Source organism: Dendropsophus ebraccatus, chromosome 7 (assembly GCF_027789765.1).
Source record: "Dendropsophus ebraccatus isolate aDenEbr1 chromosome 7, aDenEbr1.pat, whole genome shotgun sequence".
Classification (NCBI taxonomy): Eukaryota; Metazoa; Chordata; class Amphibia; order Anura; family Hylidae; genus Dendropsophus; species Dendropsophus ebraccatus.
In genome coordinates, this window is record NC_091460.1 from 134,473,570 (window position 1) to 134,761,927 (window position 288,358).

The following is a 288,358-nucleotide window of genomic DNA, read 5'->3' on the forward strand; positions in this document are numbered from 1 at the left end:
GAGGAGAGATTAAAAAAAAAATACATTCGTTTAGTTTGGAGAAGAGACGTTTAAGGGGAGATATGATTAACTTATTTAAATATATAAATGGCCCCTACAAGAGATATGGGGAAAAGATGTTCCAGGTAAAACCCCCTCAAAGGACAAGGGGGCGCTGCCTCCGCCTGGAGAGACAAGGGGGCACTGCCTCCGCCTGGAGAGACAAGGGGGCACTGCCTCTGCCTGGAGAGACAAGGGGGCACTGCCTCCGCCTGGAGAGACAAGGGGGCACTGCCTCTGCCTGGAGAGACAAGGGGGCACTGCCTCCACCTGGAGAGACAAGGGGGCGCTGCCTCTGCCTGGAGAAAAAAAGGTTCAATCTCCGGAGGCGACAAGCCTTCTTTACCATGAGAACTGTGAATCTGTGGAACAGTCACCCCAGGATCTGGTCACAGCAACAACAGTAGAGGGCTTCAAAACAGGGCTAGACAAGTTCTTAGAGCAAAATAATATAAATGCATTATCACCCCTCCCCCTTCCCTGTATCCATCTCCTCCTTGGTTAAACTTGATGGACATGTGTCTTTTTTCAACCAGATTAACTATGTAACTATGTAACTATGACTGAATTGAGTATGAAGGAATGAGCAGGGCAGATGTGGGCACATAGAGGGGTTATAGCTATGAGAGATTACCTCCACAGTCCTGTCCCCTGATGTAAGCCCCAGCCTGAAGTGGATCTGCTATGATTTGGAAGGTGAGGGAGACTTCCTGGGTCAGAGTACAGGGCTGTAGACCCCGCTATACAGACCATGCCCCTCCCCCACTCCCCCTCCCACCCAGTACAGGGAGCTCTTAAACCAAAGCAATGCTCTTAAACCAAGTTACAATTTTGAAAAACTGTGAGGTCTTCTTGCAAAACGCTCTTAATCCAAGTTACTCTTAAACCAAGGTACCACTGTATAGTTAAATAAATAAAAATGGTCATCTTCATTCTGAAATGGCAAACAATGTAACACGATGCTCTTAAAGGGGTTATCCAGCAAATATCTTTTTCTTTCAAATTAACTGGTTTCAGAAAGGTGTAAAAGTTAGTAAAAATAAAAAGGTATTAAAAATCTCATGTCTTCCCATACCTATCAGCTGCTGCATGTCAGCTCTGCATGGGGCTTTCTACTCTAGGGATGCGACTTCCAAACTTCCTCCCATAGGTTTTATTGCCACACTTACAGATACCCAGGTACCATGGCTTACATTAGGAATTGTAGGGAGATGCAGATTTAACTCTTGCCCAGTGAGTGGGGAAGACTCTGTTTCAGAGCCTGCCAAGATTTTTCTGCCTTTTGCAGTTTTTTAAGTGTTTTTATTGTTTGTATCCGGCTCTTTGTTTCTATATTTTGTATCGTATTGTCTGATCACCATGCTTTTTTTTTGCAATAAATTTTTTATTGATTTTATTGATATTCATTGTGGTCTGCAGCCTTTATGACACAAAGCTTTACTTCTTTTTTTTTGTCTATTGTACCTTTTATGAAAAAATCCTACAAATACGCAATCTCTTCTGTGGCGGTCCCGTCCTGTGATTGGCTGACCAACCTGTCAGCTGACAGGCCGCTAAGATGCTGCTGCCACTGCGCCCGGAAAGCTGAGGAGCACAGGAGAAAAGACCAGTAGTGGGGAGAGGTAAGGTAACAGGTGTTTTGGCAAGGGCTTCATGGACATCGCTAACGATGTCCATGCAGCCCTTGCTACCCAATTATTGGGCCATCTAATAGGTCCAGTAAACAAGCGCCGATCTAGTAGATCGATGCTCGTTTACTAGACCGATCGTCAGGCCATGTAATAGGACCCTTAGTCAGCATCCTTTCCCTAGTATGAACAGAGGTGTAAATCTCACTGTTGTTCTGACAGCCAGCAGTTCCTGGATCCCACTTTTTTGGCCTACCGAGGTGTCCACAACTACAGCACCAACCACTCCCTACATCAACCAGAAGAAAAATGGCGACGGGACTCCTGACCGCTGTTATTATACACCAGGGTCACATGTCCCAGCTGACCAATCCTATGGGCCTGGCTAGGATTTTCAGGGCAACAGTGATACCTACAAGCTTGCTGATTGGTGACAGCTCAACAGCCTTTCAACAAACTTTATTGAAGAACAAAGAAGAGACACAATAACAGACGCGTGACTGTTCGGGTGTTCGTGTCCTCGAACATGTGGATTCGTAGTTCGAGTTCGCTCATCCCTACTAAAGCGGAAAAAAATGGTAACCTCCAACTTTCATAGAGTTTACTTTTTAATGGCAACATCAGAGTTCAAAGAGTTGTTTACTGAGCAAAGTTGCCATTGATTCACGTCACTATTCAGTATGGGTGAGTTACTTGCACACTCACAATATGACGGGAGGAGAGGTCTCCTTCAGCTGTCATAGATTATAATCTGAAGCAGACATTGCTAATCGTATATAATAAACGTGCACTCAAAACAAAGGAAGGAGATCTCGTGTTTGTTCCATCCAAAAACGAGGGAAAGTAAAACAGAGATACATATCAGTATGGAGGGGCTTTTAGCTATGGGAGAATGACTCTCTCAGGTTTTGTTTACTAGATCTGAATTTGCACTTGAATTCTTATCTTTGAAAGTGAACGGATCTTTATGAAATACTTGAAACCATCCTGATACATCAGCTCTACATCTATGTCAATAGTCTTGTACAGTGTTAGGCTATGTTCACACTCTGTATTAGACCGGCCTTTCCATGACCCGGCCGGGCCACGGAGCCGCTCGCTTCATTGTGTGAACTGCCGTGGGTTTCTACGGCCGCAATTTACTGAATTTAGTTATTTGCGGCGCTGCACGGGATCTTCAATGGGATCCCGGCCGAAGCATATACACATCGTATACGCTCCGGCCGGGATCCCATTGAAGTAGAGGCAGTGTTTACAGATGCATAAAGTTCAGGCAGATTTATCTGACCAATTTTGGAAGCCAAAGTCAGGAATGGACTTAAAAAGACAGGGAATCTCAGTCTTTCCTTTATGACCTGCACCCTGTTTATAGTCTGTTCCTGGCTTTGGCTTAAAAAAATCTGTCAGATAAATCTCTCTGTGTAAACGCACCATAAGGGCCAGATTCAGCCGATTATTGCTCAGTGTAAGGGTGCGTTTACACAGACAGATTTATCTGACAGATTTTTTAAGCCAAACCAGGGAATGGATTAGAAAAGAGGAGAAATCTCAGTGTTTCCTTTATAACCTGTTCTCTGTTTATAGTCTGTTCCTGGTTTTGGCTTCCAAGATCTGTCAGATAAATCTGTCTGTGTAAACTCACCATAATAGAGACAACGATCAGCTGATGACAACGATCATTGGCTGATCGTGTCTTTAGGTCTGGACCTAAAATCGCTGGCTACTGGCTGCCCATGGCTATGTGTCTTTTCCAGCCCTCTGCTTTTACTCCTGGCACTGCAGCTGCGGCTTCAGAGCGGCCTGTCTGAGCTGTCAGTCTGCCAGTGATTGGCTGAGCGGCCTTTTAACTCAGACAGGTCACTCTGAACTGCAGCCACGGCACAGGGAGTGAAAGCAGAAGGCAGAAGAAGCCTAGAATGTGGATAAGTAATGTATAACAGTTAAGGGCAAGGGCTGCATCGACATCGCTAAGGATCAGGGCCGTTTCTAGAGGCGGGCGGGGCGCCGACAGCTAGGGGGAGCTGGTGGCACCCCCCAGACTCCACTTAGCTGCGTGCACCCCCGGCTGGCACCTGTCCCTCTGAACAATCACCTCCCGTAGCTCCGCCCCCGATCCGCCTGGACCTCCGCCCCCGCACCACACGTAGCTCCGCCCCCGGACTGCCTGGCCCTCCGCCTCCGGACCGTCCGTAGCTCCGCCCCCGGACCACGTGGACCTCCACGCACTCCGGACCGCCTGTAGCTCCTCGCAGGCTAGAGAAGAAGAGGAGAGAGAGACCCCTATGCCAGAATAAGGTGAATATAATGTTTGTTTGTTTTTTGTGTGTGTTTGGCAATGCAGGGGGAGCAGAGGGGATTATTACTATTTGGGGGGGGCAGCACAGGGAGGGGAGGGGTATGACAATGGGGACAGCAGAGGGGGGATTATTACAATGGAGACAGCACAGGGGGGATTACAGGGGGTGGTCACCCAGCTTTCCCAGCATCCTGTATGTCAGTGTGTAATGGAGGTCACACAGCTTTGCCAGTATGCTGTATGTCAGTGTAATGGAGGTCACCCAGCTTTCCCAGCATCCTGTATGTCAGTGTGTAATGGAGGTCACCCAGCTTTTCCAGTATCCTGTATGTCAGTGTATAATGGAGGTCACCCAGCTCTCCCAGGATCCTGTATGTCAGTGTAATGGATGTCACACAGCTTTCCCCGCATCCTGTATGTCAGTGTGTAATAAAGGGCACCCAGCTTTCCCAGTATCATGTATGTCAGTGTGATGGAGGTCACACAGCTTTCCCAGAATCCTGTATGTCAGTGTAATGGAGGTTACACAGCTCTCCCAGCATCCTGTATGTCAGTGTAATGGAGGTTACACAGCTCTCCCAGCATCCTGTATGTCAGTGTGATGGAGGTCACACCTTGCAGACTTCACTGCACCAAGCAGCAGAATTACTATAGTTTAGGAGCCTATAGGAGGGAAAAGTGAAGGAAGTTGCTGGATAAGTGCGGAGCCTGAGATGTCTGGCAGATGTGGCAGGTTCTGAGGAGACGAATTGTAGCTGCAAGAAATCATCATGGCGGTCCGGTTGGAGAGGAGAAGGAAAATGGTGCCGCAGATCAAAGAAAACAGCACCTGTGAGTCCCTGTATGATGATTTTGTATTCGGTTGAACATTATCTCTTAGGGGGTGCAACACTGCTGTATGCCATAATACACACACTGCTTCTTCCTAATAACCCGAATCCTGATAAAAGCCCCCCTTCCTTCTCCAGGGCTGAATTGAGTGTGGTCTCGGGGGGGGCGGGCGGGGATTTATCAAGATTCGCCCTGTTGCCAAAATGATCTAGAAACTGCCCTGCTAAGGAAGTCCATGCAGCCCTTGCTAAATGATCATTGAGCCGTGGAATAGGCTCAGTAAATGAGCGCAGATCTAGTCTAGTGCTTGTTTACATGATTGATCAGGCTGACATAGGCCTGTCTTATAGGACCCTAAGATTTGGAGGAGAAGTAGGAGAAGATAAAATGGATGCCTCCAGGAAAACACAACACTTAGATGAGGATCTCATGGTATGTCTACTTTGTTACCTTAATTAATCTTTAACAAATGGTTTACGTTTCCTCAGTTATAAATAGGTCTGAATAATATAGTTTAGTCACTTGTATAAAGCACAACACATATCTGATATTTATAAAAAGGTGACACCAGCACCTTGGACCAAGTGCAAACACATTCATAATCAACACTTTTAAAAGGTGTTTGACTGAGCACATTGGGTTGACATCATTAACAATGTGAAACAAAGTACCCAAAAATAACAATATGGATAGATAAAAAGCATCTCATAATAGAGATGTCAAGACTTCAAAGCCTTGAATCACCATATGTGCAAACAGAGAGTCTCTTTTGTTTTTTAAAGGGGTACTCCGGGCGAGGGATTTTTTTTCTAACATATGCCCCAGGATGGGTTGTTTTAAAATAATAAAGCACACTTACTTTCCTGGCTCCAGCACCGCCATCGCTATCCTGTTGCTCCATCCCGATATTTGCCCACTTCCCGGTCCTGGGGGCTTGGTGTTGCAGGCCTGCCCAGCCAATCAGTGACTAAGGGGGGATACCAGTGGAGCCAGGAAGGTAAGTGGGCTATATTATTTTAAAGCAACACCAACACCAAGAAGATAAAGTCGCTGGCACCTATACGTGGAATTCACTGCATAGTACTCAAGGATTGGGGGACCATCAGGTGGTGCTCCTCTTGAATGTTAGGTAACTGCAATTTCCAAAGTCTTTGAAGTAAGTATTTTAAAACAACCCATCCCCGGGCATATGTAAAAAAATGTCCCTTACCCAGAGTACCCATTGAAGTGGGTCTTTCAGATTACCTTTGCTACTCACGATGATAGCAGAAACAGAAGGCATATGGACTGTTAAAGGGGTTATCCAGCGTGGGGGGGACCGGGGAGGAGGTGGCTGATATAAAAGACGTCCACTCACCTCCCCGGTTCCAGCGGCGGGTTACTCATGGCGGCACTCCGGTCCCCGGTTCCCGCACGCTTCCTGGTGTCTGACGCCGCCCGAGATGCTACGTCTCAGGGCTGCTTAGCCACTCAGTGAAGGAGGCGGGATCCGTTTGAAGTCTGCTCGGATCCCGCCTCCTTCACTGAGTGGCTGAGCGGCCCTGAGACGTAGCGTCTCAGGCAGCGTCAGACACCAGGAAGCGGCCGCTGGAACCGGGGAGGTGAGTGGACGTCTTTTATTTCAGCAACCTCCTCCCCGGTCCCCCCCAAAAAGTGCCCCCAAGCTGGAGCACCCCTTTAAGCAGGGACGCTGACCTGTCAAGTATTGACACTGGGTACACAGATTGTTATGCAGAGAACATAGACTGTCGAGTAAGGACACTGAGGAACAAAGGTTATCATCAGAAGGACTGGAACATGGGTCACATGCATCAGGACTGTAAAACAAGAACCAGAGAAGGGCAGGAGCATAGACACAGTGCTGGAAGACATGGACCTAGGACTTGAAGGTGTAGACACTGGACTATAAAACATGACATACCAGATGAGAGGCAGAACGTAAGCACAGAATGGTAATGTGGTATCCCACCACGGGTGTTACTAGTCTAAACACCCCTCGCAAAAGCCTGTAACTCAAAGTGAAGTGGTAATGAAGTCATGTATGAGTTTTGCCACTGGATGTCAGTATTATGTGTATTACTGTGTGTAGTGAATTAAGGGTTAATGTTTAGGATCTGCACCACCAATTAGAACTGCTCTAATTGGTGGTGCACTCTCTTCTCTACCACTCACAGGAGCTGTTGCGTGCCCTGTAGGAAGTTGTCACATGGGGAGAGGAAGTGTAGCCACACACTTAGTCAATCTTAGTTAAGTTTCGGTAGAGAAATGACGCAAGACAAGGCAGTCCCTGCTGTAGTCCAGCTGGGCCCTGGCTCTGCTAGGTCCCCTACCAAGTCCAGAGTAGTCTAGTCTGGAGTGTGATAGTGGACAGATGCTCATGGGAGACACAGAGACTTTCTTCTTTAAAGCAACACTTCAACACCTATAGCAGTGCTAAACACCTAAAGAGAGGACAAGTCCGGGATCACCCCAACCAATGCTGAGAACATCTCTAAAAGTGCAGGACAGTATCCTATAGCAGAGGAACTGATCCGGATAGAGCAAAGTTGCTACAAGCCTATGTACTCTATCTTGCAACACAGGTGACACCGGGACACCCTCGGACACTTCGCTCAACTCGGATAACTAGGACTGGGGCTTGCGTCCCCCTAGTAGTACGGGTCACCTGAAAATGGAGGGAAACAGATTGTATAGCGACAATGGTCGAAACACAGGCACAAGTATTCTTCTTGTTTTAATTATTCTCTTCAAGTCTTCTTCTTCTAAAGTTCCAGCAGAGCACAGTACTAAATTGATTTCGGGCTCTCAAGACAAACTCCTTTTCACTACTCTGAACTTTCACAACCTACTCTTCTCCAGCATGCAACACGCAAGTCAGCACTGATACTCTACATTCACTATCTCTACAGTTCTTGGTGCAGAGCTAGTCCAGTCAAGTCTAAAGCATTGTCTACCTGTATGCCAACGCAGGTTTGCCTTCATACCTGTGTCCTAAATTAGCACTGGCATCACGACAACCTACTACCTGGCTGAGCTATATTCCACCGAACAATCACCACAGTGTTAGCATCAAGTGACCGGTCAAGCACACACCACAGTAAAACAGCAAGTATCAGGCAAGGGCAGAAAGGTGAACGCAGTAGTTGAAGGAGTGCGTGAGGCACTGTAGAACAGCATGTAGCAGATGTAGCAGAAAAGCCTGGCAGAGTCCAGGAGCAGACTGGTCCAAAACCATTATACAACAACGTGGAGTCAGAACTTGAAAAAACATTTTTGGAGACCTAAGGCAAAAACCATAGAATCTAGGCAGAACCAGAATATAGAATATACTGTGCTGATACTGAAACCAAGGAGCAACTTGGCATTCATCAGAGATGAGCGTAACTTGAGTATGCTCGAGTCCAAATATTCGGCATTTGAGTACCAGTGGCTGAAGAAATTGGATGCAGCCCTAGGCCATATGTTTTCCAGGAATCTATAAGGCTGCATAGAACTTCTTCAGCCACTGGTATTCACGCTTGAGTTGTGCTCATGTCTAGTTTTTCTAAAAGAACCTGTCAAAAATAGTGATGCTTGTGCTGAGTATATAGGGTTGTTTATTATTTGTTTTAGCGGTTCTTTTATTTTCTGGAGTTTTATGCCGAAATGCATGAAAATAGCTTTTTATTATTTGTTTTATTTGTTATTAAACCTGTCACTAGCGATGAGCGAACATCCCGATGTTCAGTTCGGATCCCGAACGCGAACATAACAAAAATATTATTGTGATCGGTTCATGTTCGCCAAACATTCACGAACAAATCAAGAACGTACAGTAGAAGCGCACGTTTAGGTCTATGCACATGCGTACAGATTATCAGGCGCAAAGAGTAAATTGCGCATTTGCGCAATAAATGTTCGAAAAGGATCATTCTAACCATTCCGATCATCGAACAAATTGTTTGTGATCGGTGAACAGGAACAATTAGCGTCATGTTCATACGAACATACGAACATGCTCGCTCATCACTAGCTGTCACCCTCCTCTTGTGCATCTACCTCAATAACCTGTGTCAGGATAAAAAGCCTCTGAGCCCTGTTCCCCTACACACCACATAGAGTGATTTTTTTTTTTGCATTGATGGTAATTATATAAAGTAAAAAAAAAATGCATTCTTTTTTCAAATGTGTCAATCCTGACAATAGAGTCTTAATATTCTGTAAGATTTGATAATGACTGAGAACCCCCCCACTTGAATTCCTCCCTTTGATCATGAATTTTACAGTCCACTCATTATCTTCTCTCCACGCGCCCATGTGCACTTCACAGGATAGCTGACTTTGAATTCTCTGTTTATTTAACTATTATCGCTCTGTTTACTTCACTATTGTTTATACCTGGAAGAACTAATGAAGTTCATGCTGTTCTATAAAATCAATCACCAACCTACAAGACCCTCTTATCTTGTCACATATTTACAAACTCCCACTAAAAGTGTTTCATCAACAGTTCTGTAGGATAAGGAAGGGCTCATTTACTAGCCGGGATTTGATGTTCTTGTTACTTTTGTATATTTTTGCCGCATGTTAATTGTTCGCGGTAGAGAGAAGCTTGGAAATAATTCCTTTAAGAAATGCTACAGTGGCTTTCAAAAGTATTCACCCCCTTGACTTTTTTTTATATTTTGATACCTCACCAGCTAGGGTTAAAATAAATTTGTATCGCATCATTTTATGTAGAGGACATGCTGACAACTGTGAACATTTTGGGTTACATTTATTAAAAAGGGGTAATCTGGTGAAAATAAATATATATATATATATATATATATATATATATATATATATATATAAAAAATTTTTCAAATCAACTGGTTTCAGAAAGTTATATAGATTTGTAATTTACTTCTATTAAAAAATGTTAAGTCCCATACTTATCAGCTGCTGTATGTCCTGCAGGAAAAGGTGTATTCTTTCCAGTCTGACACAGTGCTCTCTGCTGCCACCTCTGTCCATGTCAGGAACTGTCCAGAGCAGTAGAAAACCTCTCTTGCTGTGGATAGTTCCTGTCTTGGACAGAGGTGGCAGCAGAGAGCACATGTTTGTGTGGGTTTCCTTCCAATGCATGCAGATTGTGAGCCCTAATTGGAACAGGTACTAAAATTGTGGAGCTATGTAAAGTGCTTTAGAATCAGTTTGTGCTATAAGGATAAAAAACCTAAAGTTTCTTCGGATCTATGATTTTGCCACTGACATTTTTGTCCATTCCTCTACTGGCTCCTTCAGGTTAGATGGTTTCCCCTGATGAACAGTAGTCTTCAAGGTCTGGACTTTGACCAGGCTATTGCAGTACATTTACACATTTCCCGTTAAGCCACTCGACATGTGACCATGTGACAAAAAATTGCACCATACTAGTAAAAAATGCATCTTCTCTTCTCCCTTGTCTACTGATTGTTAATTCTCAACTGAATTGAGAGAACAGACAGACTAGAGACCCATTACGAGATCAGGTTAGATGTTCCCTATAATATCTATGGAGAGTTAAGAGGGAGGAGGATAAATGAGCTGCTAAAGAGAAACAGAGGCAGAGACACAAACAGACGTGGCGGTGCTGCACTATAATGTCCTTCATGCTGCTGCTGATGCTGCTGTTTCTGATAGTATACTACAGAAAAAGACAGGGAAGGAGAATCACCTCTTCACCCACTGCTTTCTACCCACTCTGCAGTTGAATTTTTAAGGTGGTCCTAAAAATGTTTTTGTTGTCTGTTTGCTTATGTTTTGTTTCTTTTCTTTTGATTTTTTTTTTTTTAGGAAAGATGTCTAGTTTGGTACCTTTTTCATTTCCCTTAATTGAAAGCCATAACTTTTAAACTCATCAGTCAATGTAGATTTATGAGGAATAATAATTGTACCGTATTATCTGACATATAAGGCGACTGGGCGTAGAGGACGACCCCTAACTTTTAAGAAGATTGTCAGGAGTTCGCCTTATACGCTGGAAAATGTTAACCCCTGCCTGACCGCAGCCCTGTGCCGGAAGTTCCCGATGCCTCTCTTATTCTCCTGAACCTCTGCCGGCAGCCGAGCGTCTCCAAGCTTCTCTGATGAGTTACTCAGCTGCCCGGGAGAGGTTCGGCGACGTCACACTGCCTGGGAACGGAGTGGGAGGTGCGCGGAGGCTGGGAACAGTGCGGGAGGCGTGCGGAGGTCGGCAACAGACCCCAGGTGAGTTAAATGTTTTTTTGTTTTTTTTTATAGTGGTCGACCCATATGATGAGGAAGATTTTTCGATGTTAAAAAGTTGTCTTATTCACCAGAAAATATGGTACTTTCATTGTTTGGGGCTTTGTTTTTACGATGGCCACCAAGTGGTACAAACGTCAAAACTTTATTCTGCAGGTTCTAAATAGTGACCATGGTATCGAAAGAGTTAAAGAGTACCTGTCATTAAAAATAACTTTTTGACATGAAATGGGGCACATCAAAAGTTATTGATCGCTGAGTCTCACTGTGTTTAGGATATATAGCCGCGGAGAGAGCACAGCGGCCGTATGATTCAATCCCGGCCACTCACTAATTCCGTCAGTTTAGCCCTATTACAGTCTATGACGCTAAATTAGCGAGCGGCCGGGAAGTGGATCACGCTACTGTCAAGTTGTCTCTCCCCAGCTATATCTCCTGTTCTGGAACCCACTGCGATTAATAACTTTTAATGTCTGATGACATGTCAAAATTCATTTTGAATGACTGTGAATCTTTAAACACTCAAGATCAGAGTTAACTGCAATCTCAGCCATTGCAGTAAGTAAAACCCACTTGACATCTGCTGCACAGCCCTGTGCTGTAATTTTAGGGAGTGTTATGGGAGCAATATACTCATCATAACTTACTAATACATATGGAAAGGGGTCAAAGGTGAATTTTGCTAAATACCAGAAAACTTCCATTTAATATCTGTCTGAAGGCTGAGACGTGGCTGCAGATGGACCATCCTGCAAAATATTCATAATCTAAAATAGATCAGTCCAAACAGAAATGATGGAGGGAGCACTAAATCAGTGTTACGCAATTTCCTATTCAGTTTCCAGATTAAAAACCTGTCATGTGCATTGAAGTCAACCAAAGATTATCCAAGAATCCACCTATAGTGAATTGCATGTGCTGATTTTAGATTATTTATTATTATTATAACAATGATTAAAGAGGTATTCCTGGAAAAAAACAACTTTTCCCCTTTACACAGGATAGGGAAAAAGTAGAAGATCGTGGGTGGTCCGAACTCTGTACCCACAGCCGGTCATGATATCGGCCCTGGCTTCCGGCTTCTGTGTAATGAATAGAGTGTCATGTGTCGTACCCGCGGCTCTTTTCATTACACAGAAGCCTGGGCGCGATACGGAGATCGGTGGGGTACAGAGGTCGGACCCCCTGCAATAGCCTACTTTTCCCCTATCCTGTACATACATACGGGAAGCAGATCACTGATCTCAGGGAGACCAGCCAAAGGTAACTGTCGGCTGCTGGTTAAAGCACTCAAATCCTAGGCGCATTGCTCACGGGGAACTGCAAATATACAAAAAAGAGCCAGTGGATCCACATTGAAGAGTCTTAAAACACAGGACTAGCCAGATATTTCTCCAGAAAGGACCCAGCCAAGGCGTGGCTCCTGGAGTGAGACCACCAAAACCACCATATTAAGTGGCCCTATAAGTCAATGGAATGACAAGGGAAAAACCAAGGCCAGATTTCCATCCACATACAGCTGTTTCGGGGGTTTTCCCCTTCTGGCTAGGTGGGAGCAATGCCTAGTAGAGCCAGAAGAGAAACATAACTGATCTCAGGGAGACCAGCCAAAGATAACACTGCAGTGATATCCTAGGTGCATTGCTCCTGTGGAGCCACATTTAAGAGTCTCAAAACACAGGACTAGCCAGATATCCCTCCAGGAAGGACCCAGCCAAGGGTTGGCTCCTGTAGGGAAACCACCAAAACCACCATGTTAAGTGGCCCTATAAGTCAACGTAAAAAGGGAAAAAACCAAGGACAGGTATTCATCCACAGACAGCTGTTTTAGGGTGTTGCCCCTATCCTTTAGATAAGGAAAAAGTTTTTTTTTTTCTGAACAACCTCTTTAATGGTAGGTTCATTGAACATTTGCACAATTACTATAATTCATGCTTATTCATTGCTTCAAAAAATTAGATTTGTTATAGGTTTAAATATATTAGAGAATGCATATTATAGTAGAATACTGAAATTTCTCTTTACAACCATCTAAGGTCTGGAAAGTTCTTGCACATTTCAATGCATGAATGCTGCCTATAGGTGCTACATACTTGTATGCAATTTCATTTACAGCTTCGATTCATATCTGTACCCCAATGTAATTACACCCCACTGCCATCTGGTTGCAACATGGAAAGTAAAGAGGTGAAATAAATCTGGTCTTTGTTATATGACTGTTTTACTATGTTCTAAATGTTTAATGTATGAAGAATGTAACATTTCAAAAAGCTGCTCACTAAAACGGATTGTATACTAGCAATATATTACGTTTTATGACCCCTACATAATGAAATATTTTTATAAAATTCGGATTGGCCAATAACATGGCTGTTCTGGTTACATAATTGGCCCACTATGATAACAGAAGTTGGTGGTGATATAAGGTTATATAGGGCTATAACTCCGTCTATGATTACCCTCTCGTTGCTTACCTCAAAGGGGTGCATGGGACACCTGTGCAAATGTTGTACCAGTGCGGTCTTGTTCTGAGATTATATATGAATTTTAGTCACAGAGGAAAATATATTAACAGGCTGTAAAGGATTAGAAAGTATTATAACGTGTATGTTTATATATGTCTTCATGCGCGGTGAAATGTTAAACAATAAATAGATAAATAAGAGACAAACAAACATGTAGGCTAGGTACACATACACTTATACAAAATATCAAAATATGGCTATGTTCCCACAATGTTTTTTCTTGTCATTTATAATTTTAAAAAAAAATTAATTCGCCATTTCGAGTTCACAATGATGTCCGTTAATTTTGCTATTTGGCCGCCCGTCAGTGCAGTGACGGCTGTTGGTACATTATTTTAGTTCAGATGGACTTGATTGGCCTTTGGATGTGTCTTTAACCCCTTAAGGTCAAAGCCAATTTTCGTACGTCATGGGACCTGAAGGGGTTAATTGAAAAGTCCATTAAATTAAATAGTAAAGACAATGAAAGGAAGGTGAAAAAAAAAACTGCGAGTGAACAACTAAAAATTAACATCCACTGTTTGCAAAAGACGTCCGAAAATAATTTTAATAATTGACGTCCGCACAAAAAACATCCATTATTTAATACACTGTGTGCATTGGATGTCCATTATTACATTGACTTCCATTGGATTCCATTAAGGTTAATTAAAATGAGGTAATAACAGACATCTTTTTTTTTTTCTTTTTTTTTTTTAATTAGTGTGAACATAGCCTATGGGTGTGACTTGAGTGAAAATAATGTGTCAACAGATGGGAAAAAAAACAGCCATATGATTACCTAAAATTTTAACCTTTATTTTACGATGTGTGAACATAGCCGTATACCGGAATAAATCTAATCAGTGTTGAAAGTTTCCTATCATTAGTGTTCACCTTTATTTGCAGCAAACTCAGTCTTTACTCGTACAACAGAGGTCTATAGTCTGTGGACGCACAGGTTTCCAGTCCTCTAATTAAAAAGAACGAAAGGGTTTTCAAATCAGCTAGAGCCAATAAGTTATACAGGTTTGTAAATTATCTATATAACTTTTTTAGTCATGTAGTCATTTCCAATCTGACATAGTGCTCCCTGCTGCCACCTATGTCTGTGTTAGGAACTGCTTAGAGGAGGTGCAAACCCTTAGAAAAAAACCTCCCCTCCCCAGCTCTGCACAGTTCCAGACATGGAGAGAGATGGCAGCAAACAGCACGATTGTAGACTGGGGAACATTTATTACCATTCGCATACATATATGCCCAAAGAGGGGGTGATTGAAAATAATAAACTACACTTACCTCTCTGGCTGCCAGGGCTCTGTCCCTGCTGTGCAGCTGCTTCCGGGTTTTGGGGCTGTGGCATTGCAGGCTTGTACATCCAGTCAATAGCTGCAGCAGTGTCCTACCTCAGTTGCTGATCGTCTGAGGGGTCCTGCAACCAGGAGCGTAACTAGGATTCATGGACCTCCATAGAAAAAACTGTATGGGGCCCCATGAATCTGCTGCCCCTCCCCCCCAGCTGTCGGAGAGTGATGTCGGTGGCATGCCAATCCTGAAGCCCATACTCACTTTTTATTTGGATCAGTGTTCAATCGTTCTGACAGGTCTCCGGCACACGAGTGACGTCACTTATGTTCCGGGAAGGCGAAAAAGACACAGGGGTATGGGGTTCAGGGATGGCACACCACTAACAGCACCTCCCCCTGGACAGCTGGGGGGGGGGTTAGGTGCTGCGGTGATCAGGGGAGTTGTCACCTCTCTGGGTGGTGGTGCTGCTGTGATAGGGAGGGGGCTCTAAAGGTGGCAGGGGGATCGGAGAGGGCTCTACCATGATGGCAGACCACACTTTGCTGGGGCCCAGGTGTTTAGTGCTCTATCTAAGAATGATATTCAGATATACAGCTCACACAACACATTGAATATTTCCACCAGGTCAGGGGAAGCTTATCATTGGACAGCTTATACAATATGCTTTAAGAGAACAAGTTTACCAAACATATGAAAAGCAATAACCTAATGCCCAAATGTATCCCCAATTTGGGCCATAATGTATAAAAAATTGATGCTATTACAGTATAATTCTCTATAGTGCAGCCCTAGAACACTAGGGTGGATAATCTAACTTAGTGTAAACAATGACACAGGGTGTAAAAAAAAATTCATTGTAAAGTGCCAACAGCTCAGTGCCTGGTAATATGAACGATGAGCTATGATTGGTTGATATTGAAAGTTTACACCAGTTTCTAGTTTTATGGAAAGTGTACACGAGTTTTACATCCTTTAACCCCTTAAGGTCAAAGCCAATTTTCGTTTTTGCACTTTTGCTTTTTCCACTTTATGTTTAAAAGTCCATAGCACTTGCATTTTTTCACCTAGAGACATATATGAGCGCTTATTTTTTGCAAAACCAATTGTACTTTGCAATGACAGGCAATATTTTTCCATAACATATGCTGCGAAACCGGAAAAAAAATCATTTGCGCTGTCAAATTGAAAAAAAAAAAAGGAATTTGTTTTGATTTTGGGGAGTTTTGCATTTACACTGTTCGCCCTTTGGTAAAACTGACTTGTTATGCACGTTCCTCAAGTCGTTACGATTACAATGATATGTAACATGTATAACTTTTCTTTTATCTGATGGCCTGTAAAAAATTCAAACCATTGTTAACAAATATATGTTCCTTAAAATCGCTCTATTCCCAGGCTTACAGCGCTTTTATCCTTTGGTCTATGGGGCTGTGTGAGGTGTCATTCTTTGCGCCATGATGAGTTCTTTCTATCGGTACCTTAATTGCGCATATACGACTTTTTGATCACTTTTTATTACATTTTTTCTGGATTTGATGCGACCAAAAATGCGCAATTTTGCACATTGGAATTTTTTTGCGCTGACGCTGTTTACCGTGCGAGCTCAGGAATGTGATTAGTTAATAGTTCGGGCGATTACGCGATCGGTGATACCAAACATGTTTGTTTATTTGTTTATTTATATTTATAAAATGGGAAAAGGGGGGTGATTTGGACTTTTAATAGGGGAGGGGATTTTTTATTAATAAAAAAACATTTTTACTTTACTTTTTACATAAACTAGAAGCCCCCCTGGGGGACTTGTATATAGACAGCACTGATCTCTCATAGAGATCAATGCTGTGTATATACACAGCAAAGATCGATGAGATCGGTCATAGATTGCTATGGCCTGCTGCAGACCACAGCAATCTATTGCCGAGCCGGGATCAGCGTCATTCCGACACTGAGGCCCGGCATGGGGAGAAGAATGGATCTCCCCCACGCGATCGCGATGCGGTGGGGAGATCCGTCCCACTAGACACCAGGATGCACGGAGCAAAGCCTCGGGTTTGACAGCTGCACTTAGAGGCTTAATTAGCCGGCGCGGCAACGGGACTCGCACCGGCTAATAGAGGCACTGCCCGGCTGCACGTGTCAGCCAGGATCAGCGCCGTTCAGAGCGGGGTCCTGGCGGGACCCCTCTCTGAACACCCCGCGCGGCACCATGACGTATCAGATACGTCATGGGTCGCTAAGGGGTTAAAGGGCCCTGGCTAAGGTGTTGACAGTGTGCTTAAGCTGACAGTCACCTAGTGAGAATGGTGTCCTTTGGTAATTTTTTGTGCAGTGGATTATGTGTAATCTCACGTCTGCTACTATAATGAAGAGTTTAAGAGCAGTTGTTTGTGCCACACTCTGGCACACCTCACTACTCCTTCCTCCTCCATCTTCTTTATGAATAATAGTAACCTCAAAATGATATAATAATGAGAAGAAGAAAAATAAAGACCTTTATTTTTTTCCATCAGGGTATTTGAACCAGAGAATTAACTGCTGGCAGGTCTGTAGACAAGGGAGTTATCTCTAGACCACAGCTCCAACACATTTGGGATCACAGATCAAACTATATCTTTGTTCTTCTTTTAGACATAAACTGCCTACAGAGGAATGATCTGCAATCAGAGACACTGACTGAGTGAGCAGGAGGCCGAGCAGCATTGATTATTCATGAAGAAGAAGGAAGGAGTGGTGAGGTGGGCCAGAGTGCGGCACAAACAACTCCTCTTTGACACTTCATCACAGTAGGAGACGTGATATTGTGCATAATTCGCTGCACAGAAAATAAACAAAAGGCACCATGCTCACTAGGGGACTGCCAGCTACAGCACACTGTCAGCACCTTAGGTAGGGCTCGGGAGCTGACAGATTCCCTTTAATCAATCTGTGATTTTAAGGCCTTATTACCGATCTGGAGGAGCAAGCAAGCACCGATCTGTCAGATCAGAGCTCGCTTGCTGCTAATTCCCCACTCACTGCCAGTGCTATTACACATGCTGATAGCAAACAGGTAAGAGCTGTGTGAGGGGATCTTTAGATCATCTGGGAAGCCCAAAGGAGGTAACGGTAATCTGCTGCCACTGCTACGATTATGTGGGGTGTTGGCCAGCAGACCATTGTCCTATTTTTTTTTAACATGTTGAAGGACAAGATTGTTGCCCTTTAACAGGAGCTATTACACTAAGTAATTATCGGCCGTAACGGCCCATAAACGGCCATAATCGCTTGGTGTAATAGGGCCTTTAGAGTACATCATACAGACATGTGCCAGATCTGTAACAGCAATTGGTGTTGCTTGGAAATCTGGTGCATCTTTAATTCTATTAGTTGGCTTAATTTTATGGTGAAAAAGTGGCACATTATTTGGTGCATACTAGCCGCTGCATGCCGTGTAGCAAAAAGAAAGTGCCTAAAGAACGTGTAAAATGTGATAGAAGTCATGTAAACCATGTTTTCGTGTAAATTGTACCAGATTGGATTTTTTCATCTATTAACAATCCGTTTACAACATCAATACATGTTCAGATAACAATGGAGTCTCGCTCGATACAGTATATCTATTGCACAGACAAAAAAAAAGAACATAAAAAACTATATTTATAGAGTAAAAATAGCATAATGCTCTCAAAAACTTTAAAAAAGACAATTCGAAAGAATAATACAAAACAGACAAAACGCTGAAGACTAGGCCTAGTGAACACTGACTGTGTACCATCCTAACACGATGTTGGTTTGCTCGACAATAATACATCAGATGGTCAATGAGATGACTACAGTATGAAAAACTGGCACTGCAATACTGTAGCATAACTTCACATTATAATACACATAGTTTAGCTGAAGCCATATCCTATGTAAGATGCTGGGTTCATATAACTAGAAAGGAAACATTTTTCAAGCATTTTCCATCCCTTCTCTCCCCAAAATGCAAACTGAATAATTACTGTAGCTCATGACATCATTTGTAATAGTATTTTGGCCCAAAACAACATAATAGTAACAAATATGTAAAACTCAAGACACCATTGCTTTAAAAAGTATATAAAGTGCCAATATTTCTTCTCTCTCACTAATGATAAATGAGGTTTCCCACTTAAAGCGACTCCGTACCCACAATCTGCCCTCCCCAAACCACTTGTACCTTCAGATAACTGCTTTTAATCCAAGATCTGTCCTGGGGTCCGTTCGGCAGGGGATGCAGTTATAGTGATAAAAACAACTTTTAATCCGGCAGCGCTGTGTCTAACAGCCAGGGCTTACATTTGTATATGCATTAGGCTGGCACAACCTCTCTATCCTTCCTCCCCGCCTTCCTCATCATTAGGAATACTCCAGGCAGATTGCTTCCTATTCCCCACCTGTTGCAGCCCGACACATGGGCTGGATCGTTAATACACCTGTGCCAAAGCTCAAACAGGAGTAAATGTTCCTGGATCATTCCTAATAATGAGGAGGTTGGGGGGGGAAGGACGGAGAGGTTGTTCCAGCCTAATGCATATACAAATGTAAGCCCGGGCAATAGACACAGCGATTAAAAGTTGTTTTTATGACAATAACTGCATCCCCTGCCGAACGGACCCCAGGACAGATCTTGGATTAAAAGCAGCTATCTGAAGGTACAAGTGGTTTGGGGGGGGGGGGTCAGGTTGTGGGTACGGAGTCGCTTTAAACATTTATGACCTAAACACAGAATAAGTGACCTGTATAATCTATGGCACAGGTGTCAAATTTATGTCCAGATGTTCTAAAAATACAAATACTATCATGTCTGGATAACTAACGGCCCTATTACAAGAAGCAATTATCGGCCATATTTGGCCAATTATCATCTGTTATGGCCGCTGTTATATTCGCTTGGTGTGATACTTCCCGCTCAAAGTCAACAATCAGCCGTCATGCGCGATGTCGGCTGATTATTGTCTTTCAACAAGAAATAGAACAAAAAATAGAACAATATCGACGGTCTGCTGGCCGTCGCTCTGTGTGACAGGAGCAGTGGCTGCAGACCGCCGCTATCTCCTGGGCAGCCCCATGCTGCTCTTACCCGCTTGTTGTTGGCGCGTGTAATAGCACCGGCAGCCAGCGGATACCAAAGAGCAAGCGAGCACTGATCTGACAGGTCGGTGCTGACTTGTTCCTCCAGATCGGCCCGTGTAATAGGGCCTTTAAGCTTTGGCTGTCCAGGCATGATGGGACTGTCGTTTTTCAACAACTGGGGGGCCGTGATTTTGACACCCCTGATCTATGGGGTTGGGGCGATTATACAACGTGATCACTGTTCTTGGCTATCTTCATTCTTTTTATTTAGTTTGAATGGGAGGGAGCATGTCTGACCACCGCACTATTTAAACTTCTCCACAAGGGGGCATAGTGTTGATTGGTAGGGGGTCTGAGCTATAGAAACCCAGTGATCAGACATTTATAATCTATCCTGTGGATAACCCCTCCAAGGCCCTGTTCACATTAGCTTTTTGGTCAGGATGTTTTGGACAACAGCAGAAACCTGAGGGCCCCCATTATAACTTAAAAGATCCAGCCATGATGCTAATGTGAACAGAGTCGAACTTTGTATTGGTCCTTGAGCAAGTACAGTAAGTCTTATACATGTAACCACCGTGTTCCATCCAAGTAATCCCATTTCACGGTAGGAGTTCTGGCAGCTGCCGCTAACTGTCGGTTTCTCCATGCACATTCTCCATATGCACCTTGAGGTAGTCATTTCTTGTAAACTTTTTGTGGCAAAGCTGGCACTCTGCCATAGGACGGTTAGGGTTATGAGTCAGTTTGTGTCTGATCAGCATTTTTTTGAGGGAGAATGAAAGGTCACAAACCTGGAAAATAGATATCACATGACACGGTTAATTTGTATATCGAATACATTCATTATAAAATTCAAGTAACTTTACACCTGTTAGATGTATCTTGTGCACGTAACGCTTTCTATTTATCATTGCTTAAAGGAGTAGTCTCACAAAGACAGCCCCTTTCTATATACTGTTAAGACAAATTGATATATTAGGGGTTCTATTATTGCCATTTCCTGATGCCCTTTAAAGGAGAAGGCCGCCAAGTACTTTTTATTTTCAAAGTCAAGGATCGGGGTGGTGGTGGTGGGGTGTAATAAAAAAACTATCTCAACTCAGCTCTCCCTATGCTTCCCTATCGCGGCTCCAGAACCCCCGTTGGGCTCTGGGATCTCAACCAGAGCGTCATCATGACAGCCAGCTTAGCCAGTGAGTGACTGGGGCAGGACAGCACTGCAGTCAATGATTGGCTGAGTAGCAAGTCCATCAGCCGGGAAGGGCATTTTCCCCCAAGTCGTGAGTGACGTCATCACAACTTGGGGGAAAATGCCTTCCGGTGGGGGTCTCCAGGCCAGTCACAGGGCAGAAGGCAGGCACAGGGATAGGTAAGTAAGGACTGGTTTGAAAAAAAAAAGTACTTGGCCGGACTTCTCCCTTAATAAGCTAATGCAGCAGAGAGATTTGTAATTTACTTCTATCTAAAAATATCCAGTATTCCAGCACTCATCAGCTGCTGCATGTACTGCAGGAAGTGGTGTATTCTCTCTAGTCTGATACAGTGCTCTCTGCTGCCACCTCTGTCCATGACAGGAAACAAATACTAGTATAAAAAGACTATAAAACTTACATCACATTGGAAGGGTTTCTCTCCGGTGTGCGTCCGCATGTGCTCATCCAGTCCCCTCTTTTGACTGAAAGCCTTGTTACATTCTGAGCACTGGTACGGCTTTTCCTATATATAAAGACAAGATGTAAAAGAAAGTTATCCTAAGGTCTCATATTGTTGAAGAACCTCAATTCCTGATGTTGTAGTGTATCACTTTTATGCTCTCCTGGGGACTTATAGAAGGAAAAAGAATAGAGATGGAATACAAACACAAGCATTCCACTAACTTTTTTACAACTCCACCAAAACTTTCTCCAGCCATGATTCAATGACAAGAGACGATGATATTAGATCTGCTTGTTTAACACTCTCGCAAACCATAAGTCATCAAACTGGAACGGTGGTAATCGACACCGCTGTCTTGTCAGCCCATTATTCTTGCGTACAACGGGCTCATCATTCATCATCTCATAAGCAATTCAAAATAGACATAGGATGCATTAAAAAAAGATTAGGATAATTTCCTGAAATGTGAGCAATAAATGGAAACCATATAAGCTTCTTAAGGACCTCTCCGTGACCTGAAGGGATAATACATTTAAGCAATACAATCCTATATAATAAACAGTGTAGTCTTATATAAGTTCTCTCCGTGACAGATGTGTAGACTGATACGTTAAGGCAGCGAACGTCTGACGAGATATTGTAGTAGGGGAATAGTGTGACAAACAAGAGGAAGAGGATGAAAGCATCAATCAAGCCCCCTGATCTCTGTTATCCCTAAACCTAACTTGTCTGAATATGAAAATCTTGCACCCGGCAGGGGCAGGTAAGTACAAACTTGCCGGAAAGCATTTTCCCCTGAGTTGAGACAATGTTTTGACTTGAAGGTTGAGGCCTGTCCATCAGCCGGGTGGTGACAGCGCCGAGATCCCGAGCGCAGGGGTCCCAAGGCTGGTCCCACCACTCACCGTGGGCACTGGGAGAGGTAAGTTCATACTTGTTATGAAATTCCCCCCTGCCTTTGCCAGCTGCCAAATTTTCAAAATGGCCGGACTTCTCCTTTAGCTAAAGATTTTTTATCCTTTTTATTTGGTTTTTACAAAACAATACTTCACAAAACATAGTGGAAGAACACTTTGAATGTCCGAAAGGTAGATAAAACATACATATCATAGTGACATAGAAGAACCAACTTGCTTTTGTATGATTCATGACAATTGTATTCACATGCATGTCTGTCGCCAGTCATCAAATAGACAAGCAAAATAACATGAACGGTATGAATAAAAGCTTAAAGGAGAAATCCCGCGGTGAGTCGGGCTGGGAGTGGGGGAAGATAAAAAAGTAGTAATAGTCACCTGTCCCGGTGCCCGCACAGTGCCACATCCTGCTCCTGGACCTCTCTAGCTAGGTCACGACCCAGTTGACAGATTCCCCATTCAGCCAGTCAGTGATTGGGGTGGGTTAAATCTCACCCGTCTGTGACGTTGAATCTGGGTCAAGATGTACCCGGAACCCAGGAGAAGATGACGGGCGGTGGGGTTCTGCAGTGCGGGCACTGGGAGTGGTGACTTTCTTATTTAGCCCCCCACCCCCTGCCCGTAGTGATTTTTTTGCCATGCGTCGGATTTCTCCTTTAAATAAGTTATTTTCCTAATAGGAAACATGCTTATTAGTTTTCTACAGGTAATTCTGCTTTGGGAATGAATTTTAACTTATCGCAAATAAAAATAACATTAAAGTGTCACTGTCGTTTAATTTTTTTTTTGCAGAAATCAATAGTCCAGGCGATTTTAAGAAACTTTGTAATTGGGTTTATTAGCCGAAAAATGCATTTTTATCATAAAAAAAAAAGTAGTTTGAAGTTCTCTCCCCACTGTCTTCATTGTTCTCTTTTTAAGAGGGGAGGGGTGGAGGGAGATGAGGCCCCAAAACAGGACAACAAAGAGTTAATTTTCAGCTACATCACCGGGCTATCTCCTCTGACAGTCAGCACTGACCTCTCTGAACTCTGAATAGCGGCTTTCACACAGGTCCCGCTGTGTAATCCTTTGTTCTCTGTTCTCTGCTGACGACTAATCTCCCTCCTTCCTCCTCCCCCCCTCCCCTTTCCATAGAATAGACAGGGCCCGACTGTAAAACAGTCGAGATTTCCTGATAATGAGCAGTGGATGAGAGAGAGGAGGTAAGGGGGGACCTGGGGAAAGTCTTTTTGAATGCAGATAATGGCATATTTGCCTATTTGGACTATTGATTTCTGCCAAAAAAATGTAAACGACAGTGACACTTTAAAGTCTAGGACACCTGCCATGGGCTTGGGCATTTGTCTAGTGTTTATAGTGTACCTTCAGTATATTGCATTGGATTTATATGTTTTCTATGATAATTCAGTCGACCCAATGCTCTTTTTATGACATTGAACATTGTTGTGCTTGATAAATGGGAGACCTCCTTCACACGGCAATGTCATGGACACTGCATGAAGCAGTTAATAGTTTATAGCATAGGGGGTCCTCGTTCAGCACTTCCATCAATCAGCTACAAAAGCTACAAAGAGTGTTTCTCTTTTGGAAACCATTGCTGTCAATGAGCATCATGTCATATTTCATTAAGCACTTGCTGTCGGGTTAGATGACAGATAATTGCTGGCGGTCCCAGTAGCAATACAACCTGTGGTCAGCTGATTTTCATAGACAGAATGGGTATTCGGAAAATGGGCAAACACAATGGTCCAATGTTCTGGTATACAGTATGACCATGAATAATAATAGTAGAAGGGTGTTTTTATACAACATGTTAAAAAACATTATAGGATATGTCTAGACCCTACATTATAGAAGAAGGGAACAGAGCTGATGATTCTTGTTTTCATTGAAAATAGAGCTGATGTATTTTCCCTTGTTGGCACAGGACAGACCTCATCTCTGAAAAAACATGGAGTGTAGTTTTATGAAGCTTATAAAGACTGACCAGAGGAACACGTTTCCTTACAACTAGTTTATGTTTCCACACCGATCTCTATATCCCTAAAGGCTTTAAAGCTTCCTTCCTCTGCTCTCTGCGCTCAGGAGTCACACAGATGGGATATTGTCTCCTACAATCATTCTCTTCATTGGAGAACATGATAAAATATAGGTAAAATGGATCTTAATTTATGAAGTCAAAATATTAGCAATAATAAGGTCTGGGCTTACGTGTAATCAATTTCTGGCAGAGCTAGTATTTTTTTCTGCGGGAATGTGGAATTTTAGCTGAATAAACAGAATATTGCTTTTTACATACTGGCATGAGCACAGAAACGTTTTCTTCTTACTACTAGTTCACTAAAACTAGAGGAGGATTGTATATACAGCCCAGAGTTAACAATGTGATTCTCACCGATATAAAATGAGTGATGTGTGATTATGATAAAATAATAATATTAATAATAATAATAAAAATAATATGACAATTAGTCACATAAGTAACATGAGGATGTGCCGGTACGTCCTGCGGCGGGTGGGGAGTTCAGAGAGGGGTCACGCAGCACATGACTCACGGCTGCTATCAGCAATCTGGGACTGCAGGCATTAGCTGGTGCGGCGGATTGCTGAACCCGGGTAATTAGCCATTTAGATGCAGCTGTCAAAGCTGATAGCTGCATTTAAATGGCTGTGAGAAGCCATTCTCAGTGTGTAGTGGGGGGGATCACCCCCCTCCCCCCCCCCCCCCGCAATGCGATCACCGAGGGACAATCCCTTCATTTTACCCAGCCGGGCCTCAGCATCGCAGTGATGCTGATTCTGGATTGTCAATCCAGCACAGATCTCATTAATTAGTGCTGTATAAGTATACTATTACATTATGGCATTCATGATCTTGCATGGTAAACGCCATAAGAACAAAAACTTGCAAAAGTGCACTTTTTTGGCCACATCAAATGCGGAAAAAGTGTAATAAAAAGTGATCAAAAAGTCGCTTATGTGCAAGCAAGCTACCAATGGAAAGTACAGATCATGGTGCAAACAATGACACCTCACACAGCCCCATAGACCAAAAAATAAAAGCATTATATGGATAGTCATAGAGACATTTTTAACCTATTTAGTTGGTAGTGGATTGTAAACAGCTGGAAATAATTTGCATGATCATTATTTCAACGGCCGTAGCAAACAATGGCCATTGTTTGACACATTGTTGTTTTCATTGGCTTCAATGCAAATCATTTTATTAGGAAATTTTCGTAAAAAGTACGTTGTGTGAACATAGCCATAGGCTGTATCCATGCTTTTCTGGCAGCCCCAGGGAGGCATCCAACGTCTTTAGATGCAAGGAATCAAACGCCAAGCCAAGAGAAGTTGCCAAACCCAGACAGTATCCTCAAGTCTAATCAACTCATTCCTAATGGTGTGTTTACACGTAACGATTATCGTGCGAATTTGCACGATAACGGTCGAATTCGAACGATAATCGTACGTGTAAACGCAGCGAACGATCAAACGATGAACGAGAAATCGTTCATTTTGATCTTTCAACATGTTATCAAATCGTCGTTCGTAAAAAATTTGCAGATCGTTCCGTGTGAACAGTCGTTCGCTGATTTAACCAATGTGTGAGATAGGCTTAAGCGATCGCAAAACGATTTTCCGTACGATATATCGTACCATCTAAACGCTGATCGTTATGAAAAAAAAAATCGTTACTCCGACATCGTAAAGCGTACGATCGGGCCAATTATCGTTTCGTGTAAACGCACCTTTATAGGTGTATTAACTAATTAATTAATTAATTTATTATTATTTATTTATTAATTAACTGGGATGACAATTGCAGTATAAAAACATTCCAAATAATTGAATTGAGCTGCAGTACTGGGAACAACATAAAACAACAACATATAACCTTGTACATGGTTGATGCTACTCAAATACCATAATGCTACAAAACATTTATGAACAGCAGAGTCTATACTTTCTGTCTCTGCTTTGCAATCCTTATCCTTGGTTTTGCCAATACATTAATAAACAACCTGCAATACAAAATGATTCATTGATATCCCATTAACTTTCTGAGTGTCGGAACAGATAGTCATTACAGTCAATATTTAGTGTTAGGTTTATTTATTGAAAAAATATCTATCCATCCAAAACAGAAGTCCCCCAGCTCTGCATCTCTGCTTATACACAGAGATTACACTGCATGCGTTGTGCTCCGGCCATATGCTTTCTCCATCCCAAACATTCTTGCATAGATAAGACATCAAGTGAAATAACACAGTAGCACACAGCAGGGATTTAACATTGAAATCCCTGCTGAAAGGTATAGAATGGACACTAGCAAATCCACTTCCTAAAACAACACGGACATACTGTAACTTAAGCTCAATTAGCTATTTACCTTAGTAGACGACATCAAATATTTAGAGAAATATTCTACAGATTTTAATAACCGTTTAGGAGGTAGTTTTGAAAATATGGAAGGACCAATGAAGGGAATACATCAATATGTGTCCTCTGTTTTAGGCTATGTTCCAACTTCAGGAGCATACTGGGGAAAGGCGTCTGTATCGTAATGTAGACGGCCATTAATAACGAACATGATCATTATTGCAGCCGTCTATATTACGAGACATTACAAATCTACAAAACTACCAGATCTACAAAACCTTCTGAAACTAGTTAATTTGAAAGAAAAAGATTTTCGCTGGAGTACCACTTTAACCTCTTCACGACCCATGATGTGACTATACGTCCTGGGTTTTAGGAATCAGAGGGGGCCGCACGGCGACCTCGATCTGAACCGCCACGATCCCGGCTGCATCTAAATAGCTATTGTCCCCCATCTATGGTGATCTAATTGGCGGATGTCCCTCATCTAAAGTGATCTAGTGCGCGCGCGCGATGCGATCTTGGAGGGGTGATCCGTTCAACTTACCCGGGCCTCAGCGTTGGAATGATGCTGATTCTGGCTCGGTATTCTATTGATCTGGTCTGCAGCAGACCAGACCAATAGGGAACCGATCTAATGGATCACTGCTCTATTATATAAACAGCATTGATCTCAATGGGAGATCAATGCTGTGTATATAGAAGTCCCCCAGGGGACGTCATATTACTGTGTAAAAAAAAAAAAGAAAAGTTTTTTTCATTAACCAAAAATCCCTTCCCCAATAAAAATTTAATAAATCACCCCCATTTATCCATTTTATAAATAAAAATTAATAAATATATTTGGTATCGCCGCGTGCGTAATCGCCCAAACTATTAATTTATTTCATTCCTGATCTCGCGTGGTAAATGGCGTAAGCTCAAAAACCTGAGTTTTTGTCACATCAAATCCAGAAAAATTGTAATAAAAAGTAAAAAAAATTGTAAATAATAGTAAATAAAAAGGAAAAAAAAAACAAAAAACCTTTTATTTTCAATTTGACAGCACAAATATTTTTTTTCCGGTTAGAAGCACATTTTATGGAAAAATTAAGTCTGCCATTGCAAAGTACAATTAGTGGCACAAAAAAATAAGGGTTTGTGTTGGCCTGTAGGTAAAAAAAAAAGGAAGTGCTACAGCATTTTAAACATGAGGAGGAAAAAACGAAAGCGCAAAAACGTAAATTTGCCCAGTCCTGATGGGGTTAAACTGTCCTGTGAATATGGATTCAGATGTTAGGAGATGTGCATATAAATCTTCACTACAAATCTTACTAAAGAACAAGCAGAACTAATAGGTGATGTGATTCACTAGTATGACCACCATGTAATAATAATTTTCCCTGCAGTGGCTGCTCAGTGGCAGCTGGACCTTCTTTAACCCCTTTACATCAGCAATATATGAAAGTGAGGGGCTTTAGGTGTGTGCCGGCGTTTAAGGAAGTCACTGACAGGTTAAGCACCTGCCACTGACTGATCGGGACCCCTGCAGCCAAGACACTTACCTCCAGCCTGTCGGATCAGCGTTCTGTAGATTGAGTCTGCTCTCAGGCAGGCTTAAAGGGGTACTCCAGCGGGGGGGGGCACTTTTTTCCTGGGAGGAGGTGGCTGAGAGAAAAGACATCAACTCACCTCCCTGGTTCCAGCAGCGGTTCCCGCATCGCGGCGCATTGGTCTCCGATTCCTGGCCGCTTCCTGGTGTCTGACGTGGCCCCGAGACAATACGTCTGAAACGGATCCCGCCTCCGTCACTGACTTGCTGAGCGGACCTGAGACGGGACCTGCCGCTGGAACCGGGGAGGTGAGTGGACGTCGTTTCCCTCAGCCACCTCCTCCCCGGTAAAAAATGCCCCCCGCTGCCGCTGGAGTACCCCTTTAACACTGATCTATGCTATGCTATTGCATAGCTTAGATCAGTATATGCAATCTAATCATTGCATGTTTAACCGTGAACTAAAAGTGTAAAAAAAGGTGTAATAAAAAAAGTTTTTACAAGTATTAAAAAACCCTTATAATCCCTTATAATCTCCTTGCCTATTATAAAAATAAATGTATGTAAAAAAAATAAATAAACATATTATACATCATAGCTTGCGGAATTGTCTGATCTATTAAAGTATAACATTATTGTTCCCGTACGGTGAATGTTGTAAATTTAAAAAAAAAAAAAAAAAGAATTGCTGATTTAAAAAAAAAAACAAAAAACATATCAATTTATTTATTTTTTTTTTAATAAAAAGTAAATGATACTAATAAAAACTTGAGATTGTGGTTCCAGAAAATTATACCCCAACCAGCCCTGTAGGTGGAAAAATAAAAACGCCATGGCTCGTAGAAGGCGGGGAGGAACATTGCATTCATTTGACGAGGACATCTGGGCATCGATGGCCTTGGTCATGAAGGGGTTAAACTGTACCTTCTGCTGAGACAACCCATTTATATAAGGATGTCCGTAAACAAAGTAGCTGTCCGATTGCACCTCGTATAAAATACTGTACTGTACTTCTGTAGAGGGTCAGCTGTTCTTTATAGTAACTCATGGAGTTGGGGTTCACTTGCTTTGCACCATTTCAACCCTATTTCTCATTTCACAACTCTCTAAAGAATACTATTTCTTGGACTGAGCAAGTTAGTAAGATTTTTTTTTTTTCTTTCATACAAGTGAAAAAGATACCCGTCTCCAAACGTTATTCGCTAATCTCACATAATAAATCTGGACTAATATCGGCACAGGGGGTAAAGTGTACACAGATGGCAGGAAGAAAAATATAAGCACATGCTATCTGCTAACCCATGGGGTGGTGATGTAGCGACATCCATTGAATACTGTTCATCCTTTCTTCCCGGTGTGGATAAAATCAAGCGACTGCACCGATAGGCATGTTAGCAATGAAAACAGAATTAAAGTCCTGCAGAGTCCCATTGTTTCACCTAGTTATGTATAAATGGTATTCTACCTGCTTAGAGACTATGATGAAACATACAAACAAATAAAACAATATATACAATATGATGCAATGGCATCAATATAATCTACCTTATATATGAGAAAAACACATAGACTGTGCATTGCTGTGCCGTATAGTCATAAGCTGCCCGTTGCTGCTTTCTATTAACTCTGCACAGTAGGTAAAACATCCCCTGCTGTTACCTGTGACTAAGCAGAGAAGATCATAGCTGCCAGGAGTTAATGGGGGTCACATATTTTATGGATATGCATGGAAAACATAAAACGCACGCAGACAAAGCCTTTCTGTATATAAAGCTAATTGCTCAGTGTATCTAATATATCTAATTGAAATGAAATATCCCAGGAAAGCGACAGGGCAAATACAAACTAATAGAAAATACAAGAAATTATTGCTATTAAAGGGGTTGTGCAGCGAAAATCTTTTTCTTTCAAATAAACTGATGCCAGAAAGCTATATAGATTTGTAATTTAGTTCTATTGAAAAATCTCAAGTCTTCCCATACTTATTAGCTGCTGTATGTCATGCAGGAAATGTTGTTTTATTTTCAGTCTGACACACTGCTCTCTGCTGACATCTCTGGCCGAGACAGGAACTGTCCAGCGCAGGAGAGGTTTCTATGGGGATTCATATAAAACCGAGACCGAGTTCCTGTCCTGGCCAGAGATGTCAGCAGAGAGCACTGTGTCAGACTGAAAAAATACACCACTTCCTGCAGGACATACAGCAGCTGATAAATATGGGAAGACTTGAGAATTTTTAATAGAAGTAAATTACACATCTACAGTATATAACTTTCTGATATCAGTTGATTTGAAATAAAATCGGCTGTTGCTCGGTGCAAACGTGCAAAAGAATGATCATGTCAATTAATAACAGCCGCTGTTCCATGAACAGAGGACATTATTAATCTTCTATGCAGTCTGTTTATCTGTGTTGTGTAGAGAAATACACAAATATGGGTATCAGGATTTATTTTATAAAATTTTTTTACATTTCAGATCTATACCAATAATTACGAAATATATACGCTAAGGGTACGTTCATACGTCCCGTATCCGAAGCGGATTTCTCGCTGTGTATTCGCAGCGAGATCCACTGCGGATCCCTGCCCAGTGGACTCTATGGGCAGACAAACTCGCAGCAGGATGGACATCCCGTTAACCCCTTGCCGCCGGAGACTATACCTCACCTGGTCCCTGCTCCGGCTTGCATCAGGGCTCCCGGTGTCTTCACGTCCCGCTCTGCCAATCAGTGCACTGCAGCAGGGGAGCGCACTGATTGGCTGAGCGAGACATGCCGAGAACCCCCGAAGCAAGCCGGAGCGGGGACCAGGTGAGGTATAGTCTCTGGCGTCAAGGGGTTAATGGGGCGGGCTGCTGGCAAACTCGCAGCGGGATGTCCATCCTGCTGCGAGTTTGTCTGCCCATAGAGTTTACTGGGCAGGGTTCCGCAGCGGATCTCGCTGCAAATACGCAGCGAGAAATCCGCTGCGCATCCGGTACGTGTGAACGTACCCTTGAAGATACATTTTATGTTTATGTGCCTATTATAGGAGACTAAACTTGGACCTCTACCGTGTAACTCTACCGTAGGTGGTGCTCAGCTTGAGAAAACAGTCCAGTAAAGTCTTTGCACAAAAGGTGAAGATGAAGTGCGGCAGCTCACCAAAATCGGTTAAAAGATGCTTTATTTGGACATAGAAGGCATCAACAGCAGGTACTATCCACAAATAAACAGAGCGACGGCCGAGCCGAGAAGAAGCGCTTTACACGTGAAACGGCCGTCGCTCTGTTTATTTGTGGATAGTACCTGCTGTTGATGCCTTCTATGTCCAAATAAAGCATCTTTTAACCGATTTTGGTGAACTGCCGCACTTCATCTTATCCTTTTATGCAAAGAATATACTTACCAATGAGGATCGGTGTCCCGTGGTGCGGCTTCGTTCCGGTCCTGCGGTGCTGCTTGGATCCCCGCTGGCAGTGATGTCACCGCTCTTCTGACCAATCTTCTTTCTACAGGTCTATTGAAGGCTGGAAGTTAGGGTCTCCAATGTATATCTATGACAGCGCTTTCATAGAGATGCTTTGGGTTCCCGACTTCCGGCCTTCCGAGCTGCAGAGCTGACGCTGAAGGGGTCATATGGAATCCGAAAAACACCGTAGAACCCAAATGAAGCCGCACCGCGGCACAGCAATCATTATTGGTAAGTATATGTGCCAGCCTGCAATGGGGGAAAGAATAAAAAAAATGTTAGAATAAACATTGACTGCAATAAAACTAAATGCTGATACCAGTATACAGGATCTGGTGGGCAGAGATGAGGGGGTCTGACGTTGTCACCCCTATTGCTGCACAAAGAAAAACACCTGGGCTCCGGTGTATTACTAGGGGATGCGTCAATAAATCTGTTTTCTTTATTTGAAAATTCAACATTCGGCGCTGTAAATTTCATGAGCCGGGCTCTGATCTTCAGAAATACAAAAATCCACATCTGCAACTGAGCTGTTTGTAGAATACCATACTTTCATCATTGCTGATAGACACTGACTATAGGTTGATCTGAGATGGCAGCTGCCCATCACCACTTCACTGTACTTTGCAGGACTGAACATGATCTGACACTGGCCGTTCTGTGACTCAGCCGGAACACAGAACGGACGACGTCAAACGTCTGAACTCGGCTTCAAACTGCATCCACTACTAGCTGAGTGTTCACTCGCTGCCTAATCTAGGGACATTGTCACAACATGTTAATTGCTCAGTCACTGGTTTTAATGTTATAGCTGATTGGTGTACATATTTAACATATTACAAAAAGATTTTACTGCCTCAAAAAAATGTAACTTTTTTTTTTTTTCCTTACAATGAGATACCAATAAAATTAGGCATGAAATTGTGTTTCTATTCAGCTATACAACCAGAATGAGTGAAAAACAACTGTTTAGAGAATACCTGGGGCTCTTTATAGGGAAATGTCAGTTCTTATTGTGTGAAGCAGGTGATATAATTTAGTTTTACACAAAACACAATCTTGTTGAACGGAACTTACAGTCAAAATGTATAAACCAATTACCGACCAAAGCAAATCCTGAAAATGCTTTAAAGTCTGACAAAGCCTTATAGACATACCATACACAGGGGTTCATGTACGGGGGCAAAGCAAAGGGCAGAGATCCTCATAAAGACAGCAGGACACAATCTCCTGTACAGACAAATGATTTGTAGCCAGGCTATGATGTAAGGGACTGTCTTACAGGTCTCTTTAGTTTTCTGATATTCCCCAATATTAGTTCTATATAAGGCTGGAAGATAGTTCTATAAGGTGTATAGAATATTATAATGCTACCAAACAAGACTTTACTATATCAGTATTATTAGACCATGCACATTACCATATTGTGATCTATTGGATAACCATGCTACACTGTACTTTGTATAGCCATGCAAGATACAGTATGAGGCTATGTTCACACTACGTAAAAAACACAGCCGTTTGCGCAACTATGGCCATTAGTATGAAATACGGACATGTTTTTTGTACGCAGTGTGAACCCGGCCTGAGAGCACAATGTCGGTTTGTATGAAATCTTGTGTAAAGCAATAAACATTTACCTAAATGGGCAAAAACAAAAGCACCAATAAAAACCCAGCCCTTGAAGAACAGGTGCAAAAAAGGATGCGTTATTCATTCCTGTACTACAATAACTTGTTGCTGTGTCCTGTACCCCAGATGACACCGCGACTACGGCAAAACGTGTTGGGAATTCAAGTGATAATTTTGTATACAATTTTAGGCTATGTTCACCCAACAAGTTAATTTAGTTAACAACGACCGTTCTTTTCAGTGAAAAGAACGTCCGTTAGTAATAAAATTAATATGTTTGCATTGATTTCAATGCAGCAATGGCCATCTTGTATACACTACAGTCATTTTATTTTAATAAATGAATGAATAAAGAGTATTTGTATCCTCCTATTACGTTCAAGACTGGAAATTCAGTAGGGCTTTTATTCCCATTTCAATAAATATTTTATATATTGCACTAGTTAATTTTTCCTCCCTTTCCCAAAATATTTCTTTTAAATGTTAAAAAAAAAAAAAAAACTTTGTTAAAAAGTTAGAATTAGGGATGAGAGAAGTGAATCTGGCAAATCAAGAATCACTTAGAAACGTGCTGTAAAGCGAATTCCCGATGATTTAAGGAAATTTGCAAAAAAAGCCAAACTGGCGGCTGCACATGCTGTCTGGAGCGTCACTGGGCGGGAGAAAGGGATTAACCATAATCCTTAGCGCCCGTCCAATCCGCTGCAGGCCCCTCTGTGATGTCAGCACCTCCCCTCTCCCTCTATATAAGGAGGTTCTGTAATGGAGGCGGCCAGTTGGCTGTGTGGAGGAGAAAGCAGGACGGCAGCAGGCAGTCAGAGCAGAGCAGGGAGAGACTAACAGAGCGATATAGGGACAGGGAGGAATGGCGGAAATTGGATGACTGACTGGCTTTAACAAATTCTCCCTTCTGTAATAGTCCCAGTATTGTAGCTACTATAGTTTTTGTTGTTTTACTGAAATTTGTTAAGGTTTAATTTACGAATCTTAACGATTGTGACCGAAACTTACTTCTTTAGAATGTAATGTTTATTTCCTGGATGTGTTTGTGGCTTGTGCCTTGGTGTTTTAATACACTATGTTCACGCACCGTCCAAATGATGGCTGCTTTTATTGGATGATCATTATGTAACAGCAAATAATGGTCATTATTCGTGTAATAACGGCCATGGTTTTAAAATAATGACCAACATTTATTGCTAAACAGTGGCCGTCCAATAAAAATGGGTGTCATTTTGACAGTGTGTGAACATAGCTTAAACTTTGCTGATTCCAGTCACTATTTATTACATATATTGACCCAGATTCATTACCTATGTAAAACAGAACCTAGTGTAAACTGCCCAAAGCAGCCAATCACAGCTCAGCATTGATTTTACCAGAGCAGAAAACCTTGCTGTGATTGGTTGTTGTGGGCAGTTTTTACCAGTTTCTGTTTTATACAGTTTGATAAATTTGAGCTTTAAAATAATTTAGAATAATGAGGACTGGAGCAGTAACAACATTACTATTTTTCTTTCAAATCAACTGGTGCCAGAAAGTGCCAGAGATTTGTAATTTACTGCTATTTAAAATAAAAAAAATCTACAGATTTCCGGTACTTATCACCGGCTGTATGTGATGTATTCTTTGCAGTCTATGGCTATGTTCACAAAACGTCAAAAATAGAGAAAAAGTGGCCAATTTTGATATTTAAAATAACATTCATTTTTGCTGCAATTTAACTGACTGCACTGAAGTCAATGGGAAGACGGACGTCCAATGCACACAATGCATTGAATAAGTGACATTTTTGCCGCGGACGTCCAAATAATGAACATGATTATTATTTTCGGCCGTCTTTTGCAAACAGCGGACTTATTTTTAGAGTTGTTCACACGCAGTTTTTCTTTTTTCACTGTTCTTTCTCCGTTTTTACTATTAAATTTAATTAGGCCGCACCCAAAGGGCAATTAGTAACCCCAACTAGAATAATGTACAAACACCAGTCATTGCACAAGAGGAGGCCAGACTTCTAAATGACGTCTGTTATTTTAGATTCAAAATGACGGACATCATTTTAAACAGAGATGAAAAAATGTTGTGTGAACATAGCCTGACACAGTGCTCACTGCTGCCACCTCTGTTCATGTCAGGAACTACCCAGAGCAGTAGCAAATCCCCATAGAAAACCTCTCCTGCTCTCCAGACTGGAAAGAGTACCACATACTGCAGGACATACAGCAGCTGATAAGTACTAGAAAACTTGATATTTTTTAATAGCAGTAAATTACAAATCTCTGGCACCAGTTGATTTGAAAGAAAAAAAAAATGGGTGAACAACCCCTTTAATATAGGTTTTATTTTGGATAAATATAAAGCTAGGATGGCTTTATAAGTTCCTACAAATAAAAAAAAAGTAGAAAAGGCTACACATAGAAAAGGCTACAATTACTCTGCAGCTCATTTTGATGCATGCCTTAACATGAGTTGTATAGCGGTAGAGTTTATTGGGCTTCTCTCTTCCGTGGGGTCTATGTTAATAACAGTGTGAAATGCCCGCCCCTCTTTCTAATTTCCTTTGAGTCCATAATGATGCTTCTCTATGGCTTTTTATAGAACAATTTGTTCTAGTGATGCCATAAACAGGCATCAATTCAAATGGTCTCCCTTCATTGTACGGAAGTCAGAGGCTGTCATTCCCGGTCAAACAGGGATCTGTCACTAAGACAATGCAAACCTAAATGGAGCCATGTTCCCAGCCTAGCACAGCTCAGCTGTAACGTGACATGAGTTGTAAAGGGTCAAAATCATATAGGCTCTAGAAATTCAGAGCAGCCAACCAGATAGTCGCCCTGTTGTTTTAATAGTGCCAGTTCTTAAAAAAAGTCCATGATTGAGCTTTATGTTTTAATTTCAGTTCAAGTTGAGTCTAAAATGTGAAACCCAATAAAATATTTTAACAGGTTTTATAAAAAAAAATAATAAAAGCATAGATACATGGAAGAGTGTTAGTAGTCCTTATATTATTTACTCTATCTCAGAATAGATACAGGTTTATCCTAGGTATGTTTAAAGGAGAAGTCCAGCCTTCGGAAGGGTTTGAAGGGGTTAATCTTTTTCTTTCAAATCAACTGATTTCAGAAAGTTATATAGATTTGTAATTTACTTCTACTAAAAAATCTCAAGTCTTCCCATACTTATTAGCTGCTGTATGACCTACAGGAAATGTTGGTTTAATTTCAGTCTGACACAGTGCTCTCTGCTGCCACCTCTGTCCGAGACAGGAACTCTATCTTGGTTTTCTATGAATCCCCATAGAAAACCTCTTTTACTCTGGTCAGTTCCTGTCTCGGCCAGAGATGTCAGCAGAGAGCACTGTGTCAGACTGAAAATAAAACATTTCCTGCAGGACATACAGAAGCTAATAAGTACTGGAAGACTTCAGTTTTTTGAATAAAAGTCAATTACAAATCTATATAACTTTATGAAACCAGTTAATTTGAAAGAAAAAGATTTTCGCTGGACAACCCCTTTAAGGAAAGGCAAGGGCATAAAGGGAAGTAACAAAGAGATTAACTCACCTCTCCCCGTGCCTCTTCAGCCCCGGACGGCCACCCCAGGAACCTCGCTGGGCTCTGGAATCTCTGGCGCTGCCCACGTCCCAACCCGTCTGATGGACTAGATACCCAGCCAGTAAGTGACTGGGACGGAATGCGGCTCCAGTCACTGATTGGTTGAGCGGGCTGTCTATTATCCAGGACAGGTATTTTCCCACGAGTCGTGACGTCATCACAACATGGGGGGAAAAGCAGCGACCCCGAGTCTGGTCCCGCTGCTCATGGCGGGTATGGGAAGAGGTAAGTGACGCCACTAATAAGTAGAGATGATCGAACATCGGGATTTTGCAGGCTTTATCGAACTCAAACCTTTTCGAACCTTTCGCATTTGATTCCCGATGCCTTCCCGTTCCGTGGGGAAGGACGAGACTGCCCGAGTACCGCCTGGAATTCCAGGTTACAGCCTAGGTTATAGGTTCGAAAAGGTTCAAGTTCGATCAAATCTGCAAAATCCCGATGTTCGATCATCTCTACTAATAATAAATATGAATGATACATTGATTGAGAGAGTAGAAAAGTAAATTCTTGGAAGCACTATGTCCTGTAGCACTATGTATTGGTGAAATCTCAGGAGATGTGTGAGGGATTCTGGGACCGTTGCAGACACTATGTGAGGCTATGTTCACACAACATTTTTTTATCTCTGTTTAAAATTATGTCTGTCATTTTGAATCTAAAAAAACGGATGTCATTTAGCAGCCTGGCCTCCCCTTTGTGCAATGATAGGATGCAAACATATGTATATTTATAAAAGTTTGCATAAGTTTATGTATATGGCTTAAAGGGGTAGTGCGGCGGTAGAAAATTATTCACAGAATAACACACATTACAAAGTTATACAACTTTGTAATGTATGTTATGTCTGTGAATGGCCCCCTTCCCCGTGTCCCCCCACCCCCATCCGTGTACCCGGAAGTGTAGTGCTTTATACATACCTGATCCATGCCGACACGCGTCCGCCATCTTGTGCCAAACGTCAAACGTCGATTGGCCGAGCACAGTTATGCTCAGCCAATCGCGGCTGAGCAGCTGATGACGCGGCTGGCACTCGGGAAGATCGAAGGTGTTCGGGCCGGCCAGCCGAAGATGACGTTTGGCACAAGATGGCGGACGCGTGTTGGCACGGATCAGGTATGTATATCGCACCGGGTACACTTCCGGGTACACGGGTGGGGGTGGTGGGACACGGGGAAGGGGGCCATTCACAGACATAACATACATTACAAAGTTGTATAACTTTGTAATGTGTGTTATTCTGTGAATAATTTTTTACCACCGCACTACCCCTTTAAGAAAAAGGGTTATATATCTAGTGAGCCAGCACTGTTACTGTCACATGGATGAAAAGGTTCATAACAAATAGTTAAATATATGGTGTCTCAAGCCTGGGACAATTATATGCTTTCTAGGACATGGTTTAGAGGACTTTGTGCTTCTTTTCCCATGGTGAAGTAAGTTGATCCTTTACAATTGGTATTTTGGTATCTTTTACAATGTTTCATTGGTTTCATATGTTCTTATGGCCGGTGTTTATCCCTGAATATCTGGGTATGGAAGTAGCACCTTCCATTAGTTTGTATATCTACATGTGACGTGGAACCTGGATTATATACTGGTTAATTCCGTGGCTTTGTGGTTGTGTGGGTGATTTACAGTCATCCACCATCACAGGGTGAACTGTATTTGAATATACTTGGATGAGCACTGCTCTATTGTTTTTGGGTCCTATTAAACAGAGCGATTTTTAACGATTAACGATGAACGATCGCAAACGAGATTGTTTATCGTTAACCTGAAATCTTTCACCATATTGCAAAGAATGATAGTCGATAGTTACGATCGTTACTACGATTGTTTACTCCATCTGATCCCAGCAAAAGGAGGGCCAATTTGGAATTACACTGACCGATTAGTGAACAAATGCGGAATTACAGCAAACGTTTACAGATCTAAATCAACGATCAACGACACAAGAACGATTTTTGCAATTAGACAGGACAATTATCGTTAAAATTCAAACGATATAACGATTTTCCGCACGATAATCGTCCCGTGTAATAGGGCTCTTTTACTTGATGGGATGGGGTGTTCACTCCTCTATGGGCAATTATACAATTGGTTTACGAAAACATACAATGGCCTTTAACCCTTAGAGGACCCGTGTTTTCGTTTTTTCCTCCTTGTGCTTAAAAGGCCATAGCACTTGCATTTTTTCACCTAGAAACCCACATGAGCCCTTATTTTTTGCGCCACTAATTGTACTTTGCAATGACAGGCTGAATTTTTTTTCATAAAGTACACTGCGAAACCAGAAAAAAATTTAAAGTGTGGTGAAACTGGAAAAAAAAAAAACACATTTCTTTTATTTTATTTTTTTTTTTCGTTTTTACGTTCCTCAAGTTTTTTTGTTATATATGTTCCTCAAGTCGTTACGATTACAACGATATGTAACATGTATAACTTTCATTGTATCTGATGGCCATGATACATTTTTAACAAATATATGTTTCTTTAAATCGCTCTATTACTATGCTTATAGCACTTTTATCCTTTGGTCTATGGGGCTGTGTCAGGTGTCATTTTTTGCGCCATGAAGTGTTCTTTCTATCGGTGCCATTACGGCGCTGACCCTGGATGGGGTAAGGCTGGATTCACACTGCGTTTTTGCAATCCGTTTTTTTCATCCGTTTTTTGCAAAAAAAGGATGAAAAAAACGGATGCATTTGTGTGCATCCGTTTTGATCCGTTTTTCCATTGACTTCCATTGTAAAAAAAAACGGATCAAAACGGATCAGTTTTTTTTGGCGGACGCAAAAACGTAGCTGACACTACTTTTGTGTCTGTTTTAAAAAACGGATCCGTTTTGATCCATTTTTTTTTACAATGGAAGTCAATGGAAAATGGGATCAAAACGGATGCACACAAATGCATCCGTTTTTTTCATCCGTTTTTTGCAAAAAACGGATGAAAAAAAACGGATTGCAAAAACGCAGTGTGAACCCAGCCTAAGATGTGTGGATCGCTCCTCCGGGACAACGTCCCGGAAGAGCGATCCTCCCCGCTAGACACCAGGGAACGGCTGCATCAAGTAATCGTATGCAGCTGTCAACTTTGACAGCTGCATCCGATTACTTTATTAGCAGGCACGGCGATCGGACCGTGCCCGCTAATAGCCACAGTCCCGGGCTACGAGCGGCACCCGGGCCCGCGGCGGCATAGAGCGCGGCCGCCACGCGGCCCCACTCTGAACCTATGGAGGCGGCCCTGGACGTACGGGTACATCCAGGGTCACCTAGCGGTTAATGCAGGGTTAATTTCCATCAAAGTAATATAATTAAAGGAGAAGTCCAGCAAAATTTTTATTAAAGTATTGTATTGCCCCCCAAAAGTTATACAAATAACCAATATTTACATATTACGGGAAATGCTTGTAAAAGGCTTTTTTCCTTGCACTTACTGCTGCATCAAGGTTTCACTTCCTGGATAATATGGTGATGTCACTTCCTGGATAACATGGTTATGTCACTTCCTGGATAACATGGTTATGTCACTTCCTGGATAAAACGGTGATGTCTCTTCCTGGATAACATGGTGATGTCACTTCCTGGATAACATGGGGATGTCACTTCCTGGATAACATGGTGATGTCACTTCCTGGATAAAACGGTGATGTCACGACCCGACTCCCAGAGCTGTGCGGGCTGTGGCTGCTGGAGAGGATGATGGCAGGGGGACACTGAGGGACACAGGGCACTGGAGGGACACTGAGCATCCCCCTTCCATCCACCTCTCCAGCAGCCACAACCGCACAGCTCTGGGAGTCGGGTTGTGACGTCACTGTTTTATCCAGAAAGTGACATCACCATGTTATCCAGGAAGTGACATCACCATCTTATCCAGAAAGAGAAGCCTTAATGCAGCAGTAAGTGCAGGGAAAAAAGCACTTTACAAGCATTTCCCGTAATAAGTGTATATTGGGGATTTGTATAACTTTTTTTGGGGGGGGGCAATACAATACTTTAATAAAAAATTTCACCAGACTTCTCCTTTAATAATCTCCTTCTAACAACATGCAATGTGCAATTTAGTTGTAAATGTAAAAACATTACTTTGTGTATAATAGACTTTCTCCATTTGTGTCCAAGAAACTACAGACAATGTTTATTGTACTTTACAAAAATCTACCTCGACAACACTTCTAAATTGAAAGACCTTAACGCTAATAACTGCATCCTAAAAAAAACACCATTACTATTGGCAGACCAAATATAATTGGCGGAATTCTTATGAAAGGATGCTTACATTATATCCAAGTGTTGTCCGAATTTACGGAGGTCAACCAGTGAGAATCTCGTGCTGAGCAGAGACCAAAAAGGAGCTAAGAGGTCATGACACTGCATATCACTTTCATGAAACCACACATGAAATATTCCAAGGCCTCTGTTTTTTATGTTACTTTTACAAAGCTTTTATATCGATTGGCAAGTGTGTAATTGCAATAGAGAAATTGCTGGAAACAATCTCCCTGTTTTCTTAGGGTGGTCCTCACTCAACACTTCTTTTTCTTCTTACAGAAGAGCCATCCAGATCTGCACTGGGTTCCCTACTGTGCGCACTCTGGCAGCTGCAAGACCTAAATCAAACAGTGGAATTCCTTTTCTGCAGAACTTGGTTAATGTAAATTTTTGTAGAATAGGATGCCATAAGGATTGAGTTGGCACATTCTAAAGCTAACTTGAAATACAAAAATGTAAATACTTATATGACTTGTATAATACTTAAATATGACAAAAATTTACAAAATTTGTTAAAAAATGTAAATAGTCCTAACAGTGACTCAACTCAATCATATCAGTCTTTGTAATGTTAAAAAAATTAAAGTGAGCACCCTATAAACATTTCCTTTAAAGCTTACAGGGTTTAGGGAAAGGGAAACCAGTGGCTGACCGGCTTGTAAGGTCAGACACCAGAAAATCACCTCCATCTAAACACAGCTTTCTTAAATGTAGAAATGGTACATTTGCCTGCCTTAATTGCCAGAACTGTTCAGCCATTATAAAAGGTGATCATGTGGTACATCCTATGAAAGGTAATAAGGTACCTGGGTCACATTAGGCTCTTGTCCATAATTAAAAGCAGGGTCACAATAGGCTCTCACTCACATTCAAAAAGGTCAGGCTTTCACTCCCATAATTTTTAAGAGGGTCAAAACAGGTTTTGCTCCAAATTTTTGAGCGCGTAGCACCAGGTTGTAACCCACAATTTTTAACAGGGTGACAACAGGCTCTCACCCACAATTTTTAACAGGGTCACAACAGGCTCTCACCCACAATTTTTAACAGGGTGAAAACTGATGCTTACCCACAAGTAAAAGAAAAGTTAACTCAGGCTCTCACCTATAATCTTTATGGCGGTCACCTCCAGTCCCCCCCCCCTAATTTTTGGCAGCCCTTGCACCAAGGCTTGATAAATCTTCGAGTCCATCCTTCACAATTTAAACAGAATGGGTCTGACCAATGACAGTTACCGCTGGGTGTACTTTGTTTTTCCACATGTCTACAGCATCTATAGGTGTCCAAGATGACAGGAACAAAGGTGAGGGATGGGACAGCTTTCAAAGGGTGTAGGAGTTTTTTTTTTGTTTCTCTACAAATAAATGTAAAGGAAAGAGTGTTTCCTAACTTTTTTTTCTCCACTTTAAATTGGACTTTATCTTGGATTAGATGCACAATTTTGTCAGTCTGTAAAAGTGGTGTAACTCAGGGACCTTGGAGTCTTTAATGCATCCCCCTCTGCTGTGCCAGTTTTATTTCCCTAGTATTTCCATCACTTTCTGAGGTTTTCAGGTGCACCAGACACTCTCCCCCCTGAAAAAATGCTCAAGTTTCCCATCGACTTTAATAAGGTTCATTAGTGGAAAATACTTGACTTAAGTAACGAGCATTCAAGCTTTTTCGTACTCGCTTATCTCTCTAGTGTTGATGGATTTTATGTCTAAAATGTTTATATCAAGCATTTAGAAAATTTGGCTGTAGGGTGGGATATGCATCTTTTCTTCAGTTCTGCCATTTTCCCTAGTCCCTATTAAGTCCAGATTTGTGTCATAACAATATGAAGAATTCAAGGGACACCAACGTTTGTAGACCCTATGCAATGACTACTATACTATGGGGGACATTTATTAAAAGGCGAAAATGCCTTTTTTGGCGCAGATGGGCCAGATCGGCGGAAAAATATTAATAGACATTAATTAATAAATGTCCCCGTATGTGTTTTACATGGAGCGTTCCTTTTTGAAACATACTTGATGTATATTTTCAGAAAAAGTGAAATAAATGGCCAGCTATTGCTATTAACTGGAGGTTCGGGATGTTAATTTAAGTAAATGTGAAAGTGCGGAACATACCTTAAAATATTTCCCTGCATTAAGTCTGAGTTTATGCATTAAATACTGTAAAAACATCATTATTTAAAATACAAAATTAGATGGAGAATATTCACGCCAATGTCAATATAAAGTATTTAATGTCCTTCTCTACAAGTGAGAACAGATTCTTAATAATTCTTAAATAACTATGCGTTGATCAAGTGAATATTAAACTCAGAGTTAGTAACTTGGCGAGTATGTGTTTTCATAACTTCGGGCAAACTACAAAGTCATTTATAAGGTAGGTTTGCTCTTAATGGCAAAGAATTAAGTCTGAAATCTGAAAACACTGTACAAAATAGTTATGTATTATGGATGACATCTATAATAAATCTGTAAGCACTGGTGAAGGTATGCCAGTGTCCTTTTTTTGGAACGGCACGCAGTTCCTGCGCACGGCGCCTGTCTAGCTTGGCAAGAATCACCGGGGGTAGACCCGCCAGCCCCCCAGTGTGACGATCTCCCCTCTGTGACTTGGCTCCATTAGAATCAATGGAGCCGCATCACAGAGAGTTGGGGGTTCCGTCACACTGGGGGCAGGCGAGCAGGTGCCTGTGAATAGACCACGTCGTGCACGGGAACTGGTTGCCGGTTCAAAAATAGGTTCACGGCACCGGTATCTTCGCACATGTAAAAAAATTAAAGCGCTGTACCTGATGGTACATTGACTTTAAAATAAGATTCTGATAAATGTGATTTCAATTTGCTAGACCACCAAAGCTTTCTAATAAGCTCATAGGCTATGTTCACACAACATAACTTCTGTATTAATCACGGTCGTTGTTGACGATTTGCAACAACGGCCGTGATAAATACAAAAGTTACGTTGCACTGCAGTCAGAGGGAATCCAGGCACATAGTATACACTCCAGCCGGGATCCCTAGCGGCCATACAAAAAACTGACATGCCAGTTTTGTGCGGTCGCTATTCATTGAATTGCGGCCGCACAACACTGACAGCTCACACAATGGAGAGTGCGGCTCCGGCAGCACTCTCCATTGTCGTCTATGGTGAGTTGGAATGCAGGTTGATTTTAGAGATGTGACCAAACTAGATGAGCTAGGCTTACATATGACATCAATGAAATTTCATGCTTCAGTGCTTACTTCATTGAGGCTCCTAAACAACAGCTAGAAACAACTGGGGATGAATGTAATACGAACCAGTTGAGATTTAAATTTAATTCTTAATTGGTTTCCTACATATAAAATTGTAATATGAGGGTCCTTAGGTTATTTGGGCAATTGGTGCAAACTCCGCATTTACAAGCAATGTTACAATTGAATAAAATCAACTTCTCCTCCAATATACCTTCCACTTAATTTGGGCTAACTTTAATTCATTCCAATTTTTCATTGTCTAATATAAATAAGTGGAAAATAAATATTTATAATTTTGTAAATTAGAACAGCTAATCCAGGTTATGGTGTTGGGAAATGACCAAAGTGTTGGAGAATGTGTTTTTCATCACGTAAACAGATGGGAACATGTTCAAAAAGAAGATAATTAGATTTAGCCTCTATTCCCCAGGATAAAAAATACAAATCCGCTTGTTTAAAACAGGCCAAGGCTTTTTGTTTAAAGGTAACAGAAAAGGAAATAACTTATCTAAAGAGTCTATCAGAAACTCCGTTCCCATTCCAGCCGGGAACCTTGAGACCATCTGAGCGCTAAACCGATTGAGGGTCATTCACACGGGGCAAGAGCATATGACAAAAGCATGTCAGGATATACATAACGGTACTTCATATTAACAAGAATCGATACAGGCTGGGGTTTCAGAGGATGTGCTTTTCTCTGCCCTTTGACATAACATGACATTCTAAGGAAGTCAAAAGAACCTGAGACAATTATATTTGAAGTAACAGAAAAAAGGTGTCTCCTTGTTACAGATCGGAGATGAAACGTTCATTTGAGTGCATTATTTTCATGAACAAGAAGGTTCAGATGCTAAAGTCGTTTATGTTACCGATTTAACATTATCTCGGTTTTATATGTGTGTTAGGCTAGGTTCACACTGCGTTTTCAGCATCCGTTTAACGCATCCGTTTTTTGAAAAAAACGCATAAAAAACGGATTGCAAAAAACGGATTCATTTGTGTGCATCCGTTTTTCCATTGACTTCCATTATAAAAAAAAACGGATCCGTTTTTTTTGACGGACCAAAACGGACAAAAAAACGTTGCTGACCCTATTTTTCTGGACGTTAAAAAAAACGGATCCGTTAAACGGATGCTGAAAACGCAGTGTGAACCTAGCCTTAGGCTATGTTGACACAAAAAAAGTCTTTTTTTTTTGTGTGTTTAAAAAGACGTCCGTTATTGCATCATTTTAAGTGGGTTGACTAAAATGCATTGAAGTCTATGGAATAACAGACGTCTTTTTCGAACATTGTATTGAATGCGTCCGCCTCAAAAGACGTCAGTCATTCAATACGTGTGAAAAAGACGTCCGTTTTTTCATAGACTTCAATGCATTTTATTTAAGTCACTTAAATAACAGACGTCTTTTTAAACACATAAAGTGGACGCCTTTTTATTTTTTTGGACGTTGTGTTAACATAGTTATAGATTCACAAATTAGAGCATTTATTAAAGGATCTTTTACTAGTAAGATATTGAGGCTGATTTACTAAGGTGTTCCCGACAGAAAATTGTCAGGTTTTTGTCCATTTTTTTTTGTCCATTTTTAGTGTACCGACACATTTACTAATGGCGCGTGACACAATTTGTTCAAAAACCCAACAAGTAGGCATGTTGCGGATGCGTCATGGGTGTGTCCTTTAAAACCCGCCACCACCAACAGATTTGACAATTATTTTTGACAATTTTTCCATTCTAAAAACAAGCCACTTCTAGAATGGCTGGATTGTTGGGTTTTGTTTTTGTCCTGTAAAAAAAACTTCCAGATTTATGTAAGACATGCGCCACATTAATGAAAACAGACACAAATGACCTTGTTAGTAAATGAGGCCCGTTGGGTGCTACTACAAACCACCGAACATTCTGAAGAATTCCTATCCAGTTAGCCAAGGAGACGTGTACGGTAAACTGTAAGAATTGTTAGGCGACTAGCCACACGTTACTGTACTGAACTATAGTGCCGCCTTATGTGCTCAATACTTTTAACCCCTTCTCCATCAGCACTTTTTGGCACATTTGTAACTCCTTACCTTCTAAGAGCCATAACACTTAGGCTGGTATCACACTGCGTTTTTGCAATCCATTTTATGTGGGGGGGGGGGGGGGGGGGGGAAAGAAAAACAAATGCATTTATGTGAATCCATTTTGATCTGTTTTTGCAATGACTTCTATTTAAAAAAAAAAAGGATCAAAGAACAAACCCTTTTTTTTGTGTACACAAAACATAGTCAACCCTAGGGGACAAATACATGTAATCAATAGATTTCTTAAGCTATATTCACACATGGCCTTTAATTAGCAATAATTATGCATTTTTTTACACAATGTTTATGCTATTTTATGGCACATTGCAAAATCCTGGAAAAATACTGCTGTTTGTGCTGCAATTCTGTCAAAATTGCGACAAAAAAAATGTTATTTTACAGCACTGCGCAAATTGAGTCAAGCCAGCCTTGAAATTGCGGCAAAACGCATAATTAATGCTAAATAACTGCTATGTGTGAACATTGCCTGATACTGATCTATGGAATGATATTTGCACTTGGGTTCCTGGTCTTCTTTCTTACTAAGAACCTTTCCCCCTAATTACTTAGTTGGTTGCAGTGGCCAGCTCTCTTCTCCAGATCCACACAGTACTGTCTCTGAGCTCTACAGGCAGTTCTTTCCTGCTCATTACTTTTTTTTTGTTTTGTACTTATATGCATTATCTGTGAGACCTTATGTAGACAGGGCTGTGTTTCCACATAATGTCCAATCAACTGAAGGTAGACTCTAGTCAAAGTGTAAAAACATCTCCAAGATCAAGAGAAAAGGGAGACCCCTAGAGCCTCATATGTCATACCAGAGGGTCTGAATATGTATGTCCAAAAAATAAAATCTTAATAATTTTTTCAAAAATTTCCAAAATTCTGTTTTTACTCTCTGATTATGGGGTCTTGTGTGCAGATTGATGGGAACATTTTTAAATTTAACAAAATATGAAAGCACTAAAAGGGTCTGGAAAATTGTGTATGCTTTGTAGGTGGATAATATGCATACACAAGTATAGATGAAGCTCCCTTATTATGTATATTGGTTACTTTTTGCAGATGCACAGTAGCAGAGTAAATAACATGAGCGCCTTTCAGCACTGGGGGCCATGGGTTAAATTCCTGAAAAGGAAACATCTGTGTGACAGTTTTATGTTCAGGTACAGGTTCCATGTAAGCTTCATAAGGTTCCTATATGAGCTTAATTTATATCTATGTATGAGACCCCCTGGCAAATGGGGTACAGCAGGGCTCCAATAGTGGTACAGAGCGTTGGCCATCAATATCTGATCATGACCATGTAGACAACTATACTATGATTCCATGTACTATGGATGGCATTAGATTTTGTACTGGGAGATCATGAAAGTCTTTACCACGGTTTTTCTAGTACAGGTGATTTTAATATACAGTGGTACCTTGGTTTAAGAGTGACTTGGTTTAAGAGCGTTTTGCAAGAAGAGCTCACAGTTTGTCAAAATTGTGACTTGGTTTAAGAGCATTGCTTTGGTTTAAGAGCTCCTGGTATTGGGTAGGAGCGTGAGTGGGGGAGGGGCATGGCCTGCATAGCGGGGTCTGCAGCACAGTACTCTGACCCAGGAAGTCTCTCTCACCTTCCAATTTATAGCAGATCCACTTCAGGCTGGGGCTTACATCAGGGGACAGGACTGTGGGGGTAATCTCTTTATAGCTTTAACCCCTCTCTTCCCGGACAGAGAGTGCTGCTATACTGTGTCCACATCTGCCCTGCTCATTCCTTCATGCTCCCTGCAGTCTCTATCAGTCCTTGTGTTTCCCATCCTCTCCATTCCTGCTATAATGTGCTTGCACTCACACTCAGCTATACACACTGCTGCTATAATGTGCTTGCACTCACACTCAGCTATACACACTGCTGCTATAATGTGCTTGCACTCACACTCAGCTATACACACTGCTGCTATAATGATTATAAAATGATTTTTGGGGTGTGGAACCAATTGTCTACATTTCAATGATTTTTTATGGGAAAATTTGCATTTTTATCATGAAAAAGCAGTTTGAAGCTCCCCCTGTCTTCATGGTTCTCCTATGGAGAGGGGAGGAGGGAGATGAGGCACCAAAACAGGAAAACAAAGAGTTAATTTATAGCTACATCACCGGGCTATCTCCTCTGAAGTCAGCACTGACCTCTCTGACCTCTGAATACCGGCTTTCACACAGCTCCCACTGTGTAATCCTTTGTTCTCTGCTGGCGACTAATCTCCCTCCTACCCCCTTCCCTCTCCATAAAACAGACAGGGCTCGACTGATGTAAAAGAGTTGAGATTTCCTGATAATGAGCAGTGAATGAGAGAGAGGAGGGGAGGGGGGACCTGGGGAAAGGCTTTTTGAATGCAGATAATGGCATATTTGCCTAATAAACCCAATTACAAAGTTTCTTAAAATCGCCTGTACTATTGATTTCTGCCACAACAAAAAAAATAAAAATAAACCCTTTATCCAGACAACCTAAAATTTATGTATTTTAGTTTATTGATATTGCAATAACGCTAATTCCTGGCTAAACAACACTAAGGGTATATTCACACGAACGGGCTCGCAGCGAGATTCTCGCTGCGAGCCCGGCAGGTCCTGGCAGTTCCCATACACTACATACTTGCTGCGGTCTAAACGACCGCAGCGAGTATGTAATTCTGCCGCCCTTAACCCCTTCTGCTCCCGGCCGGCTCCCCCGCTGTGAGCATACATTACCTCTCCTTGCTGCACGGGTCCGGCGTCCTGCTCTCCCGTCCGGCCAATTAGTGTGTTGCCCAGCCGCAGCCACTGATTGGCCGGGCGGGAGAGCAGGACGCCGGACCCATGCAGCAAGGACAGGTAATGTATGCTCACAGCGGGGGAGCCGGCCGGGAGCAGAAGGGGTTAAGGGCGGCAGAATTACATACTCGCTGCGGTCGTTTAGACCGCAGCAAGTATGTAGTGTATGGGAACTGCCAGGACCTGCCGGGCTCGCAGCGAGAATCTCGCTGCGAGCCCGTTCGTGTGAATATACCCTTAGTGTTGTTTAGCCAGGAAGCCAGGAGCAGAAGGGGTTAAGGGCGGCAGAATTACATACTCGCTGCGGTCGTTTAGACCGCAGTAAGTATGTAGTGTATGGGAACTGCCAGGAACTGCCAGCACCTGCCGGGCTCGCAGCGAGAATCTCGCTGCGAGCCCGCCCGTGTGAATATACCCTAATATTGGATACCAGGGGATGGAATAGCATAGTCTACTTAGCTATTTTATAATTTTTTCCCTAAAGGCCCTATTCCACGGGTCGTTTAGTATTCGGCCGATATTGACCGCTACGAACGATATTCGTCCCGTGGAATAGAGTGCAACGATCAGCCGACATCGTTCATGTCGGCTGATCGTTGCAGTCGCTTGTTTTTCAACATGTTGAAAAACAAGCGACTGATATAGCAGCGATCTGCTGGCGTCGCTCCGTTGAATAGGAGCATCGGCAGCAGACGCTGCTATATCCTATGGGCTGCCCGGACGATCAGCGATCCCCCGAGCAGCCCCCCCAGCAGCTCCCCGCCGCCCCTCCCGCACTCACCCGCTCGCTGACGCCGCGTTGAATAGCGGCTGCAGCGAGCGGGGAACGAGGAGCAAACGAGCGCTTATAGTGCTCGTTTGCTCCTTCAAAAGACTCGTGGAATAGGGGCATAATGCAGACTGCCATAGGCCAAAAAGACACTTTGACTAATGCCCCTATTCCACGAGTCGTTTGTAGGAGCAAACGAGCGCTATTAGCGCTCGTTTGCTCCTCGTTCCCCGCTCGCTGCCGCCGCTATTCAACGCGGCGTTAGCGAGCGGGTGAGTGCGGGAGGGGCGGGGAGGGGAGCTGCTGGGGGGGCTGCCCGGGGATCGCTGATCGTCCGGGCAGCCCATAGGATATAGCAGCATCTGCTGCCGACGGTCCTATTCAACGGAGCGACGGCAGCAGATCGCTGCTATATCAGTCGCTTGTTTTTCAACATGTTGAAAAACAAGCGACTGCAACGATCAGCCGACATGAACGATGTCGGCTGATCGTTGCACTCTATTCCACGGGACGAATATCGTTCATAGCGGCCTTATCGGCCGAATACGAACGATATTGCTCCTCTAAACGACCCGTGGAATAGGGCCTTAATATGACTAATACAGCCCTATAGACATGTTTTGAAATCTAATGTTAAAGGGGTAGTTCACCCAAAAATGTTCCTCTCAAATCAACTGGTGCCACAAAGTGCCAGAGATTTGTACTTATCAGTACTTATCAGCAGCTGTATGTCCTACAGGAAGTGGTGTATTTTTCTAGTCTGACACAGTGCTCTCTGTTGCCACCTCTGTCAGTGTCAGGAACTGTCCAGAACAGCAGCAAATCCCCATAAAAAAACTCTCAAATCCTGCAGAACATACAGCATCTGATAAGTACCAGAAGACTGTAGATTCTTTAATAGAAGTAAATTACAAATCTCTCACACTTTCTGGCACCAGTTTATTTGAAAGAAAGCATTACCCCTTTAACCCCTTCCCTCAAATGGACATGTGGGCATGTCCAAATCTGCACACCATCCTGGCAGATGGACATGCCGACACGTCACAGTGGTGACACGGGAGCAGGAGCTGCACCTGTGTGATCCGCGGGGGGGCCCGGCTGTTAGTGATAAAGTGATAAATTTAAAATTAGAAAAAAATGCTAATTTTGTCTTTTTTTCATGAAAAAATTGCATTTTTCAAAAAAAAATTTTTTGCATATCAGACAAAATTTAACACTAACCTTAAGTACAAAATGTGACCAAAAATCTCAGAATCAGAGAGAAAAGTTATAGCATCACGTAGCTATAAGCGCATAAAGTGAGACAGGTTGGATGCTCCTGAAGGCCAAAATCAGTCCAGTCCTGAAGGGGTTAATGAAGCCTACTACTTCTGCTACCAATGTAAACTACAACAAAGTTAGTTTATAGAGTACATCTAGCACCTGCTAACATTTCAGAAACTATATATATATGTCCCTGTTCACCTGAATTAACTAACCTAGAAAATGGCGGTTTCAGAGCTGTAGCTGATGTTAATTTTGTTTTTCTACAAATGAGATAATTTGTTCTGTGGATCTAATTCCACTTGACATGTGATACAATATGATTTCGTGGCAGCGTATGAAAACAAGTTTGCCTATTTGATACACTGTTACGGGATATCTTTATACCTCATTTTAATCAGATCAGCGGAGCAGAAACCCTCCTAGTACTTTGATGATTCAATTGTTTTTCATGGTAAATGAGCTGTCTTATCATGAGCTCCCAGGATAAATCTGCTCCCTATAAATCTATAGGATAAATATTCTGCCTAATATGTGCCACGCTGACATATTGTGCACATCCACACAGACCGTTTAGTTAGTCGATTTATCTCTATCTCCGAGGATTTAAACACTAAGCTCTATAATAGAGATAAATACATATGAAAGGGATATTATAGTCCCATTAATTAATGGTAATTCATTGCATACAATTTCCCAACATATTTTCTATATCAGCTCCTCGGGTTTTTTTAAATCTCTGCTTGCATTAATCAACAATGAAAGCTCATTTTTAATGCAATCAGAGATCTTGAAAACAACGGGAGTGGGTACAGACAGTGGGGGAACTAACTATTCCTTAAGGATGCTGTCACATATGGCTTTTTTCTTGAAAATCTGCGGATGCATTTTGGAGCCAAAGCCTGAAGTGAATCCACTTTCTTTGTTTTTTAATTTACTTTCAGTTTTGGCTCAAAAAACTCAATTTAAAAGAAGATAAATAATAAAATAAAAAAAAAACTGCCATGTGTAACGGCAGCCTAATCCTCGTATTTTTGTTCTTGAGTTTGGCACACATCACATCCATGCCTTATACTAATAATGAGTGACACTGTTGGGTATGTGCACATTACGGACTTCTCGTAGGGAACTCCCCACGGATTCCGCCACTCGAAGATCCCCCCCCCCCGCGCTCCCACTTCAATTTCTGCTGGTTCCATAGATTCCATTCTATGGGCAAGCAGATTCCGCCATCCTCCCGAAGAATAAACTTGGATCTTAATGGATGGGCGCTGGCGTTGGGTGCCAGTGGTGTGGCCCTTTTTTTTTAAATTTCATCCCCTCTGTGACGCAGCTCCATTAGAATCAATGAAGCTGCATCAGAGATGGAAGGGGGTTCCGTCCCACTGGTGGCCAGCAGGTCTGCCCCCCAGTGCTCCACGGTGGGCCGATGCTCCCAAAAAGACCAACGCCGAGTGCGGTAACCAAGAGGCAATTGTACAAAAGGGCCGTGCCACCAGCATCCCCGCGACGGCAATGATCCATTAGGGTTAAAAAAAGCTCAGTGATGCATCTAATGGTACATTCACTTTAAAGGAAAACTAACAGTACCCTTAGTGCACCGATCTGCCCTACTATCCCTCCCCTCTTCATGAATATAGAGGCGATACTCTGCAGTAACATGACTTCTGCACTTATCCCTGCAGAGCGCTGGATGAATATATAAGAGAAGGTGCGGGGTGGATCGGTGCACTACTTGGTAGTCCTGTCCCCAGTGCACCAAACTGCCAGATTTGCTCATTGAATAAAGTAAAGAGTTCCTGAAAATGGCGATGAGGATGAAGGGAAAAAAATTACCCATAGTGTCCCCCATGCTAAGGGAACATCACAGCAGGTCGGAGTCTTCTAACCTGCTGTTAGTTTCCCTTTAAAGAAAACAATAAAGGCTGAAGCGAAGATCTGCAAATCAGGAACTTTAATTTTAAGTTTTGCGTATTCCTGGAGGGGAGCATGGCTTCTGCAATAATTGGTTTTGGGAACAGTCAATAACGTGAGCTGTATCTGTTTACTTACAGACATGGCATCTACTGGATTAATTAGGTCTAAGTAACTAAAACTACCTACCTCTCCCCAGGATCAGCTCTCCAGACCAAATTAGTATGGAAATGACATTGACAGCCATGAGCACTTTCTAGGGTCATTTCTGTTAGTGTTATATATAGAAACACAGTAAACCCCTTCAGTGTATAAGAATTAGGACTTTTACCAAGGTCTTTCATGCATGTGTCTCTAGTCCCCTTGTAGCTCTAGTAGACTGTAAGCTCTTACGATCAGGGCCTTTACTACTACTTTTTGAATGTCCCTATATTGCTCTGTTATGCTGCGTTTACACAGAACGATTATAGTGCGAATTTGCACGATAACGATCAAATTCAAACGATAATTGTACGTGTAAACGCAGCGAACGATCAAGCGACAAGCGGGAAATCGTTCATTTTGATCTTTGAACATGTTCTCAAATCGTCTTTGGTCGTTCGCAAAAAAATTCGCAGATCGTTCCGCGTAAACAGCCGTTCACCGATTTAACCTATGTGCGAGATAGGCTTAAGCGATCGCAAAAATTTTTTCCGTACGATATATTGTTCCGTCTGATCGTTATAAAAAATAATTGTTACTACGAAATCGTTAATCGTACGATCGGGCCAATTATCGCTAAGTGTAAACCCAGCATTTGTCTCTCCCTGCTCGGCTCTAACTGCCCGCTGTGATTCCATGACAGATGACAAAAATTAAGCAGGTAGACTACTGTGAAGAATCAATACACAGCTAATGAGCATGGATTCCGAGGTTTGACAACGTGATTTTTCTCCTTGCTGTTATTGAGCCCTGAATGGTTCACAGCAATTTCTCATTTCAGAAGGTGGAAACAGGGATAGGCTGTTTGCCAGTAGTACACATACAGGGCTTTCTTCCATACTTTTCTAGCCAATCATAGCAAATCACATACTCTTTTTTTTTTTTTGCTTTGCTGTAGCATATGACTGACTAAAGTGCACTAAACAAGCTTACACTGTGCTAGGCTGATGAGTCTAGGCTATGTGAGCAGAAATTAAATAAAAAGCAGTGAACCAATCTGCCCTGCCACTTCTAATGATTATAGAAAGACAGCAACCTTAATTAGGAAGCTATCAGGTTAGATTTGTCTAACCTGTGTATTGCTACGTGTAATAGCGATGCACAGCCGACGGCTGATGATGTTCCCTTGTGTTCTCCTAGCTTCTGTAAAGGATTCAGCGGCAGCTCTGGTCAGCTGGGAAGGGGCAAGAGGACATTGGGGAGTGTGGACAGGTAAATCTGTATGTTTATTATTTTCTATATACCACAAGGGTTTGTGTTAATGATGTCCATGTAGCCCTTGCTGCAAGATAGTCGAGCCGTGTAATAGGAGCTGTAAGTGAGAGCCGATCTAGCAGGTTGGTGCTCGCTTATTCGGCAAATCGGGCTGTGTAATATGACATTTAGTCTGAAAAACTCTGCTGAAGCCAAGTGTACTGATAAGCTTATTTCTAGTCCTAGGTGAAATTTTCTTTTTTTTAGTCTTCACAAACATTCATGTACATTTAGAGTATGTTCACAATGAGTAAATTCGGCAGAATTCCACAGACGAGCTCTCCGCCACGGAATCCCACCTGCCTCAATGTCAAACAGCTTGTCTATTGGAGGGCTGGGACATGTCAGTTCTTTTTAGTCGAGAACTGTGGAAAGTGGAGGCACAAGGGTCCTCCCATGGACACGCTGACACTGAGGAAGGCGGGATTCCATGGCGGAGAGATCAGCCGCAGAATTACGCCAAATTTGCTCAGTGTGAACATACCCTTAGTCTTCGAAGAGTGTACAGTAAACAAACATACTTCCTCAGAAAATAATTTTACATCAATACCACTTTAGCCGATGGCCCATCTGAAAACCAGAGTGATAAAGTGATTTTTTTTTTCTCCGACTCAGATGTGTTTAGGCCTTGCTACCCTCTTTGTGCCTGGTTCATACAGATATATTGCACATACAGGTATATCTGGATACAAGCAACCTTGACGTAAATACATAGTAATTTATTAGGAGTTTCTTTTCTAGTATAAATGTCTTTCCAGACTTACCCTTGTGTGTGTCCGAATGTGCATCTTTAATCCATCATTCTTACTGAAAGCTTTGTCACAGTACGGACACTGGTAGGGGCGCTCACCTGCAAACAAGATAAGCATCATGATTACCATATGCAGCCCATGGATAGAAAACATGGCCCTGACACATCAGGAAAGCACAGCATGACTATGTCAAAGGAGGTACATTCTTCCAGATTGAGGTTCATGTTCATTTACCAAAAGACTGAAAAGAGAGCAGAGATCTGGGCTTTTAAAAACTTCACATAAAGAACAAAAGAAGGCACTGGCTACATGCTGGGCTGGATCAAAGCTCCTCTTCCCGTTGCCTGATGTTTTCTAACAACATATGAATGCATGCAGTGATACGCAAGGCAAATATGACAGTCCAGTAAAGCAGTGAGTTATTGACCAGTTTGTTGTGGCTAGTAAGTTTTTTTTTTCAATTTGCTGCTTTGATACACTTCATTCTTAAGGAGTGCTAAGATCTCTCCACATCTGCTGAACAGTTCTACCATCTGGATTGGAAACATCACATTTAATTACTATAATCAATTTCTCCTCCTGCGCTATACTTAACTAACAATGTACATTGAGACAGAAACATGTTACTATGTAGTTTTATGCAAGGAAGAAGATCATGGAAACCATAAATGTCAGAGCAATTCGACTTAAAATTATTTAGTGTAACATACACCGGAGAATTCCCCCCAGGCAAAAATTATGGAATCGTTATACTTATTGTTTACCCAGTTTTTACATTATAGAGAACAGACAAATTACAGATATTTTCTGATTGCATGTGAGGGAAAGGACCAAGGGTAATGGCAATTATTGCTTTTAATAGTCAATACGCAGGTGGGCATTAACATTTTTGACTATTTTCTAAAATATGTTACTTAATATGTTAAAGATGGCTGGCACCACAATAGTAACCATTTATAGTTTTCACCATTGGACCCGACCTCTTGTTTGATACGTAACACATGTCCATAAATTGCAGATAAGTATAGTGGCTGATAAGTATAGTGGCTCCAAGCAATAGTGAGAAAAGGAAAGCAGCGGCACTCACCAACGTCAATCTTCAGACAGTTTATGCAGGAACAATCAACAAACACAGGACATTCCATAAACAGGGCCCTGTTTGTGGTACATTCTGTGTTGTTTGTTCGTTGTTACTGCATTAACTGTTTGAAGATTGACTTATAAACGTCCACAGATACAGAATCTGCATGGGTGAGTGCTGATTCTTTCCATCTCTCACTACTTTGTATCATGACCTGATGAAAAAAAGCTTGTTAAACTGGAGAAGAATGTTGGGCCTCATTTACAAAGAATCTGTCAATTTTAAGCCGTTATGCTGTCGGTTGTGTCTGTTGTTTTTTTCTATTTTTATTTATTTATTTTTGTTAAATTCATTAATGCCCTTATAAATTTGGAAGGTTTTTCACAGGACAAAACTGAAACCTAAGCATCTCGGCACACTAGGAATGGCTGTTTTTTAGAATAGAAAACCTGTCAAAAAATGACGGTTTGCCTAGTAAATCTGTTGGTTGTGAGTTTTAAAGGTGACACCCATGACACACCCACGGCACGCCCACTTTTTGGACAAGTTTTTGGAAAAATAAAGAAAAAATGTTGGAACACTAAACCAACAGTGAAAATGGACAAAAAGATAACACAAGAAAACACATTAGTAAGTGAGGGCTGTTGTCTCAGATCGGTTTGATACTTCAGAACAGTGCAGCCATTGGGAGCAAACTACTGGGTCTCTAAACACTGGATGTAACCACCACTCTTCCAGTGTATCTGCTACTGTTCTCTCGAATCCCTCAAGAAACTTCGGATGATGGTTAGCTGTATCTATCTTGTCCCATTGAATCAAATGATAACAGCACACACAACCTTTAGGCTGGGTTCACACACTGTATACTTCAGGCAGTATTTGGTCCTCAAGTCAGGTCCTCATAGCAACCAAAACCAGGAGTGGATTGAAAACACAGAAAGGCTCTGTTCACACAATGTTGAAATTGAGTGGATGGCCATCATATAACGGTAAATAACTGCCATTATTTCAATATAACAGCCGTTGTTTTAAAATAACAGCAAAAATTTGCCATTAAATGACGGCCATCCACTCAATTACAACATTATGTGAACATAGCCTTTCTGTGTTTTCAATCCACTCCTGGTTTTGGTTGCTATACAGCCTCACAAATACAGCCTCAAATATACATAGTGTGAACCCAGCCTTAAAGCGACTCTGTACCCACAATCTGCTCCCCCCAAACCGATTGTACCTTCGGATAGCTGCTTTTAATCCAAGATCTGTCCTGGGGTCTGTTTGGCAGATGATGCAGTTATTGTCCCAAAAAAACAACTGTTAAACTTGCAGCCCAGTGTCTGTGCCCTAGGCCTGCACTGCCTCTCCGTCCCTCCTCATCATTAGGAATGCCCCTGGCAGGATTTTTTTCTATTCATCACCTGTGTGAATACTGCTAATGTGTTGGATCGTTAAGGTACCTGTGCAGTGTTCAGACAAGTGATGAATGGGAAAAATACTTCCCAGGGCATTCCTAATGATGAGGAGGATGGGGAGGAGAGGTGGTGAAGGCCTAGGAAACAGACACTCTAGGCCACGCCAATTTGACACAGGGCTGCAATTTTAAAAGTTTTTTTTTAGTACAATAACTGCATCACCTGCTGAATGTACCCCAGGACAAATCTTGTATTAAAAGCAGCTATCCGAAGGTACAAGCGGTTTGGGGGGCAGATTGTGGGTATAGAGTCGCTTTAAATCCTTTTTCTCCTTGTTCTATATTAATATTTTTTTTATAATAATTTAAGTCTATGCAACAAATAATTCTGGCAGAAGTCAACGCCAGAGGGAGAGGAAAAAAACTAAAAATTGGAATTTATTTATTGACGATTCCATAGTTTTTTCCCCTTCATTATTCAAATAATTTACTCTTATTTATTGGAGATATGTTTTAAAGCCAGAATGTTCAGCTTCAAACATAACTACATTCAAGGAGTTAAAGGAAATCTTGGTACCTCCTTATGGCTCTAAGTAGCAGTATTTCCTTTGCTTCTTTACTTTAAAGCCTAAAATAGATGGGTTAAGCAGTTCCAGGCAATACCAACAAAAATGTCAGTAGACCTGAAGAGTGGTTCAAAGTACTATTTATCCAATCTGAGGTGTTTATTTCCCATGGCTCAGATCTGGATAACCTCGAGGCCTTGAATGTCAATTTTTGATACACACAAATTGTTGGATGGAATCTAGTGAGGTCAAGGAATGTTGTGATGAAGGCAGGCAGCTGGGAATTCCCAATCTCGGCTATGGCAATGATTTATAGTATTGTCATGACTGATCATTCATAAAAACATGAGAACAGGTCTTTGATTTTATATTTTCTAATCAATAGGTCTACATATAGGAAGAATATCAAATATATGGTATTAAAAATATAAAAGAAAAATATAAGTACCGTAGTATATATTAGAAAAGGAATCAGGAATTTAAATGGACAATATATATATTTAAGGTTTAAAAATTTCACCAGTCACTGTAGTAAAATAAATATCTCTTGACTTGTCATAGGGACATGGCAAAGGTTTTGATCCGTGGGGGTCTTACCCTTGAGAGCTCGCTGTCACACTCACATTTCCCCACTCGTTTTCCTGATCGGTGGTGGTGTTAACAGTACAACTAATCACAAAATGGCAATTCACCAGTCCTTCTCCTCTTCTAACCAGGTTCATGCACAGATCTGAAGCAGATGGTCTCAGCAATAGCAAAAGTGGATAAGCTACCTCTAATGGCCCTTTTACTTGGGCTAATTATCTTCTGTTATCGTATAGCAACAGAAGGTAACAATGTCGGCACTGCCCCAGCGTTCAGAAACAAATATAAAGACCTCAGAGTGACACTCCCATATGCGATGACACTCAACCACTCTAGTATCTTGACAATAGAGGATATGATGAAGGCGGCACTCACCAGTATCGGTAAAAGATGCTTTATTGGAACAGTAAAGGCATCAGCAACAGGTGCTTTCCACAAAGATTATAGAGCGATGGCTGTTTCACATGTAAAACGCTTCTTCTCGGCTCATCTTTGTGGATGCTGTTGCTGATGCCTTTACTGTTCCAATAAAGCATCTTTTAACGATTCTGGTGAGTGCCACCTTCATCATATTTCAAGATATCTTCTGTTATCGTCTTCACATCACCCAAGATGGTTAGTGTGGCCGGCCCACATGATTAATCAAGCTGTATGAAGGCTCAGTAAATGAGTGCTCATCGCCAAGATCGGCACTTGTTCTTAGGACTTCCGCGTTTATCTAAAATATCCATCCATTAGCATAATCTCTGAGCTGGCAGGGGTAGAGGAGAACATAACAATCAACAATTACTTTCCTCTCTCCATGCCCATGATGTGCTGCTTGAAAAGCTCTGGGACGCCCACCGGGAGGCATTTCCTCCCGGATTTGTGATGACGTCACGAAAATACCTCTTCTGGCTGATGGACAGGCTGGTCAGCCAATCAGTGATTGCAGGGGCATCCCTGTCATTGACTGGATGAGCGGGCTGTTCATCAACCAGGTCATGACGTCAGCTCTACAAAAGATCCCATAGCCCGGCAGGGGTCCCCCAGCGGCGATCCAATGGTGGAGAGGCACAGGGAGAGGTGAGTCTGGATTCTTTGTTATGTTTCTCATGGACAGTTCTCCAAAATGTGTTAGCTGCTATACTACCTTTTTTCTATGCCTGGTTGTGTTTTTTTAATGCTGAATGGAAAAAAAAATAGTTTTAGTTTTATGGACTTTCTGCTGAAGAGCTGGATTCTCTTTTATGTTATACTTAGTGCAAGACCTAAGGGAGGTAGTGCATAACATCTACCCTAAGTGTTCTTTCAGTCATGCATTACCCCCCCAGGCCCAACGATGCACAGTGTTCCAGTTTTTCCTAGAGTGTTCCCAGTGGTTGGAATTACTGGGGGTCCCAGAGGTCAGAACCTTATCAATCATAAAGTGATGACGTGACCTAGTAATACGTCATTTTTTAATATACTAAACCATTTCATTTCACATTACTTCCACTAGTGGACAATAGTGAGGAAAGCGATTTAATGCTGGATAAATGCAGTGATAAAGGAAAGGTATGTACTGGGATTTAATTTTTTATTAAAATGTTTCTCTTAGGCTAAGTTCACACCATGCTTCTGTTGCCACTACAGGTATCCATCAGTATCCTGCTGAAAATGGGTGCTGACTTATACTATGCCATACAGCAGTGGGTAGCATTCATTTCAATGGCCTCTTTCAGGCCTCTTTCTGCTAATTTCCGGGGACTTAAAAAAGTGGTCTGGAGCAAATGGCATCTACTGCTTTACACCACAGTATATGTCAATATTCTGTTTTGGGCAGGATCCAGACACATACCTGTTATAGATAAATGCAGTGTGAACCCAACCTTAGTATACAGTACATAGGGAGAATTGTATGTGTACAGTGGCTTAAGTTACCTATTGATTCCATATTATAAAGTACATTGTTTTGTGGTGGTGTACCGTATAGTGTAATTTTCTTTGCTTTCCAATACAGTTAAAAAAAAAAAAAAGATTTATACCAACTTGATGATGGCTTTAAGGATGCTCTTTTGGCCTCTGTCATTCCTATTGATACTTAAAAATAAAACTGGTCCGCCACTAAACCATAATAATGCTGCATATAAGCAAATGTAAATACCTATTTTGGTTTTGTCTCTGGACCACGGGAGGTGCATACAGCGCCCAGGAGCTTGCTGGGTGTTACGCAAACAAATCTGAATCCAAGAAATTCCTGTAGAACTCTGTTCACAAGTACAATACAGTCCACATAAAAAGTATGGGTGTACAGCAACGCTTTTCGACGTGTTTGTCTTTATCACAGCATTATACATATTATATACTGTGATAAAGACAGACACGTCGAAACGCGTTTCTGTACACACACGTTATTTATGTGGACTATATCGTACTTGTGAACAATAAAGGACCTTGGCTTTGTGGGACTGAGTGCTACAGGAATTTCTTGGATCCCTATTAAGAAGTCTCAATGGAGCAGCAATGGTCTGTAAGTCTCCATAAGTCTTTATGACAATCTTTGATTAATAAGAGTTGGTACCCCTTTGACCCAAGTTGATAGACCTCTCATTAGCCAGCCAATACCCTGCTCTGCACTGAAGAGGGGCAACAACCCCAAAACAGCTGTCTGCAGATGGGAAACCTTTCCTTTTGGAGAGATTGTTTAAAATCCCCAATGTTCTAAGACTCCTAGATTGAGTGAGACTTAACTCAAGAGGTGTCAGAGCTATTTTGCAAATCCTTTCTTTCCAGAATTCTCAATGTAAGTCACCATACATCTTTATGACAAACTTATTAATTCATTAATGAGAGTTAGTACCCCTTTGACCCGCTTAGATCCCTATTAATAGATTGAGTGTACACACCAGGACCTTTCCCTGTGTATATGTCAAACAAATAGGTTAGATACATGGTGGACCACCTCTCCCCATGTGATGATCCCACTATATTTCAGCTTCTCAATTTCTCACATAATGTACCACAAAGTACCATAAGATCTGAAGTTTTAAAATTGTATTAAGCAAATTTATTTATGTAGTTTTGTAAATCAATAATAAAGTGGTTCACAAAACAAAAACGTTATTATTATTTTTTTAACTAATTTATATACCAGAATGTGTTAGATGATGCAGCCCTGCAATTAGGCTTTATTAAATTCAAAGGCCTTTAAGACCAGACATTTCTCAAATGCCTTCGCAAAGATGGTTGATGGGTGGTGTGTGATGGGGTGAACCATGTTTCTCTGGTTACATGTTTGTCATGAACTGAACACTCATTTCGGGGTGTTTTCACATGCTCTTTTTCTTGTCTACAAATGGGATTTCAGTCACTTAAGTGAATACAGTGGTTTCTCTCCCACGCTACTATGTGTTTGTGATCAATTCAAGACCATCTCAAAAAGTCTCATGTGCCTGAAAACCTACAGACAAAGAATCTGTGCGGATAAGAACTGGTGATGGGCAGAAAGGATTGTCTGTCCTAATTAGTCCAAGCAGAGGATGGGAATAGAAGCTGCCGGTCACTAGAACCAGACACAACAAACCGTCCTCATTACATCACCCAAAATGGATTTTAATCCAACATTGAATACACTTCTTTGCATATGTGCACCAAATCCAGCTATTTTTATGGGATCTGTGTTTTAGAATATGTACATAAATTTATGAATGAGGGGAAAAGAAGCAACAATACTACAATAGTAATTATGGTGTTAAAATAGGCTACTGAAATAATAAATGTTCCTTATAACATCAGTAAAACTTAATGCACACAATGTCAGACAGCAAATGAAATCCTTTTAGGCTATGTGCAGACTTAGTAAGAGATTGGCCATTCCGTGACTCGGCGTGACCTGGTCTCTGAAAAGATCATCCCGGCCGGTACTGCAGTATCGGCTGGATGATCTTTAGGTCCGCAGGGTTCTGATGCGGGTGCACACAGCTTCTTTAAAGCCTTAACTTTACCAGATATTACAGCGAATTACGTTATCTCATTAGAATTGCGCCTGCGAAGAGGTGAGATATATTAGCCAGCAAGTGAACAGTCCGTTCTAAAACGTTAAGACAGGTACTAACCACTGCACATTTGGAACAAGATTCATCTTTTGGCAGATCTTCGGCTATGTTGACACTGAGAAATAGGCACAAAATTTCAAGCGGAATCCACGTGAAATTAGCCACGGATTCCACTTTAAATTCTGCCCGTAAAATATCGGCATAGCATTGCCCCGTTGTGTTTAATTGGATTCCCGCTATGATGTTCACACGGTGGAATTTCCATGCAGAATTTTCCATTGTGCTTTCCACCTCAAGAACGGATATGTCAATTCTTTGGGCCAATTCCGCTAGAGAAATCCCATAGAAGTGCTTTCCGCATGCATTCTGCTTGAATTCTGTGCTTATTCTGCCAGAGCTGAAGAAGAGGGAATTTCAAGCAGAAAACTTCTCCTCTTTAATACCTCCCGTATTCCTCAGTGTGAACATACCCTTCAACAGTGTTCCTGGACAATGGTTAGCATCTTTTAAAAGTGGTCTACAGAAGAGCAACTAGTAAAACAGCAACAGGAACATTGTTGCGTGTCCCACAGATGAACTACCAAAGAACAAATGGTCCCTGCCACAAGGACCCTGGCAAACAGTTCAAGGTTAGACTTTACCTCCAAATACCCCAGATCTCAGTCCAATAGAACATCTGTGGGATGTGCGGGGAAAAACAGGTCTGATCCATGTAGACTTTGACTCACAAGTTATGGGACTGCTGTTGACTTGGTGCCTAATAACAAAGGTGGATCCACACATTATAGGGCAGATGGTTTAAATGTTTTGGTTTTGTATGTATATTTCTAAAATGCTATCCCTTATTCTAAAAGAAAGAAGTTCCTGTAACAATATCCCATTGGAAACATTGTATCCTTCAATACCTGCTACTGCAAATGTTAAAGGGGTAGTGCGGTGTAAAGCATTATTTCACTAAATAACACATACAACTTTGTAATGTGTGTTATTTAAGTGAATGGACCGGACCGCTCTAGCCCCCCTCATGCCGGCCCAACTCCAGCGCCTCATCAGCTGCTGAGCCGCGATTGGCTGAGCATAACTATGCTCAGCCAATCGCGGCTGAGCAGCTGATGACGTGGTGGAGGGGGGCCGGCCTCCTGAAGATGATGTGATCGTCCCAAGATGGCAACCTGGGTTGACAGTGATACCGTAAGTATACAGCATCACACTTCCGGGTCTAGCGTGGGGGGGGGACACAGGGAAGGGGGCCATTCACTTAAATAACACACATTACAAAGTTGTATAACTTTGTAATGTGTGTTATTTTGTGAAATAATGCTTTATAAGGCTGCGTTAGCACTACGTATATTTCAGTCAGTATATGTATATTTCAGTCAGTATATTTCAGTCAGTATTGCAACCAAAACCAGGAGTGGATTAAAAACACAGAAAGGCTCTGTTCACACAATGTTGAAATTGAGTGGATGGCCGCCATTTAACGGCAAATATTTGCTGTTATTTTAGAACAACGGCTGTTATATTGAAATAATGGCCGTTATTTACTGTTATATGGCGGCCATCCACTCAATTTCAACATTGTGTGAACAGAGCCTTTCTGTATTTTTAATCCACTGCTGGTTTTGGTTGCAATACTGACTGAAATATACATAGTGTGAACCCAGCCTAAGAATGCAGACCCATTTGCAACTATCCAAACAATTGCAGCCTGTTTACATTGAGCAGACATACTGCACATGGCTGAACTTAAAACAAGCATTGGGTTCAACACCGCTAAGTAAGTGTTCATCGTCGGTGAGTTTATTTTATATAGCAAATATTAACACAGTGACCTTGCGAGATCCCAAATAGTATTATATTAATACAAATAGCACAGCCAATAAACTGGTTTTAATTAGCCACCATTGCTCGAAAAGGACTGCAAAGCATCAAGATACCAAGCGAGTCAAACTTTTTTTTTTTTTTTTCCGCCTATATCTAACTTGCAGACAAGAAATGGGATGGCTCCATGCTGGGACTAAAAGAGTGATGTGAGGAGACAGAGGAAGAGAAAATATAATGGATTTAGTGTCTCACCACAGCTGACCTTAAAAGTCTTTGAAGGCTAACAAGCCTGAAAGACACTTCAGGAAAGAAAGGCTCTTCTCGCAGACGAAGAAAAGTTACCTGGTCAAAAACCTATTAATCATCCCAACAACAGATACGTTAAATATTCTACAAAAGAGACCATGACATTGGTTTCTGTGTTCTGAATTAGACGTTCTACATCTTACTAGTAAAGCCACATGCCATGCTTTTCCATATGTTTCCAGCAAATTAGTAAGACCCTCGGCAAAGAAGCATGTGTTCCTATAAGAGGGCTTCCTTACGCTTTGTTTATCCGGTATTGACGTAAACAAGGTTTGAAAGCGACGGAGAGTGGTCAGATGAAAAATGTTATCTTATTAAATGAAAACAGGGACCACGTGTTGCCCAGGTCTGAAAACTATTATAAATGTCTTTCTGATATGAATCGCACAGTTAATGGGGAATAATAGCCACATCTTTAACATCTTTCATCAGATGCCAGTGAGGGGAGATAGGGTAACTCAATAGTTATGTGCTCCCTGTGATAAGCTTTGCTTTGATCACCTAACATGCACCCGTGGTCCCGTCTACAGTTATAGCCGAGGAGAACGTTGCAGGGATGTTACTCAACGCACATTCTCATAAACAAATAAGCCTATACATTTTCCACTGAATATAAATTCATTACGGAAATAACATAAATAAAAAATGTTAACATTTTTTAAAGTCTGCCCCATTTTTTCCCCCTATATTAGGGTAGCTTCACAGACAACGGAACCGCAGCGGATTTTACGCTGCGAGTTCGCTGTGAAATTTGTTGCGGATCCCTTGTCATTCATTTTGAATGAGAAGACATAATTGCAGCATATGTAAATGCCGTCCATTAACCTAACCCGTTAACATACATTACCTGCTCCACACTCCGGCTTGCTTCGGGGACTCCCGGGGTCTGGCTATTTAAAGTCAATGAACCACTAGGTACATCGCTTTGTGTTTTTCACATGAACCAGTGAACAGACCCCCGATTCCTGCACATGGCGCCGGTCAAGGTCCGAGCACCAGTCCGGCATGAAGCACAGAGACGGGCCCTCCAGCCCCCAGTGTGACAGTCTCCCCTCCCCTCTGTGACATTGCTCCATTGTTTCTAATGGAGCCACATCCCAGAGGGGAGGGGGTTTCTTCACACTGGGGCTGGCGGGCCCACCTCCAGTGCTTCATGTCGGGCCAGTGCTCAGCAAAAGACCGAGGCTGTGCATGAGAACCAGACTGTGGTTCAAAAAAAGGATTGTGGCACTGACATCCTCGCCTTGGTGCCAATCCATTTACGTAAAAACCACAAAGCGATGTACCTAGTGGTATATTCACTTTAATGAACATGATGTGGCTCACATCACGTCCATATAATAAAATATCACAAAATATTGAATGAATCCACCAAGCAACCATGTTGGTGTGACATAAGCAGCTTAAACTAAAAACTTATAACTAGAAAATATTATTTTTGTTTCTAATTCCTGATAATAAGAACTAATAACTAATCCTGACAGATCTGGTTGACTTTAATGGGGTCCATGGGGATTTAGGTATTTTTGATGGTTAAAATAGCGATGTGGACTTTTCTTGCTGTCAAAATACCAGGCGCTCTAATGGAAAGGATAAAATGGTAATTTGAAGAGAATGTAAAAATCAAATCAAAGCCTGTAGACCCAGTGGGATCTGTTAGGATCCAGTTCTCAATGGATTTGTCATAGTTATGACTTCATTAATCACAGAAGCCATAATGTTAATGTGAACAGATCCTTAGAGGTGATGAGTACAGACTGTGGTCTGATTAGTGGCTTGTTAAAGGAGAAGTCCGACCATTTTTAAAATCTTGCAGCCGGCAGGGGGGAATTTGATCAAGAGTACGAACTTACCTCTCCCCATGCCCGCCGTGAGTGGTGGGACTGGCCTCGGGACCCCCGCCAGGAGGCATTTTACCCCGAGTTGTGATGACAACACTGCTAGGGGGAAATTGCCTGTCCTGGCTCATGGACTGGAAGCTGAGCCAATCAGTGACTGAAGCAGTGTCCCGCCCCAGTCACTGACCGGCTGAGCGGCCAGTCCATCAGCCGGGTTGTGACATGTCAGTGCCTGAGATCCGGAGCGCGGCGGGAGTCCTGACACTCACCGGGGACACCGGGAAAGTTTGTACTCCTGATCAAATTCCTGCCTTCCCCTGCAAGCTGCCAGGTTTAAAAATGGCCGGACTTCTCCTTTAAGTGGTATGAACACACATGAAGTAATTGTCTACCATTTTGAGCACCAGTGCACAAGAAAGACATCCTGAGCAGGTTCAAAGGATGGCGACCAGAGGTGCACAACAGTACCCAGAAAGATTAGGCTTATTTACTATAAAAGAGTTGAAGTGACCTCATGACTATAGTATAACGGTATCGGGCCGATACAGGTATCTCTCCACCATTGTGGAACAATATGTTTGTCATATTCCCTAAAATTTTCCCTGAAAAGTGTTAAAAGAAGGTCAACTAGCATACTGTATACTGGTTCAAACCAGAATATGGTGGAAGAGACATGAAGAGGTTTCTACTATGACATATACTGTAAATCCAAATCTTTTTTCGGTTAAGATGCAACGTGTTACCTGCTCATAGCGGTCATAGATAATGCCACTGGATAAGTGCACTTTTGAAGATGTCCATATAATTTATTCCCCTCCCCAGAGATGAAACCATACACACAAGGCGCTGGTCTTCTGTACTTATTTCCTTCCCACATGCAGAATAATCTAATGGACAAAAGAGGAACCACCTGGCAATGATGGCAGATCAGTCGGCTGCTACCTTTTCCCCCTTCATCGGGATCAACACTGCAGGATAAAAGGATGAACTGGATGGGCATGTGTCTAGTTTCATCTTTACAACCTTTGTTGCTATGTTATCATGACCATGAATTGGAAACAATAAAGACCTAAAACCTGAAACATTTATAGTCTCCTTCTCTACTGCTTATGGCCATACAAAACAAATACTCAAATATTTTCCTGAAATCCTCCAGTTTGATCTCCCAGCTGATCCCCATTAAAATAACGGAAACTGCAAAAAAAAAAAATGTAAAGTCCATTCACATCATGTGCCGGCGGTATACATTGGTATCACTGGTATACGTTGGTATGCTGACTGGTATACGTTGGTATGCTTACATGGTGTTTTTCACATTCTCTTAGGGTATGTTCACACTGAGTAAATGTGGCGGATTTCCCCCTGCCACAGGGTGCCATAGCCGGGCTATGAGAGGGCTTGGGCGCCTCCACTCCCGCCGCTCTCGGCACAAAGAACTGACATGGAATTCCGCCACATTTAGTTAGTGTGAACATACCCTTAGTTCTTTATTGTGCCATAATGCATATAAGATGCAACATTTCAGCTCACATCTTGAGCCTTTTTCAAGCAAAAAGATTGACGATACGAGCCATAATGTCGCACCTTATATGCAATATGGCAGAATAAGGAACTAATGCATTGTCCTTTACGAGGATGCTGTCTGAGCTTTGAACTCATTTTGGATAAACTGCTGGGGAAGAGTTAACCCGGCAGAGGTCTGTGCATCAGATAGATAGATAGATAGATAGATAGATAGATAGAAGATAGATAGATAGATAGATAGATAGATAGATAGATAGATAGATAGAAGATAGATAGATAGATAGATAGATAGATAGAAGATAGATAGATAGATAGATAGATAGATAGATAGATAGATAGATAGGAGATAGATAGATAGATAGATAGAAGATAGATAGATAGAAGATAGATAGATAGATAGATAGATAGATAGATAGATAGATAGAAGATAGATAGATAGATAGGAGATAGATAGATAGATAGATAGATAGATAGATAGATAGAAGATAGATAGATAGGAGATAGATAGATAGATAGATAGCAGCGAGATAGTCCACGGCACTCCAGGGTTAACAGTGAATTAGGTGATTTATTCAGAAAAACATGATACAGCACTCCAACACACGCGACGATTCCGTGGCCTCACGCCACCATTTTCAAGCGTGGCGTGAGGCCACGGAAACATCGCGTGTGTTGGAGTGCTGTATCATGTTTTTCTGAATAAATCACCTAATTCACTGTTAACCCTGGAGTGCCGTGGACTATCTCGCTGCTAATTACTACGGTCTATGGTCAAGACTTAGGTCTACTGGCACCCACTGCAACCTGGAGTAGTGCTGCTTCGCTTATCCGTATAGATAGATAGATAGATAGATAGATAGATAGATAGATAGATAATAGATAGATAGATAGATAGATAGATAGATAGATAGACAGATAGATGATAGATAGATAGATAGATAGATAGATAGATAGATAGATAGAAGATAGATAGATAGATAGATAGATAGATAGATAGATAGATAGAAGATACTGTAGATAGATAGGAGATAGATAGATAGATAGATAGATAGATAGATAGATAGATAATAGATAGATAGATAGATAGATAGATAGGAGATAGATAGATAGATAGATAGATAGATAGATAGATAGATAATAGATAGATAGATAGAAGACAGATAGATAGATAGATAGATAGATAGAAAGATAGATAGATAGATAGCTGCTATACTAATAAAAGGAATTAGGACAGTATCATATAATAATGAAATCAACTGGTGCCAGAAAGTGCTAGAAATGTGTAATTTGTTTCTGAAAAAAAAAAAAAAATTCACGTCTTTCAGTACTTATCAGCTGCTGTAGGTCCTACAGGAAGTGGTGTATTCTTTCCAGTCTGACACAGTGTTCTCTGCTGCCACCTCTGTCCATGTCAGGAACTGTCCAGAGCAGTAACAAATCCCCCTAGAAAACCTCTCCTGCTCTGGACAGTTCCTGACATGGACAGAGGTGGCAGCAGAGAACACTGTTTCAGACCGGAAAGAATACACCACTTCCTGCAGGACATGCAGCAGCTGATAAGTGCTGGAAGAGTTGAGATTTTTGGATATAAGTAAATTAAAAATCTCTGGCACCAGTTGATTTTAAAGATTTTTTTTTAATATAAATACATTTATAAATATATATATATATATATATATATATATATATATATATATATATATATAAATCTGTTCCTGGAAAGCCGCTTCTAATGAGAACATAGACAATGAAATAAAGCACAGTTCTGCAATATAACCACTATTGCTAGTCAGAATGATAATAATAAACATAATAAATAAATAAATATATATATATATATATATATATATATATATATATATATAATGTAATTTGTCAGCAAGCCTGTGTGGTACTGTCCGTCTCCGTAACAATCTTTGGCATATCATGTGTGGCACAATGTGGTTTTAAGTATTCTAAAATATTTGATTTCATAGATACTGTCATAGAAAGGCACACATAGTAGATAGCACAGTGAAAACTTATAGTCCCAGACAAGTGTATAATGTCAATTTTGCACACTGTCTGTGTTGACAGAGCACTGACATAAATTAAGAACGAAGTGTTGAGGTAGATTCATGAAAGAAATATGAGCAACAGCCCCAAAGAGCAATACCTTTGGTGATAACATATCATCATATAATTTACAACTTGTCATCACTAAGTACAGTATACATATGGTACACAAAGGTATACACCCAAAGGACCGAAAACACTACGGATAAGGTTTCTTATCCCAGCTTGAAGTCTTCATGAAACCAAATGCATAACATATATTTTGCTTTTTTTTTGAAGAGGCATAACATGTTACCATGGGTTCCTATTCACCTATGTAAAATCTGAAGGAACTGACTCCATACTTCATGTTCTGTCTGTAACCTATTACCCATGCTGTGATATTTACTATAAATGCTACAATGAGTAGGCCACTTCTGTGTTCAATGAAATTTAAGAAGCCCATAGGAACTGGTGCCAACAACGATAGAGACATCAGACAGATGCATGGAATTGGGAACCGGGATCTTAATGTTGAAAAAATAAATTACTAAATTTAATTGCATAGTATCATTTGCACCTTATATCCTTCCATATATTTCAAATGTGTATGTAGTAAAAAGATTGAATTAAAGGGGTTACTTGTGAACAGATATGGTATTTCTCACCTTCCGGCACTCTACTTAAACAATATCAACGTAATAATTTTTCTGCTCCTGGATAACAACTGTAGGAGGTCAAAACATGTAGATTAGGTCTGCATTAGTGTCCTTTCAATGCTTCTTAAAGGAGAAGTCCGGGGATCTTAAAAATCCAGGCAGGGGCAGGGGGAATTTGATAACAAGTAAGAAATTGCCTCTCCCCGTGCCCGCGAGAGTGGTGGGATTGGCCTCGAGACCCCCGCCGGGTGCTGGGATCTCTGGGGTGTTCACATCATGACCTGGATGATAGACTGGCCCTTTAGCCAGTTAGTGACTGGGGTGGGACACCACTCCAGTCACTGATTGGCTGAGTGGCCACAACATCAGCCGGGACAGGCATTTTCCCCTGAGTTGTGAAGTCATCACAACTTGGGAGAAAATGACTTCTGACGGGGGTCCTGATACCGATCCTGCTGTTCACCGCGGGCACAGGTAGAGGTAAGTGCGTACTCCTGAAAAATTCCCCCCCCCCCCCTTGCCGGATTTTCAAAATCCCTTGACTTTTCCTTTAAGTGCAAAATATGCTCAAGTGAGCTCTACAGTTCATGCGACCTAACTTGTATACTATGATTGGGAATCTAGAGATTGGGCATTGAGCATGGATTTCTTAAAACCCAATTATGATCTATAGACAGATGTTAGAAACGTAGAAGATTGTCAGCAGAAAAAGACCACTGGGTCCATCTAGTCTGCCCTTTTAGTATTTCCATTCTCTTATCTTAGGATAGATAGATGTTTATCCCAGGCAGGTTACATTCTGTTATTGTAGATTTACAACCACATCTGCTGGAAGTTTGTTCCAAGTATTTCCTACTCCTTCAGTAAAGTAATAGTTTCTTGTTCTTCTATTTACATGTATTATTATTATTATTAGTAATAATAATAATAATAATAATAATAATAATAATAATAAAAACACTTCCCTCCTGAACTCTATTTAGTAACAAATTTAAGGTTTCAATCATGTCCCCCTTTCTCTTCTTTCTTCCAAACTATACAGATTTAGATGCTTAAGTCTTTTCTGAGGTTTTGCGCCTCACACCCTCCATCATCTTTGTAGCCCGTCTTTGGACCTTTTCTATTTTATTAATATATTTTTGTAGGTGAGGTCTCCAGAACTGGACACAGTATTCCAGATGTGATCTCACTAGAACTCTAAATGGTGGGGTCACAATCTACCTCGACAGTATACTGGTTATACCTCTAGATACTGTATATAGCCCAGCATATGATTAGCTTTCCCTACCACCTGGTGACACTGGGAACTCATCTAAAGGCTGTCAGAAATCACTACATTTAAATCCTTCTCTTCTGAAGTCTTTGCAACTGAAATGCATTATTTTACATTTGGAAACATTGAACTGCAGTTTCCATTGTTTAGACCACTTACTGTATCTGGTAAAGCTAAACCATTTTCCATATTACTGACACCCCCAGAAATATCAACCCTAGTGCACAATTTTGTGTCATCAGCAAAAAGACCAATCTTACCGACTAAACCTTCTCCTATGTCACTTACAAACATAATTATAAGATCTGGACCCAAAACAGACCCAGTCCCTGCTCGGAATACACTCCATTAATAACAACCCCCTGATACCGATCCTTCAGCCAGCCATAAATCCACTGAACTATCCAGGGATTAAGTCCAATTACCACTAACTTCTTTATCAGCTCTTTATGGGGAACTGTATCACAGTCTTTGCTGAAGTCCAGATGGGCGATACCCACGGCACCACCTTCATCCAACACTTTTGTGGCATAATCAAAAAAATCTATGAGATTAGTCTGACATGATCTGCCCGCAGTAAAGTCATGCTGGTTTAGAGTAATCAAATTGTAGATTTTTAACTTCCTCTATTGACGCATTTCCATCATTTTTACAAATACAGATGTCAAGCTCACTGGCCTGTAGTTACTGGGCTCTTCTCTACTCCCCTTATTGTGGATGGGGATAACATTGGCTTTTCTCCAATCATAAGGAACATCTCCTGTTAGGAGAGAGTGGTTATACAGATCCATGGTGGGGGGGGCAGGCAGGAATCACTAATCGGAGTTCATTAAGAACCCTGGGGTGGACTCCATCTGGACCCATCACACACAAATGCATCTTTTTTTTTTCATCCATTATTTGTACAAACGGATGAAAAAATGTAGTGTGAACCTAGCCTAAAGGCCCTATTACACAAAGCGATTATTGGCCGTATTTGGCCATTACGGCCGATAACCGCTTTGTGTAATAAGAGGCAACGATCGGTCGGCTGATCATTGTCTTTTAACATCTTTAAACATGTTGAATGAGGAAAGACAACAAGCCATTGTGCGGTGTAATAGGAGACCGCCGCTATCTCCTATGAGCTCCCAGGACGATCTAACTAAAAAAAAAATAATGAAAGTATATTGCAAACTTGCTTTATTTCACAACTACTGTTGATTTAGATTTTGAAAGTTATAATGACAGGTACACTTTAAGCATTTAGAGGGCTATTTCTATTTCTTCTTGAAAGCATGTGTGACCGCTCTAGTTATAGGCACACAGTTTATCAAAGCGATCACATTAAAGGAGTAGGAAGAAAAAAAAACTTCAATTGCTAAAAATACAGTCTGTTAGCATTTGTATTTATTAGACTTATTTCATATAGAGATTTTTTTTTTTTTTAAGTTTCAAAAAAAAGTTCCTTGAACAGTTTAATCCAATTACTAGTTTTGTAGAGCAGAAAATCCCAGATCTAATCAGAAGTAATGAATGACATCCATCCGTAGATATGCGCACATCCATTTTTAATTATTTGCTATCTAAACTAAGGACAGGGACAAAGTGACTTCATAATACAGCCTGATTACACAGGATATCAGCACATAAACAGCAAATTTTCCCAGAATACACAATCAATTACAAAATACATAGAGTTTACATTTCTTTCTTTCTAGTGACCATCCCTCAAATCTGGGACTGCAGTGAACATCAGGAACTAATCACTCCAGTCCTCACCTCTATGTTAAACCACATCTGTGTACATTACATCCTATCGGACACTGATTGAGCCTAGACGATATTCGCGGGAGACTTGCATGTTAGTTGATGTTTCACATTAATAAATTGATGATTAATGAGAATACACAAGCTTGTCCCTGCCTAGTCCTGAATAAACTGAGACAAGGTTTCATGTAAACTATAGCGAAAAAGTCAAATTCCTTATAAAAACTTTGCTGCCAAAAGAGGCATATGTCGTATCCCAACAAAGAACGACCTAGACTGCCATTAATCTTGTGTCTCCTTACTTCATACTCTCTAGTTCCAACAGGTAGAGTCAGGCACTTCAACACTGCTCTATGGCCTGAGGCGAGAAATGTACTACTAAGTCCTATAGCAATAAACTGAAGATTTTGGTAATTAATCCACTTATACTGCCGGGCGATGACAGAGTTGGTCGGTAATAGTGTAATTTGTCAGACTGTGTTAAAGAAACCCATCTCGCTTAAACGAAAGGAGCAAATCTCTCAAACTTTACAAACTTTAAAAACTGTGTTTGTGTTTTAAAATGATAAAAACCAACAAAAAGATATAAAAAAAAACCCTGTAAAATTACTCAAAACTTACTAAAAATAATCGGTAACTTGAAAGAGTTGCTTGAAAAATATGAGATTCAAGGCCAAACTCGACACAGCTAAGTAGCACCGTTCCTGGAAGGAAAAAGCAGACAATTTTTTCTATTCTTGAACAGTCCTCTACATTAAAGGGGTATTTTAAGAAAATCAACTTTCCCCTATCCTCAGGATAGGAGAAAAATAGAAGATTGGGGGGGGTGGGGGCACGACCTTTGTACCTCCCACCAATCTCCGTATCGGGCTCCTGTGTTATAAATAGAGCTGCGAGTACGGCTCGTGACCCGTGGCTCTATTCATTCCGATGGAGCGACAGAAAAAGTCGAGTAGATAGCTGTACTCGGCTCTTTTTATTGGCTCTAAAGGAATAGAAAGGAATACAGAGGTCAGACCCTGCACAATCTTCTACTTTTCCCTTATCATGTGGATAGGGTTAAAGTTTTTGGTTTGTTACAAACTATCCTTTATTGCCTGTTTTAGAAAATTTATGGAAAATTACACATAATTTCCTATGACTACCATTAACTGTACTAATGTGAATATTGTTTACAGTACCTTTTAGGCTATGTTCACACACCGTTAGAGACCGTCCGTTCCGTGACCCCTGATACTTAAGTGCCGGCCGGATGATCCGTCCGGCCGCGGAACTCTGATGCGGGCCCGCACCAGAGCTTACCATAGCACACAGTGAAGCGAGCGGCCAAAGCCACTCGCTTCACTGTGTGAACCGACAGGTCTTTGTGCGGCCGTAATTCATTGAATTCTGGCCGCAGAAAACTGACATGTCAGTTTTTTGCGGCCCCGCATGGGCTCCCGGCCGGAGCGTATACGATGTTTGTATGCTCTGGCCGGGATCCCATTCATCAATAGGCATTGTTCCACCCCGCAAAACTACGGCCTTAGTTCTGCGGCGAGAACTACGGCCGTAGTTGTACGTTGTGTGAATATAGCCCCAAGGTGTATGCTGACCTGACTGGTGTACAGTCCATTCTGTTGTTGGAGGTTCGGGTATCGATGGATATGACTATGCCAGGTCAGTTCCAAGCATGAGCCCCATTTTGATCCAATGGGGCTCATGCACGGAATCGACCCACCATTTTTGAAGGCAGAATGGACTACATGCTGATTCATATAGGTATCATGACAAGTATGTTTAAAGTTATGTTTTTTGGCAACCAGTGTTGTCAAGGTTTCAGTTGCTACTTCAGTTTCACTATAAGAAGAAGGTCTCATAGTAATATGGAAAGGTTATGCACTACATTCACTATGGCTTCCCCATGTGTAAATCTGTCCACCAGTATAATTTCCAAAATCTCCCTTATACATAAAAAAAAGTATAAGTAACAAAAATGTTAACCATTTCACGACAGCTGATACATTCACTCCATAGACTTTTAATTTAACAGAAGAATTTTCAGCACAATTTCCCACTAGGAACTCCATCTTTAAAATAAATTACTTCAATTATAAGGTACCCACAACCAGTTTGTGGCTAATGTGCTTTTGCTTGTAAAGCTAGTTTTACTCCTATTACATGGGAGAATCTAATTATCATAAAGTAGTTCCCACAGAGATGTCACATTATAAATGCAGTCGTTTGAGGGCTGCATCTACTGGCTGGGAACCTATAGTTCTAAATTAAACAAATAAAACACTGAGGTCGAAAATACAATGCTCAATGTATTCTTATGTTAAACTGTTTCATCATAAAGCTAGCGTAAGGCTATGTTCACACATTGTATATTTTCGATTAATCACGGTCGTTGTTGCAAATTGCAACACCGGCCATGATTAATAGAAAATGTACATTGCATTGAAGTCAATGGAATCCTGGCCGGAGTGTAAACACGCAGGAAAAAGTGACATATCAGTTTTGTGTGGCTGCCATTCATTGAATAGTGGCCACACAGAACTGTCAGTTCACACAATGGAACATGCGGCTCCGGAAGCACTTTCCATTGTGTGCTATGGTGCATTGGGATGCGGGCACACCCGAATCTACCCGCATCCCAATTCAACAGAAATGAAGTTCATCTGGCTTGTACTGCAGACTGGAAAGAATACACCACTTCCCGCAGGACATACAGCAGCTGATACGTATAGGAACACTTGAGATATTTAAATAGAAGTAAATCACAAATCTATATAACTTTCTGACACCAGTTGATTTGAAAGAAAAATATTTTCACCTTCTCTTTTGAGTATCATGTAACAGGTTATGTAATAGGTTTACGTCAATTTATTTCAGGCCAATGGATAATTCAAGTTGTGCTGGATGGATAAAACCAATTGAAAAGTGTTTTCATCCAACAAGTGTTCACATGATTGAGGCAATGCTAGATGTAGCATGAAAAAGACCCAACCTTAACAAGAAGCAGCGCAACACAAAAAATGCTGATAGTATAATTTCAGATAAAAGAGATGAAAGGCAAGCGGGGAACAAGAGAGGATGATAATGAGCAGGAAAACCATATGAAGCCAACAAGAGCTGACAACTCTCATGAATGATCGCTTTAATTTGTCTCATCGGTAATGTTAATGCTCTAAGGAGATGGTATTTGCTCAAATACTCTTTTGCTCCAGTAACGCTTCTGATCTGAGCTGGTCCCCTTCCCTTACTAGCAACTCAAGAACACAAAGCAATATTTTTACAAAACTACCTAGTTTGGTGATTTTAAAAATTGGCATTAGAAAAGTAATCTCTATGTACACGCTCGGAATGAAGAGACAGGACCTTGAAACCTTGGGTCCAAAGTCAAATAAAGCCTTACTTCTACGTTCCGTGTTTCACGGACGGCTCAGATGTCGAAGGCCTGAAGTGGAATTACCCTTCTTCCCCCACACGGGGAATATAATGACACAGCTGCATGGTTGCTTCCATGCGGATTAGGGGATTCCACTATAGCCCTTCTATGTGTGTTCTGTCCATGAAACACGGACCGTGGGAACAAGACCTAATACTAGTGCTAAACAACATCAGTTTTACCAGTGTACCAGTCTTTCCACTGTCTCTAACATCATGTATGCTCTTTCAAAGACTTAAAGGAGAAGTCCGGCGAAAATTTTTATAAAAGTATTGTATTGCCCCTTGTATTGTAGTGCTTTTTTTCCTTGCACTTACTACTGCATCAAGGCTTCACTTTGTGGATAACATGGTGATGTCCCTTCCTGGATAACATGGTGATGTCGCTTCCTGGATAACATGGTGATGTCACTTCCTGGATAACATGGTGATGTCACGACCCAACTCCCAGAGCTGTGCGGGCTGTGGCTGCTGGAGAGGATAGTCCGTCGCTGATAGAGAATGACGGCTCCATTCATTCTCTATGACCGTCGGACTCATCTCTGATGCGCGCGCGCCAGGCTTCAGATGGTGATATCTCGGTGGCAAGAGCAGGTCCAGGAGCAGGACTTCGTGCATGGCATAAGTATAAGGGTCTCTTGCGGGGGTCAGCCGGGCTCTGCCCTGGCTGGGGGGGGGGGGGTCATGTATGGACATAACATTTAAAGGGAAACAGTCACCCCCTGTGCCAGGGCAGAGCCTTATACTTATGCTGGAGACCCTTATACTTACGCTATGCACGAAGTCCCGCTCCTGGAGCCACTCCCACGGCCAAGATATCACAGTCTGAAGCCCGGCGCGCATAAGAGATGAGTCCGACATTCATTGAGAACTAATGGAGCCGTCATCCTCTATGTGTGTCAGACTTATCTCTGATGCGCGCACGCCGGGCTACAGACGGAGATATCTTGGCGACGGGAGCGGCTCCAGGAGCGGGACTTTGTGCACGGCGTAAGTATAAGGGTCTCTAATGGGACAGTACCATTACATGTTTGTAATGGTACTGGCAATTTGAAGCCAAGCAATCTGCGTTATAATAGGAGCCCATGGAACTTCTGGTAGATGGACTTGGCGGAAGTGCCATAGGCTCCCATTATTCCATAGACTGCTTGTATTAGCAGAGATGAAGGGACAGAGTGTGTGCTGTAAAGCATGTCTGCCCCTTTGTGATCAGTGGGGGTTCCGGCACCTGGACCCCAACCAATACAAACCTCTGACATGTAACTATGATGTGTCAGAAGCACAGATCACTTATTTTCCCATTAAAATTCATGAAATATATAACACCAATGCTAAGGTCCACATGTCAGTAATATCCAGGAACTGTCTCAGGTTATAAATGTATCTAGACAAAGCCTTGCTCCATAACTACAAAACAAGTGAACTAACAATAAAATCTTGTGACTTAACTGACATGTAGCAAAGAGACAAATAAGGATAGGTACAAGCTAACTTTTCGTTTAAACTTTCACCTTTACATATTTAATTGAACAGATGCCTTAAAATAACATAATCTTCTCCGGAGCTATGGAGGTTTTGTTCCCTTAATTTCCATATATTTATAGGGTGATACCAGCACACTGTATAAAAACAGTTACACAATAATTGCCACTTTAGGGTATGTTCACACTGAGTAAAATAGGCGAGTTCCGCTGCAGAATTCCGCTTGTCTCAGTGCGTCATAGCCCGTCTATAGGAGAGCGTGTGCTCCTCCGCTGATGCCGCTCTCTACTGACGCCATTCACCGCTGACGCCGCTCTCCGCTCGAGGAAGTGTAATGTCACTTCTTTGAGCGGAGGGTGAAGGAGGTTGCGCTTTCCCATTGATGGGCTATGACACACTGAGACAGACGAAATTATGTGGCGGAAGGTTCCACTGCGGAATTCCGCCTGTTTTACTCAATGTGAACACACCCTTAATCAGCAATTTTTTCAAGTAAAAATCTGAATCAGACCTGTGATTTTCACAACCAGCCTTCAAACCTCAAGAATCTCTTCACACAAGTAAGAAAGAATTGGTTTTCTCAATATTTATAGAATCAATTTATGTAATGACTCCCATGAATGTACCATCAATACATTCGCTTTAAGTGTTTGACATGAATAGAACAGCGTTGACACAGGGAAGCCGGTGTTAGGGTCCTTTTTTTGAACCACGGCCCGATTTTTGTGCACGGCACCAGTCTATTACTAGGCACCGGCCTGAGCTGAAGCACTGGAGGTGGGCCGGTTCCCCCCCCCAGTGGGAGGAACCCCCTGCCCCATTATGAGGCGGCTCTATTAATTCTAATGAAGCCACTTCACAGAGGGGCGGGGGGTGGTTCCCACTGGGGGTGGGCCAGCCCTCAGGCGGGTGCCCGTGAATAGAATAGAAAGGACCATGGCACTGGCTTCCCTGCGCATACATGTTCAAAATACAGTATGTTCTACACTGAAAAGATACTCTTACCGGTATGGCTTCTTATGTGAACTCTGAGTGTCCCATTGCTTGCAAACTTCTGGCCGCAGTAAGGGCAGATCTTTTCCTTTTCCCCTGTGTGAGTCTATAAAACAATAATATACTTTTAAAACACATATAATAATAAGTTCAGAGCAGGGCCTACTGTAAAATGTACACATATATAAGACTATTACATTGTTCAAAATGACCCTTTAAGCTACTATTACTCTTTATAAAGGTTTTCTAGTTAAACGTTTTCTTTTATGCATCTTAGAAGTGTTAGGATACAATGGTCACTACAAAGTATAAGGAAACAAATGTAGGAGAAGGTTGCGGCACCGGAGGTCCCGCAGTGACGAAGGGCCGGGAGATGCAGAGGCTGGCAGGCTACGGATCTGTAGTCACATCAATGATGATGGGAATTGTTTTACATCTAAGACAACTTTTATTAGGGCTAGGACAACGGTAACGGTTTTACGGTACCATCTCTTCATCAGGTCAATACATTACATCTTTTGAGATGTATTGTATGGACCTGACAAAAAGTGGTACCTCGAAACACATTGTCCCAGCCCTAATAAAAGTCTTAGGCTACGTGCACACAGAGCAAAGGTGGCGGAATTCTGCACTGGAATTCTCCGCCACGAATTGCCGCCAGTCTCCCTGTCATTATGACAGTCTATGGGAGGCTTGCACGCCTTCTCTCTCTGTGCTGAAGAGAGAGGAGAGGAGGCGCTCGAGCCTCCCATAGACTGTCATTATGAAAGAGAGGTGGGCGGCATTCTCCGCCGTGGAATTCCGCCACTTTTGCTCCATGTGCACGTAGCCTTAGATGTATATGTAACACATGGCCAGACTGAGAACAGTACCAACTATTACTTAGTGCCTTTTTGCTATGACTCAAAGAGGAAGTTTCTAGGCAGGGGGCATCCCCCTATGACGGTAATGTAACTGCAAGCCTTCTAATTATCTAATGAAAAGCAAAAGCCAATGTCCTAGGCAATATACCTAATACTGAAGATATTAGAGGTTACACTTTAGGTCAGTGATTATATACTGTATAGCACAAGTCTAGACATACTCTCTTTAATATATATTTCCAACAGTCCAGGACCCATCTTATTTCCCCTCAGCTACAATTCTGCATTGGTCTTTACGCAATCTGGTACCACATTAATCCCAATTATTTTGCAGTATAGATGTGTTAACTATCAATGACTGAATTCTAAACAGTTACTTTTTCTTTTTTCTTTTCTTTTTTACAAATATGTACACACGCTAATTATTATTAAAGCCAGGAAATTAAGGAACAGCTTGTACTTACTTTTTTGTGGCTCTTTAAAACTGATGGAGTCACAAAGGCTTTGTCACAAAGATCACACTTGTACTTCTTATGGCCGTCATGTACTACTTGTATATGGACATTTAATGTGTCTTTCCTTTTAAATGTAGCGTCACAGTGATCACACTTAAAAGTTCGTTCACCTTGATAAAAAAAAAGAAACACAAAAACAAAAGAAAGTTGAATTGATATTAACATTACAGCACTGTGAAAATATCATAGATAGTTCAGTGTTTGGTATCACTGACCAGTGCTCTCAAAATTGGATAGGAAACAGTTAATATGTAATAATAATAATTATAATTTTGTTGCGTATTTCATGTTTTCCATCTGCTGACATCACACATTTGATAGCTATCAGCTGACTTCTTGTTTGTCTGCTATCTCTTCTGACTCCACCCTAACTATTTAAGATCAATTTTACCAGGGGCATAACAAGGAATGTCTGGGCCACAAAGCAAACTTTTGATTGGGCCCCTCCCTGACTGACCACTAAGCCCTCAAGTGTAGTCATAACTGTATAACAGCAAATGCTGGTGAGGAGTGCTTGCAGGTAAAGGGACATTTGCAGAACCCAGGAGGCAACGGGTGCTGCAAATAATGACAGCTCAGGGGACCCAGTGTATTGCAAGAGTGGGCCACAGCGGGCACACAGCAGCCACTATGTCTGCTACAGTGGTAGTTACGCCCCTGAATTTGACTACAGTGTGCATATCAAGTCAAGGACTAAAGGCCCTAATAGAAGACAATGATCAGCAAATATGCATGATGTCGGCTGATCGTTGTCTTTCAAAATGTTGAAACATCAACAATCTACAGTAGTTAGCAGCGATCTGCTGCCCTCGCTCCGTATAATAGGAGCAGCAGCAGCAGACCACCGCTATTTTCTATGGGCTGCCTGGACGATCTAACGATCACCTGGGCAATCCCCCTCACGCAGCTCCCCACAGCCCCCCTGCTCTTACCAGCTTGCTGCCGATGCGTGTAATAGCGCTGGCAGCGAGCGTGAAACTGAATTGCCACGTGTAATAGGGGCATAAGGGTCCTATTAGACAAAGTGATTATTAACGATTAATAATAAACTATCGCAAATAAGATCATTTATCGTTAAACTGAAATCGCTCGCCATATTACACAGAACGATAGTCGTTAGTTACGATTGTTACTACAATTGTTACTCCTATTTACTCCATCTAATGCTACGTTTACACGAAACGACTATCGGGCGAATTTTCGCAATAACGATCGAATTTGAACGATAATCGTACGTGTAAACGCGGCGAACGATCGAAAAATCGTTCATTTTGATCTTTTAACATGTTCATAAATCGTCGTTCGCCGATCGGAAAAAATTCGCCGATCGTTCCGTGTAAACAGTCGTCGCACGATAGTTCGGCCGCCCGCAGCCCCGCCCGCCCCCCCGCTCACAGCCCCGCCCCCCGTGCCGACTCGATCGCCACCCCCGCCGCCGCTCTGATCGCCACCCCCGCCACCGCTTTTTGCAGCCAAAACCAGAAATGGATTTGAAAAAAAGAGAAATCTCAGTCTTTCCTTTATGACCTGTTCCCTGTTAATAGTCCATTCCTGGCTTTGGATGCAAAAATCTGTCAGATATCTGTCAGATAATCTGTGTGTGTAAACGGACCCATATGGTGCGTTTACACAGGCAGATTTATCTGACAGATTTTGGAAGCCAAACCCCGGAATGGATTTGAAAAAGGGAGAAATCTCAGTCTTTCCTTTATGACCCATTCCCTGTTTATGGTCTGTTCCTGACTTTGGCTTCAAAAATCTGACAAATAAATCTGCCTGTGTAAACGCACCATTATGCTGGGTTTACACGGAGCGATAATTCGCCCAATCGTACGATTAACGATTTCTAAGTAACGATTTTTCTTTTATAACGATCAGCGTTTAGATGGAACGATATATTGTACAGAAAATTCGTTTTGCGATCATTTTGCGATCGCTTAAGCCTATCTCACACATAGGTAAAATCAGTGAACGACTGTTTACACGGAACGCTCAGCGAATTTTTTGCGAACGACGATTTAAGAACATGTTAAAAGATCAAAATGAACGTTTTATCGATCGTTCGCCGCGTTTACGCGAACGATTATCGTTCGAATTCGATCGTTATCGCGAAAATTCGCCCGATAATCGTTCTGCGTAAACGTAGCATTACACTGAACGTTTAGGGAACAATAAGTGAACAAATGCGGAATTAGGCTATATTCACACAATGTCAAAAAAAGAGAAAATGAAAAGATCAATCAATGTCAAAAATAGCAATCAAAACAAATTCATTATAGCAAGAGCATAAACAGATATTTCACACTGTAAATCATCCAGGATCAACAGTGATAATATTCTCAGTGGAAATAAACCAATGATCATGTAAGGCAATGTACATGATCACAATTGCACTGATATATATGTATGCTGTGTGTAATGAGTTGTATCACTGCTTGAAAAAAGCTGTTTGTAGCCAAAACGTCGCTCACTGGTGTGATAAAAAAAGAAAAGAAAGGCGTCCTCTTTTTCTATTTAAAAAAGACGTCCGTTATTTCCGCGATTTAATTTACTTTAATGCATTTAAGTCAATGGAATAACGGCCGCCCAATGCACACAGTATATAAAATAACGGATGTTGTCTGCGCGAATGTCAGAATAATGATCATGTCAATTATTTTTTGGACGTCTATTGCAAACAGCGGACGTCATTTTAAACAGAGCGGAAAAAACTGTGTGTGAACATAGCCTTACAGAGAGCGAATGTGGAATTACAATGAACAATTAGCGAATGATTAACAATGATTTTAGTGCCAGCGCCAAACGAACGATGAATGATTTCTCGTTAGTCGTGTGATTGTTGCCTGCATTTACACAAAACAATTATCATTTGAAATCGAACGATACAAGGATAATTTGTATGATAATCGCCATTTATTGTAACTGTTGGGCACCACTGACAGTGGTTTTTCTCTCGAAGTAGAAAATTCTGAAATGTTGAATGGGATGATGCCTGTTCTTCTCTTCCTCCAATGTCAACTGTCGGAGTAGTTGGGAGCCCCTATACACATGGGATCCCTTTAAATTATTTTACTGTTGGTTTATTCAGTTAATTGAACATTCAATACACCCAATACTATTGTCATATATCAATCCATTTAGCATTTCACTTTAGTTTTCGGTCAGACAATAAACTACATGTAGAGATGAGCGAACCTCGAGCATGCTGGAGTCCATCCGAACCCGAACGTTCGGCATTTGATTAGCGGTGGCTGCTGAAGTTGGATAAAGCCCTAAGGCTATGTGGAAATCATGGATATAGTCATTGGCTGTATCCATGTTTTCCAGACAACCTTAGAACTTTATCCAAGTTCAGCAGCCCCCGCTAATCAAATACCGAACGTTCGGGTTCGGATGGACTCGAACCCGAACCCGGTTCACTTATCTCTAACCCGAACCCGGTTCGCTCATTTCTATAACACGTCAGCGAAATGATAGGACTTGGTCTTCCTTAGCTTTGTGATCTTGCTAATAACTGATCTGTTTTGAAACCAAATGGGATAATTAGCAATAATTTAGCAGATCAAGATCTGTTTAAGTTCTGTGGAGCAGAAGAACTTGGGAAAAGTAACCACATGTACCTTAATGGAGGACAGATGGATGATAGCGTCCAATTGGAAAAACATGTCTGCTCTCTGTTTGTGATGTGTCCTATGGAGGATTTGTTTTGTGTTGGAGATGGCAGACATCTTTTCCTTCATCATCAGTGGAGCCAACATAATAAATGTGTGGTTTGCCTAGACTATATAGGACATTTATAGGACTATTCATCAAGACTTCTTCTTGATCTCACCAGGATACAAATAACATGTCTTCCTGTGCTATTATTAGGAATCTATTGAAAACTTTAATATTTTACATATTTTTACAATGTATTACTCAATAGAGACTTTAACTAAGACTGTAATATTTATTGCCGTTCCAAAAATTGGCGTTGACTTAAAGCTATCGTGACTACAAAGAACTTTCAAGGAAGACGGCTGAAGAATTGGCATTGTGCGGTTTCAGGTTTTATAGTACATGCCGATAAATAAAGAAATAGTTACATATGTTAATGTTAATAAATGTTAATAATCGATATTACAGGGTTTCGATTAGAGATGAGCCAAGTGAATCTGATGAATTCCAATATGCAGGGAGTTGCATTAAATTCACTTCATAGCAATTTGCGAATTCGCCAGATTAGCACTGCAAATTCAGTAAACATGGCGGCCGCACATGTTAGCTTACAGAACTGTCTATTGGTAGGAGCAACGGATTATCCAGAATTCCTTGCGCCTAACCAATCAGCGGCAAACCCCACTGTGATGTGAGCACCCCTCCCCCTATATCTCTATATAAGGTGATTGGCTTCCTGGAGGCGGACAGTCGGCTGTGTATAGTGGAGAGTAGGTTGCAGCAGGGAGAGAAATACAGAGAGATAGGGACAGAGAGGAGAGAAGGGTGAATTGTGGGTGGTCTTCTGTGGGAGCAGGGAAGCCATTGCCCAGTATACCAAGTCACTGGGTGCTGGGTGTACATTATAGGAAGTCACTGGGTGCTGGGTGTGCATTAAAGGAAGTCACTGGGTGCTGGGTGTACATTATAGGAAGTCACTGGGTGCTGGGTGTACATCATACCAAGTCACTGGGTGCTGGGTGTGCATTATAGGAAGTCATTGGGTGCTGGGTGTGCATTATAGGAAGTCACTGGGTGCTGGGTGTGCATTATAGGAAGTCACTGGGTGCTGGGTGTGCATTATAGGAAGTCACTGGGTTCTGGGTGTGCAATATAGGAAGTCACTGGGTGCTGGGTGTGTATTATAGGGAGTCACTGGGTGCTGGGTGTGCATTATACCAAGTCACTGGGTGCTGGATATGCATTATAGGAAGTCACTGGGTGCTGGGTGTGCATTATAGGAAGTCACTGGGTTCTGGGTGTGCATTATAGGAAGTCACTGGGTTCTGGGTGTGCAATATAGGAAGTCACTGGGTGCTGGGTGTGTATTATAGGGAGTCACTGGGTGCTGGGTGTGCATTATACCAAGTCACTGGGTGCTGGGTGTGCATTATAGGAAGTCACTGGGTGCTGGGTGTGCATTATAGGAAGTCACTGGGTGCTGGGTGTACATTATAGGAAGTCACTGGGTGCTGGGTGTGTATTATAGGAAGTCACTGGGTGCTAGGTGTGCATTATAGGAAGTCACTGGGTGCTAGGTGTGCATTATAGGAAGTCACTGGGTGCTGGGTGCATTATAGGAAGTCACTGGGTGCTGGGTGTGCATTATAGGAAGTCACTGAGTGTACATTATAGGAAGTCACTGGGTGCTGGGCGTGCATTATAGGAAGTCACTGGGTGCTGGGTGTGTATTATAGGAAGTCACTGGGTGCTGGGTGTGCATTATAGGAAGTCACTGGGTGTACATTATAGGAAGTCACTGGGTGCTGGGTGTGCATTATAGGAAGTCACTGGGTGCTGGGTGTGCATTATAGGAAGTCACTGGGTGCTGGGTGTGTATTATAGGAAGTCACTGGGTTCTGGGTGTGCAATATAGGAAGTCACTGGGTGCTGGGTGTGTATTATAGGGAGTCACTGGGTGCTGGGTGTGCATTATACCAAGTCACTGGGTGCTGGGTGTGCATTATAGGAAGTCACTGGGTGCTGGGTGTGCATTATAGGAAGTCACTGGGTGCTGGGTGTACATTATAGGAAGTCACTGGGTGCTGGGTGTGCATTATAGGAAGTCACTGGGTTCTGGGTGTACATTATAGGAAGTCACTGGGTGCTGGGTGTGCATTATAGGAAGTCACTGGGTGCTGGGCGTGCATTATAGGAAGTCACTGGGTTCTGGGTGTGCAATATAGGAAGTCACTGGGTGCTGGGTGTGTATTATAGGGAGTCACTGGGTGCTGGGTGTGCATTATACCAAGTCACTGGGTGCTGGGTGTGCATTATAGGAAGTCACTGGGTGCTGGGTGTGCATTATAGGAAGTCACTGGGTGCTGGGTGTACATTATAGGAAGTCACTGGGTGCTGGGTGTGCATTATAGGAAGTCACTGGGTGCTAGGTGTGCATTATAGGAAGTCACTGGGTGCTGGGTGCATTATAGGAAGTCACTGGGTGCTGGGTGTGCATTATAGGAAGTCACTGGGTGCTGGGCGTGCATTATAGGAAGTCACTGGGTGCTGGGTGTGTATTATAGGAAGTCACTGGGTGCTGGGTGTGCATTATAGGAAGTCACTGGGTGTACATTATAGGAAGTCACTGGGTGCTGGGTGTGCATTATACCAAGTCACTGGGTGCTGGGTGTGTATTATAGGAAGTCACTGGGTGCTGGGTGTGTATTATAGGAAGTCACTGGGTGCTGGGTGTGTATTATAGGAAGTCACTGGGTGCTGGGTGTGCATTATTGGAAGTCACTGGGTTCTGGGTGTACATTATAGGAAGTCACTGGGTGCTGGGTGTGCATTATAGGAAGTCACTGGGTGCTGGGTGTGCATTATAGGAAGTCACTGGGTGCTGGGTGTGCATTATAGGAAGTCACTGGGTGCTGGGTGTACATTATAGGAAGTCACTGGGTGCTGGGCGTGCATTATAGGAAGTCACTGGGTGCTGGGTGTGCATTATAGGAAGTCACTGGGTGCTGGGTGTGCATTGTAGGAAGTCACTGGGTGCTGGGTGTGTATTATAGGAGGTCACTGGGTGCTGGGTGTGCATTATACCAAGTCACTGGGTGCTGGGTGTGTATTATAGGAAGTCACTGGGTGCTGGGTGTGCATTATAGGAAGTCACTGGGTTCTGGGTGTACATTATAGGAAGTCACTGGGTGCTGGGTGTGCATTATAGGAAGTCACTGGGTGCTGGGTGTGCATTATAGGAAGTCACTGGGTGCTGGGTGTGCATTATAGGAAGTAACTGGGTGCTGGTTGTACATTATAGGAAGTCACTGGGTGCTGGGTGTGCATTATAGGAAGTCACAGTGGGCACAGTGTCCATCTTAATACCTCACTGGGTGCTCATTTACCAATGTCCACTGCTGTCCTGGGAGAAAATTGATATCACCAACGTCCACTACTGTCCATGGTGGAAATTGAATGATTGACAGGCTGATTATAGGAAGTCACTGGGTGCTGGGTGTGCATTATAGGAAGTCACTGGGTGCTGGGTGTGCATTATAGGAAGTCACTGGGTACTGGATGTGCATTATAGGAAGTCACTGGGTGCTGGGTGTGCATTATAGTAAGTCACTGGGTGCTGGGTGTGCATTATAGGAAGTCACAGTGTGCATCTTAGTAACTCACTGGGTGATACTACAGTTTGCCTGTTTTAATAAAAATGTGTTTGTATGTGATTTGCGAATATTCGAAATTCGAATTTTGCGAAAGTGACTCGCAAATCTCTAGTTACGATCTGTATTTCAGAAAAAAAAAAGACTGTAGTTCCATGTATTGAATAACAAAAATATAACTGCTAACTCAAGGAATGGCTGATTGCGGAAAGTATTGAATAAGATATTAGAATAAAACATTATTAAAAAAATTATTGCAAGCCCAGGTGCATAATGAAAAGCATTCAACTTGGTATCCCGCTATGAACGACATCCTTGCATATGTCAAGCCAGACCATTACTAGGGTCTCCATTTATTAGCTGGAGTGGAGAGCACCAATTAAGAATATCTCCCCTCTAGAGAATGGCTACTCAATCCTCCTCAATCCTCCTATTAATCTTAGTCCATGCCAAACTTTGAAAAAATTTATCACTGTTTTAAAATCTTAAAATTTGCATCCTGAGCCCAGTATTGTAGAGTAAATCAACCATTAACATAACTACGAAAGGGGTCAATAGTGTTATTGAGCTAGTAATTGCTGATGCCAAAGAAAGTCCTTTTCTGAATACAATCACTTGTGTCAAAAACCACATCCCCACCCCTGGCCAGTAAAAAAAACACATAAAGGGTCCATCTGTAGGGGTTTAAGACTCTTTTAGATGGACTGGTGGCTTCATTATAATGAGTGCTGATCTCGCAGGGGGTAGTTGCTATCTCGCAGGGGGTAGTTGCTGCATCATTTGTGTGGCCCTTTAATTTTTTTACTGTTGGTTGCACATCCCTTGTTTACACAGGAAGATGTGCGGCTGAAAATTATAATAAAAAAAAAATAAATCCAATCACCTAAGAACAAACAAATGGCTGGCCCTATACACTGGCCACATATCAAGAATGAGTGCAAATTCACATTTGGCCGATACTCTACTAATGTAAAAGGGTCTTTACTTGTGCATCCCACAGGCTTATTTGAAGCAGGACGTTTTATGAATAGAGATGAGCGAAGCGAATCTGGCGAATTCCAATTTGCAGTGAATCAGGCATTAAATTTGCTTTTCTCGAACTTGCCAAATTTGCTTTGCAAATTCACTAAACATGGAGACCACACGTTAGCTTACAGTACTTTCTTTTGCCAGAAGCAAGGGGTTATCCATAATCTCTTGCACCCGTCCAATCAGCTGCAAACCCCACTGTGAACATATGGTAAGTACCTCCTTTGATTCTCCCATTCTACCTGCAGGAGTAATAGTGAGAGGTAAGAGCTTGTTCACACTTGTGTTGTTTGGCGCCCACTCTCTCTGCCGGCGGTGCCTGTGGGGTTCGGGAGGGCCCTTTGGGGTTTGGACCTGTGACATTGGGGTCGCAGGCCATTCTGTGGCCCCCCTTCTCTGCTTGCGCACGTTTTGCGGGGATTGTGTTCGCTGACCAGCACAGTGATGTTTTTATTGTTAGGGACTCATGTGTATCAGAGACGTGCACGTTGGTACATGAGGTAATATGGTTTGATCAAATTATATACTAACTTCTGATGTTGGTTTTTAATGTAGCTGAACAAGCTTTCGTGTCAACCATGGGTGCAATGTGCAGCCATTTCTGTCTTTTTGGCTAGTGCAAACCCCACTGTGATGTCAGCCACCCCCTCCCCTAACTCTCTATATAAGGTGATTGGCTTTCTGGAGGCGGCCAGTCGGCTGTGTATAGTGGAGAGCAGGTTGCAGGTAGTTATGCATAAATACAGAGAGATAGGGAGAGAGGGGAGAGCAGGGTGGATTGTGGTTGGTTTTCTGTGGGACCAGTAACGCCATTGTCCAGTATACCAAGTAACTGGGTGACTGTTGTTCATTATACCAAGTCACTGGGTGCTGGGTGTGCATGATAGAAAGTCACTGGGTGCTGGGTGTGCATGATAGAAAGTCACTGGGTGCTGGTTGTGCATTATACCAAGTCACTGGGTGCTGGGTGTGCATGATAGGAAGTCACTGGGGGCTGGGTGTACATTATAGGAAGTCACAGTGAGCACAGTGTCCATCTTAATACCTCACTGGGTGCTCATTTACCAATGTCCACTGCTGTCCTGGGAGAAAATTGATATCACCAACGTCCACTACTGTCCATGGTGGAAATTGAATGATTGACAGGCTGATTGACGCTTTTGTGACATTGACACTGTCACAGCAACAGCTGTTAAAAAAAATTGCTACTCTGTAATAGTCCCATTATTCAAGCTACTATAAGTTGTCTGTTTCAATAAATATTTGTCTGGATGCTATTTGCGAATATTCACAAAACGAATTTCCAAGTCATTTGCTCATCTCTATTTGTGAATATAAAGTCTATTCAGAGGCAAGACTAAATCTTCTGACTGCATGGAAACTCTGTACCAGGGCCACTAACAATCATGCTCCTTTTACAGTTTTGGCCTCCCCCTATTCGATACGGGGGGCAATAGCCCCTAGGTGGAAGTAAAACCTCTGAAACTCTTATAGTCCTTTAGACCACAGTGTTTCCCATTAGTGGTTGAAGGTCATTGCACAGTAAAATAAATTTGTTTAGTATACCTTTTGTTTCCTGAATTCAATGTAACAATATAAAAAAAAACACACAAGAAGTCAAGTACATTGTTAAACCAGAGCTTGGTGTTATCAGGCAAAGTATTTTTTATCTGATAATAACTAGAGATGAGCGAACCAGACGGATTTCTGGTCCGTATGAATTGGCACTGGCTGTATCCCAGTTTTCCAGGCGTTCCTTACGATGTATCCACCCGCTGTACGGAGGGAGCAGGCAGCGGGAGTCAGATGCTGAGATTTCGGATTCATACAAACCAGAAATCCATCTGGTTCACTCATCTCTAATAATAGCTTCTCTGATAACTGTCTCTACAGTTGCGCCTTACCAACAACAAGGGGAGAACTATTGGTGAGGCCCATCTCCCAATTAGAGATGATCGAACCTTGGGATTTTGCAGGTTCGATCGAACTCGAACAAACTGGAACCTGCAGCATTTGATTCCCAATGCCTTCCCGGTCTGTGGGGAAGGAGACAGCCCGGGTACCGCCTGGAATTCCGGGATACAATCTATTACCTAGGCTGTAACCCGGAATTCCAGGCGGTACTTGGGTACTTGGTACTTGCCTCCTCTTTCCCCGCGGACCGGGAAGGCATTGGGAATCAAATGCTGCAGGTTCAAGAATGTTCGAATTCGATCGAACCTGCAAATCCCGAGGTTTGATCATCTCTACTCCCAATTCGAGTGCTGCTTTACATTCTTGTTTCCATATAAAAATATAACTAGTAGATGGCAACCCTCTAAGCTTCTTCTAACATAAGATGGCTGTAAAATTAAAAAAGTCGGAAAGTTACTGCATAAGTTATTCCCTTGTCAGTGGAGGACTGTACAGTTTTAGGGTTTTCAAAATTGTAAAAAAAAATGACTCTGGCAAACTGAATTGTAAGGCTATGTTCACACAACGTCAAAAAAAAAAGGGAAAAGGCGTCTGCTTTTTCTATTTAAAAAGACGTCTCTTATTGCTGCGATTTAACTGACTGCAATACATTGAAGTCAATTGAATGAAGGACGTCCAATGCACACAGTGTATAGAAAAACGGATGTTGCCTGCACGGACGTCAAAATAATGATCATGTCAATTATTTTCTGACGTCTTTTTTAGACAATTTAATATTATTCTTTAGTTGATCACAAACAGTTTTCCTTTTTTCACCGTTTCTACCATTAAATTCGATTGACGTTTCTATTAAGGACACACCCAAAGAACAATCAGTTCACCTGAACTAGAATAATGTACCAGCAGCAAACTTAGAGGAAACATAGCCACATAGGGGGAGATTTACTAAAGGGTGTAAAATTTAGACTGGTGCAAACCGCCTACAGCAGCCAATCACAGCTCAGCTTTCAGCTCTGGTAAAATAAAAGAGGCAAAAAAGGGGTCCGTGGAGCCTCAGTTACGAGTCTCAAAACACGGGAATAGCCAGATATCCCTCTCTCCAGAGAAGGAAGCCCATCGCCAAGGGGTGCCTCCTAATGGGGAGAGCACCAAACCACCCTGATACGTAGTCCCTCAGGTCCTCACTCTGTTGCGAGCTTTAGGACCTTAATAGGGAAACACCAGGGTGGCCCCTGTGAGTCAAAGTCTAACTCTGTGGCGAGTATAACGACATAAGACAAGGGTTACCAAGGCTAGGCATCCATTCACAGACTGCAGTTTCGGGGTATTTGCCCTTCGTCAGTGTGGAGCAGGATTCTGGCTACTGGGGCAATGATAAATAGACCAACAAAACACAACAATCACTGAACTCAGGGAGAACAGTGAAAAATAAAAGAGGAACTGTGATTGGTTGCTGTGGGCAGTTTGCACCAGTCTAAATGTTACACACTTTGATAAATCTCTACCCCTAGTGTCTGAGACCACTAGGTTTGAAGATTTAGTGCAACATTGTACTGTAAAAAAAAAAAAGAAAAAAAGATGATCAGAATATTATATTGTTGGAAAACATTTTGGCTGCATAGGTCAAAGAAAATGCGTCAGAGGGGGGGGGGGGGGGGACAAGTGACAAGCCCAACCTATAGGTATCAGTTACAGCTTATTTGTGATGCATTTCTTCCATTGTTACAGTGACAAAGCTGAATAAACCAAACTGCTCGTGATATTCAATGTGTCTTCCAGGACTAAAGGAAAGGCCAGCATTGATGGGAATAAGGCGAAAAGGTCTGTCCATTCTTCACCCTGAAGCCATGTCTTGATTTGGTCTGATGCTTTACACTACATTGTTATGTTGTATTATACTATGTAATTAATCTTTTTACTTTCGCTAATATATGGGGTAATAGAAGGGAACAATTGTTATCAGGTTAAAAGAAAGGGAGATATAGACATGTAAATGAATGGGTGTCCTTTTGCCCTTAAATTAGCACTTACTGTTGTGTATTAGCAGGTGCCGTTGCAGCGAGAAGGGAGTGCGGAACAAAGCCTTACATTCCTCGCACTGGAATGGTCTCTCCTCTGAATGCGTCTGTAAAGAGGGTAAAATAAGAGAAGGCGCTGGGTAAAAAGTTTACGCAAATTAATTAAGCCTAATTACAATGATAACGATGGAAACAAGTAAACCTCGGGGAGACTAGAGAAAGAGTCCGGAAACATCGCTTAATATTCTAGATTTAACAATCTCACCAGGAATGTTAATGATTCGGATCATTCTTAAGATTCCTACAGAAGACTTCAGGTGGAAAAGACAAACAAGGAAGCAATAATAAGGCAATAATAAAGTGGCAATTAACAAGCTGCTGCTGGGACATATGGAGAGAAGACAAGGGGGTCTCTATGCACCAGCAATGCAGAGGTTGCCAGGTAATCTGTCATTTGTTCTGTAATATCACAGATGATGAGAGTCGATTGGTTACTTCATCTAGCGATAAACGTCCACACTGATCAGTAAGATAAGAAAAAAGGGAGAACCGACTGCAGCACCATATCTTCAGTACACACTGCAAGGCTATGTTGGCACACTGTACTATTTTTGAAAATATTTTTGAAAATATTCCATTAAAACAATAGCCGTTCTTTTCATACTACAAAGAAATGCATTAAAGTCAATAATGGCTGTTGTTTTTACACAACGCACTAAACAAAAGTCATTGTTTGGCACTCAAAACAACGTCCATTGTTCACTGGACTTCAATGCATTTCATGTGCAGTATGAAAAGAAAGGACTTTTTTTTTTTAATAATGGAAAAGAATGGCTGTTCTTTTCAAAAAATAGTACGTTGTGTGAACATAGCCTATTATTGAGTTTATTCTCACCAAACAGTAATGGAATGTTTCGCCTTTGTTTAGCCATAAACCTCTTGAGCTTTCTTGTATTTGAACAGAAGAAATGGTGCTGCAGGTTTTTGTTTCTCTTCTGCTGATACATGAGGGGGTCTGTGAAGGTTGGGACTTGACGCTGCATGCACATAATATAGGTATCCCATGGTTGGACAGGCTGTGGTGCTGCTATATTCCATATTTCAAGTGTGGCACCTAGTGAGTGATGGCAGAATTGAGGAACCTTATGGAAGATTATGCCTGGTGTAGACAACTCCTTCAGCTCAAGCATTGTTGGCTTATTTTAACTCTAGTATATTAAGGAACATACACATATAAAGTAGAACATTCTTAAAGGGGTCCACAGAACAGAGGACAAGTATGAGATCTCAGGGGGGTCCAATTGCCATGTCCGAATCCCCCCCCCACCCATGGACATCTCCCCATCGGCAACCTGGATCCTTGTTATGAATCGAACTGCGCTCCTTTGATTGCAGCACATCACCTGACGGTTCCATAGAGAATGAAAGGAGGTACGGGGTCACGCACCAACTTAATTCATAACAAAGGTAGAGAGATCACCGGTGGGGAGGGCTCTTGCTAGATAGATAGATAGATAGATAGATAGATAGATAGGAGATAGAATAGATAGATAGATAGATAGATAGATAGATAGATAGATAGATAGATAGATAGGAGATAGATAGATAGATAGGAGATAGATAGATAGATAGATAGATAGATAGATAGATAGATAGGAGATAGATAGATAGATAGATAGGAGATAGATAGATAGATAGATAGGAGATAGATAGATAGATAGATAGATAGATAGATAGATAGATAGATAGGAGATAGATAGGAGATAGATAGATAGATAGATAGATAGATAGATAGATAGATAGGAGATAGATAGATAGATAGATAGGAGATAGATAGATAGATAGATAGATAGATAGATAGATAGATAGGAGATAGATAGGAGATAGATAGATAGATAGATAGATAGATAGATAGGAGATAGATAGATAGATAGATAGGAGATAGATAGATAGATAGATAGATAGATAGATAGATAGATAGGAGATAGATAGATAGATAGATAGATAGATAGGAGATAGATAGATAGGAGATAGATAGATAGATAGATAGATAGATAGATAGATAGATAGATAGGAGATAGATAGATAGGAGATAGATAGATAGATAGATAGGAGATAGATAGATAGATAGATAGATAGATAGATAGATAGGAGATAGATAGATAGATAGATAGATAGATAGATAGGAGATAGATAGATAGATAGATAGATAGATAGGAGATAGATAGATAGATAGATAGATAGGAGATAGATAGATAGATAGGAGATAGATAGATAGATAGATAGATAGATAGATAGATAGGAGATAGATAGATAGATAGATAGATAGGAGATAGATAGATAGATAGATAGGAGATAGATAGATAGATAGGAGATAGATAGATAGATAGATAGATAGATAGATAGATAGATAGATAGATAGGAGACAGATTGATGGCAGGTAGATGCTGTCTGAAGTGGTTTCACTGGGTGGAAGAAAAGAATTACCCATAATCCCTAGCGCCCGTCCAATCAGCTGCAGGCCCCTCTGGGATGTCAGCACCTCCCCCTCTATATAACGGGGTTCGGTAACAGAGGTCGGCTGTGTGTGGAGGAGAGAGCAGGTTGGCAGCAGGCCAACTCTCCGCCGTGGAATTCCGCCTGCCTCAATGTGTCATATCATCTCAATGGGAGAGCGCGCACTCCTCCGCAGCCGCTGCTCTCCGCTCAAAGAAGTGACATGTCACTTCTCCGAGCAGAGAGCGGCGGCAGCGGAGAAGCGCACGTCCTCTCATCCACTCACAGCAGGAAACCGAGCACATCGGGATTCCGCCGTATTTGCTCAGTGTGAACATACCCTAACAGAGTGATATAGGGACAGAGAGGAGAGAAATGGCGGAAATTGGATGACTGACTGGCTGATTGACTTTTTTGTTAATTGTAATTTTCTGATTTTTTACACTTTTAAAACAACATGCTTTAACGAATTCCCCCTTCTGTATTAGTCCCAGTATTGTTGATACTATAGTTGGGCTGTTTTAATGAAATTCGTTAAGATTCGATTCCTGAATCTTAACCAATTTGACCGAAAATTTGCAAAGTTCGCGTAACGAATTTCTGGTTGCTTTGCTCATCTCTAATAGAAATCATCCCGTCCTTCTTCATAAGACATACAGAGGTATCTAAAGTATAAGAACATTGTATGCTGTAACGTATGATTGTGAACACTACATACCAAGAAGGAGACTACCCACATTACTTCAGCAATCTCTCTTTGCACAGCTGTTGGATATGCAGCGAGCAGAGCACAGAAAGCAGTAGACAGATAGATATATAAAGGCTACACAAGAAAACAATTATCATTAGCCATAAGCGCTTGGCTGAATTGACCCTCTGCGACGGTCCACTTATTATAAAGCCTGGGAAGTTCTTCATTACTAGGTGTGTCAAACTGAGAAACATGTCGGGATCAAAGAATAACAATCACTGCATCAAAGTACCATCCAAGAAAAGAAAGACCCAGGTCACAGACATAATGCTTGCCGCTGGTGATAATAGTAGAGAAACATACAAATCTATAGTTTGGATTCACTTTCTCCTTTTTGGCCCCACAAACTTAAATGGGTAAAATGTTTCAAGTTGTTTGGTGCCTGGGGATAACCACATGTAGGGCATGTGGCCTTATTGCTATTGTATGCATCTATCTATACGGCCAATGCCTCTGGATACAACAAGGATTATAGGGATCAGCTTTGTCATCATTTTCTCACCGATGTTTTTGTGCTATGACAGAATACATGCGGAGGGGTCCTTCTAAGCCAACTTTCTATGACAAGAACAAGTCAATATTTTGTCAATGCAACTTAAAATTGGTGACCATTTTATGACCAGTCTAAGTAGTAGAAGAAATACAGGATAATAAAACGGTAGGGAAATCTAAAATGACTTCTTACGGACTTAAAGGGGTATTCTACTCAAACGTAACTTTTGATATGTTGCTGCACATTGTGAGAGTAACAATTCCTTCCATACTTGTTATTATCTATTTAGTCTCCTTACTCCAGTTCTCAGCTGCTGCTCTTTGCTGAAAACACAAAAATCTGTGTGTGAGCTTTTCTCTCTGTCTCCCCCTCCTCCCCCCTCCCTTCTGAGAAAGCTGAGGTAAACAAGTCCCTGACTGGCTGTATCTGCACCATTGTAGCTTCTTTAAAATACGAGGAAGGTTAATTACAGTGAGCTCGTTAGCAACTTGACTTCAGAATAACCCTCTAGGCATTACAAAGAAGCTGCAATGTTGCAGATAAAGCCAGTCAAGGTCTCCATGACAATTCATGGAGAGGTATCATGCACACCGACACAGTGTTGGACTGGTCCACCAGAGGACCGGGCCCCCAGCTTTAGAACCTGCATTAACACTGACTGACATGTCTTTTCTCACTGGTTCTTCATTGGTGGGCCCCAGATACTCCAGTCCGACACTGCACAGCCATATTATAGGATAACATTAGGACCTCTTTGTATTGTTGTACAATCTCTAAGCATATGGGGGGAGATTTATCAAACTGGTGTAAAGTGAGACTGGCTCAGTTGCCCCTAGCAACCAGATTCCACCTTTCATTTTCCAAAGAGTCTGTGAGGAATGAAAGGTGGAATCTGATTGGTTGCTAGGGGCAACTGAGCCAGTTTCACTTTACACCATGTTTGATAAATCTCCCCCATTGTGCATTACGAATGTTGCTTCTTGTGACATATTTAAATGGTTTCTTGGTTGCAGCTTAAGAACCAGGTTAATGCTCAGTATATACATATTGGCTAAAGAAAAGAATAGAGTTAACAGAAAGAAAAAAAAAACATCTGTACACTGTGCTCACTGACAATGCGTGCTGTAAAAGCCGGCCAAATGTGTGTGCGCTGCAAACAGTATCAATGTAAAACAGATGCAGAATAAGATTGTTGTATTCATTTGGTTCTCAATATGCAAATAAACTAAACAAAGGTTTCTGGACCACACTTTTTCTTCTGTGCTAAATAAAGTTGACATCTGTGCACTTGACTAATAGGCAAGTCCATGTCTTAAAGTGTAATATAAATGCAATATAAAACACATGAATTTATAGGAACAGAATAATTACATAAGGCTGGGTTCACACTACATTTTTTGCAATCCATTTTTTTTCATCTGTTTTGAAAAAAAAAGGATCAAAACGCATCTGTTTTTTTTTAACACAATAACGTAGCTGACCTTATATTTGTGTACGTTTAAAAAAATAGATGCATTTTGATCCTTTTTTTTTCAAAACAGATGCACGCAAATGCAACTGCTTTTTTATTTTATAAATATTTTTTAAACCTGTGAAAAGACGGATTGCAAAAATGTAGTGTGAACGCAGCTTAAGAAAGTCATAAATTGTTACTAATATTATACATGTATTGTAAACCATGGTAACTGGTGCCCTGTGCAATACCTCCCATTGACGCCTGTCCCTTTAATGGTGCGTTCACACCTACAGGATCTGCAGCTGATTTTCTGCAGCAGGTTTCATTTAAATAACTGAACACAGCATCAAATCTGCTGCAGATCTGCTGCAGATCCTGTAGGTGTGAACGCACCCGGGCATAGTGTATAGAGATGAGCAAAGCATCGGCCAGTTCACTTTGTCTGACCATGGCATTGGCACCATATAATAAGTTATCATTGTATGGCTATGTCCACACAACGTCAAAAATAAAGAAAAGGCGGTCGATTTTGATATTTTAAAAAACGTCCGTTTTTGCCTTGATTTAACTGACTGCAATGGCAATGCATTGAAGTCAATGGGAAAACGGACGTCCAATGCACACGCTGCATTGAATGACGGACGTTTTTACTGTGGACGTCAAAATAATGAACATGATCATTATTTTCGGACGTCTTTTGCAACAGCGGACGTTTTTTATTAGTTGTTCACACACAGTTTTTCTTTTGTCACTGTTCTTTCTCAGTTTTTACTATCAAATTCAATGGACTTTTCAATTAAGCCGCATCCAAAGGGAAATTAGTAAAGGTCCATTTACACAGTGTATTCAACCCACAGGCAAAGTGGTAAATGGGAGGTATGTGATACTGAGACTGTTCCTCTCAGTGCTGTAGTGGTCCAAATAAGTATTACTGAGGGGTTATGGTGCGTTTACACAGACAGATTTATCTGACTCATTTTTTAAGCCAAAGCCAGGAATGGATGTGAGAAGAGGAGAAATCTCAGTTCTTCCTGAATAACCTGCTCTCTGTTTATAGTCTGTTCCTGGCTTTAGGGCCCTATTCCACCAGACGATTATCGTTCAGATTATCGTTAAATCGTTCGAATCTAAACGATAATCGTTCGGTTGAAATGCAGTTAACGATTAACGACCGAACGAGAAATCGTTGATCGCTTTATAAGACCTGGACCTATTTTTATCGTTGCTCGTTCGCAAAACGTTCGCATTGAATAAGACATCGTTAAGTCGTTCGCAATAGATACGAACGCAATAGCGAATAAATAGCGAAGAAAAACGATCGCAATTACGATCATAAGTAACGATTATCGTTCCATGGAAATGAGTGAACGTTTTCAGGTCTTTCGCAATAGCGGTCGTTTGAGATCGTTAATCGTTAACGATTATGCAAACGATAATCGTCCTGTGGAATAGGGCCCTTAGCTTCTATAATCTGACAGATAAATCTGTGTAAATGCACCATTACTCCCATTGTGGTGTTCTTTTAGGCTACAAACCCACTTGGCGGGTCTGCAGCGAGTCTCCTTGCTGCGTTTTTGCAGCGAGACTCGCTGCAGATCCCAGCCCTATACTTTCATTAGCAGAGAAACTCGCAGCAGGGATGTACATCCCTGCTGCGATTTTCTCTGCAGCCCGCCCCATTAACCCCCTAGCCGCCGGACATTATACATTACCGGGTCCCCGTTCCTGCTTGCTTTGGGGCTCCCGGTGTCTTCACGGCCCGCCCGGCCAATCAGTGCGCTGCGGCGGGGCAGAGCACTGATTGGCCGGGCGGAACGTGCCGGGAGCCGCCGAAGCAAGCAGGAGCGGGGACCTGGTAATGTATATCCTGCCCGCCCCCCTGCAGCTCCGATCGCCCCCGGCCGCATGATCGCCCCCCCGCAGCCCCCGGCCACACGATCGCCCCCCGCACCCCCCGGCCGTACGATCGCCCCCCGCAGCCCGTGCGGCCGGGGGGTGCGGGGGGCGATCGTGCGGCCGGGGGGTGCGGGGGGCAATTGTGCGGCCGGGGGCTGCGGGGGGCGATCGTGCGGCCAGGGGTGCGGGGGGCGATCGTGTGGCCGGGGGGTGCAGGGGGCGATCATGCGGCCAGGGGCTGCGAAGGGCGATCGGGGCTGCAGGGGGCTGCGGGGGGGGCGATCGTGCGGCCGGGGGCTATCGTACGGCCGGGGCTGCGGGGGGCGATCATGCGGCCGGGGGGTGCGGGGGGCGATCATGCGGTCGGGGGCGATCGGGGCTGCAGGGGGGGGGGCGGGCAGGATATACATTACCAGGTCCCCGCTCCTGCTTGCTTTGGCGACTCCCGGCACGTTCCGCCCGGCCAATCAGTGCGCTGCCCCGCCGCAGCGCACTGATTGGCCGGGCGGGCCGTGAAGACACCGGGAGCCCCGAAGCAAGTAGGAACGAGGACCTGGTAATGTATAATGTCCGGCGGCTAGAGGGTTAATGGGGAGGGCTGCAGACAAAATCGCAGCAGGGATGTACATCCCTGCTGCGAGTTTCTCTGCTAATGAAAGTATAGGGCTGGGATCTGCAGCGAGTCTCGCTGCAAAAACGCAGCAAGGAGACTCGCTGCAGATCCGGCAAGTGGGTTTGTACCCTTAGGGTACAAACACACACAGCAGATACGCAGCAGATTTGATACTGTGTTCAGTTATTTAGATCTAATCTGCTGCGTATCTGCTGCGTATCGCAGCAGTAAATACGCAGCGTATATGCCGTGTGTGTTTGTACCCTTAATGCTACGTTTACACGGAACGATAATTCGCCCGATCGTACAATTAACGATGTCGGAGTAGCGATTTTTTTTTCATAACCATCAGCGTTTAGACGGTACGATATATCATACGGAAATTCGTTTTGCGATCGCTTAAAGCCTATCTCACACATTGGTTAAATCGGCAAACGACTGTTCACATGGAACGATCTGCGAATTTTTTGCAAAGCCTATTTGTAAGCCTATGAAGGGGGGAGGGGCTGAGGGAGATGAGGGAGCAGGAAGAGGTGACCTGAAGGTCAGCTGTTTGTAGACTGTCTGGGCACCTAAAACCAGGGGTGGATTAACTTTACCATAGGCCCGGGGCTGTTTACCAAGCCTGCCCCCCCCCCCCACCCCACTGTAACTATGGCAGCACTAGCCTGGCGTTCATAGTACAGGACAGATAATGTCATGATGTCCTGATTTGTGCAAAATTGCCATAAAAAAAACAGTGATTTTTTTGCAAATCATGGTGGAAGTGTAGCCAGGAGACAGTACACCGCTGAAAGTATAAGTCTTTTTGGGTGGTCATGGGCCCCGGGCTGCCGCCCGAAGCGCCCCTATTATAATCCACTACTGCCTAAAACGCAGGATTCTGGGGTCAGAAAGGTCAGTGCTTATCTATGAACTTACTGAGAGAAGATTGCAGGGTGTTGTGCTGTGCAGAAATCCTCCGTGCTCAGTCACTCCTAACAGCCCTTCCCCTCTCCATAGCCACATAATGGACACAGAAATCCTGCTTCATTTGATGTGAGGGGGGAGGCTGGGAGATTGCTTTTTCAGTCCAGAAGGAAACTCTTTAAGGGTACAAACACACACACCGTATACGCAGCAAATACACAGCAGATTTGATGGTGCAGATTTGATGCTGTGTTCAGTTATTTAGATCTAATCTGCTGCGTATTTGTTGCGTATTTGCTGCGTATCGCAGCAGTAAATACGCTGCGTATACGGTGTGTGTGTTTATACCCTTAGGCTACAAACCCACTTGGCGGGTCTGCAGCGAGTCCCCTCGCTGCAGATCTCGGCCCTATACTTTTAATGGCAGACAAACACGCAGCAGGGATGTACATCCCTGCTGCGAGTTTGTCTGCAGCCCACCCCATTAACCCTCCAGCCGCCGGAGCTGATACTTCACCTGATCCCGGCTCCGGCGGTTCCCGATGTCTTCAGCAAGCCAGAGCGGGGACCAGGTGAAGTATATGCTCCAGCCAGCCGCCCACAGCCCCTTTAACACCTCCCACAGCCCCGGCCGCCGATTGCAAAACCCCCCCCCCCCCCCCCCCCCCCGCAGCACCGATCGCACGCCTCCCCCCAATCGCCCCCTTGCAGCACCGATCGCTCGCACGCCCCCCCTGATGGGGGCTGCAGGGGGGCGATCGGTGCTGCCGGGGCTGCAGGGGGGCGATTGGGGGGGGCGTGCGATCGGTGCTGCGGGCGGACGATCGGGCGGCCGGGGCTGCGGGAGGTGTTAAAGGGGCTGCGGGCGGCTGGCTGGAGCATATACTTCACCTGGTTCCTGCTCTGGCTTGCTGAAGACATTGGGAACCGCCGGAGCCGGGATCAGGTGAAGTATCAGCTCCGGCGGCAGGGGGGTTAATGGGGTGGGCTGCAGACAAACTCGCAGCAGGGATGTACATCCCTGCTGCGTGTTTGTCTGCCATTAAAAGTATAGGGCCGAGATCTACAGCGAGTCTCGCTGCAAATACGCAGCGAGGGGACCCGCCAATACGCTGCAGACCCGCCAAGTGGGTTTGTAACCTTAATACATAAAACCTATTACAGAGTTTCTTAAAATCGCTTGTACTGTTGATATTTAATGTTTTCAGAAAAATGACCCTGAAATGACAGTTACGCTTTAAGTTTTAAGAAATAAAACCTGGACTGCTACCTTAAATTGCGCTTGGACTGCTACCCTAATACCCCCTGTCTACGTCACCCAGGCTACAACAGAAAGATTATCAGGAATGGATTTAAAAAGAGGAGAAATCTCAGGCTTTCTTTTATGACCTGATCTCTGCTTATAGTCTGTTTCTGGCTTTGGCTTCAAATCTTTGGCAGATAATCTGTCAGATAATCTTTCTGTGTAAATGGAACCTTACTAGAGATGAGCGAACCGGGTTCGGGTTCGAGTCGATCCGAACCCGAACGTTCGGTATTTGATTAGCTGGGGCTGCTAAACATGGATACAGCCAATGACTATATCCATGTTTTCCACATAGCCTTAAGGCTTTATCCAACTTCAGCAGCCACCGCTAATCAAATGCCGAAAGTTCGGGTTCGAATGGACTCCAGCATGCTCCAGATTCGCTCATCTCTAACCCTTACCAAACTAGAATAATGCGCAAACATCAGTTATTGCAGGGGAGGCAAGGCTGCTAAATGATGTCCGTTATTTTAGCCTTAAAATAACGGACGTCATTTTAAACGGAGCTGAAAAAACATTGTGTGAACATAGCCAACATCTGTTATATGACAAAAGGCAGAAAGATAATATGTAGAGATGAGCGAACCTGGAGCATGCTCGAGTCGATCCGAACCCGATCTTTCGGCATTTGATTAGCGGTGGTTGCTGAAGTTGGATAAAGCCCTAAGGCTATATGGAAATCATGGATATAGTCATTGGCTGTATCCATGTTTTCCAGACAACCTTAGAGCTTTATCCAAGCAGCCACCGCTAATCAAATACCGAACGTTCGGGTTCGGATCGACTCGAACCCGAACCTGGTTCGCTCATCTCTAATAATATGGCCTTAGGGTAGCCCAGAATATTTCATCTGTTTTTATCCATATTTTTGCAAAAAAATGGATGAAAAAATGGACTAAAAAAAATAAAATAAAACAATCTGAACCCAGAAAATGCAGGGGTAGACTATACAAGGCCACAAGCACTAGAATGAGAGTCCTCAGAAATTGGAACTGCAATGTAGCCATGTGCATAATGCTTAATGAAAACCTCTCATTGGATAAGTACACGAATGCCAAAACAAAAACCCCATTTATTTTTCCTATACATTAAAGCAATTTTAGTGTTCTGTTTATTGTTTTTTGTTTGGCAAAGTTGTTAAGCCCTGATACTTTAGTGTTTTATGACACATGTGATCTATTATCTCCTTTTGAACTTTTTTGATTTTTATTTTTCAGCATTTTACCATTCGGCATCAAAGACTGTAAATGATTGAGTTATTTACCTTTTTGTGATTCTTGTAAACGTTCCTATGGGCGAATCCTTTCCCGCAGAGTTTGCACTGGTATGGTTTGTCCTCGCTGTGGATTATTTTGTGTGCGGTCACTTGATCCAGCCGTTTGAAGGACTTACAGCAAACCTCGCAGGTGTATGGGCGCTTCTCTGCAGGGGGAAATGATTGGCGACATGTCAATCTGTTGTACGTTTAAGAAGATGAAAGGCAAACAGTCTGCTCCGGAGAGAGTACTGAATTTAAGTCAGTCCAATTAAGATTAACCAATTCGAAAAGCATCTAATGCCCTCTATAACACAATGGTTCATAGTGGATGAAATAGCGAGACACCGCCACATTCTTCCCAATAATCTTTCCAAACCGATATCGCATTAACTAGCTTAAATCAAAAGAACGACTTCAAAGAAGCCTTAAGTAGGAAGATGTGCAATGCATTTTATTGATAATACAATGATTTCTTCCAAAATATGGACACGAATAGTACAGTGAAATATTGTATTGTCTATACGCACTGACATGTACACTAGCACTCTATAAGGCAGGGAACCTTGGCTCTCCAGCTGTTACAAAACTACAACTCCCATCATGCCTGGACAGCCAAAGCTAAAGCTTTGGCTGTCCAGGCATGATGAGAGTTGTAGTTTTGCAACAGCTGGAGAGCCAAGGTTTCCTACGCCTGCTTTATAGTGTGCTAGTGTACATGTCAGTGCGTATAGACAATACAATATTTCACTGTACTATTCGTGTACAATATTTCACTGTACTATTCGTGTAAATAGATGCACAAGGGGGAAGGGTGATTTTACCTGAATGAGTTATCATGTGCCGTCTTAGCTGGTTAGCCGATATGAATTTCTTGTCACAGTCCTGACACTCATAGATCTCATGAACCTGCAAAATGATGTTAAAAATGTGATTGTTCTCACACTGCATGTATTAAGCGCTGGAGATTCCTTCCTAGCTATAATCTGAATTCTCACATGGCTTCTTCTTGCAGAATGTGAAAAAACAGAATACAGAATAAAGGATGAATCTATACGTTAAAAGGCGTAATATGGCTTCATGAGAAATAAATAAATAAACATAGTTCATTATATTACAAAAATACTAAGGCTGATGCATTTGTGTGCATCCGTTTTTTTGATAATGGAAATCAATGGAAAAACTGATCAAAACGGATGCACACAAATGCATCCGGATAAAAACGAATTGCAAAAGCGTAGTGTGAACCCAGCCTACTTCTCAATGGGCTTCCTGTGTCAGGTCCTGAAGATTTCTGTTTGCAATGTTTAGTGGGAACATTTATAGTTTGGTAAAAATCCACCTTGGTCATGTAGGGATCACACAGGAACGTACGGTAGCTATTTAGGATAGATTCACATTGTGATTTATTTATTTTAATTTTTTTCATTTTTATTCATTTGAAGGGTGGACTCACACATAACGGAATTCACAGCGGTTTTTACGCTTCTAGTTCCGCAGTAAAATCTGATGCAATTCCAGACACTCAGTTTGAATAGGTTTACATGCTCGCAGCAGAATTTTCATTCCGCAAACGATGTCCTTGCAGCCCTTACTGCCCAATTATCAGGCTAATGGTCCTTTTACACAGAGAGATAATTCGGCCAATCGAACCATTAACGATTTAGAAGTAACAATGTGTTTTTTATAACGATCAGTGTTTACACAAGCCGATTACCGCTCAAATGCGATCGTTATCGTGAAAATTCGAACGATAATAAATCGTTCCATGTAAACGCACCATAATAGGTCCAGTAAACGAGCTCCGATCTAGCAGATCAGCGCTCGTTTACTAAAATGATCGGGCCATAGTCAGCCCGTGTAATAGGACCCTAATGCTGCGTTTACACGAAACGATAATTGGCCCGATCGTACGATTAACGATGTCGGAGTAACGTTTTTTTTTTTCATAACGATCAGTGTTTAGACGGTACGATATATCATATGGAAAATTCGTTTTGCGATTGCTTAAGCCTATCTCACACATTGGTTAAATCGGTGAACAACTGTTCACACGGAACAATCTGCGAATTTTTTGCGACCAATCAACGACGATTTAAGAACATGATCAAAATGAACGATTTCTCGCTAGTCGTTTGATCGTTCGCTGCGTTTACACGTACGATTATCGTTCGAATTCAATCGTTATCGTGCAAATTCGCACGATAATCATTACGTGTAAACGCAGCATAACAGGTCCAGTAAATGAGCACCGATCTAGCAATCGGTGCCCATTTACTAAAATGGTTGGGCCATAGTCAGCCCGCGTAATAAGACTCTAAGGCTTCTAAATTTAACTTTAAAAATTACAAAAAAAAAAACATGCTGCAAATTTAAAAGAAAAGAAATGCCACCAGATACACTTATAAAAAAAATTATAATCAGGTTTTTTTTTTTACCTTTTAAGAAGGGGAAATAAATGGGGTAAAAAATCTGTGTACAAGAGACCTAAGGATATAGGATTGGTTTTTAACTAATTTAATTACTATAAACCTAGCATTGCGATATTTACAAGCTTACATGTAGGTTTGCTACTGCAATTCTTCAACCTGTTAAATTTATACTGTATAATCTTATTACGTGTTCCCTTATCTCGGTTTTCCAGAACCAAATAGAAAAAGACTGAAAATAGCGAATTCCTATAGATTAGCATGAAAAGAAAACGACATTTCGGCACTAGATACAACCACCTTCTAACCATAGCAAACATTAATCAGCTGATGACACCGACACATAAACCATCCTAATAAACACTAAAGTGTATCGTTTTCCCTATCAAAGGCAGCGTAATTATACCAATTGCAGATCAGAGCGCTCTGTTTACTTCTTCCGATAACACAGTGAAGAGGGATGTTAAGTCAAAGTAAATAGTGTAAATTGGATAAAACGAGACGTAACACTTTGGAGTATAGCGTTTACTGAAGCTTTGTTCCCACATCTGGCAGCGCTGCGGCCTGAAACAGGAAACTCAAGTGAAGGCCACAATTTGCTATGCACAATTGGAAAAAAACACACTTGTAATCAGGGGTCTCATTACAAATGGGAAAATGTAACTTTCTATGAGCTAACAGGGTAGTTACATGATGACAATATGTCATATTTCTGAGTATTTTACAGTATTCCGTAAGGATTCATGCACATGACCAAATGATGTTGTTGTAAACCTCCAAGTTGCTCTGAGCCGTAATATAGCTTTCACAGATGTTTAAACTACACCTGTAACATTACAAATGCAGTCCAATCTGCAGGCAGCATGGTATAGAGCGGGAGGAGCTGAGCAGATTAACCCTTTCAAGGCCATGGGTCATTAATGCCTCAATGCCCAAGTCATTTTGAAGTCCCTAGGTCTTCCCCCTCCCCTCTCTCCCCTGCCGCTGTTAGAAGCCTGTAACATTACCTCCCTCCCTTCTCCGTCAGCCTCTTTAGCCAGGACACCAGAAGCTTAAGGCTTCCGGCATCCATGGCTACCATCAGGACTCTGCAACCACATCGCAGTGCCCCGATGGTCACCAGACAGAGAATTCTCCCTCTGTAGAGGGAGAATTCTCTGTCTGAAGCCCTATAGTTGCTGCGGTTGTGCCGACCGCAGTATCTATAGGGTTAACTGTCAGCACCAGAGTGCGGCTTCAGTGCTGACAGTTGCGGCGGGTCCCCAGCTATCACTGACAGCCGGGACCCACCGTGGATGACACAGGCACAGGCTGCAGCGATGTTCATTTACAGTGCAGGAGTTTAAAGCGACTCTGTACCCACTGTGCAGCCCCCCCAAACTACTTATACCTTTGTGTAGCTGCACTGAAATCCTTTCTGGTGGTGTTTTCAAAAACGCTGGTGCTGCTTTGGTGAGGCCAAAAATCCAACCTTTGTTGGGGTGTAGCCATGTTAAAGAGGCGGGGCCTAGAGTGCTCGTGCCCTAGGCCAGCACCGCCTATGTGGTGTTGCTCTCCGCTCCCCCTGGATTCTTATTCCACCCCCAGGCCGACGGCACTGTGTAAGCTGTCACTGCGCATGCGTCACTGTTCTCCCACCGGGCGCATCTGCAATGACGTTGCCAATCCAACTCTGCTTCTGTGGTGTGTCCTCCTTGCACCACCCCTGCCCAATGGCAGTGACGCGCCTGGCTCTGCACCGCCTCTAACCGCCTGTTGCTGACCCCCAGCATACCATAGTGACTCCCTTTGGCTGCAACTGCATCCTCTCTCCTTTACACATATGCCGTTGCGACCTGATCCAGCACTAGGCTAGAAGAAGGCCTGCCGAGTCAGTGTGCCTGCGCCGGATCTCTAGATGTGACCAAAAATCAGCAATTTTGCAATATGGCAAGTTTATGTGCTTATATAGTTTACTGTGTGAGATCACGGATGTAATAAATTTGGGTGATTCTGTATGCAGCGATACTAAATATGTTTAATATTTTTTGTTTATATTTACCTTTTTTAAACAAAAAAAAATAGGAAAATGGGGGTGATTTAAACTTTTAACCCTTTGAGGACCAGGCCCAAAATGACCCAGTGGACCGCGCAAATTTTATCATTGCGCTTTCATTTTTCCCTCCTCCCCTTCTAAGAGCTCTAGCACTTTCAGTTTTCTATCTACAGGCCATGTAAGTGCTTATTTGTTACAGGAATAGTTGTACTTTGTAATGGCGTCATTCATTTTACCATAACTTGTATGATGGAATCCCAAATATATTATTTATGAAGATATAAATAGGTGAAATCGTAAAAAAGAATGCAATATGGTAACGTTTGGGGGGTTCCTGTGTCTACGTAATGCACTATATGGTAAAAGCGACATGATACCATTATTCTATAGGTCAGTCCGAACACAACCACATGCAGGTTACACAGATTCTCTAATGTTATATATATTTTTTTTGGCAATTAGTTAATAATATAATGGCCCTATTGTGACGCTTATAACGGGTTTTATTTTTTCACCTATGGGGCTGTTTGGGGCGTCATTTTTTCCGCCATGATCTCTAGTTTTTATTAATATTTGTGAAGATCGGATGTTTTGATCACTTTTTATGAATTTTTTTATATATATAATGTAACATAAAATCGGTAATCTGCGCACTCTTTTTCCCTCTTTTCGTCTACGCCATTCTCCATTCGCAATGACGCTTGTTATACTTTAATAGATCTGACAATTACGCACGCTACGGTATATTATATGTTTATTTATTTTTCTATGTTTTATTTATATGATAGGAAAGGGGGGTGATTTAAACTTTTATTGGGGGAGGGTTTTTATGGTAGTGTATTGGTGTTTTTAACTTTTTTTTTTTTTTACACATTTGAAGTCCCTTTGGGGGACTTTTACATTCACTACTTTGATTTCTACACTGACCATTGCTATGCCATAGGCATAACATTGATCAGTGTTATCGGCGATCTGCTCATTGAGCCTGCCTGTGCAGGCTCAGTGCAGCAGATCGCCGATCGGACCGCATGGAGGCAGGTGAGAGACCTCCGGTGGTCCGTTTTAACGATCGGGACCACCGCAGTCACACTGCGGGGGGTCCCGATCAGTAAGTGACAGGGGACTTCCCCTGTCACTTACACTTAAACGCCGCGGCCGCGCCGCGATCGTGTCGTTTAAGGGGTTAATGACACGCGGCAGCGCGATCGCTGCAGCGTGTCTTTACCGGTGAGGTCCCGGCTGCTGATTGCAGCCAGCCCCCACCTGCTTCATAGCCGGAGAAACACCCAGGACGTAGAGTTACGTCCAGGGTCGTCTGGTGACAGACTTCCATGACGTAACTCTACGTCCTGGGCCGTCTAGGGGTTAATATAGGACAGGAATTTTTACATATTATTTAAAAAAAAAAAAAAAATTATAATTGTCTCCCTATGGGACTTCTATGAGCAATACAATACTTGTGCATAAAGATCAGTGCAGTACCTATGTACTGCATTAATCAATGTTATCTTCACTTGATTGCTACAGGCAATTAGATTATTTAGATCAATTGTTTTAGTGTTTGTAGCTGAAACACACCAAATATGAATCTGTTTAAAAAATAAACTAGAAAAGAATCCTCTAAGCATTTTCATTTCTTTACTGTGTTTCTTAACTTTTCCACAACAACTTCCCACAAATTACAAAGAGTCATGACTTCTGGAAACAATTCCCTGGGCCTCACATGTATGCTAATTTTAACCATGTAGGAAGTTCATTTAAAGGAGCAAGCCATTAACTTTTTTCAGATAACCGAGTTATCGTAACAGGGAAATGAAGGAACACTGCAGAAGGTTACTGACATTTCTTACTCCTACAGTATATACAGCACAGACATAAGGGCCCACCAAAAAATCCTCCAGTGGACCCCAATGTCTGTGCTGTGCGCCTGATAGAGGCCGTCAGGAACTTCTCACACAGACACTGTCTGCACTGGAAACTAAGTTAGTTTATTTTCATTGGGACACAGAGGAGGGCCTACATACTATATGGGGAACAGAGGGGACATGGTGGTGGGGAGGGGGCCTAACAACTATATAGGGACATAGAAAGGGCCTATTATATGGAGGCACAAAGGGGGCACCTTTTACTGTATGGGGCATAAAAGATGGGGAGTTTGTCTAGAGGTGAGGATGTTGCTGTAGCAGAGAACCTAAAATTTTTGTCAGGCAGATTCTGCAGACATTTGTGGCTGGTAGTGTTCTTGATGTTCAAGGACAGATGGGGAAGAAAAAAAAGAAGTGAACAACCCCATCTGTGTTTGGCTCAGAGAAGATACCCCTTGTGTGTCACTGGATGTAACTGCACTGTAATCACTTATATAGAGAAGGAGGGTGAGGATATGATTAGATTATGGGGGGATCCAAGTACTTTAATTGCACAGGGGCACTATACAGTCTGTGTCCCCCGCTGAGTGTGATGTACCTCCCACTAAGACTCTGCACAAGGCATAAAACAAGAGTATATTACACCTGAAAGATTTACACTTAGTATTCCTTTAACCATGTACTGTATTTTAGCCTGAAATTTAATTTTGACAATAAAATGTGCAAGTTTGTACATTTCCAGCGTTGCCTATATATTTGTAGTTAAAGGTACCATTATTCTGTCTAAATCCAAACTATTAAAAGGTAATATATGTATGTGTTTGTATTATTATTAAAGTTCGTATTATTAATGACATATACAGCGGTGTCTTTGATTACGAGCATAATTCATTCTGGGACGGCGCTTGTAATCCAAATCCACTCTAAAACCAAAGCAAATTTTCCCATAAGAAATCATAGAAATGCAGACAATTGGTTCCACACCCCAAAAATAATGGTTTATTATTCTGAATAACATGTAAAACAGATTAAACAAACATTCAGAAACAGCAGAATATGATATTATAAGTTACTGTACAGTAATGGAGAGGATGAGAAACACAAGGACTGGTAGAGACTGCAGGGAGTATGAAGGAATGAGCAGGGTATATGTGGGCGCATACATGCAGCGCTCTCTGTCCAGGGAGAGAGGGGTTACAGCTATGGAGAGATTACCTCCACAGTCCTGTCCCCTGATGTAAGCCACAGCCTGAAGTGGATCTGCTATGATTTGGAAGGTGAGGGAGACTTCCTGGGTCAGAGTACAGAGCTGTAGACCCCGCTATGCAGACCATGCCCCTCCTCCACTCTCCGTCCTGCCCAGCACAGGGAGCTCTTAAACCAAAGCAATGCTCTTACACCAAGTCACAATTTTGAAAAACTGTGAGCTCTTAAACCAAAATGCTCTTAAACCAAGTTACTCTTAAATCAAGGTACCACTGTATTTGATATTTGTACCAAACTGTTATTACTGCCCATTTGATCATATACTATATATTGATGGGGAAGGGGGGGGGGTCTATGTGTATGAAGTCAAATATTTGAAAATTCTTATTTTGCCTTAGCATTATTGGTTAATGTTGTATTGCTTTTATGTATTTTTCATTAGGTTTGATTGCTGTGATTCTAGTAACATGTTTTTGTAGGATACATGATAGACCTGAATGTCAAAGACGTTAAACAGAAAATCCCAGTAATGACCTCATTGGGATTTCCCTTTCTCCCATGAGTGCCATTAAAATGCAAGGAAGAAAAAAAAAAAAAAAGTAAGTCAGTCAGCCTCGGCTAGCTTTCTAGCTTTAATTCCAAGGATAAAATCAAAGGAAAAATGTCCGTGTTCCTAAAATGCTTTTTAGCTTGTGTCACTGGCGGTGAAAGGGTTAAGAGGGAAAGTCATTGATTAGACCCCATGTCCACTGTCATGTCACTGCTCAGGTGACGGCTCTGTAACAGCTGACAATGAAGGATGACATCCAGCCCACGTGTGGAATGATTTAGAAACATCTCCAAGTCTAATCAGTCTCTTCCCTACCTGGAAACCTTAATGTGCACAAGGTCCTAAAGCCAAGTTTAATTAACGGTGGTAAAGAACCGTATTGTAAACATTCCCTATAGCAAAGCATTGATTTAGACGTTTCCGGAAACCAGTACAGTCAGGTTATTAAATCGCCATTTATCTCATGTTACTCGTCTAATATTTCTGTGCATTTTCTAACAACATGGCTTATATTACTGCAATTCTCTGTTATAATATATGTGTTAGGTTGGGTTCACACTGCGTTTTAGCATATACGTTTATAAAAAAAAAAAAATGATGAAGAAATGGATGTAATTGTGTGCAATCTGTTTTCCCATAAAAAAAAAAAGGAACAAAACGGATGCATTTTTTTTGCGTACACAAAAAAATGGTTGACAATATTTTTGGGTACGTTAAAAGTAGAGATGAGCGAAGTGAATTCCTACCGATTTGTTAAGGAAATATGCAAAAAAACTAAATAGCTGGAGCATCACTGGGTGGGAGAAAGGGAATAACCATAATCCCTAGCGCCTGTCCAATCAGCTACAGGCCCCTCTGTGATGTTAGCACCTCCCCCTCTAATGGTTCAGTAATGGTGGCGGCAAGTCAGCTGTGTGTGGAGGAGAGAGCAGGATGGCAGCAGGCAGTTACAGCAGAGCAGGGAGAGACTAACAGAGGGATATAGAGACAAAAAGGAGAGGAATGGCGGAAATTGGATGATTGATTGACATTTTTTTTAAAATTGGGATTTTTGACACTTTTACAACAACACGCTTTAACAAATTCCCCCTTCTGTAATCCAAGTTTGACCAAAAATTTGCAAAGCTCCTGAAACGAATTTCAGGCTGCTTTGCTCATGTCTAGTTAGAAGTAAGGCTGGGTTCACACTACATTTTTGCAATCCATTTTTTGCAAAAAACGGATGAAAAACTGATGAAAAAAATTGGTGCAACTGAGTGCATCCGTTTTGATCCATTTTTCCATTGACTTCCATTATTAAAAAAAAAAAAAAAACTGATCAAAATGGATCAGTTTTTTTTTTAATGGACACAAATTAGGTCGACCACGTTTTTGTGTACGCAAAAAAAAGGATCCATTTTGATCTGCTTTTTTTCTTTATAATGGAAGTAAATGGAAAAACGGATCAAAACTGATGCACACAGTTTTTCAAAAAACGGATGAAAAAAACGGATGAATTTGTGTGCACCCGTTTTGATTAGTTTTTTCGTTGACTTCAATTGTAAAAAAACAAAACAAAACGGATCCGTTTTTTTTAACGGACACAAAAGTAGGGTCAGCTACGTTTGTGTCCGTTGAAAAAACTGTTTTGATCCGTTTTTTTTTTTTTTTTTTTTAAATGGAAGTCAATAGAAAAAAAACGAATCAAAACGGATGCACACAAAAAAACAGATTGCAAAAACATAGTGTGAACCCAGCCTTAGTGTCTGAATACTCACCAGAAGATACAACCATTGCTCTGAAATAGTTATTTATTTCCTTGCCTAGCTCTGCACTGGGACTTAACAAGGTGTAAGGTTGTGTTTTAACTACTTGGTGTTTCATGCACAACACAGATCTGCAACAGAGACCTGTCTGCTGTTCCTCTCCTCGCTGACTCTGTATTCCTTCATGTCCAGCATGTGAAACAAGATCCCTCTTGAAACAGAGATGGAGGCAGAGAGTCAGGGAGCAGAGGGGATAAGTCAGGGAGCAGAGGGGATATTAACAGTAAATGATGTGTGATGTCTGGGACCACAGAAAAGACAAGGAGAGGGAAAATAAATGTGGGTGTTATATGGTAGCATTTTCTACTGGGCGTGAGCAACATAGCCACAATGTAGTTGTGTGCTGAAATGCAGACAATTATTCTACACCAAGGATGTCCTTAAAGGAGAAGTCCAGCGAAAATTTTTATTAAAGTATTGTATTGGCCCCCAAAAGTTATACAAATTACAAATATACACTTATTACGGGAAATGCTTATAAAGTGCTTTTTCCCCTGCACTTACTACTGCATCAAGGCTTCACTTCCTGGATAACATGGTGATGTCACTTCCTGGATAACATGGCGATGTCACTTCCTGGATAAACATGGCGATGTCACTTCCTGGATAACATGGGGATGTCACTTCCTGGATAACATGGTGATGTCACGACCCGACTCCCAGAGCTGTGCGGGCTGTGGCTGCTGGAGAGGATGATGGCAGAGGGATGTTCAGTGTCCCTCTGCCATCATTCTCTCCAGCAGCCACAGCGCACACAGCTCTGGGAGTCGGGTCGTGACATCACCATGTTATCCAGGAAGTGACATCACCACCATGTTATCCAGGAAGTGACATCACCACCATGTTATCCAGGAAGTGAGGCCTTGATGCAATAGTAAGTGCAGGGAAAAAAGCTCTTTATAAGCATTTCCCATAATAAGTGTATATTGGTAGTTTGTATAACTTTTGGGGGGCAATACAAAACTATAATAAAAATTTTCGCAGGACTTCTCCTTTAAGATGAATAGGGCTGGACTGTAATACCTGACAGAGGCAATGGATAACAGTGGTGCTGTTTCCAGATTGAGACAGGCATTATTTTTTTGGATCTCATGCAATGCCGTTAAAATTTTTTCTCTGCTTAAAGGGGTACTCTGGCAAAAAATCTTTTTCTTACAAATCAACTGGTTTTAGAAAGCAAAAAAGATTTATAATTTATTTTATTTAAAAATCTCCAGTATTCCAGTACTTATCAGCTGCTGTATGTCTTGCAGGAAGTGGTGTATTCTTTCAGGTTTTTAGTGCTCTCGTCACCTCTGTCCAGATCAACAGAAAATTCCCATAGAAAAACCTCTCCTGCTCTGGACAGTTCCTGACATGGACAGAGGTGTCAGCAGAGAGCACCGTGTCAGACTGAAAAGAAAACACCACTTCCTGCGGGACATACAGCAGCTGATAAGTATGGGGAGACTTGAGATTTTTAAATAGAAGTAAATTACAAATCTATATAACTTTCAGAAACCTTTAAATTCTTGAACGTAAATTGTGAACTTTAATAAAATGTTGACCTGACACATTCCCGAGTTACATTTGGTAATACTTTCTTACCTTACGATGCTCTTGAAGATTAACTGAGGACGAGCATTTTTTGTTACAGACTGTGCACATCAACCTCTTCTTAGAATTCCCTAGCAAAGAAGAAGAATACACCGTAAGTGAGAGAAAAAGAGTGATAGAACTACTGTGGGAAACAGCTATAAGAGTATATATATATATTTATATATATATATATATATATAAATTTTTTTTTTTTTAGATTTTTTTATATATATATTTATCTATATATATTTATTATTATTACTTTTTTTTTTTTTTTAAACAAACACTTTTGTAGCTGCCTTGCGTTATTATAATCTTATTGTTAGTGATTACATTCCGCCAGTTCTTAAGCGCTTTACAAATAAAGGAGTATGACCAGACATGTATGAAGTGCCACTATTCCTATCAACGTTTCCTACTTTCAAAACATTTGCAGATGCCATAACATGATCAGTTGACAAAGCGCTATTTCTCCTACAGGAAAGCAGCCACATGCTACGGGATTCCGAGGAACATCTGATTATTTTTCTTAGCTGCTTTTCAGTTAGCAGAACTGCTGGATTGGCTGATTTTCCGGTTTCAAGCTTGCAAAGATTTTCAGAGAGTATCAAGTGTCACCTCTCTTTTCTGATCCATCTGGCTACTGAAACCAAATGAACCACAAAAAATACTTTACTTCATAAGAAAACATAAATACTAGTCTATCAATGTACTTCTAGGCTATGTTTACACAACGTTTTTTTTTCCTCTCTACGTTTTTGAAAATAAAAAGTGACGTCCGTCATTTCGCTGTTTGGCCGCCTGTCAGTGCAATGGCGGCTGCTGGTACATTATTCTAGTTCAGGTGGACTGATTGGCCTTTGGGTGTGTATTTAATTGAAAAGTCCATTGAATTTATTAGTAAAAACGGTCAAATGACGGTGAAAAAAGAAAAACTGTGTGTAAACAACTAAAAAAAAAAAAACAGCTGTTTGCAAAAGATGTCCAAAAATAATTGTCATGATCATTATTTTGACGTCCGTGAAGACAACATCCGTTATTTTATACACTGTGTGCATTGTACATCCATCATTCCATAGACGTCAATGCATTGCATTGAAATCTTTAATAACAGAAGTCTTTTTTTTTTAAAAAAAGGGGGACGCCTTTTTCCTTTTTTTTAAAAAATACATTTAAAGGGGTTATCCAGCGCTACAAAAACATGGCCACTTTCCCCCTACTGTTGTCTCAAGATTCGGTGGGGTTTTTGAAACAAAGTTCCATTGAAGTAAATGGAGCTTAATTGAAAACCACACCTGAACTGGAGACAAGAGAGGGGGAAAAGTGGCCATGTTTTTGTAGCGCTGGATAACCCCTTTAAAGTGAATAGTTAGGCCACATTTACACACAGTGTCAGACTGGGGTATCTGGGGCCCACCAGAGGAAACGATCCTCTGAAGAACCAGTGAGAAACAACATGTCAGTCATTGTTAGTGCAGGTTCTAGCTGGGGGGCCACCGGAGGATTCTCCAGTCTTTTGGTGGGCCAGTCCGACACTGTTCACACATCATAGGACCATGTTATTCAATGGCCCCGTTCACACATCCATTTTGTACAGGACCGCAATGGGTGCTTTAAAGAAATAGGACCTGCTGTAACGCGGACCGTAATTTGCGCCAGGGATTGCTATGCTAATGAAGTGGCGAGATTTGTAGTGCTGTCCATGGCCGTTGGCTTCACTATGGACGTGTGAATGTAGCCTAAAGGCCCTATTACACGTAGCGATTATCATGTAAAAGATTCGCTATAACGATCCGTCAATAGTGATAACTAGCGATTTAGTAGCGAACAGTTCTGATGTTTTTACATTCATTGATTGCTGTTATAAACAATAATTTTTACGATCATTAATCGTTACTCAGGACGACCCACACAGCATGTTTTGTCTGTGAACGACTTATTAGACGAACAGATTTGCGAACGATCGGCGAACTACCAAGGGTAATTTTTCAACATGTTGAAAGACATGGATTCACGATTTTTCCTCCTTCATCGTTGGGTGTTATTACACGGGTAGATAATTGTTCATTTTCGGTCGTTATGGCGACTTTTTAAACTATAACCGCTCAGTGTAATAGGGCCTTAAGGCATAAAAGAATCATCTGACAGCAGAAATGATAACTTCTTCCCAACTCCCAAGTGACCTGGAGTCCTCTCTCTCACTTATGCTTGATATTACCAAGTATACCTAAGGACACAAGTAAACCAATACATATTTTTGTACTTATACCGGGTAAAAGCTACTGGTAAAAAATGGACAATACGGTAGAAAAATTGTAGGACATAACAAGAAGGGAAACAAGGATTTCGTGGTAATATCATGAACAGTAGGGAGGTGACTAGGAATTTATGTGTCAGGCTCCAGATGGTGACCGCAATGGTAACCAATGCGTGCTGGAATTTGCAAATGGCGTCAAGAATTTACAGCTATTACTCGACAAAAAAAAAAAAAAATCTTGTCAGGCACATCTGCTAGACAAGCCTCTGATGTGTGCCGGGTAAAGGAAAGTCTGTTGTGTAGAAGAAGGCCTTTCTCTGTCCCAATCATGTGAACCTGTACTCTCATACTCCTATTGTTAAGCGGTCTGGTTATCGCAGGACAACAGTCTATCCGTCATTTGTAGACAGCAGGAATTCTGGATTCTGTGAAGTTAAATGTCTGATGGTGTGTCCAGTCAGTGCCTACTGTTTTAACTAGTGATGAGCAAATAGTATTTGGTCGAATAGCTATTTGATAGAATAGTACGCTATTCGAGCTATTTGTTTTTGTTCGAATATTCGAACAAAAATGGCCTAAAAATTTGATTCACCCTCCCACCCACCCCTGGCGCTTTTCCAGTAAATAAACATGCAGGGGGGAGGGAAAGGCACTAGGAATAGGCAAGACGTTAAAAAAAAAAAAAGCATTAACTGTGATTGGCTGGCTAAACTACGTCACCTTTTGAGTATAAGAATAGTGAATTTCAGATTTGTGTCACTTGCTAGAGAGGTTGGAGCTAGAGAGGGACAGACTGTTTACCAGGGAGAGAAAGCTTTTAGGTGAAGTTAGGTAGGGAAGGATCCCTAAAAGCCCTTGTTAGAGCTAAAAGTATAGAAAGCAGAGATTTAGAAGGTGTTTTGAGACAGTGTGTTCAGGGTCCTATTAGACGAAGCGATTTTTAACGTGAAGCCATAATGGACAACCGTGAAGCATGGTTGCCCCTAGCAACCAATCAGATTTCACCTCTCATTTTCCAAAGAGTCTATGAGGAATGAAAGGTGGAATCTGATTGGTTGCTAGGGGCAACTGAGCCTGTTTCAATTTACACCATGTTTGATAATTCCAGCTTTTCCAAGCTCCCGATCTGCTGCAAGCTAAAATGTCTCCCCCCCCTTGCTTGATTGACACCTGGAAGCTGAGACTCAAGCAGTATCAGGTATGAGAGGTGGGAGTAAGACGTAGAGATGATCGAACAGGGCCGAGGTTCACGTTCGTACGAACCCGAACCATCGGCATTGGATACCCGCTGCCTTCCCGTTCCGTGGGGAAGGTGGAGAGAGCCCGAGTACCGTCTGGAAAACAGGGATACAGCCTAGTTAATTGGCTGTATTCCTGTTTTCCAGGCGATACTCAGGCTGTCTCCACCTTTCCCCTGGAACGGGAAGGCAGCAGGAGTCAAATGCCAATGGTATGGGTTCGTACGAACGTGAACCTCGGCCCTGTTCGACCATCTCTAGTAAGAAAGTGTTACAACTTTTTGCACTTCAGGAGGTTGAGAAAGTCTCTTTGACTCTTCATCCTATAGAATAAAAGATTTTTTACATTCTGGGAGCACTGATGGAGATATGAAAGATATCATGTGTCCTAATAGGTAAATAACAATGTCAGCAGTTTGGAACATGAATTATAGCTGACAGTTTCCATTTAAGTTTAACATTTCTCAGCAAGAGGGGGATTCTGGCACTAAGCGTGATTGACCTGGTGTCCCAGCTTCCCAGGGACCCTAAGCATTGTCTTCAGTGCTGCAAAAGAGAACAAGAAGTGATTGATGCTGGAACGCAGCCAGGTAAGTATGCTTCATCCATGGTCCAAAAATTTATTACGGGCAAGAGGGAAAATAAATAAGTCAAAATGCTTACCTCTCCTGGAGCTTCACATCACAGAGCTCCCAAACCCTGCTGGCTGTCATCTTCTCCCGGGTTCTGGGTACATCAGGGCCCGGGCCTGACGCCACAGACGGGTGGGATTTAGCCCACCTTTTAGCCAATCAATGACTGCAGCAGTGTCCCGCCCAATCACTGACTGGCTGAGCGCGACATCCGTTAGCCGGGTTGTGATGTAGCCCGAGGGGAGCTCAGAAAGCAGCCGACAGGGTCCATGAGCGGGATGCAGCTCTGCGCGGCTGCCGGTACAGGTGACTTTTTTGCCCACTGCCCCTTTAATTATTTTTTCATTTTTCCTTTGAATACATAAATTTAAAAACAGACTGTCTGAACAAGTAGCTACCTTGCTTAATTATTTCCAGAACATACCATGTACGTTTTCTTTGTGCTTTTTCAGGGCATCTTTGCTTCTAAATTTCTTCCCACAACTATCAGACTTGCATATAAATCTAACATCTCCCTTGCAGGCTTCTCTGTGTTGATCAAAGCTGCAATAAAGAAAACGATTAACGATAAAGAACATGAAAAATCGGGTGAATCTGCACACTTTAAAATCGAGCATGCCTCACGGCAGTGGTCTACAACATGCGGCCCTTCCACTGTTATGAAACCACAACTCCTGGCACGGTGAGTATGGTTGTTTCGCAACAGCCACAGAGCCACAGGTTACAGACCGCGGCCTTATAGTATGAACACAAGTTAACACGTGCATTACCTAAATAGGAGGTAAGGAGGAACTTCCTTTTCTTGGTTAGATGTCAAAAAAGAACAAGAGGAAGCTTGAAAGCAGGCATGCAAAAAGGGAAGCCAGAAATTAGACAGCGGTTCAGTAATTCAAACACAAAACCTCAACGCTGAGCCGAAGAAGGTATTGCAAACGGAACACTGATAACTCCCTGATGTGTCTCCGGAGATGATACTTTCTGAGCACTGAAGTACACTAAAGAAAAGAGAACAGTTTAGAGTCTAGAACATAACAGCGTAACGCTGTTTATTGATCTTACTTGCAACTCTCACACAAATACCATATAAAATTTTGACCCTTGAAAAAAGAAATTGAAGGCCTATTTCTAGGATATGCAATTACTTGATGACCCCCACTGATCCTCGGAATGAAAGAGCTGCAAGAATGAACTGTAGAAGACCCTCGCTTTACAGAATCGGTGGAGATTTGAGCAGTAAGACCTCAGCCAATCAGAATGTGGTGATACAGTATGTCCTAGGGTTATGGGATCGCTTTCTATGATGGAAAAGGCAATATAAACACTCGAAACTATTGTATATTTATAGGTTAAGTGGAAATGCTTATGTTTTTTGTATACAGTAATGCACAAAACTTGTATAGTAATGCATTAACTTGTATAGCACTAAACTTGTATAGTAATGCACTAAACTTTTTGACTTCCTTATCTAGAAAGGAAAACATTTTGCATTTTCTTTATCTCATTTGATAGGAACCAGCATATACAGTAAATAGGTGAGATGACTGCACTAGCGTGGGCTGTTCATGGCACTTTTTATTACAGTTGTCTCCTATAGATAACTAAATTTGCTATGACAAAGCCCAAAGAGGTTATCTAAAATAGAAGGCTACTTTAAAGTCAATGTACAACCAGGTACATCGCTTTGTGTTTTCTACATGAACAGACCGGTGCAGGGTGGGGATGCTGGTGCTGCAGTCCCTTTTTTTAGAACAGCTGCCTGTTTCCCGCGCATGGCGCGGGGCTATTCCCGAGTACCGGATCAGCATGAAGCATTGGCCGCCAGCGTGACGAAGCCCCTCCCCTCTGTGACACGGCTCCATTAGAATGAATGGAGCCACATCACAGAGGGGAGAGGACGTCGTCACACTGGGGGCCGGCGGGCCCTCCTCCAGTGCTTCATGTGTTCGGGAATAGACAAATGTTGTGTGGGGGAACTGGGCGGTGGTTCAAAAAAGGGACCGCGGCACCAGCATCCCAGCCCCGGCACCGGTCTGTTCATGTAGAAAACACAAAGCGATCTACCTAGTGGTACATTTGGATTAATTGTGGGGTTCTATGTTCAGTATTCTCATCTATTAACTAAAATGGAAAGGGGCTAATAAAGAGCAGCTCTTGATCTGGAGGACCAGGTATGTCCATGCATTATGAGGATACTATGGTAATTTCTCTAGAAGCCTATATTTTAGCTTATATATTATATTAGCTGATTTCAGGAGGACCGAGCATCCTGTGACAGATCCCGTGATCATTGGGCTACCCTTCCAATAAAAAGGAATGTGCAAAAGAGCCTTATAATTCCTTAAATTGTTGTCCCATTTGCATTAGTCAGGGTGGGGTGCACGTTTAAATCAAATCCAGATGCTGCTTTTTTGCATTAATAAAGGATTACAAGGAGATCTATCGACAAAACATATCCTGTCCTCTATACTAAAGCCTCATTCTATGCCCAAGGGCTGTTTGCGTACATAGCAGAGAACGTTCGAGAATGCTTGACCTATATATGATGAGAGGCCTGTGTATATATATATGGCTAGTTGGCTGCATGTCATAATTTCCTCTTTTAGAAACAGAAGGAATAAGAAAGGAAAACATATTTAAAAAATAAAAAACAGAAATAAAGATGGCCATAGACATAGGATAAGTGTCAGCTGACAAAATCTAATGTCTATGGATACATTAAAATATTTGAAAACATTACAGTAATATGTAAAGACCCAAAGACTGAAAAGGGAGGAAGGGAGTAAACTGATAAGAAAAATACAATAGAGAGTAAACCGATTAGAAAGATACAATAGGGAGTAAACCGGTAAGAGAGATACAATAAATGCATTAGGTATACAGTAGAGGAGTGAATAAAGGAAAAGCTAGAAGTGTAATGTGTAAATTAAAGAATAACATTTTTAGGCTATGTTCCCACTTCAGGAAAATCAGCCGTCTTGTAAGGCTGGGTTCACACTACTTTTTTTTCCATCTATTTTTGCAACAACAACAAAAAAGATGAAAAAACAGATGGAAAAATGAATGCATGCGTTTCTCCATTATATATATATATATATATATATATATATATATATATATATAATCAAAACACGTCCTTTTTTTATGTGCACAAAAACAGTTTTTTTAATGGAAGTCAATGGAGAAACGGATCAAAACGAATGCACACAATTGCAGCCGTTTTTCCTTTCATTTTTCTATCCGTTTTTGAAAAAAAAAAAACACATTGCAAAAATGTAGTGTGACCCAGCCTTGCATAGATGGCTGGTAATAAGCTGTAAATTATGGAGTCCAACAGCACCCACTAGAGATAGTCTTCAATCCTTATTGAGCATCCAAGAAAAAAATTAATGTTTCAACCCCACTGGAGTCTTTGTCAAGTATGCGGCTGGTAACAATGATCACAATCATTATTAGCGTCCGTCTATTCAACAAGACGGATGGAAGCTTTCGGCAGTTTGCACCAGTTTTTATTTTACACACATTGATATATTCGGGCTATAGTGACAATAGAACATACTGGGGGGGGAATAAATAAAAACTGTCCCTACAGCAACCAATCACATCAATCTCATTGGTTGCTTTGGGAAAGCCAGTAGTTTTGCTGTTTGACAGTTTTTTGTGTGCATCCGTTTTGATCCGTTTCTCCATTGACTTCCATTATGGCAACAACGGACGTAGTTTTACGTTGTGTGAACATAGCCTAAAAGAAAAACTGTCATCCAATCCAAAATAACCCACATAACACCATGAAACAACATGCAAATTTAATTTTTTTTTTTCATTTTTGTTATAGATAGTCGGTATTTGTTACAATTCCACCCTCATTTAGCATATTGGATGTTTATGGGACAACTGAAATAGGCAGATTACATTAAAGAGCAAAAACAAATTTCATCTACGTACTGGCGTTGGAGCGCCTGTTTTACTGGAAACTTCTTCCCACAGTTTCTGCATTTGAATTCTTTCTCTTCACTCGGCTTCTGATGCAAAGTTTGAAGATGTTCTGCTAAGATTTCCTGACTTGGAAAACTAGATTCACAAAGTGGGCAGTCATGGTCATCTTTACAATTGTTATGTTCTAGAAAGTGGAAAGGAAGGGCACTTAACAGACGTGTACTCTAAGAATGCAGCTGTACATTTATGGCTCTTATCCATTAGTGGTTATTTATTAATACTGTAAATACTGTTCAGTCACTTTAACAGAATATATATATATATATATATATATATATATATATATATATATTGCAATGGCCGTTCAATACAGTGTGTCAACAACTTTGTTCCCCATAAAGTTCAATGCAGTGTATTATTTTAAGGCAAGAACGGACGTTTTGTTTTTTTTCATCACCAACAACAGCTGTTCTTGTCTTAAAAAATTACACTGTGAACATGTGCTTAGTGTGTTTTAATATAGTTGAGATATGACACCTGCCTACTCCAGCCCAGAGGCGCATAGGGCGGTGCTCATCGCAGAGGAGTGTATTTAAATGTTTGTTTGTTGCCATATGGTTATTCCTGACGAAGACTCCGCATGATATCGGAGCTGAAACACGTTGCTCTAATAAATTCACAAATTGCTCCATTGTGGTTGGCCTAATATATTAGCTTGGATACATCAGTTGTGCCCAGTTGTGAAAACTCGAAACTCCGCTGCCTGTTGTGGGCTTTGAGAGTGCTGAAGGTGTATGGGGACCTTTAGACCTATCGCAGTGTAGAAAGTTGGTACAGGAACCATCGAAGCCCGACCGACCCCCCCCCCCCCCCCCGGTGGAGTGCCTAATACTTACCCCTTCCCCATCCCGTTGCACAGAAATCCCCACCGGAAGCCGTGCGCATGCTCATTAGAGATGAGTCCGACGCTCATAGAGAATTTCTCGGCAACGGGACGGGGTCCGGGACTTTGAGGAAATGGTAAGTATAAGAAGCTACACCGGGGGGGGGGGGGGTCAGGTCTCCTGTAAACATGTACTAGACTAGAAAGGAATAGCATTAACCTGTTTCACTTTTCTCCGCAGATTGCTGGACTTCTTTAATGTTCTCCTCCTCTTCTTTGGGAGCCACGTTAACAACTTCTTTGGCTTCCTCTTCGGCTTCTTCCATATCACTGTCTAGGTAGCCAATAAGAAGTTCAGTGTCTGTGTCTATATCATCAACAGCCAAATAGAATATGTTCTCTCCTTCCTGAAATAGTCATAAACCAAAGAAACAATCAAAAATATAAATCAGAAAATAAAGTGTAAGTTTACCTTTAGTTCACAAACTACAGCATGTAGCTATATTATATAAAATATGTTACATTCTCGTTCATCTTAAATACATATATCTCCACTTAAGTCCCTATTTCAAGTAGCAATTATCGTTTAAAGATGCGCTATAATGATCGATCGCTAGTGAAAACTGGTGTAGCGAACCATTCTGAGAATATTACATTCATCGATTACCCTTATGATCGATCATTTTTACGTTGTTATATGGTCGTTAATTATTCTTTAGGACAACCCACACAACATGTTTTATCTGCAAAAGACTTATGGCGACTGGGAATAATCGACATGTGAATTATTTCTGCGGTCGTATCGCAATGTGTGTAAAACGTCTGTTGTTCCCCATAGAGTTCTACACAGTTCATTATTTTAAGATAAGAATGGACATTGTTTTAATCGCCAATAACGTCCGTTCTCGTCTTAAAAAATACATTGTGTGAACATAGCCTTTGGTTTAAACATTTACTTTTGCAACAATATGATTAGGAATAGAGATGAGTGAACTTGCCCAAAGTTTGGGTTCACACAAACCTGAACGATTGGTATTTGAATTTTTCTGACATGGAGAAGGTGGATACAGCCCAAGGCCCAGGGGCATAGCTAGAAATGTTTGGGCCCCATAGCAAACTTTTAATTGGGCCCCCACCCCCAACTGCCCACTAAGCCATCAAGTGTAGTCATAACTGCAAGCACTCGTCAAGAGTACTTGCAGTTAATAGGGACATTTGCAAAACCCAGGAGGCCATTTGCTGCTACAAATTATGACCGCTCAAAGGGCCCAGTGTATTGCTGGAGTGGGCCACCGGGCCCCCTGATGTGGCGGGCCCCATAGCAGCCGCTATGGCTGCTACAGTGGTAGTTAAGCCCATGCCAAGGGCTATGGCTTTATCCATGTTTTCCAGGCAGTCCTCAGGCTGCATCCACCTTCTCCAGGCAGCGGGATTGAAATTCGGATTGTTTAGGTTCTTGTGAACTCGAACTTTCAGCAGGTTTGCTCATCTCCAATTAGGAATGGTTTGTACTTGTATGTGACCAACACTGTACACATACACATCATAACCAACCTTGTAAATCAAGACCCTGTAGAATGATCCCATTAGAGATGAGCGAAGTGAATCTGTCTAATTCCGATTCGCAGTGAATTGGGCATTAAATCGGTTTTGTAGTGATTCGCGAACTCACCAGATTCGCTTTACAAATTTGCTAAACATGCTGGCCGCACATGTTAACTTACAGTATTGTCTTATGATGGGAACCAGGGATTATCCATAATCCCTTGCCCCCGTCCAATCAGCTGCAAACTCCCCTGTGATGTCAGCAACCCCCCCCCCCCCTCTATAAAATGTGATTGGCTTCCTGGAGGCGGCCAGTCAGCTGTGTATAGTGGAGAGCAGGTTGCAACAAGCAGTTAGAGCAGGGAAAGAAATGCAGAGATAGGGACAGAGAGGAGGGGGATTGTAGGTGGTTTTCGGTATGAGCAGTGAAGCCAATGTCCAGTATACCAAGTAACTGGGTGACTGTTGTTCATTATACCGAGTCACTAGGTGCTGGGTGTGCATTATACCAACTCACTGGGTGCTGGGTGTGCATTATAGGAAGTCACAGTGAACACAGTGTCCATCCTAATACCTCATTGGTTGCTCATTCACCAATGTCGACTGCTGTCCTTGGAGAAAATTGATATTGCGCCACTGATCCACTAACGTCCACTACTGTCCATGGCGGAAATTGAATGATTGACAGGCTGATTGACATTTTTCAAAAATTGACATTTTCCAATTTTGATATTGTCACAGCAGTGTAGCTTATATAGTTTGCCTGTTTTAATTCATTTGTATGTGATTCGCTCATCTCTAGCTGCCATAAACAATAAGTTTATATGCATACATAAAGCAGAAGCCTCATGGCTCATTAATTGTTTAAGATCCTCTGCGGTGTTTAGATTGGGTATATAAACAATCTTCCTTGAATTATGTTTAACACAATTACAACTGTATATTTAAGCAGCTTTGTGTATTTTACATCTTCATGAAAAAGAAAATTCTGCATTTAGCTGAGGATGCTTAGACATCAGACATGTACTGTATGCAAGGTAGGACTTCCATATAACATTGTGTATAAAATACTTATGATACATTATGTTGTGGAGAGCCATTCTCCTATATGATGTTTTTGTTCAATGGGTCCCTGCACATAAGCAACAGCAAATGTTATAGTATTCTCCATTTGTTCTAAAAAGATGCATGGGTGAGCAGCTCTCCAAAATGTTATATAAAGGGGCCTTAAAGGGGAACTATCAGCAGGTTTAGGGTCCTTTTACACAGGCCGATGTGGGCCCGTTCAATAATGTAAACTATTACACGGCCCTATAATCGTTTAGCAAAGGCTGCAGGGACATCATTACCTTGCTGCCCTTTTTTAAACACCATACATTACCTACACATGTGGCAGGTCTTCTCCTGCGCTCCTTCTTCCTCCCGGTCCCACGTGCAGCAGCAGCTTCAGTGCGGCCTGTCTGAGCTGACAGACCGCTTAGCCAATCACTGGCTGCGGCGGTCCTGGCCAGTGATTGGCTGAGCTGTCTGTCAGCTAAGACAGGCCTCACTGAAGCTGCTGCTGCGAGCGGGACCGGGAGGAAGAAGGAGCGCAGGAGAAGACCTGCAACATGCTTAGGTAAAGCACTGTGCTTGTGAAATCGTCGGTCGCCCGCCATGCATCACTGGGTGGAATAGCGATGCGCGGCGGGCGAGCAGCGATTTCACAAGCACAATGCTTTACCTACGCATGTTGCAGGTCGATGATCGGTGATTTTAGGTTTGAACCTAAATAAACGGTCAGCCGATGACCCGCTCATCGACTGATCATTGTATCAATTCCACGGAGGGATAATCGGCCAAATCGGGCCGATTATTGCTCCATGGAATAGGACCCTTATATCTGCTGATATCCCTGAGCAGCTGTGTACCTACTGTTCTTTTTTTTTTCCTGTAGCTCCCGACTTTTCTGTGCCGTTTGAAGAAAAGTAAATATACTAATGTGCTTGTTGAGAGCACAGGAGGCATTAGAAGCCCCTCCTGGGCCCGGCCGCCGCCTATAGTCCGATTCAATTAGCCCCCAGGCCAGAGATGGGTACCTTGGGCCCTCCAGGTATTCCAAAATTACAATTCCTATCATGCCTGAATATCCAAAAGTTCACCATCCCTGCCCATCCATTGTGAGAGCTACATTATATGTAGAGGCAAAGGGACAATTGCCCAGAGTTTCCTACCACCTGTAGGCCTATTCCGCCAAACATCACACAACATAACAGTTTTTATACAGTATGTGACAAAGCAGGTTAATATGCAACTATTGTTGATGTTTATTCACACCAAGGGTAAGTACGGAATTTGCACAGAGTTTCAAGCACCATGGACCCCGCTTGAAGTTCCATCTGTCCTGTTGATTGAATTGGATGTCTCATAGGCACTCCGACATGTCAATTCTTTGAGTAGACGGCAAAGTGCGTGTAAGACATGCTTTTCAATCAAGTAGGGTCCATAGCGCAGATTCTGCTTGAAATTCTGTGCAAATTCCGTAGTGTGACCGGGCCCTAATAGAAAAGAGTGTGAGATATATAGTACCAAATGTGATCTAAAACATTGTGATTGCATAGCTAGAGATGAGCGAAGCAGCTAGAAATACATTCCGCGAGCTTTGCAGATTTCCGGTCAAACTCGTTATGATTCCCGAATTGAATGTTAATTAATTTCATTGAAACAGCCAAAACTATAGTAGTTACAGTACTGGGACTGTTACAGAAGAACACATTTTTTAAAGCATTATGTTGTAAAAGTGTCAAAATCAGAAAATCACAATTTAAAAATAATGCCAGCCATTTTCCGCCATTCCGCTCCTCTCTGTCCCTATCGCTCTGTTAGTCTCTCCCTGCTCTGCTCTAACTGCCTGCTGCCATCCTGCTCTCTCCTCGACACACAGCCGACTGGCCGCCTCCATTACCGAACCTCCTTATATAGAGGGGGAGGTGCTCACATCACAGAGGGGCCTGCAGCTGATTGGTCGGGCGCTGGGGATTATGGTTAATTCCTTTCTCCCGCCCAATGGCGCTCCAGACATTTTGTTTTCTGCAAATTTTCCTAATGAAACAACGTAAATTCGCTTCGCAGAATGTTGACAGCGCCATTTGCAGCAAATTTTTGCTCATTTCTAATCATAGCCTATGGCTGAATCCATGTTTTCCAGGCAGCTTTAGGACTGCATCCAAATTCTTCAGCCACAAACCTAAATAGAATTTCCCTCATCTCTAATTAACACCAAAATAAAATCTTCTTAGTCAAAGGTCTCTCACACCTGCAAAAATAAAAGCTTCCCGTTCCGTCGCTGTGCTGCCGAGCATCTCGCAGCTCACATCCATGCAGAAATAAATAACTTCCAATTATGTTCACAGGCAATGTTATGTTTACTCCATATTTTCAATCGATGTCTATTCTCTCGAGGTCTAACTAAAGTTAATACTATCAAACAACACACAGAAAAATAAACGTTTCTTTCCTATGTGTGATAACCTTAACAGGCTGGATTTCAGCATCCTTTAAAAGAAAAACATCAGGCCGGCGAACTAATTCCGTCCTTAATGTATCCTTGACACAAATTCTATCTCCAATTTACAATTTGTGTTCTGTTACAAGTTAATCTTCCCTTTGTAGTTAAAAAGACTGTAGTAGATTTGCTGTGTTCACCAAACAGTTCGGTAATATGTAAATTCTAGTAAGTAGCTTATCTAGTGCCCTCTCAATTTGTAAGAGTTCTTCCATTTCTGCCTGGTGTTCTGTGATAGTCTGGTTACATAATGTTAGGGTAACTTCATTTTTAAATATGAAGGAGACAACATGTATAGCAGTAGCTGGAGTTGAGCTATGATCGTTTAAAGGGGTTATCCAGGGTAGGGAAAACATAGGGGGAGATTTATCAAACATGGTGTAAAGTGAAACTGGCTTAGTTGCCCCTAGCAACCAATCAGATTCCACCTTTCATTTTCCAAAGAGTCTGTGAGGAATGAAAGGTGGAATCTGATTGGTTGCTAGGGGCAACTGGGCCAGTTTCACTTTACACCATGTTTGATAAATCTCCCTAATTATATATATATATAATTATAGCAATACAAAGAACAATAACAAACCTATGCTTATCCTTCCGAGCTCCCCCCCCCCCTTGGTGTCCTCTTACCGGTTTCCTGTTTCCCCCAAAAGACCCTGCCTCCACTTCCAAGATGGACTTGTCTGTGACCCCTTTTAGAATAGTATTACATAGCTGCCCTTGTATTACCCGGCCACTATCGTTGAGACTATCATAGAGTTAATAGGCCGCATGATTGAAGGGATTGGCCATTTTATAGTAAAATTGTTTTGTGTATATTATAAGTAAGTGTATTCACAGCACTTACTGACAGCAGCTCCCTGTATACTTGATAGAGCTAAAATCAGATTCCCCTACTTCAGGCTGTGCTGTCCTGCTCTGTGGTGAGTCTGTCCATAAGATCGTCGACATGGAGGAGCATGTGACTGTACTCCACCCCCAGTATCCTGCATAGGCATAGAGAGGCTCAATGGTGGACACTGAGGACAGGGCATGGTCACATGCTTCTCCATGTCGGCCATCTTATAGACAGCCTCACCACAGAGCAGGACAGCACAGCCTGGAGGAGGGGAGTCTGGTTTTAGCTCTATGAAGTACACAGGGAGCTGCTGTCAGTATATACAGTGAGTACACAGGGAGCTGCTGTCAGTATATACAGTGAGTACACAGGGAGTTGCTGTCAGTATATACAGTGAGTACACAGGGAGCTGCTGTCAGTATATACAGTGAGTACACAGGGAGTTGCTGTCAGTATATACAGTGAGTACACAGGGAGCTGCTGTCAGTATATACAGTGATTACAGTTACTAATACTGTACATTGAACAATTATACTGAAAAGTGGCCAACCCCTTGTTGATCAGTGCTGATTTGCAATGTACTGTACATCAAGCTGTGTAAAAGGACCATCCATCTAGTAAAGGCATTTTTGTTTTAATCAAACCATAACAAAAATGCAGAACACTTCATATGGGGAATAATCTGAATTCGTCCTCATTTACAGAATTATATTTAAATCCTAAATTCCTTGTTAATGGAGTTCTCTGTTATTAACAATAATTTTCTAGGTGTAAGGTAGTCGAAGATAGTCATACAAGCGGGACCTCCACTGATCCCCTATGATTGTGGGAGAGCATGCGAAGAGTGAGTGTTCCATATTCCTCGAATGACACGTGGCAAATTAAATATTATTCATTGTCCATAGGATTATTGGACGGTCCATATAATCCACATTTAGGCTATGTTCCCACACAGTATTTTTGCTCAGTATTTTGCAACCAAAACCAGGAGTGGATCGAAAACACAGAAAGGCTCTGTTCACACACTGTTGAAATTGAGTGGATGGCCGCCATTTAATGGCAAATAATTGCTGTTATTTTAAAACATCGTCTGTTATTTGCCATTAAGTGGTGGCCATCCACTAAATTTCAACAGACGATGTTTTAAAATAACAGCAATTATTTGCCATTAAATGGTGGCCATCCACTCAATTTCAACAGTGTGTGAACATAGCCCTTCTGTGTTTTTGTGTGATCCACTCCTGATTTTCGTTGCAAAATACTGATGCTCCTTGTTGTGGCCGATACAGGAATAAATATGTACACATAGACATAGATAGTAAACATCGCTAATAGGCTTAAAGGGGTACTCCAGCGAAAAGCTTTTTCTCAGTAATTGAAACACATTACAAAGTTATATAACTCTGTAATATGCTTTAATCCCCTATCTACCCCTTCCCTATCTTTTCCCCCATCAATCCCCCACCAGGAAGTGAAGTAAACTCATTCTTACCTAATGACTGTTGACCCCAGGAAACCATTTTGTGACAATGACATAATCAAGAAGGAGGCAGGTCTAAGCCCTGTTAAGCCAGCCTCCCTTTGTCAGATGACTCAAGTTGCTCAGCTCTGATTGGCTGAACAAGACGTAAACCATCTAACAGTTTTACAGAGTCAGTTAGACATCACAGGAGACAAAGTGCATCATGGGAAAGCCCAAACTAGGAAGTAAAGAAAAAATGAAGACACCAACTGGAGGTTCAAGGACCTGCAAACAGTGGAAATTTAAATGGATACAGACTCCGGAGGGATGGTAGGTGTTTGATTGTTTGTTTTTCAATCAGCGCCGGAGTACCCCTTTAATAGACAAAGCAGTATCGGGTGATGGGAATACCACAATGACATACTCAACTTTCTTGCATAAATCTATCCAGGTCTATATCATAGGTGTAGGAAGACTATATTATATACCACAACGTACTGAAAGGCTATGTTCACACAACATTTTTTCAGCTCAGTTTAAAATCACGCCTAAAATAATGGACGTCATTTAGCAGCCTGGCCTCCCCTTAGTGCAATGACGGCTGTTCTAGCTATTCAAGTTTGGGGTTACTATTTTCCCTTTGGGTGTGTCTTAATTGAAAAGTCCATTGAATTCAATAGTAAAATCAAAGAAAGAACGGTTAAGACAAAGAAAAATTTTGTGAACAACAAAAAAAAATGTCTGCTGTTTGCAAAAGACGTCCGAAAATTATTGACATGGTCAATATTTTGATGTCCCCAGTGATAATGTCCGTTATTCAATACAGTATGTGCATTGGATGTCCATCATCCTATTGACTTTAATGCACTGCACTGAAGTCAATTAAATTGCGGCAAAAAACGAACGTCTTTTTAAATAGCAAACTCGTCCGTCTTCTCTCTATTTTTGACGTTGTGTGAACATAACCAAAGAAGAATGCATTGTGAAGTTGAATGTTGTTTTTAAGATCCAAACACAATTGTGCCAATGCATTAAGAAAAAGTAACCTGAATAGCTGCCAAGTTCTTTTGCTCCTGGGACGGTGCCTCATGGACGAAGCGTAACCAATTAGAATGGCGTGGATTTGTGGCATCTAAGATATACAGTACTTCCCCTTTGTTCCCCCGGACCTGGAGAGGAAAAAAGAATAATTTAAACATGGAATGTTTTCTTCAGAATAGAAAAATGGCAAACCACAGACAAAACGTACCATGTACACAACTCTTAAAAGACCTATTGACAACACTCATGGCGACATTTGAGTATACCGTGAGAATATGGACTTTATCTTATATGGTCCTTTAAGAAATGATAAAACAAGGAAAGAAAAAAACTGAAGTTCTTTCTACTGAACGGAAGCAGGAAAATAAAAACGTTAATAGATATATGCTGGCCTCATCTACATGAGGAAGGCGTCAACTCTTCATACTTTTATGTGAGACTGAAGAACCAAAAAGGTGCTAACTAGTGGTGCGCAAACATCCCAATTCTCGAATCTCGACCACAAACATAAAAAAAAATAATCAAGATCGCTTCCCGTTCGCCAAACAAATAACGAACGTACAGTAGAGGCATACGTTTCTGTCTACGCACATGCATACAGGTGTAAACGGTAAATTACGTAGTATCAGGGCAATTACGGGGTGCGTAGCATTAGCATATCTTTTATTTGCCGATGTGTTTATACTGGCAATCACTGGCACACAGCAGAGCCGGCACACAGCAGAGCCGGTCACTACAGGGTTAAGAAATGAATCCTTATAGTGCTAAAATGCTGAATCCTGTCACCCTCCCTACACTGACAATTTCACAACGTTCTAAGCCCTACTCGGTCAACTCTCCCTCCCTACTCCCCACTGTGAATATTGCTGCCTAACTAAATTCAAATGCTGTCCCTGCTTGTTTCACTCTCCCTACTGAACGCCACAAAAATCAGGAAAGACTGAGAAAATTTGCCTTAGCGTTGCGTTTTTATAGCATGTACGTTACGTACGTAATGACGCTAATCGTACAGCCAATCATAGTAATGCCAGTAGTGAACATGGCTACTACATTACCTGATGTGCCCTTCCTTCCCCACATGTCCATTGGCTCTTTCAAATTGGTGGAAGGAAACTTACGTAGTTGCGTACATTGCAAAATAAATGTTCACATGTTTGAATATGTTCAAAAATGATAATCATAACCATTCCAAACTAATTTTTCGTGACCGGCAAACAACAACATTTACGAACATGTTCGCTCATCACTAGTGCTAAACTCTAAATTAATTTACTTATTGGATTGGAACATATATGTGCCCATGACTTCCTGTATCAAGGTCTTATGTGACATTTCAAAGCCAGGAATTGCAATCTGAACTGCATAGGATTGGTCCACTTCAGTAACACAGGATCTTGAGGTACACCTCACAATAATGGGCCTAAAGATTCGATAGAAGACAAAACCATTTGGTGCTGAGTTTGAGCCAGTCACTTCCAACTACGGCCTATTTCTTATATGATTCACAAAAAAACTATCTGACCTTATTAAAGGGTTATTCCAGGATATAACTTTCATGAAGAATTATACTCAGTCAGCATATATTAGTGTCCACAGCCAAATATATACTGTAGACAGGTTGCTACCAAGTCATGCACAATCGCATAGTAATTACAGAAAAAGGAGAGAATAATTTGGTGCACAACAATATTTGTATACCTAAGAAATGAATAACCTTTATTAAAGAACTCCAGCAAAAGAAAATTATTAAAAATCCCCAATATACACTTTTTACGGAAAATGCTTATAAAGTGCTTTTTTTTCTCCTACACTTACTACTGCATCAAGGCCTCACTTCCTGGATAACATGGTGATGTCACTTCCTGGATAACATGGTGATGTCACTTCCTGGATAACATGGTGATGTCACGACCCAAGCTGTGCGGGCTGTGGCTGCTGGAGAGGATGATGGCAGGGGGACACTGAGGGACACAGGACACTGAGCATTCCTCTGCCATCATCCTCTCCAGCAGCCACAGCCCGCACAGCTCTGGGAGCCGAGACGTAACATCACCATGTTATCCAGGAAGTGACATCACCATGTTAAGCAGGAAGTGACATCACCATGTTATCCAGGAAGTGACATCACCATGTTATCTAAAAAGTGAAGCCTTGATGCAGTAGTAAGTGCAGGGAAAAAGCACTTTATGTGCATTTCCCGTAATAAGTGTATATTGGTGATTTGTATAACTTTTGGGGGGCACTACAATACTTTAATAAAAAATTTGGTACAGGGAGATAAACTATGAACCCCTGAAAATAAAACACGTAGTGTGGTTCCACCTCCCCTATATGTGTATGGGGTCACTTTAGTACTTCCTATATACCCTACTAATTATCACATTGCATTTTTTTTTTTTACTAATTTCCATTGGTGGATGTTTTTAGTAGATTTAATAGAATACAATGCGATTTATTTTTCAGGATGTTCTCCAGGATATTTCAACAGCAAAGCAGTATTACAGCATCTAACAGTATAACAACCATTTAAGCCATAATGGAAATGAATATTTACAGAAGACGGTTAAACTTCCACTTGAGTTAGTCTTTTTAGTTCATTTGGCGCACATCAAAGAGGGATGAGTAACTGTGCACTGAACCATCTTTCAATATCAAATATTTACTTTAAACAATACACAGAATCAACATCCCAGTTACAAGTAACAAACAGGTGCAGGACTGAGTCATAGATTAGGCCACATATGGTCTTTGATGTTCTGCAGGAAGTATAACATGTTTATATAGAAAGTGTATTAATCTCTTATCAGAGCATATTATTTGTTTCTTTTACATCCTTAAATCCTACACACAATAACCTTCCAAACTATGCTGGACTTGTACACTTAAATAAATTGAGTCATAATTTTTATATAATATATAGAAGAATTTCTATGAACAAACTGGAGACCAAGGGAGCTAAAGTTTTTAGATATTTAGTAGAGATCAGCGAAGAGAATCTGGCGATTCGCGCTGTCAATTTGCTTCCTTCTGCGAAGCGAATTCTCGCAGATTTGTTAAGGAAATCTGCCACATATGCTGTCTGGAGCGTCAGTGGGCGGGAGACAGGGATTAACCATAATCCCTAGCACCCGTCCAATCAGCTGCAGGACCTCTGTGATGTCAGCCCCTCCACCTCTATATAAGGAGGTTCGGTAATGGAGGCGGCCAGTCGGCTGTGTGTGGAGGAGAGAGCAGGATGGGAGCAGGCAGTTACAGCAGAGAAGGGAGAGACTAACAGAGCGATATAGGGACAGAGAGGAGAGGAATGGCGGAAATTGGATGACTGACTTTTTAAATTGTGATTTTTGACACTTTTGCAACATCATGCTTTAACAAATCCGCCCTTCTGTAATAGTATTGTAGCTACTATAGTTTTGGCTGTTTAAACAAAAATAGTTTAGATTCTTTTTGCGAATATTAACGAATTTGACCCAAAAAGATCGAGAGAGAAAAAAATTCGGCTGTTTCGCTCATCTCTACTGACGACTCCACCTCAGGGTAAAAGCATTGAGGAACTTTCCCTTTTGTTTTTGGTACATTTTTCTGTGTATTTTAAAGCTAAAAAAAAGTAATCTTGATCGTCAGTCTGGTGCCAAGCATTGCATTGTAGAGTCCATGTTGATGTACTAAGCATTATACATGTACTCTATGTCTCCTTCTCTGCAATATGTAAGATTGGAAATTACGACTTGTTTGACCAGAGCTTCTGTGAAATTAACCTAAGTAGGTCTTAGTATTAGCAGGGAACCTAGATTCCCCGAGAGGGATAAATCTCATTATCTCTGGTATAGTTTAACAAAATCAATATTATTATAGATTAAGTGAAAACTGACCATATCAGATCTCGTTTTCTCTTGTCATCATATCTGTTCTGCTCATAAGGTTAAAGTTCCATTATACAATGTTTACATAACATCCTATAAATATATAAAAGTAAAATTAACAGTAAACTAATCCCCGCTGATGTAATAATTCCAGGAACATGAAGAATGCTTAAAGGAGAAGTCCAGTAAAATTTTTTATTAAAGTATTGCATTGCCCCCCAAAAGTTATACAAATCCCCAATATACACTTATTATGGGAAATGCTTATAAAGTGCTTTTTTCCCTGCACTTACTACTGCATCAAGGCTTCACTTCCTGGATAACATGGTGATGTCACTTCCTGGATAACATGGTGATGTCACGACCCGACTCCCAGAGCTGTGGGGGGCTGTGGCTGCTGGAGAGGATGATGGCAGAGGGATGCTCAGTGTCCCTCCAGTGCCCTGTGTCCCCCATCATCCTCTCCAGCAGCCACAGCCCACACAGCTCTGGGAGTCGGGTCGTGACATCACCATGTTATCCAGGAAGTGAAGTCTTGATGCAGTAGTAAGTGCAGGGAAAAAAGCAGTCCTGCATCAAATGTTGTTTTCTTTTCAGTCTGACACAGTGCTCTTTGCTGCCACCTTTGTCCATGTCAGGAACTGTCCAGAGCAGGAGAGGTTTTCAATGGGGATTTGCTTCTGCTCTGGACAGTTCCTGTCTCGGTATGGGAAGACTTGAGATTTTTAGATAGAAGTAAATTACAAATCCATATTACTTTCTGAAACCAGATGATCTGAAAGATTTTCGCTGGACAACCCCTTTAACACCCAGTGAAAGATTCCAGCTTTCCTATATGTTCCGAACACTTTTCAGCAAATATGGTTGGAACTTGGTTGAGTTCATGCCTTGGTTTTATTATAGTAACTAGGTTTTTTTATCTTGAAACAATAGCACATAGGATATAATAATGTTATGACGTTACCTCCCACATTAATCTGTTATCCATAATTTCATCCACTTCACTCGGAATCCGCTTTTCTCCAGCAAATGGTCCAAACTTCTCTCCCTATCCACAAAGAAAGAAGCCAAAAATAATAACTTTTACAAAATTAGAAAATGGTAGAAATAGAATGTCAAGAAAATATTAGCAAGTACTTGTTCCTAGGTTAGGATTGCAGTGTAACTGATCTGCATTGAAAGTCATGGCGGAGTCCAGCTCATGAATACAATAGTAGAATGGCATAGAAGACTGAGGGATATGTCTTCGCTCTATGACTCTATGAAAATAACAGTTTGTTCCCTCTATAACTTTTTGACAGACTATTGTGTTGTTTTGAGTATCAAACAACGGCCATTGTTTTCAATTAAAATTGCATTGAAGTCTATGAACAACAGCCCGGAAATAATTGACGTGATCGATATTTATACTGCCACAGCAAACAATGGCCGTTGTTCAATACATGGAGTGAACGGCTGTTGTTTGTAATGACTTCAATGCACATAACTGAATTATGAAAAGAACGTCCACTGTGTAAGTTGAAAACAACAGCTGTTCTTTTCATAAAATGTACATTATATGAACATAGCATTAGGCCCCATTCTTAAGTTTCGTGCATGGTCAGTATGTACAGAAGATATGACATGGGATGGAGTTATACCATTAGCTACAAAACTCTTTCAATCTTCATGCTACTGTAGTGAAAAGATTAAACAGTTTCGGAGCTCACAGCATCATAATGAGGAATAATGCCGGGAGATCCGAACTCCATTCCGCAGCATTGTCCATACGGAACCTGAGAATGTAGCCTTAAGCTTGGTTCATATCAAGTAAAATAGGAACGGGGGGAGGGGGGGGTTGGTATTTAAAAAAAAAAACTGGCTGCTTTTCCATAGATTGTAATGGAACACATTATTATTACAATACCTATTTTATTTCATTTTACTTCTGTTCATTTTACACTATGTGAACCCAACCTTAGGACTTATTCCCATATTCCGTGTTTCACGGACATGGAGGCCCTGTAGGAGTGGAATCCCACTACACACACGGCAGCATCTCCAATATGATGCTGGGAGCGGCGGGGATGAATATGCGCAGTGCTGTAATGACACCACTTTATTACAGCGCCGTGTATATTCATACAGTTTCCCTACTCCTAGTATAATATTGGAGATGCTGCCGTGTGTGTGTGTGTGTGGGGGGGGGGGGATTCCACCACTACAGGCCTTCCACGTCTGTGTCATCCATGAAACATGGGAATGAGGCCTTATACATTTGAAGTAGGATATTACCTACGTGTTTCTAAACAGTGATTTTTGAGAACCCTGTAGATTTTGAGGAGGTCTGCTAAAATTCTCTCATGCATGCAACTACCATTTTAATTGTGACATTTAGTGGTCCAAAAGCAGGTGGACAGTATGTGTAATAGGGTTATGAAGGGGGAGATTTATCAAACATGGTGTAAAGTGAAACTGGCTCAGTTGCCCCTAGCAACCAATCAGATTCCACCTTTCATTCCTCACAGACTCTTTGTAAAATGAAAGGTGGAATCTGATTGGTTGCTAGGGGCAACTAAGCCAATTCCACCTTACACCACTTTAATAAATCACCCCCATAGGCCGTTCACACTGAGCAAGAACATCAGAATTAATCCCGCCGTGCTCGGTGTGCTTCTTTGAGTAAATGAGAGGGCGCACGCTACTACGCTGCGGCCACTCTCCGCTCAAAGAAATGACATGTCATTTCTTTGAGCGGAGAGGCGAGGAAGCGGACGCGCGCACATCCTCTTATTCGCTCAAAGCAGCACACCGAGCACGGCTGGATTCCGCGACGGAGAGTTCCGCCGCGGAATTCTGACTTTCTTGCTCAGTATGAACAGGGCCATACTGTCCACTTAATTATGGACCACCCTGTATATTAGCACTCACTAGGTTATAGCCTCATGATCAGCTCTTAGGGTGCCTTCACACCTACCGTATCGCAGCAGAAAATCCGCTGCGGATCCACAGCAGATCCGCTGCAGATTTAACTAAATGAATGAACACAGCATTAAATACACACTGTCAAATCCGCTGCGGATCCGCAGCAGATTTGTAAGTGAGGATTTGATGCTGTGTTCATTCATTTAATTAAATCTGCTGCGGATCTGCTGCGGATTTTCTGCTGCAATACGGTAGGTGTGAAGGCACTCTTAGGGTGCCTTCACACCTACCGTATCGCAGTAGAAAATCCGCTGCGGATCCGCAGCAGATTTAACTAAATGAATGAGCACAGCATTAAATACGCACTGTCAAATCTGCTGCGGATCCGCAGCAGATTTGTAAGTGCGGATTTAGTGCTGTGCTCATTCATTTAGCTAAATCCGCCGCGGATCTGCTGCGGATCCGCAGCGGATTTTCTACTGCGATACGGTAGGTGTGAAGGCACCCTTAAAGGGGTTTTCTAGGGCTTAAATGGGAGTTCTGATCTTAACAAATGGTGGCATATTGCTAACATAAGCTACCATTTCACGTTCTTTGGAATTGGGTTTACTGTGCCTTTGCAGCCACCGTTGCTTGTACCTCATTCACCCACTATGGCGCCACTACTGACTGTTTCCGAATCCAGCGCAAAAACATTTGGACTCATAGACAGTTAAAGGGGTTATCCAGTGCTACAAAAACATGGCCACTTTTGCCCCACTCTTGTCTCCAGTTCAGGTGTGGTTTGCAATTAGGCTCCATTTACTTCAATGGAACTGAGTTTCAAACCCCACCCAATCTGGAGACAAGAGTGGTGCAAAAGTGGCCATGTTTTTGTAGCACTGGATAACCCCTTTAATGAAGCACAGACTGTGCAGGCCTATCACATGTAGAATATAAAGTGGTTTGTAATTGGTTTAAAGGGGAACTCTGGCAAAAATCTTTTTTTTTTCAAATCAACTGGCTTCAGAAAGTTATATAGATTTGTAATTTACTTCTATTTAAAAATCTCTACTCTTCCAGTACCTATCAGCTGCTGTATGCCCTGTAGGAAGTGGTGTATTCTTTTCAGTTTGACACATTGCTCCCTGCTGCCACCTCTGTCCAGAGCAGTAGCAAATCTCTATAGAAAACCTCCCCTGCTCTGGACAGTTCCTGTCTTGGACAGAGGTGGCAGCAGAGAGCACGGTGTCAGAATGAATAGACATATAGCAGCTGATAAGTACTGTAAGACTTGATATTTTTAAATAGAAGTAAATTACAAATCTATATAACTTTCTGACACCAGTTGATTTGAAAGAAAAAGGATAATCCCTCTAATGGTAAGTGTGGTAGTAATTTTTTTTTTTTTAATGTTCTTAGAACTGCTCCTACGAAAAACCGCACCGCTAGATGTCATTGTATTTTTCACATGCTTTTTATTTATTTTTTGGTCTTATCATCTTTAAGTCTAATTGAAAATTTGGAAATGCCTCCAATCAGCAACAGTTGTTTGAAAGAAAAAAAAAAAAACCTGGCCCAGAAAGATCATAAATGTGTCCGAGTGTGTCGCAGTCAGATGGTGACCAATCACGGCTCACTTTGAGAAACAAGATGATGTCATGTAATATCTGGCAGCTGTAACAAATATACTGCAACAAAAACATAAACTAAACCCGATAACCAATGTGGAAACAAGTAATAATAAGTAGGTAGGTAGTTTCTAAAAAAGTCTAGCCACAAGAGCTTACAATCTACGGAGCGTACACAGGTATGCAGTGTATCCAGGAGCCGGGCTCAGCCTCCCATACAGCTTCTATGTTCCTCATGTGTAGATGTGGCAGCTTCACCCTGCTCACCGAGCTCAGGAACTACTACCACTGTGTTCTAGGTATCTGTGCCGCTCTCGACCACTTTAACGCACAAGGACACAAACCTTTTTGACTCTCCGGCTGGTGTACAGCCCCATCCCGTCTTGGACTTGGGAAGACTTCAGAGAAAATCTGTCTGGCACATACATGCCCAGCATCTTTATGGCTCTGCTATTTAAAAAAACAGAATTCAGGGCATCATTAAATAACTATAGAACAGAGCAGCTTAGAGAGGGTCCTCACTGATAACCATAGAAAAGGGTGTTTTTTTTTCTGCTTTTTTATTACTTATCTGTGGCTGTGTAGTTCCTTTCTCATGTTGGATTTCATGTCTGCATTCCTTGGCTGTGGGAGGGATAGCAGGCTGTAGTGACGTGGGCGTTCTTCCCCCTTCTCTGCAAACTACAACTCCCGGCATTCCACTGACTGTGACTCATAGGGGGGGAGAGGTTATTACTGAGTGGTGTAAGCCCCCTGGTGAACTGAGGGGAGGAGGGATCAGGGGAGGGGAAGACAGTGGAGACACACAGGCAGAGATGAACTAAACGAAAGTAACAGATTTCTTATGTGTTTTTAGGAACTTTTTGTAACTTTATCACCAGTCCATAAGAAGGCTGTTACCAATGGTCCTAGTAGATTTTTTAACGATTATCGATCACAAAGTAGATTGCGTTAGCCTGAAATCGTTCACCATATTACACAGAACGATGGTCGTCCGTTATGATCGTTACTACGATAGTTTACTCCATCTGATCCCAGCAACAGAGGGAACGATGTGGTATTATGCTGCGTTTACACGGAGCGCTAAATCGCCCAATCGATCGTTTAACGATTTTGAAGCAATGATTTGGTTTTTATAATGATCAGCGTGTAGACGAAAAAATCGTTAGAAAATTCGTAATCGTTATTGTCATCGCTTTTAAGATCCCTTAAGCCCATCTTTCACATAGGGTGAATCTTTGAAAGACTGTTTACACGAAGCGATCTGCGAATTTTTAGCGAACGATGATTTGAGAACATGTTAAAAGATCAAAATGAACGATTTCTTGCTCTACGCTTGATCATTTGCCGTCTTTACACGAACGATTATCGCTCAAATGCGATCATTATTTTGAAAATGTAAACGATAATCATTCCGTGTAAACGTAGCATTACACAGAATGTGTAACACAGTCATCAGTTATGATCATTACTACGATCGTTTACTCCATCTGATCCCAGCAACAGAAGGAACGATGTGGAATTATAGCGAAAGATTACGATTATTTTAGGGTTAGATCCAAATCAACGATCAACGACAAACAAACGATTTTTCGATTGTTGCCTGCAACTACACAGGACGATTATTGTTTGAATTCAAATGATATCATCAATTTCCGCATGATAATCGTCATGCCCTAAGGGTCCTATTACACAAAGCAATTTTAAACGACTAACGATAAACGATCACAAACAAGATTGCTTATCATTAACCTGAAACCGTTCACCATACTACACAGATCGATAGTCGTTACAACGATCGTTTACTTTATCTGATCCCGGCAAAAGAAGAAATTATGTGGAATTACAATGAACGATTAGTAAAATAATGCGGAATTACAGTGAACAATTAACAATGATTTTAGGGTCAGATCCAAATCAACAACGACACGCGAAATATTTTTTGAACGTTGCCTGCAATTACACAGGACAATTATCGTTTAAATTCGAGTGATATGTAACGATTTTACATCGTCACGTGTAAGAGAAGAGTCATGAAAGTAACAAATTTTTTAAAATTCTGAATTTTTATTTTTTTGGGAGACATAATATTATAAAATCTAAGAACTGCTTTAAGTAAAGAATCTAAAGTAACTAGTATATTATACACAAAAGCTCCCTTTGACAGCCAAAAATATACATCACATAAATTTCAATGTCAGCGCTTAAGACCGCCTAAACAACTGCATCTAAATACGCCGGTTTCTGGAATCGCGGATCCAAAAATCAGCATTAAAATCAGAACTCAGTATTAATAGCAGCTGATGCAGAAACTCTTTGGAAGAAGACCTGTCAATCACCTGATAAATACTAATAAAGTGCAAAAGGAGGAAATGTATAAAGGAAACATCTTCCATGTGTAATGGGGTAGGGGGTCTTCCAACTAAAATCAAAGCTCAACGTACACAGCAGCTGCTGCAGAACATCTGTGGAAACAAATCTGTCAATCACTTGAGGCACTGACATCCACAAACACACACACTCCACTGACACAGACACTACTGACACACACAAACACACTCCATTGACAAAGACACTACAAACACACACACACGCACACACTCCACTGACACAAATATATACTGTACATACAAAAACACTGACACACACACAGATACATAAAAACATACACACACTCTGGCTGACACACACACATACTCACTGACACACAGCAGTTCCAGCTCAGTCTTCCCCCTCCTATAGTCACGCTGATGTCCACATAGTAAATTTGAGGACCTGCAGGTCATGTGACTCAGGTCCTTCTCCTCTTTCTTTCTTTCTTTCTTTCTTTCTTTCTTTCTTTCTTTCTTTCTCTCTCCCCCCATTTCCTGAAAGGTCGGCCCACCAATAAGAGAGATTTTTTAACCCAAAGCCAGGAATGGATTTGAAAAGAGGAGAAATCTCAGTTTTTCCTTTATGACCTGTTCTCTGTTTATAGTCTGTTCCTGGCTTTGGCTTAAAAAATCTGCCAGATAAATCTCTCTGTGTAAACGCACCATAAGTGTAAGGCTCCGTTCACACGTAGCAAAACTGGCGGAATTCCCAGCTTACTTGTGTCATAATGACACATGTTCTTTCTTTAGCACCAAAAGAGGAGGCGCGTGAGCCTCCCATAGACTGTCATTATGACATGGAGGCTGGCGGGGTTCCGCGGCGGAGAATTCCGTAGCGGAATTCCGCCACTTTTACTCTGTGTGAACAGAGAGCCAATGTTAGAAATTTGTATCAGTTGGGGTCTGGGTGCTGAGACCCCATCGATCTCTATAACAAAGGGGCAGAAGCGCTTAGAAGGGCACGCTCTGCCCCTTGATCTACGCTCTATGGAACTCCTGGCAATCACGTCTACTAGAAGTTCCATAAGCTTCATTATTTTGATCAAACTTTGTAATCTTTGTTTCTTTGTTCTACCGCGAAAGCAGAATGATTGTTACTTGGAATAGACATGAAGTGGAGATGGAAATGACAACATTCTGTTAAGGCTACATTTCACATCATACAAGTAAATTACAGTTATGAGACAGCAAAGATCTACTGTATGTTACTTACATCTAAGAGTAGAGCATAGTCACTATACACTAATTTGATCAAATAAAAAAAAAAAAAACACGATCTTGGGCGCCTTTTTGAAATGTATCCTGCAGTGTAAACTTACCGAATCACCTGATTGATTAAAGACACATATACAAAACATATGTAATTGGGCTAAGTAAGATAAAGTGCAGAATGCTGTCAGTCTGCAATCACATCTAAGGATGTCTCTGTGTAATCAGTGGATGTCATTGCTCTGCTATGCCGGAATTCATGGCTGTCCTCCTTTCAACTTAGAACAGTGGTAGGTAAAAAAAAAAAAATGTATAGTAGATATAAGGAAGAATGAACATTTTAAAAACTAAAGATCAAACAAAACATTTTAGAATTTTGCAGATTTCTTTAAAGGGAAACCAATCAGCATAATTGTGCTAATATGGTTCCCTGCAGCACAGTATAGAACTACTGTGCAGCTCTCGGAGCATACCAGCCGTGGCTGCAGCCGTGGCTTTATAAAGGGGAAAAAGGGGTTTATTATTCCGGGTGAGGATGGAAGAGGGGCGGGAGAGGGGCGGCAACTAGTTATCCGGACGGGGAGCTGTCCGTGACTAGTCACAGCTCTCTGCCTGTCATCGCGCTCAGACGAATCTAACTTGCTGATAGCCCCCTACTGTGCACAGGCTATGGAAGAAGGTATGTGTCTTACCTTCCTCCTCTGCGTCGTTCCCATGCTGTTAGCAGTGTAGTCTTCGGTCCGGATTATGGTTAGAGTAGAGATGGTCCGAACCGTGTAGACCGAGTAGAGATGGTACGAACCCGAATTCTCTGCAATGATTCCCGCTGTCTGCTCTCTCCGTGGAGATGGTGTATACAGCGGGAGGACCGCCAGGAAAACTGGGCAACAGCCATAGCCATAGGCTGTATCCCAGTATTCCAGGCGGTCCTCCCGCTGTATCCACCTGCTGCACGGAGGGAACAGACAGCGGGAATCTGATGCCGAGCGTTCGGGTTCATACGAACCCGAACCTCGGCAGTTTCGGACCATCCCTAGTTAGGAGCACTGCCCTGCTCCATAGCGTGAGCCAACCTGCTCCTTCTAATGATAATCAATAAAGTGTGTGTGTGTGGAGAGGCAGTGATCCTAAGGGGCCTATTCCACAGAGCGATTATTGGCCCAATTCGGCCGATTATCGCTCAGTGAAATAGATACAACGATCGTGTAAACGGCTGATCATTTATTTAGGTTTAAATCTAAAATCATCGGGCACCGACCGCGCATTGCTGTGTGGAATAGCTCCATACATTACCTACACATGTTGCAGGGCTTCTCCTGCGCTCCTTCTTCCTCCTGGTCCCTTGCGCAGCAGCAGCCTCGGAGCGGCCTGTTTTAGCTTACAGACTGCTCAGCCAATCACTGGGCAGGACCGTCGCGGCCAGTCATTAGCTGAGTGGTCTGTCAGCTCAGACAGGCCGCACCGAAGCTGCTGCTGCACGTGGGAGCAAGAGGAAGAAGGAGCGCAGGAGAAGCCCTGCAACATATTTAGGTAAGTATAGGCTGCAAGGACATCGGTAACAATGTCCCTGCAGCCGTCGCTAAATGATTATCGGGCTGTGGATTATCGCGCTTGTTTACATTATTGATCAGGCACCCATCGACCCATGGAATAGGACCCTAACAGTGCTCAGGACCGAGGATTACACTGCTAACAGCATGGGAATAGCACCGAGGAGGAAGGTACCATACCATCCTCCTCAGCGCCTTGTGCACAATAGGGGGCTATCAGTAGGTTAAATAAGTCTAACCTGCTGGTAGTTCCCCTTTAAGAAACTGATCCAAAGGTCTCAAAATCTTGTGGATAGGCAAAAAATTATTAGACCTTTCTATCAAAGGTGGCCAAACCAACGTACACTGCAGGAACAAAGAGAAGTTCCTATTGATGACAACTTTGTATAGCCAATACCTCAAGCCTACATAACAATTGTCAGCATCCTTTGTCCACAGTTTTGTTTTGTTAAAACAAATGCTTTATATTTTCATATTTCCATTGATATCAAAACTTCTTAAACAAGCCTGAAATCCAGAATAAATATACAGAACGTAACTCAGTAAGCGAGAATTCAATCGAATATGATTACCGTAGATTGGACCTTTGCCGTTTTCACCACAATTCTTTGTCTCTCATCAAATCTGTGAAATAATAAACCATGAAAATCCAGATCACCTGGAGATTAAAACAAAAATATTTTTTTTCTTTTTTTCTTTTTCTTTTTTTTTTTTTTAAAGAAGGTAAAGCTCATACAGCTGCATCATCCAGTGCAGCCAAGGTAATATTTTGAAGCAAGAAATTTAAAAAAAATGATGTTTGAAGAACCAAAGTTTCAATCCATAGCTCTCCAATAGCCGGCACTAGTATTATATGAAGAACGTCTGAAAGACCGAGGTTCTATTCAATGTGATGGCTGCGCATTAACAATTGTGAGCATAAAATAGCCTGCTTGTTGTGTTCCAAGAATAAATGATGTGAGAAACATGTTATCAAATCCACTAAGCAAAGTAATTTAAACAATTATGACCCTGCAACGTCTTTTCATACAGGACAAATCATAGGAAAGAAAATGGCTTATAAAGACTCATAAAAATAATGGCCTAAGAGTTGTCAGTCTATTATCCGACCTCGTACAACATCAATAAACCAACCTAATGGCAAATGCAACTCCAGTCATTTAGACATTATTTTCAAGTATTACAAGACCCCCAAACCCTAGGCACACAGCATCTCTTTTATGCAACTACTTCACATATACTGTAAATATTTTATTTGCCAATACTAAAAGCATCTTGGATAATTCACAGTTAAAAAAAGAACTGGATCAAGTTTTTCCCGACCCCTGAAGCACAGCGGCACACAACAAAGTTCAAAGGCAGCCGGCTGATGGGCCGACTGCCGAGCCTATCGATCAGCTTTGGTAGTACTGCATATTCACTTATCCCTAATTATGACCTAATAAATGGTTTAAAACGAGAACGTGTCCACCACCGCCTAGGCAATTACACATACATCTATTTAAAAAGACAATACATACAGGAACACAACAAGGCTGAAGGCAATGGGGGGGATTTATCAAGACGGCCTACTCATATACTGGTCTTAAATTAGGCCCGCCCCCTTTTCTCGGTTGAATGGGCGCCCAGTGTACCAAATCTACACTCTGAAGCCTCAGCATGCCGTGACGGGACTCATACAGAGCACAGGAGAAGACCGGGAGCGTGAACAGGTAAAGTATTATCTGTTTGGGCAAGGGTTGCACAGACATCGCTTACGATTAGAGATGAGCGAACCGGGTTCAGGTTCGAGTCCATCTGAACCCGAACGTTCGGTATTTGATTAGCTGGGGCTGCTGAACTTGGATAAGGTTGTCTGGAAAACATGGATACAGCCAATGACTTTATCCATGTTTTCCACATAGCCTTAGGGCTTTATCCAACTTCAGCAGCCACCGCTAATCAAATGCCGAAAGTTCGGGTTCGGATCGACTCCAGCATGCTCCAGGTTCGCTCATCTCTACTTACGATGTTTGTGCTTCCATTACTAAACCTTTATCGGGTCGTGTAACAGGCCCAGCCAATCTAGCAATATTGATCGGGCCTTCATCGGCCTGTATAAATGGATCCTAAGTTATACATAAGTGATCTTCTGCATTAAAACTAAAAAAAAAAAGATATCTTGTATTTGGCATATATTATTCATTGCTCTCTTCAAGACATCATCGCTGTTTGGTGATACAGAGCGGTATATCTCCACCATATGCCTCCGGGCAGTAAATTCAGCGGCCTTCACTTCGCACATGGACCTTCATAAAATCCTCCACATGACACTATATTATTTTTTAAAATATTTATAAAATCATGATTCCTGAAAGAAAAGATACGTATTGCATGTAACTACCTGTAGTATGCCAAACTTGGTTCTGTGGGATTTAAATTGAAGTAGGACTCTCATATAACAATGTTATCTACACTGACTTGCAGCTAGAAAACAGGAAATCTCCAGCTTCTTATCAGGTCAAGACAACAAAGAAAGCATAAGAAACAGATGTGTCATAAATAAGATCAATAGGCTTGATTGATAGCTCCAAAGTATACCCATGTCTTCACAGTTTAAGCCTGAAAGGGGATGTGATTACTTATTACTAATAAAGATTGGCATGTTCTTTTCTGTCCAACTAATTGTTTATGATGGGGGCAACTGGCTGAAAAAATAAGCATTCATTTCACTGCAGGGAAAACAATCCTCTTCACAAGTCTTATAAATTCTATTTATTTTATCAAATGCATAACATTAAATTGTATTATTATTATTATTATTATTATTATTATTATTATTATTTAATTTTCTTACTTTTGACCTATACTATAATATTTTGCTTATGAATAGTTTATTTGTGTGATTTGTTTCTGCAATATTATTGATATTTGACTGCAAGGAAATGGCGGCGAGGATATTATTGTGAAATTTTACATTACCAATGTTAAAGGGAAACTGTCATGGAGGAATTGGGGCAAACAGCACCATACTCTGTGATATTTTTATACTCACCTTCTCAGTCCTAGTGACGCTCTGGATGCCGGTTGCATTGGCGAGAAATCCCTGCTTCAATTCTTCACGCTCATTATGCTAATAAATAGAGAATAATCTGACATTTATAGGAAATTACTGATTGCTGATCACTCTGCTGTTTGCCCAGTTCCCTTCGTGACAGGTTCCCAAAAATCTTTTTCTTCCAAATTCACAGGTTTCAGAAAGTTATATAGATTTTTATTTAACTTCTATTTAAAAATCTCAAGTCTTACAGTACTTATCGGCTGCTGTATGTCCTGCAGTGTCCTGTGGTGTAGTCTCTAGGCTGCAACAGTGCTCTCTGCTGCCACCTCTGTCCGTGTCAGGAATTGTCCAGAGAAGGAGCAAATCCTCATAGAAATCCTCTCCTGCTTTGGAACAGTGGCTTTGGTGGCAGCAGAGAGGCTGGGGGAAAAAAACACCACTTCCTGCAGAACATACAGCAGCTGACAAGTACTGGAAGACTTGAGATTTTTAAATAGAAGTAAATTATAAATCTATGTAACTTTCTGAAACCTGCTGATTTGAAAGAAAAAGATTTTCGCAGAAGTACCCCTTTAAATTAGTTAATATGGATAGTTAAAGTGGTAGTATGGCGGTAAACAATTATTCACAGAATAACACACATTACAAAGTTATACAACTTTGTAATGTATGTTATGTCTGTGGATGGCCCCCTTTCCCGTGTACCACCACCCCCACCCATGTACCCGGAAGTGTGGTGCGCTATACATACCTGTCACGTGCTGACTCGTCTCCGATCTTTAGTCTGCGATGTCGTCTTCGGACGGCCCGGCCGAATCCCTCCGAGCATCCTGAGTGCCGGCCGCCCTCTGCCGCGTCATCGGCTGCTCAGCCACGACCGAAGACGAAATCGCAGACTGAAGATCGGAGACGAGTCGGCACGTGACAGGTATGTATAGCGCACCACACTTCCGGGTACACGAGTGGGGGTGGTGGGACACGGGGAAGGGGGCCATTCACAGACATAACATACATTACAAAGTTGTATAACTTTGTAATGTGTGTTATTCTGTGAATAATTGTTTACCGCCGCACTACCCCTTTAATAGTAATATTATATTTCTTTATTTGTATTGTCTCATTTATGGTAATATATTCCATAGCACTTTACATCTGAATACATAAATTAATTTTCATAGCTGAAGAGCACAGCATACCCCTGCTCTAAGGGTATGTTCACACTGAGTAAAATAGGCAGAATTCCGCCTGCCTCAGTGTGCCATAGCCTATGGCACACTGAGGCAGGCGGAATTCCGCAGCGGAGAGTTCTGCCTATTTTACTCAGTGTGAACATACCCTAATGTATGAAAATTAGAATCCAGATGGGTTATTGCATGCTTGCCTCCTCTCGATCTCTAGAATCAGCATTTCCTTAAAATATGTCAACAATTCAAATAATTTTGTTAACATGAGTCCTCAAATCTCTATCTGCATCCAGAAATCAAGCATATGCCACCACTGGCTACATCGAAGACGGAAACAAACAAGGGTGCTCATTCTGTTTTTCCCATTTAGGAGCATATGTTGGGAAGTTCTTCCAAAATATACGGTCGCCCAGACACGATGTGAACAATGTCTTTGTTTCCAGCTACGTAACAAATCTTCTACTTTTGATGGTCGCCTCTAAATGCCAGGCTTGCCAGTTCTACTAAGTCTATAGATTTATGGGAGACAGCATTGGATATTTGTCATTGGATTTTGTCGGTGGATACATTTCCTTACCAATTTTTCCCACTATGTAACAAACAGAGATTTTACAAGTAAAGACCCAGAACAAATCATACTGACATGACCTCAACACAAACCACATGTCACATCTCTAATGCTGAACTTTGAGGTCTCTTAATAAAATCAAAGCCATAATCTACTTTCTGAAACAATTACACTCGCCTTTGGTCACTATAAAAATACCAATGCGGTACAAAGGGCCAAGCAGCGTATTGGTTCTCTGTCAATGTCATTCGACTAAGTAGAAAAATAGACGTGTTACGCATTGTTGAGCGTCTTTCAGATGTAATCATCGCTTATGCGACGTATTTAAAGTGAATCCTTCAAAAAAAAATTTTGACATCAAAGGATATTTTTTCTTACATCTCAGTTTGACTACAAATTCATATGTGGCAGAGGTAGGTTAGGGTTAGGCTTACTGCAGTCCTATGTAAAATCACTGCTACGCTGTGATACTACAGGGAGATACACAATTCACAAATTTAACCAATGACTTTTGATAGCTTTAGTTTAATTTTAATAATTTTAATTTTATAAATTTTAAAAATTTTAACAAATTTTATATATTTTTTTTATTTAGTAGGGTTGAAGAGGGGCTACATTTATTTAAATTGCTATAGCTATCTAAAAACTCCTTCAGCTTCACAATGGTGTGATGAGTGACCTGTGTTGGACCTTCCATTTATGGTCCAAACCAATAATATGATTAAGATTAAGGGTTACAGGTTACAGTTCCCAGGCAATAATAGAATGTAATTTCTATTCAAGGAAGTTTTGGAGAAGGGATGCAGGGATTGGGGATTGCAAAGAGCAGTAGATTGTTGAATCATTTTCTCAGATGAGGGCAATGCATTGGAACATTGTTGGGAACTTAAAGGGGAACTCTGGCAAAAATGTTTTTCTCTCAAATCAGCCGGTTTCAGAAAGTTATATAGATGTGTAAAGTATTTTTATTTAAGGCCATGTTGCCACTGCGTACGTTTCGTAATAATCACGGCCGTAACAAAGGCAATGATTACTACGGAACTTACGTAGTTCTGCCTTTTAAGAAATCCTGTCCAGAGTGTATATACATAGTATACACAATCTGACCAGGATCCCTAGCGCCGTCGCAAGAAACTGACATGTGCAAACAATGGAGCGTGTGGCTCCTGCCGCACACTCCATTGTGAGCAGCGGGAAATTTAGATGCGGGCACATCCGAATTCAGTGGCAGTAAAGATCATCCGGATCATCCATGCAGTATCGGCTGGTAGGATCTTTTCTGACACCGGCTGTTCCGTGACCCGGCCGGGCCACGGAACGGCCTGTGTCTTAGAACATGTGAACATGGCCTAAAAGTGTATGTTTGTGTCTGTGTTATGTATTGTTGTTTCATGTATGTTTTTTTTCTAAGTATTATAGTTCTATATTCTATAATATTTCTAAATGTATTTCAGTTGATCCATGATTTTTTTTTAATTTCTTTCTTTTATTGTATTTATGTATGATTTCCGGAATTGTTTATATCCAGCACTATCATTTTTCCCACGTACTATAACTGGGGGACACTCACGCTGGACCATTTATTATTCCTATTAATTTAATCCGATTTTATATATGTCAGATAATATTATTTATTTTTCTTTCTCATTACTCATTACAATATATTATTTCTGGAAAAAAAATAAAAAATCCAGTCTTCCAATACTTATCAGCTGCAGGAAGTGGTGTATTCTTTCCAGCCTGACACAGTCCTCTCCGCCGCCACCTCTGTCCATGTCAGCAGCTGATAAGTACTGGAAGACAGAAGATTTTTTAATAGAAATAAATAACAAATCTTCGGCACTTGCTTGGACCAGTTGATTTGAAAGAAAACATTTTTTAGTGAACTCCTCCTTTAAAATACAGCCAGTTTGCACTGATCCCCAGGAGCTTCTCTTAGGTGCAAATGATATGTAAAGCCTCTGTAAGGTGGCCCATCTGACCTTTCATCCCCACTTATGAAATATTATAAATTTACATATGGGAGAACGTCATCTGTTTTATAGCGTTATAAATTTACATGCGGCTGTGTCAGGGTCTAGACATTGTCTCGCGTGAGGAAGTAGAAGGTCACCGAATGTTTTTAATAATAAGTGATGCTTTGGCCACATTACTCAGGAGGAGCCTGAATGCTGTAAAGAATCAGTCTTATCATTCTGAGATGGAACATTGTACAGACACAGGTGAGTCATAGTTTCCTTTAATCACTTTTATTGTCTGATATTATTAGAATACTATATTTTCCCTTAATAACTCCTTATGTCATCCTATGTGAAGCAATATGTACATTTGACCTAAATTATCTACAAAAATTAGTTAAAAGCAAATTAATGCATTTAACAGACATTGCTGGATGTTAAATGAGGAGCCATGCGAGGGGCGGATCATAATAGAGGATGGCTTGGACAGCCGCCCAGGGTCCGAGGCTTCTGGGGGAGGCCCATCACTGTCCAAACCGCCCACATTTGAGTGGGCCCCCTATAATGCCCTTGTTCCGGATTCCCAGGGAGTGCACTATTAGGTCATGTTCCCACAGTGTAAGAGACCGACCGTTCCGTGACCCGTTCCGTGACCCGACCTGGTCACAGAATGGCCGGTCTCTGAAAAGATCATCCCTGCAGTACCGGCCGGATGATCTTTCGGACTGCAGAGTTCTGATGCGGGCACATGCGTGCACGCCTGCATCAGAACACTCCACTGCACGCTATGGAGCGAGCGGCCGGATCCATTCACTCCACAGTGTGAACTGACATGGGTTTCTGCGGCCGCTATTCACTGAATAGCGGCCGCAGAAAACTGACATGTCAGTTGTTTGCGGCGCCGCAAGAGATCCCGGCCGGAGCGTATAATATGTCTATACGCTCCGGCCAGGATCCCATAGAATAATAGGCTACATATCTTTTCGCAAAAGGTACGGGCGTTGTTGCCGATTTCAACAACGGACGTACTTTTACGAAAAGATACGTTGTGTGAACATAGCCTTAAATTGTGTGTGCGCAGTTAAGACAGACAAGCAATTGATGGAGCGCAATAAGGCGGCTGGGACTTTTGGCACAGGCAGCCTGTTACAGATGACAGAAGACGAGATCTGCATAGGGAGAGGAGTCACGGCAATGGGAGAGTGTGAAGGAGTTGAGTTATTAATTTTATTTTTATCTACTCATCTACCATGTAGGCCATCTGCTAGGAGGACTACTCACAGGGGGTAATTTAAAGGGCAACAATACAGGGGGCTATGCCATCTTCTATAGGGGGCTGAAAAGGTGGACATCTACTGGGAATTACTCACAGGGGGCCATTTATAGGGGCCATGGTATATTCTATAGGGGCTGCAAAGGGGGTCATCTTATGTAGGGAACTACACAGGGGCCATAGCATCTTCTATTCGGGGGGAGCTACGATGTAAAGTTTATTTGTTTTTTATTTATTTCATTTGTTTTCTATAAATCTACTGTTCTTATAGCAATATGCTGTTTTTAGTTTTGAGTTTTACTGAACTGCACCATCTTCTGAGATCAACCATTTTGATTGCTTCTGTTTGTGTCTCCTATAGAGGGCTGCAAAGGGGGTCATCTTCTATAAGGGACTACACGGGGGGCCATTTATAATGGGATAACTCAGGGGGTCGTATATTATATTGGGACCACACGGGGGCATCTAGGGGGACCTACACAGGGGGCATCTACTATAGGGGGATCTACACAAGGGGACATCGATTATAGAGGGACCTATGCACGGGGCTATTTACTATATGGGGCAGCATAGAATGCTAACTACTATAGGGGGCTGCACAGAAGACCATTAACAATAAGGGGGCTATACAAGGGGCCAGCTACTATATGGGGATCCACAGAGGAAGCTAATACTACATGGGACCTTCACATAGACACCTAATATTATAGGGGAGTTGTACTCATCGGCATAATACTATATGAGACCTGCACATAGAGGCCTAATAATATAGGGGAGTTGTACTCAGGGGCATAATACTATATGAGATCTGCACATAGAGGCCTAATAATATAGGGGAGTTGTACTCAGGGGCATAATACTATATGAGACCTGCACATAGACACCTAATAATATAGGGGAGTTGTACTTAGGGCATAATACTATATGGGAGCATAAAGGGGGCCTAATATAGTGCTGGGCATAGAGCTTGGCCTACCCAATATATGCGGGCACAGAGGCGTCAATACAGATGTGTAAAGAGATAAGGATGGTGCGAGGAGTCTAAAATGTTTGTCTTGCAAATTCTGGAAGAAGTCCTCTAGGTCAAACGAAGAAGAAAAGGCAAATTAAGTGACTCTAATAAATGAAGACACCCCCTGTTATTCATTCAGAGAAGACACCAATTATTACTCACTTAGAGAAGACGTCCCTGTGATTCAGAGAAGATGCTACTGGTGAGTCACTGGATGTAAATGCACTGTAATCACTTATATGGTGTGCAGAGCTTGTGTAGAGCTGGTATCTACCTCTATATGGTCACTGTATGAGGTGAAATTAGTGTTTAAACAGTGGATTTTCTTCAGTAGAATGGTAGTAGAGTGGTGGCAATAATCAGAATGAATTGGATGGTATTTGTCCATTGCAAACTGTGGGTATTATTGGTATGGGAGTAATAGTAGTGGTCATGGTGTGGTAGTAATATTTGCCCCTCGTATACTAGTATTTTTGCTAATATTAGGCTGAGTTTAAAGGCTTTGGTCAGTTAGGACCCCATTGCACGGGACAATTATCATCTGAAAAATCGTTATATTGGTCGCATTTAAACAATAATCGTCCTATGTAATTGACTTAGATCTGTCTTGTGCTTCTCTTTAGGGCTGTCTTTGCTTACACATGTCCATATGTCATTTTCTATATAAAAACTACAAACATGGTGCTGAGTGTTTATTGATAGAACCATATTAAAATGAAATTAGGAGTTTAATGAGTATGTTCCTTAGTTTGTCGCTGCTCCTGACATAGCAGTGCTGGAGGCGTTACAGTGTCTGGCTACATTCCAACCTGCCAAAACTGAAAGAAAAAACAAACTCTTCAAACCTTAAAACTGGACTATGACGGGTGGTCTTTCCATATAGTATACACACCACTGTCAGGAAGTGATATATAGCATGCCCTGAATTTAAATCACATCACTTGGTTTAATGTTACACATTGTGTTATTCTTCCATTATCTCACTTACAGTTGATATTTGCTTTTTTCTCCGGTAACAAAAAATCTAATGAGTTATAAAAAAAAATGTATTTCCTTCCTTCTGTGCAAGTTGACAAAAGAACCATGGACTGCTGTAATACAGAATATGTCAAGGTCCCAAAACAGCTAGTATCAGCTTTATAGTAAGGATGATTACCACAGTAGGACTATGTGGAAACCTAGACTAAAGACCCTATTCCACGGAACGATTATCGTCCGTTTTCGGCCGACAATCTTCCTACCATTTATAGGATTGGTAGGTAATAGCTTCAGGCATCACATTTAGCACCAGACCTGACCAACTCCGCCATACTGTGACTGCATAACACCGCCACACCAGACCTGACCAACTCCGCCATACTGTGACTGCATAACACTGCCACGCCAGACCTGACCAACTCCGCCATACTGTGACTGCATAACACCGCCACACCAGACCTGACAAACTCCGCCATACTGTGACTGCATAACACTGCCACGCCAGACCTGACCAACTCCGCCATACTGTGACTGCATAACACTGCCACACCAGACCTGACAAACTCCGCCATACTGTGACTGCATAACACCGCCACACCAGACCTGACAAACTCCGCCATACTGTGACTGCATAACACCGCCACACCAGACCTGACAAACTCCGCCATACTGTGACTGCATAACACCTCCACACCAGACCTGACAAACTCCGCCATACTGTGACTGCATAACACCGCCACACCAGACCTGACAAACTCTGCCATACTGTGACTGCATAACACTGCCACGCCAGACCTGACCAACTCCGCCATACTGTGACTGCATAACACCGCCACACCAGACCTGACAAACTCCGCCATACTGTGACTGCATAACACTGTCACGCCAGACCTGACAAACTCCGCCATACTGTGACTGCATAACACTGCCACGCTAGACCTGTTCAACTCCGCCATACTGTGACTGCATAACACCGCCACACCAGACCTGAATAAATGGTGGGGGTGGGGGTGTTTCTGTGCCGTGATCCACACTAGGACATGTTCTATTTTTCTGCAGTGAAGACCACGGTGGGGGATCCTGTGAATGGCTGCATTCACTTTAATGGTTACCAAAAAATTGCCCGTGGTCACGGCACGGCACGACAACGGACAATTTTACGGTATGTACTATATATATATATATATATATATATATATATATACACACAGTACAGACCAAAAGTTTGGACACATCTTCTCATTCGAAGAATTTTATGTATTTTCATGACTATTTTCACACTGTAGGCATCAAAACTATGAAATAACACATGTGGAATTCTATACTTAACAAAAAAGTGTGAAACAACTGAAACTATGTCTTATATTCTGCCACCTTTTGCTGTGATTCCTGCTTCGCACACTCTTGGCATTCTCTTGATGAGCTTCAAGTGGTAGTCACCTGAAATGATCTTCCAACAGTCTTGAAGGAGTTCCCAGAGATGCTTAGCACTTGTTGGCCCTTTTGCCTTCACTTTGTGGTCCAGCTCACCCCAAACCGTCTCGTAGCCCCCCATTACTCTCCTTCTTGGTCATGTAGCCCTCACACAGCCTGGAGGTGTGTTTGGGGTCATTGTCCTGTTGAAAAATAAATGATGGTCCAACTAAACGCAAACTGCATGGAATAGCATGCCGCTGCAGGATGCTGTGGTAGCCATGCTGGTTCAGTATCCCTTCAATTTTGAATAAATCCCCTACAGTGTTACCAGCAAAGCCCCGCCACACCATCACACCTCCTCCTCCATGCTTCACGGTGGCAACCAGGCATGTAGAGTCCATCCGCTCACCTTTTCTGCATCACACAAAGACACGGTGGTTGGAATTAAAGATCTCAAATTTGGACTTGTCAGACCAAAGCGCAGATTTCCAATGGTCTAATGTCCATTCCTTGTGTTCTTTAGCCCAAACAAGTCTCTTCTGCTTGTTGCCTGTCCTTAGCAGTGGTTTCCTAGCAGTTATTTTACCATGAAGGCTGCTGTACAAAGTCTCCTCTTACCAGTTGTGGTAGAGATGTGTCTGCTGCTAGACGTCTGTGTTCCATTAACCTGGTCTCTGAGCTGCTGGTAACCTGCGATTTCTGAGGCTGGTAACTCGGATGATCTTCTCCTCCGCAGCAGAGGTGACTCTTGCTCTTCCTTTCCTGGGGCCGTCCTCATGTCAGCCAGTTTCTTCGCAGCGCTTGATGGTTTTTGCAACAGCACTTGGGGACACTTTCACAGTTTTCCCAATTTTCTGGACTGACTGACCTGTATTTCTTAAAGTAATGATGGCCACTCGTTTTTCTTTACTTAGCTGCTTTTTTCTTGCCATAATACAAATTCTAACAGTCTATTCAGTAGGACTATCAGCTGTGCATCCACCTGACTTCTGCACAACAAAACTGATGGTCCCAACCCCATTTATAAGGCAAGAAATCCCACTTATTACACCTGAAAAGGCATACCTGTGAAGTGACAACCATTTCCGGTGACTACCTCATGAAGCTCATCAAGAGAATGCCAAGAGTGTGCAAAGCAGTAATCAAAGCAATAGGCGGCTACTTTGAAGAACCTAGAATATAGGACATATTGTCAGTTGTTTCACACTTTTTTGTTAAGTATATAATTCCACATGTGTCATTTCATAGTTTTGATGCCTTCAGTGTGAATCTACAATTTTAATAGTCATGAAAATACAGAAGGTGTGTCCAAACTTTTGGTCTGTACTGTATATATATATATATATATATATATATATATATATATATATATTGTGGCATGGTGGGGCTGTAAGAGGCAGTTCTGTGCCTCTGGAGTGGGAATTGGAGTTCAGGTGAAGCTCTTGGTCCAGATACTCCACTCCAGCCTTAGAGCTAATGAGGCTCTGAAACCACCTGGTGGATCTATTAGAGACTCCAGAGCTTCCCAGGTGATGGCTCCCAGGTGAGGGCTCCCAGGGTGGGAGAACACAGGCAGCTCTAGGCCTGTGGGAGCTGCAGACAAGTCTGGGTGAGACCAGTGGAGCTGGTGATATTGAGCATTAGGCTCAGAAGTGACAGCTAGTGTTAGTCAGTGGCTAGACGGACAAGGTTTTAATTTATTGGCAGTGTTGCCTATGTCTTGTGTTTTCTTTGAACAGATAAATAAAGCTGACTAAGGTCAGTATAAAACTGTACAGCGTGGACTGGACTGCAATTTGTGATGTGCCAACCGTCTCAGGCCCAAGAGATGGCGATCCCAGCGAGTGAGTAACCCCCAGATTGTCACATATGGTGGAGGATGCAGGCAGAAAAATGGCACATGAAGTTTGTGGCTGGATTTAAAGAACCAGAAGCCTTATGAGAGGTTGTGTCTCTGTGGAGAGAGACATACAGAGACTGTGTTGCTGTGGAGAGAGACATACAGAGACTGGTTAAAGCTGTTGTTTCGGTTAAAGCTGTTGTTTCTGCTGCTTAAAGAATATTGTTGCCATGGGTCTAGCAGAGGACTTTGTCAGACGCATATGGGACATACAGCGCCATGAGGACATGGCCAAACAGACTGGTGATAACCCTGCGCAGTTTGAAGCAGAACGAGAGGCTGCTCGAGCCCAACTCCAGGAGGCGGCCAACCAAAAAGTGCCGGTGTCCAAGCTAAGTGGTTGCTGTACCAAGGTCCCAGGTGCATCCTGGTCTGATTCTCCAGATAAAAAGCGTGAGGGTGCCGTCCCTAAGGGCAACCAGCCAGAGCCGCGCTGGGGATGTATGAGAATGGACTGCTGTGTAGTTGGATGTGCTTTTGCCAAGTGCCCAAGTGTTAAAAAGTCACTTCTGCAGAGGCGCTAGGAGCAACCAACCCCAACAGCAAGCGGCAGTCACTGAGCAGAGGGAGCCATGTTGGAGGTGCACGGGAGCGGATGTCTGTGATTCTCATTGTCCTCTGGTCAGGAGATCAGAGAAATTTCAACCAAAAACCTGTGAATTGCTGGTGGGTGGAATCCCGCTAATGGTTGACCTGGATTGTCGCCAGGAGGTGTCCAGGGTCCACCCGGATATTATACTATTCGTGAAGAGTCGGCCAGAGCCGTATGGTAAGACTATTCTAATTGACTTTAAAACCAGTTATGGGACAGTAAATCATGTGCTGGAGGTCTGTGCGGAGCTTGAGGTGGAGTTCATACTGGGCAGAGACTTTCCTTATTTCTGGCAGTTGTGGGAGGGAGAATCCCCTGTAAATTGTGCTGTACCACTGCCTAAGGGGGAGGAGCCAGGAGAACCATATACAAAAGTCCCAGAGTTACCAGTGGGCGGAGCCTCACTGGCTGACTGTGTGAACTGTGACCAAAATAAGTCCAAATGTTCAGTGATGCTGCCTAGTGAGGAGAAGAATCCTGTGGCTGACAAGACCATCCTGATACCTGATGAGGTTATTGCACAGTCTGAACATGGACTTGAAATGTCAGATGAACTTAAGGATAAAAATGTATTGCATGCAATGTTTGTTGAAAATGTCACCCAGTTATGTGATAGCGGTAATGTCATCCAGCAGTTAGGTGATAGCAGTAATGTAATGTCAGATTTGCTGCCTAATATGCATTTAACCCATAACTATGTCCCACAACCTGAGCAGGTAAATGATGGGTGTACTACAGCGTTAGTTCCAGTGAATGCAGAGTGTGAACTAACCTCTAAAGCAGAAAAAGCAGTAGAGGGGATTAGCTCTAGTGTGCCCCTAAAGGTCATTATGTGTAATGACGAGAAGACTGCATGTGATGAATGTGCTGTGCTGCCCCTAGAGGTCATGGTGTATAATGACCAGAGGATTGCATGTGATGAGGGTGCAGTGCTGCCCCTAGAGGTCATGGTGTGTAAGGACCAGAGTATTGCATGTGATGAATGTGCTGTGCTGCCCCTAGAGGTCATGGTGTATAATGACCAGAGTATTGCATGTGATGTGAGGGAAAGCAATACAGAGAGTTTGGTGGCCTTTACTGACTCAAGTGAGGCTAATGTGTTTGCTAGTGGCAACCAGATATCTGCTATAGCTGCATATGATAAAAAGGAGGGTAAGCAGACTGACAAGCCTTTGGGTTTGCATTATGCCAGGAGAGTCAAACAGCATGTGAGAAGTGACGGTGGCAGTAAGCGGTATGTATGCTGGGTTTGTGGGGCACGTTTTTCCCAAAGTGATGCAGTGAGAATGCATGAGATGCAGAAACATAGTGAAAATGCGTTGTGTATTTTCACACCTAAACTGCGTTCCTACAACAGCTGTGCTGTGCCCAAAAGGTATCTCCGAAATAAAAGAAGGGTAAAAAGTGAACAGTGTGAATATGGTTGTAGACAGAAATGTTGCATGGAAATAGCCAGGTGTGCTTGGCCTGGTAGGAAACCGTATGCACATGGCTTGTCTGAGAGCGCCCCCTATGTCTATGACAGTAAGCCTGGTGTGGATGACTATACTACACTGCAGAGCCAGAAAGAGGTTAGTGGTGGTCACACAGTAGTAGAACAGCCACTACTTATTGTTATAGAATCTCTGCTTTGTCAGGTCCCAGAAGCTGTTCCTGTGGCTAATGTGAACATGCCTCAAGTAGCAGGGGATGAGATGGTGGCCAGAGAAGGTCAGGCTGAAGAACTTGTGTTGGATCACACATTTCCTCTTAGGTTATATTCACACGAACGGGCTCGCAGCGAGATTCTTGCTGCGAGCCCGGCAGGTCCTGGCAGTTCCCATACACTACATACTTGCTGCGGTCTAAACGACCGCAGCGAGTATGTAATTATACCGCCCTTAACCCCTTCTGCTCCCGCCCGGCTTCCCCGCTGTAAGCATACTTTACCTGTCCTCGCTGCACGGGTCCGGCGTCCTGCTCTCCTGTCCGGCCAATCAGTGTGTTGCCCAGCCGCAGCCACTGATTGGCCGGACGGGAGAGCAGGACGCCGGACCCGTGCAGCGAGGACAGGTAAAGTATGCTTACAGCGGGGGAGCCAGGCGGGAGCAGAAGGGGTTAAGGGCGGCAGAATTACATACTTGCTGCGGTCGTTTAGACCGCAGCAAGTATGTAGTGTATGGGAACTGCCAGGACCTGCCGGGCTCGCCGATATATATATTTGCCGATTTTACAAAAATTTTTTGCACACTTTCTTTTTGTTCCTGAGATTAACACTTCATTTTCTGTACCAGTTCCATCCTCTCCCGGTAGCCATTGTTAATGAGATGCCTGCTGGCCAACATATTAAATATCCTACACAAAAGAGAACATTAAGGTCAAATTAAAGCAATAATGTTACCTTAGTAACCAGTAAAAAAATGTTACTACTGAGAGGGGAAAATCTAATAACCAAATTATGTGAAAACCAATCTTCCTTTACGCTGCATGTGGGTTTTAATTTCAGGACAATCACAAGCTGCTTTGAGAACAGATAAAACAGTGTCGTATCTATCCAACGTAAAAGGCAAAATAAATCTGCCAGTCCGGGAAGACAAAACAATAACAGTGATATCCATAATTCTTCGAACTTCGTCCTCCTCAAGGGAAATCGTAATTATTTTGTTATTATTAAATGTAATTGAACTGAGCTTTTTTTCCCGTGGAAGAATGTTTTGATATGTCATTAGTAATATTATGTCAGTACTGGTGTTTTATTAAATCGGGTTGTATCAATTTCATCATTAAAGATGGTTCAGACCACCCAATTTATGTTATTCACAAGGAAGGAGACACCACTTATTTATTTTTCCACACAAGATACAGCCAATATTGTTACATGGTACAAATACATTTGTTGAAACACTTAAAGGAGACCTGTCACCCCGGCTGCCGGGGTGAAGGCTGCCCGACCCCCGCTGGAGCCCCTTAAACTTACCCCTTCCATGAAGTTCCAGTCCTGGACCCAGTCCCGCCGCCATGAAATCCCCGTCGGAAGCCGTGCGCGTGCTCAACAGAGATGAGTCCAATGCCCATGAGTCCGACGCCCCTGCACCAGTCATTCTCTGTGGGCGTCGGACTCATCTCTGGTGAGCGAGCGCACGGCTTCCGATGGGGATTTCACGGTGGCACAGGGTCCGGGACTGGGACTTCGTGGAAGGGGAAAGTATAAGGGGCTCCAGTGGGGGGTCGGGCGGCCTTCACCTCAGCAGCTGGGGTGACAGGTCTCCTTTAACAGGCTTTTAGAAAAGCTTCACACACAATGGATCTTGCTGCAATCTTGCTGCAAGTTTTCCAGCGAGATACGTTATTATCCAAGGTCCTGTCAGTTCTTATGTGAATAGATATTTGGGCTATGTTCACACAGCGTGAACAACCAGCCGTTCCGTGACCCCGGCCGGGTCACGGAACGGCCGGTCTCTGCCTGGATCATCCCGGTCAGTACTTAAGTACTGGCCGGGTGATCTTTCCAGCTGCAGGGTTCTGATGTGGGCGCATCAGCGCGCGCTCGCATCAGAATCTCCTGCAGCACACAGTGAAGCAAGCAGCCAGAGACGCTTGCTTCATTGTGGGAACTGACAGGGTTTCCTACGGCCGCAATTCACTGAATTGCGGCTGCAGAAAACTGACATGTCAGTTATATGCGGCCCCGCACGGGATCCCGGCCGGAGCGTATATGATGTGTATACGCTCCGGCCGGGATCCCATTGAAAATAAGGCATTGTTCCCACCCTTTCACGTAGTGTGAACATAGCCTTACAGCGGATCTTTCAGTCCTCTACAAGTATGTAAATCACCCCCCCCCCCTCCTTAACCCACACGTTGCTGGCGCATACATCACCCGTCCTTAATTCGGCTTGCTGCACGGGGTCCCAGCTTCCTGCTCTCCCACCCAGCCAATCAGTGTGTTGCCCAGCTGTAGCCACTGATTGGCTTGGCGGGAGAGCAGGAAGCCGGGACCCCGTGCAGCAAGCCAGATTAAGGACGGATGATGTACTGTATGCGCCAGCAACGTATGGGTTAAGGGGGCAGGTGATTTACATAGTCATAGAGGTCTGAAAGATCTGCTGCAAATATGTATTTACATAGGAACTGACAGATCCTTGGATCATAACGGATATCACTACACAACTCGCAGCGAGATTTCCGCTGCGATCTGTCCTGTGTGAAGCTGCACTTAAAGGAGAAGTCAAGGGGTTTTGAAAATCAGGCATCGGGCAGGGGGGAAGTTGATCAGGAGTAGGCACTTACCTCTCCCTGTGCCCGCGGTGAGCATTGGGACCAGTTTTAGGACCCCCTGTGGGAAGGCATTTTCTCCCAAGTTGTAATGACGTCAGTGACTGTGATGACAGCAGGGTCTTGCCCCAGACACCCACTGGCTGAGCGGCCAGTCCAACAGCCTGGTCATTACAAGTCAGTGGCGGAGATCCCGGAGCCTGATAGAGGTTTTTAGGCTGATCCTAGGGAGAGGTAAGTGTCTACTGATCAAATTCTCCACTGCTCCTGCCGGCTGATGGATTTTCAAATTTTCAAGATACTGTATACATGCTGTATTCCAAAGGACGCGTAGAATGGGACAAGACCTGTGCAGTAGGGCCATGGCATGTTAGTCAGGTTGGCAATAATAGGGTACCACCCTTTCCACTATCTGGTCAATTGGATAGTTGGGTGCCCTCGATGTTATAATAGTATAGGTATAATTTTGGCCCATAGAGGACACTGATATGGTCCTAAATACCAGAAACTCAAAATACAGTAGCATGCATGAGGCCTATTGTATACCAGTTCCGAAAATGTTACCAAAAATATATGCAAGACTTGTAAAATTTTTGTCCGTATTCTACGGTAAGTCATACAGTCAGATCAATGAAACCACCTATTCTTCTGTTAACCATTTATAATGTCACATTTTATTATTCACAACCATTATTGTTAGAAACGTTATGAAGCAAAGTATAGCTGTTTAGGACTAAAGATATTCCTATATTGCTGGGAACGTTAAACAAATGCCATGGGGATCTGGATATAGACTGGAAAAACAATTCTAACTAATTGGATGTCATAAAGGATATTCTTTACCATTATCCGCTGACACAATGATACTAGATTTACATCATGAGCTTAATGCAGAACTTGATCCCTCAGCTTTGCATATTAATGCTTGTGTCCTTGCCGTGCTGAAAGCTTCTTAATGATTTTTATTGTCTCTTATCAGAGTCCTAGCAAAGGACAATGCCTCCAGCGGCATAACACTGCTGCCAACTCATCCTGCTTGAATGTATAGGAGTGGGATTTTTCATATTTTTTTTCTTTTTTAATATGGTTTAGAAATGTGTTAGTGGCTCCAATGAGCCTAGTTTATATAGATTTTTTTCCTTCTTAGAACAATTGCCCAGAGTTTTTAGGCAGATGATATTATGCTACTTTACACTAAGTTTTTGTATTAACTGCATAGCTAAAATATCACAACTTTTTTTTTTATTGCAATTGAAAACTTTGACAGAACAATGAGTATTGTTTAGAGACGAACAAACCAAACTTTATGAACCAAGATTTGTTACAAACTTTGCAAAAAATTTGGTTTATTGCCAAACTAAACTTTACAAAGTTTGTAAGGAAGTGGTAAAGATGGCGGCCGCACAATTTAATACACATAAAAAACAAAAAAGAGCCTATTCCTACCAGTCCGCTCTGCCCTGATGCCTTCCTATGGGTCTCCTGTGTCCCCCGCTGATGCATCACTGCATATGTCAAGTTCTTCTTCCTCCACCCGCTTCTTTTGTGCATATTTACTTATCACAACATGTTTTCATTCCAATGTTGCTATTGAAAACTAAACATTGGGAAAAAAAACTGCTGTCATAAGTAAATATACACAAAAGAAGCTGGAAGGGTAGAAAGCAATCGGCAAACACAGGGATCCCATCTATGCAAAGCTAGAATACAGGAAACTGTATACAACTGCTTAAACCCAAAAAATATATATTTTTAAAAAAATATTATATTATTTTAGGTGATTAAGTAGTTTCAAATACTGTAGTTAGTTTCATGCTAGTTATATGCTAGCTTTACATAGACTCTATTCCTGTGTATGCTGGTTACTTTTTACCTGATCAGCTTCTTTTGTGTAGATTTACTTAAGACAGCATGTTTTTATTCCAATGTTGCTGTTTTTTCCATCAGCAACAATGTTTCCAACAGGAACATTGGAACAAAAACATGCTGTTTTAGTGCAGTTCATTTATGGTTTGGTCCGAACCTTTTGAAAAGTTTGTTCACCTCTAGTGTTGATCTCCCAAGGTCAGTGTTATGCCTAGTACAGGGTCTGAGAGATATGCACATACCCCCCTCAGGCCCTTTACTGGAATAAATTAGAATACATAGGTACAAGTAGAAAAAAAGAAACGGGCACTCATCAGACTGCCAATTGGTCAATCTACAGCCAGAGGAAGTGCTAAGCAAGCACTAAACGTGCGTTGTTGCGACCATTATGCCATGCTCCCTCTCCCCTCTCCCTGCAGTTTTTATTACTGTCATTAAGATGGAATAAAGAAGGCTACAAGCAGTTTGGTGAGTGCCCATTTCCTTTTTTCTACTTGTACAATTGACATATCTGAATGTGCAATTTAAACTCTCCAAACAAACCAAATATCATTACAGTAAAAAAGAAGTCTAGTTTAATTTCAAAAAGCCAGATGAATACGGCAATAATTGAACTGTACCTGGATGCATTTACATATAATGATGGAGCAGATGCCTAGTTCCCATTGAGCAGCATGCCCCATATGAATCGAGGATAAAGCAGATTTTAGTATCGGCAGATGACTATGTTCCCCTGACGACTCCTTTTGTGGCTAGGGGACTACTGGATATCTATGAATGTTTCTGGAAATAAAATGTTAATAACTCTTCTAATGATATCTTTATCCTGAACACATTGGGAGCTCAGATTTCATAGATTGTATTGCTTTGTCTGCATGTGGCTACTTAACTCAATTTATCATAGTGGCCTGTATTAAGCAGAGGGTAGACTAAACCCTGAACAGCATGAGAAAAAAATTTCATTTATTAATGTTTTGTTAATACATTGCTTTAACCCTTTGAGGACCAAGCCCAAAATGACCCAGTGGACCGCGCAAATTTTCATTTTTGTGTTTTCGTTTTTTCCTCCTCCCCTTCTAAGAGCTCTAGCACTTTCAGTTTTCTATCTACAGGGCCATGTAAGTGCTTGTTTGTTTTTACAGGAGTAGTTGTACTTTGTAATGGCGTCTTTCATTCTACTATATCATGTATGATGGAACCCCAAAAATGTTATTTATGAAGATATAAATTGGTGTAATCGTAAAAAAGAATGCAATATGGTAACTTTTGGGGGGTTCCTGTGTCTACATAATGCACTATATGGTAACAGTGACATGATACAATTATTCTATAGGTCAGCCCGAACACAACCATATGCAGGTTTACACAGATTCTCTAATGTTACATTTTTTTGTCAAATAAATCCTTTTTTTTTTTTTGCAAATAATTATTAATAAAGTGGCCCTATTGTGACGTTTATAACAATTTTAGTTTTTCACCTACAGGGCTGTATGGGGTGTCATTTTTTGCGCCATGATCTCTAGTTGTTATTAATTCCATACTTGTGTAGATTGGACGTTTTGATCATTATATATATATATATATATATATATATATATATAACCAAAAAATCTGCAATGCTAGCACTTTTTTCACTCTTTCCGTTTACGCCAATGACGTACAGTTATGGCAAGGGTCGTCTAGGGTTTAAAGGTGTAGTACCTCAAAAAAAAAAAAAAATCTTTCAAATCAATTGGTTCCCAGAAAGTGCCAGAGATTTGTAATTCACTTCTATTAAAAAATGTCAAGTACTTATCAGCTGCTGTATGTCCTGCGGGAAATTGTGTATTCTTTCCAGTCTAGAAAGCAGGAAAGGTTTTCTATAGGGATTTGCTCCAGCTCTGGGCAGTTCCTGAGATGGACAGAGGTGGCAGCAGAGAGCACTGCATCAGACTGGAGATAATACACCATTTTCTGCAGAACATACAGCAGCTGATAAGTACTGGAATACTTGCAGGACTGTCCTGATCTCCTGCTCTGATCAAGCACTGCTGTATAGCGCTACACAAAGCAGAGCCCCCCTCCTCCTGAGTATTGTATATTCTTTTATATAATACTTGGGGGAAGGCTGTCCAGCACAATAGCAGAAAGCGGCAGCCTCTATACAGCAAGTGGTGACTGCTATCACGGCTCACTGTGCTAGAAGCCTAAAGCAGAGGGAGTGAAATAAGCCATAAGTCATAACAAAACAGTGTTTTATCATATCTTAACTTGAAAAACAAACAAATAAAACCCCTTTAGTACCTGAAAGTCTGTATTAAGTAAATTTTTTGCATTTTTTGTATACCGCCTATGAAATCACAGCCATTGGCTATGTTCACACTTGGTTTAACAGTGTCCGTTGCATAGCAACAGATGCTGCTAAACTGCCGGCCGCTGGGCTGCATTCAGTCCATTTCCACAGCCGATACCTCTATCGGTTGCAGGAACGTTCTTCTTTTACAATAGACTTGTGGGCACCGTTGGCAAATCAATTAACCATTCACTTCAATGTAAAGTACGGCTGCCGGCCAGCTTTACATTGTGTGAACAGCTATTATTTCCGGACGCTGTTTGGTGGACAACTAAAGAATGGACGTTAAAATAACGATGTGTGAACACAGCGGACAACATTGCATTTACTTCAATGCAATGCCGCCCCTGCAGTAAAGAACGGACGCTGATTCCTTTGCAATCAGCGTCCCTTCTTTACTCAAAAACAACGTTGTGTGAACATACAGTAGCCATACAATGGTATGGAGCAGAGCCCCCTAAAAGTCCATATGTGTATGCAGCCAATAATAAATACATATACATGATGTCACTAGGCTGCTTAGGCTTACTGTTGAAAAACGTAAAAAAATTTAATAGTAATAATAATAATAATATATATATATATATATATATATATATATATATATATATATATAAAATTATATATTTTATGTTTTTCAATAGTAAGCCTAAGCAGCCTAGTGGCATCATGTATATGTATTTACTTTTGGCTGCACACACATATGTATATATCATTGTGGTATATATCCTTGCATAAATAACGTGTCTGTTACATATTAGGAAATATATAAGAAACTCATCTGAATCCTAGAGATTTTCTTGCAGTAATAACAACCTACAACTGTGCAATCTTCTACAAATATGTTTTTCCAAGAACATGATCACAAAGACTTACATGCCCTTTGTGCATGACCTTATTCTGGAGGAGAACATCTGGGCTTGTGTCAGATGAGATCTCTCATTGTGGTCAATACACGGACTGGGTTACAGAAAGCGGCTATTACAAATCCTGTGTTTACAAAATTCAGCAATAAGTCAATATAAATAGGTAACCTTTCACTTTAAGGTCTTTCGACAGTCTCTAAGCGCAGATCCTGACCAGGTGTACTGCCCGCACTCTCTGCTGTTTAATCCAGTATAATAACAGGAACTGCATAGATTACATAGTATTAGGTATTGACTCTGTAGGTCAGTACCAATTGTTGGTCAGACAGGCCAATGTTTTTTTTTTTCTCTTTATGTATAGGGCAGTGAAATATTCAGTAAACCTGATAAATTTACAATCCTGTTCAATAAAAGGAACAATACTGACACAAGATATGTGTTTCCTCTGTAGATTCTTGTAATGCTTAGTGAGCGTTCATTAATACTCACAGCCGGCTCCTCGAAGGAAATGGTAACTCTTGCGTCATCAAAAGTCAAAAATTGCATTCTAAGCAGGGTCAAGTTTCCATCTAGCTATTTAAAGGGAACCCTTAAAGGAAGTATTTACTTAGCCTTATACTAGGGACACGTCTGTGCCTCAGACTGGTAAAAATGAGATGTGCCTCAAATACATGAAGAATGTTTGCAGCTGGTTAAAAACAAAAACATGGACACTTTCTTCCAGAGACAGCCCCACTCTTGTCTCCAGTTTCGGTGGGGTTTGCCACTTAGTTCCATTGAAGTGAATGGTGCTTAATTGCAAACCACACCCGGAGACAAGAGTTGTGTTGTCTCTGGAAGCAGGTGGCCATGTTTTTTTTTTAGTGCTGAATAACCCCTTTAAGCTTGACACTGATCTAAACCAGGTTGAAAATACTGTGTTTTTTTTTGTTGTTGTTTATCATCATCCAGTATGTTTACAGTATCAACATATATACATGGCATAAACGTGGTTGCCAACAACTGCAAATTTACCCACAATTCACAACACTTGCTTCTTTTTTGCACAGTCAATACTGTCCAACAGAGGCAAACAATGGCTGTGGTGGCAAGATGGCAAACTGGGGGTCCACCCTCATGTGTGCTGCAACTGCCGACATCCCAGTGGAGCTCCAATGTGTCTTGCAGAAACCCATAAAAAAAATTTTGTTCTAGTTTTTGTATATTTCAATTAAACATCCCTTCAAGGGACGAAATATACAAAAAATGCAGAGCAGAGGGCACCTTGTTAAATGGGTCTCCCATTGATTTCAATGGGGCTCGTTACTCAAGTCAAGATGCTTGACTCACAAAGTAACAAGCCCTTGAGCATTTACAGGTAAGTACTCGCTCAACACTAGTCCCTCCTTAGCCTATCCTCTCCTGTAAGCTTCCTGGTGCAACTGAGACTCTCCGCTAGATGTGTAGTCTCCGGCCTACCTGCCAATCATCACTCTTCTATGGTTGCAGCCCTGGAGACAACAGCTATTTGGCCTCAACCACACATCAGTTCTTTCTGTCAGTAAATCAGAATCCTGACTGCATGGACTGTGCATTACGGTCTCGCCCATGGCTGTGTGAACAAGGCCTTTCATGTCGTTGACCCTATTCCTGCGAGGAGTAATGAACAGCAACAATGACCCTAAGGAGACCTGTCCTGGTGTTTCTCATGGGCATGCTGCTTTACAATACACACAGCTTTTCCGCTGCTCCTCTTGCACGGACCTGCAGACGGTCGTTATCATTGTGCATGTTGGCTGATCATTGCCTTTTAAGGGCCCTATTCCACCGGACTATTATCGATTATCGATAATCGTTAACGATTAACGATCTCAAACGACCGCTATTGCGAAAGACCTGAAAACGTTCACTCATTTCCATGGAACGATAATCGTTACTTATGATCGTATTTGCAATCATTTTTTCTTCGCTATTGTGTTCGTATCTACTGCGAACGACCGAACGACGTCTTATTCAATGCGGACGATTTGCAAACGTTTTGAGAACGAGCAACGATAAAAATAGGTCCAGGTCTTAGAAAGCGATCAACGATCTCTCATTCAGTCGTTAATCGTTAACTGCATTTCAACCGAACGATTATCGTTTAGATTCGAACGATTTAACGATAATCTGAACGATAATCGTCCGGTGGAATAGGGCCCTAACAGTAGCTATCACACCAAGCAATTATCGGCCTTAATGGCCGATAATCAGCCAAATACGTCCGATAATCGCTTTGTGTAATAAGGCCTTAACTGTGAAGGAACCCTGTACCTGGACATCACATCACAGGGCTGGATAAGAGAGGAGTAGCATAGAAAACCTTATTTGACGCATATATGTGTCTGGTTTTATAGTATGTTTATACTTTGGGAGAGATTTATCAAACATGGTGTAAAGTGAAACTGGCTCAGTTGCCCCTAGCAACCAATCAGATTCCACCTTTCATTTTCCAAAGAGTCTGTGAGGAATGAAAGGTGGAATCTGATTGGTTGCTAGGGGCAACTGAGCCGGTTTCACTTTACACCATGTTTGATAAATCTCCCCCTTGTAAATTCTCATTGTACAGGGAAGTATCCCAATACCGAATAGAAAGTTAGGGAGTTTTTTTTTTTTGTTTGTTTTTTTTATATTTGTGTAGAATCCACATATTTCTGTCTGAACCTCACAGAACTTCAGATTGTCGTCCTTTGGTCTACAGTTAATTGTTTAATCAATTCATAATCAGTTTAACCCAGCAATGGCCCCCGAACCTTCCCGACATTCTCTCCTGAAGTATCCAGCGCTGCAGATAAACCCTATTCCTCATTCCTCTGCAATCAGTTTTTATACAGAATAGTTGGCTCGCAGAGTGTAAGCCCCCAGGACTCGGCTTCCTTGTGGTGTCATAGATAACAGGACGATGAGACTTTAATATCACTGGAAGCGATAAATCTCATGCTATAGATTGGTAAAACAATCCGATTTTTGCTGTGTCCAGTAACACGCCTTACCCTTACATCGTCCTTCCATTATGGAGTATGATGATACCGGTTGACCTCTCTTTTCTCCTATTCCCAATTCCTGCTGGTATTTTTGTTTTATTCCCACCCACACAAAGTTCAAAGCAAAGACTACACAGATGTATATTCTACAATGTTCCATGGAGTGTAAAGGATCCAGTATGGGATATTGTTTCCACATTGTAGTCACAATTGCTTATATGGGGGATAATAAGAAGCATGAAGACAAAGATAACTATAATACAAATGATATGACGCGTTCTAAGGCCATGTGCACACTTAATATAACACCGGCCGTTCTGTGACCCGGCCAGATCATAGAACGGCCAGTGTTACTGAAGATCATCCCAGCTGGTACTGCAGTACTGGCCAGATGATCTTTACTTCTGCTGAATTCGGATACGGGGGCACCCATGTGCATCCGCATCCGAATTCACCGCTGCACACATTGGAGCGTGCGGCCGGAGACAGATTTTTGTAAGCCAAAGACAGGAATGGATTTGAAAAGACAAGGAATCTCAGTCTTTCCATTATTACCTGTACTCTGTTTATAGTCCACTCCTGGCTTTGGCTCAAGGAAATCTGTCAGATAACCTGTTGGTGTAATAGGGCCCTAAGGCAAATCATAAACTTCCATTGACCTCCAGCTAATATCGGGCCGCTGACCTCTTTGCCCCCCCCCAAAAAAAAATAATAACCAATAACGGTGTAATAGGTGATTTTCCAATATTTTAACCCATAGCTGCACCAGGACGTTATTGAACGTCCTCGTGCCGCTATGGGAGTTCAGAGGGGGGTCGCGCGGCGACCACCCTCTGAACTGCCGCGATCCCGGGTGCCGCGTGTAGCCCGGGCTCGCGGCTATTAGCGGGCACGGTCCGATCGCCGTGCCCGCTAATTAAGTACTTAGAAGCAGCTGTCAAAGACAGCTGCTTCTAAATACTTGCTTTTATTCATACCTGGTGGTCTAGTGGGGGGATCGCCCCCCTGCGGCGCGATTGCGGGGGGGCGATCCCTGCATCCATCCCGGGCCGGGGTCTGCTCCGTAATGGCGCTGATCCCGGCTCGGCATTCTATTGCTTTTGGCTGCAGCAGCCAAAAGTAATAGAACACCGATCTCATGGATTCATGCAGTATAACTATACTGCATGGATCTCTATGAGAGATCAGAGTACATATACTAGAAGTCCCCCAGGGGGAATAACCCTAACCCCAGGGGGGCTTCTAGTATATGTGTAAAGTAAAAGACAAATGTATTTTTAATAACACAAAACCCCCTCCCCTAATAAAAGTCTGAATCACCCCCCTTTCCCCATTTTATAAATAAAAATAAATTAATTAATTAATAAACAAACATGTTTGCTATCGCCGCGTACGTAATCGCCCAAACTATTAATTAATCACATTCCTGATCTCACACGGTAAACGGCGTCAGCGCAAAAAAATCCCAAAGTGCAAAATTGCGCAATTTCTGTCGCATCAAATCCAGAATAATTGTAATAAAAAGCGATCAAAAAGTCATATATGCGCAATCAAGGTACCGATAGAAAGATCACATCATGGCGCAAAAAATGACACCTCATACAGACCCATAGACCAAAGGATAAAAGCGCTATAAGCCTGGGAATGGAGCCATTTTAAGTGACGTATATTTGTTAACAACGGTTTGAATTTTTTACAGGCCATCAGATACAATATAAGTTATACATGTTACATATCGTTTTAATCGTAACAACTTGAGGAACATGCATAACAAGTCAGTTTTACCCCAGGGTGAATGGCGTAAAAACACATTTCCCCCAAATAAAAGAAATGCGTTTTTTTTTTCAATTTCACCACACTTTGAATTTTTTTCTGGTTTCCCGGCACATTTTAGGCAAAAATTACATCTGCCATAGCAAAGTACAATTAGTTGCGCAAAAAATAAGGGCTCACTTGGGTCTCTAGGTGGAAAAATGCAGGCGCTATGGCCTTATATACACGAGGAGGGAAAAACGAAAACGCAAAAATGAAAACTGGCTGTGTCCCCTAAGGGTTAAGGCAGTATGAAGCCAGCCTTGGGCTAGGTTCACATCACCATCAGTCTGTGGATTGATGCCTGCCTTGGTAACCCTTGTCATGTCGCAATACTCGCCACAGAGTTAGACTTTGACGCTAAAGGGGCCACCCTGGTAGTTTCCTATTTATGTTCCAATACTCGCAACCGAGTGGGACTTAAAGAGAACCAATCACCTGATATTAACTGTCCCTATAATAAAAGACTATCTCTCCCTAAGTCTATTCTTGAAGATACAGACTGCTTGTGCAGTCTGTATCTTATGCTTTTACCTAATCCTGTATAGCGGAGAAGTAAGGCTGGGGGCGGCCATCTTGATGACGTCACAGTGGTGCGTTTCAGCGCTGGAACGCAAGGGACGTAATCAAGATGGCGCCCGGCTTTACTGCACCGCTACAGAGGAGTGGGTAAAGTATAAGATACAGACTGCACAGGCAGTCTGTATCTTCATGAAGTTTATTTCTGAAGATACAGACTGCCTGTGCAGTCTGTATCTTATACTTTACCCAGTCCTCTGTAGCGGTGCAGTAAAGCCGGGTGCCATCTTGATTACGTCCCTTGCGTTCCAGCGCTGGAACGCACCACTGTGACGTCATCAAGATGGCCGCGGACCCTGCCTTACTGCTCCCGGCCTTACTGCTCCGGTATACATGATTAGGTAAAAGCATAATATACAGACTGCACAGGCAGTCTGTATTTTCAGGGACAGACTAATAGGCCCAGTTAGGATAGACATACACAGCGATCTCGCGCTGTATAGCGCGGGATCACTGTGTATTTACAGAGCAGCGGCAAAGGCTCATGGGAGCCCTTCCCACCGCTCGGCATGCCGGGAGCTTCTTGTCGCGCGCCGGCTCTTTTGAAAAGAGCCGGCGCGAGACAGGAAAAGAAAATGTGTATATTGCAAAAACGCGGCCATAAAAGTAATTAATCCTAATTACAAATATTAATAAAATAACAATTTTAATCTAATTATTGAAAAAAAAATTACATTTTCGCCCATGATTGGTTCTCTTTAACCCTTTGAGGACCAGGCCCAAAATGACCCAGTGGACCGCGCAAATTTTGATCTTAGTGTTTCCGTTTTTCCCTCCTCCCCTTCTAAGAGCTCCAGCACTTTCAGTTTTTTATCTACAGGCCATGTAATGGCTTTTTTGTTACAGGAATAGTTGTACTGTGTAATGGCGTCATTCATTTTACCATAACATGTATGATGGAATCCCAAATATATTATTTATGAAGATATAAATAGGTGAAATCGTAAAAAAGAATGCAATATGGTAAGGTTTGGGGGGTTCCTGTGTCTACGTAATGCACTATATGGTAAAAGCGACATGATACTATTATTCTATAGGTCAGTCTGAACACAACCACATGCAGGTTACACAGATTCTCTAATGTTATATTTTTTTTTTAAATGAAATCCTTTTTTTGGCAATTAGTTAATAATATAATGGCCCTATTGTGAGTCTTATAACGGTTTCATTTTTTCACCTACGGGGCTGTATGGGGTGTCATTTTTTCCGCCATGATCTCTAGTTTTTATTAATACCATTTTTGTGAAGATCGGATGTTTTGATCACTTTTTATTAATTTTTTTTATATATAATGTAACATAAAATCGGTAATCCGCGCACTTTTTTCCCTCTTTTCGTGTACGCCGTTTACCGTTCGCAATGACGCTTGTTATATTTTAATAGATCGGACAATTACGCACGCTACGGTATATTATATGTTTGTTTATTTATTTTTATATGTTTTATTTATATAATGGTAAAGGGGGGTGATTTCAAATTTTATTGGGGGAGGGGTTTTGGGGCAGTGTGTTAGTGTTTTTAACTTTTTTTTTTTTACACATTTGAAGTCCCTTTGGGGGACTTCTACATACAGTACTTTGATTTGTACACTGATGATTGCTATGCCATAGGCATAGCATTGATCAGTGTTATCGGCGATCTGCTCATTGAGCCTGCCTGTGCAGGCTTAGTGCAGCAGATCGCCGATCGGACCGCAGGGAGGCAGGTGAGAGACCTCCGGCGATCGCTGCAGCGTGTCATTACCGGTGAGGTCCCGGCTGCTCACTGCAGCCGGCCCCCACCTGCTATGAAGCGCGCTCCGCTCCGGAGCACGCTTCATAGCGGGAGAAACACCCAGGGCGTACAGTTACGCCCTAGGTCGTCTGGGGACAGACTTCCATGGCGTAACTATACGCCCTGGGTCGTCTAAGGGTTAAGGGGCTATGTATCAGGGTGGTTTGGTGAACTCCCTACTGAGAGGCACCCCTTGGCAACAGGCCTTCCTTCTCAGGAGCGATATCTGGCTATTCCTGTGTTTTGAGACTCGTAACTGAGGCTCCGCGGACCCCCTTTTGCATATTTAAATTTATTGGGGGCAATGTATGAGTGGAGACTCTTGAGTAAGTACTGCACTGGATTTTTTTTTTGCAGATCTCCTTGAGTTCAGTGATTGCTGTGTTTTTTTTTTTGTTGGTTTTACAGCTCAATTACATTGATATGAATGTAGCCAAACTGTAATACCACAAATAAAATGAGGACGGTGGTGTGTGTGAGGGGGTTCTGTTTTTTCAAGAAAGAAGCTGTGTTTTTATAATCCTGGATAAACTTTTCAAGGATTTTTTTTTCAGACTTTTGTTAAACACCACTCTAATAAAAATGATTTGGTTACCAGTAAATACAAGCCGGCACATGGTTCCTGCTGTGCGTCTGTCTTCCCTTCCATTTAAAGCTACCCAAGAGATTTTGTTCAAATCCTTGTCATTCTACTGTGCTTACAATCATGTATTTGCTTTTAACAGGAAGTTTAATTATAATTATTCCTGATGAGTTTACTCTGTAGCATTTTACAAAAACTGTTCACAATATTGATTTTGAGGAAATACAAAAAGTATAGAAGAAAATGGGTAAAATTCTGTGCAATTCTGCTATAGTACACTGCAAATGATCGACAACAAAGCTGTCCGTGGTCAGCAAAAGAAAACCTGCTGTCAAGATTTAAATTATTCTGTTGTGAATTGCAGCTATATATAATACAAAGATAGAATTAAAAAAAGTTTCAATATCTGTGACTTTAGGTGAATGATAATTGGCATTGGGATAAATAAGCATTAAGAAGATTGTTCTCCAGTTAACAAATTACTGTCAGAATTGTTTCTTTTAAAAGTTGAGTATCTACGTTAAAGGGTCAAAAAGCACAAATGACCAACACACGTTCAACAATTTTTGTATAAAAAAAATTGGTAAACATGAATACAAATAAATATAAGAAAATCTGTACTATATTTTATTAGAGAAAAAAAATCCTCTTTAACCACTTTCTTCTTCCGTCTTTCGAGATAGATTAGCTCATTGCATTATTAGGTTACATGCAGCCTGCAGAGATCTATGGGGAGTGGGGGGAGATGGAGGAGATAGATGCAGGGTAAAACAGAGAAAGAGAGAGAGGATGCAGCAGCTTATAATAAGTAACATAACTTACCCTGATGCTTGTGGTAACTTTACTTGGTTCTTTAGTAAAAAAATTTCACAGCAAAAACTTTTCAAAAACTTTCATTGAAAGGGAACCAATCAGCCCTGATATGGGGTGATATGGTTCCCTTGAGCATTGTATAAAGCACCTGGAGCGGCCCCGTCACGTACCGGCCGTGGCCGCAGCAGGTGCTTTATAACGGAGAAAATGACTTTTATTCCCCGGCTCGTGACTAGATACAAGCGGGGAAGTAGTCATGGTGGGCGGCTCCCTGCTCGTATCTAGTCACTGCGCTCTGCCTGTCATAGCGCTCGGCGGGATGATTGACAGGCCGAGAGGCCAGTAACGGACCTCTCTGCCTGTCAATCATCCCCTCTGAGCGTGCTGACAGGCAGTGCGCAGTGACTAGATACAGGCAGGGAGCCGCCCACCATGACTACTTCCCCGCTTGTATCTAGTCACGAGCCGGGGAATAAAAGTCATTTTCTCCGTTATAAAGCGCCTGCTGCGGCCGCGGCCAGTAAGTGCCGGGGACGCTCCAGGTGCTTTATACAATGGGAAACGGGCTGATTGGTTCCCTTTAAGTAACCTCATCACATGCTGCTCAGTGCTACTCTAAAATATCCTTCATGTTGCTGCTTCTTTGAAGGGTGCTATAGAATGATATGAGTCCAGGCTCCTCTTTTCTCTTTGTACAGTGTATTGCGGATATCGTAGCAGCTAGTTTTAGCTCAGAGGAAAATAAGCAGAAATCTGGTGAAAATGCCAGATACAAGTGATATAATCTCCTTAAAGTGTCACTGTCGTGAATTTTTTTTTTTGCAGAAATCAATAGTCCAGGCGATTTTAAGAAACTTTGTAATTGGGTTTATTATCCGAAAAATGCATTTTTATCATGAAAAAGCAGTTTGAAGCTCTCCCCCCTGTCTTCATTGTTCTCCTATGGAGAGAGCTAAAGAAAAGACCAAAACAGGACAACAAAGAGTTAATCTACAAATCCCTCACCCGTTATCTGTTCTGACCATCACCAGTGACCTGTCTGAGCTCAGATTACAGCTGTCACCCAGCTCAGTGCCTGTAATCCTCTGTTATCTGCTTTCTGCTGCCGGCTAACTCCCTCCTTCCTCCTCCCCCCTCCCCTCTCCCTAGAGCAGACAGGGGACGTCTCCTGCAACAAGTCACAATTTTCAGATTTTTCAGAGTGGATGAAAAAGAGGAAGGAGGGGGGGACCTGGGAAAAGGCTTTTTACATGCAGATAATGGCAGATTTGGCTAATAAACCCAATTACAAAGTTTCTTAAAATCGCCTGGACTATTGATTTCTGCAAAAAAAAAAAATACGACAGTGACTCTTTAAAGAGGATGTACCACCAGGTACATCCTCTTTAATCTGAACCGACGGATCGAACGGCGCCGTCACGGGAAAGCTGGTGCCGAAAAACGGACCGCGGCCCGGTTCCCGTGCATGGCGCCGTTCTATGCACCGTAACCGGCCGGTGCTCAGGCACTGGAGGTAGGCCGAGCCGCCCCCAGTGGGAGGGAATTCCCTCTCTGGCTCCCTTAGAATGAATAGAGCAGCGTCATACAGGGGAGGGAATTCCCTCCCACTGGGGGCGGCTCGGCCTCGAAGTTCAAAAAATGGACCGCGGCACCGGCTTCCCTGTGACGGCGCCGTTCGATCCGTTGGTTCAGATTAAAGAGGATGTACCTGGTGGTACATCCTCTTTAAACACTAGTACTCTTCACACACGCTAAAGATTATTCAGAAAGGTTACCTAAAATGTACTGTATGTATGTTTTAACTATTTTATTATTTTGATCAATGTTAGCATATTGATTTCCGTAAAAAAATTTAAGTATACATTTACTTGGTTTTCTTTATTAATATAGAGATTCTGTCAAGTTCTTTATTTTATTATATTTTATTTTTTTCATGGCATTAAAAAACTACAAGACAGGAAGTGCTGCAACCCTGTGCCGGGGATGAAAAATGCTCATACTGTATGTAAAATGTTTATATGCTCATATATGTCCCCTTTAAATTGCTATAAATTGCATTGCTCATTGGTGAGAACTAGAGATGAGCGCAACTTGAGCAGAAGTTGGATGCAGCCATAGTGAGTCCTGGACATGTTTTCCAGGCAGCTTTAGGGCTGAATTAAACTTCTGCAGCTACAGTTTATCAAATGCCACACACTCAGGTTTGGGCGGAATGAGTTGTGCTCACGTCTAATGTGAACAAATAGAAAAAACATTCTTTATTCTGGCCACAAGATAAGGATTAGAGATGGACGAATCTCAAGGACGCTCTGCATTTGATTGCCGATGACTGAAGAAGTTGGATGCAAGAGTCCCCAAGAGTCGAAGATCCTGAAGAGTCGAACCTGATGGATACTTTTGATAGCTATGATGGGTGCTGCGTGAAAAAACCCAATGGGATCCACCTAAATGGAGGTCAAAATGATACCTTCTTGTCTTCTGTCAGGTGACTGGCATATATGAATATGGCAAACAGACACCACAAATGCAGTATGAAAGAAGCCTTACTTAGGAATACCTAACAGTCATGTGTAAGGAATTTAATTTCTTAACAAACAAAAAAAAATTGTCTTTTAAATTTGTAAATTGAACTTTTTAAGTAAAACTTCCTCTGCAATTTTTGAGCCAAAGACAGTGGTAGGCTATGTTCACACAACGTCAAAAATGGAGAAAAGGTGGCCAATTTTGATATATAAAAAAAGTCAGTTTTTGCCGTGATGGCAATGCATTGAAGTCAATGGGAAGACGGACGTCCAATACACACAATGTATTGAATAATGAACGTTTTTACCGCCAATGTCAAAATAATGATCATGATCATTATTTTCGGTCGTCTTCTGCAAACAGCGGATGTTTTTTTTTCACACAGTTGTTCACACACGGTTTTTCTTTTCTCATCACTCTTTCTCTATTCTTACTCTTAAATTCAATGGACTTTTGAATTAAGCCGCAAACCCAAACTAGAATAATGTACCAACACCAGTCATTGCAGGGAAGGCTAGACAACTAAATGACGTCCGTTATTTTAGACTCAAAATGATTGACGTCATTTGAAACAGAGCTGAAAAAACGTTGTGTCAACATAGCCGTAAGCAGAAGTATAAGTCCTTCCTTTATATTTCCCATTCTTTTTAAATCTATTCCAAGTTTTAGTTCCCAGTTTTCCAATAAAAGAACCATGTGTGATGCCAGCCTTAGAGGTTACACTTCATGACAACTTAAAAAATCTTTTGTTGCTTTGAATTGACACTGTAAACTTTCCTATGTTGTTACACTGAAGCAATTAAATTCTCACATTACAGCTCCAGTTTGTCTCCTTCTGGTTCCCTGATGCTTGTCTCCTTTCTCGATACTAAGACGAGAGGTCAGAGCAGATGCTGCTCCGGACCTCTCATTTTGGAAGCAGACAGAAAAGACAATTATCAGGGGACTGGAAATTGGACCTGTGTTCGACTAGGGGAAGGTAAGTATAACTTTTTCTTTTTTTTTTTTTGCCCCAACATTATAGAATATTGTGGGGGACACTGGAAAAACATCGCCAGATAATCCTGTTTACCAGAATTAGTAAAGTGTCTCTGTCATTACAAAATACTTTTTATCCATCATAGAGACCCGTTTAGACCTGTAATGATCAGAAGAACAAGCAGGGAGAGGACGGTGCTGCCGCAGGTCCTCTCCCCGCACTGAGTTAGTAAAAAGAGTTGGACTTATAATGGAGAGCAGAGAGTGGGTGTGTTGCAGCGCTGTACTCTCACCACTCGTTTTCCCGATCGGTACAGGTCTGAACACGCAGGGCTGAACCGATAAAAACTTTTGAAAGTTTTTTGTAAAGACAATGACACTTTAAGCCTTTTTGTTTATTATAAATTTCTTGTTATGTTGTCGCTAAACACTTTAAGCTTTTCTCTAAACTCATCATGATCATTTATAACCAACCACATAAAAATGCTTATAAAACTAGTAGATTGTTCTAAAAAAAAAAGAAAAACACTTGGTCCATCTAGTCTGTCCTTATTTCCCTTCTTATTATCTTAGATATATGTTTATCCCGGGCAGGTGTACATTCACTTACTGTAGATTTACAAACCACACCTGCTGGAAGTTTGTTCCAAGCATCTACTACTCTTTCACTTGAGTAATATTTTCCTATGTTGCTTCTGATCTTTTCCCCAACCAACCTCAGATTGTGTCCCTTTTTTTCTTGTGTTTAGTTTTCGTTTTTAAAAAAACTTCCCCCCTGAACCTTATTTAATCCTTTATATCATTCTTGGTGGAGACAATAAGGGTAGGGCATGTAAAGCCCCTGGTGGTTTGGGGCAGGGCCGTATATACCTTCCGCATTGTAGACTTCAACATATGAAAAAAATATTAAACACTATAAATAAATGTATCATTTATTTTACATCTTTGAAATATGAGAACCTTGTAATCACACATTTTTACACGAGTAGCAAATACAAAAAGAAAGAAAAAAAGACAACAATAAAAAATAAGAAATGAAAGAATACAAAGATAGTGACATTTGTACAGAAATACTTCAAGATTCTAAAACACACACATCTGATCAGAAACTGACTGGCAGATACAGTAAAGCTGCTCATAGCTGTTTGCCAATGAATCCCAAAGATAATATATAGAAGATGGCAGCTCAGGCCTAATTCACATGCCATCATTTCCAGGGTACTCTGCTATTATGTGTCAGGATACTGTGTACTCTGGTGTTTCTATAGCATGCCTATTGCGTTTAATAAACCTAGAATAGTCTACTGATGATATTGACTACAATTGTTATGTTTTTCAAAAAATTTTTAAAGGGAATGTGTCATCAGAAAATGAGTTATTTCAAAAATATTTTTATATATTTTTTTTTATAATTTTGGTGACTTTTTCTAATTTTCTAGTTTTCTGTCAATATTATAAAAATAATCCTGAAATCTTGCAGTTTTCATTCTCACCACTGGGGCAAAAACTAAGCAGAGACTTCCTGTTCTGTTTGTTGTGATAAGAGGAGGCTGCTGTAAAGTGATTTGTACAGCATTGTAGCAACATGTGACACCAGTTAAGAGGAGACAATAGAAGCTGCCTGTGGAAGGGCCTCTTTAAAGGTCACAGAGCATGCTCAGTAATGTTTCATATTCATCTCAAAGGGTCAGGGTCTGTCTATTGTCGTCTATGTCCATGAGTCTTGCTGTAAAGCATGTCTCTAATTGCTGTTAAGAACAGCTCAGGCAGGATAATGTACAAAAATTGAAATAAAAACCTGAAGTCAGAAAGTAGAAACAGATTAGAATAAAAGAACAACTTTTAGTATCTTAGGTGGCACATTCCCTTCAAACTGATATCTGATTGCACAAATTTTATACATTTTTTTAATGTTTATTTTCTGCCTATATCTCCCTGGTTTTGGAGAATAAACATGTTTTTCTGATAGAGCCTAAACATTTTAGTTTACACTATTGCTTTATGGGCGCATTGGGGAAATAAGGCTATTGAAGCATACTGTCTGTGTCTAGGTTTAAAAATAGAAGGCTGGGACATTAAAAGGGGTTGTCCAGTGAAAATCGTTTTCTTTCAAATCAACTGGTTTTAAAAAGTTATATAGATTTGTAATTTATTTCTATTTAAAAATCAAGTCTTTCCATATTTATCAGCTGCTATATGTCCTGTAGGAAATATTGTTTTCTTTCCAGTCTGACACAGTGCTCTCTGCTGCCACCTCTGTCCAAGACAGGAACTGTCCAGAGCAGTAGCAAATCCCCATAGAATACCATTCCTGCTCTAGACAGTTCCTGTCTCGGACAGAGATGTCAGCAGAGAGCGCTGTGTCAGACTTGGGGGGGGGGGGCAAAATTTCCTGCAGGACATTCAGCAGCTGATAAGTATGGGAAGACTTGAGATTTTTTAAATAGAAGTAAATTACAAATCTCTATAACGTTCTAAAACCAGTTGATTTGAAGCAAAAAGATTTTCGCCGAAGTACCCCTCCAAACTGAACCTTTACCATTACTGAATGAATATCTATGTCTGTGCTTTAATTTAATTTTTTACATTAAAATTTATATATTTACTATCATTCATCTCTTTCTCCTTTTTGTGTGGATTGTGGATGCTGATCGCGCATTATTCCTTCTGTTTATATAGTATATTACAAAATAATACTGTTGAGTGATACAATGTAACACCGACATTCAGCCCGTTTCTGTCTTCCTATAGAAAGAAATACAATGCCTCTCATTAATAACATCTTGTCATCACAACAGCACCTTGAAAAGGTTGAACCGCTTAGTTCTATGGATTAGACTACAAAGTGCTGTCAGTTCTGTGTGTTTTATGCTGCCCTTTATACTGGGTGGCCCTTTTTTTGAATGTTTCTTTGAGACCAACCACAATACAAATGTCTGCCTTGTGCTTTGTTTGATCCACAGTCTGTTTTCTTTTTTTGCCTTGCTATGTGATTTCTTTACATTTATATTGTCTATATCTGTTTAATATAACTATATCATAGATTTAGTCCTCAAAATTATATCATAGATTTATATATATATTTTTTTTAGCACACAAACTGGCGTACAACAATAAAACAAGTGAACGGAACGTTTACGTACAAAGTTCAGCCTCGGTTTTGATTTAGTACGTCAGACGCTGGGTAAAACGGAAAAAAAATATATAATCTCGTACTTTTAATATTTTTTTTTTTTTTTATGTACAGGAATATAGGTTTGACAACTTTATACATACAATACATATTTAAAAAATAAACCTGTCTAGTAGGAATGTACAATAGCCAAGGATTGATCAATTAAAGGGGAAAAGTTCCAGTTAATACTTAAAGATCAATTTATAGTTATCAAGTTTTTATTATTTTTTTATTTTATTTTTTTTGCTTTTTGCAGTTTACTGTCATAGAACATAACATTTCAGGCAAGACTTTATAAAATAATTTACAGATAGTCTATCATCTCTAGATTGGATTTACGTGAATATGAATAAAGCCAAAGGACATGCCTTGGCCGTGGATTTAGTAAAATAATTTAGAAGCAGTTCATGCACTGGGTGATGCAACTGAAATAGTCTCTTCTTCTCCTTCCTTCTCCGTTATGTACTATTATTACTTCATCTACCGAGAGTCTGATATTGTGCCTTAAACGGGATAATTTATCTCTCCATAAATTCCAGAGAAGCAGCAGGATAACCACTTACAAACAACCACTTGGATATGTAAACAGAAGTATACAAGTTGATACCATTCTTCCGTACACCACTTTGGGTATTGTGTACTTGACAGGTCACAATCTCTCTACCGCACAAGTAGTCCGTCAGTATGGCCATCATAGGATATATTTCACCAACAAGTTCACATGGAGTCTAACAGAACTTTCTTGTCTTTATGACTTTGCTTTGATATTTGACTGAATGGCCCCCATGACCCATGACGTAAACATCCAACATGTAAGACTTCCCAGCCTCTAGGCCTTTTATTGTCTCTGTGGTGACTGCTTTATGCAGGTTCTGACTATAGAAGTATTTGCAGAGGACTTTCTCCGATTTCTTTCTGGTGTCGGGACCCAAGCATTGGTTTTGTTCGCGTTTCTTTTGCTCTTCGCTGTAGTCATCATCCACCTCTTTTTTATATACACAGTACTTGTTTCTTTCCTGGGTTCCCAACCAGGCTATTGTGGCCGAGGAGCATGTACGTAATTTGTCAAACGCTTTGATTCTTGTGTCTTCGGGCAGAGAAGGAAACGGTTGTTTGTTGAACTTTGACGTGGCCAATATCTTAAGCATGGAGGCACCTTTTTTGCTACCTTTAAGCCTGATCAGATATTTAGCTTTTGGTTTTCCTCTTAGCTGAAATTGACGTACGCCTTCCACGCTCTGGGACAAAAGCAGTTTTCCATCCCGTCTGACCTGGATTTGGATAGCGTCCAAGCAGGAGTGAACTGAGAAGGTGACTTTTTGGTGGGACGAAACTGGAGCAAACCTTAAGAATTTCGCCCCCTTCCTTTTGATGAAGACATCAGTAACTTTTCCGTCCTTCAGCTCCACTGTTTTTTGCTTGGCTTCTTCTTTGGTTCGAGCGAATGTGCCGACGTAAGCAGTGCTCATATTTGTAGCAGAGTTAACCGCAAACACATCAAAGTAGTACTGGGTGTCGGGTTTCAGATCAGATACTGTAAATATGTTTTTGTTTCCAATGCAAAGCTTTTGAAGATCGTCCTTTGGTTTCGCAGTCATCTGGCGGACCAACTTTGTGGATAAGGTCTTTGGCATGAAGTTTCGGTCTTTGCTGGCGTCGTTTTCAGATGAAAATCCAAAATGAGCAAAGTCAAAGGGACTAAAGTCTAAACCAGGTTTAGGGGCCATCATAAAAGCATCATCAGCATTGACTTTAGCTTCAACTGCACAAAGACTTTTAAAGTTGTGTTCCTTGTTTATAACAACACAATACTGGATAGGCTGTTTTAATATCGAAGACGTAGGTGTTGGTTTCCATGCCAGGGTTACAGTGGTCCTTCCAAGTGACGTCACATCAACCCTTGGATCATATGGTAATTCTGGATATGGCTGATCTGACTCTGGTGTTGTTGTGGCATAGACTTTAAAATGTGTGTCCTTTTCTGTAGAAATTAATTCCAGTTGATACAAACCAGATGGTGAATTTGTAGATACAAAGTATTCCACGTCATTCCCTTTATAAGAGAACAGCTCCGTGCCTTCTTCGTTCGTAATCTGCTGCTTTTGCTGCTCCAGCGGTTCAGGCTCACCTGCAAAGTCAGACACAGGAAAATAGATCAGGGTACATGTTATTACAAGGAAATGCAAGTCTGCATTTCTGACCTTGCTGAAGTATCATAACTTCTGAACTAAACATCTGCTCGAAACGGTGAATCAGCAGTGGAAAAAAAAACTTTAGATCAAACTGTGCTCAGTTAAATGCACATACGCACGTACAATGTTGACAAAAACAGTCTACAAAATCAAACACAAAAATGGAGGAAATTTATTAAGGGCTTCATGTCTATTTTTAGGTAAAAAAAAAAAATTGGATTTTTCACTCATTTTTAGTGATGAGCGAATAGTGAAATTTTTGAATATCTCCCTGATATTCGACGATTCGATCGAATATTCGATCCCATTAAAGACTATGGGAACAAGTGTTCGATTATTGAAAAACATCTATTCGACCACTTGGAGGTTCACCAAGTCCAAAATGACACCTCAGGGAAAGAGGATTTGAACACTTATCGAATATTTATCGAATATTCGGTGTACTTTTCAATAATATTCGATACTATCGAACAGTATTCGCTCGTCACTACTCATTTTTGGTCTGTTTATGAACCAGTATTCGATGGGTGAAATTTTTTAAATCTGACTTTTTTGAGTATTCACCCGAAAGTTGGCATAATCCGGGATTAGCACCCAATTTATTGTTTGTGACTTTTTAAAAAGTTGCACAAACTGGTGTAGGCCTACGTCTGGTCAGCACCAGGTGAATTTGTTTGTGAATTCACTTTTTCTTTGACAATTTTTGGGACCTTTTTTTTTGCAACTTTTTTACTTCAATGCATTCACTATGGCAGGGCTACATTTTAATAAATCAGTCACAAGATAATGGAACAAAATATACTCCAATCCTCATTAGAAGAGTCGCACAGATTAGACTCTTTAGTAATTGTCCCCATATCTTTATATTTGGAAATAATGCAGTGGCTTCTGGTTATAGAAGATTTCGGCTATGTTCACATAGAGTGAAAAAAAAAAAAGCAAATAATGGTCATGACCGTTATTGATGGCCGTAATTATCAAAATACAGCAATATTTTTGCGTAAAAAAAAAGCTTAATACTGCTATCTTTTTGCTTTTGATTTCAAGTTATTTAAGTTAAAATAATTTAGACTTATAATACAAACTAATCAGACATATTTGAGCAGATTACATTGCCCATTTACCTGATCCTTCCCCACTAGCCTCCTCTGGTAGTTCCTGTAGAGTAAGCTTCCACTCCAGAGGTGCATCACATGGTGTGACAATGACCGACAGAGGAGTGTTGTCTTCTTCCACCACAAAAAAATACCTAAAATGAAACATTTTAAAATAAATTCCTGTGTCATGAAAATACAGTATACCCACATAAACACTAGTGTCATATGAGAATTACAATCCGCTGTCCTAAAGAAGCTTTTCAGCTGTATCCATGGATTGCCCAACCACTTGTCAAAACAAGGGACTTCCAATACTTGGGTGGCTCCGCTTGTGGGACCCCCACTTCCTTGTTAACCTTCAGTGTTTATGCTAGTTTCCCTGCAGCTGGGAAAACAATTGTCTGTCAAGAATAAACACTATGGTATTATTGTGTTATTGACCTGCTAAACAAAGTAGTAAAAGATATAGATAGATTACAGATAGATAGATAGATAGATAGATAGATAGGAAATAGATAGATAGATAGATAGATAGATAGGAAATAGATAGATAGGAAATAGATAGATAGATAGATAGATAGATAGATAGATAGATAGATAGGAGATAGATAGATAGGAGATAGATAGATAGATAGATAGGAGATAGATAAAAAAAAAGAAAGATATATAATAGACAGATAAAGAGATAAAAGATAGGAGATAGATAGAGAGATAGATAGAGAGATAGATAGATAGATAGATAGATAGAGTGGACTGGTCTTTACTGTTTTTCTGCTCAAAGTATAAATAAATGTACCTTTTTGGGTTGTCTCTAAAGAGATAACCGCTGATCTCGGCTCCATCAGGAATTACAGATGAATCGTGGAACAGGGCTTTATCTTTGATCTGCATCTGGAACAGTTCTTCATCTCGTGTTGGCAATTTTTGACCTCTCAAACAAACAGGGAACAAGACCAACGTAATACACCAGTGAGACAGCAGCATCCTGAGGAAAGAACAGAATAACGTCAGACCGCTTTATGTATTGTATAGCAGTCAATAAAAAAAAATTAGACTAAGCTGTTCGTTATTTCAAAAATAAATAGCTACTATATAAAGAGAATTTCTCAGCACTTGTATGTTAGATTGATAATTATGGATGCAAAACCAAATCGTCATAATAGAAAAGTGACAAACACCACCAACACATGGCATCCACTCTATGGTAGCACTATTGGTGACTTTAAACACACATAAAATACCATTGATGAAGAACATATTTCCCTCTTACTAGTTGCACTCAACTCCACACTTACTCCATAGTATAGCCACTTCAAACACTGACAAGCATAATGGTGGAGGAAGCTGGCCATGCACAACCTGGATGTAACTCAAGGATCACTTGAGTTAAGTACCAGCAGCTTCTTGTACCCTTGAGCTACATTAACTGTCACAATGTAATTACTTGGCTCCATTCAGCAGTACTATTTAGTGTTATTTAGAAAATACCAATGAATATCATTAACTTCTTAGAAAAAAAGTTAAAAAAAAATATTTTTTTAAATATTTTTTATTATTATTATTATTTTTTTCTGTCCTGTAGGTAAGTCCCAGGATAAATTAGGGGAGATTGCAGCCAGCTGAGGCTTGGAAGCTCCTTAGATATAGAAACTTTTTTTTTGAGGGGAAAAAGATATCCTGCTGGTAGTTTTTGATCTCTAAGGGTTCTCTTCCATGGGCCGATGGGGGTCCGATCAATAATGTAAACGAGCGCCGATCTGCTAGATCAGTGCTCGTTTACTGTGCCTATTACACGGCCCGATAATCGTTTAGCGATAATCGTTACCCATGTCCTTGCAGCCCTTGTTTAAACACCATACATTACCTATCCATGTTGCAGGTCTTTTCCTGCGCTCCTTCTTCCTCCCGGTCCCACGTGCAGCAGCAGCTGCGGTGCGGCCTGTCTGAGCTGACAGACCGCTCAGCTAATCACTGGCCGTGGCGGTCCTGGCCAGTGATTGGCTGAGCAGTCTGTCAGCTCAGACAGGCCGCACCAAAGCTGCTGCTGCACAGGATCGGGAGGAAGAAGGAGCGCAGGAGAAGACCTGCAACATGTGTAGGTAAAGCATGGTGCTTGTGAAATCGTTGGCTGCTGCCGTGCATCACCATTCCACGCAGCGATGCGGGGTCGGTGCCCAATGATTTTAGGTTTGAACCTAAATAAACGATCAGCCGATGACACGATCATCGGCTGATCGTTGTCTCTATTCCACGGAGCGATGATCCGAGGAATAGGCCCCTCATGCTTCCATGTGGGTTTGTCTTTGAAGCCTATTTGCTACCTGGGCTATAGGGCTTCAACCTATGAATACCAGGTAACCCAGAAGTTAGATGATGACAACAAATATATGTAATTTACTGTATATCCATGGGTTACATTGTTGCATAATGGTTGGAATGGCTTTTCACTATATTTTTTCCACAATCATGTTGGCACAACAACTCAAAACCAGGATGCCCTGAAAGCAAGAGGGTGGTCGGCTTTCCTTACAATGAACCGCAATAAATAATATCCCACAAGGAAATGTAAGCACTAAGCAGTAGAACATTTATTTTTCCTGCAAAAAATCTCGTTATTAAATAGATAGATCTTTGATTATAGGATTACTCAGAGCAAAGACTCCCTCCTTAAATTCCTTGGATGAATAATCCTCTTAAAAGACTCAAAATAAAGTACGATAAGGAAACAGTCTCTGCTTCATTTTCACTCAGCTTTTTATCTATGTCATGTTTATGAATTTTTTAATTCCCATTTATTTATCACCTGTTACCTCCTTATAGTGCGGTATTTATCCATTACACTCACGGTCATTCAAACAATTGGTGCTCAGAGCACTTATCTGGCAGTCTGATTTGGGCTATAGTCCCATTATGGGTTTTCATTGCAAAATGAAAGATGCAAAAAATGATCATTATTTGCGGCCGTCATTATCGATAGACGGCCGGCTTTTGCCACTGAATGAAGTAGTAGTGAGCCACCATGTACCTGATGAGTATAATTATATCACCTGTGATAATACCTGATGAGTATAATTATAGCACCTGTGATAATACCTGATGCCCTGAGTATAATTATATCACCTGTCATAATACCTGATGAGTATAATTATATCACCCGTGATAATACCTGTTGCAGTGAGTATATCACCTGTGATAATACCTGATGCACTGAGTATAATTATATTACCTGTTATAATACCTGATGAGCATAATAATATCACCTGTGATAATACCTGATGAGTATAATTATAGCACCTGTGATAATACCTGATGCACTGAGTATAATTCTATCACCTGTGATAATACCTGATGCACTAAGTATAATTATATTACCTGTTATAATACCTGATGAGCATAATATCACCTGTGATAATACCTGATGAGTATAATTATATCACCTGTGATAAAACCTGATGTACTGAGTATAATTATATCACCTGTCATACCTGATGAGTATAATTATATCACCCGTGATAATACCTGTTGCAGTGAGTATATCACCCGTGATAATACCTGATGCACTGACTATAATTCTATCACCTGTGATAATACCTGATGCACTGAGTATAATTATATTACCTGTTATAATACCTGATGAGTATAATAATATAACCTGTGATTATTATATCACCTGTGATAATACCTCATGCACTGAGTATAATTATATCACCTGTGATAATACCTGATGAGTATAATTATATCACCTGTGATAATACCTGATGCACTGACTATAATTATATCACCTGTGATAATACCTGATGCACTGACTATAATTATATCACCTGTGATAATACCTGACGCACTGAGTATAATTATATTACCTGTTATAATACCTGATGAGCATAATTATATCACCTGTGATAATACCTGATGAGTATAATAATATCACCTGTGAAATACTACCTGTTGGTGGTCATGAGGACTGGAATTGAGAAGCACTGCTTTAGTACTCAGGAGGTTTTGTACACTTGGGAAACTGAGCTACTGCTAACAAAAGACAGCAAGCTGCCTATTGGTGGCCAGACAGCAATCACATGACACAGGTGTCAATATTTAAAGGGTTCAAAATTTATAAATGCAACCTAGCAGGAACGAAACAAAATACATCTGCTAGACTATTGTTCTTGAGTTAGCCTTACATATCCAAAATAGTGCTTCTTGAACTGCAGTGATAAGATAATATATAGCTTACATTAACTGCCTCTAACAAGTCATTCTCATCTGCAGTTGTTTAAAAAATCATTGTGGGGCATCTGATGGTCATTTTCATCATGGCTGACAGCAGGAAGGATATTTTGCTGGGTAAGCAGCAACATTGTTTCAAGCTGTCATATGCATGTATCTTATAAAGTGTCAGGGGACTGAGGTTCTATGTCACTGATTTATCACTTGCCGCACTCAGATAGGACTTGGAGAACTTTTAGTAGTGAGGCTCCACCTCCTCTGCCTAAGGGATCATGGGCATTGTGGCATTAGAAAATCATATTAGTAAGGAAAGAGAAATCAAGATGGTAGAAAGCCCATGCCTTTCACATAACCTAAAATAGGTATACACAAAGCCTCTACTTTATTACTTAACCTCCTCCCGCCACTCCACTGTTAGTTAAAGGGGTACCCTGGGCAAAATTTATTTTTAATATGTTATTACAAAAGAAAAGTTATACAAATCCCTAATATACACTAATTATGGGAGATGCATATATGGTGCTATTTTCCCTCAACTTAGTAGATCAGGCAGACTCATATCAAGTAAAAAAAAAGGTGACGTCACGTCTCAAGTGCCGGGTCAAGCAGGGGGCGCATGTATGCAGATGTATGCATCTGTATAGATGTATCAGTGCCTTCTCCCTCTCTGTGCTGGCTGACACTGACCCCGCTGTGGAGGCCCCTCCCCCTAACTAGCTCACCCTGCCGCCCGATCCCAGCATGATCAGCGCTCCCCCAACTAGCTCTGAGCCCACCCAGCCGCCCTGTCCTGTGCAGGAGCGCTCACCCGCCGCTCGTTCCTGGCAGGGTGAGTGCTCCTGCACCTCCCCATCTACCCGCCCGTGCTCTGAGCTGCCCGTCCCTTGCAATAGCACTTACCCGCCATTCGCTCCCAGCGGGGTGAGCGCTCCTGTACCTCCCCATCCAGCCGCCCGTGCTCTAAGCCGCCTGGTCCCTTGCAGGAGTGCTCACCCGCCGCCCGGTTACGGTGCTGTGAGCGTTCCTGCACCTTCTCCATATGCATCAACCCGATACTCTCTGATACCCACAGCGCAGGAGCAGGACCGGGCGGCGGGCGAGAGCTCCTGCAAGGGACTGAGCGGCTAGATGGGGAGGTGCAGGAGCGCTCACCCCGCGGGGAGGAAACGGCAGGTGAGCGCTCCTGCAAGGGACCGGGCGGCTCAGAGCGCGGGCGGCTGGATGGGGAGGTGCAGGAGCGCGCCGCTCACCCTGCCAGGAGCGAGCGGCGGGTGAGTACTCCTGCACAGGACGGGGCGGCTGGGTGGGCTCAGAGCTAGTTGGGGGACCGCTGACCACGCTGGGACCGGGCGGCAGGGTGAACTAGTTGGGGAGAGGGGCCTCCACAGTGGGTCAGTGTCAGCCAGCACAGAGAGGGAGAAGGCACTGATACATCTATACAGATGCATACATCTGCATACATGCGCCCCCTGCTGGACCCGGCACTTGAGACGTGACGTCACCTTTTTTTACAGGAAGTGAGCCTGCCTGATCTACTGAGTTGAGGGAAAATAGCACCAAATGTGCATTTCCCATAATTAGTGTATATTAGGGATTTGTATAACTTTTCTTTGTAATAACATATTAAAAATAAATTTTGCCCGGAGTACCCCTTTAACGTTGCTGCAACCTATTCCTGATGCTGTGTTAATTAATGATCCAGGAGCTGTGCCTGTGTCATCTGTGGCGGGTCCCGGCTATCAGTGATAGCCGTGGACCCGTCGTAACTCTCAGTGCTAAGAGTTAACCCTATAGACACTGCGGTCAGCACAACCGCAGCATCTATAGGGCTCCTGTCAGAGAATTCTCTGTCCGGTGTCCATCGGGGCTCTGCGAAAAGATCGCAGAGCCCCGATGGAAGCCATGCAAACCGGAAGCCTGAGGCTTCCGGTTTCCTAACTATAGAGGCTGGCGAGGGGAGGGAGTGAAGGCTGGGCATGCGGGGAGCGCGCTCGTGACCACTGCCCCCTCCCCTTTCTCCCCTACCGCTGTCACAAGATTGTAACAGCAGAGCAGCATGGGACATAAGAGAGGGGGCAGACATACAGACATCAGGTTATGGGATCATTATGACCCCATAAGATGATGCCCAAAGACAACCTGGGCAACCTAGGTCGTGAAAGGGTTAATAACCAGTATAAACAGGACCTTATGTGTATTTTGTGTATTTGCTTTAAAGACACAAGAACATCCCAACTTTGTCTTCTATGACTTTATGAATCTGGGGAAAAAATAAATAAAAATTATATATAAATATCTATATCTATATATATATATATATATATATATATATATATATATATATATATATATACACACAAACACACACACACACACACACACACACACAGCCTATTTAACCAAAGCTTTCACAGAAAGGATGCCAACTGAAGCCGGTCAGGTGAGTTACTCTACAGGTTCCTGCATAATACCTATGACATCTGTCAGCCATCAGATCACTTTGACAAAGTGTAGACACTTCAAGGGGCTGGAGCTGACAGCTGCGGATGAAAGGACGGGCCCGTGTACTTCTGTTAAGTACTTAACACAACACTTATTACTAAGAGATAAACCAGGTAAAGAAGTTGCACGTTGTTTTGGGTTGTAACTCTCCTTAAACGGACATTCCACTTCAAAAATGTAACCTAGCCTTAATCCCTAAGAGGCAGAAAAACTAGTTCCAATCCTCCAAACTTTTTGGTAATTTTCTGATTATAGTATAATTTATAGGCCTCTAACTTATGTCTTACTTAAAGGGATTATCCAGCGCTACAAAAACATGGCCACTTTTTCCCCCTCTCTTGTCTCCAGGTCAGGTGTGGTTTGTAATTAAGCTCCATTTACTTCAATGGAACTGAGTTTGAAACCCCACCCAAAAGTGGCCATGGTCTTGTAGCACTGGATAACCCCTTTAAGGTATTTATTCACATAAAAGTAGGAAATTTGGCACTGGTTGAATAAAATCTACTTTTTTTTTCTACTGTTTTTGGGGGTAGGTTCACGCTATGTAAAAATGCCGGCCATCTTTCATAACAACGGTTGTCATTGTGCAAATAGCGTCCGTTATTTATTTAAAAAATAATGTTATTTGCTCAATGACGGCTGTTGTTACGAAAGACGGACATTATTTTTACATGGTCTGAACCCAGCCCATATAAGCTTGTGGTTCCCCTGCCCGCAAGATTTCGATAAGGCTATGTTCACACTGTGCATTTTGGTCAATATTTGAGCACAAAATAATAGTGGGGCCAAAACACAGAAAAGGGTGCAATGCTTTTCATTATAATTTTGCTATGTGTCAGTCTCTCTCCTGGTTTTGGGTTACAAAATTTGCACTAAATACTGACTTTATCAAGAAATTTGGGGAATATCGTCATTAAAAAAAAAAAGTACATCGCCTTAAAATGCGCCAAATCAATTAAAGAGGTACTCCAACATCACACAAAAAATAAACCTGCTGCAGAAGCATATAGTATTCCTTATCTCTGAAACCACAATAAAAAGGATTTGTTCTGATGGTTTTAGTTCTGTTCTTCCTGGTTGAAGATTTGGGTTGAAGAGAGGGAGGAGCCGAGGAGCTGTGAACAATATACATTGTTTGGTTCTTCTATTTTCAACACCCTGTGAGGGGTGAATCACACAAAAGCATGCTGAAGCCAGTATTACTAGTTATAACGCTATGTTAGTAAGTTATATATCCTTGGGGGATAGTTTTGCTTAAATACATGTTTTTGATATCAGAATACCCCTTTAAGAGGCACCAGGCCCTCAATAAATGTTGCTCATCTTTCATTGTCCACACACCAGACTTTGGAATCTACATATACAATGTATAGACTGTCATCGTACTACCAAAGGAGATGTCTACCATGGGGGACACTATGTACTGGGGAGGGTAGGATATAATGGAAGATGCCTATTTTGGAGGACACTATCTATGGAAAGGATACCAGGGGATTAGCATATGGATTAAACTACTAATAACCCCCAAAGGAGAGGAGGATGAAGAGAATGGAGGTAGTCAATTACCTTTATTCTCAGCACACCATGCGCATAGTGGTGCTTGGATTGAAACAAACATTCAGAAACAGCAGAATATGTGATATTATAAGTTACTGTACAGTATAACAATCAGCATGTGGTGTATAATGTATAGTAACTGCATAACCCTGATAACACAGCCGCAGTTTGTAGATACAGGATGGGACTGCAAATCCCCATAATGCAGGAGCGTAGTACAACAGGCTAGAATAGAGAAGCAGGGCTGCTGTCAGAGGTCTGTGTGGTCACATGACAGCAATGGGGAAGGGGTGTGTTCAGCATGGAACAATCAGTAAGTAAGAATCACAGAGCTGTGCGTATAGCTGAGTGTAAGTGCAGGCACATTATAGCAGCAGTGTGTATAGCTGAGGGTAATTGTAGGCACATTATAGCAGCAGTGTGTACAGCTGAGGGTAAGTGCAGGCACATTATAGCAGGAATGGAGAGGAAGGGAAACACAAGGGCTGACAGAGACTGCAGGGAGCATGAAGGAATGAGCAGGGCAGATGTGGACACAGTATAGCAGCACTCTCTGTGTGGGGAGAGAGGGGTTACAGCTATAAAGAGATTACCTCCACAGTCCTGTCCCCTGATGTAAGCCCCAGCCTGAAGGGGATCTTGTATGATTTGGAAGGTGAGGGAGACTTCCTGGGTCAGAGTACAGTGCTGTAGACCCCGCTATACAGACCATGCCCCTCCCACCCAGTACAGGGAGCTCTTAAACCAAAGCAATGCTCTTAAACCAAGTTACAATTTTGAAAAACTGTGAGCTCTTCTTGCAAAATGCTCTTAATTCAAGTTACTCTTAAAAAAACGTACCACTGTATATATATATATATATTTGTTTTACGTCATTACTTTAGTTATGAACTGTAAAAACTTGGAAGGTCACTTATACTGTGGGAATATTTCAAGAGACAAAAGCAACGTTAATCCACTAACTCTTATTATGCTCCTTTTAAATAATCAAAGACATATCTCAAGTAGTGAAGCAGAACTGCCTGGCTGGGGTAAAGCTTTCTCTCTCTTGTCATCTTTAAATGACTCGTGATATTTCCTATATGAGGCTTTAAAAAACTTCATTCCCGGCTATGATGTTCTTGCCGTGGATTTCAGCACCCTCTGCAATGTCAGATGTCATTAGATTTCCATAGCTGAGTCTGTATGACAGAAATCTATAATCCTCTTTTATTCGGGAGGTCTAATTAATGGAATGAAGAAAAAACATTCAGCGCCTGTCTGGTCATTATGCATTAGGATTTTTTGATCCGGATTAAAGACAAGAAAAAAAAAAAAAAAAAAAGATTTAAAATGGCTTTTATTTGCAAGACATAAAATGAATACTGATAGGCCGGCATTGTCAAATAGACCAAGAACAATGCTAAACACAACTTTGCTTTTTCCCACCATAATCTGTTAATCTGTTGGATACAGTATATCTGAGTTATTTAAATTAAAATCACCTTAGTAGTGTTGAATGAGCATTGTGTATCCTCCTATTGGGTCCCATAACAATCAACAGTGTATAATTCCCCTACAGCACCACCCCTGGACAAATGAGGAATGACAGGGCACCCAATGAAATCACTGAGCCTGCAACAATATGATTCCGCGAGAAAAAGGTTTTTAACTGCTCTCCGAGATCCTGTTCACACTATCAAATCCATGCGGATAACCTCCAGCAGATCGCCATTGAAATTCCATTGCCTAGGGCTGCCAGGAAAATGTGCATGCAGCCTATGCTAACACAATGTTTTAATTTTTAAAATAACGGCCGCTGTTTTATATTAAAACAGTGACCGTTCTTTTCAGCCTCAGCGGTATTGTATTGAAATCAATGCAATGCTGCCCGTTCCATGCACAACTGATAACGGCAGCTGTTTCATGAACATCGCCTGTTATTAATCTTTCATGTACACGGATGCAGTCTGTTCATCCATGGTGTGTATGGAAATCAATGCCTAATGGGCCAAATGGGCCGTATGGAAATAAATGTTCCTGCAGGTGTCAAAGCTCTGGCGGCCGCAGGAACATACAAACACCGGCCGGTGTTCGGCCTGTATGACAATGGCTGTTGTTATACAGTGTACATAGCTGTATCCATGTTTTCGAGGACTCCTTTGGGCAGAATGCAACTTTCCCAGGCAGCAGGAGTCAAATACCAAGCTTTTGGGTTCGGAAAAACCCAAAGATTCAGCAAGTTCTATCATCACTACTAGTGGGTATAAGTGGTGATGCACAGAGTGTGCCTGCTAACCTCTGGGCTGGTGTAAAGGGGCAGGGACATTCGTCAAAGACAGGAGACCCTGCTTCTTTAATGAGAAGTGAGGCATATATTGTTACATATTATTTTAAAAGCTTTGAAACATGAACAGCCATGCACAGGGGAGTAGCTACCATAGAGGAAGGGTAGGCAGTTGCTATGAGGCCCGTGCAGGAGGGGGGGCCCGGGGGAGAAGGTAAGCGCATGTGTTCTTTTGCTTAACTCCTTATGTACTGCAGTGTGTAAGTGACCCAATGTTTACTTACATGCTGCAACACAAAAAAAGTTAACAAGCAGAAGACAGAGATCTCTGCTTCACTGCACTGATAACCTCTGACCTCTGTTCTCCAGCTGGCAATCAAGTAGGAAAGGAAAATGTGCAGAGGTCAGGGGTTATAAGTGCACCAGCAGTAAAGCAGATATATGCGCAGTGCTTTGTGTTGTGTGTAGGGGAGGGGGGCCCCTTAAAAATGTTTGCTATGGGGCCCCGTGAATCCTAGCTACACCCCTGGCCATGCACACTATATATTCCAATTTTACTACAACTTCTCTTATTATGATGGTCATAATTCATGCTCCCTTTTCTATACTACATGAAGTCATCCTTCATATTCCTAATATCCTCACCAAAGAGCGTTTCCAACTGCTGAAAGGTGTTTTTGTCCTAGGGAAACAAGGTCTAATATAAGGATCAGCTTGCCTAATAAAAACACAAAACTAAGTACTATAATCTCTTTTATGGGATCCTCGCACTGCTACGTGAGTTTACGGGTTGTAGCATTCAGTTATCCCATCCAGCCATGTGCACAACAGGAAAAAAAAACAGTGTTCTGACATATTCCAAAGCCATTGTTGTAATAATAAAATCTAATGAAATTAAACTTAACCAAATTACCCTTCCTGCCTTGATCTGGATAAAACATTCAGCACAGTGCTACATTGTCATCGAGTTAAAGAGACGTGATTGTAATTTATGGCCTCCGATTCATCTGGTAAAGCTGAAACAATGCATCTGGAAGGAATAAAATCCAAGGCTTAATTACAAGGAGCAGAGAGCCCATGATTGTAAGTTAGCGGGCGGAATGTAAGGACGTCGCCTTCATCCTACACTGGCACAGGCAGGCGTGTGGGTGGCGCTTACGAGTGGAGTTTGTCAGAAGCATTATATTCTAATCCGCAAGATTTATACAGCTGAGCAGCTTTTTTTTTTTTTTTAAGTCCTATTTAAAGGCTGTTTTTGCTGCCACCAATATAAGCAAATAATGAAAGTGTTTATCTTCCGCGAGCCAGATATTTCATGCCGTAAGAAAGTCAGATGAATAACGAATATTGTATATACGTCCAGCTTTAGCAGAAATAAATAAGAATCGGAAGATTTTGCAAAACTAACGCTGATGTGTAGATAGGGGGAGATATATCAAACATGATTTAAAGTGAAACTGGCTCAGTTGCCCCCGGCAACCAATCAGATTCCACCTTTCATTCCTCACAGACTCTTTGGAAAATGAAAGGTGAAATCTGCTTGGTTGCTAGGGGCAACTGAGCCAGTTTCACTTTACACTATTGGCCTCCAAACTGCGGCCCTCCAGTTGTTGCATTGCAAAACCACGATTTCCCATCATGCCTGACCAGCTAAAGGTTTAGATTTGGCTTTCCTGGCATTATGGGAAATGTAGTATTGCAACAGCTGGAGGGCCGCAGTTTGGAGACCAAGGGGGAGATTTATCAAACATGGTGTAAAGTGAAACTGGCTCAGTTGCCCCTAGCAACCAATCAGATTCCACTTCTCATTCCTCACAGACTCTTTGGAAAATGAAAGGTGGAATCTGATTGGTTGCTAGGGGCGACTGAGCCAGTTTCACTTTACACCATGTTGGATTAATCTCCCCTTTAGACTCTAGGATCCGATGCAGAATGGAAATTCTATTCGTGGACCAGAGGTGGACTTGTACCTAATCGCGGTTGACATCATCTTCCAGTTATGTGATGATGTCATGCTGTAAATGATCTTTACTTGCTATAAGGTTATAGGTTTATATAAAATTACAGCTTCATTTAGAGTCATAACATCTTTCTGTAATTAGTATCAGATAACATGGTAACTGGACTACCCCGGTGGTGCAGCTGTTCTTATACCCCAGGAAAAGAGGACTGGCTATGGCTGCAACTTCTGCAACCCTAACCTCTACTGCTACATCCCTGTAAGGCTATGTTCACACATCGTTCTTTCTGCAAAGGAACGGATGCTGATTGAAATGAAATCATTCTTTTCTGCAGGGGCAGCATTGCATTGAGTTCAAAGTAATGCCGCCGGTGTGCCGTCATCATTATTATAACCTTCGTTCTTTAGAACGGCGTTACAATAATGAACATGCGTATTATTTTCGGAATACTGTTCGCTTAACAATCGGAATCGCTGAAACAATCGCTGAAACGTCCGGAAACAATGCCTCTAAATAACATTGTAGTGAATGGTTACTGATTTACTGGCACACCCAACTGTAGTATCGGCTGCAGGAATGTGCCAGATGCTGCCAAGCGGTCAGCAGTATAACAGCGGTATCATATACCATGTTTGAACATAGCCTAACAGTGATCACACGTAGAATAAGTATATACAGTGGTACCTTGGTTTAAGAGCGTTTTGGTTTAAGAGCTCACAGTTTTTCAAAATTGTGACTTGGTTAAAAGCATTGTTTTGGTTTAAGAGCTCCCTGTACTGGGTGGGAGGGGGAGTGGGGGAGGGGCATCGTCTGTATAGCGGGATCTACAGCCCTGTACTCTGACCCAGGAAGTCTCCCTCACCTTCCAAATCATAGCAGATCCACATCAGGCTGGGGCTCACATCAGGGGACAGGACTGTGGAGGTAATCTCTCAATAGCTGTAACCCCTCTCTCCCTCTGGTCCATGCTGAACACACACACACCCCTTCCCCATTGCTGTCATGTGACCACACATACCTCTGGCAGCAGCCCTGCTTCTCTATTCCAGCCTGTTGTACTATGCTACTGCATTATGGGGATCTGCAGCTGTTTATAAATGTTTGTTTCATTAGTTTTACATGTTATTCAAATATAAATAATTATTTTTGGGATGTGGAACCAATTGTCTGCATTTCAATGATTTCTTATGGGAAAATTTGCTTTGGTTTAAGAGTTGATTTGGATTACAAGCACAATCCCGGAACGAATTATGCTCGTAATGCAAGTCACCACTGTATTGGACAACATTGAAGCATAATCTTGAATACCAAGGATACCATGTCTGTCTGTCTATCTATCTATCTATCTCCTATCTATCTATCTATTATCTATCTATCTATCTATCTATCTATCTATTATCTATCTATCTATCTATCTATCTATCTATCTCCTATCTATCTATCTATCTATCTATCTATCTATCTATTATCTATCTATCTATCTCCTATCTATCTATCTATCTATCTATCTATCTATCTATCTATCTATCTATAGTAACTATATGATACATACAATGTTATTGTTAGGAAGAAAGAATATGCAAAATTCTTAGAAAGTTTGGGACTGTATTGTCTCTGAAACTAAGGTAAGATTGTGCAGTGAGCTTTAAGCTATGTTCACACAACGTATAACAACGGCCGTTGTTATACAGGACGCACACCCAATGGTGCTTACATGTTCATACAGCCGTCAGAACTCTGATAGCCGGAGGAACATTATTTTCCATGTGGCCCATTCCGTCTGTGCATAGAAATCAATTAAAGGGGTTGTCCAGCAAAAATCTTTTTCTTTCAAATTAACTGGTGTCAGAAATTTATATAGATTTGTAATTTACTTCTATTAAAAAAAAAATCTTCCCATACTTATCAGCTGCTGTATGTCATGCAGGAAATGTTTTATTTTCAGTCTGACACTGCTCTCTGCTGACATCTCTGGCCGAGACAGCAACTCAGTGTCCGTTTTCTATAAATCCCCATAGAAAACATCTCCTGCTCTGGACAGTTCCTGAGATGTCAGCAGAGAGCACTGTGTCAGACTGAAAATAAAACATTTCCTGCAGGACATACAGCAGCTAATAAGTATGGGAAGACTTGAGATTTTTTTAATAGCAGTAAATTACAAATCTATATAACTTTCTGACACCAGTTGAATTGAAAGAAAAAGATTTTTGCTTGGACAACCCTTTTAACGTTGATTTCCATGCACAGCACGGATGCATGGACTACCGAAAAAGGCAATCCGTGTGTGCATGGGCAATTAATAACGTCCGCTGTTTATGCACACTGGCCGTTATTATTTGACATGTCAATTACTTTCACGGCTGCACTGAACAACAGGAGTTGTTCGGTGCGGCGTGTGAACAGAGCAGGCGGCATTGCATTGACTTCAATGTAATGCTTCCCAGGCTGAAAAGGACGGCCATTGTTTTTATTGAAGCATATTAAAGAATAATACATTGTGTGAACATGGCCTTAGGCTCAAGACCACAGCTATAAAAAAAAAATTAAATTTTTTTTAGATCGCCTTGATTGACAAATCCGGATCTGTTAGATTTACTGAATATTTAATGTGATAATTCTATATTCAGACTAGATCTGCTCTTTTGCACCAACTTGGCTCGGAGTACAATAGGGTATTTTCTGATTTTCAGAAGAGACTGTGACATGGTAGATTGTACTGAAGTTTTTTTTAAAGAAAGATACAACACCCTTTCAACTCACAAAAGGAATGGATATAAAAGCCAATGAAAACAACTTTAATGTATGACCTTAAAAGAGAAGTAATTTGCGAACATGTTTCACACTGGCTTTCCTTGAAGTGCTCTGTATGACAGATGCACTGAACTTAATAGTGTAGTATTAAAAGAGAAGTTTGAGATTTTAAGGAACTTGCGTACAGTCTGGACAATGGAAAGAAATTTTCTCACCTCTAAATCCACCATCATTGTAATACTGATGCAGCCCCATAGGTATTCACTGGGCTGGGATGCGATGCCCCGGTCCTTTGTTTGAACTGTGGTCCGGTTCCCGCACACGGTGCCAGTCTGTTTCTGAGCATCAGCCGGGCATGAAGCACTGGAGGCAGGCCCGTCTGCCCCCAGTATGACAAAACCCCCTTCCCTCTGTAACACGGTTTCATTGGAATCAATGGAGCCATGTCACAGAGGGCAGATAGTCACACTGGGGGCCGGCAGGTCTTCCTCCAGTGCTTCAAGCCCGGTCGGTGCTCGAAAACAAAAAAGCGATGTACCTAGTGGTACATTCGCTTTAAATATCCCAGACAACTGAATGAAAGATTAAGGGGGACATTTTTGAGGACCCATGTACTTAAATTAGGCCCTGCCCCCGATTCGCCCGTTGGATTAATGAATTACGTTAGCGATGTCCGTGCAGCCCTTGCTAAACGATTATGGCACTGTGAAAGAGACCCAGTAAACGAGCACCGATCTAGATTAGTGCTCATATACAGTATTGATCGGGCCGGGAATGGCCTGTGTAATAGGACCCTTAGTCTAGAGTGTGTAGAGGGCCTATAATAGGTTAACAGATCTATACCAAAGACACCCTAAGGCATGGGTCCCCAAACTGCGGCCCTCCAGCTGTTGCGAAACCACAACTCCCATCATGCCTGGACAGCTAAAGCTTTGGATTTGGTTGTCCAGGCATGATGGGAAATGTAGTTTTGCAACAGCTAAAGGGCCGCAGTTTGGAGACCCATGCCCTTAGGGTATGCTCACACAGCATTTTCTGAGGCGAAAATACAGCTGTATTTTGATAAATACAGCTGTAAATAAAGAACATGATAATTATTTACGGCCGTAATTATCAAAATACATCCACACTTTTGCCTCGAAAAATGTTGTGTGAACATACCCTTAATATGGCCCTGGGCAGAAGCTTCAGTAATGTAAGGCTACATACGCCATCCTTTTTTGTTAATTTCCATGATGACCCTTTGCAAAGGTAGAGGAAAAACCTTCAATGATAACCGCGGTCCGCTGGCCGTCAATCCGTGTAATAGGAGTAGTAGTAGTAGTAGACCGCCGCTTTCACCTGCCGCGGACTCCGACCCACACCCCCGCTCATGGCCACGAAATAGACTCCAAAGAGTGAACTAACAGGTTCATTCTTTGGATGGACGGTTGAATCCACCAGACCATAGAATGGAGCCGTGAGTGGGGGTGAGTGGTGGAATCCCCGGCGGGTTAACTGCCCGGATTTCTCAGTGTGAACATACCCTTACACGGACAAATGTTCATCTGAAGATGGTAAATATTACACCACGCCTGTAGTGGCCGCTGCAGCAGAAATAAACAGCTGATGGCAATCCCCAGCTGATCACTGTGCTGGTACATGGGTTCACACTACATTTTTATCATCCGTTTTTGCAAACGATGCATAATAAAAACGTAGTATGAACACAGCCTTCTGTCAATGTATTTTAATAGATTACGACTGTCAGGCTAAAGTTGTAGCTGCCGTGCAGTCCCAAAACTTGACAGTTAAAGGGATTGTCGAGCGAAAATCTTTTTCTTTCAAATCAACTGATATCAGAAAGTTATATAGATTTGTCATTTACGTCTATTAAAAAAATCTCAAGTCTTCCCATACTTATTATTTGCTGTATGTCCTGCAGGAAATGTTGTTTTATTTTCAGTCTGACACAGTGCTCTCTGCTGACATCTCTGGCTGAGACAGGAACTCTGTCTCGGTTTTCTATGAATCCCCATAGAAAACCTCTCCTGCTCTGGACAGTTCCTGTCTCGGCCAGAGATGTCACTAGAGAGCACTGTGTCACACTGAAAATAAAATGTTTCCTGCATGACATACAGCAGCTGATAAGTATGGGAAGACTTGAGATTTTTTAATAGAAGTAAATTACAAATCTATATAACTTTCAGGTATCAGTTGATCTGAAAGAAAAAGATTTTCGTTGGACAACCCCTTTAAAATGGTTAAACCCACCTATATTACACGTTCTCATACTCTTAAAACTTTGGTGATTCCAATAGTTTCCCTGAAAACCTTATTTCCATGCTGCTAGAAGTATGTTGTGTTATTCTAGTGCCAGATCTCCAGTACTTATTTGTAGCTGTGTGACGGCACATTGGGAATGTAGGCAGCAGTGGCTAGAAGTCAGGGTTCTGGAGAATAGCTGTATCCTCGCCACAGATCTGGCACTCCACAAATCACATCAGGCTTTTGATGTCAGTTCATTTATGTAGCAGGCTGGAAATGAGCTGTACTCCATTAAAGACAATAATTCTTCGGAATACAACAGCTGTAGAAGTTACCGAAAAGCAGAAGCATTGAGCCGTGGAGCTGTTTATTTACTGGTGTTAATGTTACTTCCACAACTGATGGCACGGAAACATTTGAAAACTTATTAAAGGAGTACTCCGGCGAAAATATTTTTCTTTCAAATCAGTTATATACATTTGTAATTTAATTCTATTTAAAAATCTCAAATATTCCCATACTTATCAGCTGCTGTATGTTCTGCATGAAGTTCTTTCCAGTCTGACACAGTGCTCTTTGCTGCCACCTCTGTCCATGTCAGGAACTGTCCAGAGCAGTAGCGAATCATCATAGAAAGCCTTTCCTGCTCTGGACAAATCCTGACATGGACAGAGGTGGCAGCAGAGAGCACTGTGTCAGACTGAAAAGGAAACATTTCCTGCAGGACATACAGCAGCTGATAAGTATGGGAAGACTAGAGATTTTTTTTAAATAGAAGTAAATTACAAATCTATATAACTTTCTGAAACTAGTTGATTTGAAAGAAAAAGATTTTCGCTTTGAATTAAATGTAAAGTTTTGTGTTATGACCACACTTCCATTTTATGTCTATAATTTTATCATGTTGTAATGTAGAAGCGTATGTTTCAGTCACGAGCGTACAGATTATCAAGTGCAAAGCGTAAATTACGGCGCATGTACATCCCAAGATAAACGTTCACATGTTCAAATATGTTTGAAAATTATTGTTATAACCATTCCGATCATCGAACAAATTGTTCCAGATTGCCAAATACGAACAATTAGCGTTGTGTTTGTACGAACATGTTCGCTCATGACTAGACAAGAGTGGTGCTGTCTCTGGAAAAAAAAAGTGGCCATGTTTTTGTAGCGCTGGATAACTATCCCTACCTGGATGTAAGAGCCGGACCCTCTATGGGTCTACTGCACCTACCCTGAAGTATCACAGATCTCTATTTTGTTGTATGTTGAGTGTTTTATAGCTGTTTGACAGGGACGTAACTACCACCATAGCAGCCATAGCCGGTGCTATAGGGCCCGCCACATGAGGGGGCCCATCCCTGCAATACACTGGGCTTCCTGAGCTGTCATCATAGTACCCAGGGAGATGCCTACCATGGGGGACACTATCTACAGTACAAGGGGGATACCAGGGGAGATGCCTAGCACATGCTATCTACTGGGCAGAAGGCTAACACACGGGGGATCAAAGGTTTGCTATGGGGCCTAGCCCTTTCTAGTTACGCCCCTGCTGTTTGATATCACATAGCAGACACAAGGGGGAAGATTTATCAAACATGGTGTAAAGTGAGACTGGCTCAGTTGCCCCTAGCAACCAATCAGATTCCACCTTTCATTTTCCAAAGAGTCTGTGAGGAATGAAAGGTGGAATCTGATTGGTTGCTAGGGGCAACTGAGCCAGTCTCACTTTACACCATGTTTGATAAATCTTCCCCATGGCCTTTTAGCTTGGTTAATATTTGTACAGCGCCATCTGCTGTTCTTTCAGGATTTGATATTAATTATTTTTTTTTAAATTTGGCAAAGACGTGATCCTTCTAGGTCACACTTTCCATTTCAGCAAACCAGGCCTTGAATGAGTGGCAAACGGGAACATGTAATGGCTTCATTTATCACTGATCCTATCGAGCTCGGCAGCATTTCACAGCTGTTCTAAATATGTCTGAAAGCAAAAAAAAAAAAAATGTCTGAAAATCATAATAGAGATAAAATCTAAAAATCTGCTTCAGGCCCTGGTGAGCTGCACATCAGTGAGTCTGTATCCTGACACGAACCTGAAAGCTGTACCATCCCATATGGTAACATGAAGAGAGGACCCTGTAATAGACGCGGATAGAGGCTACCAGCCCCTCGTAATTGTGTTTGTTTGGGGGGGAACGGATTCGGTGTTCTGCCAGTAATGTGCCACGTGTAATTACTGGGTTTACATTTCCAATTGTACTTAATAATGGAATTACAAAGAATAGTAATTACTTGCATGTGCTACAATTCTTTACACCATAAAAACATAAAAAGTGTAGCCTTCACCCATCTTACTGATCCTATCTTAAAGTACAGAACATATAAAAATACATTCTAGGTGGCCAAAAAATAATTTTGCTGTTTATGGTATTTTTTTTGTATAATAGCTGTCTGGTACTTCGGTAAAAAAAAAATGACTGGTTTTAGAAAGTTATATGGATTTTTAATTTACTTCTATTTAAAAATTTAAAGTCGTCCCATACTTATCAGCTACTGTATGTCCTGAAGGAAGTGGTGTTTTTTTTTTTTTTTCCAGTCTGACACAGTGCTCTCTGCTGCCGTCTCTCTCCGTGACAGGAACTGTCCAGAGCAGAAGAGGTTTTCTATGGGGATTTGCTGTAAGTTCCTGACATGGACAGAGGTGGCAGCAGAGAGCACTGTGCCAGACTGAAAAGAATACACCACTTACTGCAGGACATACAGCAGCTGATAAATACTGGAAGACTGTAGATTTTTAGAAGTAAATTACAAATCTATATAACTTTCTGACACCAGTTGATCTGAAAGAAAAGAAAATCGCCAGAGTACCGCTTTAATGTAAACCATACCTTTACATCAGATTTTTTTTTTCTTTCAGATCAACTGGTGTCAAAAAGTTATATAGATTTTTAATTTACTTCTATTTAAAAATCTCCAGTCTTCCCATACTTATCAGCTGCTGTATGTCATGCAGGAAGGGATGTTTTATTTTCAGTCTGACACAGTGCTCTCTGCTGACATCTCTGGCCGAGACAGGAGAAGGAGAGGTTTTCTATGGGGATTCATAGAAAAACGAGACAGAGTTCCTGTCTTGGCCAGAGATGTCAGCAGAGAGCACTGTGTCAGACTGAAAATAAAACACCACTTCCTGCAGGACATACAGCAGCTAATAAGTATGAGAAGACTGGAGATTTTTAAATAGAAATAAATTACAAATCTATATAACTTTCTGACACCAGTTGATTTGAAAGAAAAAGATTTTTGCTGGACAACCCCTTTAATTACATAAAATTTCTTCCGAGTGCTGATTCTACTTTTGGATTAAAAGAATAATGTTGTAAACTGTGCAGAACACGGTCTCTGATGCCAGCATTCCTCACATGCATGTTCTCTAGCAGAAGAGGACACGTCTTGTGTATCCAGAACGCACAAATTAGGTAGATGATCCATAACCACATGCCATTAGATACCTTGAGTTCTTTCCCTTTCACTATAGCACTAGGCTACAAAGATCAAGAGAAATGAAAACAAAAACTTGCAAAAACAACTCAAACGTTCCATTAAAAACAGAATACACACCTGTTATTATTCGATGTGTAAGAATGTTAAATATTAAAGGGGTACTCCAGCAAAAATCTTTTTCTTTCAGATCAACTGGTTTCAGAAAGTTATATAGATTTGTTATTTACTTCTATTTAAAAGTCTTCCAGTACTTATCAGCTGCTGGTGTTTTCATTTCAGTCTGACACAGCGCTCTCTGCTGCCACCTATGTCTGAGATAGAGACTGTCTGGATCAGTAGAGGATTTCTATGGGAATTTGCTGCTGCTCTGGACAGTTCAGCAGAGATCACTTCCAGCGGGACATACAGCAGCTGATAAGTATGGGAAGACTTGAGACTTGAAGTAAATTACAATCTATCTATATAACTTTCTGAAACAAGTTAATTGAAGAGAAAAAGATTTTTGCTGGATAGCCCCTTTAATTGTAAGTTCTTATCAACTTTCCTTGGGTAAATCGGTTTACATTGGTGTTAATAGGTCCCTCCAATATTTCCATTGTCTTTTCTGGTATTTTTCATGGTAACACACAAAGTGCAACACTTTTTTTGCTTTCAAAAGTAAAGTCCAGTAATATCTAGTAATAGTTTTTAAGTAGTACATAATATTTAGGCTATGTTCACACACTGTTTAAACAACGCCCGTTGTTTGACATGTTGTCTGCAGTTTCGGCCGGATGAACATCATTTTCTTTTTTTTAGATTGCGGGCTCATTTGGGTGTGCCTGCAATGAAAATTGCCATTGAAATCATCGCAATGTACGGCCGTAAAAACGGCTATACACTGTGTGAACTGTATAAGCCGTGCTCCGGTGCTGAGAGTTAACCCTATAGATACTGCAGTCAGCACGACCGCAGCATCTATAGGACTCCTGACAGAGAATTCTCCCTTTACAAAGGAAGAATTCTCTGTCCGGTGTCCATCGGGGCTATGCAAAGTGATCGCAGAGCCCTGATGTTAGCCATGAAAACCGGAAGCCTCAGGCGGGAGGAGGAAGGGAAGGCAGGGCACGCGCTGGGCGCGCGGCCATGAGCTCTGCCCCCTCCCCTCTCTCCCCTGCCGCTGTCACAAGATTGTAACAGTGGCAGGGGACAGAGAGGGGGCAGACACCGGGACATCAGCTTATGGGATCATTATGATCCCATAGGCTGATGTCCAAAAACGGCCTGGGCATTGATGCATCAATGACCCCAGGTTGTGAAAGGGTTAGCATACTGGATTGTTCAACACATTATACAACTCATGTCTCTCTAAGGGGCCTATTCCACGGAGCGATAATCGGTCGAATCGGCCCGATTTGGCCGATTATCGTTCCGTAGAATTGAGAGAAAGATCAGCCGATGATCGTGCCATCAGCTGATCGTTCATTTAGGTTCAAACTTAAAATCATCAGTCGCCACCCGCGCATCGCTACGTGAAATATTGGTGCGCGGCGGGCGAACGACGATTTTTACAAACATCATACATTACCTGTCCAGGCGCAGGTCTTCTCCTTCTCCCGGTCCCACGCTGCAGCAGCTTTGAAGCGGCCTGTCTGAGCTGACAGAGCGCTCCGCCAATCACTGGCCGTGACCACCGCGGCCAGTGATTGGCTGAGCGTTTTGTCAGTTCAGTCAGGCCGCTCCGAAGCTGCTGCGCGCGGGATCGGGAGAAGGAGAAGACCTGCGCCTGGACAGGTAATGTATGAAACAAGAACTGCAAGGACATCGGTAACGATTGTCGGGCCGTGGAATAGGCCCAGTAAACGAGCACCAATCTAGCAGATCGACGCTGGTTTACATCGTTTGCTCGGCCTGTGGAATAGGGCCCTAAGGGAATACCTGGCATCAGGTATCAATCTTCTAACAAGTGTCACGTCTGGTATTTGAGGAAGTGGCGGATCAGTGTCAGGTTACAGCTGCCGACAGGCCTCCTGCCAGTAATATAGCCGACTCCTCAGTCCAGATGTACAATACAACACCATCATCTGCACAATCCCATCGTTATAGATGTATATCGGACACATACAGAGGGCAGCTACATAAAAAGTTGTTTAATGATAAAACTTTGGCTGAACCGGACTATTTTTTTTTTTTACAAGCAAAATTTGTACTAGGGACATATGTACATTCAATAAGAAAACACCCTTCTAACAGCTCAGCTAGTCAAACTTTGAGAGGAGTCATATTTTTTGTCTACCATGCACGCCAGGCCGTGACTCATTCATTCTTTGCGCAATAATGTGTACAACTGCATAATTTAGTTTTTGTGGTTGGGAATGATTAGGTCTATAGATGTTCAATTTCTTATTATTGTATCTTGTATCTGGGTTCACACTATATTTTTATATCCTTTTTTTTTTTTTTTTACAAAAAACTTATACATTTGTGTGCCTCTATATTTCCATTGACTTCCATTTAAAAAAAAAAAAAAAAAACAGATTAAAATGCATCCATTTTTTTAGCGTATGCACAAATGTGGTCGACCATGTTTTTGTGTATGTTAAAAAAAACTGAAGGGTTTTGAGCCTTTTATTTTTTATAATGGACACAAATGCATCTGTTTTTTCATCCGTTTTTTGCAAAGTGTGATCCAAATTGACCTTTCATTATCAAAACATGAGTAACCAAACAAAGAATTAGCAAAGCACAAACAGCAAACACAGAGGATAGCCCCATGAGGATATGAATAGGTAACGATAGTTGGTGGCGTTCGGGGGACTTGTCTTAACGGAGCACAGGTATGTTGTGTATAAAGGAATTAGCTATCGCCTATGATCAATTGTATATATTGGCATATAATGGATTAAGGATCCTATTAGACAAAGCAATTTTTAATGATAAACAATCGAAAACGAGATTGTTTATCGTTAACCTGAAATTGTTCACCATATTACACAAATCAATGGTCGTTAGTTACGATTGTTAGGGTCCATTTACACAGAAAGATTATCTGCCAGATTATCTCCTAAAGATTTGAAGCCAAAGCCAGGAATGGAGTATAAACAGAGATCGGGCCATAAAGGAAAGCCTGAGATTTCTCCTCTTTTCAAATCCATTCCTGGCTTTGGCTTCAAATCTTTGGCAGATAATCTGTCAGATAATCTTTCTGTGTAAAAGGACCCTTACTACGATGAATTACTCCATCTGATCCCAGCAAAAGGAGGAACAATGTGCAATTACACTGAACAATTAGTGAACAAATGCGGAACTACAGCGAACGGTTAATGAACGATTAACGATTTTTAGACCGTTGGCTGCAATTACACAGAACGATTATCGTTTAAATTCAAACGATATAACAATATTCCACAAGATAATCGTCCTGTGTAAAAGGTCTCTTAGGGCCCTTTTACACAGAAAGACTATCTGAGAGATTATCTGCCAAAGATTTGAAGCCAAAACCAGGAATGGATTTGAAAAGAGGAGAAATCTCAGACTTTCCTTTATTACCTGATCTCTGTTTATAGTCCATTCCTGGCTTTGGCTTCAAATCTTTGGCAGATAATCTGTCAAATAATCTTTCCATGTAAAAGGGCCCTAAGTCTTCTTATGTTTATGTATTCCAAGGGTTGAAAAATTATGTATGGAATGGATTTGACCCTCTGAATTTGAATCATGTTTTGCATGGGATGAATTTTTTTAAAATAATAAAGTTTGTAAAATATAATAATTGTATTTTTTTTTTTGTAAATAATGTATTGCAATGCTAACTAAATACGTGGATGTGTAATGTAATGTGTGTGTGATCCACATCGGCCTTTCATCATTAAAACATATAACTAACTAAACAAAGACCTGGCAACGCATGCCAAGCACAAATAGCAAACATCAATTTCCTGTGCATCCTGCAGGGAGGGTCTTCCCCATTCAACAAGACAAATAATAGAAGAAAGGAACAATACAAATAACAAATCTTTCCTGATACAAATGCAAATGAGAGATCTTTTGGGACCAGACCAAAGCTTGCTCAAAGGTAAAATTGCCTAAAGGCCCTATTCCGCGGAAAGATTAGCGTCCGGTTTCGGCCGCTACGGACGATAATCGTCCCGTGGAATAGAGTGCAACGATCAGCCGACATCGTTCATGTCGGCTGATCGTTGCAGTCGCTTGTTTTTTAACATGTTAAAAACAAGCGACTGATACAGCAACGATCTGCTGCCGTCGCTCCGTTGAATAGGAGCATCGGCAGCAGACACTGCTGTATCCTATGGGCTGCCCGGACGATCAGCGATCACCCGGGCAGCCCCCCCCAGCACTCACCCGCTCGCTGCAGCTGTGTTGAATAGCGGCGGCAGCGAGCGGGGAACGAGGAGCAAACGAGCGCTGAGAGCACTCGTTTGCTCCTCTAGACGGCCCGTGGAATAGGGCCATAATTTTGAAAGGTAAAAATGCCTAATTTTGAATGGTTTTTGACTCATTTTTTCTTTCCTCAACCAATTAGAGTTTTGTTACAAAAGACCCTAACGGCCCTACTACACAGAACAATTATTGAAGATAATTGAAGGCAATAGAAGGTAATAGAAGGCAACGGTCAGCCGACATGCTTAAAGACAAACGACAATAATAGCAGCGATCTGCTGCCATCGCTCTGTGGAATAGAAGCGGCAGCAGCAGATCACCGCTATCCTTTATGGGCTGCCCCCCCCCCCGAAGCCCCTCCCACACTCACCCGCTCGCTGCCGACGTGTGTAATAGTGAGCGGGGAACGAGGAACAAATGAGCGCTGACAGCGCTCGCTTGCTCCTCAAAGTCACCCCGTGCACTAGGGGCTTAACCCCCTCCCGCCGCTCCACAGTTAATTAACAGAGCTGCAGCCTATACCTGATGCTGCAGTGACGTTAATTAACGATCCAGGATGACATAGGCGCAGGAGCTTCGCCTGTGTCATCCACAGCGGGTCCCCAGTATTAGTCATAGCAGGGGGCCCATCGCGCTCCGTGCTGAGAGTTAACCCTATAGATACTGCGGGCAGCACGACCGTAGCCTCTATAGGGCTCCTGATAGAGAATTCTTCCTCTACAGAGGGAGAATTCTCTGCCGGTGTCCATCGGGGCTCTGTGAAGTGATCACAGAGCCCCAATGGTAGCCATGGAAACTGGAAGCCTCAGGCTTCCGGTTTCCTCACTACGTAGGCGGGCGGGGGGAGGGAGTGAAGGCGTGCGCCCATGAGCTCTGCCCCCTCCCCTCTCTCCTCTGCCGCTGTCAAAAGATTGTAACAGCGGCAGGGGACAGAGGAGAGGGGGCAGACATACAAACATCAGCTTATGGGATCATTATGATCCCATAAGCTGAGGTCTAAACACAACCTGGTCATTGAGGTATCAATGACCCCAGATCCTGAAAGGGTTAAGAAAAAACTTTATTGTTCAAGATCTGTCTGTTTAGTATAATATTTTCTTGTTTGTGAACTACGACTTCTCTTTTGTAAAGTTTAAGCTTAATGCCAAGTGAAGATATGTGAGGACACCGCAGCATCATCCCACTACTATCTCAATAGGCCAAGGGCAGCGAAACAACATTGGAGTCTGAGATGTAGGCCAGGTGGTCAGGACTAGAGATGAGCAACTCGGGTTCATTAAGGTTTGCGCGAAGGATCGGCTTTAAAATAACAAATGTTATGAAAGACAGACATTTTTAGTTCACATAGTGTGAACCGAGCCATAGGCTGTATCCATGTTTTCCACGCAGTCCTCCATCTTCTCCACAGAATCGGCAGACTGCTGGATTTAAAAGCGAACCTTAACAAAGCCCGCTTCAGTCATCTCTGTTTGGGACCGTTTACACTTGTGGGTATGCTTTTTTGTCTACTACCATAGTTTTTATACCATTTAAATGCACTTTGTAGCCTTAAGGCCCTATTACATCAAGTGATTATAGGCTGTTAGGGCCGGTAACCACTTAATGTAATAGCTCCTGTTAAAAGGCAACGATCAGCCGACATGCAGGATGTCGGATGATCCTTGTCTTTCAACATGTTGAAAAATTTTTCAATGATAACGATGGTCTGCTGGCCGTCGCTCTGTATAATAGGCAGCAGACCACCGCTATCTCCTATGGGCTCCCTGGATGATCTAAAGATTGTCTGGGGAGCCTCTCTCGCTCGAGGGGAATGAGGAGCAAGCAACGCTGATCTGACAGGTTGGTGCTCACTTGCTCCTCACCATCGGCCAGTGTATAGGGCCTTAAGTGTACACACTATAGGGTAGATTTATCAAAGAGGTGTAAGATAGAACTGGCCCAGTTGCCCCTAGCAACCAAACAGATTCCACCTTTCATTCGTCACAGATTCCTTGGAAAATGAAAGGTGGAATCTGATTGGTTGCTAGGGGAAACTGGGCAAATTGTACTTTACACCAGTTTGATGAATCTCCCCCTATATCTAGTTCACTTATGGAAAAAAAAAAGAATACAGTACTATCTTTACTTATAAAGAGGGACAGAAAACCAGTACTATCTGTGCCAATCTTAATAAACAGAGAAGATAGAATAATATTATAGGCAAAAACAACTATTGCTCCCCCTAGCAAGCTGACAACTACATTACACAGAGATAGAAGTCACCGTGCTGTCACCGTGCTGTTGCTAGGTAACAACCTTCAGGCTTTTCTGTAGGTGCATAGGGGGCAGGGTGAATTATATTACAGAAAAAAACATTTCGCACAAATTTTTCTTAAAAAAAAAATGCCAGTGTTCATGTTTTCTAGTAAACTCGCCTGATTCACTCAATTTTGGTTGAGCCAGCTGTTTCGATCCCACTCACAGGGATGTCCAGATAATAAATAGTTAGGATGATGGTTGTCTTCTTACACACACACACACACACACACAAACAAACACACACACACATATACACACACAAACACAGACACACATACCTGTACATACAACCACACACACCAACACATACATACACACACACACCAACACATACAAACACACATATACACACAAACACACACATATACACACACAAACAAACACAGACACACATACACATACATACATACACACACACCAACACATACACACACATACACACACACAAACACACACACACACCACCACACACATATACATACACACACACACACAAACACACACATAGAAACGTATTCACACACATTTTCGCAGGGGTCCCTGTTTCACATACAAAACACATAATTAATAACACAAGTCGAAACGAAGACGCAATTTAGAGGTTAATAAAGTGACTGTGAAGAGAAATTCCCCATATCATTGACGAGAAAATTAACGCCTAATACCTATACATATAGGGACAGATTAGAATGCCTAAAAAATACGTTCAATAATCGTGTTTAGATTTTTTACGCCGTAAAGGAGGAAATTGGCGGTAATAAAGATGATGGTAATATTTTTAGAAAAACTCATCCCAGAACTAAACTCTTTTACTAATAAGGTCCGTAATGGTGGCGATTCTATACTCCATGCCAGTCCCAGTTCACTTCTTACATTAGGTCTCCAGTTATGGAGCTAAGCTATACCGACACTGCACGGTTCACCCCCTCTCCCACTGGATTCCCATCTTAATGCCATGTTTTGGCACAGACACAATCCTATGAACTGTGTTTTGGGTGAAGTAAAACATTCTGAGGATTTTCGAATAGACAAAGAGGTATTTTTACAGATGAAGTAATAGCAATGAAGTGCTGGCATCCAGGACTTGTAAAGGGCATGTCATCTTTCTTCATTCCTCGCACTGTCTCCAGGACAAACAAGCTGCGGGCGAAGCTTAGAGGAAACTCTTTTGCGTGCAGTTTTATTCTAAATGTTTTGAAAAGGAACTCGAGTGAGACGATGAAAATGCCCATTGACATCTATTTCTAGCTCCCCGTGACATCATAGGCTACGTCTGTAGAAGAGACGCGATTTCAGAAATGCGCCGGGCAAACAATGAAAATCTCAAGCAGCAAAGTTTTTATTTTTAGGCGGCTCTTTTCATCTTCAAGATTTAGTCGATAAAGTGACTTTAGCTGCTACATCCAGTAACTGGGAGAGGATGGAGTAAGGATGGAAATATGGTGTATATTAGGTTGAGCAGAAAAGCGCGCAAAATATGCAAACACTGAAGGCTGTAGGCAAGTGTAGCAGAGCTGTGTGTGTTGCAGATAGTTTCATGTGTGTATGTGTGTGTGTATGTGTGTGTGTATGTGTGTGTGTGTGTGTGTGTGTGTGTTCATCTGTCGAACTATCTAGGCATCCAACTATTTCCATGCAGCGTTATATTTGTCACATGTGGTACAGCTGTGTGTGTTGCAGATATTATCTATCTGTCTGTCTATCTATTTATTATCTATCTCCTATCTATCAGTAATATCTATCTATCTAATATCTATCAAGCAGTATTATCTATCTTTCTATCTATCTGTCTATCTAATATCTAATATCTATCTATCAATCAGTATTATCTATCTATCTATCTATCTATCTATCTATCTATCTATCTAATATCTATCAATCTATCTATCTATCTCCTATCTATCTATCTCCTATCTATCTATCTCCTATCTATCTATCTATCTATCTATCTATCTATCTAATATCTAATATCTATCTATCAATCAGTATTATCTATCTATCTATCTGTCTATCTAATATCTATCAATCTATCTATCTATCTATCTATCTCCTATCTATCTATCTATCTATCAATCTATATATCTGTCTTCTATTATCTATCTATCTATCTATCTCCTATCTATCTATCTATCTATCTATCTATCTATCTATCTATCTATCTCTATCTATCTATCTATCTATCTATCTATCTATCTATCTATCTATCTATCTCCTATCTATCTATCTCCTATCTATATATCTCCTATCTATCTATCTATCTATCTATCTATCTATCTATCTATCATCTATCTATCTATCTATCTATCTATCTATCTATCTATCTATCTATCTAGGCATCCAATTCTCTCACCTGTCACTTGTCACCTATAGTAGTGGTTTGTCATCCGACATAATTCATGATCTCGTGTTTTTTTTGTCACAGCTTTTCGCAGGTTATTGCAGAATCAAAGACAATTAGAACACACAGTGCACCCCTAAAGTATGTTCCCACTCTTTTCTCCTACTCCTATACCGTTGTACAGTTCATTTCGTTTTTTTATGAATTTTGGTTAAGTTTCCAAATCTCCCCCTTTAATATGTTCTCTTAAAAGACTCAATTCTTTCCTAGGTGTAACAATACGCATTATTTGACCTAAGTGATTATTTTTATATAAGAATTAGAGATGAGATGATCAGAGGGTCGATCCTATGCTGTCCTTTTCTTAAACTCTCTGCACAATATGAGATGTTTCACCTTACAGCCGGTGACCTGTCTCTGATTAACTCTTTAATTCCCAAATGGTATTTAGTGCATTTATCTGCTCTGCCTTCCAAGAGACTGAGTTACTGCGCAGTAGGATGGGGATTATTCCATTCACTATATTTAGACCGCTTCCGCTAAACCACATCTTTCTGGCTAGTCTTTTAGTCTACAAATAAAACAGATAATAGAATTGCTGGAAGTTGAAATGTGGCTTATATTAATGCACTACTGGTTTCTATATAGCCTTCTTTTTATAAATCCTAAAGTGGATTTATCTGCTGCCTGACTTTCTTTAGGTTATTAGTACATTTCGAGTACATCCCATTATGTATTCACCCCTTATAAACTTCACTGCTCCAGATTGTGCGAGTTCAGTAAGCGTTCCAAATATTTCCCTAGAGTGACCCATAGTGGCGGTAGAAGGGTACAGCATGACACTGGCATAGGGTTACATACATCTGCCTGCAGTACTCTGTTTCTATGTCTGACCTAATTTATACCTTGCAAAGAGAATAGGAATTCTAAGAGTTATTCCACACCGGTAAAACTAGATAAACCAATGCAGATCCTCTGTGGTTACAATCTGACCAGTAAATGTATATTTACAATTACACGTTAATAACTGATTGTATCAAATATTATAAATTCAGTCAAAATGAGTGTATTAGATATAATGTCTTGTTTATCAGTTATATCTATCCTTATAGCTTGGCTTTTTCACAATAACCAAGATATAGGTGAGTACGGTTATACCGTATGTTGAATAGACTGATTAGACAGGATAATTGTCATGCGTTAATGAGGAAGAAGCGGACGAAACCAATTAAAATTTCGGTTTAAATTATTTCATTGAAAATGCACATATAGACAAAAACATACATACAAAAACATAAACTAATAAACACACTCGTACATACACAAATACACACAGACAAACACACATACACATACAGACATATTAAACAAAATCATACTTGTTTTAGATGTAGTGTTGACCCCAATAAGAGGTAAGACAATCACTTATACATGTATAACCAGTGAGCATATTCCACACCGACAAAGTGAAAACAGCCAATGTGGTAAGCAGGATATACCTTGCATACGTCAAAATCTGGTCAATCAAAATGATTGCCTTCATATACGTTATAATACACTGTACAGTTCAACTATATCATCTCGGATCTATCCAATATTGTTCGTACATCACCATGATTTAATAAGGAAATTAAAACTGTGCTCATTGATGGTTAAAACCAGTGTGCTAATACTCTAAAGCCTGCAGGCTCCCAGCGTATCATGTTCTCAATGTCCCCTTATAGTTTTCCTGTCCGGTACATTACACAAAGTAAGGTAACTCTTAGCCCTAGCCAATATGACCCCTGCATTGATTTGCCCCAGGCTTACAGCACGCCAACTCATAAGGTCATCGCTATATGTAAGGGATACACTATGAAAACAAGCCGGCCATATGCTCCCTGCTCAGTGACATGTGTACTAAGAGATTATTTGTCTGCTAATCCATCTCTTTTGATCAAGCCCTACCTAACGCATCCTGCTGATTCATCTCTAACAAACAAATCTGCTTAGACCAGGCAGCCCGGCTTACCCCCCCAGCGTAGAAGCCGAATTATTAAAACAAACAAGACACAAAAATTCAAAGGCGGCCACAACAATGCAATAATATCAAGTTGAGATCTCTTCTGCCAAGTTTTACCATACAAGTCAAATACCTCCTCCAGTTACAAGTCATGTCATAAAGCGGCCCTGATTGTGCACTGGCAGCGATATCAAAGCTGCAATTTCCTGGGTCTGCTCTGCAAGGAACTTTTCAAAGGTCTTAGAGAACTTAGAGAGACCAATTAACTCGTTCAACCGATCGCCAGACAGTCATTCCTTCACTCACATCCCCAGCCCTTGGGCTTTGCTTGGGAGAGGGGACGCTTGCTTATTTCATTGCAGAGGAGCACCACTCCAGCTATTGGTTTTTTATTGCTTTTACTTTTCTGTATTTTGTTTTATTTTATAAAAAAGCAAAAACGCAATGCAGCAAAATGTCACATAATTTTTTTTCCCACACTTTGCAGTCCTAATACATATAAAAGCAAAGTTATATTACGAAAAGGCAAACACCTACTAATATAACTTGCTAAGTATAGAAAAGTCGAGAGTACAACTTGCATTCATAAAAAGAAGAACGATGTATGCTAAAATTGGTTTATGTAGCAGAGCAGAGGGAATCATTTAACTTATTTTTATTTTTATTTGTTGTGTTGTTATCTGTATTGATGACAATACTTTATGATATGATGAGGTTTCCTGCACTCCTATGTAAAAAAAAAAAAAAAATATATATATATATATATATATATATATATATATATATAAAATTAGTCCTGATTACGTTATACTAAAAAGTATATAGAGAGAATATAAATGTATATATTCATGAGTCATTTCCACTTACCTTACTTTTTGATGCTTCTGACGTCACCGTAAATGTCCCCGAATCCTCTAACGTATCTCCAAAATATTCTTCAAATTCAAGTTAGAAGCAACCACAGTTTGTGCACTTTTTTTGCAATTCTATAACTTTACAAAGGTTGCAAAGTGACAGATAGAAAGACTGCCAGCCTGCCCTGATATCCAATATCCTCCACCGGTTAAGAGGGTGCAGTAAGTCTTGGCATAGATGCTCTTGCTGGAAAAGTTGCTGTGCCTCTGCAATGTGTGTTAGGTATCTGCTCTCTCTCACTCTGATACTGTAGTGCATTGGTGCTGAATGTCAATAGCAGAGCACAGAGCCTCCCCCCTCCCCTGTGAATAAATCCTATGCACCTAACCCACCAACCAAGAGAGGAGGGTACAGATGCCTGAACCAATCCCTGCCCCTTCTCCCTGCTCACTTTCTGAATGGTATGAAGCCCGGCCCACCTTCACTATAAAAACAAAGACAGGGGCACAGGCAGGCACCACAGACCAAGAATGACAAAAGGATGGAGTAGAGGAGAGCAGTAAAAAAAAAAAAAAAAATAGAGGGAGAGGGGGGCTGCCTGGGAGGCTTGCAAAGGGTTACCAGGACTGACAGATTGCATTGTTTCGAAAAATGCAACTTGCGAAACAAATTTCCAGATCTATCACCCTCCCATTGACAGAGAACAATTTGTTTTTACATTGTTTGCTTACGATGTTTGACTAGTCCCGTTTGACGTTGCTGCTTTTTTTTTCTTTTTGTATTTTGCATATGCAGCAGAGCGGAGTTTGTTATGTGTAGCAGCTGTGTTTGTCACTTGCATAGAACTTACCGGGAGAGTTATCAAGGTGCCCAGACAATACATTGTGCATCTGTACATTGTCCAGCTGTAGTCATGTCCGCATTTAGCAAGATTGTATAATGTTAGTCATTCACTCGGCTTGTTTTCCAGGGCAGTGGAGTTTAAGATGGAACATAGGTTTTATTGAAAAAGTAGCCGCTGCAAGGACGGGGAAAGGAAAAGAAAACAAAGTTGTTTTTTCAATAAATAGTCATTGCCGTTGGAGTTTCCAGACGTCGTACCAAGTGCAAACCGTTTTCTAAGCGTTGTGCCAAGCCAAATCTGCGGTCGCTGTGCATTTATTCAAGTATGCAGGCATGTACAAAATGCCAAAAAGAAGAAGAAAAAAAAACAAAACTGAAAATATAGGTTTGATCCGGCGGCTTATCCAGGATCACTAAGAATGAGGATGACTCGGGATCTGCATCTGTCGCGGTTCACAATTGGCGTATATAGAACTATTTTCGTTTTAATAAGACGCAAATTACCAAGTTTATTTTTACAGCGTAATTTATTGACTTGAAGGGGGGGGGCATTTAAACCACCACCGTTTTATTTCATATCATAAACATTAAATTTTAAGCCGTCCCTAATACATTTGTTTAAGTTGGGCAAATCGGATTATATTATTATAAAAGCAGATCAAAGATAGACGGCCATACTGTAAAGTCTCCGAGCTTTGACTCGCATGTGCTGGATAATGAGAAACAGCTCCCCGACACTGCGGCTTCTTTAACACTGATCAATCACGTGGAGCAAATGTGGAGCGATTCGAATCAGATGTAAGCACTTACTGCCTAATGGAGATTGCTACCTACTCCTTACACCTTTGGCATTTGTGTATTTAAGGCAGGAGTTTGTTAATAGTGATAATAAATGATACCAGCTCTTACTGTCATGACTCCGGAAGGAGCGGAAGACGTTTAGTTATTACGGCTCACTGGTGTGATGCACCATTATTTTGCTGTCTTTGCCCCCCTATACACGTGATCATACTGGGGACTCGGAGAAAAAATGACCTGGTACTACCCATATTACTAATGTCTTGTGCTCTGGAAGTCAAGGACAGGTTTAAAGTGTGGCAAAGTGGACAAAAATTACACGAACCCTGTTCCTTAAATGTGCCTAAGGCTATGCTCGCACAATGTCTAATAAAAATTGCATTGAAGTCTATGGACATGATCATTATTTTGATGCCTGTAGTAAATAAAGGCCGTTGTTCAATACATTGTGTGAAACTACGGTCGTTGTTTGCATTGTATGCAGTATTAAAAGAACTACCATTGTTTTAATTGAAAACTACGGCCGATCTTTTCATAAAAAGTACGTTGGGGGAGATTTATCATACATGGTGTAAAGTGAAACTGGCCCAGTTGCCCCTAGCAACCAATCAGATTCCACCTTTCATTCCTCACAGACTCTTTGGAAAATGAAAGGTGGAATCTGATTGGTTGCTGGGGGCAACTGAGCCAGTTTCACTTTACACCATGTTTGATAAATCTCCCCCAGTGTGTAAACCTAACCTTAGGTTAGGCTCACACTAGGTAAAGGTGATGTCCGTCTTACATAACAAATAACATTTTAAAGGACAACTCCGGCGGGACCCCCCCCCCAAAAAAAAAAATAGACACCATACTCACCATCCCTCCGGTGACGATCGCCACTCCATTCGCCCGCCATCCGCCTCACCGTCACCTGCGTCCGCCGTCCAGCAATGCCTCTTACTTCCGTGTCCATGGGAGAGAAAAGGCTGTCAGTGCACTTGCGCACCGGCAGCCTTTTCATTGGCTGGAGCGCATCACATGGCTTCCAGCAAGCTCTGCAAATCAGGGCTGAGCAAGCTGGAAGCCATGTGATGCACTCCAGCCAATGAAAAGGCTGCTGGTGCGCATGTGCACCAGCAGCCTTTTCTCTCCCATTCACTTTCAATGAAGACGCAGAGGAGGAAGAAGACCCGGCACCGCCCCCCGACTCTGACGTCGTCGTCACCAGATGCCACCCGGGAGAAGAGGACCTTGACGATTGTAATAGGTAATGTATACATTCTTTAACTTCCGGGGGGGTCGGGGGTCGGAAAGTGGGGGAAGGGGGCCAGACCGGGTATTTAACCACATTACAAAGTTATATAACTTTGTAATGTGTGTTAAATAAGCCAAAAAAAATTTCGTGGGAGTTGTCCTTTAAAATACCGATTTTTTTTTTTAAAAAAGGACATTATTCGCGCAATTCAATGGAAAATCCCGGCACGCACCAATTTCATAATCATCCAAATTTATTCGGTATCCATAGACTGTACAAGTGTGAATAGTGAATAGGAGAACGCATTTCGGCCACTGTCTTTATCAACTGCTGTATAGAAGGCCGTAATACTGAGATTTCTACTGCTAAACATAAAAAAGGTGCATAAAAGATTAGACCATGGCTATGTTCATACATCGTATTTCCGTCAGTCTTATTTCAACCAAAGCCAGGAGTGGAATTCACAGGGCAAAATTATAAAATGGAAAAATTTGCACAGTTCCTATGTTTTTTACCCTTTTTTGGATTTGGTTGAAAAAAGACTGACCCAACGGCTATGTTCACACAACGTTTTTTCAGCTCCGTTTAATATGCAGTCTGTCATTTTAGGTCTTCAGTGATGGATGTCATTTCGCTGTTTGGCCACCTGTCAGTGCAATGACGGTGACAAAGGAAAAACTGGGAGTGAACAAAAAAAAAAAAAACTTCCTGTGTTTGCAAAAGACGTTCGAAAATAATTGACATGATCTTTTTTTTTTACGTCTGTGCAGACAACATCCGTTATTTAATTCACTGTGTGCATTGGACATCCGTCATTCCATTGACTTGCATTGCATTGAAGTCAATTAAATTGCGGCAATAACGGACGCCTTTTCTTTTTTTTTTAAAGCTTTTTTTAGTCAAAAATTTTTGCAGCTATTTGTTTCTGTTATTGAACACAACATATTCTGGTTATGAAGTGTTCTATGCCATTTTCCTATAGACTTCCCTTTAAAACTTTGATAAATGCCATATTTTTTTTTTTACATGTTACAAAATATAAAACACTTGTAAAATATCGCCATGTAAAAGGCTAAAATGTTTATTGCTTTGTGAAGGAGCCCTTTTCGGTTCTGATTTATTTTATATGCTGACTAGGTCTAATGTTAGCTGTGGTGTAGGAGAGGAACACAGAAAACATAGAAAACACAGAAAGGCTATGTTCACATACTGTTGAAATTAAGTGGATGGGCATTATTTAATGGCAAATAACAACCGTTATTTCAAAACAACCGCCGTTGTTTTAAAATAATGGCAATTATTTGCCATGAAAGAAGTTCACTGAAAATTTTTATTAAAGTGTTGTATTGCCCTCCAAAAGTTATACAAATCACCAATATATATACACATATTACGGGAAATGCTTATAAAGTGCTTCTCTTAACTGCACTTACTACTGCATCAAGGCTTCACTTCCTGGATAACATGGTGATGTCACTTCCTGGATAACAAGGTGATGTCACTTCCTGGATAACATGGTGATGTCACTTCCTGGATAACATGGTGATGTCACTTCCTGGAAAACATGGTGATGTCACGACCTGACTCCCAGAGCTGTGCGGGCTGTGGCTGCTGGAGAGGATGATGGCAAAGAGATGCTCAGTGTCCCTCCAGTGCCCTGTGTCCCTCAGTGTCCCCCTGCCATCATCCTCTCCAGCAGCCACAGCCCGCACAGCTCTGGGAGTCGGGTCGTGACATCACCATGTTATCCAGGAAGTGACATCACTGTGTTATCCAGGAAGTGACATCACCATGTTATCCAGAAAGTGACATCACCATGTTATCCAGAAAGTGACATCATCATGGTATCTAAGAAGTGAAGCCTTGATGCAGTAGTAAGTGCAGGGAAAAACGCACTTTATAAGCATTTCTCGTAATAAGTGTATATTTGTGGTTTGTATAACTCTTGGGGGGCAATACAATACTTTTATAAAAAATTTCACCAGACTTCTCCTTTAAATGACGGCCATCCACTCAATTTCAACAGTGTGTGAACATAGCCTTTCTGTGTTTTCAATCCACTTTTGGTTGGAAAATACTGATCAAAAAATGATCAAAAATACTGGGTGGGAACATAGCCTTATACCAAATATTTTCCTTCAATCAAGTTACATTTGTGAAAGGTATTACCAGCATGAGCATAACATTCTAGTTTATAGCATAGTCATATACCAACCCTAAGGCATCAGCCATTGTAAATAGGGGCTGTTTGTTGGAAAGTGTTTGGAAATGTTTTCATGAATATAAAGGTGCTTAGTCTCTTTAAGAATCTGTGACCACTTGCCCCATTGGTGACAGTCTAACAAACCTCACACACAAAGCCGATGACAGATCTCATCCAGACCAGCAAACACAGAACAACCTGCTCGGGGCAGGAAAACACACTTCTCTTGTACTGTAAACATCCCTTCAATAGAGTGCTATTATGCTGCTCAGCTAGTGACCACCATGTCCAGAGATGAATGTGTTTTTATAGTAAAGTTATCCATAGACTCAAATTTTTTCTATTTAAAGTGAACATTCATGCAGGTAGTTTCTATATTTTTATATAGTTTTTTTTATAGAGATGTATTTAGACAGGATTCATTGTTTTAGTATGCTTCATTATTTGTAGTACATAATGACAATTGTCTAAACCTACACATACGCGGACAATGCAAATGTATCCTTCATACTGCTGAAAAATGTTTACTTTGAAAAATGTTGTCAAAATTAGGCGGGAAGAAGGGATATCACCCAGAATCCTCACCCAACACCTACTATGTGCAGTTTAAGGCTAGGTTCACACTATGTATCTGTGCGGCTGTATTGCGGGCGGTAAATCATCGGCCGGATTTTTCCGGTTCATGCGTACGCTGGAAAGTATACGATATACGGCTGCACAGTGCACACTATATATGAGCCTACGGCCCGATCGTAAACGGACCCGTAAAAAATGAACAAGACCATTGTTTGCGGCTGGAAATGTGCAAATTCACGGCCGTGGATTGACAGGCGGTCTATACGGAGTACTTCAAAAATAGCCGGCAATGATGCCGAATGCCGATGCCTCTAATAGTTAATATATTAAATTAATAAAACACATTTTCTTTGTAATAAAGTCCCTTTCGTTGTTCAAGAATTTAATTCTAACGAATCCATTATTGTGCAATTAAATATACTGTTAAAATAAATATATATATATATAAATAAATGTTTATTTATATATATATTTATTTTTTGACAGTATATTTAATTGCACAATAATGGATTTGTTTAAATTAAATTATTGAACAATTAAACTGATTTTATTACAACGAAAATGTGTTTTATTAATTAAATATTAATTAGTACAGGAAGCTCCATAAGCCGTTAATTCATATTGCCGGCAATAGAGCATTCTGTACTAATCATCACTTTACTTTAATTAAAACATCAAATGTTTCTTCTAATTATGTTATCACAATAGCATTATTAGAAGAAACATTTAGAATTATATGTGCGCTCAGCTGATTGGCTGATCGGCTGAGCGCACATATAAAGAGCCGGTCCGCAGTACAGTGACTTCATTGTGCTGCGGACCAGCAAAGAGACACATCGCTCACAATGATGGGTGTTGTGCTCCTGTTTGTGTGTTTTTTGTGTGTTTCTCCCTTTTTGTTTTTCAGATATCGGTATCCTGTGGATTACGTCGGATTCCGTGGACTACGTCGATGACCAGCGGTTGTTTGGTGTTTTTTTTAAATAAAATGGTCAATGAGGGGTGTGGGGGTGTTCTTATTTGAATAAAAAAAAAATTTCACTTGTGTGTTGTCTTTATTTCTTTACTTTATAGACTTAATAGTGAAAGCCGTGTAATAGACGGAATCCATTACTAAGTCGGGGCCTAGTGTTAGCCGGTATAAAATGGCTAACGCTAACCCCCCATTATTACCCCAGTACCCAATGCCACCAGGGGTACTGGGAAGAGCCGGGTGCCAGTGGTCCCGGAGCTTCAAAATTGGCGCTCCTGGACCAGGCAGCAGCAGGCTGGTAATATTTAGGCTGGGGAAAGCCTAAAACAATGGCTCTTCCCACCCTGGTGTTACCAGGCTGCTGTCGCTTGGTTTTTAACCCGGCTGGTTATAAAAATAGGGGGGACCTCTGCGTTTTTTTTTTTTATATTTATTTAAAATATAGAGCACATATAATTCTAAATGTTTCTTCTAATAATGCTATTGTGATAACATAATTAGAAGAAACATTTGATGTTTTAAAGTAAAGTGATGATTAGTACAGAATGCTCTATTGCCGGCAATATGAATTAACGGCTTAATGGAGCTTCCTGTACTAATTAATATTTAATTAATAAAACACATTTTCGTTTTAATAAAATCAGTTTCTTTGTTCAATAATTTAATTTAAACGAATCCATTATTGTGCAATTAAATATACTGTCAAAAAATAAATATATATATAAAATACATTTATTTTTATATATATATATGTATATATATATATTTTTTATTTTAACAGTATATTTAATTGCAAAATGATGGATTCGTTTAAATTTAATTATTGAACAATGAAAGGGACTTTATTACAACGAAAATGTGTTTTATTAATTAAATATATTAACCATGAGAGGCATCGGCATCGCCATACTGCAGAGGATCGCAAACCCCGGTAATAGCAATTTATGTAAACTGTTTCCCTGTTTTCTCAGATGCATCCAGAGGTGTTTGCATCATTTTCTAAAGATTTTATTTGTTATTTTTAGTTGAACCAGATTTCCAAGTAAATGACCGTATGTTTTCAGCCGCATGTCTATTTTTTCCCACGGCCGTAGTTTCAGACGCACATTTCCAGCCGCATAAAAAATACAGCCCCACACATACATAGTGTGAACATAGCCTAAAGGGGTAAAGAGGTGAAAATATTTTTCTTTCAAATAATCTGGTTTTATATAGATTTGCAATTTACTTCTATTTAAAAATCTCCAGTCTTCCAGTACTTATCAGATGCTGTACAGTCATGGCCAAAAGTTTTGAAAATTATACAAATTTTAATTTTTACAAAGTCTACTGCTTCAGTTTTTAAAATGGCAATTTGCATATACTCCAGAATGTTATAACAAATGATCAGCTTAACAGCAATTACTTGCAAAGTCAATATTTGCCTAGAAAATAAACTTTATCCCCCAAAACACATTTCAACATAATTGCAGTCCTGCCTTAAAAGGACCAGCTTACATTGTTTCAGTGATTGCTCCATTAACACAGGTGTGGGTGTTGATGAGGACAGGGCTGGAGATCAATCTGTCATGATTAAGTAAGAATGACACCACTGGACACTTTAAAAGGAGGCTGGTGCTTGGCACCATTGTGTCTCTTCTGTTAACCATGGTTATCTCTAAAGAAACATGTGCAGTCATCATTGCACTGAACAAAAATGGCCTAACAGGGAAGAGTATCGCAGCTAGAAAGATTGCACCTGAGTCAACAATCTATCACATCATCAAGAACTTCAAGGAGAGAGGTTCCATTGTTGCCAAAAAGGCTCCAGGGCGCCCAAGAAAGACCAGCAAACGCCAGGACCGTCTCTTAAAAGTGTTTCAGCTGCGGGATCGGGCTACCAGCAGTGCAGAGCTTGCACAGGAATGGCAGCAGGCAGGTGTGAGTGCATCTGCACGCACTGTGAGGCGGAGACTCTTGGAGCAAGGCCTGGTCTCAAGGAGGGCAGCAAAGAAGCCACTTCTCTCCAGAAAAAACATTAGGGACAGACTGCTATTCTGCAAAAGGTACAGGTCGTGGACTGCTGAGGACTGATTGTTTGGGACATCTGGAAAACAGCTTATTCAGAGAAGACGAGGTGAGCGCTACCACCAGTCTTGTCTCATGCCAACTGTAAAGCATCCTGAAACCATTCATGTGTGGGGTTGCTTCTCAGCCAAGGGAATCGGCTCTCTCACAGTCTTGCCTTCAAACACAGCCATGAATAAATAATAGTACCAGAATGTCCTCCAAGAGCAACTTCTCCCAACTTTTCCAGCATGATGGAGCACCTTGCCATAAAGCAAAAATTATAACTAAATGGCCCAGGGAACAAAACAGATTTTGGATCCATGGCATTGAAACCCCCTAGATCTTAATCCCATTGAGAACTTGTGGTCAATCATCAAGAGACGGGTGGACAAACAAAAACCAACAAATTTTGACAAAATGCAAGCATTGATTGTGCAAGAATGGACTGCTATCAGTCAGGATTTGGTCCAGAAGTTGAGAGCAGCCAGGGAGAATTGCAGAGGTCCTGAAGAAGAAGGGTCAACACTGAAAATATTGACTTGCTGCATTAACTCATTCTGTCAATATAAGCTTTTGTTACTCATAATATGATTGCAATTATATTTCTGTATGTGATAAAAACATCTGACAAACACACATAAAACCAGAGGGCAGCAGATCATGTGAAAATATAATATTTGTGTCATTCTCAAAACTTTTGGCCATGACTGTATGTCCTGCAGGAAATGGTACACAGTCTGACACAGTGCTCTCTGATGCCACCTCTGTCCATGTTAGGAACTGTCCAGAGCAGGAGAGGTTTTCTATCAGGATTCGCTACTGCTCTGGACAGTTCCTAAGACAGACAGAGGTGGCAGCAGAGAGCACAGTGTAAGACTGAAAAAAAAACACCACTAGGGACCCTAGTATAAATGCTTTCCTTCCACTATTAACTCTGTCAGAGCTGGTAAAGATACAAGTACAACTGTGTACAACTAAGTACAGTATATTTGCACATTGTGAATTAATTTTGCGTATTGTCCCTAAACCAGCAGCTAAACTGCATGTCATGAATAAGTATGTTCACAATCCAGAGACTGATTTTGTTCCTCAGCCTGTGACTGGGAGTATGAAAATTCTATCTATCTATCTATCTATCTATCTATCTATCTATCTATCTAACTAAATAGCAATAGGACTGCAGCACTCCGGAATAGTGAATAAATGGTGATTTATTGGTTCATGGATAACACAGCAACGTTTCAGATCCTTCAATAGGATCCTTTCTTGCTTGAGAAAGGATCCTATTGAAGGATCTGAAACGTTGCTGTGTTATCCATGAACCAATAAATCACCATTTCTTCACTATTCCGGAGTGCTGCAGTCATATTGCTATTTGGAAATATTTATCTTACACCGGTGGACCGAGGTGTGACAGCTGGCACCCCCCTTTTGTTCAAGAATGCTGAGGTTTTGTATTTATCTATCTATCTATCTATCTCCTATCTATTATCTATCATCTATCTATCTATCTATCTATCTATCTATCTATCTCCTATCTATCTATCTATCTATCTATCTATCTCCTATCTATCTATCTATCTATCTATCTATCTATCTATCTATTTCCTATCTATTATCTATCTATCTATCTATCTATCTATCTATCTATCTATCATCTATCATCTATCTATCTATCTATCTATCTATCTCCTATGTATTATCTATCTCCTATCTATCTATCTATCTATCTATCTATCTATCTATCTATCTATCTATCTATCTCCTATCTATCTATCTATCTATCTATCTATCTATCTATCTATGTATCTCCTATCTATCTATCTATCTATCTATCTATCTATCTCCTATCTATCTATCTATCTATCTCCTATCTATCTATCTATCTATCTATCTATCTACCTATCTATCTATCTATCTATCTATCTATCTATCTATCTATCTCCTATCTATCTCCTATCTATGTATCTCCTATCTATCTATCTATCTATCTATCTATCTATCTATCTATCTATCTGTCTGTCTATCTATTATCTATCTATCTATCTATCTCCTATCTATCTATCTCCTATCTATCTATCTATCTATCTATCTATCTATCTATCTATCTATCTATCTATCTAATAGTGCCTTTACACGGAATGATTATCGTTTGAATTTTCACAATAATGTTCGCATTTGAGCGATAATTGGCTCGTGTAAACACAGCGAACGATCGAGCGATGAACGAGAAATCGTTCATTGTCATCTTTCAACATGTTCTCAAATCGTCGTTGGTCGTTCGCTTAAAATTCACAGACAGCTTTGTGTAAACAGCTTTGTCTCTCAAAAGATTCACCCTATTTGTTTAATGGGCTTAAGTGATCTTAAAAATGATCGCAATAACGATTTTTCTATCAATTTTTTCTAGCTATTTTTCTAACGATTTCTTCGTCTGAATGTTGATCGTTATAAAAACCAAATTGTTGCTTCAAAATCGTTAAACGATCGTATGGGGCGAATTATCGCTCTGTGTAAACGGACCATATCTCCATATCTATCTATCTATCTAGTTATCCAGAGGTGTAGCTAGGCTCTCCTGCACCCGGGGCAAAGATTCAATTTGGCGCCCCCCCCCCCCCCCCTCCTGTATGCGCAGTAAGCACAGGGGGGCCCATGTATATATATATATATATATATATATATATATATATATATATATATATAATTTTAATTTTTTTTTTTCTTTTTTAATGAAGTTAAGGTGAGCGATAGTTTAGATGAGCGATTCGGTCATTTCTATCGGCAGCACTAGTGTGGTGTTCACAATATGGGATACATAATGTCATATTTACTGTGTGCCTGGAATGTTCCCATTTAAAATTTGGTCCCTAAGTACCTCAACATAGGCGCCGATGTCTCCGCTCCCTGTTGTCTGTACCTGTGAATTAGGAGGCGACGTTGTCTCCGCTCCCTGCTGTCTGTACCTGTGGAGGCGTTGTTGTCTCCGCTCCCTGCTGTCTGTACCTGTGAATTAGGAGGCGACGTTGTCTCCGCTCCCTGCTGTCTGTACCTGTGGAGGCGCTGTTGTGTCCGCTCCCTGCTGTCTGTACCTGAGGAGGCGCCGTTGTCTCTGCTCCCTGCTGTCTGTACCTGAGGAGGCGCCGTTGTCTCCGCTCCCTGCTGTCTGTACCTGAGGAGGCGCCGTTGTCTCCGCTCCCTGCTGTCTGTACCTGTGGAGGCGCTGTTGTCTCCGCTCCCTGCTGTCTGTACCTGTGAATTAGGAGGCGACGTTGTCTCCGCTCCCTGCTGTCTGTACCTGTGGAGGCGCTGTTGTGTCCGCTCCCTGCTGTCTGTACCTGAGGAGGCGCCGTTGTCTCCGCTCCCTGCTGTCTGTACCTGAGGAGGCGCCGTTGTCTCCGCTCCCTGCTGTCTGTACCTGAGGAGGCGCCGTTGTCTCCGCTCCCTGCTGTCTGTACCTGTGGAGGCGCTGTTGTCTCCGCTCCCTGATGTCTGTACCTGTGAATTAGGAGGCGCTGTTGTGTCCGCTCCCTGCTGTCTGTACCTGAGGAGGCGCCGTTGTCTCCGCTCCCTGCTGTCTGTACCTGAGGAGGCGCCGTTGTCTCCGCTCCCTGCTGTCTGTACCTGTGAATTAGGAGGCAAAGCTTCCTGATTAGAGATGAGCGAACCTCCAGCATGCTCGAGTTCATCCAAACCCGAACGTTCGGCATTTGATTAGCGGTGGCTGCTGAAGTTGGATAAAGCCCTAAGGCTATGTGGAAAACATGGATATAGTCATTGGCTGTATCCATGTTTTCCAGACAACCTTAGAACTTTATCCAAGTTCAGCAGCCACCGCTAATCAAATGCCGAACATTCGGGTTCGGATGGACTCGAACCCGAACCCGGTTCGCTCATCTCTATTCCTGATCTATCTCCAGTGTCACACCCAGTGTAATGTGATTCTATGGTGCCGTCTCCTAATGCACAGATACGCTCAGCAGTAGAGTTGATCAAACTTTGGAAAATCCTAGTTTCGATTGAACTCGAACATTCACAAACCTGCCGCATTAGATTGCTGATGCCTTCCCGGTCCATGGTTTAGGAGGAGAGTACCCAGCTATTACAAAGGCTGAATCCCAGAATTCCAGGAGGTACCCGGGCTGTCTCCTCCTTCCCCACAGACCGGGAAGGCATCACCAATCTAATGCGTCAGGTTCGTGAATGTTCTATAGAAGCTAGGATTTCCTGAGGTTCGATCAACTCCACTCAGCAGCGGAGACAACAGCAGTAACACCTCCAGTAAGGTGTAACCTCACCAAACTCAAAATAGAAATAATTTAGAAAAATGACAGGTACAGGTGCTTTATAGATTGGCATAGGGAACCTTGCCTCACCAGCTGTTGCAAAACTACAACTCCCATCATACATGGACAGTCAAAGCTAAAACTTTGGCTGTCCAGACATGATGGGAGTTGTAGTTCTGTAACAGCTGGAGAGCCAAGCTTCCCTACCCCTGCAAATACTAGGTGAGGTTTATATAAATGTGATATATATATATTTGGAGAGGGCAGTTATTAAGGGGTTAAGTATGGAATAATGTACAGCCAGGCCCCTAAATAGACATTGGACCCCCAACTCTCTTGTGTGCCCCCCCATCCCAGACAAGTGTCACCCTGTCCCCCCCTGCCCACCTCCCCAGACTGTGCACCCCTGATTGTCCTCCCCTTCCCACACACCTGTATCTTCTTTCTTCCTCCTCCATAGTGCAGTGAACATACAGGACCTGCGGTGACATCATAGTCACATGTCAAGGTCCTTCACCATCTCTTTACTGTCCTGTCTCCTGGCTGCTATTTAACCCTAATTTGTGCAAAAGTGCGGTAAAAACGCCCGGATTTTGCGTAAATTATAGCTAAACAGCAGCCAGGAGACCGTACAGTATGGGAAATACCTCTTTTGATGAAGTAAAAATCATCCCCTGCCTCCTCACACTGAGAGGGAAGGAGGCTTCCAGGCTGCCTCATCCTCTTGGCCCCCCCCCTGCCCCCCCCCCCACTAGCTACGGCCCTATATCTATCTATCTATCTCCTATCTATCTATCTCCTATCTATCTCCTATCTATCTATCTATCTCCTATCTATCTCCTATCTATCTATCTATCTATCTATCTATCTCCTATCTATCTATCTCCTATCTATCTATCTATCTATCTATCTATCTATCTCCTATCTATCTATCCATCTATCTATCTATCTATCTATCTATCTATCTATCTCCTATCTATCTATCCATCTATCTATCTATCTATCTCCTATCTATCTATCTATCTATCTTCTATCTATCTATCTATCTATCTATCTATCTATCTCCTATCTATCTATCTATCTATCTATCTATCTATCTATCTATCTATCTATCTCCTATCTATCTCTTATCTATCTATCTATCTATCTCCTATCTATCTATCTATCTATCTATCTATCTATCTATCCATCATCTATCTATCTATCTATCTATCTATCTATCTATCTATCTATCCATCATCAATCTATCTATCTCCTATCTATCTATCTCCTATCTATCTATCTCCTATCTATCTATCTCCTATCTATCTCTTATCTATCTATCTATCTATCTATCTATCTATCTATCTATCTATCTCCTATCTATCTATCTATCTATCTCCTATCTATCTATCTATCTCCTATCTATCTATCTATCTATCTATCTATCTATCTATCTATCTATCTCCTATCTATCTATCTATCTATCTATCTCCTATCTATCTATCTATCTATCTATCTATCTCCTATCTATCTATCTATCTATCTCCTATCTATCTATCTATCTATCTATCTATCTATCTCCTATCTATCTATCTATCTATCTATCTATCTATCTATCTATCTATCTCCCATCTATCTCATTATTTGTGTTTAATCAGAAAGCAATCTCCAGTCTAAGGTCAAGTTCAGGGTCTCACAAAACATTTTTCTTCTATGTTAACACCAGAGTTTTAGATGCACTGTTTCAGTTGTTTGCATAGATGTTCTGTATATAATGTATATTCAGTCCATGCACCGCTGGGACCATATTGTATGGATCCATGGTCCTTGATAGTAAAACCTCTTCACTGTTCCTAAAACCTGACCATGGAGCATTAGTGTAACACCTCATACTCAGTAATGGTGCTTGGGTGGTTTGTCAGTAGCTCATCCTATTTAATGCAGCCATAAAAAGATGTGGTATATTTTACTGAAAATGTGCAAATTAAAATGTCCAGTAATCCTGTCTGAATAGTGAGCGTCCTCACTGACACCTGGTGGCTGGAACTGGGATCTCACCTTCAATGCTACTGGACAACTGCACAATGGATTCCATAGTCATAGCGACTATTCTATGTACAGATGGACCGGTTACGGTTAGGCATGTCTTTATTTTTATTGCACTAAGGCATCCTTCATATGAACATAAACGCTTTGCGAACTGAATTTATTTTTTTTTTTTGTGATCCACAAATAATATCCTTATTGAACCTGTATGGCATCCATATTTGCGGATCAGCAAGAAAAAGGATAAGTGTGCCTTAAGGGGTTATGCATTGAAAATCTTTTTCTTTCAAATCAACTGGTGTCAGAATGTTATACAGATTTGTTTCTTTACTTCTTTTTAAAAATCTCCAGTCTTCCAGTACTCATCTGCTGCTGCATATCCTGCAGGAAGTGGTGTATTCTTTCCAGTCTGACACAGTGCTCTCTGCTGCCACCTCTGTCCATGTCAGGAACTGTGCAGAGCAGGAGAGATTTTCTATGGGAATTTGCTACTGCTCTGGACAGTTCCTGACATGGACAGAGGTGGCAGCAGAGAGCAAAGAAAACACCAATTCCTGCAGTACATACAGCAGCTGATAAATATGGGAAGACTTGAGATTTTTAAATAGAAGTAAATTACGAATCTATATAACTTTCTGAAACCAGTTTATTTGAAAGAAAAAGATTTTCGATCTTCGATCAAGGCCACATAGCCAGGACTGAGGTGAAAGAGTGCCATATACCACCCATGTTGAAAACTGAGTTCAGCTTGACTCCTGTGGTTACTAAACAGGCCTGGGACTCCTTAAGTGAATAAACTCTCTATCTGTTTGATGTCTCTGATGAGAGCTGAGCCTCCACAAACACCTGGTCACATCACCCTCCGAGCAGGGAGCGCAGACAGTGCGGAGTGATGGGGCCGGCAGCGCCTGCACAGCAGAGCCCAGCACCTCATCTATGTTTTCTTTGCCACACGTGATGATTTTATTAGCTCTTCTCTAGGACACAGAGGGTTCACTTTGTCACTATCACTTCTCATTTTCAGAGGCATTAACTTATCCCCCAGGCACCATTCTGTCTTCTGGGCAGCAGTTGAACACATTTGTTTTTCTATCATTAAGGAGATGACAGTCTGAAGTCTTGGGCTGAGCCTGCGAGCACAATATAAGAGCTCACCATAAAAATAACACATTAAATCTTGATGTATAAAACCTCTATTACCGGACAGGGGGAAATTCTTCCTACTGTTTGATACAGGGAACGCCCATTGTATTACATTGTGTAATCTACTGGAAGGGATTGCTTTTAGATTTAAGACTGTAGCGACATCTACTGACCAAAATGGGGAATTGCAGCTATTTTTTTTTTTTTAGTTGAGTTTTCAGCGCACACCATGAGAGTGTTGTATACAAACTCTTTAATGTTTTTCCATGACTTTATTGTAATATTTCTGTAATATATCATATTTTATCTTTATCATGAATTATGGGGGAAATACCATGGCTAGTCGCACATAGTAAATCAGTTTTATAGGATACCATTTCCCATACCCATATACCCTTTGTTGCCCATAGCAACCAATTACAGCTCAGCTTCCATATATTAAAGCAGTATTCCATGCCCATGGTGAGACTAACAATTCCCTCCATTTTGTTTTTATCTATTCAGTCTCCTTCCCCTAGTTCTCAGCTGCTGCTTTCTGCTGAAGACACAAAAATCTGTGTGTGGGCTTTTCTCTCTGTCTCCCCCTCCTCCACCCTCCCTTCTGTGACGGCTGATGTAAACAAGTTCCTGGCAGGCTGTATCTGCAACTTTGTATCTTCTTTGTAATGCTGGAAGGGATAATCACAGTGAGCTCATTAGCAACTTGACCTTCTGTAACACTACCTGTCCACCTCCTGGTCTTCTCCTGCCCTAGGCTCTCTTCCTGCCAGGGCAGTCCCAGCCAGTGATTGGCTGAGCGGCCTGTCAGCCCAGAGAAGCTGCAGCGCGCTGTGCCAGAAAGATAGCAGAATGTAGTGATGCGTGCCTGAAGCCTGATGATTTTAGGTCTGGACCTAAAGAAATGATCAGCCAATGATTGTTTCATCGGATAATCGTTGTCTCTATTACACGGAGCGATAATCTACCAAATCGGCCTAATTCAGCCGATTTTCTGTCCGATAGGGCCCTTGTCCCAATGTCCGGAAGAGTGTTGTACGCGGCTCTTTCTGTCGGCTCCATAGCAACTGCGGCTGCGGCTCTATTCATAATACACAGAGCTCAGCTGGGGGTACAAAGGTCGCCCCCCCAATCTCCTACTTTTCCCCTATCCTTGTAGATTTTCTTGAAATGCCTCTTTAAACTTGTATTTAACTCCTAATACCAATATTGATGCTTCCATGCTTGTAGAGCCAACACCAAAAATCAAGATGAAGGATGTGTGGACAGAGATCAAACTTTATTTATACACTTTACTAAAAGCAGATACAAAGTTGAACCACACATGTATAGAAAACATGCAAAAAAAATATTAGTACAGTAGACCCATGCCAGTAGCAGATTATAACAGGTCCGTTTCAGGGCCCTGAGCTCCTGGGGGCCCCATGGCTACCCAAACAGACTTATACTTTAAGTGGTGTATTGTCTTCTGCAATGATTTGCAAAAAACAATTGCTGTTTTTTTAGAGCAATTTTGCACAAATCAGGGCATCATGACATCTATCCTTTACTATGTACACCACACTAGTGTTGCCATAGTTACAGTGGGGTTCGGGGGCCCAGGCCTGGTGAACAGCCTGGGGCCTATGGTAAAGTTAATCCATCCCTGACCCGTGCTAATGCCAGATAAAAAAGTGGGTGGAAAGAAAAAAAAAAACACTATGGTAAACTGGAAATCCAAAATAGCAGAATATATATAACAATGTACAAACATAAAAAATAAAACACACATCTTATATAAAATTTCAAAAGCCAAAAAATGCAAATAAAAGAAGTACAAACTTGGAGGCTAATAGATATGGTGACGCCAAGTGGCTAGCCAGTACCCCCCAAGGAAACAAGACGTATGTTGGGGTTGAAGGTGGAAGGTGGAAGTATATATTTGTCTCTTTTCAGCACTTCTACATTTGCTGTTTTTTTTTTTATTTAATGTACTGTATCCTTTCCATATTATGGTCTTTGGGTATTGATAGCATTCGTGTAGACTGTTCTACTTTCATCTATACACCTTGGAATATTTGCCTCACATGTGTTACGTGTTTGGGAGTTCTGGCCGCCTTCCTTCATGTATTTGTTTTTAAGTGTTTTTATATGTGATAGTATTGCATGATTTAATAAAGACCTAACATTATATAGTAAGCTTGATGTTACGTGGTTAATCGCATTATTTGGTGAAGTAGGTCCTATGCTTTAGTAGGTGGATTATCGTTTATGGATTTGCACATCTTTCTCATTGTCTGGGCTCCGCACTTTGAAATACACACCATCCAGGATCTCTGGCATATCTTACTCCAATTTAGGAAGGGAATTATGTGAAATGTTACCGGCTGTGGGAGGCTACGCCCCTTCACAATAAACGCCACCCACATTTTGAAAAATGGTGACAGCAAAATATCACGTGCAACAAAAGTTTGCTCAACAATAGCAACTTCTGTAAGTTAGAAGACTGGTATACTAACTGGATGGATTCCCTCTATTATCTATTGCGGTACTTTTACTTTTAACCTCAAAGGTTAAGGGATTGGGATTGGAAAACTTTCACATGGACCATTGGCCATCACTTGCTTGATCCTCAGGGCTTTTTTTTCTCATTCTGCAGCATTTGACTCCTGAAAACTGGAGAAGATGGATGCAGCCACAGGGCTGCCTGGAAAACAGAGTTACAGCCATAGTCTATGTTCACACATAGTATTCCCGTCAGTCTGTTGATCAGTCTTTTTTTTTTTTTGTCAACCAAAATCAGGATTTGAACTGACAGGGCAAAATTATAATGGAAAAAATTGGTGTTTGGCTATGTTCACACAACGTAATTTTTAAGGAAAGAACAGATGCTAATTGCAACGTAATCAGCGTCCGTTCTTTACTGCAATGTCAATGCAGTAAATGCAATGAAGTCAATGCAATGCCGCCTGCTGTGTTTACTAGAGATGATCGAACAGCGCTGATGTTCAGGTTTGTACAAACTCGAACCATCGGTATTTGACTCCCGCAGTCTTCCCGTTCCGTGGGGAAGGTGGAGACAGCCCGAGTCCCGCCTGGAAAACAGGAATACAACCTATGGCCCAGGCTGTATTCCTGTTTTCCAGGCAGGACTCGGGCTGTCTCCACCTTCCCCACGGAACGGGAAGACTGCGGGAGTCAAATACTGATTGTTCGACTTCGTACGAACCTGAACATCAGCGCTGTTCGATCATCTCTAGTGTTTACACATCATTATGTTTATGCCGTTCTTTAGAACGGGCGTTAAAATAATGCGCCTGCCTATTATTTCCGGACGTTGTTCAATGAACAGCGTTCGAAAATAATAGCTGTTCACACAATGTAATGCAATGCCGCCCGCTGTGTTTACACATCGTTATGTTAATGCCTCTTCTTTACCTGCCTATTATTTCCGGACGTTGTTCAATGAACAGCGTCAGGAAATAATAGCTGTTCACACAATGTAATGAGCGGGAGTGGCCGGACATTACATTGAAGTGAATGGCTAATTGATTTGCAGGCACACCTGACGGTGCCCGCAAATGTTAAAAAAGAACGTTCCTGCAGCCGATACAGAGTTGGCTGGAAGCCGCCAGGCCATACGCTCTGTCCCTGCTGTACTGTACGAGTGTGCTGTGGTGAGCTCCCTCTGGTGGCAGGAAGCCACCATACCGGGCGCTCTGTCCCTGCTGTGCTGTACCAGTGTGCTGTGGTGAGCTCCCCCTGGTGGCCGGAAGCCGCCATACCGTACGCTCTGTCCCTGCTGTGCTGTACCAGTGTGCTGTGGTGAGCTCCCCCTGGGGGCCGGAAGCCGCCATACCGTGCGCTGTGTCCCTGCTGTGCATGTGACATGTGGATTCTTCTTCATGGAAAAAAAAGACATCCCCTGAAAATAAGACCTAGCGCATCTTTAGGAGCAAAAATTAAGACACGGCAAACACGGCAGTGCTACATCGACAAAGTAAAAATTCTCCAGCACAGATCCATTCTGTTGTGGATTCTTCAGTTCAATGAGAAAATCATTGGGAATAAGCCCTGGTGTGTAATAAGAGCTGTTTATAGTTTGTTCTATCTGTTTTCAGGCTGCCAAAAATGATGTATGGACCAGAGAGCTCTGCTGTAAGTGACACAGCGGACCACACAGGACCCCTCTGCTGAAACTTACACTAATACCAAACCCTCCCTTACAGTTTACAATAGCAAAGGAAGTTCATCAATCTGGAAGGTAGATGACAAGGTTGTCATGCATCACCATGTCTCTGTCTCCGGCAACAGAAAGCTGCAGCCCCGGCCTGTCATGTTTGCTGAGGAAACATGAAGCATCTGCACATTATTCTGCAATTAGAACAGTCATGCAATGACAAATATGACATGTTCATTTGCATTTCCACAATTTATAGCTGGGTTTCTGCGCTCTGTCTGTGGTGTGTCAGGATTGGGGTCTAAGATGAGTTTCGGCAGCCGTGAGAATATAGAGGTTTATTTTCACCCTACATTCTCCAGCATGTGTACGGTCACACAGCTAGATGATATAACACTATAACCAACGTTACTGAACTATAAAACTAAATTTTAAAGATAAAAGTCATTTTTGCATCCGTGCTAAAAAAAGGCTAAAATATTTCCACATTTCCACTTTTGCATAGTATTTAATATACAGTGGTACCTCGGTTTAAGAGTAACTTGGATTAAGAGCATTTTGCAAGAAGAGCGCACAGTTTTTCAAAATTGTAACTTGGTATAAGAGCATTGCTTTGGTTTAAGAGCTCCCTGTACTGGGTGGGAGGGAGAGTGGTGGAGGGGCATGGTCTGCATAGCGGGATCTACAGCTCTGTACTCTGACCCAGGAAGTCTCCCTCACCTTCCAAATCATAGCAGATCCACTTCAGGCTGGGGCTCACATCAGGGGACAGGACTGTGGAGGTAATCTCTCCATAGCTGTAATCCCTCCCTCCCCGGGCAGAGAGTGCTGCATGTATGTGACCACATCTGCCCTGCTCATCCCTTCATGCTCCCTTCAGTCTCTGTCAGTCCTGATTGGTCCATGCTGAACCCACCCCCTTCCCCACCTTGGCGCAGGGTATGACCGAGATCTGTGCTTATTTTGTCTTTGTCTTTGCTCCAGTTTGAATTCAGTCCTAGTTGTGCTCATTGGTTTCATCTGACACACACACACACCCTGAGTTCTTCTGGCAACTTTGGGGTTAAGGCCCTAAGGCCCTAACGATCAGCTGATATGCACAATGTCAGCTGACTACAAGAAATACTGGTAATCCGGCAATTGCTTTATTTGCAAAGATTCGATAAATGCAAAAACACCTCAGTGCAGTGACCCCACAGAATAAGACGCGTTTCAAGCGCATGTGCGCTCTTGCTCACCTCTCTTGGCTGATCCTTGTCTTTCAACTTGTTAAAAAAATTTTGAATAACAACAGTCTGCTCATTCTTGTCTTTCAATTTGTTGAAAAAATTTAGAACAATAACGACGGTCTTCCTGCTATTACCTGGACTGTCGCTCTCGTCTTATTTTGTTTTGTTTGTTTTGTTCAGTGTTACACCTATTCAGGCTAAGGACGGTTGCTCAGTTACCCGCTGCCACCTAGGACACTTAGTGGTAAGTAGGCAGGGACATGATATATTAGTCATTCACTGTGCCTGATGCCTGCTATAGAGTATACGTAGTGTGCTTCCTACCCTGTTATTTGCTATCCTTGCTTATTAGTTTAATGACTTTGGCTTGTGTCCCTGACTATGTGTTTGTCTTCTGACTTGGTCTATATTTTTGTCCTCTTTTTTATTATTATTAATATTTGTGAACTATTCTATTGATTGATGATACTACTATTTAAAGCACTGTGACTTTTTGTTAGATAGCCATTAGATCTAGGAAACACAAAACTTTTATGTATCCATCTGTGCTTCCAGAACATAGAAAAATGCTTGTATTTTCTGGTGCAAGGTGTAAAAGAGTCATTCCCAAGCTCCTGTTGAGTGCCGAGGGCTGGCTCAGTATAGCTTCCAAATGTATGCCTTTTGCTCCAATAGGGAAATCAATCTAAAAAAAAAGCCTGTGATGGTCTGTGATGTGAGATTGTTTTTAGAACTCCATTCTGGTCATTTTCCTGCTGCAGTAATCTGGTAGTTTCCGTTTCCCAGACATGTTTGATGCTAGTTTATTTAGTGTGTCCATAGCAACAGATATCATAGCTTGTGAAGTTATTGCGAGAAGTGTCAGCTTTTCCAGGCTGTTCCATGGGGAGCTGATATGGTTGGTATTTCCTCTCTAGTGGTTTTATGTTAGAAGCAGTGATACAGGAAAATCACGGTAGCACACTTATTCCATTGTTTATTTGTTTAGATCTTCCAGAATTGGAGCAATTATATATTTAAAGGAGAAGTCCCGCCATTTATAAAACCCGACCGCCAGCAAGGGCTGCAGGAAATTTCCTACTGAGTGGGAATTTACCTCTCCCTGTGCCTGCGGTGAGGGGCAGGATCGGCCTCGGGACCCCCGCCAGGATCCCCTGTGACCCTATATAATAGTCCGGCCCCTTTGTGAAGCCCTCATATAGTAGGTGCCCCCCTTTCTATGCCATCCCTTATAGTAATGCACGCCCGGCCCCTATAGTTAATGGCCCCCTCTATGCAGTCCGCTATCATCCACATGTGCTCTCCTTATAGTAATTCCCCCTGTGTGCTCCCCTTATAGTAATGCCCCCGTGTGCTCCCCCTGTAGTAATGACTCCCCCGTGTGCTCCCCTTATAGTAATGACCCCCGTGTGCTCCCCTTATAGTAATGCCCCCTCCCCATAGTAATCCCCCCGTGCTCTCCCCATAGTAATACCCAATAGCTGTCCCCATAGTCATTCCCCTCATGTGCTCTCCCCATAGTAATGCCCCCATGTACTGTCCCCATAGTAATTCCCCCTTGCGCTGTTTGTATAGTAATCCCCCCTGTGCTTTCCCTATAGTAATGCCCCAACATTCTCTCCCCATAGTAATCCCCCTTTGATTTCCCTATAGTCATACCCCCCTGTGTTCTGCCCATAGTAATCTCCCCTGTGCTCTCCCCATAGTAATCCTCCCTGTGCTGTCCCCATAATAATACCCCCTGTGCTCTCCCCCTAGTCATTCCCCCATGTTCTCCCCATAGTAATCCCCCCTGTGCTCTTCCCATAGTAATCATAGTAATCCCCAGCTGCCGATAGGAATTCCCAGCTGAATGCGGCGCTCACCCAGGAATCTGGGACAGGTGTCCTAGATTCCCGGGATGCCCCTGCAGCTGTCGGCGCCCACTGGAGGCTCTTCTGACCCTCCAGTGGGCCTGTCTGACATTAAAAAGGAGGCACAGCCAGGATCTCCTGGCGGCACCCCCTTTTGGGGGATGGGGTGAAGCGCCCTGCGTGGTTGCAAAGGTTGCACATCCCTAAGACCTGCCCTGATAGGTTGTATGTGGTATTGTAGCTTTTCATAGTTGATTATAATGTAGTTGAGCTGCAATACCAGATATTATTTAGAGACAACCATGGCGCTATTTCTGGAAGAAAGAAGCGTTTATTTTCTAATCCAGGATAACAATTTAAAGATCCAGTGTATATATAAGATTATGACTTGATGAAATTCCTTCCTTTACCTAAAACCTAGTCTACTAAAATTACATAGGGGCAACAAACAAAATCTACATAACATAAGTATAAGTAACATAAGTATAGTATATAAAAAGATTATGTAGTTATGTGTCATTTTGTGGTCTCCATAGGCAATGCGGATATCTAGTGTCCAAGCCACAATCCAAGCTGATTTTCTTACATTTAATTTGGCAAATGATACTTTACACAGAGATAAATATAGCATCTACACATTTACCAAAGGTTTGATGAGTAAATTGCTTTTCCCTTCACAATATCTGGAACAGTATAGTTTGCATATACACGCTTCAAAACTGAAGAAAAACCTAATTTTGTGCATAGCTGTAATTACTCATTTTCAGTTTATTGCCGTAAAGCCTTAAAAAAAATTCTGATGGCATTCACCCTCGTGTTCTAATGGCCCTATTCCACGGGCCGTCTAGAGGAGCAAACGAGCGCTCTCAGCGCTCATTTGCTCCTCGTTCCCCGCTCGCTGCCGCCGCTATTCAACACTATTCAACACATTCAACAGCGAGCGGGGGAGTGCAGAAGGGGCGGCGGGGAGCTGCGGGGGGGGGGCTGCCCGGGTGAACGCTGATCATCCGGGCAGCCCTTAGGATACAGCAGCGTCTGCTGCCGATGCTCCAATTCAATGGAGCGACGGCAGCAGATCGTATCAGTCGCTTGTTTATCAACATGTTGAAAAACAATCGACTGCAACGATCAGCCGACATGAACGATGTCGGCTGATCGTTGTACTCTATTCCACTGGACGATTATCGTCCGTAGCGGCCGATATCGGCCAAATACGGACGATAATCATTCCGTGGAATAGGGCCTTAAATTGGTTAAGTATGAAAGACGAATCCTTATTTGTAATGTTTAACCCCTTCATGACGGGCACGTCATTCCAGATGTAAATAAAATATGGATTGCTTTTTCTTATGTTTTTCCTGGTATATAATTTTAAAAAATCAGCAATCCTGTTTTTTTCCCCCCATTTACACTGTTCACTGTGCCGGAACAATAATGTTATATTTCAATAGATCAGACAATTCTGCACGCTACCATATATAATGTGTTTTTTTATTTTTTTATTTATTTTTTTTACATATGTTTATAATGGTCAAAGAGGTATTTTAAACTTTTATGGGGGGGGGGTTATAAGTTTTTTTTTTAAATCCTTTTGAAACCTTTTTTTTATTACTCTTTTTTCACACTTTTATTTTAGAGTTGAACATGCAATATGCCATATCATAGCACTGATCAGTACTACCGGCGATCTGTACATAGAGCCTGCCTGAGAGCAGACTTTATGCATAGATGGACAATGTGACAGGATGGAGGTAAGGGGCTTACTCCCGCCCGTCAGTACAAGCAATTGGGACCGATTCTGTGACTGACTTTCTTAAACGCCGCATTTGCTATAGATTGGGGCATTTAAGGGGTTAATCACAGGCAGCTGCGGGATCCCAGCTGCCTGTCATTATCTCCAGCCCCACACACATCAAAAGCCCCTCAATGTCAAGAACATTATGTATACGTTTCAGCTGCATGGGGCATCTGCAGCAGGAACGTATATATACATATTGTGGACATGAAGGGGTTAAGGACTCTATGGTCTGTTCCCCAGTACTGTGTGGAGACGGAGAGAGAGAAAAGCTCACACCCAGTTTTTTATGTCTTCATCAGCAGCTGAGAACTGGGGGAAGGAGACTGAATAGATACTAACAAGTATGGAAGGAATTGTTAGTCTCACCATGGGCAGCAACATATCACAAGTAATGTTTGAATGGAATACCCCTTTAAGCTACGTTCACACAACGTAAACTAAAGGTAAAATACAGCTGTAATTTTGAGGTAAAATACGGCTACATTTTAATTATAATAATGTGCTCCATTAAAGTCAATAGGAAATTGTCCGTCAGTGTACATGCATCATAGAAGAACATCTGTAATTTAGTATGACTGTCCGAATAATCAACAGTGTTATAATTCTCCACCCTCCCCCATGCTTCTGGTGGTGCAATGCTAGGAGCACGACCATTCAAGGTGACCATACTGGAGTTCTGCTCCGCATCTATAGCTGTTCGTGCAGTTTGTCACTATGTGCGCCTGACGGTGCTTTTTTTCTCTATATACAATGGTGGCAACAATGAGAAGGTACTGGCATATAGAAAAATAACAAAACATTCTATTCTAATTATACTATCTGTATTTGATATGTTAAGCCCTTAAAAAGGGGTTTTCAAGCATTACAAAAACAAGGCCACTTTCTTCCAGAAACAGCACCATTCTTGTCTCCAGTTCAAGCGTGGTTTGCAATTAGGCTCCATTTACTTCAATGGAACTGAGTTACAAAACCTGCACCCAAACTGGAGAGAAGATGATCTCCTAAGGGTCATCTTAGGGCCCTATTCCACGGGACGATTATCGTTCAGATTATCGTTAAATCGTTCGAATCTGAACGATAATCGTTCGGTTGAAATGCAGTTAACGATTAACAACCGAACGAGAAATCGTTGATCGTTTAATAAGACCTGGACCTATTTTTATCGTTGCTCGTTCGCAAATCGTTCGCATTGAATAAGACATCGTTCGGTCGTTCTCAATAGATACGAACGCAATAGCGAATAAATAGCGAAGAGAAACGATCGCAATTACGATCATAAGTAACGATTATCGTTCCATGGAAATGAGTGAACGTTTTCAGGTCTTTCGCAATAGCGGTCGTTTGAGATCGTTAATCGTTAACGATTATCCAAACGATAATCGTCCCGTGGAATAGGGCCCTTAGGGTCTTCCCCCAAAATCGGATTTGAGAAAAAGATATCTTTTTAGAATCTCTCTCTCTCTCTCTTTTCTCTCTCTCTCTCTCTCTCTCTCTCTCTTGATAGATAGATAGATAGATAGATAGATAGATAGATAGATAGATATCTCCCTATAATTCTTGGAGTATCTTTTTGCTCATGCCATCTCATAGACTTTCTCCTTTCTCTGACACGTCCTATGCTTTTCTACTCCATGGTCCCTTTTATCTAAATTTCCATCATTTTAGCTCCATCTGTCACTGTTTTGGATACTTTTTCTCTTTTAGCCTCTTTTCTATCATTTTCACCTGTTCTTCATAACCTTTCTTTTCTCTACACCTTTTTCCTATCCAGACTATTTGGCCTAAAGACATATTTAGTTTCCAGTCCTTTAGATGTTCACTATCAAAATGCAGGTATCCATTGGCATCAATAGGCCTAAATATGTCCTTGTGTTGGTTTTTCCCTCTCTAATAAACAACAATAAATCTAAAAAGGCAGTTTAGGTCTCATCTACCATACCACTGCATTTTAAAATCTCAATTGCACAAAATGCGCACCAGATCTTTGCTCCTGTCTGCAGGAGCAAGGATCCACAGGTAGAGAATAAGAGACATAATCTTGGCCTGAGAGGAGTTAGTGGTTCCGCTCCCCTTATATAAGTTAGTTCTTTCTGCTCATCATTTTATCTACCTTATACATGATGTGTCATTAATTCTTCATTTTTGTAGATTTTTTTTTTAGTGGAATTTACACTAAAAGTCTCTTACAACTAGGCCATGTCTAAATGGAGCAAGATTAGCCCTAGGGTGCCTAGGGTAGCATGGTTTGTAAAAAAAAAAAAAAAAAAAAAATTGCCTACTTACTGTAGCTTAGAAGAAATTAGTACAGCACTTCGTGGCAATAGCGGTGGTGTACGTAGAAAGGAATATAATCCCAAACACACAGTTCATTTAAAAAAAAAAAATGGCACTCACCAAATTTGGTGAGTGCCGCTACTTACTGTAGCTGACATTGGAAAGACTGTCTCTCACTCTGGATGACCTTTGTGCTGCCATAATGGGACATCTCTGCAATATCAGTGATGAAATACATTTATTTCTTTTGGTTTGCAAGTTCTGAACAACTTTTTTGCTGTACTTTTGTTATTTTTTTTATTTTTTTTAACATGGCAGACTAGGAATGATGGATGTCACCAAGAGTGGCATCATGTCTGTGCACTCACGGTTTCCATCAGAACAGGAACCTCACACAAAGAAAATTGCAGCGTAAAGGAAGCCTTAGAAGACAAAGGTTTTCATATCCTGGCTATGCAGCTATGTTGATGTATAGCACATGTAATTTCTATTTCTGCTCACACTAATTATTGTCAGCAGCAGCATGAAGCGGGAGCGGATTATCAAGCACTGGCCATATTGCACTTTATATACTTAAATTCACTTTGACATCTATGGTTATGTCTGTTTCTGATTTTACGTAGAGAGCTAACTAAGGACTTAAAAGACAAATGTAGCATAAAGGGGACTCCCCAGCGCTTTTCATCACTTTAAAAGCTCCTCTCCGCATATGACTTGGGAGGACAGTCAGGCAGGAAGCAGTCTTGAACTATTTTGGCTTGTGGCTCTGTTTTAATGAAGGGCCTGAAAATAATAGAAAAAAAAACATTAGCTAAAGAGATGTCAAAACAACATAATAAACACAAGTGACATTCTATGTGTAAGGACTAATGTTGCTAATTTTGTCTCTTTAAAAAAATGTTTTTTTTTGTTCGGCTACAACAGGGGTAGGGAACCTTGTCTCTCCAGCTGTTGCAAAACTACAACTCCCATCATGCCTGGACAGCCAAAGCTAAAGCTTTGGCTGTCCAGGCATGATGGAAGTTGTAGCTTTGCTACAGCTGGAGAGTCAAGTTTTCCTCCCCCTGCTGTGGCCGAACAAAAAAAATAATAAAATTTTTTAAAGAGCCAAAATTAGCAACATTCCCTACCCCTGTTCTACATTGTTCTAGATGTAATTTAGTATTTTGCTCAGTGCTTATTATATACAGTACATTGTAAAAAGAAGTACAGTTTTATCTATGCAATTCACAACAGCTAAAACCTTGTCTTACACAATTGGTGCCAAATGCATAAAGATTAGAGATGAGCGAACCTGGAGCATGCTCTAATTGATCCGAACCCGAACGTTCGCCATTTGATTAGCGGTGACTGCTGAACTTGGATAAAGCCCTAAGGCTATGTGGAAAACATGGATATAGTCATTGGCTGTATCCATGTTTTCCAGACAACCTTAGAGATTTATCCAAGTTCAGCAGCCCCAGCTAATCAAATACCGAACGTTCGGGTTCGGATCGACTCAAACCCTAACCCGGTTCGCTCATCTCTAATAAAGATGAATAAGTACGTTACAGAGATGGGCGAAACAAATGTGACGATTCAGGATTCACTGTGAATTGCGCTTTTAATTTGTTGCGTTCTGCTGAGTCAATTCCCACCGATTCATTAAGGAAATTCTCAAAAAAATAAAATGGGGGATGCACATGCTGTCTGGAGCACCACTGGGCGGGAAAAAGGAATTAACCATAATCCCTGGCCCAGTCCAATGAGCTGCAGGCCCCTCTGTGATGTCAGCACCTCCTCCTCCCCCTCTATATAAGGCGGTTCGGTATTGGAGGCGGCCAGTCAGCTGTGTGTGGAGGAGAGAGCAGGATGGCAGCAGGCAGTTACAGCAGAGCAGGGAGAGACTAACAGAGTGATATAGAGACAGAGAGAAGAGGAATGGCAAAACTTGGGTGACTGGCTGGTTGACTTTTTTTTAAATTATGATTTTCCGATTTTAGACACTTTTACAACAACATGCTTTAACAAATTTGCCCTTCTGTAATAGTCCCAGTATTGTAGCTAGTATATAGTTTTTATTTTTTTTATGAAATTCGTTAAAATTCGATTTGAACAAAAATTTGCAAAGCCCTCAAAATGAATTTCCAGCTGTTTTGCTCATCTCTAGTAAGTTACAAATCTGTACAATTTAAATACTTTTACCACAGGAAGGAGGAAAACAGATACCCCCCCCCCATTGAAATGTTTTTCAGCCTATGCCTAATGCTGCAGCAACGTTAATTTACGACCAAAGATAACACAGGCACAACTCTCCATCGACTGCAGCATATATAGGGCTTCTGACAGAGAATTCTCCCTCTACAGAGGAAGAATTCTCTTTCCAAAGTGATCGCAGAGCCCCAATGGTAGCAATGGAAACCGGTAGCCTCACGCTTCCGGTTTCCTGGCTACAGAGGCCAGCAGGGGGTAGGGAGGGAAGCAGGGCGCGCGTCAGGCGTGTGGCCGTGCGACCTGCCCCCTCCCCTCTCTCTCCTGCTGCTGTAACAGCGGCAGGGGACAGAGGAGAGGGGGCAGACATAGGGGCAGACATAGCGACATCAGCTTATGGGATCATTATGATCCCATAAGCTAATGTCCAAAAACGACCTGGGCATTAATGTATCAATGACCCCAGGTCGTGAAAGGGTTAATATAGTAATACAAAATATCCACATTCAAACATACAAGATGCAGAGCTACATTATGTTTAGACTGTGCGGCATGCCTACTTACATTAATTCTATAATTGAAATCCCTAAGATGCTGCTTCTGGTTATACGAGCTAGGAGGAAGGCCATGTGATTGACTTCTCCACATAAACAAGTCTACTACAGGACTGCGGGATTTGTACTGTATCAGGTTCTGTTTATGTCAAGCACCATTCGTGTGTTGCCGTTTTATTCCATCTGTTAGACTGAACTCTATTAGACTTCACTCCCAGATTATCTTTAATTCGTCCTCCCTGGATACTGTTCTGTATGTGGTTATATATAACCTGAGTATTTTGTAATTTTTTTTCTTTTCTTTTCTGGGACATGTTACAACATTAAGCTACTTAAAGTTCTAAAAATGATTTTGGATCAGAGTCAACTCTAGGTAAACAATGACAATTCTAGGAAATGTTTTGCTTTTTCTCAGTAACAACACAGACTAAGATTAAAGGAGAAGTTCGGGCAAATGGATTTTTTATAACAAGTCCTGGGGAGGAGAAAAGAAATCACTTGTTCTTACCTCCCCCTGCTCCAGCGTTGGTGGTCATATACTGCCACTCTGGTCCCCAGTCCCCTAGCTGCTTCCTGGTCTGAGCGGGGACCCGGGTTGTGACGTTTGTGGTCCGGGGGACCAGTGATCAGAGTGGCGGTATGCAGCCATCATTGTTGGAGTGGGGGAGATAACAAGTTATTTCTTTTATCCTCCCTCTCCCCAGCACTTGTTAAAACATTGATTTGCCTGATCCTTTAACCCTTTCACGACCTGGGGTCATTGATCCCATAAGCTGATGTCCCTGTGTCTTCCCAATCTCCTCTGTCCCCTGCCGCTGTTACAATCTTGTAACAGCAGCAGGAGAGAGAAGGGAGGGGGCAGACCTCATAGGTGCGCGCCCCACACGTCCAGCCTTCCCTCCCTCCCCCTACCGGCCTCCGTACCCAGGAAACCTGAAGCCTGAGGCTTCTGGTTTCCATGGCTACCATTGGGGCTCTGCCATCACTTCGCAGAGCCCCCCTCTGTAGAGGGAGAATTCTCTGTCAGAAGCCCTGTAGATGCTGCAGTCGTGCTGACCGCAGTATCTATAGGGTTAACTCTCAGCACTGTAGCGTGGCTCCGGTGCTGAGAGTTGCGGTTCGTTCATAGGAACCTGCTGATATTTTCTGGTAGTTGCCAAAGTCTCCTTACCAAGGCTGGTCTTCTCACAGTCTTTTTATTTTTATTAAATTTAAATTTTATTATTTTATCAGACCTTCTCACAGTCTTAAGTGCTGCCATTTTACAAATAATTAATACAATACAAATATGCTAATTCACTCGTTGGGAGCACTGGGGGTGTTTCTTGGGACCCTAGTGCACCGATCGGCACTGCCTTTACAGCGGATGCTCTTGATGAATATTCCGGCCTTCCTGCTTATGCATATGCATAAGTAGGCTTGAGCGGTGGAGGTTTCGAGCAGGGGACCAAGAAATGCCACAGTGCTCCTAACAGTGGCCCTTGAGACAATGAGAAGACCGGCGTTGGTAAGAAGACTTCAAAGACTTCAGCGGCTACAGGAAACTTTGAGCAGCTTCCTACGCACAAACCTGCTGATAGCTTTTAAGTACCAGATTCATCTGACCATATGGAGTATGGAGTATATCCATCTAAAATTCTTGACTATGGGACTGGTTAGGGAGTCATCCATCCAAACCTTTGTTATTAGCAACACAGGTCTGAATAGGTTGCAAATGCTGTACTGTGTGTGACAATTAGATACAAAGCTGAATGGAGGTGAGTGGGGGAGACATAGCCATAGACCATGCTGACTTTTCCATAATCCCTTGCAGCCCGCCAATCGACTGCAAGCCACCCCCTGTGACACCACACTTCCTCCTTCAGTATTTATGCAGGTGCTCACTGCCAGCCCGCCATTAAGCTCCTGAGCTGAACACACTCAGAGTCAGAGAATGTTTGAGGAAAGTGAGGGCTGTTCTAGGCCCTACTAGGACCAAGAGAGTGCTTCTGGTGTTGCTACCTTCAACTTTCTGTCCTAGGCCTTGTGGTGTCACTAACACTTTAACTAATGCAGCCAAACCTGTTATGGGGCAAGTAAGGTCTGGGGCCTCAAATTCACTCCTCCCTTTCCTATACAGACCCATCCTTAAGACATGAACATTTTATATGTAGTAGGCGTGAATATGCAATTTTTTACAAATATTTATCAATAAGGATAACCATTACAGATCAACCTTGCCCACAAGGTGGGAAGCAGTCTGATCTGATTCTCAAAGGACCTTTTTCCACTTTACCAAATGGAAGACCTTTTGCCACGTGACCAACACAGAAGACCTTTTGCTATTTGACCAACATGGAAGACCTTTTGCCACTTGACCAACATGGAAGACCTTTTGCCACGTGACCAACACAGAAGACCTTTTGCCATTCAACCAATATGGAAGGCCCTTTGCGGCTTGACCAACATGGAAGACCTTTTGCCACTTGATCGACATGGAAGACCTTTTGCCACTTGATCAACACGGAAGACCCTTTACAACTCAACCAACATGTAAAACCCTTTGTGGTCTAGTGTGCAAGCGGGTCCACTGACACATAGGCCTGAATGTACCTTAGGTGCTGCCATGGGTCTCAGGGCAGCCAACCAAACAGCTTTCCCTGCCAAAGGGATTCATTCCACCAAGACGCACCAGACGCCTGAGAAGGATGACTTCTGAACGTTGCTGAATCAGCAAATCTACATCATAAAACAATGCTGTTCCTCAATGAAATATTGCACTGAAAATGAAGTGTGCTGTAATACACAAAACATAAACTTCCTCAGTTACTTGGAGATATTACCTCTGTATATGTCCTTTTTAGAAAGCTTTATCAAACAACATCAAGTTGAACTGTCTGTATAACACAGCTGCTTTCTTACCAGTGTCTTTCTGCTTCACATCTGGAGGAAGCTGGCTTGGAACATACCGCTGGTAATCTGGCTACACAGAATAATAAAACCTTATTACAACAATATGGACTTCATGAACACTTCAAACAAAAACTCAGCAGCAAGCTTAAAATATAAACACAGTAAAGAACTTTTTGTTTGTCGTACAGAAGTAATTTAGATCAATCCTTCTTGGCTCGACGCAAGCGCTCTTGTAGCTCATTGGGTTGTTTTCTGTTTTCCCATGAGATGTACTTTGGCTGTCTGTACCCGTCATAAACATTTTATATATACCACAAGTTGCTATCCGCAAATCACATATTGGAACAATTCATTAACACACAGAAACAAAGGAACTGTGAGAATCGGACTAGGATTGCAGACCGCCACGCAGGAAAGAGAAAAGGACTACACCTCGATGTATCTATATATTCACTCACTTACTCCATACAAATTGGAAAATGTTTAAAGGGGTTGTCCAGCAAAAATCTTTTTCTTTCAAATCAATTGGTTTCAGAAAGTTATATAGATTTGTAATTTACTTCTATTTAACCATCTCAAGTCTTCTACTACTTATCAGCTGCTGTATGTTTTGCAGGAAGTGATGTATTCTTTCCAGTCTGACACAGTGCTCTTTGCTGCCACCTCTGTCCGACACAGGAACTGTCCAGAGCAGCAGCAAATCCCCATAGAAAACATCTCCTGCTCTGGACAGTACCTGCCATGGACAGAGATGTCAGCAGAGAGCACTGTGTCAGACTGAAAATAAAACACCACTTCCTGCAGGACTTACAGCAGCTGATAAGTATGGGAAGACTTAATATTTTTAAAAAGAAGTAAATTACAAATCTATATAACTTTCTGAAACCAGTTGATTTGAAAGTTGATTACCCCTTTAAACATTTTCCAATTTTTATAGTGTAATTTATCATTGTGTTTTAATAAATAGTGAATATATAGATTAATCAGTTGATTTGAAAGAAAAAGGTTTTCGCCAGAGTACCCCTTTAATATGGGAATATTACTGACATAACGTTTGGACACAAGGGGGGACATTTATGAAAGTTGCGCCTCTGGGGTAGGCCAGATTTGCCTCTTCTCCCAGGCGTACGCCAGCTTTCTCCCGTATCTAATTTACCATGATTTTCGCCTGCTCGCAGATGGAAATCATGGCAGAAATCTATACCTGCTCAGAAACAGGTTTAGATTTCAGGCTGCTTTCACTAAGATTCGTACCCCTCTTAGTGAACCCAGTGGGGCAATTGGGAGGGCGGGGCATAATTTAAGACCAGCATATGAGTACACCTGTCTTCATAAATGTCCTCCAAGGTGAATAAGTAAGAAATGTATGAAATATTTTTTGTAAGAAGAGATCAGAGAAATTTTAAAAAAGTATTCTCCATTGATTCCTTAAAACCTAGAGCTCATGTGCACAATTCTATCAGTAAACTTAAACCCTTAAGAACCGGGCCAATTGTCACTTTTGCGTTTTCGTTTTTTCCTCCTCACCCCCCCTAAAATGGGAAGGGGGGTGATTTTCACTTTTATTGGGGAGGGGCTTTGGGACATTTTTTAAAACTTTTGTTTGTTTGTTTTTTTCTTATACATACATACATTGGATTACAAACACTGATCACTGCTATGCCATAGCATAGCAGGAATCAGTGTTATCAGCGATCTTCTGATAGAGCCTGACTGTGGCCTGTGGCCTGTGACAGACTCTATCAGAAGATTGGAGACCTGACTGCACAGAGGAAGGTAAGAGACCTCCGGCAGTCAGGCCATGCAATTGGGACCCCGCAGACACACTGCGGGGGTCCCGATCGGTAAGTGACCGGAGATGCTCCGGGTACTTACACTGCGCGATCGCAGCATTTAATGGGTTAATGGTGGGCGGCCACGCAATCACTGCAGCTTACCATTGAGGGTGAGGGCCTGGCTACAGATAGCAGCCGGTCCTCACCCACTATGGGGCAAGCTCAGCTCCTGAGCTCGCCCTATAGCCCGATACCCCAGCGTAGTGTATTCATGTAAATCTCTGCTCATCTGTGGCTAAATAGTCAGGTGGGCGGTTCTACTCAGAAAACTTGTTTGTAGGCAAAGGACATGTTCACACTACGTATAACACCGGCCGTTCTGTGACCAGGCCAGGTTACAGAATGGCCTGTTTTACTGAAGATAATCCCATCCGATACTGCAGTACCGGCCGGATGATCTTCATTTCTGGTGAATTCAGATGCGGGCGCATCAGTGTGCTCCCGCATCCCAATTCACCGCTGCACACAATAGAGCAGGCAGCCTGACATGTTCTGTGCGGCCGCTATTCAATGAATAGTGGCAGCAGAAAACTAACATGTCAGTTTTTCGTGCGGCCGGATGGAATCCCAGCCGGAGCGTATACTATGTGTATACACTCCAGCCGGGATTCCTTTCATTCCAATACAACGTATGTTTAGTATAAATCACGGCCATTGTGGCAAATTGCAACAACGGCCGTGATTTATATAAAACATACGTTATGTGAACATGGCCTAAAATTGTAAGGAAAATGTTTGAGGGATTTTGTTTTTTATGCTTTTATTTTGCAAAACACTGATACAGTATGTTATCTCTATTCCTCAGGTCAGTCAGATTACAGTAATACCTGATGTATATAATTTTTATTATGACTTACTAACTGATGTCAGAGTTCCCCTAAAAAGCTTTTACCTTGTTTTTTTGCAGCTGAATCCTTTGTTTTTGGATAGTTAGTTGCAGCTCCTCTTTTTCTTTTCTTATCATTTCTTTTTCAGCTTTTTCTTTTTTGAAGTCTTCTTCATATATCCTGACCTAAGAATGATAACATGGTTATTATTGCAAACAAAAACAAACAAAAAAAAATGCTAATTCCAGACTTTCAATGTCAGAGGTAAATTAGAAAGTTGGAAAACTTTTCATACTCAATGATTTAACTTGTATCTACTTAGAAATAGGAAACCTCCTTTGCACTGCCAAATTATCACATTCTATGCAATCAAAAAGACACAAAGCACCTTTCGCATATCCATCAGTGCTTCTATGGTGTAAAAAATTGCTTGCATGCGGGAAAGGCCTCCTCATTCCCCCTGCCATCCCTATATCTGCTGTATTGACAGCTGGGAGCTGAGCCTCAAGCAGGGTCATGTATGGGAGGGGGAGCGAGGAGGCATTTCAGCTCGTAGCAATTGGGAAAGCCTTTTAACCCCTTAAGGTCAAAGCCAATTTTCGTTTTTGCGCTTTTGCTTTTTCCATTTTATGTTTAAAAGTCCATAGCGCTTGCATTTTTTCACCTAGAGACTTATATGAGCGCTTATTTTTTGCGACACCAATTGTACTTTGTAATGACAGGCATTATTTTTATATTTTTTATATTTGCGCTGTCAAATTGAAAAAAAAAAAACGGGGGAGTTTTGCATTTACGCCGTTCGCCCTATGGTAAAACTGACTTGTTATGCATGTTCCTCAAGTTGTTACGATTACAATGATATATAACATGTATAACTTATATTGTATCAGATGGCCTGTAAAAAATTCAAACCATTGTTAACAAATATATGTTCCTTAAAATCGCTCCATTCCCAGGCTTATAGCGCTTTTATCCTTTAGTCTATGGGGCTGTGTCAGGTGTCATTTTTTGCGCCATGATGTGTTCTTTCTATCGGTACCTTGATTGTGCAAATACGACTTTTTGATCGCTTTTTATTACATTTTTTCTGGATTTGATGCGACCAAAAATGCGCAATTTTGCACTTTGGAATTTTTTTGCGGGATCGCAGCTGACTCACATTACCTCTGGCCCCAGACTCAGTGATGTGAGCGGGATCACTCTCACTGCAGCGCTCCCGCTCACATCAATAACCCTGTCAGTCAGGAATGTATATATACAGATTGCTGACGTGAGGGGGTTAAGGTTATGTTCACACATTTTTTTAATGACACGAACAGCATTTTTTTGCAATTAAAACCACGCTACGTTGTTCGCTACGGCCATGTCAATTATTTCCGTCTGTAGTGCATTAAAATCAATGCAATATTAACTGCAACAATGGCCATTGCTTTTGAGTGGCAAACAATGGCCGTTGTTCGTACATAGTGTGAACATAGCCTAAAGAGGTTTTCGGACACAATAGATTGATAAGAAAGCAGAATTCACTTGAACGGGACCTGCATATAGTTCCATTCTAATATGTAAGATCTCCACACTTTCGTATTTTCCTTTAGCTTGTTATATTGAGAGTTAATAATACTTTCTGAAAGCTTATACATACTTATACATTTTATAGTGATAGCCAGTGACCTAGCACAATATCTGATCCAAACGAAAAGAAAACTACAAACAGCATGCTCTAAGGATATAGTAATGAAACCTATGTATATTTAGACGCCAGTATATTAAACACCACAGGCAATTTAGAATATACGAACTGAAGCAACAGAAAACAAATTTCCAGAACACTATTTATAGTAAAGCGAAAAAGAAAAATGAGTAAAGACTGTGTAAAAGTGATGGGACTCTTCTTAGTTTTCTTTAATCTCTTACTATTTATATCTCTTAAAGGAGAAGTCCAGTGAAAATGTTATTAAAGTATTGTATTGCCCTCCAAAAGTTATACAAATCACCAACATACTCTTATTACAGGAAATGCTTATGAAGTGCTTTTTTCCCTGCACTTACTACTGCATCAAGGCTTCACTTCCTGGATAACATGGTGATGTCACTTCCTGGATAACATGGTGATGTCACGACCCCACTACCAGAGCTGTGTGGGCTGTGGCTTCTGGAGAGGATGATGGCAGGGGGACACTGAGGGACACAGGGCACTGGAGGGATACTGAGCTTCACCCTGCCATCATCCTCTCCAGCAGCCACAGCCCGCACAGCTCTGGGAGTCGGGTCGTGACATCATCATGTTATCCAGGAAGTGACATCACCATTTTATCCAGGAAGTAAAGCCTTGATGCAGTAGTAAGTGCAGGGAAAAAGCACTTTATGTGCATTTCCCATAATAAGTGTATATTGGTGATTTATATAACTTTTGGGGGGCAATACAATACCTTAATAAAAAAATTTTGCCGGACCTCTCCTTTAAGGCTCAGTGCACACAGAGCAAAAGTGGCGGAATTCCGCGGTACCAGGCTTCCTGCAGTCTATGGGAGGCTCGCACGCCTCCTCTTCTAGCGCTGAAGAATGAACATGTCCGTTATTCAGTGCGGAGAGAGGAGGCGTGTGAGCCTCCCATAGACTGTCAATATGGCAAGAAGGCTGGCGGCATTCCACAACTGAGAATTCCGTTGCGGAATTTCAACACTTTTGCTCCGTGTGCACGGAGCTTTAGGGCGGGTTCATACATAGCGGAATCGCAACGGATTTCACGCTGCGAGTTTTTAGCAAAATCAGCTGCGATTCCCGGTACTGTCAGTTTGAATAGGAGTACATACTCATAGTGGAATTTTTATTCCACTGCGAGTATGTACACGCTGTCCCCCTTAACCCACCACTGCCCAATGAATACTTACCTTTCTGCGCTCCAGCCTGCTTCTGTGGCTTTTTGCTCCCTGACGTCCCACTCAGCCAATAAATGGCTGTGGTGGGACAGCACACTGATTGGCTGAGCAGGACGTCAGGAAAGCAGACCGGAGTGCAGACAGGTAAGTATTCACCGGGTTAAGGGGGGCGGTGTTTTGATACTCGCAGTGGGATAAAAATTCAGCTGCGAGTATGTAAACCTATTTAAACTGACAGTACCGGGAATCGCAGCAGATTTCGCTGCAAACTTACAGAGTGAAATCAGCTGATTCTGCTATGTGTGATCCCACCCTAAAACAGTTTTTGGTACAAAAAAAAAAATAAACAAAATAATGTATTGATCAGCAATATGCTTCCATAAGCAATCATTTTTTTTAGGCCTCCCATATACATGTACATGTGTAACGGAAAAGCAAGCACTATGTGGCATATGACGTTACAGGTGTCACATTGTAATGGTCTCCGGTGCTAATTCACAAGTGTTGGAAAGAATTAGCACTACTAATGCACTGAATGCAATGTTAGCCGGTGGCAGCCTAACAGCGTGCTCCTTACATATGTTGGCAATATGACTATAATGAGATGCCAGATGTGTAGCGTTCTGTTAACTGTGCCTCACCTAGTGTCCAAGGTAAAGCAATGTATTTTGATGTGGCTGACATATTTGGAGTAACATAAACAACTAATAGTGCGTTTACACGGAACGATTATCGTTCGAATTTTCACGATAACGATCGCATTTGAGCGATAATTGGCTTGTGTAAACACAGCGAACGATCAAGCGATGAGCGAGAAATCATTCATTGTGATCTTTTATCATGTTCTCAAATCGTCGTTGGTCGTTTGCTGAAAATTCCCAGATCGATTCGTCTTAACAGTCTTTCACCGATTAACCCTATGTGTGAGATGGGCTTAAAGGACAACTCCGGCGAAAAAATTTTTTGGCTTATTTAACACACATTACAAAGTTATATAACTTTGTAATGTGGTTAAATACCCGGTCTGGCCCCCTTCCCCCACTTTCCGACTCCCCGACCCCCCACCCCGGAAGTTAAAGAATATATACATTACCTATTACGGTCGTCACGGTCCTCTTCTCTGGTGTCGGGTGATGTCAGAGCTGGGGGCGGTCCGGGTCTTCTTCCTCCTCGGCGTCTTCATTGAGAGTGAATGGGAGAGAAAAGGCTGCTGGTGCACATGCGCACCAGCAGCCTTTTCATTGGCTGGAGCGCATCACATGGCTTCCAGCTTGCTCAGCCCTGATTGGCTGAGCTTGCTGGAAGCCATGTGATGCGCTCCAGCCAATGAAAAGGCTGCCGGTGCGCAAGCGCGCTGGCAGCCTTTTCTCTCTCATGGACCCGGAAGAAGGAGACATCGCTGGACGGCGGACGCAGGTGACGGTGAGGCGGACGGCGGCCGAATGGAGTGGCGATCGTCACCGGAGGGATGGTGAGTATGGTGCCTGTGTGTGTCTGTGTTTTTTTTTTTTTTGGGGGGTCCCGCCGGAGTTGTCCTTTAAGCGATCTTAAAACGATCGCAATAACGATGTATTGTTTCGTCTAAATGCTGATTGTTATAATAAACACATTGTTACTTTGAAATTGTTAATCGTTTGATTTGCCGAATTATCGTTCTATGTATACGGGTCCGGATCACGGAACGGACGGTCTCTGAAAAGATCATTCACTGCAGTACCGGCCGGATGATCTTTGCCGCCACAGAATTCTGATGCAGGTGCATCCGTGCGCGCCCGCATCAGAACTTCCCACAGCACACTACATAAAAGTACGGCCGTTGTTGCCGTCGGCAACAACGGCCGTACTTTATGCGCTTGTGAACACTGCCCTATCTGCTATGGGATGCCGACCCCCAAATAACTGACATGTCAGTTTTCTGTGGCCGCAATTCAGTGAATTGTGCCCGCAGAAAGCTCTGTAAGTTCACACAATGAAGCGAGCAGCTCCGGCCGCTTGCTCTATTGTTTGCTATGGGGAGTTCTGATGCGGGCGCACGCTGATGCACCCGCATCAGAACACTACGGCCATAAAGACCATCCGGGATGATCTGTGCAGAGACCGGCTGCTCTGTGATCCGGCCGGGGTCACGAAATGGCCGGTCTCTTACAGAGTGTGAACATGGCCTCATACAGTACATATATATATATATATATATATATATATATATATATATATATACCCTAATACATCATGGAGTACTATGATTTTGGTGTTTCGCGATAGGGCAGAAGTGAAACTACAATGAGTGTGGGTTTTTTTTTATGAAAATAACAAAAGAACACCAGAAAACTAACATATACATGTAGGCATAGTACATACAATGCAAAATCAGGATAATTAAAAAATTTCAAAAAGGTTAAAAACTCATAATAACCCTTATATTGAGAGAATTTCCTCTTCACTGTTACCTGATGCATAAGAACTTCATTTTTAATTTTAAAGTCTTCAGAAGTCATAGCTTGTAAAGATGGATTTACTGTTGTACTTATGGAATCAATTTTGCCTTTAGTCGTCACCTGTAAAAGGACCTAAGAAAAAAAAAACACATCAAATCAATTCTGCTTATCAGTTCCCATTCGCTTTGACAGATGCTAGCACCCATGATGGACCCCAATGACATGGGGCACGGCTGACACGCTAATTGTTTCTACAGGAATAATATGATGGAATCCTACCGACTTTGAATGCAGGTGTGAAAATAGTCATGTAGTTTACGTTTTGTGTTAAATATTTTCCTTTACATCAATAGTAAAAAAAAAAAAAAGTTAAATTTTGTAGAATCCACTATGACACCTTCTCCCCGTCCCAGCACTTCAACACGGTACTATTGACCCAAATCAAAGTTATTGGTTAACAGTAAGTACTATATTTGAAAGGTTCAATAATTTTTTTATCTGTTTTTGGAAAAAACGGATGAAAAAATGGATGCTTTTGTGTGCATCCATTTTGATCCGTTTTTTTCCATTGACTTCCATTATAAAAAAGGATACAAATGGACCCGTTTTCTTAATGTACACCTAAACATGGTCGACCACGTTTTTGTGTACAATATAAAAACGGATGCAATTAGATCCTTTTTATTTATAATTGAAGTCAATGGAAAAACTAATCAAAAGTTAACCCCTTAAGGACAGAGCCTGAAATGGCCTTAATGACAGAGACAAATTTTATGAATATGACCAGTGTCACTTTAGTCATTAATACCTTCGGGATGCTTTTACCTATCCGGCTGATTCTGAGATTGTTTTCTCGTGACATATTGTACTTTACATTTCTGGTAAATTGGAGTCGATACTCATAACAAATCTTTATGAAAAAAACCCAAATAATGTGAAAAAATGTGAAAAAATGCATTTTTCCAACTTTGAAACTTTTTTGCGTATACAGAAAGTGGTTATACCACATAAATTATATATTAAATAGCATTAGCAACATGTCTACTTTATGTTGGCGGCATTTATTAAACTATTTTTCATTTTTTTTACACAATAGGAAGCTTAAAACATTAGCAGCAAATTTCCAAATTTTCAGTAAAATTTCAAAATCAGATATTTTTAGGGACCTGTTCAGGTTTAAAGTGTATTTGAGGGGCCTGTATGTTAGAAAGCCCCACAAAGCACCCCATTTCAGAAACTGCACCCCCCAAACTCTGCAAAAGCACATCCAGAAAGTGTTTTAACCCTTTAGGGGAGTCACAGAAATAAAAGCTAAGTGTGTAAGGAATTTGAAAATTTTAATTTTCTGTGCAGAGATTTTATTGTAATCCAATATTTTTCATAATTATAAACCTATTACCAGAGAAATGCACCCCAATAATTATTGCCCCGTTTCTGCAGTTTATAGAAATACCCCATATGTGACCCTATTGCGCTATTTGACGCAACCACAAGCCTCAGATATAAGGGAGCGCCTAGTGAATTTCAACGCCTCCGTTATATTTGGTCATTTTTGACTGTACCACTTCAGGTTGGCAGAGGCTCTGGGGTGCCAAAACCTAAAAAACACCCCTAAAGGGACACCATTTAGAAAACTACACCACTCAAGGAATGTAACAAGGGGTGCGGTGAGCATCTGGACCCCACAGGTGCTTCACAGATTTTCCGAACAATATGGCGTGAAAAAAGAAAAATTTATTTTTTACACTAAAACGTTGTTCTAGCCTTCAATTTTTCATTTTCTTAAAGGGATAAGAGGCAAAAAAAGACAAAAAATGTGTAGCGCAGTTTCTCCCGAGTACGGAAATACCCCACATGTGGCAATAGAGTGCCATGTGGGCGCAGGACGAGCCTCCAAAGGGAAGGAGCGCCAATTGGCTTTTGGAAGCTGAATTTCACTGAAAAGGATTTCAAGGGCCATGTCGCATTTACAGAGCCCTCGTGCTGCCAAGACACTGGAAACCCCCCACAAGTGATTCCATTCTGGAAACTACACCCCTCAAGGAATCTAACAAGGGGGGCAGTGAGCATATGGACCCCACTGGTGACGGGCACAAATGTGGAACAATGTGACGTGAAAGTGAAAAATTTCATTTTTTCACTTTCATGGCACAAATGTGCCCGTCATCAAGGGGTCCATATCCTCACTGCACCCCTTGTTAGATTCCTTGAGGGGTGCAGTTTCCAGAATGGGGTCACTTGTGGGGGGTTTCCAGTGTTTTGGCAGCACGAGGGCTCTGTAAATGCGACATGGCGTTCATCATCCATTCTAGCCAAATCCAACCTCCAAAATCCAAATGGCGCTCCTTCCCTTCGGAGGCTTGCCCTGCGCCCACATGGCGCTTTATGTCCACATGTGGGGTATTTACGGACTCGGGGGAAATTGCTCTACACATATTGCGTGTTTTTTTCTCTTTTAACCCCTTGTGAAAATGATAAATTCAAGGCTAAACCAACATTATAGTGTAAAAAATGTAATATTTCATTTTCACGCCACATTGTTCCACATTTGTGCCCGTCACCAGTGGAGTCCATATGCTCACTACACCCCTTGTTACATTCCTTGAGGGGTGTAGTTTCCATAATGGGGTCACTTGTGGGGGGTTTCAACTGTCTTGGCAACACAGAGGCCTTTTGAATGCAACATGGCCCCACAAAATCCATTCCATCCAAATCCAGCCTTCAAAAACGAAATGGTGCTCCTTCCCTTCGGAGGCTTACCCTGCACCCGCATGGCGCTTTATGTCCACATGTGGGGTATTTACGGACTCGGGGGAAATTGCGCTACTCATTTTGTTTTTTTTCTCCTCTTTTAACCCCTTGTGAAAATGATATATTCAAGGCTAAACCAACATTATAGTGTAAAAAATGTAATATTTCATTTTCACGCCACATTGTTCCACATTTGTGTCCGTCACCAGTGGGGTCCATATGCTCACTACACCCCTTGTTACATTCCTTGAGGGGTGCAGTTTCCATAATGGGGTCACTTGTGGGGGGTTTCAACTGTCTTGGCAACACAGGGGCCTTTTGAATGCAACATGGCCCCTCGAAATCCATTCCATCCAAATCCAGCCTTCAAAAACCAAATGGCGCTTCTTCCCTTCGGAGGCTTACCCTGCACCCGCATGGCGCTTTATGTCCACATGTGGGGTATTTCCGTACTCAGGGGAAATTGCTCTACACATTAAATGGTTTTTTTTATCTTTTAACCCCTTGTGAAAATGAAAAAACATGACAAGATTAATAATTTAGAGTAAAAATTTTACAAAAATTACACTAAATGTTGGTCTAGCCTTGATTTTTTTTCCATTTCCACAAGGGGTTAAAAAAGAAAATGAACACAAAACGTGTAGGGTAGTGTCCCCTGAGTACGAAAATACCCCACATGTGGGCATAATGTGCCATATGGGCACAGGGCAAGTCACCAAAGGGACAGAGCGCCATTTAGAGGCTGGAATGGAGGATGGAGGCCATGTCGCAATTACAAAGCTCCTGTGCTGCCAGGACAGTAGAAACCCCCGACAAGTGACCCCATTCTGGAAACTACACCCCATAAGGAATCTAACAAGGGGTGCAGTGAGCATATGGACCCCACTGGTGACGGGCACTTACGTAGAACATGTGCCAAGAAAATAAAAAATACAATTTTTTTCATTTTCACGTCCCAAATGTGGCCGTCACCAGGGGGCCATATCCCAGCTGCCCCCCTTCTTAGATTCCTTATGGGGTGTAGTTTCCAGAATGGGGTCACTTGTGGGGGGTTTCTACTGTCCTGGCCGCACAGAGGCTTTGTAATTGCATCATGGCATCCTCTAATGGGAATGGCGGCCATACCTACTTAGCTGGGGAAAAGGGACAATTCTAATTTATTTGGGGGTATTAGGCCAATTATTAGTTTATAAGGTTGGAAATGACAGGTGTCCATCAAATTCAACCTGTGTTGATCCAGAGGAAGGCAAAAACCCCTCGTGAGGCAGACGACAGTAGCCTCATCACAGGAGAAAAATTCCTTCCCGACTCCATAATGGCGATCAGAATAATCCCCGGACCAACGTGACCCCTGAAATAGGAATAAGGGACAGAATTTAGATAATGTAGAACCCCAATGACGTGTGGTGCGCCTTGGAGCGATCCAGTATGCAGAGGCCGGGGGGATCAGGACAGGTGTCACACGGGAAAATGGCGTCCTTCCTGATCCCCCTGTTACCCCACACTCTGCACTTCTTCTGGGGTCTCCTGTTCTCCAGTGTGGGGGACGTCACCTGGAAAATGTTGTCCTGGTGCGATACGGGGTCCCTCATATCCAGAAGCGCTGGGTCCGCTCCATGGCTACTAAATATTAGGGCGCTATTACTACTTCTGATATTTACGGATCGTGCCACAAGCTACAGGGCAGCGAGGGACCGGAAGAGGGGGTGCTGGTATAAAAGTTATCCCCGTACAGGTGGTGACCTTTATCCAGCAGTGGGAAGATCAGTTCCCGGACGACCTTCCCACTAACTCCAAGGATGGGGGGGGGGAGGGGGCATCTGGGGGCTGGATTCGGGTGTCCCTTCCTACATACACTCTAAGGGTACATGCACACTGCGGAATCGCGACAGATAACCCTTTGTGCATTCCGCAGCTGGCACCCACCGGTGGACTGATGCAGGCGCACGTCTCCACACGTGTCATAGACTCCATTCTATGCACGGACGGATTCCGCTCTCCGTCCAACGTGTTCATTCTTTGGATGGACGACGGATTCCGCCCGTGCATAGAATGGAGTCTATGACACGGGTAGAGAAATGCGCCCGCATCAGTCCTCCGGTGGGTGCCAGCTGCGGAATGCACAAAGGGTTATCCTTCGCCATTCCGCAGTGTGCACGTACCCGAAATCTGTAAGAGTACCCTGAGGTACGCTCACAGAGTTTGTAGAATTTCACATCATACCGTCATCTCTTATTGGGACGGTACTGGCAGAAAAGACGTGTCTGGGGGGCAGTGTACGCTACGCTACCCCCCAGACATGTCATTGGAGGATGAGGATGAATGGAGGAAAGAAGGATCCCCCCCATTCATCCTCACTGGCTGTTTCGGTGTCGGAGGCAATAATAACGTATCCCTCTGACGCCGAAAACACCCTGGGGGCCATTTTTATACGGGGATTGGTATATGGGGTATGTAGTGGTGTAGTGTCAAACTTTATTCAATGTAGTGTGGTGTAATGTAGTGTTTTTTACGTGTTTTTTTACAGTAAGTATAAAAAAAAAAACCTACGCCAACAAAGGAGTTGCTGATAAATGTCGCACTTATGTGCGGCACTTATAAGCAGACCGTGGCAGTAGGATATAGAAAAAAAACACCCTACGCCAAAAAGGAGGAGTTGCTGATTAGCAGCGCACTTTCGTGCGATGCTGATCAACACTCAGCGGCGATAGGGTGCGGAAAATAGAAAAAAAAAAAAATTGGAAAAAAAAACAACCTTTTTCTACATTCTGAATATCCCTGTAGCTGCTGATAAGTGTATTACACATATCAGCCGCTAGGGGGCAGCAGAGCGCAAAATCCGGAAAATGACGAGGCTGGAGCCGAAAATAGCCGAAAGAAGACGACGAGGACCGCCGGAAAGACCCGAAGACCGAACGGAATGACGGAGGACGCCGCGAACCCGGAAGACGCCGATCAGGAGCCCGGGACAGGTGAGTAATGTACAAATACCCGCTCTGGACCCCTCCGCTACCTAGCTGAGGGGTCCAGGGCAGGTATTTACTATATTGTGGGACTCTGATCGCCGTGCCACCGGCCCGATCGCCGTGAACGGCCGGCCGGCCGTTCACGGCGATCGGGCCGGTGGCACGGCGATCACCATTACTTTTTACAGTAATGGCGGTCGGTGCCGTCCTCGGACAGCACCGACCGCCATTTTTTTCCGGGTCATCGGGTCACCGATGACCCGGAAAGGTTCCGATCGCCACTATTGGCTGATCTGAATTGATCAGCCTATAGCGGCGATCGTAAGCACGGGGGGTGTTAACCACCCCCCGTGCCGTGAAGCTAAGATGGCCTGCTATGATTTATAGCAGGCCATCTTCCCCGACCGCTGTGTGTGAACACGCAGCGATCGGGGAAACATCGGGCGTACCCATACGCCCGTTTGCGTTAAAGCCCAGGCAACGGGGGCGTATGGGTACGCCCGATGTCGTTAAGGGGTTAAAGAGGTTTTCCAGGATTTTTATGTTTTTTCAAAAATCATCTAGCATTATTGCCTAAGTCAAGACAAACCTCCCCATATACATTTTTCTTCTCTATCAGCTTCTCTTGAGATGAAAAAGCTCTTTTTATATCTTGCATTGTTTGTTTACAAGCTGCTCTGTCTGTTTACATATGCAGCACACCCAGTGGCCAGAGTTGGAATTGCAGTGTATAACAAGGTAATCAAATACCTCATGTGCTGCAGCCTCAGGCCAGGTTCACACTATGTAAAAACAATGTCCGTATTTCATAACAATGGCCGTAGTTGTTATGAAATGCGAGCGTTGTTTTTAAGTAGTGTGAACCTGGCCTAGGCATAGAATTAGATCTATTTTTTTGGACTATTTTCCTCCTGCTTCCACAGCTTCTGCCTATGGTGCAATGGTAAGTGTCAGGATTACTGTGCTCACTGAATGGTTCGGGTCTGGTGACAGAGTTTGAGTTTATTTTTTCCCCCCCGTCTTAGGGCCCGTTAACACCATAATGCTTAGCACAAGCCATCATTGGAGTAAGAAAGGCGGGATTGTCCGCTGCAGAATGCCGCCAGCCTCCGTCTCATAATGACGCTCTATGGAAGGCGCGCACCGCTCCTCTCCCCGCGCTGAAAAATGAACATGTTCATTCTTCAGCGCCATGAAATGCAGGGCGCACCTCCCATAGAGCGTCATTATGAAACGGAGGCTGGCGGCATTCTGCAGCGGACAATCCCGCCTTTCTTACTCCAATGATGGCATGTGCTAAGCATTATGGTGATTATATTTCCTCTGCAAAGGAGGCTCCACAGGCAGAGGCTGGAGAAGCTGGAGGAACATAGACCATAACAGTGTTCTGCCACACAGAGACCCTCTCCACCCCTGTCCCGACCTCCTCCCTCCACAGACATAGGAGGACACCAGCAGCAGCTCTATCTATAGGAAGGTTTACACTGACATCACATGAGTCCTGTGTGTGTGTGTGGAGGGGGAGGGGTGGCTTAGGACGGGGTGGAGATGAGCTCTGATGAGCTGCTATCAGATCGGCAGCAGCACAGACACACAGCATCTCCCTCTCAGGGTGACTCTCACTGCTCCTGCTCTGGAAGGGATACAGCCTGCTGCAGCAGAGTGTGATTCCCTCTGGAGACGGAGAGACACTGTGGATGTCTGTGCTGCTGCCGAGAGCCAATCAGAAAGCATCAACACCTGAGTCCCTCCCCCTCTCCACACACAGGACTCAGCAGCGTCTAGCTCTATCAGAGGACACATTGCAGACACAGGAGTGACGTCACCGAACCGGAAACACTGTGTTTCTGGTCTGGGATGTGACAGGAAGTCAGAAGCTCAGGAGCAGGCAACTCACGTGACCAGCAGGGGGATCTCCTAGAGCTGACAAGTAATGTTAGGGAAGTATATTAGAAAAGGGTTAACCTTGGTTAACCCTTTCCTAATACCAAAAATAAATTTTTCCTGGAAAACCCCTTTAAGCACACAAACTCTTCAGTTTTTCCATCAGTTTTTTGTAAAAACCGATGAAAAAAAAAAGTAGTGTGAACCCAGCCTTAGTAGAGATGAGCAAACCTTTATAGATTTTTTGTCTTTGTGTATACCGGACAGGTGAATTTCTACCCATAACCTAGAACCATTTTGGCTCATTTTACCATTTTTTTTTTTTATTTTTTTTTTTTTATTGGAACTGGATATCCCATTCTCTGACTAAGGTGTTGCTAAGTTGTATGTCATAAGCAATTTTTTTTGGAGAAGACAGGGCCGTACGAGACAAGGGGCTGTTACATAATAACCACCACTACCACCATTTTTGTGCCTGTCCAGCGGCAGATTGACGGATCCCGGCCTCCGGGATCTCCTGTGCTGCCAGTGTTATGACCCGGCTGATTGACAGCCCACTCAGCCAGTCAGTGACTGGGGCAGGACACCTCTCCAGTCACTGACTGGCTAAGTGGCCAGTCCATGGCATTTTCCCGCGAATTGTGACGTCATCACATCTCAGGGGAAAATACCTTTGGTTGGGGGTCCCGGATGGGCACGGGAGAGGTAAGTAGTTGTTCCTTATGATGTTCCCCTCTACATCTGCTGGATTTTAAAATAAAAAAAATGGTGGACTTCTTTAATTATTAGGGATATAAATGAACATGCTGGCTAAGTGCTAGTCTAACTTTTAGGGTGGTTATAAGGTTGAGCTACATTTTATTTGCTGTATTTTGCCAAGATATTTAGTCTGTAAGGACAGGCTAGGTACCTGTGGGGGTAGTCTTTGAGTTCCCTTGTTAGGATGGGTGCTCCGATTAGGCAGGGATATGCTCAAACCCAATAGGGCATTTTTAGTGTTGTATTTTTTTTTTTAATTTACCCTTTTAGAACAATACCAAAAATAATAGGATAAAAGCCGGCAATCCAGGGATACGTCCAAAATTTGGTTTTTATTAAATCTTTACATGCAACAATAACAAACTCAGCGACAGAGTCTGAGGCGTTTCAGCCTCTCAACTTTACCGAAACGCATCAGATTCTGTGGCTGATTTTGTTATTTTTGCATGTAAAGATTTAATAAAGACTGAATTTTTGACATATCCCAGGATTGCCGGCTTTTATCCTATCGTTTGTTATCCTATCGTTTTGTTGCCGTTCTCCAGGTGTGGTGAGCTGAATAATCCTTTACTTTGAATACTAAAAAGAATGTTATGTTAATCTGGACATCTTTTTCAGACCAGTGGTAATGTTTTTTTATTATTTCTGGTATTGTGTCTGGTTTGCAAAAACTATTAAAATTCTTTGTATCTGTGAGTGACAGGAGGAAAGTAGTTAAGCTTTGCACGTCTCAGGATTATATGTCATCTAAGGACTGGGTAGAGATTGCAGTCTCAATCATGTATGCTAAGTTTCCTGAGGAAGTCTTTGTGGTTTACCAGATCGTTTTAGCCGCTACCTCCTACTACAATTTAGTTTCTAGTTTCAATTTAAGAAAGCTAGTATGCAGGTAATAGCGTTCTCTGTAACAAACTTATTCTATACAATCCAAGGGTAGGGATTACAAAAACATCACAGACCATAACTCAAGTGAAATTTATTTGTTCACTCCCTTAAAACACTTAAAGTGACACTGTCACCTCCTTTTTGCATTCTGACATCGCTACACAGGTGTAAAAGGTAAATTTAGCATTTTTCATACCTTATTTTATATCATACGTCGTGGTGCTCAAGTAAAAAGTCATCTTTTATCAACTGCAGATTGTGTTAAGTGGGTGGGGCCTCACGGCATTAGCACCACTTAGCCCGGCCCACAATGCCACAGTTAGCCCCGCCCCCTCGCTGGCCATTGGAACAGGCTGGCCGAAAGGTCTAGACTCCACCCCCTTTACGTCGGCCAACCAATGGGCGTCAAGGGGGCGGGACAAACGGTTACACCTGTGTAGAGATTTCAGAATGCAAAAAGGGTGTGACAGTGTCACTTTAAAGTGACTCTGTACCCACAATCTGACCCCCCCCCCCCCCAAAACCACTTGTACCTTGAGATAGCTGCTTTTAATCCAAGACCTGTCCTGGGGTCCGTTCGGCAGGTGATGCAGTTATTGTCCTAAAAAACAACTTTTAAACTTGCAGCCCTGTGTCAAATTGGCGTGGCCTAGAGTGTGTGTGTCCTAGGCTTGCACCACCTCTCAGTCCCTCCTTCCCGCCCTCCTCATCATTAGGAATGCCCCAGGCAGTATTTCTCCTTTTAATCACTTGTGTGAACACTGCACATGGGCCTTAACGATCCAGCACATGTGCAGTGTTCATACAAGTGAGGAATAGGAAAAATCCTGGCCAGGGCATTCCTAATAATGAGGAGCATGGGGAGGAGGGACGGAGAGGTTGTGCAGGCCTAGGACACACACACTCTAGGCCGCACCAGTTTGACACAGGGCTGCAGGTTTAAAAGTTGTTAAAAGTGGACAGTGGCCGTACAAAATAGACCTGTCAATTATTTTGTGCGGCCGCAGAGAACAATGGCCATAGTGTATACAGGGTGTATGCACTACGGACTTTGTTTCATGCACTTTAATGTAATCGATCGCTGTCAATAAACAATAACTGTTGTTGCAACCCGCAACAACGGCTGTTGTTTACTGCAAAAAAACACTGTGTGAACGTGGCCTCAAAAAGTAGATGAGTAGATAGATAAGTATTCACAATAGGGAGTTGGGGCATACACCCAAAGATACTAAAGGCCCTATTACACGAAACGATTGTTGGCCGTATTCTGTCGATATCAGCCTTTACGGTTGATAATCGGCTTGTGTAATAGAAGGAAATGATCAGCCAATGTGAACATGTCATCACGGCGAGTGCGTATACTATGTGTATGCATTCTGGCCAGGATTCCATTTATTTACAATACAAAGTACGTTTTGTGTAAATCACGGTCGTGGCAAATTGCCACAATGGCCGTGAGTTACACAAAACATACGTTGTGTGAACATGGCCTAAACCTGTTAAAAACCACCCAGTTTGACTTTGTGTATATTATCTATTATTTCTTCCTATGTTATACTTTATTATTAGTGATGAGCGAGTACTAAATAGGCTCGGGTGCTCGTTTCTCAAGACAAGTATTTCCCGATACTCGAGTGCTCGTTTCGAGTAACGAACCCCATTGAAGTCAATGGGAGACTCGAGCCTTTTTGCAGGAGACTCAAGTTTGGTAGAGGGAAGGTCATGTGAAAACCTGTCAACCTCAGAAAATGATGGAAACACAACGGAAATGGACAGGAAACAGCAGGGGCAGCATGTATGCATTCCTCTGAGGCTGCCTATTGGCACCATTATGCCTAATTCTGTGCAACAGCCTGGTTAAAATAGAGGTAGGCATATGGACCACCCAAAAACTCAGCCTGACACAGCATGGCAGCAAGAACACAGGGAACCATTAAAACAGAGGTAGCATATGATGAACCACCCCAAAATTTAGCCTGACACAGCATGGCGGTGAGGACAGAGTTACCAAGGTATAAGAAGTAGCCAGTGAGTCTTCCAAAAATTATACCAGACACAGCATGGCATTGAGCACACAGAGAACCATTGAGGGTCTGTTCACACGTACAGACTCGCTGCGTAAAACTCACACAGAACTTGCATCAAACTCGCATGAAAGTAGCTGCGTTTTTTGTGGTGTTGAATTTGCCTGTGAAAATCAAAACCCGCATGTAAAAATCGCACCAAACATGCAGCGAGAATACACATACATTGACTTGATAGCAATCAGTATCACTGTGGATTTATGTGAGAGAAACTCACAGCTATAAATACGCAGCGAGTCTGTACATGTGAACAGACCCTAAAAGTGAGTGTAGAAGCAAGTGAGCCTCCTAAAAATTAGGCCAGACACTGCATGGCATTGAGCACACAGAGAACCATTAATAGTGAGTGAGGAAGCAAGTGAGCCCACCCAAAAATTGGAGTGAGTCCAGGGGTTGGGATTTTTATTTTTAATAAATTATTTTATATAATTTATAATGAGTAGGAAAATGCAGTTGTCGTCAATCAGTTGTCAAATTATAACATGCCCGGAGGGGGGTTTCTAAGCCAAGTCAAATTTATGTTATTTATGTTTGAATTTGCTTTACACCAATAATACTATTAAATGTCAATGTCAGTAAAAAAAACTTTTCGCAAGGAGGGGTAAAGGTGAGGGGGAAAAGAAAAATAAATTCTGCATAGTATGCAAACTAAATTTATATTTTTTTTATATGAATTTTTCATATGAATGCTTGCCCTTAGTTCAGTATATTTTTTTTCCTTCTTCCTTTTTTTTTTAAATAATTTGTTTTAGCTTCACAAAAGGAATTACTTGGAAGATGCATTAAATATTTAGCGTAGTTGTCAGTGTTGGTTTGCAGATATCCTGCAGAGATGCTTCTTAAAATATCTTTTTTTTTTTTTTTTATCCTTACAACTCATCAGGATATAGTCAATTACCTTGTTAAGACGTTTTATTTCACTTTCATAGCTGTCATTTCGTTTTCTAAGAGCATGATTTAGGTTTTTCAATATATAATTTTCATCTTTTAGTTTGTGCAGCTCCAGATTACATGTTTCTTTTGACTGCAAAAAAAAAAAAAACAACAACAAATAAACAGCTTTACTACAACGTGCAATTTTTTTAGGGTGCCTTCACACACAGCAGCAGATCCGCAGCAGATTTAATGCTGTGTTCAGTTATTTAGATCAAATCAGCTGCAGATCCGCAGTAGAAAATCCGCTGCGATACAGTGTGTGTGAAGCTACCCTAATAGAGTATTTGTCTGTCTTTTATCCAGCTGAATAGGATTAACTTAACCAATATTTTTAAATTTGTGAATAAAATAATCGCAGAATAAAAAAGTGTGAAAAATTCCCGATTTTTCTGACCAGATGTAGGCCTGCACCTGTTTGTGCAATTTTAAAATGCACAAATAATAAATTTGGTGCAAATCATAGATAATGCAAAGGTTTTTGTAACAGTTGGCACTGGATCTGCAGCGGAATTTGCGAAATCCGCTGCGGATCCGGTAGGTGTGAAGGCACTCTCAAGTACAAACCCTAAAACACAAAGTTAACTAATTAGTATGAGAATACAAAACTGAAAATACCTTGTTCTCATAACTTAGTTTCATGTATCTGAAATATTGATCCCATTGCTTGTTTACTTTCAACAACTGAAATATAAAATGAAGTATTAATTCAATCTAAAGTTACATTAAAGGATATCTTTCATGACCCGATCAGCCTGAAATCCATTCAGCCTCCTAAAATACAAGTAACTGTGGATGCGACCACGCCGGGTTGGTACGGTGCAGTAGTCCAGAATAGGGCTCGCGCACAGTACAGTCTTGGGGTAGTCGTATCCATGGATACCCAAAATTCCAGCAGCTTAATGTATTTCACGCCGGTTGGGTCAGCATACTTTATGACAGGTACACTTTAAAGTGGTACTCCAGCGAAAATCCTTTTCTTTCAAATCAATGGGTTTCGGAAAGTTATATAGATTTGTAATTTACTTCTATTTAAAAATCTCAAGTCTTTTCTTTTCAGTCTGACACAGCGCTCTCTGCTGCCACCTCTGTTTGAGACAGGAACTGTCCAGAGCAGGAGAGGTTTTCTATGGGGATTTGCTGCTGCTCTGGACAGTTCCTGACATGGACAGAGGTGGCAGCAGAGAGCACTGTGTCAGCCTGGAAAGAATACACCACTTCCTGCAGGACATACAGCAGCTGATAAGTATGGGAAGACTCGAGATTTTTAAATACAAGCAAATTAAAAATCTTTATAATTTTCTGAAATCGGTTGATTTGAAAGAAAAAGATTTTCACCATAGTACCCCTTTAAATATGCACTTATAAATACATGTTTGGAAATTTTGATAAGATATCACCTTCCAGTTTTTATTGATTTAAACCTCTCTACCAACACCTCTGATTTTCACATAGACTTACATTAACATGGTAATACACACTACAGAATCGCAACAGAAAACCCGTTGCAGATTCAGCAGCTCGCACCTGAGCTGCGGAATCCGCAACGGGTTTTCCCTTGCGATTCCATTGTGTGCATGTACCCTTACTTATCCCTAATGCAGGGAACTGCCCCCTTCACATCCCTGCTTGGCCTCTTCCTCACTGCTGGCACTTCAGGCCTCCAGCCTGTTATCCACTGGGGTGTGATCCCCGAACTAACAGGCAACTGCCTAAGGATCTTGTCTTAGGTTCACAGGCTGGAGACCTGAAAAAAGACTTAGAGGGAGACTTATCAAACATGGTGTAAAGTGAAACTGGCTCAGTTGCCCCTAGCAACCAATCAGATTCCACCTTTCATTCCTCACAGACTCTTTGGAAAATGAAAGGTGGAATCTGATTGGTTGCTAGGGGCAACTGAGCCAGTTTTACTTTACACCATGGTTGATAAATCTCCCTCTTAGAATCTTCCTTCATCTTGCAGCCCCATACTTGGTAACTCTTAGATTTCTTTATTTTTTCTGTATGGCTATAGTAGTGCATTATTATTATTTTACACTAAAATTTTGAAAAGAATGGTTACCTCTGCCTTCTCATTTTCCAGGATTTGTATTCTAGTCTCATATTCTTCTTTGGATATTCTGCTGGGGGGTTTTGCCACTATTGCGGGCTGCTAACAAGAGACAGAATTCACATTTAAGCCTTATGGCCCTATTGGCCCAACCAAGCGATTATCAGCTGTATTCAGTAGACATTAGCGGATGAGAAATTGTTCTGTATTTAAAGGGGTTGGTCATTTTGAAGTAAAGTAGTTTGGTGTACAGTATTAGTAAGTGTACTCACTGTATATACTGACAGCAGCACCCTGTGTACTCACTGTATATACTGACAGCAGCACCCTGTGTACTCACTGTATATACTGACAGCAGCTTCCTGTGTACTCACTGTATATACTGACAGCAGCACCCTGTGTACTCACTGTATATACTGACAGCAGCTTCCTGTGTACTCACTGTATATACTGACAGCAGCACCCTGTGTACTCACTGTATATACTGACAGCAGCTTCCTGTGTACTCACTGTATATACTGACAGCAGCACCCTGTGTACTCACTGTATATACTGACAGCAGCTTCCTGTGTACTCCCTGTATATACTGACAGCAGCTCCCTGTGTACTCACTGTATATACTGATAGCATCTCCCTGTGTACTCACTGTATATTCTGATAGCAGCTTCCTGTGTACTCACTGTATATACTGACAGCAGCACCCTGTGTACTCACTGTATATACTGACAGCAGCTTCCTGTGTACTCACTGTATATACTGACAGCAGCTTTCTGTGTACTCACTGTATATACTGACAGCAGCTCCCTGTGTACTCACTGTATATACTGACAGCAGCACCCTGTGTACTCACTGTATATACTGACAGCAGCTCCCTGTGTACTCACTGTATATACTGACAGCAGCACCCTGTGTACTCACTGTATATACTGATAGCATCTCCCTGTGTACTCACTGTATATACTGATAGCAGCTTCCTGTGTACTCACTGTATATACTGACAGCAGCACCCTGTGTACTCACTGTATATACTGACAGCAGCTTCCTGTGTACTCACTGTATATACTGACAGCAGCTTTCTGTGTACTCACTGTATATACTGACAGCAGCTCCCTGTGTACTCACTGTATATACTGACGGCAGCTTCCTGTGTACTCACTGTATATACTGACAGCAGCTCCCTGTGTACTCACTGTATATACTGACAGCAGCTTCCTGTGTACTCACTGTATATACTGACAGCAGCTTCCTGTGTACCTTATAGAGCTAAAATCAGACTCACCTCCTCTGGGCTGGGCTGTCCTGCTCTGTGGTGTTTCTGTCCATAAGATGGCTCACATAGAGGAGCATGTGACCAGGCCCCGCCCCTCAGTGTCCACCACTGAGCCTGTATATGTCTATGGAGAACACTGGGGGTGGGGCATGGTCACATGCTCCTCTATGTCAGCCATCTTAGGGACAGAAACAAAACAGAGCAGGACAGCCCAGCCTGGAGGAGGGGAGTCTGATTTTAGCTCAGTATATGCAATGAGTACACTTACTAATACTGTACACAGAATGATTACTATAAAGTGGCCAACCCCTTTAAGCGACTGGCACACAATTTAAAGATGGGAAAACCTATGTCTGGGTAATCTGTGCTCACCTTTTCATGGCTTAATGTGGCTTGGTTTAGTAGTTTCTGTCTAGTAGGAGGAAACAGTTTCTCTGTGTCCTGTTGAGCATCATTCTGTTGAACCTGTTGTCTGATAATGGTGTTGAGTTCTATGCTGTCACACCTGTTTACAAAGTGATAACAGCTTAAAACATAGAGGGATTAATTGTTGCCCCAATCTCCCATACTGCAGTGCACTCTTATAGCATGAAATTTAAAGCGAATGTACCATCATTTACACACTTTGGGCTTCTTATATGAATGGATCTGTGGTGGCGCAGGGATGCTGGTGGCACAGTCCTTTTTATGAACAGCTGCCCAATTCCCGATCTATTCCCAATGTGGGAACATAATAAAGTATACTTACCCGTCACCATAGGGCCTCTCTTAGACAGCTGTCAATGTCTCTTTCAGTTGGCTTTCTTGTATGTCATGGCCCGAACTCCTGCTGCTGCAACGCTACAGCCCTGCTGATTAATTGCCCGCTCAGCCGGTCAGTGACTGCAGCAGTGTCCCGCCCGATTCACTGCAGCAGCATGAGCTTCAGGAGACTGGCAGCTGTCAGAGATCATGACATGAGCTGCAGGGGCACAGGGATGGGTAAGTATACGTCCCTTATCATGTTCCCCACCCCCCTGCCTGCCTGTTATTTTTCATTTTTGTGGGGCTTCACCTTTAACCTCTAAAAGGAGCAGAACACCTGTCAAAATGATGGGTGTTCTGCTCCTCTTTCATCTGTTCTGCTATTTTTTCATCTGTACTCTGTTGTCACGTGACCGATACTAGAGGCTGCAGTATTCATGAAGACAGCCAGGACCCAAGAGCGGTATGTAACATCTTATGCACTGCTGCTTACTGCACATCCAGAGGAGGTAAGAGGTGAGGTTTTTCTAAAATTATGTGTTTTAGTGCATGCATTCAAGAATTTCCCATGGCAACATGATAAGTGAAGTCACAAAAACACAACAAAAACATGCACATACACACTTTTTTAAAGGAAAAACTGGAAGCTGTGTATGCTGTGTATTTGAAGAAACATTTGTAAAACTAACTATTTTACTTCTTCACACTTTGCAATTTTAATGATTTACATCTTATGTAGCACAAAGAGGTTAAATATTGGATATAAAAACTCTAATAGGAATAATATAGTACAAACTAACACAAATGTTATCTAAAAATAATCTCATGCAAACTTTAGTGGAGTGGGAGCAATTAGAGGAAAACGGTTCGTAAAATGAAGACGCGTTGTCAGAAAGTGCTTAGAGTTACCATGACAACCCCGTCTATTGTCACAGAGTATAGGTGTTCTAAATTAGGTTATTTAAACATGTTGCAGCACACCTGGTGCAACAGTGACTGTTTTAAGATTGACGTGCTTGCTTGCACGCTTTCTATGGCACATCGTCTTTCCTGTCATGTCTTGTGCATGAAAATATTGTGATCGGCAACAGCGGCGCCACAAATGTTCAGCTGCCTTAGGCTATGTTCACACACTGTTGAAATTGAGTGGATGAACGCCATTTAATAGGAAATAACGGCCCATATTTCAAAACAACAGCCGATGTTTTAAATTAATTATTTGCCATTAAATGATGGTCATCCACTCAATTTCAATGTAGCCTTTCTGTGTTTCCAATCCACTCCTGGTTTTGGTTAAAAAATACTGACCAAAAATACTGTGTGTGAACATAGCCTTAAGATACATTCAAATATGGTATATGGTCCTGATTTTGGTCATTATTTTAGTCAAAACCTTGAGGGGGCCAAAACGCACAGTAGTGGCAGGGAATAACACAATTGCCTGTTCCCAGTGTGGCTATGCTACTGCCCGTAGACAGCTACTATGTACCGAAGCAGCATAGTAACCGCTATTTAGGATGGGGCGGGGAAGGGGGCTGTTTAGCATCAATTTAGAAATGCAAAAAGAATAACTGTAAGAACCTTTGTGAACAATTAATAGTTGATTATAAAGTGCTTTATATATATATATATATATATATATATATATATCCCAGCTATGTGAATGCAATATAATTTTCCATACCTCTCAGAGTCCAAACATTTATTCCAGTATAATTTTAATTCTGAAATTTCACATTTGTCTGCCTCTTGTCCACGTGGGGGCTAGTGAGGAAACAGAGTTGTAAAGGTGCGTGATAAATGTAAAGCTTAAGTTGTTAGTTTACTTTAGTTGTGACTGAAAAACCACAGCTCACATAATTGTATGCATTCATTAATTACAATAGGAGATTATGATGCAACAGTTTAAGGCTATGTTCACACAGTATTTCCCTCAGTATTTTGGTTACAATTTTTTAACCAAAACCAGTAGTGGTTTGAACATAGAACATAGAAACTGTGCAAATCTTTTTATTAATTTTTTTTCCCAGTCTCACTCCTCATGTTTGCTGAAAAACTAACCAAAAGGCTATATTCTCCCAACGGGGTTGTTTTTTTTGGGGGGAGGAGGGGGGGCAGTGGCCGTTTTGTGACTGTTCTTTTTTATGTGACAAAAAAAAAGAAAAAAAACAGGCATAAATATATGTAGGAACATAATCAAATACTGACGTAAATACTGATCACAATACTATGTGTGAACATAGCCTAATACCGGTTTTATGTCCCATAGAAATGCAGTGTTCTCTTATTTTTATAATAAAAATATAAAATATTCAGCATTAATTATAGTTTAGTGATTGGTATCCTAATTATACAATTTTTTATAATAATATAATATAAATATTCAGCATTGGAAAATGCATGTATTATTATTTTTTCTTTTTTTATGGTTCATTTTAAGGCTTTCCTCCCACTGCGTCTTTTTTATGTTATCAAAAGACGGCTGTTTTTAAATGGTCATTAAAATGTCCATCTTTGTCAAAAGACTGATGTTCTTCACGGAAAAAAAAGATGATGGAACATAGTCCAAAGCTAGTCTCACACATAGTATAATAAAAACTAAATATGACTTTTTATAATTATGAGTGAAAATAAAATATTGTGTGAACATAACGAACATGTGCATTACTTGGACGGTTGTAATTACGGATGTTATTCTATACAGTCTGTGTACTGCCGGCAAATTTCATATTGACTTCAATGGAGCACATTATTATACTATTATTTATTTTACATTATTATATAATATATTATCATTTTACCTGTATTTTATGGTGTGTGAACATTACCTAAACGCTGAACCATTTGATTTGTCATATAAAACACAAAACCAAAAAATGTGTTCTAATAAAACAATTTAATCAGCAATAATTAGGGGAACAGTTTGGAAACTAATTTGCCCACAGTAACCAATCACAACTCGGCTTTTATTTCTTAACCAGCTCTCTTAAAATGAAAAATGAACCATGATTGGTTGCTGCAGGCAATCAAGCAGTTTTTCCTCAGTTTTTACTCTGTATGTTAGGCTATGTTCACACATTGTCCGTCTTTTTGTGCAGCCATCAACAACACAATCTGGTCTGTCTGGTCTGCAGTTATGCTATTTCATTAATTTTTTTATTTTAATATACAGTAGATACATGTTTATCCCAGACATCTATCAGGTTCTCAACAGTCGCTAAAAACACGCACTTGGACAGTCTATAAAAATAGGGAACTTTTAAAAAAAAAAACAAAACGAGAAGCCCGTCGATTTCTAAAAGTCGGCAGCCTGCAGGGGGAGGGGGGAAATTGATTACAAGTAGGAACTTACCTCTCCCCGTGCCTGCAATGAGTGACAGGACCCCCAGCAGAAGTAATTTTCCACGAGTTGTGATGACATCACGACTCAGGGAAGAAAATGCCTGTTCCGGCTGATAGACTGGCCGCCAAGTCTTTTAGTGACTGAAGCAGCATCTGACTGGCTGAGAGGCCAGTCCATCAGCCATGACAATCATGATATGGACACCCTGGAGATCCAAGAGGCTGGCGGGGGTCCTGCGTCTGCTCCCACCGCTCATCGCAGGCATGGGGAGAGGTAAGTTGTTACTTGAAATCAATTTTCCCCCACCCTCTGGTGGCTGCCGGCTTTTAGAAATGGCCGTACTTCTCCTTTAAACTAGAGGATCTTTTACAGGTTGATTATTATTAAAGAGGAACAAATCTTTTTAAAGTTTTGTTTGTGATGTTCAAGAATTTTTACAGCAAAATTTGCGAACTTTGCGAACCTTTACAAATCTATACTTACCTGTCCACACTCCCATGTTTTCCTCTTCCATGTCTTCAGCCACCTCCAGCCCACTCAGGCAATCACTTACTGTGGGACAGCGTCAAAGCCAGTGATTGGCTGAGCAGGCTGTCACTCTTGTGTCTCCAGAGTGACAGCCTGCTCAGCCAATCACTGCATGCAGCACTGTACCTCAGTCAGTGATTGCCTGAAGACACAGAGGACACTGGGGGAGCGCAAACCTTTTTTGTTTGTTTTTTTGCGAATTTTGCTAAATTGCAATCCCTTCTGTGTTCTGAGCAGTAAGCATATGTCACTTATAATCTTAAAGCTAGACTCACATGGGCTAAATACAGACACATTTTAGCATCCATACTACTGCCTCAATGCCTGGCCCAACCATGTTTCTGATGACCCAAACTGACAGATGTGAGTTCTGGTTATCACAGTCACAGTAATTGCAGAAATATAGCGGTATTATGTGAAGAAGAGGGATTAACCTCTTAAAGGCCATCAACACACCTTTATACAATGCTGCACCTGTCAGCAGTCCAATAAACATCCCCGCTGCGCAATCACTGGGTGCCTTTAGGAGGCCACCAGTTTTTGGAAAACTGTCACAGCAGTTTTTGTGCCAAAAACCAGAAGAGGATCCAATAGTAAAGAGTAAAGTATAAATCATTCCTTTAAATTTTCCATCCCATCCCAGTTCGAGTTTTCCTAAAAATTACCATGTGTGTTTCCAGCCTAAGGGTATGAGCACACTACGGAATCCTGACAGAACACCCGTCACGGATTCTGCAGCTTGCGGAATCCGTGACGGGTGGTCTGTTGGGATTCTGTAGTGTGCTCATACCCTCAATCCACCTGTAGAATCTGCCCCAGACTGGCTGTACAAACACAGCCTTTAAGGCTATGTACAGACTACGTATTGGACCGTCCGCTCCGTGACCCGGCCCAGTCACGGAAAGGCTGGTTTATGAAAAGATCATCTTTTACCGGCCGGATGATCTTTGCAGCCGCAGAGTTCTCCAAGAGACTCCAAGAGACAAACATGTCAGTATTGGTCCCACAAAAAGCAAGCCATTAGGTGACTCTGCATATGGAAAATGTGATGTGACGAAAATCGCTGATGGGGAAAAAGGTTAGAGACACACAGACAGCTGTCCATTCAATATAAAGCAGAGAATATTAAGTATATTAAATTGGCAAACAGGGATTAGACGTAAAGTTAACAACTTATTTACCCTACACAGATGAGTTATTTTCTTTTATATAACTCATAAACTATTAAATCAAAACTTACAGTTTTATCTTCCATTTGGATCAAAGGAATCACTACCAAGGTTTCAATCAACTGCGGAGTCCCGAGGTTCAAAAGATGTGAGTGGCAAAAAATTTTTATGAAATGTTATGAGCCTCCCATGCACTAAGAAAACCCATTAAAAAATAAATAAATAAATAAAAGAAAATGTCTGTGGTTATCGCATTGCTATCTCTCACCCACCCACACCTTTTCAGTGTTAAATAGAAAGTAAGCTGAAATGAAGGATTCCCTCCTGATCTGTATAAACAAAGACTCGTACGCCTCCAGATTATGGGGAAACCCTAAAGGAAACCCTACCGCCTTCACACAGGAACAATCGCATCAGTGCACAAAAATGTCAGATCACTCGATGAAGTTTACTGTAAGACACCCAAACCAATTGATCTATTTCTAGGAACCCTGTTCTATTTCCACAGTTTTATGTAATATAGTAATTAAACCATGGTGTTCAACCATTAAACCTGCACCCACGCAGTAATATGACATTAAGATGTTCCCTTCTGTAATTACATATCTTGACCTAGCTATGACACCTGCAACACACCATGTATAAAATGGAAGGGGGGGGGGTATTAAAAGAATGTGAGACTACAGTAAAGACCCTATTAAGCAATTATAGGCCTTATATGACCTACCCAAGTAATAGGGCCATCGATCAATGGATGAATGGGAAAACACTCGCTTATTGGCTGTTCACTCACATTAAACCTGTCTGTTGATCTAGCAGACTAGAACTCCTTTATACTGCAGCGGAGGCTAAATAATACGGCTTTGGGCTCCAAGGGAAGGTTGCATATGAGGGAGTTCACCTTCTCTGGAGAAATCACTGAGTATGAACAATACTGCTGGGTACAGGTAGATATTGTGGGTAAGAACTAGAGCAGTTTCTAGATGATTTGGCCTGCAGGGCAAATCTTTAAAAAGTCTCTAATATATAGATAGGGGCATCCAGTAGGTAATTCCCCCTATTAGGTAGGTCCCTCCAGTAGCTAGTCTTCCCTATAGGTAGATGCTGCCTGTTGATACTTCCCCAATGAAGTAGGCCTCTCTCATAATTTCCCCCAGTAGTCAAGTTCCTCCCCCATCGATAATTTCCTCCATTAGTCAAGTCTCTCCTGTAGGTAGTTAGCCCTATAGGCAGGTCCTATACTGTAGGTAGTATCACAGGTAGCCAGGTAACCCTCTGCAGTTAGTATCCCCAATAGGACCTCCAATACCAGTTCTCCCCACCATACTCACCCCACCCCCATAACCTTCCCCTCTCCCCATGGGACAGAGCGCCTCTTACAGCATTCTAACCCCCCATCCCGGGCAATGGCGCAGGTCTTCAGAGCGGCTCTCACAGCAAGGGGACGTTGATCACAGAGCATCCTTCCCAGACACTCAGGGAGGCTCGCACCGCAACGTCCTTTGAGTGTTGTTTAATCGCTGTCCCCTTGCTGTGAGAGCCGCTCTGAAGATCTGCACCGTCCTCGGAGCCGCACAGTCCCTGGGAGGGGTTTGTTTTGAGAGACATTCTGGGGAGCCGAGGTGTGTGGGGGGTGAGAGACGCTCTGAATAGCCGCACCGGAAAGGGGAGTATACACCACCCCCTAGACACCAGGATTCATGGGGCCAATACTGTGTTTTACTATAGGGCCCCATGAATCCTAGTTGCGCTCCTGCAAAGTAGCTAATATGCAACCACGCCCCCTGCAAGGATAAAAAATTTGGACAGAGCCAATGCAAACTGCTCAAAAATAGCACAAACACCTTCATAAAGCAAGCGCAAATGTTTACACCATGCGCGAAACCTCAGTATTAGCCAAAATAATAGCGCAAACACAAAGATGCATCTGCCCCTTTATGCTACTTCCCATTGTTTGTGAGAACAGAAGGACAGATGATAAAATAAAGTATGTAAACTTAAGAATTTCAAGATTGTTCATCTGTAATTCAGACGAGCCCATTTACTTTTCATAAATGTCATTTGCAAGTTGTCTGCTGATTTTCCTCTACCAGACCGTACTTCCTTTCGAAGCCGCAGCCATCTCCTCCATTCACTTCACATGTGTTTTTGCTTTTTCGGTTATTTTAGCTCTTTATAGGAGCAGCTGAGATCATTGTGGCATTGGCTGGAAAACGTTCACGGTATATATGAGGGGGGATGAAGTACAATATCCTCATGCAGGGTTCTTACCCTAGGCTGGTGTCGAAATTATAATCTTCATTTTCACAAAAGCAAAGTAAAAAAAAAAAAAATAATAATAAAATTATAATTGAATATCTCAGGTGACACAACACATGGCTAGTATTCCTAAAACACCCTATTAATAAGAGTATAGCAATAGGTTATAGGTGCACTGTGCGGTCATCATATGGAAGTCGCTCGAATTCATAATAGAACAGATGTGGATGTTGGTCGGACAACAAATAGAAAAGTGTAGGAAAAGAACACAGGAAGTCACACATGGTTGTATCGAGCACAAAGTATCAATTAAATCCAATGTTATACAGTTACATCTTGTTACATTCACATTCTGAAAGTATTAGGAAGCTCTAATTCCCGTATTCCTCTAAAAAAAAAACTTTAAATTTAAAGTCTCTTAAAACTAACAACTCGTTTTTGGATAGATGCCATTTCGGTTAATTTATTGTCACCTGATGGGACTTTTTTTTTTTTCGTGTTTCACACCAGGGGATATTTTAAAGGAAATGAATGGGAAAGAAATAATAACTTTTGAAGGCAGCTTAAAGTGTTTGATCCTAAGTGAATTGTAAATTGTTTAATTGTATCCATGTGTTTGAATGGGTAAGAAGGCAAAATAAACAAATGTAGTGCAATATTGTATGGATAGCATTTAATATGAACATGGAAAAAAAAAGGTAACAAATATTTATCTGAAATGACTGAAACATGAATGGGACGTGTCACTTACAAGTCATATGAGATTCTTTTAAAGAAAAGGAAGTATTTGAATTGACACTTTATTAGAGATTTTTCATAGGTTTAGGCACGTGACAATGTGATTTTTATTTTTTTTTTAATGTTGAGCGTTTTAAATACTGTATTGGAGTCCACATAGTTATACACTGCATATTTTATATGGCGATATTTACTGCAATTAGAGATGAGCGAAGCAGAGGGAAATTCGTTTTGCGAGCTTTGCAAATTTTAGGACAAACTCGTTAAGATTCACAAATCAAATCTTAATTAAATTCATACAGTGAAAACTATAGTAGCTACAGTACAGGGACTATTACAGAAGGTAAAATTTGTTAAAGCATGTTGTTGTAAAAGTGTCAAAAATTGGAAAATTCCCCCCCCCCCAAAAAGTCAATCAGCCAGTCACTCATCCAATTTCCGCCATTCTTCTCCTTTCTGTCCCTATATCACTCTGCTGATAGCCGCGGTCCTGGGCTGCATATAGCACTCAGGATTAAGGAGTTTCAGAAGCACGACCCTTTCTGAACCCTCCCGCATCAAGACGTAAATGTACTGACTGAAGTGGGTTTAAAGAGTTCAAAGTGATATTATGTCTCCTTAAAGTGATATCAGGCTGTTATTTTATACTGTATGTGTGCTGACACCAAATTCAATATTACACGATATGACACGATATTAAATAGAAAATTTGGCTCT

The 288,358-nt window shown here is 41.8% G+C and overlaps 3 protein-coding genes across 6 annotated transcripts; all 3 read right to left on the reverse strand.

Annotated features, from left to right (window-relative positions):
* Positions 1-14,405: 14,405 nt before the first annotated feature.
* On the reverse strand, positions 14,406-143,081 carry PRDM5 (PR/SET domain 5). 3 transcript variants are annotated; one of them, XM_069976820.1, is made up of 17 exons: positions 143,009-143,081; positions 142,786-142,891; positions 138,892-138,975; positions 134,070-134,192; positions 125,858-126,044; positions 124,764-124,938; positions 121,724-121,816; positions 121,246-121,364; positions 116,704-116,783; positions 106,051-106,135; positions 105,236-105,393; positions 94,065-94,158; positions 81,733-81,893; positions 80,418-80,511; positions 55,648-55,733; positions 21,525-21,629; positions 14,406-14,499 (listed from the first exon to the last, which is right to left on the reverse strand). In XM_069976820.1, exons 2-17 carry the CDS (start codon positions 142,876-142,878, stop codon positions 14,467-14,469), a joined length of 1,770 nt encoding a protein of 589 aa, XP_069832921.1. In that variant the 5' UTR covers positions 142,879-142,891; positions 143,009-143,081; the 3' UTR covers positions 14,406-14,466. The 3 variants fall into 3 exon arrangements, with proteins under 3 accessions (XP_069832921.1, XP_069832919.1, XP_069832920.1); XM_069976818.1 differs by lacking the exon at positions 14,406-14,499 and adding an exon at positions 19,511-20,704; XM_069976819.1 differs by lacking the exons at positions 14,406-14,499; positions 121,724-121,816 and adding an exon at positions 19,511-20,704.
* Positions 143,082-183,840: 40,759 nt separating this feature from the next.
* Positions 183,841-222,711, reverse strand: NDNF (neuron derived neurotrophic factor). 2 transcript variants are annotated; one of them, XM_069978541.1, is made up of 4 exons: positions 222,238-222,711; positions 190,135-190,323; positions 189,366-189,490; positions 183,841-188,177 (listed from the first exon to the last, which is right to left on the reverse strand). In XM_069978541.1, exons 2-4 carry the CDS (start codon positions 190,320-190,322, stop codon positions 186,778-186,780), a joined length of 1,713 nt encoding a protein of 570 aa, XP_069834642.1. In that variant the 5' UTR covers position 190,323; positions 222,238-222,711; the 3' UTR covers positions 183,841-186,777. The 2 variants fall into 2 exon arrangements, with proteins under 2 accessions (XP_069834642.1, XP_069834641.1); XM_069978540.1 differs by having other exon boundaries at positions 222,233-222,711.
* Positions 222,712-250,172: 27,461 nt separating this feature from the next.
* Positions 250,173-283,025, reverse strand: TNIP3 (TNFAIP3 interacting protein 3). Its single transcript, XM_069976214.1, has 10 exons — positions 282,957-283,025; positions 281,289-281,368; positions 279,233-279,365; positions 277,603-277,692; positions 276,159-276,224; positions 275,506-275,631; positions 263,291-263,410; positions 258,030-258,149; positions 255,312-255,372; positions 250,173-250,449 (listed from the first exon to the last, which is right to left on the reverse strand). The coding sequence occupies exons 1-10, from the start codon at positions 283,023-283,025 to the stop codon at positions 250,415-250,417; spliced, it is 900 nt and encodes a 299-aa protein (XP_069832315.1). The 3' UTR covers positions 250,173-250,414.
* Between the last annotated feature and the right edge of the window lie 5,333 nt (positions 283,026-288,358).

Coding starts and splice junctions, on each gene's coding strand:
- PRDM5 (XM_069976818.1), bottom strand. CDS start 142,878: ATGCTGGGCATGTATGTGCCAGACAGATTTTCTCTGAAGTCTTCCCAA. Junction 121,817..124,763: donor AAACAGGCGCTCCAACGCCA/GTACGTAGATGA, acceptor TCTTTTCTTTAG/TGTACTTCAGTGCTCAGAAA. Junction 80,512..81,732: donor TTTTAAAGAGCCACAAAAAA/GTAAGTACAAGC, acceptor ATTGTTTTATAG/ACTCACACAGGGGAAAAGGA.
- NDNF (XM_069978541.1), bottom strand. CDS start 190,322: ATGCTGCTGTCTCACTGGTGTATTACGTTGGTCTTGTTCCCTGTTTGT. Junction 189,491..190,134: donor TTTAGAGACAACCCAAAAAG/GTACATTTATTT, acceptor GTTTCATTTTAG/GTATTTTTTTGTGGTGGAAG. Junction 188,178..189,365: donor GGCTAGTGGGGAAGGATCAG/GTAAATGGGCAA, acceptor CTGACTTTGCAG/GTGAGCCTGAACCGCTGGAG.
- TNIP3 (XM_069976214.1), bottom strand. CDS start 283,025: ATGTCATCACAACTCGTGGAAAATTACTTCTGCTGGGGGTCCTGTCAC. Junction 281,369..282,956: donor CATTGCAGGCACGGGGAGAG/GTAAGTTCCTAC, acceptor TTTCCTCACTAG/CCCCCACGTGGACAAGAGGC. Junction 276,225..277,602: donor TGGAAAATGAGAAGGCAGAG/GTAACCATTCTT, acceptor TTTATATTTCAG/TTGTTGAAAGTAAACAAGCA.